Raw genomic sequence first — 206,219 nt, 5'->3', positions numbered from 1 at the left:
TTTTTTTTTGTCTGGTGTTGTTTCTGAAGCGGCGTTAGTGCAGTAAGGAGCTCAGCATCTAAAGAGGCTTTGGTATGGGAGAAAGATGGGCCATATTACAGCAAGGCCAGAAGCCTGCTTGATTAATGGGCCAGGATAATCACCTCATCAAATCACTCTCACTTATTAAATCTTGTTTAATATCGTAATGAGGGCCCTCTTGAGCTGCTTTGGTAAATTCCCCCCCTCTCCCCAGCTCTCCACGGCTCTCTTTCCCTCTTCTGCCTTTCCGCTTTAACAGGAAGACTGATGATGCCAAGTTTCTGTCTGTCCTCGATTGTTGCACTTCTTCTTGCTGCCTATGGTGTCCTCTTTCTCTTCCCTGTCTCTTGCATTTTCTCTGTTACTTTTAAGAAAATGTATTTTTTTTCTCCTTTACAATTATGGAATTGCCTTAGCTTTCACACTGTAGTGGCTGTATGCATAGTATGCATATTTTCTGGGGGTGGAATTGCTATATACACAGCCCTAGCCTATCCATTTATTTATGATGGATGATGTGCAAGATTGTATCATCATAAATCAGTGTATGTGTGGGTCAGGACCTGCTTGGAGAGTGATACCACTTCCCAAGGCTTTGGTACATTGGAGTTTATGGAAACACTTCAGATGTGGTAATATCTCTCCTGTCTCTTTCTGCATGATTTGTGATCTCTATCTGTAGTATCATGACATACCTGGTGTTACTTCTGCATGTGTATGTGTGTGTGAGGTTTCTGGGATGGGCTTGCATCTCCTTCACTTGACCTTCTGGCTACTACACAATGTGCCTCAGAAGAAAACAACATGTCATTGTCTTATTTATGGTTTTCTACCATCTTGGTAGCATAGCCATGACCATGCGCTTCTTCCACTGAAGGAAAAAAAAAATTCTCCTTTTGTCTTTTGCTCCATGCCTCTCTTCCCATTTTTATTGTGAATTATGGGAGCCTTTCAACAGCCACCCTCTTCCACTACCCTCATCCCGAAGTTGGATTCAATCCTTTGTCGTCTCTGAAGGGAGGCAGGCATGGAACAACTGGCTCAAGGTGACCAGTTCAGGCTTGAGAGTGAGGTTAGGGCTGCATCTTCCCCCTGAGTGCTTCCCATTTTTTGCCTTTATTGTTGGGGAGCAGCTGTTGTGTACCTGGACCCCATGAGTGGCGCCTATGCTGGGTATCTTGGCAGTCAGGCGCTCTAAGCTTTGGATACCAGAGTGAATCAATTCTTAAAGATGACTGTCTGCGTGCCGTGTCACATGGACAGGCCCAAAGTGAAGGGCTTAGGGGGCTCTGGAGCTGGAATTCTCTTTGATGGAGGGGCTGGAGAATGAGGAGGGAGGGGAGGAAAGGAAAATACAGGGGGAGGAGATGGTCCTATTGTGCCAAGGAATGCCCTTGACGGAGATAGAGGGGTATTGTTTTTATGGCCATGAACTCTGTTGGACTTACATGACTTAGAGATGATGGAGCTACAACGGTGATGAACATCTTAAAGACTCTTTCATAATTTCATTTTGCTGTTTTGCTGCTTCAACTGTGTGTTGAAGGTTGCTCTAAGATGCATCATATGTGAGCAGCTTATCATCCAGCAGCCATATGAACATGTGAAGGTTAGTCAATTATTGGATGGCTGATATAGCTCCCCTGTATAATACCCACAGAACGAAACTCCTTCTCAGCAGAGATTGACAACAGCTGAGCAGGAAGTTGATGACCTACCTGGCTCACTGGCCCAACTTGTCTAATGTCCACTAAGAAATCTGAGAAAGTGAAGTTGATAAAGGATGACAAAAACAGACTGGTCCTAGGCTGACCTCCCTCCTGCTACACTCTCATTCTTTGTCTTTTCTTTCTTCTTACACCACTTGGGAAAAAATACCCTTATGACTAAACCCTCACTGCCTTTCTACCTTGGAAAAAATGCAGGTATATTAATAGTTAGAAGCAGCAGCCACATAGGCTTTAAAGAACATAACCACATTAATGTCACAGATTACTGCTTTACAAAGCAGTTTGTATTTTGGCTGGTCCCCTCTGGCAACAATGCACATTATATTACAGTACACACTGTACAGTATAATGCCCAAGGTTTTGTTGAGGTTGAAACAATTAGTCAGTTAATCTATTAGTCAGTCATCACAAATTAACTGGTAACCTTTTTGATAATTGATTAATTAATAGAGACAATTATCAAGTCAACTTGTGAAACGTGGTGTTTTATTGATTATTATTAGTTCAGAGCTGGGTGCTTGGTGTAAGTGTATAAGAAGGTAAAGGATGAGGGAAGATACCAATCTGGGCTCAGCAACCACAGCAGCAGTAGCAGTGTCTTTTTTTGCGAAACAGCCTCATGGTCGTCCCGTGTTCGTATCTATTTCATGACAAATGAAATACCAACAGGCCCTGGCCAGAAACAATGGCTGGTTTGGCTGGCTGGAGGCGGTGTGGGAGGTGGTGGTGGTGGATGGGGCTGAGGGGACTAAGACTGGCTTCCAGCCTCTGCAGCTGTCCCGGTTGTCACTCCTTGTCTTAAGGCTTACTCCTGGCTCAATACTCCAGCCCATGGTTCAAGGGTGTGTGTGTGTGTGTGTGTGTGTGTGTGTGTGCGCGCGCGTGCGTGTGTGAGTGCGCGCGCGCGCGCGTGTGTGTGCGTGTGCGTGCGTGCGTGCGTGCGTGTGTATCTATCTGCATCCCAACCCCCGAGAGATACAGTGAGTTGATTCTTGGTACTCAGTAGAGTGGTTGCAGACACAAAAGGCAAGTTGAACAGTGTTAAGACCCCTTCGGTATGGAGCAGACCCCAGGCATGAGGTCATCAGCCTTGGTTTAGCAGCCTTTGTCCTACTGCCTGATTGACAGGTGGGGTGGCTAGCAAAAGCAATTGTGGGATCAGTTACAGCCATGTATGTCACTCAATATACAGCAGGTTTCAAATAAAAAAAATAGTTGTAATACACAGAATTTAACCTTTCAGAACCAAAATGTGGTATATATGGGATAAGACATGCCTGATGCAAATGTAAATTATACATCAGTACACAGTGACATCTCAACTTGTTAATTGTTTCACACTTGCACTCTTTGGGTCTCACCTTAATAAGAATAATAAAGTCTGTGAATCTTTTAATCTGTGTTGATAACAGGTGATAAAGTTTAATACGTTGCTAATATTCCACCAGTAAGCCTGTGTGTGTTGCAAAGGAGAAAGACAAATCTCCCGCCTCTCTCGTGCTCCCTAATGTCTCGGAGATTAGCCTTTGCTCAAGCACCTCCTGTTCATCTAAGTAATTAAAACATTAGAATTACCGGATTATAAACTGCTTTTGATTTAATCCAACACTCGATGCTCCGGCGATCTTGCCAAATGGGTCAATAGGAAATATAATGGGTCTCTGTGATTTCTGATTCAGGGGCAAAGGATGCCAATAATGGCTATTAAAAGAGATGTGCGTGTGTGCATTTGTGTGCGTGTGTGTGTGTGTGCGTGTGTGTGCGTGTGTGTGCGTGTGTGCCCAGACTGCCTTTGCCCTGAGTGCCATCTGTCTTGGACCAACCAGGCCCAGTTTAGACTGGAAGAAGCCAAATCAGTTCAGCAGCTCTACCCAGAATGCATGGCAGTGCATGCACATACTTGCACGCACAGTCCCCATGACCTCTTCCTCTCTTGGATGTGAATATGAAGTGTAGTTTGTGGGGCACCTGCAGTTTTTGATCTTTCTTTGAGAAATTTCCAAAGAACGGGCCGTTTCACTCCCCTGTGTGTGTTTGTATGTGTGTTTCATAAGGCACTATAACAGGTGTTTACCCCTGGGGGCCCCACTGTACCTTAAAGGCCTTTTATCAGTGGATATTCTTCTATTGTTTACCAACAGCACACGTTCTCACATGTGCAATTGCTCCCAAACCTTGTACTTATGTTCACTTATAAGGGCAGTTTCTCCCTCTTCACTTTGCTGCCCCTCACCTCTCTTGGCAGTCAGAAGGAAGTTGTGCTGTGGGGTATTCTCAGCTGCTGTCTTCTAACCTATGTTGTCTGTATTAATTTGGAGTATCAGTATGTGCTTGGCATGATTTGTATGTGCTTGTATATGTGAGTTTTCAAAGTGTACGCTCGTGCAGCCTTTTTGTGGTTATAAGCGTGTTCAGTGTCCTGTGCAGCATGCTTCAGCCTGTGTATGTTTTGAGTGTGTGTGTGTGTGTGTGTGTGTGTGTGTGTGTGTGTGTGTTCATTATGGTTTATGTTCCTCGCTTCAAGGGGTCCAAGTTGACACAGTGACAGTTCCTCGCAGAGCGACAGAGGGGCCCTGCCATCCAACAACAGAGGCTTTGTCGCTCTGCTCCTCTTGGCTTGTTATGGACTTCCTTCTCTCTCTCTCTTTCTCTCGCTTTCGCTCCCTTTTTTAGTGAGCCCATTTTCTTGTCTGAAGTCTTAATTTGGGGCGCTGGCCAGTGGGGAGAGGGAAGAGAGGCGAGGGGACCAAGGGGAGGGAAAAGGGGAGGGGGGGGGTGGCTGAGAGGCGAGGAGGTGCGGAGTGGTGATGGCTGCAGACGGACGGTCCTTTGTTCCTCCTTTCCCAGGCTCCTCTCTTGAGCCTCCGAGGCTCCAGTTGCGTTGAAGCCTTCCAGAGGGGAGGTGGGGTGGGGGGGGGGAGACTGGGAGGAAAAAGGGGGCACAGTGATCTGTCCAACTGGAATCTTCCAATTCCACAAAACAAATGCACACACACGCAAGAGATGTGGAGATGAAAAGAGAGGAGTGGGTCACAAAAGACAGAAGAGGCAAATAGTTAAATGAATAACAAGAGATTAAAGAACAAACAGGGTTGCAAAAGACAAATAGAACAAAGAAAAGGATAAGGACAGGATGAGGACATCAAAACCAACTCACACTGAGTACAAACTGCACATGCTAACCACTAGGTGTCTCCATCACTGATGCCAATTGTGGGCAACCCAGAGTTAATCCCACACTGTGCCAGTGGCTCTGGAGCATATGACTAGTGTGTCGCTCAATACACCACAGATGAAATCCAGTGTCTAATTACAAACACATGCAGAATATAGCCGTCAGTCTGTGCAATTTGGAAATCTGTTTTCATGGTTTTTGATTTATACCTGAATCAGGCTTAATTCTATGTGCCATAATAAAATAAACAGACTGTTGAGCAGAAGAAAGGATAAACATACACACACACACACACACACACACACACACACACACACACACACACACACAAAAAACTTAAGTAATATTTTGCAGTTTTAGTTTCAAGCCCACAGTCATTTTGCAAGAGTAGGTGTCAAAATTGTTCAAATGGTGGACAGCTCATTTTGGTCGTTGGTAGGAGGATTGTACAGAGGAGAAATCGAAATGAGGTCCTGAGTCCTTGTGCTTCTTCGTCATGAAGGTTCCCCAGCATGGGTAGTTACATCAGTGCTTATGTGTGGTGATATTTACCAAAAAAATTTTTGTTTGTTGTCAGGTTGGCGTTTTATAAATCCCCCACTGCCGCCAAGCTGTGAAATAAACTTTGAAAGTAGACGTGATGAAAGTGTCAAGAAAACCTTTCCAGCTGAAAAAAATTCCCTCTTCAATGGAAAATGTTCTTGAACCTGAGCATGTGATAACAAGCAACCACGAAGAGAGGAGGGACTTGGAGAGGGACCTTGGGGACCATGTCAAAGTTTTCTGTGCTGGAGCAGGGACAAACATTGGGCAAACATTGGGAAAGGCTGGCAGCCTTTGAGATAGTGGGCCGTTGATCTAAGACTGAGCAGCTAAAGTTCACTATCTCCTGTCTGATACAGCAGTCAAGGTCTTGCTGACACACAGAGACACAGAACAAACATGGATACCTGAAGACAATGACCTTTGAACCCCCCGCCCTCCTATTGGGAGAGGTGGAAAAAAAACAGGAAGTGGTGAAAGTGACTCCAGTGACTTCCTCCCTGCAGGCCAAGAATGAATCAGGTGGAATGATTGTAAGTACACGGGTCATTGTACATAAAAAACGCACACACATACATGCACACACATGCGCACGCACATTGTTCAGGAGTGGAAAGCACAGATGTTGTGTGTGTGTGTGTGTGCGTGTGTGTGTGTGTGTGTGAGTGTGCGTGCATGTATGATGGAGGAAGCGAGAGAGTGAGTCTTCAGATGTAGCGACAGATGGTATTTGATTACAGAGCAGACGGTCGGTGTTGTACAAAGATGCTGTCTCAGCCCAACCTAAGGAGCTGTAGCCTCCGGTTAAGGCAAGCGGAGGGAAGCAGGCGGAGGGCGAGAGGGAAAAGGAACATGGGAGAGAGAAAAAAAGAATAAAAGCAAGCAAGCAAGAAAGACACAAAAGAAGCAACTCCAAAAATGAGCATCAAAGCCAAAAGAGTGAAAAGCAGTCAGGCAAAAACAAAAGGAAGAAAAGGAACAGCAACGAGCAGGCATGGTGGAAAGTACAACAGAGGTCACAATAAGAGAATAGCAAAATGATGCATAGACAACACTAAGCCCTTTTTAAAAAAAAAAAAAAAAAGCTTTTATTTTTCTAAAACACACAAACACATTTCTTTAAACACTTTATACTCATCAACAAAATAACACATTTCTTTAGATTCTCCTGAATGTAATTTGTAATACATTTTACTAGTTTACCTCTCTCTCTCTCTCACACACACACACACACACACACACACACACACACACACACACACACACACACACACGCACAAACACACAAATGCCAAAACATTTGCTTCTTATAGCTTTTTAAATTTGAGGCTTTGATAACTTTTGACATTTCATAGGATATATCTGAAACTGTTTAAATCTATTAGAAACTTGAATCAGAACAAAACAATTTTGTTTTGATGTTTGTTTTCAACTGCACTTTCACTCAAGCATTATTTACTAAAACGTGTGTAGTGGACTTCTTGTTAATTGGTCAGTTCAAACCTGCAGTTCAAATGCAGGTATGAAGAATACATTTAACTGTGTGAGTGTGTGAGTGTGTGAGTGTGGTGATTATTGCATTTAGCCTGATAGGATGGCATCTGGAGTTGTCCACGGAGCCCATGGAGATGTAGGCTCCACAAACCCCCATCAGTGTGTTGAATCGCAGAGAACAGAGCAGCACCGATTCAGTTGAACTTGTCGGAGTATGTTTTTATAGTAAATATATTTTTAATTTGTGATACACTACTGCATCAGAAAAGTTGATATACAGGTAGTGGATCCCAATGTAATGGCTTATTTTGTGTCGAAGGTAGACATCAGTCCCCCCCATCACAAACAGACCAAATAATTTTTTTTTTATTGGGCTTGTACCTTGTGTAACGTGATAATAACCCACAAACATCAGACGGTTTGTACTCCTATTTTTCATTTTTATTTCCATTTTTTATTCATTTTGCACAAGCTTGCATATATACTGCACATACATTCAGTTCATAGAGGGTGAAGGCACGAAAGGCAATTCGACTACTGGTTGTTTTTGGGCTGGGCCAAAGCAATACAGGGGAAAAAAATCTTGAGAAAAAAAAAAAACAAAAACAAAACTAGTTTTAGCTTTCTAGCCCACCCTCGGGCCAGTCCAGGACCAAAAAGTAACCTTTATTTTTAAGCTGTCTAGTTCCATTTTTTTTTTCTGTCAATTGAAAGAGCACATTAGAGTAATCATTTTTTAATTAGATTTTAAACAGATAAAGATTCAAATCTTTTAGGTATTAATAAAATGCAGTACAGCCTTCCCTGTTTGAAAAGCAAAAGAAAACAACATCGAATAAATTAGGATAAATTAAACCAATAAATTACACAAAATCTGCAAGACAAATCGACACCAATAACAGAAAAAGCAGCCATGTCATGAGTTTTATTTTACAACCTGTGTGTAATTAATCAGACTGCATTTGAAACATGGCTGTTCCAGTTGAAATTACTGCACTAGAATCAAATAATAATGTCATACAAAAAGCATCAACAAAACGCTATTTACATAACATATTGCTAAGTTATACAAAGGCAGTACTTATCACTGTAAGTCCACATGATTGATATTTACAAAAAAGAGGAGCAATATAACAACAATAATAATAATAATAAAAGAATTACTACTGAAAGCATTAAAAAACAAAAAACCCTTTTAAACAGGTCAGAAAAACAGATCAGAGGAAATTGTTACAACACACACATACACACACACCACACACACTTTGCCAACACTTAATGAGAATCATTTACATGTCAGGATGTTACTCCCAGGGGTGGGGGAGGGGCCACAGTGTTGAGAATTGTGTCACTCACTGGTTCACAGGTTCTCATAATCGGTCTTTTCTCTCTTGCAGATACACACACACACACACAATTCAAAGTGTACAGAAATTTCACAAAATCCAAATTTTTCTTAAACCAGTAAAAAAAGGGTAGAAATCCTCTGTCTGCAATCCCTTTTTTTCTAAACTGTTACTGTACAAACGTGCCCTCCCCATGACACTTCATCTTTAGATGACAATGAGTTCCTGTCTCCATACCCCGGTCAAATCTAGAGCTACGTCGGCAGCAGTCTGCTCTTGTTTTTGGACGAGACCCGGTCTGCAGACTGCCAATGTGCTGCTCCGTGACACCATCACTTCCCGACTGCTAGTCTAATGCATCGTTCAGTCAGCAAAAATTAAAGAAACGGATGCTGGTGCGAATTCAAGGGCACTGCCGACGGGACACAGACTCCTGTTAAAGGCATGATGGGGGGGGGAACTCCTCTGCGGGTTTTTGGAAAAGTGGTTATGAGTCCATTTGGAGAGAGTGGGTCATCTCTCTGTTTTTCCACCCAGCTTTTTTTTTTAAACCACTCTCACTTTTCTGTAGCACTCTGAGTGATAATAGAAAAACTGTACAGCTATTTTTTTTTTTTTTTGTTTCATCCTGACCGTATTTACAGTAAGATTTCATACGGATTCCAAGTTTATTTTTCTGATCTCATGAAGACAGCCTTTCAACATAATACAAAAAGGTAAGGAACCAAAAGAAAACTGGTCACAAAACCTGCAAAAACCCTACAACTATTGCTCCTAATCTACCATCAACTCACTTATTCAGAATACAGATTTAAACAAAGCTGTCACTAAAAATACCCTCAAGATTCCTTTTATGAAACAGTTGCTAACAGTGCCTTTTAAAGAACCTCCACTACAGTATATATTTTTCTCATAGATTTATATTTTACAATTATTAAAAAAAGGCTATATATGTATTTCAATAATGTTATTCTAAAAATCAAACGACCCCACAAAAGTAAAACTTGACAAAAATATTTTCAACATTGTATTAAGTTTTTGCCTATCCTTTTTTTTTTTTTCTTTTTTGCACATAAGTCTTCATTATCCTGAATTAATCTTTTTAGGTGCAGAAACTCTTTAGGGTGGGGTTTCAGGAAGGGGGAGGGTGGGGAGCAATAATAATCTGTGCATCACATAAAAGTGTCCTTTCCTTTCTCCTTTGTTTGTGGTGCTATAGAGCCCTTGGCTGGTGCTTTGAGACTTTGAGACATGTGGGGCCTAGCCCATCCTTCAGTGAGAAAAGTGTCCGGCTTGCTCTCTCAGGGCTCCGGATCTTAAGAAGAACACTGTCCCGGGAGGAGGACAGGGGGAACATAATGAAGGGAGTAGCTCTCTGTCTTTCTCTGCCTCCTTTTGTCAGGCGTTTTGTCTTGCTTAGACAAGTCAGCAGGTTAAGCAACCTGCTCCTTTTGATCTTTTGTCACACACGCGCACGCACGCACGCACGCACACACACACACACACACTATAAGATAATGTCGCCAAGGTGAGATCAACAGCTAGCTCGCACGCAGTGTAGTGTATTCAAGTCCTGTCATTGCTTCAAACTTACCTCATCAAAGGGGCAGCTAACACTAACTGCTTCATAAAATCTTAAAGGCCTGAATAGAGCATATGAAAGTAATAAAACACTAGCTATACATGTACAACTTTAGTGGAAAATCTGGGATTAGACTCTCAGGCAAAAGAGAGAGGAATGGTGTTTAACAAACTGGGCACAGTGGCTTGAACAGAATCATACATTGAGTCTTAAAAGCTGCCAGTGTGGGACAGCAGGACAGAGCAGAGGGTTTCAGGTGTGTGCTGCTCCTCGCTCTGTGCCTTTGTCCCTGGTCTTTGTAGTGCTGAGAGCTTCTCCATCTACCCCTGGGGTGAGTGCTCACCTTTGACCTCATATTGTTGCATTTAGAGAGGAGCTAGGCAGGTGAACGTAGAGCGAAGGAGCTGTGTGCATGTGTGTATGTGGTGTTTGTGGGGGGGGGGTTCCACTTGAAGCAGAATTAATGAATGACTGTGTTTCAGCTTATTTTCTCCTCTCTCTTTGCCCTCCTTGAATTTGCTTCCTCTCTGTTCTGCATCTATTTGTATGTCTTCCATTATCTATTGCTTCAGCAACACTGTACTTCAGATTGCCACAGTATTTTGATATATTCAAGTATACATATTTCATAACGTAATTTACACCTTGTATATGCTAATCACAATAAACACCTGCCATATACACAGGCTGACTTCATCTAACACATGAGCTAATTAGTGAACAGTTCTATAAAAAGGCAAAAACTATGCGGTTATTGTGGATGTTCACCAATGCTGAACAGATAATTAGAGGAATAAGATTTATTTAATGGCCGAACAAATGGTTCATTTAACGGGAACAGTTTCATTATCAGAGCTGGACTAGATGTGGAAATTTAGGCTTCTAAAAGAGCAAGTCAAGAACCAAAAGGCCATGCTTCTGAGTACTTTTGCATCGTTTACTTCATGTGTTTCTGCTGCCTAACTACTGTTCCAGCATTGTTTCCACACTAGTCCCGTGCAGGACAGAGTAACCACTAGAAGTTTAGAAAGGTCCACTCTGATGGCTCTCGATTAAAACCCCAAATTGACACACTTTCCAGTCAAGTTGCCCCAGACCCTGATCACCAAAAAAAAAAAAAAAAGAAAAAGAAAACTAAAGTCCACTTCAGCAATGGACAAACAAAAATAGGGAGGGTGTAAAATAGGGGCAAATATTTCAGAATCTAAACTCTTGTGGAATAATATTAATAGCAATAATTTATTTTTTTTCTGCAGCGGCATCAAGGGACAAACAAATCTGCCAATCTTCAGCAAGCAGTGATGACAAATAATAATATTCATAAACAACAATAGTAATAATCAAAATAATAATATACACCCAATAAACCAGAATGCCCTACTTGCAGGGAAAACACACTTCAAAACATGGTAGAGCTCAGTAGCTATTTGAAACCAGTCCAAGCCCCTCAGACTAGTACCAACAAGTCCAGTCTTAATCCAGTCAGTACACTCACTAAGCCTTGTTTTTGTGTGCATGTGTGTGACTGTCCTGTTAGGGACATCTTCAGTAGCACAGTCTATTGGGCACCCACTTTGCAGGGACAGTTCTTCTGGACACCCCTCTGTGCCTTCAGGGATCCCAGCCTATGTCCTAATAGTGTAAATGGGAACTCAGAATCTCCTTCAACACGCTGAGGACTTAGTGTTGATCATATAACAGGCCAAAATAGATTCACACAGTCCAAAAAACACCCGATAAAATTAGAGTCTCTTCAGTTCAGCAGAATCATAGAAAAACAAAACAAATAACCATCATGGTAATTATCATATAAGAACAACAACACAATAGCTAGGAACTGCCATGGAGGCTTCAGATTGGGAATGCTACTTCATAAATTTCATACATTCAAGGAAATTAAAAAATAAAAAACAGGAAAGTTAAAATTAAAGTTGGGAAAAAGGAAGAAAAGAATATCATTCTGAAATTCTATGAAAGAAGAAGTGAAAAAAAAATAAAAGCACTAAGTGTCAAGCAAGAAGGAGGAGAACATTACTCATGTAGAAGCTCTTGGAGACAGTTAGGGGACTTAAAGATTTCAGGGACCTCGCTGTCCAGTTTGCAAATGACCTTGTAGATGGCCTTCTTCCAAGACGGGTCTACGTCTTTGCCGGCCACGATGGCGTTGAAGAACTCCCTCAGTGTGATTTCTGCCACTTCCAGGAAGCGATCAGGGACCTGCATGAATACAGGATAAAAAGGAATTGGTTAATCGTCTGGACAAATTTGAACAGTGATAATTTTTAAACATCATCCCCACTGTCCCTCAGTATTTTTTTCAAATACAGCTCATTTATTTTCCTTAATATTCCTATTAATATTCATAAAACCAGATAATTTAACAGTTTCAATAATATTCATATTCAAAAGGGGGGGGTCACAGTTTTTTTTTTTTTAAACCATAGTTGCTCTTCTTTTCTAGTGATTGTTCAACAGGGTCAGTTTCATGTCCATCTAAGCCTTGAATGTTTTTCAAATGTCCATCACCCAATGGTCGAAAACAGACAGGACTTTTACTTTGAGAAAACCTTAATAAGAACACCTACTCTACAGCTGGATGCAATGTGCTTTCTTTGCATTATCCTCAACTCCTCAATATGTTCACAGTAAAACCATAAATCTCCCATCTCTTGAGCATGTACTTTCTTTAAAGCCAGCTGAGACAGCGGCCTGAGAAAAGTCACTTCTTGTGAATTCTCAGGTTTCTCATGCCTCCCACTTCCCTCCCCGCATCACGGCAAGCGTGACATCTTTATGAGACCTACTGTAAATCTGTGACCAAATAAGAGAGCGGAGCTGAGTGAAGAGCGACAAGAGAGGTGCTGGCGAAAGAGGAAGTACTAAACGCTTTGGGAACAGGGAGACATGCCGCCTCTTTAGTGTCCCTGACAGCAGTGCTCACCGACACCATGGAGATGATTAGTCTGGCAAAGATCTGTGACACCTTCCCCCAAGCCAACACTCTGTCACACACAGACTCATGCAGGCGTGAGCGCGCGCGCACACACACACACACACACACACACACACACACACACACACACACACACACACACACACACACACACTGGTGCACACACCTCCTTGTGCCAAGGAGATGACACATCCTGTACTGTGACAGAGCTCTACATAATGCTCGCTATACACACGCATACACACAAGCTACCCTGGTGCATTTGGCTGAGTCTTTTTCCTCGACTCAAAGCTCTAGGGCGACGCAGCCTTCAGGGGTCACCTGCTTGGATAATGCTGACTGTCTCCCTGCCCACCTCTCTTGATGCTTGTGCACACACACACACACACACACACACACACACACACTAACACGCACATATACAGCAGCAGCTTGCCCAAACGCCTGACAGTGCGCACTCCGCTCCTCGCCTCTCCTCCAGTGTCCTGCAGATACTCATCAGGAGTGTCAGGACACAACAAGGTTAGTGGCCACTGAAACACACATACATACACATAGATGGACATCTGCACACACAGTCAAACACACAGGCAGACCTCTTTACACACACTTATACACACATGGGACAACCACTTGCCCCCCTTGGGGTGATGAATGGAGGCTAAGATGTCCGTGTGTCTGGTGTGTGTGTGTGTGTGCATATCTCTGTCCACTGTTCGAATGAAAAGGTGAGTTGTGAATAAGAAGCTTGTATTCTGTGTGCATGTGTTTGACAGACAAAGAGAGAGAGAAAGAGAAGCTAAAAAAATTCCCCACGTACTGAATTCCACTTTGGTGGGACAGAAGTGGATATAATTCATTGTTTGGGCTGTTGTAGTCTCTGAATACTGGCACAATGACCCCTGGCGTGAGTGTAACTTTGTGTGTATGCTTTGTACAGTAATTGTGTGTGAGCATGTGCACGTTTTTCCCAAAAGACCTCACTATCCGGCCGGTGCAGCGCAGCGCCCTAGCCGTTAGACGCAGGGAGTGCCGCATTACTAAGAATATTCCTGCATGGAATTTCTACTGACGTTTTGACTATAAAAGGACAGCAAAACGCTGACTGCAAGGAGAAAGCAATGTCAAGGAGAAAAGGGTATTGGTATTTCAGATCCTCTTGACTGAGAGAGCGAGAGAGTGAAAATGGCAGGGAGGGAGGGAGGGAGAGAGAGATGGAGAGGGAAGGAGGGGCTGAGAAGAGTCTAAGGAGAGAGCAGGGAGCGACAGAACAGAGGGAGTTATTCCTGTCCCACAAGCTTTTGTTTTGCGAGTGTGTGAGTTGTGTATGTGAGCGAGCTGCCTTCTGACCAGCAGTGAGCCTTAACTGTTTACAGCCCCTCCCTTGTCCCATTCGAACTCCCCCCTTCAACTTCCCCCTCTTCATCTCTCTCACTCACTCTCTCTCTCTCTCTTTCTCTCTCTCTGGGGTCAGCTGTTGGGCCTTTGTTCCAGAGGCATTGTGGGGGATTATCCAGTGTGGCCGCTCATTCGCTCGGCTGTCCGGTAAATGGGGCCAATCGCGTGGCTCACAATCCTTCATACATATTTCATAGGGCTTTTTAACAACTTCTCAGCAGAGCCCAAAATTAAAGGACAGATGTACAAAGAGGGGAGGAGGGAGGGAGGGAAAGGCAGGGAAAAAAGAGTATAGAAAGATGAAGAGTAGCCTGTGTGTGTCTGTGTGTGTGAGGAATGACAAGGAATGGACAAGGCAAACAAGGGGACTGAAAGTACATCCACAGAATAGAAGCTAGACTTGAAAACACCTTATTCTCTTTAGTGTTCAGTGCATATTACGTTGGTGTTTTTCTCATCTGAAAACACAACTTCTTGAAAACAGTCTCCAGAGCAGGTACATTTGAAAATTCTGGCATTGCATTAATAGGGATGAAGAAAATTGAGCCTTTAGAAAGCAATGACATGGTCACCAACTGCGTGAGAAGGCGGCAATCTTGAACATTTTACTTTCCTTGTGTTCACTAATAAGTAAAGGTGAGCACACACAACAAATGTCGTCATTAACCGAATTCATGCTTAGTTTCTGCCAAATGATTAGATCGTCATCAAAGGGCAACAGCGCAGGAAGTTCTGTTCACCTCGAGGGCGCAACAGGGAGCATTTCCAGGCCACTGTGAAATTACTGTTTCAGATTTGTTCGGTTAACTAGATAAATATAACAAAATCATGTCCTTGCACTGTTTGGTCGTTTGTCGACAATGTTGTTGGGTGGACTTATGTCATTTTCAGGCATAAACTGCATTTTCAAATGTACAGTAGTTAACTAAGTGTTGAAGCAGTCTAAGTGTGAAGCAAGACTTGCTTCTTGTGTCTCACACACATGCACACACAGTTTCAGTTGACAAAGTCATATGACCTTCTGGAAATGAATGGTGTGAGAAACACAGAGAGGACATACGTGTGTGTGTGTGTGTGTGTGTGTGTGTGTGTGTGTGTGTGTGTGTGTGTGTGTGTGTGTGTGTGTGTGTGTGTGTGTGTGTGTGTGTGTGTGTGTGTGTGTGTGTGTGTGTGTGTGTGTGTGTGTGTGTGTGTGTGTGTGTGTGTGTGTGTGTGTGTGTGTGGGGCAGGGGCTCCAAAAAAACAAAAGCCTTCATGAAAAGGGATATTATTGTTGCACTACCCCTGTGTAACACAATATGAAAGGAGGAAGGCGGGTAGGGAAAAAGGGAGAAAATAATCAGCAAAGGGGATAAATCTGGTCCCCACACGTTTTCCTAACCTTTGCATCATGCTGTGTGTTGGGTAAATACCAATCATGAAGCAAGAAAGAAAGAAGGACTTCTCTGACAGCAATGAGCCAGTTAATCACTCTCATTCACTCCCCTTCATCCCCTACAACTCTCTCCCTCTTCCTCTCCACCTCTCTCCATCTCCCTCTCTCGTGACAGGTTGCTTTGAGACAGAAGGATAAGCTCTTTTTCAGAGAGAGGGAATCGGATTTCCTGCTTTTTGATGAGATAATAAAATATGACGGTGGACAATAGGAGCATGTGGACAGCTTGCTGGGAGCTATTCCCCCCAGCGGCGGTCCCTGTCTTAAGACTGCTTAGACAAACGTTTAAAAAGGTAGCCAGGAGCCTGAGCCCTCAAATAAAGGCTACTTTGACACACACTGTGTGCAAGTGCATGTGTGTGCGTGTGTCTTTGCATGTGTTTCGCTAAAGCCTGAGAAATCTCTCCTCTCTCTGTGAGTCAGGGTTGGCTGTTTGTTTGGCCAACATGGTTCTCCCCTTTGCTTTTGGGAACTGCCCGGAGATGTATTGCACCTTCTATTTGCACAGTGTTGGCCAAACAAGACGAGACCCTGGAAGATAAGGCTGGTGTCTGTGAGTGAGTGTGTGTGTGTGTGCTAGTGAACTGTAGCCTTGAAGGATGAAATGCAGGGACACAGCGTTAGCCGGCAGGTTAATTCCTAACAGCCTGGGAATACCAACACTTCCCATGCTTTTCTGTCACTGAATATGGGTGCATCTATATTACAGATTTTGTAGCACACTGAGTGCCATAAATGGGATCATCTAGTACTGACTGTCTTATAAAAATATCGTCATTTCTCATTAGTTTGAGGAAACATTAGTTTGACAACAGTTTGTTGGTTTTCAACAACAGAAACTGGGCAGGCCTGTGACACTTCAGTGAGTCAAGCCAGAGCTTCCCGAACCGCGCGCACACACACACACACACACACACACACACACACACACACACACACGTCCCTGTTCCTCACATATCTGCTCCAATCAATAATCTACAAAGGCCTTGATAAGCCCTTGGCCCACACAGTCACTTTAGGCAAACACAACCCATGTCCCCTTTCTTCCTACCCCTCATTGCACTTGTCCCCAACCCCCTCTTCTACTGATAAGACTGTGCCATGACTAAAGAGTCCAAACAGCTGGCAACAGACTGGGCAGCGTCACTGCAAATCCTTGGTTCAAACTTATTTTCTCAAGTGGTTCATTTTCTTTGTTTTCACCTACTTCAGCTTTTCGTAGGCACTTCTCTATTCCTTAGTCTCTCATTTGCGAAGCATCAGAATCAGCACTGAGTAGTTTACTGGGACGGGAAACGGGCCTCAAAGCTGAGCAAACACCGGCCACCCTCGCTGCACTGATAGCCTTGAGAACACTGAGCCTTGAGGGGCTGTTGTGTATACATGTATGTGTGTGTCTTGTTGTCTGGTGTGTGGACATATGTGAGCACGAGCGCTGGAGTCACATGGGTTATTCTCAAGGTGCACCTCCACTCTGGGAGTCAAGGACAGGACAGGGTCATAGACAGATGAAGTCGCTCTCCCATTGCATCTTCCTCACTCCTCCTTCCACTTTTACTTCTCTCAACCCCTCCTCCCACCCTTTGGCACTCACAAGCTGAGGCTTCATATCATATCAGGGCCTCCTTTGACATCTCATTCCTCCCCTCTTGCTGTCCCCTTTCTTTATAGAAAATGGGGCTGGTTCAGAGGGTACTGGCTTTATATCAACCCACAGACAACAGACAGAAAAATAATCTATACTCTGAAGAATTATGAACAGCAGGGGAAGCCAGAAATCACAGTTCAGCCTGTGTTTAGAGACTTAAATATTCATTGTCTGAGCTTGTATGGTGGACACAGGCTCAGAGAGAGCAATCTAAGTGAGGGGAGTGCAGGGGGGAGCTATGACGGGGCCTCTGGGGGTCAGAAAGTCAACGCAGCTCAGAGAGACCGAGAGAGCATGAGGCAGAAGGAGAAGAAAGGAGAAAGGGAGTCTGGAAGATAGGAACAGGACATCTGGAGAGGAGGAGAGCAGAGGGAGGGAGGGAGAGGAAGAATAGAAGAGTAGGAGGAAGGAGGGTGTGGGTGGGTGGACGAACAATAAAGGATGGACAGCAAGGAGCTGCAGTGAAGGAGGGAGGATAGAAGATGGATGGGTAGAAGGAGATAGGATGGAAAGGCAAGTGAGGGAACAAGATGGCAGGAGAAGAAAGAAAAATAATAAACTGCAGATTGGATTGAAGGAGGGAGAATTTGGCATCAGCAGGGGGAATGGAAAGTGTGTGTGTGTGTGTGTGTGTGTGTGTGTGTGTGTGTGTGTGTGTGTGTGTGTGTGAGAGAGAGAGAGAGAGAGAGAGAGAAAGGGGGGCTGCTTTGACACATCTGCAGCTCTGATGCACGCCCTGGTCATTTTGGCATGAGTCCCTTTGCCACGCTTCATTAGTCTCACACTCACACACACCACACACACACGCACACAGAGAGAGACCAAAATGGTCCAGAAATAATGACATAATCAGCAGCTGTGCCACAAAGCAGGCTGCCCCTCACAAGGTGACCAGGGACAGACGGAGGAGGGGAACAAGGAGGGAGGAGAGGGGAGAAGAAGTGAAGAAGGGTGGGTGTACTGGTGGAAAAGCAGAGATGAGGGAGAATCAAGATGTATTGGGGCGAGCGCAGTGAGGGTTTGCGTTAGTGTGTGTTTGCGTGTGTTTGTGTGTGTGTGTGTGTGTGTGTGTGTGTGTGTGTGTGTGTGTGATAGCGAGAGCGAGAGCAGGTGAGGAAAGCAGAACGGGGATCATGTAGTTCTTTATGTTTAAGTGACTCCTTGCTTTACACGCTCTGGTCTGGTCATTTAATCAGCACACAGAATTAAGTGGCTTATTCTCACATACACGTGCACATGTATGTGCACACGCGCACACACACACTCACACACACAACACGGTGAAGAAAAGACCTGTCAGGCTACATCAGACAGGGGCCCTCACTAGCCCCCAGCTATTCACTGAGAAACAGATGATCGGCTTCCTACCCTTTCCTTTCCATAATGCTTCTCACTAAGAGAATTAAAAGGCCATAACACAAGTTGAAAGTGATGCTTGTGGCACAGTAAATGTCTATCGGAAGATTTGTTACAATCTACTTTCGATAACGTTCAAGAGATCAGCTAGATACAGTAAAAGGGATGGTAGCACCTACCCCCCTAAAGGAAAAAAAAAAAAACACCTTTTCTCACTTGTCCTCCTGACTTCCTGCAGACCCTCTTGGTTTCATGTCCTGATTTTGCACCAGGACATGCCATCAGCACTTTTCAGAGGGAATATTTCTTACTGACTGTCAACATTGTATGGCAAGATGAGGAAATCAGAGTTTGATCTTTTCAAACCTGTGTAAATACAATTGGAACTATATTTCTAAATGTTTTAGTTAGAATATGTTTTCTATTGTAATTTTGGCAAACTAATCTTTGATGCCTATGAGCCAGTAACCCAAACACCATAGCCAACATACATCTCAATGATCATTTGATAATACATGTGTATTATACTAAACTCTACATCCCAGTGTGTAATTATGATCATCAAATCTGTGATTCAGTTTGTACGGGTAAGCACAAAACATAAGACAGCCCCTCTCGGGTGATCATTACTGTCTATCACCTCTGCTTGCTCTGCTGGGAAATATGGGCATGCATACACACACACACACGGTTGCGTGTGTGTATACATGGACAGCAAATATGCTATTTATTATTCAGTGCTCTATATGACAGCATGCTGTATTGCTGAATGTGCATGTGATAAATGCACGTGTAGTGAAGTACGTTTGGTGCGATGAGAGCTTCTCTCAACGGGAGCAAAAGAGACCAGTGGAATGACAGGAGATACCGTAGATTCGCGGGTGAGGAAGAGAGTGAGGGAAGGTGTGTGTGTGTGTGTGTGTGTTGACATAAACCCACTGGCAAATTTTATTGGTTATATTTTTGGCAGCTCGGAACCTAAATCTATACCGCCAGCTTTTCATCTCTCTGCCTGTATCTTCTGTTTTCAGCTGCTCTTCAAAGAGAACCCTAGAGCTGAAAACACCACACCTGTGTGCGAGTGTGTGCTTTACACTACTTATGTATGTTTATACATGTTTGCATCTATGTCTTTGCCTGTGCATCCAGTGTGGTAGCCTTGACCTCCTCGCCACACACACACACAAACACACCATACTCCATGTGACACGAAAAAGAAAAGCAGGATTGAAGGCGTGTAAGACAGGGAGGGGAAAAGCAGGAGGAGGAGGAGAAAACAGACATTAGCCTCTCTGGGTGGAGAACAAATGGAGCCCCGAGAGGGACGTGAAGAGGAGGAACGAGGGAGAGAGGGGGGAAGGAGAGGTGAAGCACACAATGCTATGGGGCATGGCAGTTGGACAGACAGCATCTGCTCTCGGCTCTCTGTGGCTCTGGTAATGGATGGAGAGTTGGAGAGACATTGGGAGAGTGGGAATGAGGGAGACAGAGACAGTGGGAGGAAAAAAAGGGGAAGGAGAGTACAGTAGAGGGAAAAGGAATTGGGGGGGAAGAAGAACTTGGAGCGACAAAGTCAAACTTTGAAAAGTTTTCTATCGTTACTTGGTCACTTTGAAACAAATAAAACAGAGTGGATAAGTAGAAGGACATTATCAATTCAAATAGATGGATGACAGATGGATGGATAGACAAAAGAGGAAGAGGGACAAAAGGAGTGACACATCTTTCCAAAAGGAGAAAGAGCAGCTGATAAGGGAGGAAACATAATACCTGTGTGTGTGTGTGTGTGTGTGTGTGTGTGTGTGTGTGTGTGTGTGTGTGTGTGTGTGTGTGTGTGTGGATGGAGGCTTCTCACTGCTTTCTCTGGTACCTCCCTCTCACATGGAGATCATAGGGACTTTTAAATGCCGTGATGTGTATGTATATGTGAGTGTGTGTGTCCTCTGTGGGAGGAGTGGTCACTGACAGAGGAAACTTGGCCTTGTCTGCCTTATGGAAATCGGAGAGTTTCCCAGAGCCGTCATAAAACTGCCTCTTTATCAGACCCCACCTCTCTTCCTCGCAGTCTCTAAGCCTTTACCAGGTCACACACATTCCTGTCTTATGAAAGATAATGTGTGTTGTCATTGCGGGTTCAAAGACAGACAGGGGGCTGTAGAGTAAAAAGAAAAGGACACCGAACGAGAAATTTTCACTTGAGTCCTCACATGAAAGCGGCTCTCGCTCAAAGTCAAGGCTTTGGGAGGCCGTGTGTGTTTCGGAAGACTTTGATGGCGATGGACAGAGTGAATGAGAAGTGGAGAAGAAAGAGAAGAAGAGAGGGGATCGGGAGGGGGGCTGAGAAAAGAGGAAAGTAGAGCCGGGGTCTAGGTAATTAACAGCAAGCTCTTTAATTACCGCTGGTGTTCATTGTGCCAGAAGGAATGTGACAATTATGCCATTAAAACTTCCTAATAGGGGTGGGGGGGGAAGTGAGGGAAAGGAGGAGGGAGGGGATAACGGAAGACATGCAAAAGAGGAGGATGAAAGAATGAAAGGAGAGGGGCAACAGAAGGAAGAGAGAACGATGAGAGGGAGCGAGGGAGGAGGGATATGAAAGGAAAAGGGGAAACAATCGCGACAAAAGAGGAGCTGGGAGGGAGATGGGGAGCGTATTAGGCCAGCACAGTGACAGAGCAGATTAGCATCAAACAAGAAAGGCCATAGACGTGTGTATGTGTGTGTTTGTGTGTGTGTCTATGTGAGTGTGAGCACTGAAACAGAGGACATATTCATTCCAAAGACGCCACCAAGGTGGATGGAACTTTGATGATGCAGAATCTGGCAAAGGGAAAACTGTGTGTGTGTGTGTGTGTGTGTGTGTGTGTGTGTGTGTGTGTGCTTGCTGAATCTGCGTAGGCTCCTGTTTCAAGTGGTGGTGCAGGCAGGTAGGGGAGGAAGAGGAGGAGGAGGAGGAGGTGGTGGAGGAGAAAGGGGAGAGATCCACAGAAAAGGGCCTTAGGGGCATCCTGATACACATCCATCTCCACATTACCTCTATGACTCACACACACTCTATCTCTCTCTCTCTTTTGCACATATAAGATGGAAAAATCCTAACAAATGTGTCTGTGCACATATGTAATACACACAAACACCACATTCCCACACAAACATCAAACGGCAAAAAAAAAAAAAAAAAACACACATAACCCACGCACTCACAAACACACACTTTCATACACACAAATAACACCCACACACACACACACTAAAATGTCCACACACAAACACTTACATGCAGAGTCTTCATGCTCACCAAGGCGGTTGGTTTGTCAGGGGGGTTAGAATTTGCATGGCTGGGCAAATTTTCCTTGTGCTAAACTCTAATCAGCTCCTGTATCTCTCAGACACCTGCCCAGCAAAAAAACCTTAATATGCAAAACACCTTCCCTCCCTCCTCCACCCTAGTTCCCTACTGCAGCTCCTCGGCCAACAGAAGACTTATTCACCTGGCCTCTCTCACTCTTTTCCTCTCTGTCTGTCTTCTTGCAAATTTTCACATTTATGTATGCAAATAGTCTGTTCCCCTTAAGCCTGTTTCAACAGTAGTTTCCTGGTGCCAGGAGAAGAATGATAGTCTTGTCTAAGGTGTGACATGAAACATACGCTTCAGAAACAAAGGTGGTCAGGGGGTAAAGATGCCGTGTTACTGCAGTTTGGGCAGGTACAGCAGATTTGTTAAATGCTGCGTTTAAAGTTTTTAGGAATACCTGGTGCTTTTCGTGGCCATATTTTCTTGGACCAGTTATTTGAGTCACATTAAACCTACAAATCTTTTGGATCCATGTAAAATCATTCAAAGGCATATATTTTTAAATAATATCTGTATCCAGTTTACATTTGGCCCAATTGTTCTTCAAAACAAGTTTATTCGATTTGTCTTTTAATCTTAACTTAATGTTTAAGGCACAAAGTCAAAACTGTACACGTTCACTGAAAATGGCTTGTTTGGTGAAGTAGTAGATGGAGTTACACGTATGAAATGAAAAAATATGAGCATGGATTGTGGATTTTGGATTCAAGGAAGGAGTTTTTTTGTTTGTTTTTTTTTTTTTAGTGAAAGAAAAATCATAAATGAATATTCAGTAGAGGATAGTTTTGTGTAAATGTATGGTCTTTCACTTCTCTTTTGACCAACAATATAGGCCTATAAATAAGGTTTGTGAGGATATGCTTTTAATGGGGAATTGTTTCCCAGCTGGGACTAACATTTCTTGTTGTGGGTGTCAGGTGATTTACCATAATGGAGCATAATTTGGAGCATAATTTGATATGAAAACAGAAACAAGCTTCTGTAGGAAAATAAGCCTTAATTCCAGGATCAGGAAAAAAATGACACGTTAAGTGATCAGACTAAAAAAAAAATCCTGTTCTAATCATTTAACAGGGTTCTACTAACTGTGATTAGCTTTTACTGTTAGTCGTGCAACAATCTCAGGGTCTAAGGTTTAAATGAGAATATATGTAAAATCTAAAACTGTAGGTGAAAGGTCACTTTTCTTGATTTAAATTTATTTTGCAGTCACAAAAATGATTCCAGCTCTAGTGATTTTGATGGACTTTGGACTTATTGGGACCTCATATGTCGAAGTGCTTCTGCCTGCCAGAGTCTTTCAAAGCCTCCCTTAAGAGGGCTGAAGATGGATGTGGGGAAGTGTGTATGTTCGTCCAAGTGTGTGTATGTGTGTTTGGGTGCACACAGAGGAGTCCCAATGGACAAATAACAGACACACAGCGATAGACGGAAACAGAGAGAAAGTGAGTGAAGCACTTTAAATGTGAGCGCTTGCAAAACTCCCACTGCTCGCAAGGGCACTTCTCTCCTGAACATCACCCCCCCCCCTCTTTTTCTTCTACCCTTCTTTCTCCCCTTTCCATTCCCCTCGATTCCCTTACTCCCTCCCTCCCGCCATCGCTTTCTCCTTTGTCTCTGAGCTCTCACCCTCCATCCCCTATCTATCCATCTCCCTCTTCCCCTCTCCCCCGCTTTCTCTCCCCTTCCTCTCACTAAAACAGTAGGACGCTTAACCTTGATAACAGTGAGATTTTTTCCCCCTCAAAGTGACATACACACACATACACCCACACACATGCTAGAGAAGTGCTTTGCCAGCATGCCAGGCCGGTCCAAGGGACGGCTCTACCCTTCGAGGTGAACAGGACACTGGGAAATGCAGCAGCAACAAAACACACACACATACACACACACAAACGCACACCCTTATAACGAATACACACACCCAGATCACCCCAGGCCCTTCTTAACGCAAGCCTTTTAAAGGTCTATTGTCAGCTGACATTGAGAGAGCACTGGCAATCCTGAAACCATTCTCTCTTACACACACACACACACACACACACACACACACAAAAGGAGAAGTGTGTAATATGAAACATTATTAAAGGTGAAGTTGCCTGCTGAGAATTTATGAGTACAATTCAGTGGAAGACAGTCAAACACACATAAACATGTCACAGCAGACGATAGGTAAATGACAGGGAAGTAAAATGTTTTTTTGTCAAACACACATACTGGTACACACAGAGGGGAAATTAACAGTGAGGAAGAGGTAAAACAAATGAGATGTCAGTAAGCTTTCTTCCTCATTGAATAAGAGCTGTATTTATATAGCTGGAGCCTGTGGTATATGCCTTAGAAAATCTATTTTCTTCATATATTAATGATTTTGAATTTTTCAGATAAGCTGAATAATTGAGACAATTATTCTACTACTCTAAAGATCCAGCTGTATTTCTGAGAAAATGCATAGTCATAAAGCTGAAACCTGGGCTACTTCCCAGTTATTCTTTTTGCAGGAAAGCTACCATATACATTATATTACAATGTGCAGAGTGCAGCAGAATGTAACGCAGTGTCAGAGAGGACACAGTGAGACGGTGTCACACGACCTGTCCGCACCACCATGTATCAGGTGAAATTCAAGTTTGATTTTTTAAATTTTATATACAGCGTTTACAGTTCAGTCTGCATTCATTCACTGCAGGTGCTTACCTCGAAGTCGTTGGCCTTGTTGTAGTGCATGTTTAGGGCTCGAAAGAGCTCGCAGTCACGGCTGACGCTCAGCTCCTCGGCTCCGATGACTCCATCGTTGATGGCCTGGCGGGCGAACTTCTCCATCTGGATATAGTAGAACTCCCTGAAGTTGCTGAACCACTTGATCAGCTGGGAGGTTATGCAGCGGTTAAACTGCAGCAAGAAACAATGGAGAGTTAGCATAATATAGGATCTGTGTGTTTTTATTCACAAACATCCCTTGAAATTCTGAGACAATTGCATGCTTGCAGAGGGAGGACGTTTGTCTAAAACTTAGTAAGTCACTGAGTTAGAACATGAGGGAAAGTGAAGAAGTGTGAGGATGAGAGCAAGTCGTTTCACATCAGGCAGTTGAGACTCGAGGCGATGACTTAAAAGAGCAGAAAGGAACTGAAAGAGCGAGATGAAAGATGAGAGCAGGTCGGGAAGCGAGGGAAGATAATAGAGACATTAAGAAAGACAGCAAGCACGGTGTGTGTGTGTGTGTGTGTGTGTGTGTGTGTGTGTGTGTGTGTGTGTGTGTGTGTGTGTGTGTGTGTGTGTGTGAGAGAGAGAAAGTGTGTGTGTGTGTGTGGTTCATCTTCCCCACTGGGAGCTGACATCCCCACTATCATAACCCTGAGAGTGGAGGGAGAGGTGGAAAGGAGGGGTTGGGTGGCGAGACCGCAAACACATAATTGACCAGAAAAACGATTAAGTCATCATCTGAAGCGCCCTGGCCCACAGGGGGCTCAAACATGTACTTAACCCCGTTCACCAATTACACCCCGATTCTCTTCCCCTCTCTGCACCTCCCAGGCAGGAGGAAAGGAGAAGAAAAAGAGCAAAACAAAGAAAGAGAGAGAAAGAAGCACTGCAGAGGAGGCTGTGGCTATCTGATCTGTGCCGCTCGGCTGGATTCAATAGGGCGAAGTAAACCTATTAAGACCCTCGGCTGGTCCCGACTCTTTTTCTGCCTGGTCTCACCCGTGAAAACACACTATCTAAACATCCAAATCACTAGATAAGGACCTCAGGATGGAGGTCTAGCACTGTCACCCAAAAAACAGTCCCAGTAAAATTGCAGATCTGACCCCTAAAAACATACAAATAACACCTGGGTGACTCCTCAATATTATGTCAAATTCAAATTTCTGTTCTCTGAAAACTTGATACCCCTAACCATTACCCACACCCTTCATCCACACACACAAACTCACACACACACACAGGCATTCAATCCTCCCTCCCCTCTGTTCCTCTGTTCTTTTTGTGGCGGTGGAAGAATGGGGGGACAAAACGCTACTAAACGCTGAGCGGACTGCTCGCTGGGGAGGCAGAGCGGTTTTGACATGGAGATTAGGCACTGGCTATTGTTTGACAACACACAAGCACACCCAAACACGTACACACACTCTTTGCGATCTGGGATGGTAGTCAAACGCACGCATGCACGCACATGAAGATGGGAGGGCGAGGCAAACAGAACAGAAAGACAGGCAGAGGAGTTGGCGAATCAGAAGAGGCGAGTTAAATAATGGACCAAGGTGGCACAGGGCTAAAGGAGAGTGGCGTGCCTTTCTGGAATGGTCAGCGGATGACATAATGGCAGAGTGGAAAAGCATAAGTCCGCTTGACATTGTTTGGCAGGGGGAGAGGAGGTGTAGCATGATGACTGTCCTAAAGTGCAGGGTGAGCATAAATTGGGGGACGGGGTGGGGGACATTGGAGAAAAGGAGAACGGGTGCAGGTCAGCGGCGTCAGACAATGCCGTTGAGGGAGGGGGGAGGGGGGCACTGGGTCGGAACGTGAGCAGTCAGCAAGCTGGGGTCGTGACATCGTAGTGTCAAACAAACAAACTACTGACACTTACAAATACATCAGCTGCACAGGGCTATTCTTAAACACACACAATGCAGCAGACAGTTGGAGTGTGACACAGCACAAACAAACACTGAAGTCGTTAGTGGTGGTGTTTAAAGCTTTGCTCGCGTGTTAAGACCACAGTCACACTGACTCGAGATATTACTGAACTTGTGTGGATTTTTGCAAGCGTGTGTGTGGGTACATCTGAGCGCGTGCGAGATTGATCACTACATACTGAGATTGAAGTCAGTGAAAGAGTTACCATCGCTCATGCAGGAGACCTTTGGTGTCACTGCATCCGAGTGACGGATAGATTTGTCACTTTGGACAAGGATTACTTTATCATACAGACAGCTCAGGAGAAGATGCATTAGGGCCTGTGTAACCGAACTGAAGTGTGGCTCAATCACAGCACAGACCGCACAAAAGATAAAATATTTACAGTAAATGCAGGTTAGAACACAAAATTGCATTACATCCACATTAACTAAACCCAACATACTCAGGGATGCAATACTGGCAAGTCCCCAAGACAGCTTCCAGCAGTCTTGGTTCATTAAGTTGCTGGTGGGGGACAGAGACCCCCTGTTAGCAGCTATGGATGAGAGTGTTCAGTGTAAAAGGAGGGAATCGGTTCAAAGGAGCACATCACTGCAGCTTCTTAATCAGGGCTGGCAGGGGTCAGGCAGAACAGACATGAGACGCAGCAAGGAAAATGTGTGTCCGTGTATGTGTGTTTCAGTCAGTGCATTGCATTTGAGTGTGTGTGTGTGTGTGTGTGTGTGTCTGGCTGAGAGGCAGATGAGAGAAAGACAGCAAGAGCGTGTTTCTCACACTCACACTCAAGAGCCTGTTAAAGGTCAACGCTTAGTGCTAACAGCACAAGATAGTGACACACACACACACACACACACACACACACACACACACACACACACGATCTGCTCATGCACACACACTTAAGTCCAGAATAGGAAAACACTCAAGTATCCTTGGTCTTAACTGTATTAGTTGTCTGCCAAATAATTCATGCACGTTGGCTGACTATCCTAAATGTCTGCACAGATATCAGCTTATTTATTAATATATGGATCTTTCGTATTGTGGGTTGTTTTATGATAAACAAGCTGTAAAGCGTTTGGATGAAAAGTCTCTCACTTTCTGTGACATCATGGTCAATGGTAGAGCAGAAAACACACAAATGACCTCAGAGTGCTAAGCTACATCCAGAACAACTGCAGAGGAGAGCAGAAAAGCAGAGCAGAGAAGCCTGTTCAGGCCTCTGTCTCTCTCTCTCTTGCGTTCGTAAGCCCGTTCACAGTCATCAGGGCTTTCCAACGTTTCCTGTTTTTGCAGGGGTGAATTGTGGGAGATAATCTCCGGCTGCCTATTGGCTGACTGCACACAAAAAGCAGCCCTGGAAAGCGGTCTTTTGTTACTGTGGTGACTCAAAATCCAGCCGCTGGCTTTTCTTTCTCCCCGGCCCCGCCGAGGCACACATACCATGCCACACCATCAGCGAAAAAAAGAAAAGAGAAGGAATGACATATAGAAAAGGGAAAACCCTCCTGACCTCTGCTACTCCACAGCACATGACCGGCACAAATACTAAGGCTTGTCTCTAAAAAAGCCATAGAGAGATAAACAGAATGCATGGTGTGTGAGTTGGTGTCAAAAGTGCATTTAGGAAAAAAATGACATTACACCAAAGTCCAAACAGCCTATAATTAACAGACATTGTGAGACATTGTGAATCCACTCACTTGATCTTTTTATAAAGAGAAGAATTCCTGACTTATTAACTGGCTGCATACCTCTGGTGAGTCTGTTCAGCAATCTGTTACAGCTATTCACCCTTAGTCAAATATTTCCTGTAATACTACTGAGACATCTTACAGTTGGTGGGATGATACTATAGGCTGCCATTAGTAGTGCCTACAGTGGTATTATGACACGTCAACACTAAAGGTAAAAATAAAGGTCACAGTGGTATTAAAAGCAGCTGAATCTAGTGATCAACAGCTACAGTGTCCCCCAGTTGTGGAGAGAACCCACTTCCCATGTTTATTAGGTTCTTGACAGTCAAGACCTGAGTAGCTCTCAAGACTTTTGTCTGAGAACAGCCACTCACTAAGAGGCCGTGTTGGCTGAATCTAATTAGATATTCTCATTCCAATACATGTCTACTAAAGTACAGCTTGAGTCCGTTGTCTTCTTCCAAAAACAATAACAAACCAGTGTGAATCATAATCCCCTCAACTATATTGACCTTTTTTAAGCATCTGATGGGACCATTCATAAAAAAGGCCACCTCCTTGGACCTGGTTAATTAGGAGAATACAGTAGTTAAAACCTTTTATAGTAATTGTTGCTGCAATTTTTCAGCAATAACAAAAAATGTCGAATCAGCAGGTTGCTGTAATATTCAGGAGTAATAAATCACCATTTTCAGGTGCCAGCCAGCTTTGCCAACATGTGCCACATTTTCAACGTAACCGATTAAATCCTCAGAGAAAGTCATGTGAGCCGCGAGTCATGGTTGGTAGTGATGGCATCCAAGAGGGGGCAGCTGGGAAAAAAAGGAACCTTTATCTTCTCATTTGAATAAGATGGCCTGGATCTGTCACAGTGTTTACCCCTCCGTATGGTCCGAAAGGGGCACACACACAACAAAATGAACAAACTTGGCCGTTCACACTACAACGGCTATTGTATTGTTCTTGTTTTTTGTGCAGCATATATATTGTGCTTTGTTTTCCAAATTTCCTTCATTAAACTCCCAGTGGAGCTAACGCTCATCCTTGCCATGTTCCCTAAACTGTCTCTTTCTCCTCTCCCCTCCCTCTATCAATCCAGCCTCCCTACACCTGCTCAGATAACCACTCCTCCGTCTCTAGGCTCCATCCTCCTCTCTGCCCTCTCCACCCCTCCATTACTCATCCGGCTCTTTATCTTTAGAATACTCATAGGCTCTCCAGCTCCCTCATGTAAACCCATTCAACTTCCTCTTCTTTCATCTTTTGCATAAAACCATAACTTAAAATAAGGACCTCATTTTATGACAAACAAGCATACACTGTTCACAGCAGCTGAAGTTGGCACATCGCAATTAATAAATCAAACTTCCCCCTTTATAGCAGGCATGTTGACAGAAGTATAAGAAAGAAATGCAGGATACAAGTAAAAGAGTTGAAAGCGTGCTACCTATCCTTAGAGTTTTGGTACTGATGGCAAAAGCAAGAATCTCAGGATATTGGGCTAAAATTGTGGTGCAGTTTGTAAAGTAAAATAAGCACATAAGCAAATAAGCATGAAACGTGCATGTTTGGACTCACCTTGACATCAGAGAAGAACATCTTGAGCATGTTAGAGCTTGGGTAGCGGGTGTAGAAAAACATGAGCTTGGCCTTTTTCAGATGATTGGGGGAAAGACCCTCTTGGATCTGAAAATAGCTGCCATTAAGGACATTAACAACTTTTCTGGAGGGAAAACAACTGGTAGTTGAAGCAAATGGCAAATATGGCTATATAATACAATATATAAATACACTATGTAGGTTGCTGTAAATGTGTTAGAAAATGATCATTTCCATGATGGCTAACCAAATTTCCTTTCGGGCATGAATGCAGGGTTGCTGGAAAGGTGGGGGGATGGTGAGGGGGTGCTGAAGATAGTGCACCAAGCAGAGCCATTTGTTTGCAATTAGCATCAGCCGTATCAGGTGTGAGAGCGTCATGGTAAATAAAACGCTGGCCAGCAGTACAGCCGATTCTTTTACATAAGAAGGCTCATTTCACAGTCAAAGTAAGAGAACGCCTTTGCCTACACCCCGCACTAACCTCCACCCAAAAAAAGGAAGAAGAAAAAAGGAGGCATTTGCATATCACAGACAAAGACAGCAGTTAACGCCAGTGACAGGCAAGAAGGCCTAATGGCTTGGCGGCAACACATGCCAAGCCTGAATATGACTGTCTGATGTTGGCTTCATATCAGTTATAAAACAAGGTCTAGAAGATGGTCCCAAATGTTGTCACAAGCAACATGAAAAACCTTCTCACACTCACATAGACCGTATTCAAATACATGTCAGAGGCCTCGTCTTCCTAATGGATCGCCTGGATTGAACGGCAGAGAGGATGGAGATGGGCTGGTGGGGGCACCTTGAGGGATAGTATGGTTCCAACCTTCAATTACATCCCCCTCCTCCTCCCTCTACTCCACCCCTACCCCCCAGCCTCTCTGCTGCTGCCAAACCCTTGGAGGAGCAAAAGAAGGAGAAGGAGAAGAGGGGCTCTGAGGCTTTGGACTCAGCCAGTGATGGGGGGACTGAAACACATCTGCGCCACCGAACGGCCCAAGCCATTTCCATGGTGAATTAACGGCCGTATAATGCATCTGATAATATCAATCTGGAGGATAAGACATTGAAAAGAGAACAGACACGGGGGCAGGCTGCATGTTAAAACCTCAGGCTGTTTCAACAAGGATTTTCATCAAACTGAAGCAAGACAGGGATTTAAATTAAGCAGAAGATACAGCCCTAAGATTTCATGAAGACTATTCACATTTGAGTGGACAAAATACATTGCTTGACATGGTTTATGATCTACAGGGGTGGCTGTGATTGTTAAAATCGGTCAAGTGTCCAGATGTATCTGTAACTATAGGGTGGGAAGAAGGCATCAGCTGCTAGATTGGATTGCCCTTGGCCCCAGGGTTACACAGCAAAGCCAGCAAATGTTGAACCACGCTGGGTTGGCTCCTTAAAGACCCTGTCTACTTTGTCTGATTCAGTGAGAGAGAGGGAGAGAGAGAGAGTTGGTTGTATACGCAGCGAGGGTCTTGTGGGGGAAACCCTGGCAGACTGGTGTTACTCTGTCAGGCCTGGCCAAAAGAGCAGCACTTCACTCTCCACACCACACCATCTGCTGCAAGTGGAGGGGATACAATGGATCCTCAGACAGAGGGGAGAGACAGAGAAAAAGAGAGCTCTTTTTCAGCATGGCAAGGTGGGATTTGTTTGCTGTGAAAGCTGAGCACTTATGCTTAGATTAATTTGTTTTTGCTTTTTCAATTAGGATTAGCATCACTTTCGTCTTATCAATGAAATTAAAAATAATTTTAAGACAAAGATGTCGATGTTTTACCTCATGGCAATAAACGCAATATCACCTCCCTTTAGATGACAATTAAGGAGCTTCATATCTCCTGATGAGGCATTTTCATCTACGATTCACTCACAGCTTGCAAATGTAATTGTGATTGGACTTAGGGGTGGCGTGCAAGGCTATTATTTTGTCATGATGGTGCACTCATACCAGCTGGCCCACTGTTTGCCTGCCACATCTGACAAGACATCATCATTCTCACAACACTTCCCCAAAGCCCAAAGTCATGAGAGGAAAATAGCTGCTCCACTTCCTAATTCCAGGTGTAAGGACAAGAAAATTTGGAGTCGGACTGAGAACAAATGAGGAAAATGATAGCAGCCATCTGCTCCTTAATGCTGCAGAGAGCTGGTGAACTTGAATACACCTCGCAAATGTCTGACAAGCTGTCTCTGACTTCTGAGGTACAGAAAAAAACAAAGCAATAGAAATATCAAAAAGTCTACATCAATGGAACCAGCTACAAACACAGACTACAACTACAAATAAACTGTTTGATAAATGCCGTCATAATTATGAAAAAAAAAAACTATATATTTTAAATGCCAAACTTTGTTCGTAGACCTGTAGAATAAATTCTAGGGATCAAAAATATACGATGAAAAAGCAGAAACAACATGTGGACATGTTGTTCTGTCTATTCTTTCCATTTAGGAGAGTACATCTGTTAATGCCCTGAATTTATAAATGCTACAATAAAAGCCACAGCATCTGGCATATGTGGTTATTGTTTGATTGTTTTCTACTTTCTCTGTCTCTGGATGTCTCTCTCTCCCTTTTCTCTTTTCATCCCTCCATCGGGAGCCCGTAGAAGCAAAGGATTATGGATCTCTGGAAAGCGTTCACCCTTGGGTCAGAAGACAAGACAAGGCGAGGTAATGAAAGATAAACAGCTCGCTGCAAACACCTGTTAACGTCCGCTTCAAAGAAAAGACAGGGAGGAGGGGGGTTTGCAGGGAGGGAAAACAAAAAAAGAAGTATTTGGCTGCCAAGCAACAGCCGAAGGGCCCCCCGGGCTGTTGACAGATCTTTATGAAATGAAAAAAAGAGAAAAGAAACGACAATGATTGTGGGCTTTTTACAACAGCAATGGATGATAAGAGGAACACAAGAGAAAACACAAGCAATCATAAATATACATCTTTCCTGAGTCCTCAGGCGAACCTTTTGTGACATGAACACACAAAAGACACACACGAAAAAGACAAGGCACTCAGGTGCACGGAACAGGAAAAACATGGGATCTAAAGTGTTACATATACATATTTCCTTGACTCTTATGTCGCACAGCTGGAAAAAAGCTGTACCATCAAAATGTAACAAATCCTAAATACTTGAAGGCAAAGCTTTCTAAGGGCACAAATCAAACTTTCATAAGGGTTAAAGGGTGTTGAGTACTTGGGGACTAAGGCGATATAGAGTGAACAGAGAAGGGACTGAATGTATCTTAAGCTATTAGCTCTGAGTCCCTCGGGGATCCAATTTGAGCCTCCCACTGGGGATAGTCCCTTTATTCACAGGGCATGATTGGGGCACACTAGGGTTAAATTATAAGGAAGGCTATATAACACTATTGTGTGCCAAGTTTCAGGATGCTATCTCCCTCCTTGTTCTTTCAGGCCATTTTTTATAAAAGGAATTGGGGCAGTAAATGTCGTGGGGACCTAATCTTCGTAAGTGATATGTGACAAGAAAGCTTTTAAAGCACTTAGGATTGAAGATGGAATCAAATGCTGTACGGTGCTATGAGAAGGAATGGGTATGAGTATAAAAATAAATACAACAATGCAGTACAATGGAGAAGAGAACAGCAGTGGGAGGAAAAGTGATTCATCTACAATTTCTCTGTTTCTTAGGCTAGTTTCAAACAGGCTCAAAAAGATTTGATTTTTTAACTCTTTGTGCTTCAGATGCACCGTTTCACATCGGCCTCTACAGGGAATTACCAACCAAAATTTAGATTTTTTTCTGGCTTACACAGACATGAGCTGGTCTGAACTGGACCACAGGGTCAAAACATCAGCATTGCTGTCATATACACATACATTTGTCTTTCAGCCTCCTCACAACACAGTCTTACACATACAGCAGATGTTTTTAAAGGATACATTGCTGCCTGAGTAAGGGGAGATGTCAGCCATGTCCTGGAGATCACTGCACTCAGACTTGATGAGGGACAGGGAGAGCCCTTCAGCTGTGCTGCCAGGGTGCGCTGGTGAACAAGACCGATGGTGGTGCCCCAGATGATGACCCGATGCCATCTTGGTCCTCAGGCTGGTGGTCTCCCGAGACAGGTCCATGGAGTCTGGTGAAGAACGGTCCTTGCCTGTGTAGCCACCTGTGGGTGCACCAAGGGGACTTTGGAAAGGATAGCCCATGAGAGGCAATGGAAAGGGATGTCTAAAAGATGGAGGGCTGAAGCCCATAGAGGCAGAGAGTGAAGAGGGGTGAAGAGCAGGGTGGTGGTGACCACCATGGGCACCCACAGCTGAAGATTGGTGGTGGTGCTCACTGGGTGTCTTCCTCACAACTAAGGGCAGTGCCTCAGTTTGGTCATTGGTGGCACCTGGCATCCCAGGCATGCTGGCAAAGGAGTCTAGTGGATTGGGAATGATGACATCGCCAAAGCACTGCAGCCTCTGGTTGGCAGTGTGGAAGTTGGGATTGTCTCCATTGACAGCAGTGGGAAATCTTTCAGGAGGTATGGAAAGTGGGGGAAAGGCCTGCTGAGGTGTAGGGCGCGGAGGCTTGGCAAACACCTTAACCACTGTGTCCACTACCTGGGTCATGGCTGAATTAAGTTCCTGCTTCAGTGTTTCTGCCAGCTGTTTACCTTCAGCATGCATGGAGGAGCCTGGACCTCCCTGTCCTTTGCTCCGACCAAGCCCCTCTCTTCTTGGCTTCTCTCCGTCAGCCAGCAGGGCCTGCTCCTGAAGTAATGCACGTGCCCGGTTAAGGAAATGGCCTGGGTCTAGGTCAGACATCTCATTGTCAGAGCGCAAGTCATCTCCACCCCGGTCATCGCCGCCAGCGTCAGACCTAGCTGGGCTGTCCTCAGACATGTTTCCTATGTCATTGTGGAGGTCATTGTGGAGGTCATTATGTTCTGAATCATCGGTTGAGTCATATATCTGAAAGAACTTTTCCTGTAGCTGACGAAGCTGTTTCTGCATGTCCTCCAGCTGCAGCTTCAGCTGCCGTCGCTCCTCCTGCTTCTGTTCCTTCCTCTGGCACACCAGCTGGGTGAAGCTCTGCTGTTGCTGCTGAGGCAGACGCTGCTTACGCTTGTTCTCTCGGCTGCTACTGCTACCACCGCACACCTCACCTCCCCGTGGGCTGCTGGGGGCTTGCTGCTGAGACTGAGGAGGTGGGCAGTCTAGTTCCATCTCTCTTTCCCCATCCATGTCATGGTCACGCTCGTGACGGGAAGCAGCAGGCACCACTACACTGGGTGAGTGACTCATACCACGTATAATGTTCTCTACACGAGCTCGCTTGGCACGCAGGTGTTCATCATTGAGACGTTCGATGTCAAAAGTGGCCAGGCCAGGAGGACGCCCAAATGGTGACAAGCACTCTTGAGGGGTGCTGTCCTGGGAGGAGTTACTACAGGCATCCTCCTGGGGAGCATCTGAACTTGTATTGGAAAGCCCTGATCCAGGAAAGCCAGATTCTCCTCTATCACCCCTGTCCCCTCTTTCTCCCCTCTCTGGTCCACCTCCATTTTTAGCTATATTATTCTTGAGAAGCTGAGAAATAATCGTGGTGCCAGGAAAGGGCATCATGGTGTCCTCATATGAGTTGGCCCTCTTCAGTAGCTTTCGGAGTACATTGGATTTGGACTCACTGTCACTGGCTGATACAACGCCAGGCCCACCATGTGGCTGCACAACAGAGCACTCCATGGAGTCGGTGTCTGATCCGTGGTGAGAGTGGGAGCTCAGAGAGTTCATGGCACTGAAAATGGCTGTTTTGGCGCGGGCAATATTATCAGTTGTTGCTGTTGTGGCTGCTGCTGTGGAGGAGGCTGTGCTACCCACGGTCCTCTTAACACCAATGTCCACACGTCTTCGCTTGGTCTGTCTGTTCAGGAGGGAGTCGCTGTCATGGTCCGGCATCACGGGCTGCTGCTATTGGGCCATATCCCACAAACCCAGTCCTCTTGGATCAAAGCCTCTGAGTACCTGTGAACAAATATTCACAGATCACCAAAGTGAAAAATATTTTCAGTCAATTTTGTCAGTCACTCATTCACGGAATGTCCTCGACTACTTTAACTTCAAAAATAAATCTGCATTAAAGAGAAAAGCTTGAAAGTTTTTCATAAAGTAAAACAATCAAAATCTGTCAATCTAGAAAATTGCATTAGTCAATGCTATATAAATATAATCACCAGGGGTGAAATATATGAGCAGTCTCAAGCCAGTCCCTCTTTATATGTTTTAATATATTTACATAAGGATCGGGACAACAATTATTTTGTTGAAGCAGTGAGGACTAATGACAGAGGGTTAAAGCGAACAGGCTAGATGGGGTCAGAATTAGGCCTTGGCTCGACATTCCAGGGCAAAGTCCTACATTTTATCCTGTCCCCTGTTACATGCCGTGCGACACTGAACCAGTTCCCACGCAACACAAAGCTGCATAAAATTATGATAATTACTTAAGTACTTGTCCTCATTTCCATGTTTGTGTGATTAATGCCAACATTAGAGCTATTAACTCAGTAAGTAAAAAGAAATAGGTTTAAGATGATTTTTGTAAAAAAAAAAAAAGAAAAAATACAGTGTACAAGGTGAGGTAATATATGTACTTTATTAAATTACATTTAGAAATTGAGATGTCATTTGGTCAATTAAACAAAATATCCTACTTTCAAACTATGCTCATGCACTGCAGAATTTTAAAATGCACGTCCTATGTTCATGTTGATCAATATGGATAATCATATCTTAAGCATTTGGGAGAGAGACACATGAAAGAAACAAAATAGGCCTATTGATTTTGTTGCCAGCGTGAGCTTTCTTCTGTTTTTTGTTCGTCTTTTCATCTGGCAAGGGCAGTTAATTCTGCTCAAATGAATAGGTCATAAGGGTCAACTCTGGCAAGGAGCAACTTAAAGCGGTCTTACAAAAGCCCTAATGCCCCTCTGAAAGCAAAACGTTTTGTCAGTACTGGCCAGCATCAGTAACGCTCTGTAAGCAGCGGTGGCAGTGTCAGTCCAATCCTTGTCAGACAGATCCAATCTCAAATATAGTGATATTACTATATTATTATAGCCTCATTTGTATGTCTCACTTCAAATATAAAATATTTCTGAGGTTAATAAATGTATATATTTGACAGTTTTTATTAATATCATAAGTGGATAAAGTAGTGAAATAATTTTGTCTTTCTTTTACCTTTTAGGAAAAACATCAGCCTTTGTTAAATATCAAAATAAAAAGTAATTAAATATAACAGATTCAAATATAAGCAAAACTTAGCAAAAATGTTACACTGATTCAGGTTGGCTTTTAAACATAAAACCTTTTTTAAACACAAAAATGTCTCATTACTGATTCAGATTTATACTTTTGATATAATATTCTGACAAAAGTCAAAGACGTTTATTTTATTAGCTGTTTCAGTAATAAGTGGCAGCAAAGAAATTTAAACAAATTTGAGATTTGTCCTCTTCAACTGATTATTTGCCTGATTGAATTAAAACAAATTATGTCTCCTTCACATCATCACTGCATGTCTTGTTTCTTGTCACTAAGCCTCACAGACACATTCACTGAACAGACACACACAGGCACACACACAACTTTGCTCTTGGCATTGTTGGAAACTGTGCAGTGTAACACGCACTGCCAGATCAGTCTGGGCTAAAAAAAAAACATTTTGTAAACTGATATTTTGAAAATGACCAAAAACAAAAGTCCAAATTTACTCTTCATTGCGTTTCCCCTAAAAAACTGTCCTATTGAAGTAACAGCTGTATTCTATAATAAAATCCTCTGACAAATGGCTTTGGGAAGCCTTATCCAGCAGTTCAGACAAGAGGTGATACATCTCCAAGAAAAAAAAAACCTTGACTTGATCGCCTCAGGATCTTAACAGAGAGCTTGAAATAGTCACCAGCACCTGTCTTTTCCGACGGCGCACCTGTCTCCCATTGCCCATGCGCACTCTCCCTCTGTCTGCCTCTCTCCTAAAAAACCTTTCAACAGTTTCATGCAACTATGAACTATGAACACCAACACTGAGCTAGAGATTTTCAGCCCCAACGTTTACGCCTCATCTGTCTTCATGTGGAAGACTCATGTCCTTAATTTAAAACCCAAGCTGTATCACTGAAACTACTCGGCTGCAAAAAGTACAAAAAAAAATAAAAAATTGCGTGAAGTTCAGGTGTAAAACTTGGCCCTAAATGAGAAGTGCCAAAAGTATGGGGAGTTAAATCCAAAGTCCAACAACACTTGCTTTATATATCACTTGTAAGACTTGTATCTTTTTCTTTGCACATCTGGTTGCCAATGGACAGATATAGAAACCTCTAGAGACAAGAGTTTCGTATATTTACAACAGTAATAGGCCAAATACGCGCAACAGAATAACTGACAACTGCGCTGTGAAAATAAAAAGTTGAGTTTGAGGTTTAAAAATACGATTTGTTTCAAACAATGCGGTGTTAAAGTCACACTTTTCATTACGCAAACGAGAGAGCCTGGTACAAGTAAATCTAAGTTTGCGTATAAACCAAGTCGTGTGTGTTAAATTCTGTTTCACGTTGTAAAAACAACAAAAAGACACACGCTTCATAAACTTACTTCGCAGCAAAGTTGCAAATCAACTTGATCTCCGCTTTGATGAGGAAGGTTGGGCTACCGTCCGCAAATCATCCTCGCAAAAACACGGGCTGTTCGCGCAACTCGCACCACATATCAAGATGAAGGGAACGAAACAGAGCAAATAACGTCGTGGAGATATGATTAGCTGTTGATCACCAGAATAAATTTCCCCGTTAATGATGTTTGATTTGTTTATTTTTTTTCCGCCCACCGTGCGCAGGCGAGGCAGAACAAGAACAAGAGAGGGAGGTATCCGAGGACAAGGTTACTTACCCTTTAGATGAAGAGGGGGACAGCCTGAACTCCTACGGCAAAAAAAGAGAGAATACACGCAGAGCACGCTGGATTGCTGGGTGAGGGGATATAACACTTTCTCAGAGAAGGAAGAGCTGCAATAAAGTCAGCGACGCGGGCGAAAGGAACAAAACAGGAAAAATATAGAAGATGAAAGGAGCTCTTGCGCGTCGGTCTCTCCCTCTATCCTCTGCTGTGACTAGAAGAGTGAGAGACATAGAGAGAGTGCGAGAGAGAGAGAGCGCGACTGTCTGTGTGTGCGTCTCCGAGGCACACTGGATGCAGAGGACTGGATGCTGGAGCGCTCCTCCGCCACTAAGATTCACTTTAAGACGCGGCTGAAGGAAACAGGAAGACGTACGCGTCATGAGCGGCGTGATGTAACTGTCGCAACCTACCAATAAGAAGCGTCCGTCCTGTCCGGAGAACAACGCACTGAACTTGACCAGGGAATGGGACTTGAGCATGCAAAGAGAGAGAGAGGAAAAAAAAAAAAGGAAATACCACTCTTACTAATCTCTTTCTTCTCATATCACCGACTGCGCGAGTAAGATCGTTACGCACTTTGACATTACACTTAAGTCGAAATAAAACACGCAGCATGTATGTTCTTATTTTCTTTCTTAGTATTTTGAGGTTTTAAATGTGATAAATGGAACTTGAAGAAAGGAGATTTTTGAATAAAGTAAAAGCACCTCTGGAAAAGGTCAGAATTAGAATCATTTTTATGAGAAAACTGCTTTTCTTAAAACAGATACATTTGTTTTGCCGAATTTATTTTATTTAAGAAAAATTTGTCTGATTTTTAAGATAAATGCGACATTAAATGAATTTTTACGGTAGGCAGTTTAGTGGCGTTTGATGCAAATGTTTTTAGACATTAAAAATAAACACTCTTATGACTTTTTCAACGAGTGTGTTTTATAATGTATTAACATTCATTAACGCACAGACAGTTTGAACGATTACCAACTTTGTAATTTGATCCGTTTACAATGATGCAGAGCATATTTAGATTTTAAACACCAGTATGCCCCCCCCCCCAAAGACAACTCCACTTTTAGACTACAGTTTCTCACAGGGGCTAACAGTAGTGGGTCACTTGGGTATTGGAGGTTCGAAGTGGCATGTAGATATATTTTACTTTCAGAGTTTTCTCATTGGTTGCAGCGAAGTCTGATTTATGGACAAGCAGAGCAGCACAGCGGCTCTCAGATTTGCTCTGGGATTCAGATTATCCAGAGAAGCCAATATCTGAGAGGAGCTAAACGTCTCTTTTGTGAAATGCTCAGTTAAAAGCCGAATATCATCATGAAACGTCTGTCACCGGATCTAGAGCCTGCTGCCACCGAAATACCCCCGTGCATAACGACTGCGCTGACATACATGATTATTGAGTAAAAATGATATGAACGCAAGAAATACGCCTCCATGTTCGAGAATATAAAGATTTTAATCAATTATTTCATCTTCCTCCCTTGTAAAAAAATAAAATAAAACAAAATAAGCAAAGAAAAAAAAACTTCCCTACCTGTAACGCTGAACCCTGCGGACACTGACATCTGATCCCTCACACAGAAAAACCTCTTTGATGCTTCTGATTTATGAAATGATGACGGCTGCTCTATCTAATCCTCCAGCATTCTTACAAATTGGATATTTAGAATTACACTGCAGTTTTTGACACCGTGTGATATTTTTGGCCTTCGACCTTTACAACAGGTGTTTACGCAGATCGTTGGGTAATAATATTAGGAAATAATTAATTTTTTTGTTCCACTGAAATTATAGTTTTCTTGAACGAGTGTAACCATATTTCTGGATGATCTCATATTAATCTATATCAAGCACATGCAAGACAGGCCTATATACGTTAAATTAAATCCTCATAATTAACGTATAAAATGTATTAATATTATTATTAGTAGTATTATTAATATTATTGACTCATGTTACGTTTATTTTTATCGGACAGTTTGGTGAAGCCACTGAAGAATAACTTTCATACACTATGGATATCAGACGGGCTTTGCCTTTCTTTTTCAGTTTTTCGCTTTAGATCCATTTGTTGCCCGGAGAATCTTACTGTTTTTATCGGCTGCACAAACAGGATCCCAAAGCACTTAACGAGAAATCTTATTTTCCATATGCCCCTCTGTCAGGTGCCAAAAAGGAAAAGGCGAGTCTCTTTTCCATGTCGCAAGCAAGTGTTTTTTAAAAACGAACGAATTGCAACGAAGTCAGCAAAGTTTAGTGTCTGGAGTGTCTTTTCCAAAGCAGGTGTCCCGGTTCTGTGCTCCCCTCACTGGCCTGTGGCTGATTTGGCCTCGGCTCCCCTGGGTGCCGTCGGTGCGCACACAGGCTGGAAAAACAGGCCGGGACATTAAAGAAACGCGTGTTTGGAAAAGGAAGACTCGGATGAGGTGTAGAGGAAACGTGTTGGTTAACACCGGCTGCTCTTATCGCGGCCCATTCCAGGTGGATCAACGCGTGTATTTATTTCAAACTAACTTTCCCCCCTCTTTGGGTCGGCACACCTCGATGACCAAGACTGATAATGCGCTCTGGCATTGCGCACTGATGGCAGAATGTATTGACATATTTATTAGACTTGGGCCCAAATGCAGGAGGAGGAAGGCAGTGAATACAACATTTCTCCCAGAGGTGTTATAAAGGTACGACTTTATCACATTCTGACCACTATTAAGTGATAATAAGTGCGCGCACACGGTGATGGTATGTCGGAGTGGAGAAGAGCCAATGGCCTATTTTCCCCCAGTATTAATTTGGATCAACGACAGGCCAACTGTGTTTCTATTATTATTGTTGTTGTTATTGTTAATAATATTATTTTATTATCAGTGTGTTGTTGTTGTTATCTGCTGTTTTTCGTCTCATTTATGGGACAGAAAGCAGAAAATCATGAAACGTAACCAAAGTGAGTTTTGCCAGGAGTGAAGTTGCTGGAATTATTATTGAAAGAATGAATATTATTTGGGAGAAGCAGCAATCACTTCTTGAGCTGCAGCGGTTAGAAAATGGCCTTAATCAGATAATGACTTGATGAGCTCCTAGAACAGCTCCATTTCTTTTCACAGACACAGTTTTTAGAGAAATGAGGAAATGAGAGAGAGAGAGAGGGAGAGTGAGAGCTATTTGCGAAAACACAAGCAGAGAGAGAGAGAGAGAGAGAGAGAGAGAGATGGTAGCGCTAAAAGCTGTTTTGTTCCGGAGAGGTCTCTGGGTCCCCGAATAAAAAGGTTTAGGACACAGGACACAGAGGAGAGGAAACGAGAGAAGAGGAGAGAAGGATACACGATTCGGCCGAGTGTAGTGAGTGAGTAGGCGTCCACTCTCATCTTCCTCTTAAGTTCTTGTTGTCCCTCATGTCCAGCACTTAATGTATTCAGCCCTTTCACCATCCACGACGACATGAGGATGCTGCAGGAAAACGTGCGCTTGTTTCTGTTGTCAAGGCAAAAACCCACGTCTGCGTCTATTATGTCTAAGTGTTGTATTAAAATAACAGCAATTTACATAGATGTCATTATCAGTGATTTTGCTCCTTGGCTGCCAGGGCTCCTATAGCTGGCACAGCCTGTCCCCCTCCGTCCCCCATGACCCACATCCCTCTTTCTAGGCTACAAGTAGTGATGATTATGGAGGCGAGGGTGTGTGTGTGTGCGTGCGTGCGTGCGTGAGAGAGAGAGAGTCCTGTTTTAAACATATAGTTCAATGAGAAAACAGCATACAACACACACACACACACATTCTCATTATTTGCATGAAGCTGTATTGGCGAGGAATCAAATGTGGCCTAAGACACAATGTAAAACAGTGACAGAGCAAGAGAAGAAGACTAAACACTAATGACATGATCAATGACAATAACATCCTCGGTATAAGTAAAAATGTACATTAGCACTCTATTTAAACCATCTCTACTTTTTGTTAGGGATAAATAAACAATTCTTACAGTCTAAGTGATAAAAACCATTTCTGCAACACCTTCAATGGCATTAACAGACCCTGTTTACATTTAAATGTGCTTTTGCATTAAATAAAGCTTCCATAACTGATCTGAGTGGAAATAATAGGCAATTAAAAGAATGCTGCTCATTGATTCTGATGGGAATATGGCCGCTGTCAAGCTCATTAAAACAGCACTTATATTTTAAACGTCGTAATAGTCTTAGTCATGTGTAAAATCCTCGAAATGATCTATTTGACATTAGTTTCTGCGGAGTCTCAGCTAACTCACCGGGTCTTACCAACAACCTTGAAAGTAGTATAGGCCGCACATGTTTGAAATCGCTGCCTATGGCTGGAGCTGGGCGAAAGTTAACGGGAATGAAGGGCGCGCGCGCGCACACTCACGCGCACGCAGAGCGCCTTGGAGGACAGACATGCTGGGAAACCGCCTGGAACTGTATTAAGCCTGACGTCCTTAAAACAAACAATGGCACCATGAAATAAAGGGCTTATGCGCTCAAAGTCAAAGAGCCCCCTCAGCAACTCTCCCTGTTTATCTCTCCCTCTGTCTGACACACACAAACACACACGCTGTTTCTTGGGGGTTACACACTCCGGCTCGCAGCTCCATTGGGAGGGGACAAACTTTGCTCCTATGAACTCTCACCTGTCAACATGGAGCAGAGGACTTTACTTGGTAAACACGAAAGGACTTTAGCTGTTTACTTCTAGCGGCGACTTAGCTGCCTACTCTACTCCCTGTAAGGCCGCAGACAGCTGGTTCTCCAGGTGCTTTGCATTTCATGGCGAGGTAACAATCCACGCCAAACTCCGTTCAGTAACCTAACAATTTTATAGCGGAATTTATTATGCTGCATATTTTGTAAATCATTACTTGTTATTTTCTGAGAGTGCGTGATCTACCGATAGGCTTCATCCGGCATACATCCAAGTTGGCATGATTTAGTCCAAAAACCTTGTGGATGAACTGCCAGATTTAGTGCACGTTGCACTCTACTGCCCCACGGTGTCGGCTGTAATGATGGGCGAATGACGGAGTAAGGGTTAATAGTCACAGAAAGTTGCAATTAATCGATAGAGGTTTTAAATCACTCCTTCAGTGAACGCCGAATTAAAGAGTCATTTTCAGCGACTCATTCAGCGCCTTGCATCGTTTTCTGCCTTGTATGAATTTTGTGCACAAAGATGATACATTTCAAATGTAGACATTTTTCAATGAAGTATCGCACAAACATATCGAGCGTTAGTCTGCGCTTTTCCCTTTTATATTTCCATAGCCTTTATCCTCCGCTAGAACTATAGGCTAGACTACTGCTAAAAAAAACACATGCTGTGGCAGATAAGCGGCGGTCTGTTTTCGCTCCTCTGATCATGGTAATTATATTTGTTGGCGTGGAGGTAAGTGGTCCTCCCCGGGGGGCGTATTGTACTCGACTCAGTCCGTGTCATAAAATAAAATTACAAGGAAAGGAGAAGATATCATACAATAACAGAGGCGAGTCGTCAAATCAAAGAGTGGCTAAATTAAATCTGAAGGGAAAAGCCTCACGGAAAATACATTAGGGCTATGATGGACAGGGGCAGGGTGCTTCAAATAAAACGCAGGTTAATGAGGTTTTAATAGCTATATGGTTGGTTAACAGGCATACACACAACCCCACACAACCCACTTTCTCTCTCTCACACACACACACACACACACACACCTTTCTCTAGCAGACTGAGGCAATTAAGAGCAATTAATGATCAGTTACCTGTGCTTCAGCCTTCTGCACTTCCCAAAATACTATAAACAGAGGTCTATAGGGTATGCTGTGACATGTGCAGGGCTTAAGTAGCTGCAAAGTGCCTCTCTCAAGTCTGGTTATAGGTTTAGCTCTCCTGTTACAGCGGTGGATGTTTACACGTCTTATACCTGTTGGCACCCTCTTGTCTTCTTTATGTATCTGTGTAACCTTTGACCCCAAGTGTAGATGTTTAGACTGGCAGCCAGCAGGCCCTCCCCACCACAGCAGCCTTTCGCTGGTGACCTCTCTTGACCTCTCACTGGCCTTTCACGCCGGAGGAGACTTCTCGGCCCTAGGGGAGGTCAGGACGGGGGTAATCCTGTTACAACTGGCCTGTAAACATACACAGACAAACATAGACACTCACTGAGGAAGAGTGATGTTTTCTGGGTCTGGCAGTTTAAAAACATAAAAATCTAATTCTCAGCTCCGTCTATAGCTAAAGCCAACTCAGTGTAGTTTCATTTGTTCAGTATAGTTAATTTCCATACTTTAGATTAGACTATTAGACTAGATTAGACTATTTTAGAGTATACAAAATAATTGAAATTAACTGAATATGAACCTGTTACAACATTAAAATGATGCTTATACATGAATGCATCAGTAATAATGAAACACCAATATGGCCCGTTCAAAGTAATTAAAGTACTTACAGTCTATATTTGAATAGTTATACTTTTGTACTGTATCTTTGAGTATTTTATATTTTTATATTTTAGCGGTTTTGCTACATTTACTTAGGAAAGGCATCTCAATGATTTACACACTGGTGTGTATTTCATTTTTTAATGAGTTCCACTCCCCACACTGTTTTAATTTCTATAGTACAATATTGTTGTATATTGCCTATAGCAGCCAGGTGTGTTTATACAGTGTAATGCATGTGTGTGGCTTGTAATTAATGAGTAGACAACCATCTATCCTCTGATGGGCCATGCATGAACATGCTCCAACCACAGGTTAAAAACCAGGAGCCTGTAAAATGTTCTTGTACACAAGTGAATGCACACATCTGTAAAGACTACACACAAGTGAAGCCATGCAACTCAACTAGCTATTGTGCATATGCAAGGGCCAACATTTATACAAACACACACACACACAGCTTTTTCAAAGACTTCCCCGTGGACAGAGACGTCTGCCAGCGCTGCTATAAATCACGTTGAGGCTGGTGCTGAGGGCAAGGCGCACCTTGTCCACGTCGCTCCCACTCCTGGGCTGAATAAACCATAACATCCTGCCTCTCGTGCTGCCCGACGCCCTCTGAGCACGACCCTAGAGAAGACCCCCCCCCCCAACCCCCACCTCACCATCCTCCACCCTTCCTCCAGCTCACCTCTCACTCCATCCCTCCTCTCCTGTTAACGTCACTATCTTTAGAAATTTTAGCAGGTTTGGCAGGTTGGGTAGGGTTTTCCCTGTTTGGTACAACATACAACCCCCTCCCCATTTTCATTTAACTCTTTTTTTCCAATCCAATGACTTCCTGCTTGAAGAATGGGATGAGAGAGGGAAAGAAAAAAAGGGAGAAAGAGAAAGAGAGCAGAAAAATAGCAGGAAGTAAGCATTTAACAGAAGGATGCCGACACCCTCATCCTGTCGTGTGCCGACTTGGTTCAGGTGCACTGGACCAATCAGCGCCCACTGATCCATTTACCTCAGGGTCTGCTGAATTTGGCTAAGAAGGTGCACCTTTCCTCCATGACCCCCTCTGGAGGAAGTATAATGTTTCTGGAAAGAAACAGATGATTTTACTGCCCGACCAGAGGAGCCAAGTGTACATAACAGAGCATTAAACCCTCTACCACCCAACAGAAACATAAAAGAGAACAAAGAATAAAGAATGCGTGAAGTGTTGGGTTATCTGCTGATTATTTCCCTTGATTTTTACTGCTACAGAGGGAGAAGCTAAACAAACAATCACACAGTGGTTCTTGGCATTCCACTAGAAGGTCTTATTATAGACACAACCAGACAAAACCTACTGGAAAAAAAAAACTATGTGTTGCTTGGCATACAACCACACAAATGATTACTTCCTCTAAAATGTAATTTCTAAGTAAAAGCCTAAGAATTGCAGTAAATTCAATGATATGCAACAGTGGGAAAAGCTATTTTTGGAACAAAAAGGCTCCTTTAGTCACCTACATAAGCATGCACGTACATGCACGAGCACACACACACACAAGTATTTGCTTGTAGGCATGCACAAGTAGCTACACAGAAATGCTCACACACAAGTTCAAATCTTTCCCTAACCTCTTGTATGCCTGGGTACATCCACCAGAACGCCAGAGGAGCCTTGAGAGGACAAGAATAGCGAGGCATGTGTCTATTTGTGGCACCATTGTCATAGAGATAAAAGATCTTACTGTTATGTGCACATACACAGACACACACACGTTAATACATGAACACTCACACACTGCATTCACTACTGTAACATACAGTGAATGGGAAATATTTATTGATCCACACTGGTCAGGGCCATGACGTACAACCACAAAAAACTCAAATATTCACCCATGACCCATACATGCCTGTGCACAAACTCACTTTCTCTCTCTAAATCTCACACACACACTGTGCAAGCACTGGGCAACAGACTCACAGATGCACTGGGCAGTTCCTAGAAGAGACAGTAATCTCCTCTTTATATACCCATAATTCAGCTGCATGTGTGCACAGTATTTTTGTGTGTGTGTGTGTGTGAGTGTGTGTGTGTGTGTGTGAGTGTGTGAGTGTAAATGTCACACCAAAACCCATGCCTTTAACATAGGCTAACCTGACTATAAATGAGTGGCAAACAGTGGCACCTGTGTGGGTACAGATCCAGTGTTGGGACAGAAGAGCATCCCATAATAGGACGCTGTCTCTTTTGTTCTTACTGTATGAATAACCGCTCTAAGAATACTGTCCCCTCCTCTGTCCTGTAAATGTTTTAAGACGAAATCAAAAATCAAAGCATAATCTGGTGAATGTAAAGTCGCTATTTGATGAAATGTACCGACATATGTGCGCTGAGGTTGAGGTTTGAGGTTTTATTTTGTGAAATATCACTTTAATATCTGTATAATACTTTTTAATGAGGTTGCTGTGAAATGTGTTACAGATAATCAGGTGTCGGACTCTGATGGTTGTAGATGTGCACAACTCCCAAATCTCAGCTATGCATTGTGTGTGTCCTGCATACTGATTGGTTGATCCACCTTCCTAATGGGAGGCAGGACAAGGCAGAAAGTGCACTCAAACGACAAAATGGAGCAGCTAGTGGAAAGACTTGCTGACAAATTGACGAAATATTAACATTTATTGCTAAATCATTATTCTGCTTGTTTTGCTTCTGGTTTTCTCAAAGCAATTGTCTTCCCTGCCTCCTGGTCAGTCTTCTGCGTTTTCTGTACTTTCTTGTTTGAGCGCCCCCTAGCCAGAGCGTTAACATTTGCACAAGTATAGATGCAGCAGCCATGCAACTATCTCTGAACAACAGATGCATATGTTCACATATGTGAAGTGACACAGAAGTCCAAATTTGTGTAGAAAGTCTCGAGTCACCGGGTGAATATCACGTTTCTGCTTCTAACCTAATTGGTTTTGGTATTTTCGTGACTGTTAGACTTACTGTTATAACACAATCTAAAAATGTTTCAGTATCCACAGCACAGATCTGCAGTTTAGTTATTTTGTTTGGATGGTGTAGTGATGGTTGAATTACTCAACCCTAGCCCTGAATTCCATACGCACACACACACACACACACACACACACACACACACACAGTTTTTAGTGTCTTTAGCTAAGCCAGGGGACAAGAGATGCCCAGGGCCGTTCCTGATCCTCCTGGCCTTTTCCTTGCAGGAATCTCCTCTTCCTGTACGGAAGTTTATTGTGGTCAGCCTGCCTGTCACTGACGCCTCCCAAAGGAAAGTGACAGCGGCTTTATTCACCCGCTGACCCGTAAAGAGGACAGAGGAAGAATTAAAAAAAAGACAAGCATGTATGTGTGCAACCTGACTAAGGGCTTCTTTTCTCTCCAGTAAAGAGGCACGATAGATCTTGTGCATTCAGCACAATCTCTTCATATGTGTCGTATACATCCAGTGTCACGTCCTTTAACCGACCCGATACATAAATGCTTCTTCCCTCCCTCTTTTCAGCTTCTTTTGTGTCTGGATGAAAAAAAAAACAACAAAATAAATCCCTGTATGAGGCACGTGATGCCCTTTTATCTGAGCTCTAAGCAAACAGATCAGTTCTTATTTTATTAAAATTTCATTTTAGGCAAGTTTAGGCTGTGCTCTCCCTTAACAGAGAGAAAAAGATAGAAAGTTTGAAGGATGATGATGTCCATCTGCTCTCATGATCTCTCTCCAACTTTTCCTGGCATCAGGTCTTTCTCCAATCCACTCTGGACCCAACAGGCCCAGAGGATCCAGACACTGTGGCCTTGTCTTGACCCAGTTTAGAGCTTCCATTCTGGGCTTTCTGATCCGTTCGCTCTCCCCGTTTTTCAACCGTGAATCCTGAGATTATTGGATGGTCACTTAAGAGGGACTGAAAGAGAGTGCTGTCCACTTAGCTGAAGATTATCCTTTAAAAGGAAGAGGATGGCAGTGGAGATGGAGGAGAGAAGGAGAAAAAGGGATGTGCTTAAGAGGTGGATGGAGGGGGTGGATAGAGGGAGCGATTGCGAGGACAGTCAGAGTTAGAGAGAGGGCAAATGAATCATATGGAGATAAAGTGTGTGTGGGAGAGGGTTAATAAAAATAAAGCGAGGAGAGAAATGCGGCATCGAGGGAAATGTCTAAACGAAAAGCCGAGATGAAGATGAGGTGACAGAGCAAGAGAGTGGAGGAAGGTCAGAAGAGAGAGGCAGAGATGGAGAGATAAAAAGAGGAGGAAGCAGGAAGGATGAGGACAAGAGCTGGATTAAGCAGAAAAAACAGTGATTATGAAGTGCACACTACCAAAACTGAAGTCCTGTCCCACTGCTTTTTTTGGGTAACAGCATAAGATATACCAAATGTGCCAGAGGAAAAATAGACTAGGGTCTGATTATAGCTTTAGAAATAATATTAGTGAAATACATATTTTCCTTTATTGTTTTATGCTTCACAAGGTTGATGGTAAATAATATGTATGTTAAGGCTTTTGAGTAGATTGTCATATGATAATGTTTTTCTTAAGTTTAATTGTAACTTAAATTAGCAAAGAAAACACTAGTGTTTACTAAGTGTTGGCAGAATTTGCACTGGACACAATGCTAATCATGTCTACCTGTGTGTTGTGTGCTGAATGGACTCGATCAATACAGTATGTGCTTCTTTAGGGCCAGTACTTGTTTTTGCCTTGTGTTGTTTCTGGTTTTCCCTGAAACAGGTGCTGTGGCAGAGAGTAAGAGTGTGGGTTTCAGTGTGAATGCAAACATTCCACCCATTCATGAAATTCTGTGAGTGAATGAAATGGGAATGTGTGCTTTTCTTTTTTTAGTGGGGTATGACTGAGTGATAGGGAGAAAAACAGAGATCATTCCTCATTATTTGATTGGCTCAGCGGTCCTGCCAGTGTCCAATTAATGTATTCCCTGGGTAGAACACACACCCATAATTGAGCAGATACTGTGTAAACATTGCCCCTCAAATTATTAAGGGCTCAAAGCTCTTCAGTCTTCCAGACCTGCCATAAGCTCTCTATAGCACCCTGAGCATGATGGGAGAGAGGACAGTCTCAATGGAGAAAGTAACAGGGGTTTTCTGATGAGAGGCACAGAGGGAGGAGGATTTCTCCCACCCATGTTAATCTCCTCATTTTCATTTCTCTTACCATGTGGGATTAGAATGATTTTATTTAAAGTGTCAGCTTGAGCTACCGGATTGAGAAATCTGGATTTCGTAGGGATTATTATTACAGAGAAAATGCACACACACACACACTCACACACAGATTTTTTTCTTCTTCTCTGTCACTCACTAATGACCTGCTTGACCAACAAATGGTATTTATCCTCATATGCAGTGCAGGGGAAGACAAACAGACATTGTGACACACTGAAAACTATGTGATTTATAGTACATGTAGAGTTATATATATTAATATATTAAATCCACTGTTTTCTTTTCACATAATCATAGAAAGTAATGCACATGTTTATTTATTGGAAGCACTTGCAGGAATTCAGTCATATTGCACACACACAGTCTTTTTTTACAGTCTTCCTTTCTTTCGTTTCATATTCTTCTTCTTATCTTATCAGGACATCATACAATCTCCCTCTTGCCAAGGCCTTGGGAAATGAGTAGAACAGGCTCTAACCACATCACCCTTCGGTGTGTCAGATTTACCATCTAATCTACATTAGGATAAGGCTTTCACCACTCAGGGAAAAAAAGAAGAATGAAAAAAAATGCCATCACCTTTTCATCCTAGAGCCAAGCCCTTTATTCAGCCTCTTCTCATTACATTAAAGGATGAGGGAGGCCGTACGGTGGCTGAGCGGTATTTAAAGACACTATCCCCTTCATCTGTTTAATTTCTCTTTATTTATGGGACTCCCTCCTCCCTTCACCACTCCATCACTTCGTTTAATTTCTCTTTATTTAAAGACTCCCTCCCTTCATCCGATTGATTGATCTTTGTCCCACTGCAAATGACATGGAAGAGTTACTGCAAGGTCCCTAATCCAACCTTTGTGATGGGAACAGTGTCTGACTGGAGACAGGGCGACTTTGGTTTTATAGACCTAAGCTCTTCACAAAACACACTGCACTTATTGTACAGGGCACAACCTGTTTTAATGCATATACAAGAATTCCCCTGTAATGAGAATATTTGCAGCTCATAACTTTTAAAGGAATGGATGTTGTTAACACAGAAAAAAATACTCTGCAAATGCCAATGATAAACTCACATCTTTTTTTATGCTCAAGTTGTTTCTGAAGAAATGCAGATAGTGCTAAGTTTCCATGATAGTAATATAAGCTAACACTGAAACTCAGTAGTCAGTAGGTTTTTCTATTAATTGAATAATCATTTGGTCTATAAAATATGACAAAATAATTAAAAATATCCATTACAGTTTCCTAACATCTATTTAAAATCCCCCCTTTTTTGACCAACAGTCTAAAATATAAATAATATTGACTCTGTTGTAGCAGAAGACAAGAAGAAGGAACAAATCTGAACTGAGAAGCTAAATCAGGGACTGTTTGATAGTTCTGACTGAGAAATGACAAACTATTTAATAGTTATGGAAAAGTGTGAAACCCACGCTAAGAAATCCTGGCTTAACATGGTTTAGCCGAAAACTTTTTTCTTTTACTCTGTTTGCTCAAACAATAAAAGCTAAAGTGAAATTCAGCTTTCTTAGTATAAAATAGTATCTGTTAATAGCCTTTACAAACCTAAGATAAGTGAGTAAACTTTACTCATATCATTTCTATTACACTTACACATTGTTACTCCATACCAAGATGACTGTCAACAGTAAAAGATCTCATGGTGTGAATGGGCAGGAGTTGCTCTTGGAGGTGCAAACAGGTGTTCAGGCAAATGTTGAGAGTTTTTCCTGGTGATTAGATGTGCATGTGTCAAACACAGGCATACCCATTTTGAGAGCGGGGTTTTGGGAAGTGGGTTAAGCAGGCCGGGATCACCTCTCTCTGCTCTGTCCCAGCTTAGAAGCGCTCAGAGAGTCAGGCGGGAGGGATGAGTGACGGACAGCGAAGAGGGCGGACGGGGGGTGAGGGGATATGGCTGTAGAGAAAGATAGAGAAATCTTCCAGAGGACATCTGTCACAGTGAGCAACTTGTGAGCTGCTTTTTTCCAGCCTGCTGTGTGACCCATGGATTCTCTTGCATGACTGACTGAGAACTATGAGAGTTTCAGAGGGAGCATTAGCCCCTTCACACAGCCTGGGAGACCCCATGTGGACTGGGTTAAGTAAAATCTCTATCATATGGAGCAAACATGGAGGATAATACAGAATCTGGTCTGTCCTTGACCATTTATGTATTTGTAGCCTATCATAATATGAATAATTAAATCATGACAAAATTACAACTCTCAGCTTTCACAAATCGTTGTATGAAAACACCATATGACGTGTCTGAATTGTGCCCATGTGTCGACATCTGAGGATGCTGCTAGTGCTGAATAGAGAGCTGCACACTGGAAAAGTGCATCCATGAGAACATTTCTCTCCCTCCCGCAGGTGTTTAAGCTGTACAGTAAACAATAATGCTTTACACACACACATACACACACACATGCAACACAAAAGGCTCATTGTGTGTTTCTGTGTGTCTGCAAACCCAGTCTTTTTAATCTGGGATTATGGTATTCCCATCATGATGGCAACAGAGAAAACAATGCATTATTTCATGGGAGGAAATGTGCAATAATGATGTTAACACCTCAGTCTGCCTTTTTTTTTTTTTTTTTTAACTATTGCATAGCCTACACACACACACACACACACACACACACACACACACACGCAGAATGCAGACACACATTTGTAATATTTGTCCTGCCCTCTTTACTAAATAAACCTTGATACATATACATTTATATCTTGAATTTAAATCCAATCCAAAATTTATAATCTAAAATTCAGATTTTTAGCAAGAAAATAGTCCTCTGTGTGTGTGTGTGTGTGTGTGTGTGTGTGTGTGTGTGTGTGTGTGTGAGTGAGAGAGAGAGTCAAAAAGAGACTGCCTTTGAGCCTTATTGTGAGCATACACAGTACAGTATAGCTGCTCCCTTGGGGTGTAATCCGACACTAAAATTGTCCATTAACACACTATCAAATCTATTCTTCTCTGCTGTGTCACACTTCCATGAGTCATTTGTGGCTTTAGTGCTTTGGCTATCCATCTTTAATGTAGCTCACAGTGTGCAGTAATAGGATGCTATGGATGATAAGTATTTCAAATCCTTAATGTCTGTATATTATGTTTAAATCTGATTTAGATTCAGTGTTTGTTGACATAAAAAATCATCTAGTCCTGGTTTACTATCAGTAAAGAACAGTTCAGATGCTGTTTGAATTCAGAGATTAGGGCCAGCGGATCATATCAGGTCCTCCTGTGTTTGCGAGGTAACGGTGTGCTGGTCTGTGAATAAGACCTCTGATGATGGCTGTATTTTTATTGTGAGGCCCCAGGTGCTGCCAGTGTCACACATGGACACTCATGGCACCGGTGTCCTGGCACACAGTGGCCAACCAGAGAAGGGCCAAGATGGTGTGTGTGTGTGTGTGTGTGTGTGTGTGTGCGCGTGTGTGTGCGTGTGTGTGTGCGTGTGCGTGTGCGCAGGATACATGGCTAACACAAGTCCTGGTGGCATGTGTGTGAGACTCCTCTGCCTGAGAGACAGCCAGTGTTTGGAATACAGATGAGTATGATGATACCCCACATGCTAATGCTAATCCATTTCGTCATATTATATATCTAATCATTGTTCTGTGCTGTAGTGACTTGCAGGCTTTTACATAGGCCTCACTGAGGTCATGTATTGCATTTAATGCCTGTTAGAATATGCACATGCAGAAATGGCAGCATTACTATGTAAAGAAATCAGACACACCGTGGCTTTGTTTCTGACTGTTTTCATGCGTTTTAATTTCAGCAGCATTTAATTACCGTAATAGTGGGTGCACGTGCACGTGCATGTGTGTGTTTGTTGACACATATGAATGCACGAAGGCATGTCTGTGTATGTTTGTGTGTGTGTGTGTGTGTGTGTGTGTGTGTGTGTTTGTGTGCGCACCAGCTGTCTGATCAGTAATCAGTTAGCAGTGGGCTAATGCAGCCTCCTTAACCCAGGGGCCTCATAAGGACGTCTCTGGCCCAGCCCCTCTCTCTGCCAGAGACAAATCCATTACCCAAAACAAGGACATCAAATGTCAACAAGCACACACTCACATACACAGACAGATTATATAGCTACACCTATTCCAAAGCGTATTTGAGTCACTCAAGTCATGAAAGGAAAGTATCCTTGAGGAATGCTGTTACTGTAGCATGGATGGGAAGAAAACAGTGACAATAATTACTGATGCACATTTGTGCACAACACATACAAACTCTTAATTTTAATCTATGTAGAAAAATTGGGAGCACATCAAAATGATCTTCAAAGCAGTGTTTCAAACAAGGGAAGTGAACATTAAAGGAAAAGAAAGCATCTCCAAAGGGATCCTGGAAATTTTGTCAGGTTCCACAAAGGCTAATATAAATAGCACATAAACTGCACTGAAAACAGCCCTTCAGAAGTGACACAAAGGCTCCCCAAAGGCCTGATGGTAAGCAGCAGCGTTTACATATCAGTGGCCCTCCTAGCATGTACAGTGATCTGGCAGGTTGGAGAGCTTTGATGCGCCGTCACCCAGCAGGTCGGGTGTATCGATCCCCAGGGCGGTGCTGCTTTTTGGGCTGGCCTGCCTGGGTGACAGGGCCCCCTCCTGGAAACCTCCCTGGTGCCTGTACCCAGCAGATGGCCTCAAAGAGGGACCAGAGACACAGGGCCAAGATCCAGCTCTCAAACAGAGGAGCAGAGGAGCAAATGGCCTGTTAATATTTCATACAAACACTTTCACTCATCTCCAAGTGAGGAAACGGACAGGACTGAGAGCACAGTATGACTGTGCGTGTGTGTGTGTGTGTGTTTGAAGGGGCAAATGTGTGTGTGTCTGGGAGAAATCAAAGACATTTTGATGAAATATGAATAGTTTTCCCACTTTGAGGTGCTTCACAGACTCCTTGTGCATAATAATAAGTAATCACACACTTGTTTGTCAAAGATGAGAATTTGGGCACAGACACACAAAGAAATGTAAAAAATATGGACACAGTGATTAAAAACTGCTTTTCAATAAGTATAAAATCCTCCCTTTCTTACCAATACATGCATCCACACGGTCACACACTCACCTCCCCAATTACTCCCAGCACCAGAGCCTTCCTTAGGCCTCTGCTGTATCATGAGTGCGTAACCCGTGCGCTAATAGCCCATAACCCCTGTACAGATCAGTGGAGGTTATGCTATTTGCTGGTCCGTAATTGCCCTCTTCATCAGTACTCTGTCTGCACAGGCAGCAATGCGGCCAGCCCCGGGGTCCTCCTGATGTCATTAATGTGTGATTAGGGCCAGTGGGGAGCAGCAGTTAGGAGGTTAAAAAGCCCCTGACAGCCCTCATCATCAGCGAGGAAACCCTGAGACTGATGCAGGGGCCACGCAGATGGGCGAGAGCGAGCGGCTGCCAAAGCCCTAACTTGTTATTCCTCCTCACCTCCAAAAATCAAGCCTCACTAATAAATGGCACTGACATGGGCATGAACGTGTAAAGCCACACATATGCCCAGAAATGTACACACAGCATACACTTCACCATGAAAACGTCTTGAAGTGGTTTGGTAGAGGGAGGAATAATGATTAAATAAAAACTATTATTAAGAGAAAGACTGGGAAAACTGCCAAACTGTTCATCAGAGTTTAATGCTCATAAATGCACAAAGTTTTGCCATTCTTTTAAACTTGATGACACTGATTGGACTTGAAATGATGAACTGGTTTTGGGAATAGAGAGCTGACAAGTTAAACTTGACACATGCAATCTAAACTGCAACCAAAAGTGTCCGCCTAAGTGCTCAATCATGTCAGGGCTTTAGGATTCCTTTAAGTTGTCATCTTTAATACATGAGACGATTTCCAGCCCCGACCGCGCAACAAAGTCATTAGACTGGGAGGAAAGATGAAATATAAATCAAGCGTCCCTCTCTGCCCCCTCCCCAGTGAACAGGTGGCTGAGTTGAATGAGAGGGTGCGCTAACTTGGCTGTCACCGTGTTTTCCAACAGAACCGCTGCCTTCTAAAGCCAAACCACAGTGAATTATACATCTATGGCAGTAATTCTCTCAGAGGAGTGAGAGAGAGAAAGTGAGAAGGGGGGCTAAGAGAGTTAGAGAGATTAATGGCTGAAGCGGTTGTTTTTGACGCAGCGATCCTTGGCTCTGCTTCCTGCTCACCGCTTATTGGCTTTTCAGAGCACATTTATTTATTTCGTTAACAAGAGAGAGCGGCCACGTCGCTGTCACTTTTTTGGCTCGTTGGCCGCCGCGGCAGACTTGTCATCTCCTACACTGTGGCGTGCGCCTTTGAACCCTGCCATGGACTACAGAGTGAGAATATTAATAGTGCAACAAACAAGACTTTAAAAATAGCAGGGTCCTGTCAGAGGCCAAGTGTCACTGACACTTTTTGTCAAGCTGAATGACCTGTTGGAGAATTTTTTTTTTTTTACATATTGTCACATGTCTTATGACAAGTTTGTAAGGACTACAGAAGTTAGAAATCAGAATATAATAGAATCATTATCTCCAATAAACATCTAAACAAGTCACCAAATTACATCTATCAAACAATTCTGATCCAACTGCTGACATATACCTAGAGTTACCTAATTTAACCACAATATTTCTCATAGTTTCATTTTTGAAAATGATCATTAAAAGCATGACACAGCATGTCACTGGTAGAAGTTGTGTTGTTTTCTTTGCATTGCATGTTTTCAATTCAAAGAAAAAAAATCCCTTCAGGCACATTAAAATTGCTCTGAATGAAAAGGGAATTTCAGTGAATGGGATTTGGACTGATACTACCTGATTTATAGCTGTGGAATCCCACAAGCTAAAGGCAGCGTGTGGCATGATGTGGGATAAAACTTAAGATAGATACAGCCTGATATGAATAGTCAGTCCTTGGACAAATCTGTACTCAGCCTCCCGAGGGAGTGCGCACAAAAAGCTGTCACCTGCTCAGCCGGAAAACTTATTCAAGTCGGTTTCAACACAGTGTGGCATGTTCCAACATAATCTGTCCAGGAGGTCATGACCTCCACATCCCCTGCCTGTGGAATAAAGAGGACCTCAGGCCGGGATGACAAGAGAAGTCTTCCAAGGAGTTCATGTTACCACATGTCATAATAACAAGAAGCTACTGTTCCCCCGCCAGGCTCCTTACCCCTTTGTCTTGGAGGGGTTCTGGACAGGGGCAGTCAGGACGTGCTGGCAGAGCTGAAACTGAATATTATCATTGGGGGGAATCTTGTTTCATGTTACTGAGCAGCTAGGCGAGCTAGCTGGGTGTACTGTCGCTTCGCCTGACAGGAACTGTGCACTTTCAAATCCCTCCAAGGTTTAAGTACAACCACAGGTGGCTTTTAAAATAAATCTACACTTTCCAGTTTCCTTTCTTGGAATACAATTTTATTTATAGACTCTACACACCTTGGGAGATGCATGCTGTACATCCACACACAGAAGGACTGACTGCGTAACCCCCCCCCCCCCCCCCCCCCCCGCTCACCCTCCATGGCGATTGAGAGGTCAATATCTCACTTTACCGCCAGCTACACTTTCCTCTGTCACTCACAGCTCCCACTCCATTCAAGCAGCAGGTTAGCCCAACAAAGGGGACCGCAGGGGAGCTGCCTGAGCCTTCCGCTTACACACACACACACACACACACACACAAAACAAACGCACACATACACACAAACACACAAGGAACACGAATAGTGCAAGCTACGGTGCTGCTCGGAGCTTGACGGGTGCTTTGTGCTCATCCGTCAGCCGGCCCCTGGGTCCTGAAGATACCTTCAGTCAGCGAGACTGGCTCCCTGAAAGGAGGGATTCACACAGCTGAAATATTGATGTCAGGAGGGCACCTGGAGCACGCCGACCTTTTGACCTCCCCTCCACATTCTTAGAAGAGGAGAGGCGGTAACAGAGACGGGGAGAAGAGGAGGAGGAGGCCCGAAATGAGAGGTGTGGCCAGGTGGAACAGCCAGAAAACTTTCAGGAAACTGTGACATAAAAATGTACAGACGCACAATATTATTTCAGTGCACATTACAGGCAGTATGCAGGAATTTAGTCCATTAAAAAGTGTGTAGTTTTCTAAATGATTACTCCAGTTTAGTAGAAATATCCCAGAAACACTCAAATAGAAGAGAATTAGCCTTTGACTCTGGGACAGAGAAACAGGGTGGTGGGAGGGAAAGATAGAGGGGGTGGGAATGGGGAATAGGTTGGAAGTATGACATTCCTGTGGGCGATTTGTGTCTCGTCAGTGAACGCGTTTGGATTCTTTTAACGGGAGTCGATACCCCCTTCCGCTTCCCAAGCACTCACTGCGAGCTGAGCCAGGGTAATGCCATTGAACAGGGACAATGGGGCCTCTTAAAAGGCAGCTTTTAACTGGGCGTGTGCATGTGGATATCAATACAGCCGATAGTTTTCCATGTAAGAAGATCAAACGCAGAGACACTGGGTGACTTCTCAGTGAAGAAGCATACAGATAAATAAATGGAATGACTAGAGGGAGTTTAGAGAGAAAAGTGTTTCTGTTTGCTGTTGTACAACATACAGGCGTACACTCTTGGTCCCCCCCACCCCTCTGTTTTTTCCCTTTTTCTCTCTGTCCCCATCTTCCTTTTTGCTCAAACACACATGCTTCAGTGTAAGCTCTTCAAGTTTAAAGCATGCGTTTCAAAGGCGCTCGGGTGCCTGTATCACTGCTTTAGACAAAAGGGCCAGCTCTTAGGAGATAGAGGGAACATCTGAGGCAGAGCGAGGGGGAGACAGGAGCAGAGAGAATGAAAGGGAAAAAATGAGGAGGGAGAGCAGGGTTAGAGAGACAGAGGGTGAGAGGGGGAGATAGAGAAGGAGAGAGTGAGAGAGACAAGGGAAGATGAGAAGGAGGGGGCGCAATTGCACGCTTTCAACTGCCTTTTGTGGGCCTCTCTGCAGATGTCACCAGCTGTTCCCCTGCACGGAGGGTTCCAGAGCGTGGAACATCGCCTCCGGCCTCGTCCTCGGCCACCTTTCAAGTGTCAATCAGACAGGAGGGGTTGGGGGGGTTGGTGACTGAGGGGTGGAGGACCGGTTGAGGGAGAAAAAGGGGACTTCGGTGGAACGGAGGCAAAGGGGGCCAACAGACTGGGCTTTGGTCACTGTCCTGAGAACAGTGCCAGCGATTAGCCATTGATTCAGCCCCCCCCAACCAACCCGCTCAATAACAGAGAGAGGATGGAGCCAGCCGTGTGCGGCGTGCAGACAAAAGAGGCCCATGGGCAAGGTTAGGTGGAGATCACACGTCTGCTAGACTACTGCTTCCACAGCACTACCGTTAGCCATAGTGTTAGTGATTAGCGAGAGCCCATGCCCTCAACACAACCCCGCCTCCCCACCAGAGCTCCTTGGTTCATCACACGCAGAACCGTGAGGGTGACCTACGATTAGTGTGTGTGTGTTGCGGGGGGAGCAAGGAAAGTTGTCATTGCGAGAGAACAAGCAAACATAAAAGAGGCTGACATATGGTGTGATTGACACAAACAATGTCTAACGAGAAGGAGAAGGTGTGCTTAGCACCGCTTAACCTTGGAGCATCTAGTCGGTGGACATAACTCCATGACAATTTTATTGACGACATCAATATCTACTGTACGCAGCTGTGTGTATAACCTTCTGATCCAGCCGGGGGATGATGGTGCTGAAACCTGCAGCACAGAGCCATTCAATCAACCAGACAGGGTCAGTTGTAGAAACCCACAGACAGGAACCCAAACAATTCTGCCACAGTTTACATTGGCAGACAAGTCTTTGTGGTGCTGCTGTCACGTTGATGTGATATAATTCGAAGCCTGAAAAAACACACCGATTCCCTCATTTTATTGACAGCCTGGAGTGTGAATTGTGAACTCTCAATGCATCTTATCAGCCAGAGTAAGTAGCTCTATTATACACACTATTGCCACTGCCCTGCTGATAACCTCTGTGCCGAGGCTGTAAAACAAAGCCCTTTGAAGAGGAGAGGAGCCTGTGGATTTCATGTGATTTATGTCTTCTAAAAACAAGATGGCTGAGCAGAGGTCCCAGACCGTGGCTGACCTTAATACTTCCCGTCACCTCCTCATGTGTCTGAGTGTGTTGCTCTTCGGGAATACAAATGCAAAACAAGCACTTACTACAAGAACATAAAGGGTTAGATTTCACATGATCTGAAGAGTAAACTTAGTCTAGGTTAGTAAGGGTGTTAAAGAAGCATTGCAAGACACTGTAAATACTCCATCACCACCGCATAGAGAGATAAGTATCATAGCTGCCATAGTAAGACAAGAAATCCTAAGCTCAGTTGCATTGTTTATTTACATACTGCAGACTGACTGTCTAGGCCAAAAAGCTGCAGTATGAATGACAGGAAACTGTTTATAAGTAGAAAACTGTTTATATTTGTGTGTTATCCATTTAAAATAATTTCAATGACTTGTACTAATCTTAAGGAACCAATGCTCAGTAATAGATGTATCACTGTGGGAACCTTGTTTTAGACTGGTTAAGATATTATGTCATTTCTCTTTAACAGCAGTTTAACGTCTTCTCACAACAAAGCTACTGAGGATGTTAAGATAATAATGGTTGGCTGTTTTGTAATTTTGATCAGTGTAACCAGCTTACAGCTCTTGGTTAATAGTCATTATAACTCAATCAGAGAGATATTTCCTGCCTTGTGAACAAGAGACGACCTCTTTTCACATTTTTGTCACAAAACAAAAGGAGGCCAAATCGCTCCTGTCTGTCAGACATGTAGCAAAACATAACTTCAGTCAAGGGGCCAGCGCTTTTTCCAAGGGGTAATATCCTTGTGCATTAATCACCACAGTCATAAATCAAAACAGCATGGCCACCCCTCCACTTCATCGCCCCACTGCATCCCTACTTCACTTCCCATCTTTCCCCTCTACCCTTGTCCCCTGCCTGCCGTACATATCCTCTGCAGTCTCCACAGTTAGAAAAAGTTGAAAAATCATAAATCAAAAGAACGACCTCAGCTATCCTGCCACACGCCATCGCCCGTGCCCCCCTCTCCCTGTCCCCCTCGTGCCACACCACCACCCTCTCATCCTCCTCGACCTTCTACCCATCAAAGTTCATCAAACGCGTCAGAAATCAAGAGTGGCTTCCTCAATATTTCCTCATCATCTACCCATCTCCCCATCTCACCGGTTTGTAATTACCACTGACCGAACCCTACACCCACCTCCAGTCTGAGGTCAGCGGGTCACTGTGAGGTCTTGTGGCTGACTGGCTGAATGTGTCTTTGTCTCACTCCGCCTGAAGCTCTGCTAACTCTGGGAGCCTGCTCGCTGGCTTGTAGAGGTGGCCCCGTGGTCACCGAGTCCCGTGTTTTTCTGATCCCCTCTTGCAGAAGTGAAAAATAGCAGGAAACGTATATCTGTCATTGTCCATTCAGGAGATCACCTGTAAGGAAACGAAGCGGCCAGCAAGTGCTGACACAATCATCCCTGCGCCTAGCAACACATCCTGGTTCCGGCCCAGACGCGAGGGACCGTACAGTATGTCTGAGCTGCTCCGCTTCCTGCTCTGCAAGGCAGAGGGAGGGGGTGGGGATGGACACCAGGTTATCACAGGCCGAAGGGGGAATTCTGAGAGAAAAAAATAAAGACTTTTGCCCTCTGAGTTTAGATGCAGGATTGAAAAAAAGGTCAGACCAACTGAATCAGATAATATCAAAATGTTTTTCAGTCCTGTGGCTGCAAAAGAAACAAATGCCAAAACATGAAATGCTGAGAAAATGTCACAACAGCAGAGCATAGGAAATTATGAATATGAACCAGTTGTTTTAAATAGACAATGACTTCACAGGACACTAGCGACTCCTGCCTTGAGTGATTTGCCACCTTTTGAAAGCTCAATAACTCCGCCACCCACTGCTGCTGCTTTATCTCCATTAGTCACGCATGTTTTTGAATCAACTGGTGGTTTTTCTTAACCCTGACTCAGCGAACGACCACTGTTTGATCTTCTCTGCTGTTGTGACGTCGTGTTCCTCTCAGTACAAAGGCTACCAGGAAACGGTGGTCCCTGGAGAGACGAGACAGAGACCCTGTTTATCCTGAGCAGAACGCAGACACGTGATTATAACCCAGCCCTGCACCTGGCTCCAGTGACATGCCAAGCAGACACATACACACCAACACAACACCAAAAGGGTCAATACGTGAAACACACAATGTCTTCCACCATAACATCCACATTTGTTGGTAGATATTTACACTCTTATGTGTGTATAAGAGGGTTATGCAGATATTTTAGATAATAATTATGATATTTTAGGTGTCAGTAATTTCCTAATGATTTCCCAGATGTTTTCTGGATAGTTATAATGTGTTCGATACGTTTCCAATGAATAAATTCCGGTTTACTGCAACAGACTGTAACACAGAGATCAGTGCACAGCAAAGGCAAAAGTGTTTCTATTATAGCTGCATGCATGTAGCTCAGAATGGTCATGTTGGATAGTGGAACAGAAAACTTGCTGTCAAAGTGACAAAGCCAAGAAATGGGAAATGGCACAACAAGGCCCAGTTTGGGGAAGTATTCGTGGTGTTGCACTTTGAGCTTCAGAGAGAAGTTTATGTTATGGCCTTTTTTGGGCTTCATACACCTGGTCACTCCCTGTGTAAAGTCTTTTTTTGTGTTGTTGGTTGCAGAAAGTTCTAAAAATCTTCAGAACATTGGAAAGGTGAGGTGTGTATGTGTGTGTGGTAGTAATATGATTCATGAAAACTCTGAAGTAAATAACAATATGTGGTATCTTCTGTGTTTGGCTTTGAATGGAAATGATTTTAATTTCCAACACATCAGCATTGAATATGTTAAAATGCTTACTAACCCCTGTGGGAATCAAATATCTGGTACACACACAGTGTTGGTGATGCTTTCTAAGAATATTGAGGGGGGGGGGGTTTATTTTGATATGTGTACTTCCCAGAGATGAACTTTATTCAGTAACAGAGCACAGGCCAAAGGGAGGTATTTTTGATTTGTACATGCTCTCACCCAGGAAACATTACACTAAAAATACACTGCCCAAAACCAACAAACATGTTGAATTGGGGCCAAAGATTCCAATTTGGCAGCAGGGGTTTGTATTGTGTGGCTGCTGCAGAAAAAACAGAAGTGCTCTGACATCTCATCTTTGTGCTCGTGAGGAGTCACATTGCAAAATGGTGAAATCAAAGACTCGCTGAAAACTTTCAACAGGCTTTTTAGTCTTTTGAGCTGAAATAGCTGTGAGAAGGGTGTAGCTCCACGTCTTTCATGCTCCTTTTATAGTTACCTCTCCTTTCTTTTGTGGTATTCAAGTTCACTTACTCTACTATTCAGTCTGCATTTCTGCAGGATCTCAGGCTCCTTTCAAACCACTTCTTCTCACCTTTGAATTTAGGGAAAACTTGTGAGAAAGGATAGATTTGGAAAGTTTCTCTTTTGTCTCTCTCTCATGTAGCACACCATTACAAACGCCTCTTCTTTTTGTCTCTGCCTCTGGTGTATTGGCTGCCAGCTCTGGAGAAGCTCTATTGTCTCTTGGAGCAGCACCTGTCACCACAGTGTTAAAATGCAGAAGAGAGGGGCAGTATGGAGTAGGACGCCCTCAGCAGGCCACTGGATATGTGTGTGAATGCTTCAATTTGCACGCACACACTCAGAAACACACACAAGTTATTCCTTGTTAAATTGGGAAGCAGTGTGTTGGAGATCGTCATGGAGGTCACTGAAGCGCTGTGTGTGTGTGTGTGTGTGTGTGTGTGTGTGTGTGTGTGTGTGTGTGTGTGTGTGTGTGTGTGTGTGTGTGTGTGTGTGCGTGCGTGCGTGCGTGCGTGCGTGCGTGCGTGTGTGATTAATCCATTGAGCAAAGACGGTTTGAGCTGTTAAACAGTGTCAAAGGGCTTTTATCATGGCCAGTGGCGCCTGCACTGACACACACATACACAGGCACATTTTTCATACCACTTGCCCATTCATGTACAAAGTAAACTCATAAATTTAGCTTGTGCCTGCACACAAACACACACACTCACATACACACATACACATTTAAGGATGTTTGGCAGAGGTATAATTATCATTAAAAAAAAACTATTAAGAACGCGCACAAAGGCACACACATACACACACACACACACACACACACACACACACACACACTTGCAGGTCCACCTTCCTTCTTGAAGCTCTGTTATGACAGGCTCATCCACTTAATTACTTTCTTCTTAGCTTTTCCATCTTAGCCCAAACTTTTCTCTGGCTTTTAAAGTACATTAACTTATTTCTCTAAGATATTAACAATATTTATGCACAGTCACTATATACAATAACTTATTGAAATGTTTCTACATCATGGGAAATCACTGTTTCTGATGGTTGTTTGTTTTTTGCGGATCTTTTCATGATTTGTTGGAGCCTTTGTCTCTCACATTTACCACAGTTACATTTAATAATGCTGCCATTACAAAGACATGTTGTTGTCCTCAGTAAGTGCAATATTATCCTCTCACAGAGGATTTAAGTAGCAGTGCAATTATAACCTCACTGAAGGAAAAACTGCACCTAAAACCTTAAAACTTTATCAGATCTAAACCAGTGATGTCTAGAAGAGGATATAAGTAAAATGTAAAACTGTCTCTTTTCTTTTAAAAGTTTTTTTTAACAGTTTTTTTGTTTTAACTCCTGCAAAACCTGTGGCATCACTATATTTTACTACTTCTCTATTAGACTTTTCATTCTTTGAGATGAAGCCTGTGCTATTTTCTCTTTCAAGTTTTCATAATCACGTGATTTTTAACCACACAGTGAATTTGAAAGTATTTTATAAATACTGAATGCCGACTGCTTTGTATTCAGACTGACTATGTTGTGGCTGCATGTTCTTGCATAAATACACATGCATCCTTAATACATCATTATAAATTTCTCTTGTCTGAAATGCACACACACACCCACACACACACACACACACACACATGCATGTGCAGACAGACATACGTATATATTCATAAGCTTGCTCTTCTGCACACAGAAACACAGACACTTACACAGCACACACTCCTCCCCCAGTCTAACCTACATTTTTATCTAAATAAAGGCATGTTTCAGATTATCATGCTAATGCGGAGGCATTGTTTACCAAACCACTTTCCTCTGGCCTCCTAGACCCTCCTCCTCCCTCCTTGTCTCCCTCTTATGCCTCCCTTCCCACCCCCATCTCCGCGTGGACCTCCTGATTGTGCATTTACAGCCCCCAAGTCCTCCAGCCAGCCATTATCTCCTCTTATCTTTTTCTAAGTCCCCGTTGCCCCTGCCCAGAAAATGGCCTCACATTGTTGCTCAGGAGGAGTTAAGACGCTCTTTGCTGCACGGAAATGCTCCCAGCAGATGTTTCACCATTTGAGCACTTTTTATTGCCTGGGCTTTCTTCCTTTAAGGGGTGGAGAGAGGGACAAAGAATAAGATAGATGGAGGAGAGTAGGGATGGATGGATGGAAGGGAGGAGGGTTTAAACATTAGAAGGCCAACAGCTGGTTGGGTCTCCCTCCCTGGGTGCATTAACCTCTTTGGCCCTCTTGCAGCAGTGCCAGTACAAGGAGCCTCTCAGCATCTGGAGCTTAAGTAGGCCGAAAATATCAGTGTCATCACGGCGAGGGGACAGCAAATCCTGGGAACAGGCTGCAAGATGGAAGAGCAGGTCATGTCACAGACACAGCAGCAGTAGTGTCTTAGGCAGCCTTTGCTGAAAACAAAAAACAGCCCTCAAAATGATCAGTCAGGATTAAATAATTGTTTCTTCCTCAGTGCAACTCCACAGAGACATCAAATAACTTAGCTAAACCTTTAATCTCATGTGTCAAAATACCTTTTACATAAGAAAATACATGTTAATAATGCAGTTCCCAATAATCTATTGGCCCTGACTAACTGTGTTAAAGGTATCTATTGAGGTATCTAATCCACTTAGTCTTGTTTACTGACTGTATTTTATGTCACAGAGTACTGGGATAATATATTATGCAGATAGTCCCACGAACTAATGATAAACAGAAAGGTGAAGTTAAATCAAGCAGGAGCCTGACGCAGTAATTGCAGACTGTGTGAGACAGACCTGAAGGCACTCCTGCTGCATACACACACAAGTCACTTGCTATTCAGCAGCCGTCACTTTGAACATCCAGTGTACCTTTTCTTGAGCAAACAGACCGATTGTCTGTGCCTCTCTCAACCCCTCGGCAGCTGCTTCTCCTTAACCCACTGCCATCGTCGTCATCATTACCACCATCATCATCGTCATTATAGTCATCAGTCTGCTTAAATACAAGACAACAAAGGTAGAGACGCACAATGGACCTCAGTGGCTTTGAGGAACATATCAAGGCTTAGTGAGAGAAAAGACAGAGGGTTTGCCATCTTTATTTGAATAGGCGGCCTTTGCCTCACGCAGGGCTTGGCCTCTTTCTTCATCTTTACTCAGTATTGGGTGTTGTGTGCTCAAGGGAAAGGTGTGTGACTGTGGGTGGGTGAGAGCCTGACAATAGGGGCAGGTGCTCCTGAGTTTACCTTCATGTAGTTTGTTAGCTCAGAGAACAGACACACAAACACACAATGCTCAAGGAGAAGCGTTATTGCTCTGACACTTGCACACCCGTCTGTTGTCGGTGTCATGATGATCCCTTCCTTTAGAAATGAATGTGTATCACATCAGTCGTGGCTGAAAGTGACGGTGCTTTCATGGCTTCGCTACCGGCACAAGTAGATGACAAGCATCCATGCAGTTCCTGTGTTGAAAGCATACTACACACTATGCTGCCAGTTTAATTCATGCTATTTCATTTATTTAAAGGGACAATCCACTCATTTTATATATCAAAGTAAATGTACTAATTACTGGGGCATCCTATGCTGCCTGAAAACAAATGTATACTGTCTTCGCTAGCTCTGAAGGGAGCTTTGTAAAGGCTGTAGATTTTTAGACGCTTTTAGATTTCATTGTGGAAAGTGCAGGATTCTGGGCATTTAGAAGTTAAAGTCAGAAAGTCCTAAAGGGACAGTATAGTCCACCATGTTGGATGGTGAAATAGTGTCAGAACTGCTTCCATCCACGCTTTCCAACTGAAAAGTTCTAACCTTGAAAGTGAAAAAAATGAGCTGAATTTTTCCTCAAGTTCCTTATTTCTGTCACCTGTCATGAGTACAATACAGTGTTGGCAGCTTTGTTATCTCTGGTGTGGTCACTGTGCAGTACTAAACCACTGGTGTGCTCCTTTAAACCTGATCAGAGAACTGATACAAAGCTGCTAACAAACTTTCTGAAGAGCTGATGGGAACCATAGTTGGACAACTAAAATTTAGTAAACCAAAAATGGGTCATATCCTTCACACTGAGCATGTTTACGAATCATTAAACCTCATTATTGTGTATGGTTTCTTTTTGTGTTTTTTTCCACTGGCCTTGTTTATCTCTCCTTCATACACAAGGAGCATTGAGTCTTTTTTTTTCTTTTTCTTTTTTTTTTTTTTTTTTTTTTTGGCAGCCGCAGGAGATAAGGGCTGAAATTGCAGGAGCAGACACTTCCAGGGCCAGGTCTCATACGGCAGCACAGCAAGAAATTAATTAAAACAAGGGATGAGAGCGAGAGAGGGAAAGAGAGGAGGGGCGAGAGAAAGCGAGGGACAGACAGGAAGGGATCGCAAGGAAAATACAAGCACGTGGCGTAAAAGGATGTTGTGCGAAAGCATTGTTGTGTGTGTGGATGTGTGTGTGTGTGTGTGTGTGTGTGTGTGTGTGTGTGTGTGTGTGTGTGTCTGTTCTGGCTGGCATGTGAACACTAGTTGTCCTCTCTCGACTCAGCCACAGAGAGACGAGGGGAACAGTGCGATCCTGACACAAATCCTTGGTAAGGGTCCTTTTCCTGCCCTCCCTCCCTCACCCTTTTCTCTGTGCCATCACTAAATCCGGGTTTCACTACAACTTAAGCACTTAGCTGTAATCCCCATGAAGAGGCGATAGCCCTGCGCAAGTCACTTTTCAACCATTAAAGGCATACAATAGGGGCGTGTTAGGGACTCACTTAAATGGATTGAGAATAAAGCCTGTGCTTGATAAGTTTTTAGCCGAGAAGAATCCGCCGTTTACACCCCTCCTTTTGTGCATGCTCTTAGATGTACTTGTCTCAACAGTCTAAGCCGATTTCATCCCTTTTTTTTTTGCGTTTGTTTAATTCCTGCAACACAGAAAGGCTTTCGAATATGTCCTATTTCTTTCTTCTCCCTCTCCCTTTTTTTCAAACAAATGTCACAGTGAAAGATTTACAATGGAGGATATCTCTATCCTTCCTACAAACTAAACACAGGGGATGATGGCCTCTTCTTGATATTTCTAAAGCCCTCCCTTCAAATGAAGTCACTGTTTCTAATCTTTTAACATAGCACATCAGGCGGACTGAGAGGAAGTATTTTGATACGCATGTCTCCCATGGACGAAGGCTGTGGAGAAAGTGGACTCCAGGCGCTTCAGAAAAGACTAATTCCCATCATCCTCTGGGGGTAAGGAAGAATGTGTTCTGATACTGCTTATCAATGCAAGAACACTGAAACACCAGCAGCCAAGAAAAGAGGCCAGGGGACAGAATAGGCATTGTTGCTGCTCGTCATTTGCACATTGGCCATAGAGGAACTTTTCGAGAAGACAATCCACAGTTGTCGCACGTGAAATCAATTAAGGATAGAACCCGTGGAAAACCGGGATAGAGAAACGCTCTGAGGGTCTGACGGTGTGATAGCAATAAACAAGTTCCAAATTTTTGGAAAAGTGGGAATTTTGAACATTCAAGGACGTTAGAGTTGTTTATGGGATATGTAGAGGTCATGTGTTAATATGAGCGCACCAAATTCCTCACCAGGTATTTGCCTGTTAGTGCCATTGTTAATCTCTTGCTGAATGCTGTGCATTTGTACTTACTCATTTACAGTAGCTTATTTTCATTCACCCTAAGAATCTCTTAAAAGTCTCTAAAAAAGTGGTTTTGGTCCGACAGACAGATAGTGAAGAGGAGACAGCTGAGTGCTTGCTGCTGCCACCGTGTCTTAAAGCAGATCTTAGTAGGAGGTGGTGAGATGCTCCTCGGGGCTCAGGACTCTAATGGTTTGATTAAGCTCATCCAGTCCGGCCTGCGCTGCGGAGACTAAACCTCCATTTAAGGACCAGACAAAGACAGGACCGTGGGGACGGATAAGAGTATTAAGTCTGACTGCCAGGCTCGGAAACACACAAGCGTAGATTGTAAATAACATATACACCCAGAGTGATGGTACACAGCGTATCTATGACACACACAGTAGCAGCTGTTCTCTCTGTGTATGGTATGTCTATCTACAACATTGGTTACTAAGTCCTGATTTACTTCATACACACACACACACACACACACACAATAATACCAATAAAAACTAGAAACACTTGAGTGTTTACATAACTATATGGAATAAAGTAATACTGACATGACACATCAGGATACATAATAATTATGTCTCCTCCACACACACACACGTCAACATTGATTTGGAGAATTAAGGGTTAAGTCCAACAGCTCTCTCTCTTTCTCTTCCTGACTTTGCTGGCTGGCCTGTATGGCTACTAAGTAGCAGCTGTCCACCTGGCGAAGGAAGACCCTTCTACTGACACACACACACACACACACACACAAACAAACATAGGCATACACATATATATGCCCTCTTGAGAAGAAACTGTGCTCAAACTCTTGCTCACACGTGCCTATTTGCATGTGTATGTGTGCACAAACACACACACACAGACACAGACACACACACACGCACACACACACTTTTCATGGAGGAGAGGCCCAGATGGTCAGGGAGGGGAGCAGTGCCCAGTGTCAGTGAGAGAAAGAGAGGAATGGAAAGAGAGAGGAAGAGAAATGAGCGAAAGCGAGATAGGGAGAGAGTGAGATAGTTGGAAAGAGTGAGACGAGGGACAGGAGCCAGACCCAAGTGGAGGAGCTGAAACAGAAAGACAACATCGCACCAGTTCAGCCAGCCAGAGCTACAGACAGTCAGAAAAAGGGGCCATCACTGTTACCAAACACACACAATCTGTAATCACATGCCTCCACTGAACTGCAACATCCACCAGCACTTCAAGCTCGTATTGACAACATTACATGATTTACAGGAATCATTTAAACTGCCCTTATTTGTCTCCTACTATAGACTCACTAGTTTATCTTAGCATAAAGACACATAGCTTGACTCCACCAAACTAGTGTTTGTGTATTCAGCGTTACTATTTCTTGACAAACAACAGTTTATCTGCCTGCCTGGCATCCCCACTGTGACAGCCAGCTTCATTGTTACTCGCTGTTCATACACCTGCTAACACCTCTAGTGCTCAATAATTCACATGTTGTCTCTTGTTTGTTAAAAAAAAAAAACAAAAAGCTCCAGTTTGTGGGTTACTGCTGCAGCAGGACACACAAACGTTCTTCTGTTTCATGTTAAATAATTTGGGTTAGTTTTCATACATGAGCTAAGGTAAACACATCTAGCTCAACAATTCTTTGAAGAGCAACTGTTGATATCAAATTACATTAAATTTGTTTTATTCATGAAAACAACAGGCAGTAAAATAATTAAAAATAATGAGACAAATCAAAGCGAGTGTTAAATCGAGGCCAGTATAGCCTATATACCGTAGAGCTACTCTATCACAAAAAAGAAAGAAAGGAAAAAAACAAAGGCAGGGATGTGAAACCCTTCATCCAGATGGCAATATTTTTTTCCAGCTTTAATTCATTTATTTCATGTCACAGTTGTGCTTTGATCGCTCCTCTCTAATAATTAATGTGGTTTTGCTGTGCGCTGCTCTTGAAGTCATTGTTCCAGTCTCCGCTGTACCATCGTGATCTGGCTTTGACTTCTACACCTGATGGGAAAAGTACAGTGCTTCACCTCACCCTCCTTCCCTCTGTCTATTTATCTATCTCTGCCTTACTTTTTATCTCTTTCTCTGCTTTGAATCGTCTCGAAGGGGTCTCACTGCTGCTTTCACGCATTTGTACTTACACACACACACACACACACACACACACACACACACACACACACACACACACGTTGGACTCTCTGGTATCTCTCCAGAGTGGTCGGGATACAGTGGTTGGCATGTGTCATTCATCCATTATTGATCAGCTGCCATCATCCACTACAGATCACTTAGAGATACACCACTGTCTCTGTCTCAAACACACACACACACAGGCAGCTTGCTTCTTGGCTCTTTAGCTCATTTGCCTTCATCTTATTATGACTACACACTTTTTACTATACTTTTTTACACAAGTAAGAGAATAATTTACTTTAAAATACAAGACTCATTAAAGTACAGAGTTTAAAAGACTTTTATAGCTACATTATTGAAAAGAAGATTAGTGACTATCAACCACTTGTTCCTCAGGGTCCAACAATCGCACACAGACAAGTAAGTATAATAAGCAAAGGCTTCAGTTACCCTTGTGAGAAACATTTGACTCCCATATTACAGCTGCAACCACTTAGTCAGTAAACACTGTGTTGAAGATCATAGTAATGAACATACATTATATTTGTTGTGTACTACTGTGTTCACTTGTCCCTAAGAGAGAGACAGGAGGGAGGGAGGGGGAGTGCACTTGTTGGTTTGAAGGTTTAGGGGGTAAGAAGAGGGGGTCTGAGGGAGGAGGGAGATTTTGCCCTCTGCATATTCACTCAACCATGGCTGTTCTCAACTCCCCCTCTCGCTTTTCTCTGATTCCCTTTCTTTTTTTTTTTTTTTTTCCCAAATGCAAGTCACCGTGAAAAATGTGCTGGTCCAATATTTGCACAGAAGTGGTGCTGGGACAGGCAGATAACCTATCAGTATTTGAGTTTGGCTTCCCATGCTCCAAATAGCCATCCTCTGCCTGTTTAGCTTATTGATTGGCTTGGCAAGAAACTAGGTCCCCTCAGCAGTGACCAAGGTCATACAACACACATGGACTCTGTGCCACCCATCCACCCCCCAACACCCACCGCAATCTCTTCCTCCTCCTCACTTTGCTCCCACACACATGAAGTTGACACATGCATGTACGAGTCATGTGGATGCACTCGCCCTTGCATCAGACATCCTTGCACAAAGGAAAAAGAATTAACAATGTAATGAAGTCCTAAGTGTGGGAGCAATAGAAATGAGTTGGATTAGCGCCCAACATGAAAACACTCCACCACCAAGAGTGGTTCTGGGAATGGTTGGAAAAAAAGATAAATTTGTTTCTTGTGTAAAATATCTCCAGTCAGTTTGAGTTAAAATATTTCCTCTCAGTAACACTGCTGTGTGTGTTGTATGTGTGTGTGTGTGTGTGTGTGTGTGTGTAATGACTCAGGGTATGGACCACAGGCGGCATCCTCCACTCCTCTGTGGGAATCAATGAGATTGAATTCTGAAGGTTTTCTCAGGGGCATCAGTGCTGCTTGTCAATACTGCTCTGTGTCACAAGTGCATTTTGTACACACACGCAGACACACACTCACACACACTTCCAGTTCACTGTCCAAAGCCAGACATCGCCTCAGCATCGCTCCTGCTCTTCCACTATGCAATTAAACTTGCCCCATTTTCTACTTTTTCACATCCCTCCCTTTCACCCCACCCTTCCTTTATTTCCTTCTGTTAATTCAGCTTTCCTTTGTTTCTCACCCTCATTATTTCCTACTACATACCCTCCTTTATTAACATTATGAACAGCAGTAACAGTGCTGCTCATTTGGTCCATAAAATTTGTTTTATTCCATTAACATTAGTAAAATACACTAATTTGTGAAACAAAAAAAGTGACTCCATGTGCTGAGACAGACAACAAAAGGTGGTCAGAAACTCCAGAAAAAGCCACCAAGTTTATCCTGAATTAAGATTTTTTGGATTGATATGTTTGTTGATATTTTTTTTTCTTGCACTATCATCAGTACTGTGATATTTTCTTCTGCTCATGGAGACCAGCTGCACCACTATAGGAAGGAAGGAAAAAGACAATTTCCATTGCAGCCATGAAATATTGAGAAGAGAAACTTTATGTGGTACTTTAAAAACACATGGTGATCCTGTATTATTGACACAAAGGAAATTTTCCTAGTTTTGACTGTTCTCACTATGACTCATTATAACTGAACTCACCACCTCTGTTTTGGAAACAGTGTGAAGCAGTATGAGTCTCCTAAAGCTTCCAAAGTAAACTTCAGTTTTACGTAAATCATTTCAGTCAGTCCGAAAGTAAACACAGAAATTAACCCTCTGGATTAGCTACTAGAAAAACAAGTTCAGATTAACCAAACCAACGCTCTGAAATTTTCCGTTAAACATCTATTTTCTGTGTGGAGGTCAGAGGTCCATTACACAACAGCATCTCTCACTGATAGAGATTTAGCAACATGCTCAAGAACAACTGAACAGAGCACAGGTTTGTTACTTAACCCCGATTGTTTTGGTTGAGTCTATTCTATTACCTTCTATCGTATTCTACTCCTGATTTGTTCACTAAAACTCAGACAGTGTAACCTGTGGCTGGTGGATGATGAGCAGGACAAGCTGTGTGATTTATTACTGCTGCTGTGACGTTGCGTCGTGTTCCACTGTGACAGATACTCTGATATTCCCAGAGTCCTTGCCTGGAAACCCACCCGGGGAATCGGCTAATCCCCCTCCCTCGTTTCTAATTTGAAAGGGGTCCTTGGATACCTGCAGGCTGGGGGCTAAAAGTCACACACACAAACACAGAGATACTATTCATACACACATGCATAATCACTTGCTGTTGCGCTTAAATATGGCTCCAGGGAGTTTGCGTGTCATTCTCTGGGAGGAACGAAGGCCCCTGGGCCACAGCTGTGTGTGTCTGAGTCCGATCTGGTATCCTGCCACACGGAGGGAGGCCTTGGAGCCTGAGGCTTGCCTGGAGGCTACGGCCAGACCTTGAAGGACATGAGATACAGAAAGAGAGGCCTCTCTTTTTGCACCAAGCCAGTAGATTCTGACAGAAAATAAGAGACTACAGTCAGTGGAATAAGTACATTTTTATTTCACATCCTTGATGTTCACTCTTCTGTAAATACAAATGCAAGTAATCTTTCAGTTTTCTTGCTGACGCTGAGTGCAGCCTCCATCACATATGTGTCCCCTGTCCCCTACACCTCCACACACACACGCACACATACGCACACACACACACACACACACACACACACACTTACAGTTTTAGCCCCCGTCGCTAAACAGCTGTCTGAGATGGCGCAGCCATGCTTCATCATTGTCATCTCCCCATCACCTGCATTCCTTCTCCTCCTTCTCCTTCTCCTCTCCATCCCTCCATCCATCAGCATTTTCAGACACAGGGCTCTGACAAGGGCACATCCATCCCCTGGCCATACATCACCTTTATAGGGGGGATAGTGCAGGGATGTGAGGGGGGGAAACAATGCTGTCCCAAACTCCTTCACAGGTTGGGACACAGCCAATTTTCTGTTTGTCCCTTTCTCATCTTCTCATCCTTTGTTTCTGAGTGACTTTCTTTGTTTAGAGACACCCTGAAACCAAAACTTATAACTTATTAATATTGTAAACATTCTTCTGATGACCCTATTTAGTTCAGACAGGATTTAGGATTAAAGATTTCCAGGAACCTTGTTGTAGCATAAAGCCTGGTAACGAGCATTCAAAATTTTGCCTCACTATAACCTGAGAGCAGTTCTTGTTGACACTGCGTCTCTCTTCCTTCAGTGTTCTCCTCTATCCTGTCCTCTCTATCCCTGTCTCCCTCACCTGTTCCTTCACTTTTCACACCTGGACTCTATTCTTGGCTTTTTGTTTACTGCTTCTGTTTTCCAAAGACCCATCCTCCCCCTCTTCCTCTATTCCCCTCTCCCGCTGCACCATCTATCACTCACTCCCTCCTTCTCACCTCACCCTCTCTCCCTCTCTCTCTCTGCTACCTTCTCTCTGTCTGTCCTTGCTCTGTTTCTCCTCTGGCTCACCTCTCATTAAGCCCCTGTGCCTACTGCCACCATGCCCAGTGTCCACCCACACGTCTCACACCTCTCGTTCTCGCTTTCTGACTCTTATTTCTCTCCTTCTTTCCCTTTTCCATATTTTTGTCACAACCTTATGCATCTTTCCTCATAGCCACGCTTGATCTCCTGTAGACTGATTGAAGCGGATAATTAAAAGTTGGGCTAAATAAAAATTTTTTATCGTCACTGTCGTAGAGCTGCGTTTAAGTACGTCATTTAAAACTGATACTAAACATCTCTTGTCCCTTGTTCTCTATTTACAAACATCCCAATAACTGTCCTGTTTTATGATTTTACAGAGATCTGCGAGCCAATCAGAACAGACTAGTCTCAGCTTTTCTGCATACAATACATCTTACGTCAGTATCTCAGTCTCTTCACCCTTCCTCCCCCTCCCACGTACATATGTGTTTAGATCACCCAGCAGCCTTACCTTGACCGTACGGCTCCTCCATTGATTACTGCCTATACTTCTTCGCTCAAAAACACAACGCATCACAAAGACCAAACTGTCCGTGAAGGGCTAAAATAATTGTTTATAATAGACCCTCCACTTGCAATGACAAGAGTGCTATGATGTGTTTTACGGCGTAGACAAGAGCTCCCGCTTTGTGCTCAGGTAATTTTCTTTCCAGGCGTAAGTGGTCAAGGTCTGGCTTTTTTAAACACATGTGAGTGATGTGGTGTGGGGGAACCGTATTGTTTCAGGAGATGCGCCAATGTCCATTTGAAGAGCAGCCACACTCGTCCCCCCACTTGAGGAACAATGGAATACACTTCAGAGATGCTGCATATGAAGTATGTTTATGAGGGTGCTCCGACAATGGGTGACGATGTTACACAACACAAGAAATGGGTTTGGCTCTGAGAGAAATGAGGTGGGCCCGGCAGACATCCTTGACATTCACTGATAATTAAAACCCGTTGACATGGCGAGAAAAAGACTGATTCACTGGCAGTGTTTACAGTAGCATATGATTGCAGAAATAGCTGTGGCCACTTTGAGTGCAGGAGAAAGTGGGCTGGAGTCATTTGGAGATTGTCGAGGTACAGTGAGAGAGAACACATTGTGTTGCTGTTTTGTTAGACATAAAAGCCTGCTAACAGCTACTGTAAACTGTAAAGAGCTCTGCCAAGGCTCACAGGTGTCATCTGGGATCTGGCTACGTGCCATAGAGAGAGAGAAGACCCAAAGGCCCCGAGGTGTCACCCCGCTGCAAGATGTTCCAAAACAAGAAGGGGGCAGGTCAGGAAAATATGGAGAGGAGGTGGGAGACAATATCACAAAGTGAATTAGTGTGTAAGCAAAAAAAAAAATATATAAACAGATTTAAAGTCATTTGTGTTTCACAGATTTAGCTGTATCTAATGTTTAGAGAGGTGAAAAGGAATATGGAAAGGAATTTTTCACGCTAATTTGTTGGGTAATATAATGACATGTTAATGATCCTAGCATCTGGCTGTTCCATCAAAGGTGTATATTTATACTGTGAAGAAGAGGGTAAAAAAACTACAGCATGCAGAACAAATGCCTTTGGTTAGGTCAGAGTGTCTTCTAATGACCTCATTTACTAACAACAAACCCTGAAACCAAGCAGGCGAACACACAGCCCAGCAAGACCTCTCCTTTATCCCTGTGTGGCAGAGGACAGAGGGAAAGAAGGATGGAGGGAAAGAGGAGGCCAAGTGGGAGTAAGGAATCATGAAGACGAGAGAAAGGCAAAGAGAGAGGTGGAGACAGTGGTGGTTGAGTCAAAACAGGAAAACAAGCTAAAAAAAGGGACAAAGGAGAGATAGTAAAGGTAAGAGAGCCTAAAGGAGGAATGCGATCTCAACACTAACACACTCTCTGTGTAACTGCTCAACCTTGCCAAAGAAAATAGGTTACCTCTGTTTCTCCAGGTGCCCAGGGGAGGTACAAACTGGCAAGAGCTGTGCCCCTGTGTCATCCTGTAAACATTTAACCACAAAAACTGCCCCGCAACACTGCTGACAACACTCCCCAGCCACTTTTGTCGTAACACAAGAGGATCTGTGATGTGTGATGTCATTTTTTTATGTGCACACAATGGCAAACACTTCTAGTTAACTGCTTACTCTAAGGAAAAAAAACACCTGCCTGCTGTAAGCTAAATGACTTTGGTAAAAACAGATAAAAACTAACCCATTAAAACTGAAAACTAGTGCATTGCAATAATAATACAGACATTTTGGGAAACATGATCATGTGACAAATTGACAAATTACCTAAAGCTTTCCAAGTAATGTTTTATATTGAACTGAAGTTCAAAAACAAGTTTTGTTTTTTTTTTGTGGAGGGGGGGGGTTATATGGTGGTCTTCTACTTAAGATGTATCAACTTTACATTAGTGAAGTCTGAAGATGTTGATTCCAAACTTCATGCTAAAAAGTCAATAACTGTATTTCTCAAAACACGTCGACAGCTGCAGCCTGACAATGGTTATAAGATGGAGAAATTAAAAACACCTCAAAGTCTATCTTTACTTTTTGTTGAACAAAAGTAAATCAGCAAAATACCAATCTACTTTCTAAATGCGTTTTTGTCAGAGGAGTTCAACTGTATCATAATAAGTTGCCACAGTTGCAGGCTCAGTGAAATTACACTCAGCTCAATTGAAAACAAGAAGCATATTTAACTAGGCAAAGGTTCCCTTCATTTTTTGACAGTGAGCATAAGTGCATCCAGCCGTCCCTCCATCCCTCTCTCCTTCCACCATCTGAGCATCACTAAAGCCCATCTTAATCTCCCTCTTCCACGATCACGGAACAAAGAGCAGAGTGCTGGCAGAGCCTTGTTTTTCTAACTAATGTCGATTACATATTTGATAAACATGCATTTGCATTAGCATTAGCTGAGGTCAGGATTAGCAGCGTTCATCCTCAAACTGTTCTGTCTCTATGCTTCGCCTGTTTGTTGATCTTTTTTCTGGCGGTGCCTTTTTTTTTTTTTTTTTCCTCCTGTTGTTTGTGGCCATCTCAAATCCTAAAGGACACGACTCCACACAAGCGACAGCACAAATATTTGAAAGGGTGATTAAAAATCGTTTGGGAAAACAGATTATTGACTGTTTTCTTTTAAATCAATCTGTAAACACAAACATGCTGCTTTAAGGAGTCAAAAGGGGTCAGAAACAGTTAACATTTTAACTGTTCATTTAGATTTTACCTCCCTTTAAAAGTCTCATGGATAAAATTTGTCGTCACTTTGTGATTTTCTTGATCCCTGTTTTAAGGAGCCTTATCCCCCCTGATGTGTAACATTTTTGCCAACTATTTCAACAAGTGTAGAGGCTTTTAAATATTTCATAAATGCCCTTCTTCAGTCTTTTCCTGTGCAAAAAGCATTAAAAAGGAAGAATTAGCTCCAGACATCTGGGCCTCACAGAAAGTTTCAAGTGCCTCTGTTGACTGCACACAAAGACACTGATCTGCTTAGCAGGCTTAAAACTCTTTTTCTCCCTCCCTCTGTCCCTTTCTCTTTCTTATGTCAGTCTCTTCCTAAAATCCTTCTCATACCCTCCATACACACCACACACACACACGCACTCACACACACTGCAAAATGCCTTGAAAACCACAGGCCAGCTCACTAGTCTTGAATGAGGATCTTAAAGACCTCTCCCAGCCACCTATTAAACAGCTTAGAGGCATATAATTGTCAAACAGACGCTCCTCTCCAAAATGGGTTTTTAAAAGCCACATTGTTCCTCTCTGCCACCAAAGGTTGAGTAATCCTGAGGCTTAAGCAACCGAGAAATGGACCGTCTCATTCTGTTTTTCTCCAGCTAATAAGATCCTTCCCTTTATGAATACTCCTGATTTAATTGTTTGACATTCATGCTAATCAAGCTTTTGTTTTTCCTCATAACTTCTCCGAATATCTGGTTCACATTTCTTCTCTTCTCTGCTTGATACATTTTCTTCTGCAAATTCTACCAGTAACAATTAGCAGAATAATATTGATGCCATAGTGATGAAATGAGCTATTTTAGTGTCCGGAGTTAAACCGAATATGCATTTGTAGAGAATAATATCTGACAAGAATCGTTCAAAGAGTCCTGTAGCCACTGCTTATCAGATTTTATTAGCTCATTAGACAGTGGCTTTCTTTTACTGTCTGCTTGTTTTAATTGGAGAGACGACAGAACAAATGTTGTGGAAGTCTTGATATCTGGACGATAATTTAAGGGCAGGAGTACAAACAAAGTGAGGAAAGGAAAAAGCCACTCACTCCTTAATTAAAATGTTTTGGTCTCCTTCATCCCTGACCAGACAATTGCCAAATTAGAGACCTATGCAGGCAGAAATACCAAGACGATTCTGTCTCTAATAAAGCAGGATGGAGAGGCAAAACCCAAACGAAGACATTTGGTTGATTAAACTACACAGATACAACTGTGATCACTCTGTTTCAGAGTCTTGGTTAGTCCACTCAGCAAAATTCAACATGTCTGATAGTATATTGTACAGAAATTCATATATGAATATGCAATCACATTTTTTTTCTAGTTGTATTCATGTGATTTGGTGCCAGAGCTAAAGTGGCTTGTTTGTTTTATTCCTCGTGTCTTTCTAAGAATCAAAGCGGTCAGTTTGTTCTGATGACTTAATGATCTCTACAGAAAGAGGGTTTTTTTTTATAGTATTTCCATAAAGACAAGTGCACCTCCAACACTGTTATTTCTGTCACCGAGAACTTAAACCAAATAAAACGATTTGAGAGATTAGAATTGTTCAATTAGCTTTCATTGAAGCCAAGTGATTGGTGGAAATGAAATCCCGGCTCTCCTGCTGGATCTCTGGGTCTCTGGGTTGAGGATTTGTAGAGAACGTGATTGGTTGCTCGTCCCTCCGAGAGTCGTCCAATTGCTGGTACATATGGACCCCTCTGACCCCTCCAACCTCCTCATCCTCCCAACTCCATGGCTCCATTTAGCAAACAGAAGCTGCTAAAGGACTGCTAAGTTGTACTTCAGCGGTCCTCCAGTCCAATCACTCATTTACCTGAAGTGATTTTATCACTCTCCAGAGATAATCATGGAGAGTCTGACACAAAGTGCTGGGTTATTGAACTGACAACGAACAATTAACAAAGTTACAAACCTTCTCAGTGTTCAGGCTGTGTGTCTTAATAAGGTATTACTGGGTTGAGCTTGGGGCATAACTTGTGCTTTATTTAGATGCTATGATGTAAATAAACAGTGCTGAGTTAAAGCTAGACATTAGTCTCTAAGTAATGGACAGTGGATATCCTCTCCAGATGGATTTCTCTCTGTCAAGTAGCTCTAAAAGGTTTTGGGATTTGTGGAGTGGGCATAGCCACTGCTTTTTGCATTTTGGGTCCTGCACTCGCAGTGGTCGGTCTGAGGGGAGATTTTAAGAGGGGAATTATGTGGAATGGAGATGGTGGAATGGAGGCGATTTGTATGTATCTTTGTGTGTGAGTGTGTATGAGAGAGAGAGAGAGAGAGCGAGAGACACCATGCTTCAGTGGTCCCTTTGGTCAGTGTGCATAAAACACCACAGAGGGGCCCAAACGCTTGGGCCGTTTTTGAGAAGGCTGACTGCATCAGCTTTGCTCAGATCTCCCCTAATCCTTCCCACTTGAACCTTAGTCCACCACAATCTGCATGCCAACAGATTAACACAATACGCAAAGATAATTCAGCCGGCCCAGGACTGACAGTGATCTCACAAATCTCTGAACGGCCAAGGGAAGATACCTCCCCAAAACCCAGATTAAGTCCACAGATCTGAAGCCTTAGACCCTCTTAGGGCATATATTAGCATTACTGCTGGATGCTTTATTTATATATTTATCTGATTTTAAAAACAGATAATGCTTCCTGGTCAGCTTGAGTGTCATAAAATCTCCCTTGGGTAGGATGGAGGGATGAGACCATATCCCTGATTCAGGGAGCAAGAGCAAGAGTGGGTGGTGGAGAGAAAAAGAGGCAGAGCTCTGTAATCCATATTATATGCTGCACAGTGTGGGGGAATTATTTAAGAAGCTCTTTGTTGTACTCTTTTTGGAAGAGGGCTGAGGGTGGCTGCTTGTATTCTGAGGCAGATTATGTGATTTCAATTAAGAGGCTGAAGGCTAAAGATTGGAGAATTATGATTTTAATTTCCAAGGATGTTAGATTGAGAGATTTAGATAGGACGGAGAGAAAATGACAGAGAGAGAGAGGAAAAATCTGCGGTCCTTGTCCCATCCAAAGATCCATTATAAAGTTCAGCCAAGCTAATAGAAGGCTTCATCAGTCTGAGTCATTCCATCTCAGTTGGCAGGATGAAGATACTCAGCCATTTCAGCAACACTGTGGAAGCTTTTTGTGTGAAGCTATAGCTGTGGATTTTTGGGCTTTCTGTGCTATATGTGCACGTCAGTTATGGTACTGTTAGACAGGAAAAGGTCCTGGTTGCAGTCAAATCCCATTTGGAGGATTGTCACAGGACATGCAAAGTCAGTCTGAACCATTTGAATGAGGGCAGTCTAGTGACACAGCTAATGCCAACACAGAAGGCAAAGACAACAGAATTTATCACAAATCCAAGGCACTGTGGTGGCCAGCAAATATGTCTAAATACAAAATCCTGGTAGATTACTTTCTAATGCAAACTCGAAAGTTTCTCCTGTTTATCTCATGATCATCATGACGAAAGATTAAATCATAGATGTTTTTTTTTTCCTCTGTGCAGAGATTTGACCTCCTATAAGGGCTCAAACTAAATAAGTCGTGTCTATATCTAAAACAATAATGAGGCAGGACTGTTTACTGTGCACTTCCCTACAAAAAGGACACACTACTTCCTGCACAAGGCACTAAATGTAAATTGTGAAGTGTGGATTCATCCAGTGTCAATATATTAGCTGGAGCACTGTTTTAGGACAGATGTAAAAGCATTCCTACATCTCCTTTAAAGAAATGCACCGTTATCTATGGGGGTTTATTCACACATAAACACTCAGACTTGTACATCAGCCAAACTGACAACATCCAATTTGAACAGCCCCCAATTTGCATCCTCACTCCCTCAACTCATAACTTTTTTTTTTTCTCTTTTCTTGGTAGAGGGTGGGGGTATGAAGTTGCCAAACTCCTTCCCCATTGTGTTTCTCCCTGTGCGGTGCTGGGATAGTTTGGAGAGCTTGCTGTGTTCCCGCGGCGACAGACTGCGGCCCCTCTCTGCCGCGCTCAAGGGCCCTTGAGGCGGCCATTATCTGGACGCCTGCCTCGCCGAGGCATATGGGTAATTACTGAGCTAATAGAGTGATGGAGGGAGAGGCAGAGGCAGGAGCCTAGGCCAATTAGATGATGCATTAGTGCTCTGTCTTTTGTAAGCACCTAATGTGTGGGGAAAGGATGGGGTAGATAGAGAAAACGTGTCATTTCTGAAGGGTCAGGATCCTTGAGCAAATGCAAACAGTTTCTCTCCCTCCCTCTCTCTCACTCTCTCACACACACACACACACACACACACACACACTTAAGAGACTGCACATACATTCACACTAGTGTGCGCACACAAGTACACGTAGACACTGAGACCACATTTGCACAATTGCGTTCAGAATGTACCAAACTACACACACATACACACACTGATTACTGCGCTTTGTTTTGCTCTTTTCTCTAAGTGTCTGAAGAGTGTGAAGTCGTAATTATTGCACACTCTGGCTCTACCTCATGCCTGCATGCACGCATACACACATGTATATACATAAACACACACACACACACACACACACCCATACACACACATACACACACAGACCAAATGCAGATGAGTCCAAATAAACGAGGAGACCCTGCCCAGTCTATTGAGGTCTGCTATGAGAATCCACTCCATCAATTACATTAAAGAGGCTGCCTAATGACGGCCACAGCTGTAATCACGCTCAGCTGAAGCATTTTACACCCGGCTTCTTTGTTTTCACCTATTATCATCCATCCCACAAAGGAGAGAAATTCTATCTCAAGCATCAGCACAGTGTTTTGAGTTAAGAATGTGCTTTTTGTCATCATCCAGTCTTGTCAGACTGTGAATCACTGTTTTGGCAGTTGCAGCTGGAGTCATTGAGGTTGGCAGGCAGCAGGAGGACCAGAAAAAGTTGTCAGTTTTGTTGCAGACTTTTCGTTTCATTTTTTTTTTTTTTTTTTAATTTTTCACTCTCACAGGTTGCACCATGGCCATGCTTCAAACTTTGAAAAGTTAAAAAAAATATACATATTTTACTGTCTGAAATTTTCTTTCATAGTATGTGTTAAAACTTCAATTAATGTCATATTTGCGAGATTTACACTGTAATTATCTAAGCGAATTGTGATCTCCATCTCTCCAACTTTTGTAAACAGCGAGGACTGAGTCAGTCATTACAACTGCCAGTCTTTCCCAGCACCACAAACATGTTCTCTTAAATCACATGCAAAGAGCTCCGTGTCATTAACTTAATTATTATTCCACTGTACAATTAGCATCAAAACAGTCTCATCAAAGGGTGAGCATAGCCAGGATGTTATCACTGGACGGAAGTGTATGATTAACATCCTAAATTGACTTCATTGTTAGAACCATAACAATAACTCCAAGGACCTTTGCTTTCCTCTCCGTGTTGCCTGACCGAGGTGGCCGGCCACTTCAACATCAACCCCACAATTACAGACATACAGAATGTGTGTGTGTGTGCGTGTGTGTGTGTGTGTGTGTGTGATGCAGAATTTTGCACGAAGCATTGTTATTCATTCAATCCCAATAGATGAAATTGTAATAGCCATGTATTATTATTCCCTATCAGAAATAGCAGCTCTCATTATCAAACAAAAGACTCTATTACTGATATCATTATCAAAAGGGGGAAGAGAGGAGGGGGTCTTTAGCTTTCGCTGTTTAAATGACTTTGTTTCACATCCTGTTAGTGGGATTTTACTTTTGTCATGATTGGCATGTACTTTTTTTTTTAAAAAACGGGTCAGCTTCACATCTTTGACCTTGTTGCTGCTGAGTGTGTGAAGTTAGTGGGTGATTATTGGTAATGGTGAAGCCATGGCTCCCCTGTCATGTGCTTTTTGTTTTATGGTGGCTTTGGAAATGCCTTAATTGCACCAGATTCAAGCCCATCTTTGATGAGAAAAAGGGGAAGATAAACTCAATTGCTCTTGCATTTTTGCAGACACATTGATCTTCTGTGCAGGCAGGAGCAGCTTCAGGAAGCTTCAAAGACATTCCCAGACTCAATCACCTTGAGGAGCTTGCTTCAGGCGGTCTTAGCACTGCTGACTCGCAAATGAAAGCGGCTCACGAGCGGGAGCTGCCATTAAAATATGTTTTAAAGACCTTGAAAAGATACTGTGACTGCTCAACACAACCCCAGGCGAAGCAAAAATATTTAAATTTTTGAATCTTGTTTGTAGATAATATGCGAAGTATCAAATATTGAGGTTTGTTTGGAAGATATACGTTGTTACGTTTGACCAATGACTTGGATTTGAATAACTCGTGAGAAGATATTTTGGAAAACTATATTATTTTTAAGTGGGAAACAATCAGATTTTCAAGCACTGTCGTCATAGTAATCCAGGTGATTTTATCTAATTGATAATAGGGATATACCTATATCAAATTTTCACAATCATGGCAAAATAACACTTTGAATGCTAATATTATGATATGGAATCAGCTAAAGTTTACAATTGGCTTTCAATTAATTATATTTAGTACTGTAAAGAGTATAGTTCTTAGCTGCAAACAGAAATAAAGGCATCATATATTTATATATTATCTAGTATAGTATATTTCTAGGTAGAAACGTTTCAGCAAATCCTTTGTCTGCAGGCTATAAATGTGTTAGCAAGATTTACATACTTTACATAAGCCTATTGCACTGTGTAAATTCTACAAGCAAACAAGCAAACAAGACGTGGCTTTACTCTCCTCTCCATCCCCCTGGCTGTTAGTGATACAACGGAGTAACGGACTCTGGGACAGCCGAGGCGAAAACAAAACACATGCTAATGCACGACCTGGCTCTCGAGTCTCACCTCCTGCGATAGAGAACCATAGTTCTCAAGTACAGCAAACCTGGTCCTTAGTCTATCAATGGGAGGCCCTCCTCTCCCAACATTCAGACACATTACCATCCTTCCATCCTCCAGACAGAGTCCTCTCCTCTCCTCCTGCGCCACCTCCCTCCCCACTCGGTGGCCCCTGCCCTGGGTAAGACTAGTCCCCATCTCTTCAGGGCTGAAGGACCCTTCAGACGTCTACTGAGAAAGAGCAGAGGGGTGGGAACGAGAAGGAGATGAGACCAGCAAAGAACAGAAAACACTAGAGCGAGAGAGGAGAAAATGGGGAAAAAAAAAAAAAAAGAAAAATGACATAGAGATGTGAAAAGAGAAAGAGTGAGAGGTAGAAGAGATGCATATTGCATCGGGCCCCTGAGGGTTATGGCTATAGTTCATGTTGTGTATTAATGTGTGAAGCGCTAGTATTCTCTGTCATGCTAATCTCAGTGTGTTTCTTTGTTGTGTTGGCTGGTGTCTGCTAGTGTCACATACACTCATCTCTCCTCTCTTCCTTTGCTTTCTTCTCTTTATGTGCGACCCTTTTAGAGTGGCCGATCAGAGGGAGTAATAGGGGGTAAACAGTGCTGTTGTCTAAAAGGATCACATTTGAATAACTAATACATTGTTAGCATTAGCATATATTAATTATTCAGCCCCACAAAGGTGCTAGCCATTTTCCAAATAACCCTCAGTTGTTTTTTTTTTTTTTTGTTGCTGTTTACAGAAGGAATGCTTCCAGGAATCAGGGCACATGAAAGAAAAACAGAAAAAAGGAAACTGTTAAAAGCACCTCAGCTTGCTATCATCAGCTCAGTCGACCCTGGGGCTGCACTGTGCTACACCCATCCTTGTTTCACATTTTTGATGCAACAATCAAGGAGGAACATTTCAGAGAAACGGACAATGGCAAACAGTCGGCAAGCTGTTTTTCAGTTTTCTCCTGATTACTTTATCAGTTCGAAATCTTGGATGGGAAGAGAAACTGTGAGAGTGAGACGATTCGAGCCAGAATTTCCTGGAGGTAGCGTTTCTCTCAAGTCTCAGTTGGTGTGGATGGAGGAGAGGAGGGGGCTCTCCTCCTGTGTGTTTATCCACAGTAATCAGGAGTCTGTGGAGCAGGAGCGGAGGCTTGGCAGTGGGGGGGACCCTGCCACATTAGAGAGGAATGAATAGAAATGTGCCAAGCCTGGCACACTAACACTTCAGACACAGCATCCTTTCTGATTTGGTCAAAACTTTAGGAGGGAGAGAGGGAGAGAGAGACATTAAGACTGTTGATCTGGAGCAAACTAGACTAATGTGTCAGTTTTGTTGTGTTGTTTTCCTCTTTTTTTCCATCTTTGCACTCATGAACTTTTGCAGCAAAGCAATGGAGGGGAACAAAAGAAGCCGTTCTAGGTTGACAAAGAGGAGAATAGATGGTATGCGAACGACAAGCCACCATCTGCTTTGGAGGACGACCAAAATCTTGACACACTTCAGCAATCCCACAATCCCCTGCTCCAGGAGCGTTCCAGGCGCCCCATTCATACTCTCCCCTCCGCTCCCAGAGTCTGTGTGATTTCCCCATTTTCTCTCCTCCTCAATTAAGTCATTAATTCCTTTCTTCGCCCCCCTCTTAATGACCGCAGAGGCACAAACAAGCCCTGGTTGCTTCCTATTGAGGTCCTGTGATTGGGCATAATTGCTGCGAGGGCCTAAGTATGGGGAAGTGGGAACGAGGGAGGAGGGAAACATTGTTTTTTGATGTTGGCAAAGAAGAGATCGGAGCAGAAGATGCACATTTGGTGGAAACTTTCCTCTCGACTTGTGATCCTTTGCTCATCCTTAATGGAGGGATGATGAAAATGAACTGATCAAATCCACGCTTGGAAGAAAAAATAATAATAAAGGAAAATACAAGTTTTTAATGTCACAGAAAACACAGGGGACTGCATACATTTCCATGTTAAATAGCAGGTCTTTTGTCCTCCTCCTAATTATTATGACACGTCATGTCTTCATCATGCAACTTTTAAGACAGCCATGTGTCGAGGGCTTTGGGGGGAAAGGTGCCTTTTTTTGGTAGCGATGTAAACCAAGGATGAAAACCCACTGAATAACTTCAAAATCCATCAGAAGAGCAAAAAGGTGTTCAGACCAGCACAGAGAAATGTTTTTTACAGTTTTATTTGTTGCAGAGTGGGTGAGTTAATAATCTGATATATGCATGGCACGCAGCAAGTCTTTCTGTGATGTGACTACATCATTTCAAGCAGGCAAGCTCAACCTCGCTCCAGGTTTTGGACTGGAGTTTGGTCCAGTTAAAAGAAGATTCAGGATTGGTTGTGACTGGTGCTGGCTCGCTGCAGAGAGCTAACATCTAATAGCTTCTAGCGAGCAGTGTCCACCAAGGATGCCCTCCAAGGGAGAGGGGGTCCAACATTCCACCCTAAAATCAGCCGTCTTGTTTGACTGATTGTGCATTATGTGACCATCTGCAAAAAAAAAAAAAAAAAAAGAGTGTGTATGTGTGTGTCTGGTCAGGGCTTGGTTAACGGGATGGAGCTAGAGTAGAGTAGTAAAAGGATGTGCAGGGAATTAGACAGTCTTTAATAACACATTTTAGGGATATAAATGCATTTTTGAAATACTCACAGATTGCTCCATTTATAGATGTGGAGAAACTAAGAGAGAGAAAGAGAAACAGAGGGAGAGGGGACCAGATAGAGTAAATCTCCAGATTAGAGATTAGCCATAGTAGCAGATTTAAAGGGGTGCCTGGTCCTCAGCCAGCCTGCTCAGGCATCTATCTGGCTTCTGCTGGCCAGGCCTGCCATGGCCCTTCTAAGTAGATCACTCAACCCTTACTGAGGACGCCATGCTACCCCTGTTATCTCCTGTGGGCTCTCTCTTTCCTCCTCTGTCTCCCTGTTGTCGCTCAGCTCAGAACAGGAGACAAAAGGTTCTGCCTGAATCAGTCCTAGACAGAAGATGGGCTGGATGGAGAGCGAGTCGTCCACCCTTCCTGGCTAGAATTCCAGCCTTTTGGGAGCCTCCCTCCTGATTTTCCCCCCTCAAACTAAAACTCCAAAGCCCCCTCGCTAATGTCCTGATGAGAGGAGCAGTTAAGCACTGCAGCCGACAGCTCACTTTGCAGGTTTCGGGAGGGGCGCAGGGGTTGGAGAAAGGCGGGGTAAGGGTATTTACTCCTTTTAATGTGTAATGGTGAGAGTGGGTGTTTGCGTGATGCAATGAGTGATGTTCCCCTTGGCCTAATGATTATCTTTGATGTTTTTAGGCCCTTTAAGCAGTTCTTATTGGGAACTAATTCCTGTTTTTACACGGGTGTAAGTAATCTGCTGTAATCGGCAAATTCACCCAAGCACACTCACATACGTATGCGCAGAAAAGCAGTGGGTCAAATAACTATTACACACACTTGTGGTGTAAATCCCATTGAGGCTAAGCTGCAGGGGTTGGGCACATTGGGTGGTTCCAAAGGTAAGAGGTTAAATATGATCTGTGGGAACTTCTGCTGCCTCAGTCATTTAACCCCTTTGTATCTTTCTAATCGCTTTTCGAATATGTTTAAACAGACATTTTGGGCATCTGTTTACTCCCCAAATCTCTTGAACATATGAGCTCATTGTCAACAGCTGGACACAGCTGCAAATGCACAGGTCTGGTTTAAACTTTATATTTTATTTAAAAGAGTAAAAGCTTTTTGGGGTTGACCACACCAGGAACAATTGTTTTACATCACTTACTTAAAATACTGTGTCAGTATATTGCATAGTTTTAAACAAAGACTGAGCAGCTATTTCTTACCCTGCATTATTCTTTTTAAGCTGCTTACAACCCCGTTATGGTCTGATACAGAGATGAAATCTTGGAGAGGCGTGTCTCTGGACCCAGGAAGCGGTGGCCACTGATTGGAGAATAGAGCTCTTGGACGGAGGATGCGCTCTGTGGGTATCACACACACACCCCAAAAGACGGCGGGACACAATGAGAAATCACAGCTCTTTCACTTTCCGTCCATCTGCCCGCCATGGAGCATGCTTAGTGAGTGCCACTTGGCTTAATTCTGTCCCATCAGCCACCACAAAAGCCCCTCGATCCAATCACAGGGATCAGACCTGGGCCAAGACCATGAAACAGGGAGCCAAGGAACAGACCAGAATCAACAGCCCATTCTCCCAAGATCACACACACACACGCGCACACACACACACACACACACACACATACACATAGGAAATAAGAGGGTGAGAAGTGAAACAGAAACAAATATGGAAGAGAAAATGTCATGGAAAGTGTAGACAGAAAAATGAGGGCCATGTCCACCACCACTAATCTTTTTTTTTTTCCTGAAATCCTCTAGCTCCAGCTCTTCCTCCAGGGATGGATGAGGAGCTGACGAAAGTCAAACAAAGCGAGAGTAGAAAAGTTGCCATATGTTACAGCTAGTATGCCTTTTTTTTAAAAAATAGGCCAGGAGATCAGGCTAGAAAGATGAGGGCAGAAAAATACTTTTCTCAAATACCACACATTCTCCCTCACTCTCTCACTCACTCACTCGCTAGCTGTTAATTGTGTGAGAGCAGGTCATCAGTAGCAGTACATTAGAATAATGGAAATAGATGGCAGAGACCTACGGATGGCAACACAAGCCATCTTCCCTATTTGCATGGCTGTGTGCTCCTGGACAATTATGTCATTATCACAGAGAGGTGTGTGTGTGTGTGTGTGTGTGTGTGTGTGTATGTATGTGTGTGTGCGTTGGGTGACAGGTGGGCAAACGAAGTGACTAAGTGCCAAGGAAATCTGAACTCACACTCTTTCACGTTCTTTGTTGCTTTTTTTTAAGCCTGTTTTCTGTGTGCATTTGTTTAATGACTTGGATTTAGCTCAAAAACCTCAAAAGCTTTGCTTTGTCAGTGATTTGTCCTGATTTCCCTCCAAAAACAGGACTCCTCTTTAATGTATTTGACAAGAATTAGACTAGACAATTTATATCACTCTCAGGTCTGTACATTAGGAACCAGCAGGCAGCTTGAAGACACAGAAGACCTTTTGTCAAAGTCTGCAGTTTTCACAACGCACAACGAACTAAACCCAAACATAAGGGAATTCCCATTTTAGTCTCGTGTCTCGTCCGTCCATCACCTCATGACCCTGCCACGCTATACAGGGATCCAGACATGGCCTTTCTCCATTTCCAGTCTGCTGATGAAAAAACACCACAAGGACAAAAGAAGAGTATTTAAAACCTATAATTGACAACATCTTCCTTTCTTCTTCCTGTTCCTCCTCCACCCCTAAAATAAGTGAGGGCTTTCAAAAGCGGTGGGGCCTCATTAGTGACCCGAGACTTAAGAAAACACAGCAAAAAGCAGAGAGGGACAACCTTTGACCCAAACAAGTGTCTGCTGCCTCCGCCACACACGGCCGACACTTCCTGTACTCATCAAGACAGGGAAGAGGAGGCCACCTGCTAACCATGCACTGTCACCTCTCTGATGGCGGATGCGCTGTGTGTATGTTTTTGTGTGTATGTGCTCTTCACTTAGATTTGATCCCACTATAATAAGTAATACCCCATTGAAATCACCACCAGCCAGGCACTTTTCACTACACTTTCAAAACGGCCAGGAACATACAAAGTACATGTTTTGATGGTGGCAGCCAGATCACAGTGCAGCCTGAATTAAAAAAAATTAGTATTGACATGATAAATCTGAGCAGTTATGAACATGGACAACAAGAGGCCATTAAATCCATCAGTAGAGTCTTCAGGCTGTTTCGGGAGCGTCAGAGATGTTGGACAACATGCATTTATCTCACTAGCAGCCGGCATTGTGGAGAAAAGGTGCGAGGTCTTTTTTTTTTCTGTGAAACCTCTTAGCGTCCCATAATCAGGAGTGATAATGTGTCTCATTCTATGCTAATGTGTGTGTTTTACAGCAATCAGGCGACAGGTGATGATAGCGCGCACCGAGAGATGTTCTGCTGTGTGCATGTGCGGCCGGCGTGTGTGTGAGCGCGCAAGTGTGGACGCAAGGCACCATTAGTGACTTCCCAGGTCCTCTTCAGGAATACAATGGGCGGCGAAATTGCTTTAATGGAAAAAGGCTAATGTGAGACGCATACACACACATGTACTCGTACACACACATGAACACACCGCCTTAGCAAATCACTCAAGCCAGTGAGAGGTAGAAAAAGGGAGGATATTATCACTTACACTTGAAAAAAATAGAGATGGAGGAGAGAATAGACAGCGAGGAGAGAGTTGGCGCTGCTCTTCTTCCACACACTTCATGCTTCCACCCACTAGAGTCAGTAGTTTTCCAAAACAGAGGCACAAATTCTCAAGTTAAGCTACAGTGGATGTATTTTTTTCCTAACCTGTCTGCATTTCTTAAACATGCAGCTGTGGTTTGTGATGAGACCCAGGAATGCAAAGACAAAGCCCTATGGAGTCAATTTATTTAAAAGTCCTCTCCACTGCCACATGTTCATGTAATGGTCCCTTATTTTGTGTCTCTAAAGAACAAAGCTATTTATTCTTGACAAAGGAGTGCTCTAGAGATTTAGTATCTAACTTCTAGATTGAAAAGAGAAATTGCAACATTTTTCAAAAGTGTCAAAACTGAGGAGTAGAGGAAAAACTGTCCCGACTAAACACCCGTGTCTTTTTCCTGGCCCCAGATTTCCCCAGATCAAATCCAGATTACCCTGATTCCACAGCTCTTAATCACCACCCACTTCTAAAATGTCTTCAGAATAGATCCCTTGGCGATCAATCACAGCTTCGTAAGTAGAGTTAATGATTTCTTAGGTAGACCTGAAAACAGAGCAGTCTGCTAGAAATAAAATAAAATGTGTTTCTAGTTATATTTTAAAACAGTGTTTCAAAGAACAGACCATAATTGAAATGAACACTGAGTTTCTTTGCTTTGCTTTTGAGATCATAGATGATCACTTTTCCTTTTTTTTAATGGCTAAAGAAAATATACGGTTGTGTCGTCTGTGCAAACATTCAACATCAGGGTGAGTGAATGAAGTGCAGTGAATTATCAAGATCTCTTATCAGGCTGATCCCAGATAACCCTGGAGATATTGTTTTTGTTTATTTTTTTCAAACCTAACTACATTTTTCACAACAGAAAATAGAAATGTCTTCACAGTTTGGTCTGTCCTCCTCATGAAATAAAAGTAGTAAAGTCGGTGAAGATAGTGAAGGCGGTTGTCTTTTTGCCGTTTTCTTGCTTTTGTCTTATCCCGTCTAAAACAGGAAGTTCTGTATTAGATGAGTAATATTAATGTGAGGCCATTAGCCTAACTTTGTGCCATTTTTAACAGAATAAACACACAGTTTGGTAAATGTGTACCTTCCAGTTAGCAGCTGGCTGCCACGGCATCGTGGTCCAATTTAGCTGAATGTACAATCAACTGAACACAACCGATGTGTATTAGCATGACTTCAACAAGCAACTCACGCTCTCTTTTCTTTGAGAGACAGGTCCACACACACACACACACACACACACACACACACACGGTCCTGCACTGCTCTGTAAGACAAGGCACGTCCCTCCTTTGCTTCTAAATGGTCTCATCTGTGCCCTGCTCAAGGCTGGCAAGGCCTGCAGCATCTGTTTGACTGCAGGCCATGCCATAAGGTGCCAGGACTCCAAGGATCCTTCATGCTCCCTCAAGAACACTGCACTACGCCCCACTAACCCCACCCTTCACCCCCATGTTCGCCTCGCTTCACACTTCACCCTCAGATGATGCTTTCTTCCCCCTGCCGCCTTAGACACCATATTATCATGAAGTCCAGCTATACAGTATCTGTGGGATATGCTGATTGATGCTTAAACCTTCCTCTCCTCTGCTCCCATCTCCTCTCCTCTCCTCTCCTCTCCTCTCCTCTCCTCTCCTCCCATCTCCTCTCCTCTCATCACTCTCACTTGCCTCTGTTCTCCCCTCGTTTCCTTTTAATGCCCCCCTGTCAGGATGTGTAAGATGTCATCTACCTCCCTAATCTGCTGCCCCCCTCTTTCGCTCTCTCCCTCGAGGGTGAGTGAGATGTCATCTGACTGGGACTTAAACTTGTGTGTGTGTGTGTGTGTGTGTGTGTGTGTGTGTGGTAACAGAAAGCATCTTATTGCCAGGAAGAATTGCGCCTCAGAGGAACAGGCAGATTAGCAGGTAGATTGTCGCTCCCAGCTCCGCGTGCAAGCTGCATTCCCAGAAACATCTCTTCCTTCCTTAACAGGCAGCACATTACCCTGCAGGTTGCCCGCGGCAACCCCACAAACCCCCCTCAAAACACAAGGAGGGAGAAAGTGATCTGCACTTTCTCCATCTCTTCTGTAATTTTTTGTTATTTTTTTTTAGTAGAAGTAGAATTTTTAAACATACTTCCAACTAAGCTGCAACCATGAGATGTTTTTGTGGCACTAACAGCCCCTGCAGATGGCTCTTTAACCCTGGAGAGAAGGTGGATGGAGGGAGAAAATGACTGAGGGAGAATAAAGGCCTAGGAAGAGACATGGTCAGGGGGAAAGGGAGAGAGGAAAGTGGTCTTATGACAGAGGGGGTGTGTGGCTAACAAGCGGTGCGGAGCCGCAGAAGGTGTGTGTAGCCAAGCGTGAGGAAACAGTTGAGACAGCACAGGCCCACTGAGATGACCGTGGAGCTAATGCTATGTTAGTGAGCTGCTAACGGCATGCCTGGGCCCTGGCGCGCCGCCCTTCCACACTAATCACAGAGGCCCACAGCGCAACGAAAGGAGACACCTCAGGTCTGGGGGGGAGGTATTACTAGTGACACGTCTTTTGGGCACCGGTTGGGACTCCTTTACCATCTGAGCCTTTCATATCATGACTCACATGCAGACACCTGGGTTATATAAAGAGACCCCTAAATCCAATGTGGCGGGGAAGGTGAGGTAGAACAACCCTCGGAGCAGAAAAAATAACCAGCACTTTGTGTCCAGGGTGCTTAATGCAGCAAGACATCTTGGGTAATTTGACTTGAAGGGAGTTGAGACACCTCTCAGGGTTAGCAGGCATTTAGGCTGTACTTATTCTCTCAATTTCCCTAAGGACTGGTTCCTGTCTTGCTTCAACTCCACTGCTAAAATGCATAAATATGAGAGCGTACTGTTGGACTATTCTCATTCAACTCAACCACATATTACAGCAAATAATGCTTGAAAATGTGTGTTAACTAAATAAAGGGAAAGATTAAGAAAATAAAATGCAAATAAAAACATGTAGATCTCTGTATAAGTGGTCCTTCCTATAGTTTCTTCATTTTATCCACAAAGGTCCATGACTCTTAAGGCTTTTTGTATCATGGTGCCTATATTTTCTTTTTCAATCTCTGGATATTGATCTTTATATAAGAAAACTACAAAATGAATTGATAAATGTAAGATCAAGACATCAGGTTATATTTAAAATTGTAAAAATTAAAATATTTAAAATTCATCAGAGGGATGTGACAATACATTATACTTTATAAGGGTCAAAGGTCAAATATGTCACATTAAGCTCAATATTTTTAGGTTGGCTTCATGTGATCTCATGGACCTACAGTGCTTCTGGTGACCTCTCAGTGACACTGTTGTGTTCTGGCAGGAAAGCAGAGCATCACAATATGCAGCTGTAAGGCTAATGAAAGTGCAAATGGAGTGTGTGTGGTGCACCAGCCCACTGTACGTCATTGACCTCCTGGTAAAATCATCAATGTGTGTGTAAAGACACTGATATTTATCTAAACTCATTCTGTGACTGTGCATAAACTATGACATTTTTAATTACATCCACTGTTTTATTTTTTTTTTTCAGTCTAGTGGAGAAACTGAAGAACACGATCGACCTGCAGTTTTCAAAGGAAGCCTAAGACTGAATGTTACAATGGAGGTGAGTGCAAGCAAATCGTACTAATTTACCAAATGCCAAATGTTAGGGTTAGGGTTAAAAAAAAAACAGTGACCAGGTGTTGGTGGAAAACCTGAAACCAAAAGTTGAGGACTGTGTGTGCTAATATGTATTCTGCTAATATTTTTGCTTGTTGTTGCGTTGTCTGTCTTATGCCCTGGTTTTATGCTGTTGACTTAAATAGCTGTAATACATACAAGCCCAACACAAACAAACTGCCATGTTGCCAGATGTGTATCTGGTTTGAGGGCAGTGGTGCTGCTGTGATATTGTATTGTGAACCCTGTCTGTAGTTAGGGTGTGTGATTGGTGTCGGAGTGGTCTGATGTTGTTAGTGGGACTGTGGCAGTGGATCAGTCTGTGTGAATGGGACACAACAGCTGTGGACACAGAGCGCATGTGTGAAAATGTGTATTGAGGCAGCTGTCTATAAGTTTGTATGCCAGTGTGCTCCTTGTGTGTAATGCATGCCCTATAAAATAGAGAGATGTTTTACTTCAGTGCAGAGTATCCTCTGTGAATATTTGGAGCTGATGTTTCTGGTCAACACTGTATTTTCATTAATAAAAGAGTACTATAGAGTTGTATTGATCTTTTCTAATGATTCTCATTCAGAGCCACTGACTTGCTGTAGGTACAGTAGTTGGGACCATTCAGATTTTTTTCCATAAGATTCATTTATGCTGCAGCTGGTAACTAACTGCTGACTTTGTAAAACTGAACAACAGTGGCTTTTGTATATGGCTCTTTTTTCTTTTTTCAGTTTATTGATATTGTTTGGACATGATCAGGTCCTTAAGGAGGACACTGGACACCAGCTACTACTGCTCATTACACTGCAAAACACATTTAAGCAATGAGCAGAAATTGGTAACACAAAATGACACGTTAGAATTTGCTATAGATGTAAGGAAACTGTGTCACCTTCCACCTTTACCTGTTTAACAATGCACCTCACCTGTGCCTCACTGTGTGCTGCTTCCACTGCTGCTTACTGTGTAGCTTGTGAGTTTGTCTGCACGGTGGTAAGGGTGTGTGTGTGTGTGTGTGTGTGTGTGTGGTATGGGTGGAGGGGGTAATGAAGAGGCATTGTGTCTCTTCATAATGACATTATGGCTCTGACAGAAGCTGGAGAAGATGCCCGAGGTCTCAGAGCGGAACTCTTCAGCTTGGCACAAGTGTGTGTGTTTGTGTATGCGTGTCCATCCCTGGGCTATAGGAGTCCTCCTGGGCTTTGTGAACGAAAGTCAAACCATCAAAGACAAAAACAAAACCTGACCACCAGCAATATGAAGCAGAGGGCAGGCCATTTGGCTGCAGCCTGATCGCTGGTGCCTATGTGGGAAAAGACCGCAGAAAGGGAGAAAGAGAGGGAGGTCCAGGAAGTTACAGGAAGGGTTCAGGGGTCAATTCAGCCTGTAGGCCTGGGTGAAGCTTACAGGGCTCTGAAAGAGAGGTCTGTATTGCATCATGGGAGTCCTTGGCATGTCCTCCTAATCTTGCCTCTGACTAGATGGATACGTCCCTGTGGCTCTTTTGCCACACAAAGACTCCATGCAAGTTAAAGTCAGCCAGATTTCATAGTGTCAACCTACTGTTGTGAGTTATGTTACTACTGTAGCTGGTTAAAATCGAGCTAATTTTAACTAGCTTATGTACACGGAGGGCACCATGGTGGTGCAGTGGTTATCACTATATGGGATCGACCGGGGCCTTTCGGTGTGGAGTTTGGATATTCTCCCTGTGTCTGTGTGGGTTTTCTCTGGGCACTCCAGGTTCCTTTCACACTCCGAAGATTAGGTGCAGATTCAGTTGATTGGTGACTCTAAATCGCCCATAAGTGTGAATGTGAGGGTGAATGGTTGTCTCTGTGTCAGTCCTGTGATGGACTGGCAATTTGTCCAGGGTGTAACTCACCACTCACACTATATCTGTGCAAGATGTAGAATAAGTGATATAGCTGATGGGCGGATATAAATTTTAGGGTGTGAGATGATTAGTTCTCCTACACTGATCACTCATTTCTCAGCTGTTTCTATAGCCTTTGGTGTTTGCGAAAAATTTATGATTACGTTTATTAAATATTTTACCTAATTTTTAATGTAACTATACAGCGGGTAAAATAAGTACCTGCTGTATGTAAGTACCAAGTCCAAGTTAGTCTAAGTCTTGGTTTTAGTAACCAAGTGTCATTTCACATTATTACACGTAACTGAATTTATGGACATCTATGGTTTGATTTCTTTGCATGTGTGTGGATTGCATGGGTTGTTACCAACATCTGGTGAAAATTTCATGTCAGTAGCACCTTTTAGAAATATATTTACTGAGAAAAATGGTGGCGTGTTCAATACTTATTTTATCTGCTGTAAGTAGGTATGGAACTATAGTACAACTATAGCTGATAATAGTGAAGTAAAAATGAGAATTGTTATAAAATTTGAAGCGTTAGTGGAAGAAATCCACATAAAATGTGCTTGGAGGGATCCTGCAGCTGTTATGAGCACAGGGAAGGCACATCTCACATCTACACTGAGTAAGATTGACAGGTTTCTTCTCTGAGCTGAAGTGAACCTCTTGCCCTGAGTGAGTCTGTAATGAGAGACGGGTCTTGCGACGAGCACTAATCAGCCCAGACTCTTGAACCTGTGGCATTGAGGCCGACATGGGGGAACACACCCCGACACCACTAACAACTGCTCTGACCTGTGTGTATGCGTGTGTCTAGATGCACGTGGCGTTTCAGGTAATAGAGGTGTAGAAGGAATGAACACATGTTCAGTCTAGTGGACCTATAGTGTGAATTTCTCTCAATATCAATATGTCAGGTTTTTAAAGGCATTATAAGGAAGAAATAGGTCCCTGCAAAATTACTAGGGTCAGCTCAAATTCAGGGCAGCACAGAGGTGTAGTGGTTGGCACTGCTGCCTCACAGAAAGAAGGTTCCAGGCTCGAATCCTGTTTGACACTGGGGACTTTCTGTTTGGAGTTTACATGTTCTCGCTGTGTGCGTGTATTTTCTGGGTACTCCAGTTTCCTCACACAGTCCAAAGTGCAAGTGTTTGTATGTGTCAGCTCTGTCAGACTGGCGATCTGTCCAGGGTGTAGCCCCAGCTTCATATTTATTATGCAACCGTGAGAGGGGTATCAATCTTCTCATCTAATTCTCAACAATACAAATACGAATTCGTGTGGAACTGTTCCTTTAATTGAGCCACTTTTTTTCAGAAATACACCTCCCTTGAGAAATCAGTTGTTTCTGTGCATGGCCATGCCTCACCATGGAAAAAAAATCTCATCAAATACATGTCCTCAGTGCAGATGGAGTGTACCTGTATGCACCCTGCTGCTTAATGGAAAATACAGAAGAGATGTAACTCTCACATAGTGGGAATATTGTATATACATGCTGCTGAGTAGCTACATAAGCAGAGCAGGGTAGAAAAGCTTTAACTGTATGAATGAGTACTGGGTATTTACAATGATGTATATTTGTGTGTGTTTGCATGTCTGCGTGCTGTGGTTGCATTTACACTCAGCAGATGTTTTCTTGTGTTTTTTTTTTTAGGAGTATCATCAGTCCAGCTGACAACAGACAGGCTGTAGACTCAGAACAAAAAAACACACTGTACCAAGAAAACATCACTTCTGTTCCTGTTCTCTTCCAGGTATGTTTATTGTTTTCCAGAGTGCACTGACAGACCAGTACAGACGTACAGCACAGACAAGAATGAGCAAAAATTTAAAAAAAACAAAAAACCCAAATTCAAATCTCACTGTGATGATGTCTAATTAAAAAGTATTTGTTAGTCAACATGTTTTATACCGCAGTGCGGTGGAATAAAACAGTGCAGCACCTACAGTTGCGTGATTATCTGAGTATTATTAAAGAAACGTGTTAAAATACAGAGTAGTATTTCACCAAATTGTGAGCTGATTATAGAAGAGGTGTTACAATGGGTGTAATTACCCTATTTATCGTTGAGTCATTATGGATTATATAAAATAAGTATTAGTGTAACATCTCTGTGGCAAGATAGCAGATGTGTATAAAAGAATCAAAAAAAAAAAACCCCCAAAAAACATCTGATTGATGAGGCAGTAAGTGATTGACAAGTTGGCTTTGACACCAGGTGCACCCTTCACCGAGGACACCCTTTAAAAAGGTATTTTTACAAGACATTTATTGTTCAGTATATTTTTCATAGTATTAAATATTACATAAATGAAATGCTTCCATGCACAAAATGCAGTACAATAGAGAGTGTCATCTTATGTTCATAAAAACAATCTGTAAAAGGGCTGGTTTCAAATCTGTGGTTCAAATCTCATACTTCATAATTCTTTTTTTCCTTGAATGAGCAACTCTCACTGTCCAGACAGGAAGAATGCTTTCACTGGCACAATATCAGGCTATAATATATTAAATAATTCCGTTGTAATATAACTAAATTCATCACTCAAACACAAAACCCAGCTGCTAATATTTTGTTCGTTCACCTTGCATAGTGTCCATCTCGGTTACTCTACGTGGGCTGGGTGGAATCAAAGGGAGGAGCAAAAAAGGTTTGATGTGGCAGAAATTGAGACATCATTTTGGTATCTACATCAGAGCAACAACACAATCCCAGCATCAAATAGAAAGCTGAAAATGCCTCTAATCTCAATGGGCTCCATTAGGAATGACTTTAGTGTTACAGGTGTCAGCAAACAGTGTATTGCACGTGGGTCTTGAGGAAAGGTGACTTAGGTTTGCATCAGTTTGAATGATTATAACATACAGTACTAAATTAATGCAGGAAAAACAAAATGTCATCTCTTACTCAGTTATGTCATTTTGGGTTACAGCTACTGTATGAGGAGTGTCAAAGCAACAATACTGTAGAGGAGCTTCACTAAGTACGAGCACTTACTGTATAAATTATTGCACCAGACATGTTAAGTGTTCCCTGCACTAATGTTACACAGTAAACCCTCTACGCTATAAATGATCAATGTACTGTACAAGAAATTTAACACTGCTGCTTGGCAAACTGTAAATCTGACAAGTACATAGTGAGTGAGTGACCATATGCAAAATGGAAGATGTTTGCAGAAATGCAGAATCTGGATTTACTGTATTTGTGTCCTGCCTGAAAGGAGTTCATTCTTCAAGGCCAGTTTCCCAGCATGCAGTTGTGGTTTTCGTAGTTGCACAATGAACAGCATCTATTTGTGCCAGTCCACTTTTGCAAAGAAAGGGTGGGATTTGATATCATCCACACCTCCCACTCCTGCCCCCAGTCTCTCCATTGGGTTGTACTGGAGCAACTACACAGGAGAACAAGACAGAATATTTATTGGACAGTTGGACAGCAAATGTTACTATTTACAATGACAGAGCAGCAAAACTATGGGAGAGGGCTAGGGTCACTATAACACATTTATTTATAGTTTAAAATGAGAACTTATAAATTTTTTATAGTGGCTACTGGCATCCACTGCCAACAAAAAGTGACATTCAATTATATGGAATTACTTTATGGCAAAAGACTGAATTTCACACAGTAAAAGACTCTCAGACTTTCACCTGCTCCAGCAGAGATCTGGCCTCCTCTGAAACAGATTCAGGGATGTTGAGAGCTGTGTGCCGACCGATTCCTGCTGGATGGCACCGGAGCAGAGACTGTAGAGGGAAGGAGGGGTGGAAAGAAGAGAGGCAGATAACCATCAGTTTCAAACAAAGAAAATCTGACATACTGAGAGCTGAGGGGACAGATATACTGACACCCGCAGAGCCTAGGTCAATGTGAGAGCGTGTAGACTGGACAAATAGGAGGAAACCAAAGAGCTAGAGCACCTGAAACAACACTGATGGCACTAACTACAACAAGGGCATTGTGTCACTACTGTTGCTCTTTCTTGGAACTGCTGTACATCAGACAAGTCATAAAAAAGGAAACACATGGAAAAACATATTGTTTGTGGTTAGTTTGGTCTTCATTTACACAGAACAAGTGCAGTGGAACCACAAACAGTTAAATCAGCAGTAAATGCAAATGCATTTATTTTTCAAGGTAAAACCTGACCAGGTCAAACTGCCAATTCAGTTAACAAGAAATTGTTACACAGGGGAAAATAAAGTAAACCTAGTCCAAGAAGTGAGTAATTGGGAGCATGAGACCTGCAGGGGGAATATACTTGTATTGTTAAATTAATTGACAATAATTAACTATAATCACAGTATGTGGCTACAGTGCATCCTTTAGTGTGCCTGCACCTACAAATTGAAAATTCTAGAGCAAAACATGTGCAGCAAGAAAAAAAAAAAGTGAACTGTTTGTGTTGGGGGACCCTGTGTGTGTGTTCCATTAGTTAGGTCGGTTGCCTCTCTCTCTATTTCTCCCGATACGTGCTGCAGGAGTTCTGGCTGTGTTCCTAGCCGCAGTCAAGACTGCTCCAGGCAAGATCTTATCCTGCAAGGATCAAGAGACACTGTGTGCCTGTGTGTGTATCCTTGCCAGGGCCGTACCCAGACATAATCATCAAAGGAGACATCTGTGTGACTGAGTTTTTTTTTTCTTCTTTTTTTTTTTGCAGGTAAGTGGGTGTGTATTGTTCAACATAATAATACTAACATAACACCCCAAATAATGTTTGGGCCATTGAAGGGAACCACTGATGGCTGATAAGAAAATATGCCCAGTGGCAATCAGTTAGAATTTATTCAAATTTAATTGACAATGAAAGATTGAAGGGATGCTCTGCACCTGCACTGGGATGTCTGTGTGTGTGCTAATCTGGGTGTATATGTCTTTTAAGAGAGCAGCAAATTATAATTAGCATGTGCATGCAATTTTGTACTGTACATTTACAGCCGCTGACTGTGTATTTGTTGCCTTGCAAACAAAAGGTGAAGGTGTAGGTGAAGGATGCTCTCCATCTCCCAAGACTGTCTTAAAAGAAGGTCCCCCAGCCTGATCCTGGACCAACGAAGCTGCAGCAATTTGAGAGCTGCCCCAGTCTTCACCTTCCATGCCAATCCGAGGTCGGTGAGCTGCGAGCCCAGCACTGCTCCAGGAGCCAGAAAAAAAAGGCCCACGGAGAGGTGACCCCCCTGGCCCAGCAGATGGAGCTCAGGCTGGGGGAGAAAGTCACACCGACACCCCTGGCACTCCCTGAGAACCAGGGTAAGAGACAGGAGCCAAGACGCACCTCACACACCCGAACAACAAACAAACACCATCTCAAACACATACAGACAGCGCACACAGAATCACACACAACCTGGCATGACCATAAAGAGTGTGAGAGAGTTGAAAGCCAAGACACCTACAGACATCCCAGAACACCTAAGCAACAAAGATAACATTTTTTGTACTTTTTTACTCACCATGCCAGTCAGGAGCTCAAACAGGATGGCACCCAAACTCCACCAATCACATGCTGCCGTCTCCTCACTGATACCTCCCACCTCTGAATTAAGACGGGGGGGGGGAAAGAGGAAGATACAGGATTAATCACCAGACTAGGAGCAGAGGAATAACCTGTGCATGGCCAAGAATGATTAACTAGTGACAGATTTAAATTGAGATAATAATTACGTATGTATAACTAAAACAAGCTATTTTAGATATCTTGCTTTTACAGCAGATGACATCTTGGGTTACTTAGTATTTCACTGAACTGATACGATCAATTCGAAACGAGCACAAAAACGTGGACACAGTCACACACTCGCACACAAACAAGTGTGTGTCTCATAAAAGGGTGATTTGCATAATAAAAAAGCAGTTAAATTGAGGAAACCGTCTGTGCTGCAACTTCACACCATCTGCATGACCTGACCTCAAACACACACGGATACAACACACACACACACACACACACACACACACACACTGAGAAAGGTAAAAGCAGGAACGAATGAGAACAAATAGAGCAACATGTTTTCTTCACACTTTAGTTCATGGAAATGATAGAGCTACATTCACTGATTATTTTCATTATCGATTTATCTGCCAATTATTTGTGAGCTAATGTTTTGTCTGTAAAATGCCAAGAAATAGTGACAATTTACTGAAGTCCAAGTCATTTTATCAAATACTTGTGCTATTCAAGAGTCAGCAGGAGAGGTTCAGATTAAGACATTTAGGAAGCTGTAGCCATTAAATATAATTAATATAATTATTTTGCTGGAACATGACAAATAATGAATCAATTGTCAAAATTAAATTTTCTGTCGACTAGCTGCTAACAGCTTAGCTTATTCTATGAGATTTGTATGCATAACAAGTCCAACAAAAAGCTCACTGCTGCGACTCACAAACCAAGAGTGATACTCATTTGCTAAAGTCAAAAGTGTGTGTGTGTCAAGAAGTCTGTGCGTGTGTGTGCTAGCTCCACTGGGTACCAGATGGCCCCTTGTGCTGCTCAGCTTCCCTCTGCTCTGCTCTCTCCAAAGGGAGGGGTCCCAGTCACCCAGAGGGCCAGACCCGAGGTCACGACTGTGTGAGGCCAGAGATCGGGCTCCTCAGCTGGGGGAGCACAAGAGACAAAGACCCCTCATCTCCTGGAGGCTGCCGGTAACTCTAGGGGCCTGTGTGGCTCTCTTACAGCCAAGGTTAGAGAGGGCTGCGATACGACTTGCATGTTTCGTATACACAGATACACACACGCATACAGCCAACTGAGCAACCAGTCTCCAGGGCTCCCCAGGACTACTGTTTTGACAGCCAAGGAGAGAAGATCGTCATTGAACGGACTAGTGATACCTGCGTAGTTACGAGCTGGAGGGGAGATACTGGACTCACACATACACACATCTCAGAGCAAGGTCGATGTCATCACAATGGATTAATGTCTAAGGAGCTGCAGGGAGAGTACAGTGGAGCTGGCTACACTTACCACTCTGTCAGAGCGAGGCAGGGAGGAAGGGAGATAGAGAGAAAGAGGATGGGGACGGAGAATTAGCTGCATCCACAGGCCATGGGTCATTTTCAGCCCACTGTTGTGTCAAGGTGCATGATTTGTAAATCTTCAACTCTGACTCTACCTTCACAAACATATTTTATTTCTTTCAAAGTTATGAGAAGTCTAAGAAAACACAGGGATACTGAGGAGTTCGGACACACCAGTACAACAATACAGTGTGTTCACCTCGTGGCCTTCTCTTCCCTTTCCCCTTAACACTGCAGTTCCCTCCTGCTTTGTATCTTAATCACACTCCATCTCCTCCCTCCAGGGGCCCATAAGGAACTTTCTCTCTTCTCCTCTTAGACTGACTTCCCTAAAAACTTAACCGACAGCCATTGTTGAAAGAGGAAGTAAAGTGGACGCAGGTAGGAACTAAGGAGGGACCTTTGTATGATGTTTCAAGACTGTGAGTGTGTGTCTTGTGTGAGCTGGGGAGGCTCTGTTGAAATGGTGCCAACTATTCATACAACCAATTGAATTCTACACTCAGCAGACTATTACTTACACCAAGCTAAAATTAATGCAGTGTAATACAACAGTCCTGCTATAAATCCTCCTTCACGAAGGTGATAATGTGTAGTTTGTGCTGCTGTTGGACTGTACTGCCATTATACAGAAAGCTGTTTTTTAGCTAACATCCTACAGATACAAAACACAGTGAGCAAAACAAATCTGCATAACACAACACAATTCAACAACAAACTAAATCTTCCAAAATCATTAGTTTATTGGTACCCTAATAAAACGACACGTGTGTGTCTATACTACCCTAAGACAAAGCTCATCTTCACTGTAAAGACAGCAAGAATATTTAAATAGTAAAGCAGAAGTACGTTAAGGGCACAGTTTCTTCTTTGAAAAGCTTTTCAAAACAAAGAGATGACAGCTCAGCGTCAAAAGGGGAAGTAAATTTTATCTTCCATTAGATCATGGGATGGCCAAGCAGGTAAAAGAAAACGAAACAGAGAAAACAAACAGTCCTCAGTAACAGGCTTTTTTTTTTTTAACCTCAGAGGGGAAGAATGCTGAATTTCCCTTTTCTTAGACACTGAAGACAATCGGTTTTGGCCTTGCTTCCTTCTCAACTGAACAATAAACAATTCCCATTTCTGCTCACACTGTCACTCAACAGCTTGTTTTTTTTTTTAAGAGAACAAAACATTAGCCATCTGATGTTTATCAGTAATGACGAAATGGTGAGAAAGTAAATAAGCAGAACTGCAGAACAAACAGATTAATACCCTTTCATTGTATTTTCCGAGTCCACTCCCGTGTTTTTTGGGTGTGAATGTGTGCGTTTTAACAACATGTTTCCCTCCTTACACAGAGACACACACACACACAGTCACAGCAGGCACCCTGCTAGCTTTCTGGCAAACATTCATAAATCTGTCATCAGGAATGAAGCCATCGCTAGAGCTGACCCTGTCTGGATAAACAGCAACACATAACAAGGGCAGGAGAGACACGCTCACTAACCTCTGCTTTTGTATGTGTGTGTGCATTCACAAGCACATATATCCACAGATAAATGCATGTACCCCAATGTAGGGGTCTGGAGGTATGGATTAAATACAAGCAAAGTAAAGGATATCTGTTATTTACTGTAATGTGAGTATATCAAACAACAACTAAAAGGCAGACCAAATCAGAGACAAGGGAGAAAGAAAAAGTTGCCAGTGTTAAGACAATCTGTAGTTGTGGTGCTCTTCTTTTTGTTCAGCAACAGCATAACACACCCCCTTTTGGCTGCTAATATGTATTACATCCACTGATCCACCTGGGATCAGCAGTCTTTTAACTAACACAACCTTTCACTGAGGTCAGTTCAGTTCCAGCTCAGGTTACCTTTTTCATTCCCAACATTACACTTCTCTTTCTAGTTGCTCTCCTATCCTCTCCTTTTAAATTTTTCAAATATTTTAGCAAATTAATCAATGTACTGAAAGACTGTGATGAGTTAAATATCTTAGTCTGTTATCAAGTGAAAAAACAGTTCAAAAAAGTATATCAAAATCTTTAAAAAAGTAAATGCCTATGGGCAAACAAAATAAGAAATACAAAAAGGCAGCTTTTGAACTGGCCTTAAAAATAATCAATATATTATCTGATAACAAAAACAAACTGAAAACACCAACTAAAAGTCATGCCAAGTTGTGTATTATGCCAAAATCCAACTTCTTTAATTGTTTAAAATAGTATTCATATTCCAGGCTACCTGCCAACCCTACATTTTCACCTGAGTAAACACGGTGGAACATGATCACATTAAATACTGACTTAAGTGGCAAACATGTCTCAGCCTAGCACTTGGATTTTAAGCTACATTATGCATACAGCTCCATGAGCTGAGCTTTACTCCTGCTCCTCACTTGTGGAACAAACTTCCTGAACACCTGAGGTGTTTACTTTATTTGACTTAAATTTATTTTATGTTAAATGTCTTTGTTTTTAGATGCTCTTTTTCATGCTGTTAATGTAATTACATGCTTTGTAAAGCACTTTGAATTGCGTAGTGTATGAATGGTGCTATACAAATAAATTTGCCTTGCCTTGTGTCTTTAGGTCATCTACTGCTTTCTGCTGGAACAGATGCCTCTATGTGCTTTTATTTCCATTAGCAGGCTTTTGAACAAGCTGTTGCTAAGGGAATAAAAATGCACACTTTGGATATTAGATAGAGCATTTGTTGCTTTCAGATTTATTACAACAGTGTCATACTGTACTTTCTAGACACAAGGAGGATTTAAATCTGAAGTGACCTTCCTGGATTGAGAGAGAGGAGAGAACAGCTTAATGCAAACAGCGTGAATGAGTGAGTAAGTGAGAGGGTCATTGTGTATGTCTCCGAGTGCATCCAGTGTTTGCCCCAAACTGTCACCCATCCTGCATCTTTGAGAAAGATGTAATTAAAAACATTACACATCTGTCCACCAGTCAGCCCAAGCGTGAAGCCATATGCTTAAAACTCCAGCATACTAGGAAAGTTATCCACCCATAGGTATCAGATGCATCTGCATACATGCAGACACACACAGACACGCAGAAGTGCAAAGTAGGTACATGGTGCTGTAGCCATGCAGCTTCTAAACAGCATGCCAGAGCTGCCACAAGCCTGCTGGGGAAAACAGTCGCCACACCACTGGCTCACTGTTGCGCAACAGCACACTCTACAGGACAGCAAGAGAACTGCAAGACAATCCAGCCTCTAAAACTTTTACCACCTGAGCAACAGATCCTCCAGGTATTGACCAATCTGAGTGTTAATTCAAATGCAAGATAACACTGCTAAGATATATGTACTGGATGTTTTATTTAAATATAGTGCCACAAACCCCAAAAAGCAGAAAGCTAAAGCACATTTTAAAAGACTTAAATTAAAAAAAAAAGAATCAGTAACCTTCAATGTGCTTCTAGTCTGTGTACACTTGGGTTATTTATTCATTTCTGGCTATTAACGAGGGCTTTGTGACCATGAGAAAGTGGCCTACTTCTGCATGGTCCTTCATACCTGTATAGAATTAACCCCACACAGTGCCACACATCTAAAAATTAGGTTCCTAATTAATAATTATTGAATGAGTAAATAAGAAAAAAGAAAGATATCAAGTGTGAATGTATGTCTTACCTGGTGCGCAGTACATATTAGCAATGGCCTCTTTGTCACAGCTCTCCTCCACCTCACTCCAGCTGCAAAAGTAGGTAATCTGAACATGACCTAAAGGGGGAAGAAAAGATAGAAAGTATTAAGCTTAAAGTTGGGATTCAAAACATTCACCTAAGGCTCTGCTTCTTGTCAACCCCATACAGCGAAGTGTCACTCTGACTCTCTACTTTTCAAACTGTTTACTCACCTTTAGAGCACTTCCTTCCACTGTTCCTTTCTGCCTCTTTACATCTCTCTGCAAGCTTTTCAAGCACACAACCATGATTACTCCTGTTTAGCAGCTACCCGTTAACGCTATCATTAGAACTAATGGTGTCATTAGGTAGCCGTGGCCATTAGCCTGGGCTAGCCAGACTGATGCACCACACTACGCCGTTGATGGGCCCTTTAGAACAATAATTACCACCAGGGAGACGAAAACAGCCACTCAGCTAATTAGACGCTTGTTGATAACGAGGCGGAGAGAGATGATTGTAGGACGACAAAAGAAGTTGTTGAGGGGGAATCTGTGACCTCCTGGTAAAACACTTTCCCTTTCTGGAAAAGCCTTCATTTTGGTAAATAGATTAGATTATGGTTGACTGCCAGAAACAGTTCCTGAGTTTAAGGTGTAAATAGTATTAGTTCAAAGAAAAGAATAATCAAGAGTCCTGTCATACCATCTTAAACAGATGTTTGTTTATATATACACCTGCATTTGTTTTATTTTTATTAATACATATCAAGAGTATTTATTTCAACTTTCCTGGTTTTTTGATTTTGTGTTTTTATCTTCTGGATTATTTTTCAAGCAAAAATGAACAGCAGTGATTACTGAAAATAAAAAAATAAAGATGACATGTCTCCATCATAAAGAAACCAGGTGTCTGCTTTCTCACGCACAGCTGTATCATGTGCTAAACTAATCTCCACCTTTGTCTGTAACTAAACTGTTTAGCTGCTCTTCCATATGAGCTGGTAGAAATTTGTGTGGTCCACAAATGTTTTGTGGACACATTTCATAAATTATTCTGTCATCTATGCGTGTAATAGAAGAAGAAGAAACAAAAAAACACCCTATGAAAACAAAACATACAGTTTAATCCTACAAAAGCTTTGAGAGGAATGCTAAGATTGTGAAATCTGAGCTTAATGTAATATTTTTACATAAAAAATGATTTATTAATGAATGATTTTTTCTTTTGTGCTGAAATACTGTACTGTAATAGTGGATATCATACCTTGGTGGTCAAGCAGGATGTTGTTGGGGTTTAGGTCTCGACAGATGATGCCCTCTTGGTGCAGGGAATCCAGGGCTGTCACCATCTCTACAGCCCAGCATTGAACAAACTCCTCAGGGATACGTGCTTGGGATGCAGCCAACACCAAATCATCCAGTTCTGCAAACAGCCGTGTTACTTCTTTATCAAATTCACTGCCACTGATATTACTAACAACTCCTCCTGATTCACCATCAAGATGCAGTAACCTATCAACCACCTCACAGGGCTCAGCCCCATTTGTCGCTGGGATAGATGCTGAGCTGTTCCCACTGGACTCTGGAACCAGCTCTGTGTTTATTACTGTACTCTCCTGTAGTTTCTCACTATGGGGGTCAGTATCTGGAATACCAGGAACAGGGAGGTCATTATTTTGGCATTCAGGCTCAACAACCACTTTGTCGGAGGCCTCTTGTCTGAAGGCTAGGCTGTAATCACCCCACAGCGAGTTGAAGGGAGAGGAAGACGTGAAACTAGTATCACAGGTTGCAGAAGCTGTACAGGAAGATGAAAGCTCCTGCTCCAGTGGCTCCCCCTCCCCTCTCTCAGGTTGGCTGTGAAGCTGTAAAACATCAGGTTGGATGAAATTCTGAGGAGATGTTGGGACCTCCAGGCCTAGACACACTCTCAAAGTCTGTGATTCCTCCTGTAAGGAGTCTGCAGTCCCACTGGTTACAGGTAGGTTGACTAAAAGGTCTGGTGGGTGACCCTCATCCTCCACGACTGCGTCTTTAAACGAGATGACTGGCACTGATTCGTTGGAGCCTTTATCACTACAGTCTAATCCCCAAACCTCTGAGCTATGACCCTTGACCTCCTGAGCCAGCTCTGGATGATCCTCTGAGACATCTGAGCCCAGGTCAGATGTTGAAAAGACAGGAACCTGCTTATGAAGGGGGTGCTGCTCTCCTAAGTCAAGGCAGGCCACCTCGCTCGCACTGTCTTTGCTGTCAATACGGAAGAATTCCAATGGTGTATGCTTGGAGTGATCCAGAGATAGGGGCACGGCAGGGGAAGGTAAAGGACTAAAAACCTCGCTGTGGTCCTGTCCCTCGCCACAGTATTGCTCATTGTCGTGGTTGTGGCCACTTTTGTCAGATGATTCAGTGAAGAAGCCAAGTTCCTGAGAGCTGATAGGTGATGAGAGGCTGTCGTTGCTCAGCAGTGAGCGGCTACGTGAAGAAGCAGTGGTCATCGCCATTGGCACTTCCAATGACAACATTTCCTGTTCGCTCCTACCTTCTTCTTCCTCTAGTGCATCTGGTTCCACTTTGTCTTGTTCATATTCATTGCAAAGTGTCAAATAACTGTTAGTGCACTCTTCTTCAGAGGTGGCTCCAGAGTCTGACTGGGCCCCAAATTGTTTGACTAGCCTAGGAGGGAGAACATTTTTAAGAGGAGACGCGATGAGGTTTTCTCCCTCCTTCCGCAGACCTGAGACAGAATCAGAACCACCAACAGGCCCTGAACCAGAACTGACTGAACCTAAATCCAGATTTGGAACCGTATGTTGTGGAGAGTGTACAGCTGCTGTGTGGCTCTTCTGAATGAAAGGAATGTCAAAGCTCCCTTCTGGGCTTGAATTATGTAGATACTTTCCAATGTGTGACCACAGCTTCCCACCTGAAGAAAAAAAAAAAAAAAAAACAGGCCATTATAGTGAAAAGAGGGATGCATCTCATACAGAAGTCAGACGCCACAGTAGAGATTCTAAGAGCATGAATGATGAATTGGAAAAAACAGGCCATTATTCACCACTAAATCAAAAAATCCCATGAATGTTTTTAGAAAGTCAGTAACTTCATCTAGTTTCAAGTAGAGACACTTGCATCTGAATTTTGCTCCTGGCCTGTATGTACAAAAGTCATGACTGGTCAAACAAGCCTTATTTACACAGTAACCAAGTGTGCCAGTATTATTGATACAAGGAAACGAGATGATTTATTGATGTTTAAACACAGGTAAGTAATAGTTTTCTAAACCACTCTTTGCGTTGTTTGAATAATGTGGTTACATTCTACATCAGAAACAAGTCCAAGAATGAGCAGTGGATCCCTATTAAGACCCCTAAAATGTGGAGGATCATCTGTAGTTTTGCCCAGTTAGTCAAAAACAGTCAGAATCAAGGCAGACATCACACTGTATGAAAACATTACATGTAAAATATGCTGTAAAAGGAATGTGTAAAAAGCAATGCACAACTGAGACTTTAGTTCCTGACTTTGGTTGCTGAGGTTTCTGAGTTACTGGGACTATTTGGTGAAAAGGATCATTAGTTTCCACTTAGGAGTGGGTAACCAAGGTAAACAAAAACAACTGCAACTGAAACCAGTTTCTCTAAATAAGTCTGTGTGTTTCAGATTTTCAGTGTAATGTTAGTGTTTTGACTTCTTTCTGTCTTACACACACACAAACACACACACAGCTGTAGTGTGAGCAATTGGAAGCCAGCATCTGTTGTGTGTGATGAGAATGGATAGGGAGTTCATAGTGATGATAATGATAGCAGGGCAGCTCGATGGCTTAGAAAGTAAAACCATCCACATGTTGTTTTGTCCAATGTCACTCAGGTCGCTGCCTCCCTCCGTCTGCCTCATTCAACCCATCAGCTGCTAACAGCATACTATAGAGACATAAGGAGCAGCCCTGGAGTTTTTGAATCACAGAGCTGGGATATAACAGCAGTGAAACTATGCCTTTTCTGGCATTTCATTAGCTTTGTTAGATCATACTGAACAGCCCCATATGATATTCAATACTGTCCACTAATATTAGTGCAGGGTGGTTATGGAGTACACCAGATTGAATAGGTTACAGGGCATTAAAAAATATGGCTGCTTTTCATTGTACGCACTCACCCACACAGACACAATCTATACACACATCATAGAGTGAGTGGGATGTAAGGAGGCCCAGGTGTTGGCATAGCTAATGAAGCATGGCGCCACCTGGTATTCAGAATAATGACCTGTGACACATACTCATCTCTATCAAACATCTGTCTGGAACAAGGGCAGAGAGAGGGATGGGAGAAAGACGAAAAGGAAAAGATGGTTGCAAATAAGGAAGACAAAAGGGGTATGGTGAACCTGAAGAGCATGAAATGTTTGTGCCATACCTTCAGCGTACTGCAGCAGAAGGAAAACAGTGTCTTCAGATACAATGAACTTCCTCAGCTGCACCATGTGAGGCACAGAGCGGGGCATGATGGTCCTCTTTGACCGTGCACAGTCACTGCTTTTCCTCAGACCCTGCAATAAGAATGGAGAGCAGAGGGAAGGAGGTGAATAACAATAGCAAAAGTAAGCAAAAAAATGCATTAAAGGCAAGAGGAGAAAAGTTAAATTAACCCAAATAAGAATTCCATGGATGGGAAGAGGAGGATGAGTGAAGATGAAGGTGTTAAAAAAAAAAAAAAAAAAAATGAGGAGGGGATTGTGGCAAAGGAGAAACCTCCCATTAACGAAGTTCCAGCTATGCCCCATGGCAATCCAAAGTCACTGAATTCATCAAGCCACATACAGCGCATGACTTTAAAACAGCCACACAAATCTATCAGCACTACTGGTAAAGTTCACATTGGCTTAGAGTGTGTGTGTCGGCATGTGTGTGTGTGCACACGTGTGTGTAGTCATCTGTGCCTGTGCTGTGCGTTGGCATCTGGCACACGTCTCACACCTGAGAGCAGAGGAGCTGACAGGGACAGGCCCATTAGAATCAATTACACTGGTCACACACAGGGGCTTCTGGCACACTTCACACTTGCAGTCAGGTCGACAAGGATGCACACTCACATTCATGCACATGCGTGCACTCGTTCACTCACTCACTCACTCACTCACTCACTCACTCACACACACACACACACACACACACACACACACACACACACACACACACACACACACACACACAGTAACACACTCTCACTCTCACATACACACACACACTACACTTACTTTTAGGATGAACGTCTCTTGTGTTCTCTTGTCCATGACCAAAAGAACCTGTGATGGAAGAGTGCCATTAATTGCCATGTATGAAAGACACAGACAGACTAAGATGTAGTGGTTATGTCCACCAGAGCAGAGTTCTTCAGTGACTGGGTGAGAGCACACATGAGGGTCACTGTAAGATAAATGTAGGTCCCAAAATTATACTAGAAAAATGTGCATTAGCTTATGTGTCTCTGCAACATGCTGCACAGTAGGGCTGCACCAAATATTCGACTAAAAGGATTAATTCCATTACAAAAAAAATCACTGAGGCAAAGAATTTGCCTCAGTGATTTGTTTAATTATTTTAACTTGCATTATCGGACCTCCTACGCATAGGGATCATTGTTCCACACAGACAGTAATCATTGTCATAGAACGCATGACAGAATCAAAAGTTCGCACTAAGGCAGAGTGCGAAACCATCCATAAAAGGCAGAAAATGTCCAAAGTTTGGGATCATTTTAAACTTAAAAAAGATGACAACACGGTGAAATGTGTGTACTGTAAAGTAGAACTGGTGAACCACAACACTTCATCAATGCTTCAATATCTGAACAGAAAGCATCCGGTTTTGAACCAGACCAGGTCACCCAGCGGACCCGACACAAGGTAACGTCTTTTTAAGGTAACATGTCAGTTACACAATAGTATCAGTTTAAAAATGCAAAAGTCAATTTAATCTAATTACTCGAGTAATCGCTGAAATATTCGGTAGAATACTCGACTCCAAAAATGATCAATAGGTGCAGCCCTACTGCATACTAAGTGTGTGACGTAATAGTGATCCAACACATTTTTGTAAATATACCTGAATGAGTTAATTCATTGATCAATAAATTAGTAGGCTTTTTCTGTTTTGGTGCACAACTACTTCTTGAAAAATGTCATCACATAGTTCTGTAATGCTTCAAAACAGACATAATAATGGATAGTGGTGCCATCTGTACGTTGCTAAACTTCTCTTCCCTCTATGCTTAACCCCCCCCCCCAAAAAAAAGAAACAGGGGCTGATACGATCACACGTCTCTTTTCTATCCATCTCCTTTTCTGCTTGATATCTTTATTTCTTCCCACCATCATCCCTCCATTTCTCTGACATCTCTATAGCTCTTCTGCTCCTCTCACCATCTCAGGGGAGAGCCTGAGCATATGTGTGTGACCTGGTGTGTGCTTGTGCTTAGTGCAGTGCATGCCTATGTTTTGTGGGTGCGTTCTCTCCATGTGACCCTAGCTGGAACCAAACAGGTGCAGGCTAAATGGATATGAATGGAGCTGTGAGTAAACAGAGTGGCAGTGCTAGCCAGGGCACTAATATAATTAAGACACCAACATCAGGGAAGGGGGGAGCCAGAGAGGAGGGGGGGCAGTAGGGTGAGGAGCTCTCTCCATCTGTCCCCTCTGTCCCCATTAAAAGTGAAAGGAGGAAGGAGGAGAGGAAAGCCAGGCCACTTCTGGAAAGTTTAGTTTCTGCCTATGGTGTTTTTTTTGTTCACTGTGTGTCTGCTTTGTTTTGAACATATTGTGGATTTCACGTACACCTCTTTAAAGTAACACATGTTGGTATTGTGTCAACATTTTCCTTGGGGTTTTGTGTGTTTATGTGTGTGTGTGTGTGTGTGTAGGATGAGCATCATTGATTCAATGTTGTGTGCTGCTCTCTGAGCTGCTTGCCAAGTCATTTCATGGCTGAGTGGTGAAGTTGCTTCACCAGCAGCTGGTTGAAAGGACCAGCAACCTAAACTGACCTTGTGGTAGTCATAACTGACGCTAAACATACACACGCTCAGCCCTTACCATATCATCCAGTAAATCTATTACTTTTATTGCCTCAGATAAAAGAGACTGTCAAAGAAGAAAGGACACGGGGAGAAATTTAGAGATGGATAACATCCACAGTCTGGGTCAGACTATGATTCAATTATATAAGTGTCTATTGGACTTAAGGGTAATTATTCTATTAGAGGATTAAGGTTACATGGTTGCACATTAAGAATGTTCTTCTCTCGTAGTTATTTTCATAGCAAGGAGAATATTTTGACATTACATCAAATAAAGTAAAATGTTTATTATGATTTGCTCACTACGCTCACTCTCAAAAGAAAAAAACTATTCACATTAAGAAAAAAGAAAAAAAAAAAAAAATCACAAAATTTGTTTGCAACAAATTGGTAAACAAATCTGGTAGACTAACCTTATCTATGACACCCAACACCCTGTAAGCTCTCAGCTCCTCAGATGGACTCTGGTGGCCTCCTCTGCTGGTGGACGGGCAGCACTGTGCCCCCAAAGCCTCAAAAGAAAAAAAAATTTCACAGTGTTATTAAAATATGGCCACATTCATTGGGTATTGTGACCTATTTCAACATGTGACAAGAGACACACGTAATTAGTGATTATCACAAGCAGGCAATGTCTGATACAAACAAAGTTAATTATTTTTAAGGAGAGCACTAATGTGGGTGGTTCCATAAGATATAAATTATAACAGTTTGCACCATCGGTGTGCGTTTTTAAGAGATCTTACATTTTCAGCACAGACTTTGGTATACTTTAGTTTGAGGACCCTGGTGGATGCATACAAATAAACCATATTTGCATAATGACATTTCCCTCCTGCTCACCACTGTCTGTGGTGACCCTTGACCCATGCTGCTTCTCAGATGCTGACTGGATATCAGCTCTGCACGCATCAGATACTCTGCAGTCTTCTTCTTCACTGCCTCTCGCCGCGTGGGACTGGGCTCACCTGAAACAGGCATGACAGAGATTGACAATTTTTCTTTATGAAGCAGTTTTTATACTACAATGTTAGAAGTTTCAGTAATCACGTTTTTTCAAGCTAATAAACTGCAAGGAAATGTGAAGCTTTGGTTTTGGGCCTGTACATTGCTGTGTGAGGTCAGAGTCAGGTAAAGAACAGCAACCGATGTGCTGGTCAGTGTCTGGCACACCGACAGCCTTTAAGGCCACTCATCCAAGCATAAAGACACCTGTTATAAAGTCATAAGCTTATATGGTTACATCAATTTATGTTACTTTTCATTAGGAACGACAGGATGTTCGAGGACACTTTTCTGTTTCTAGTGATGACCTACCAGTGGGTGGTTAATGGGTTTACTAGACACAAGGAGTACCTCTCAGTAATTGGTTGTATAACGTCCTCTGTAGCTCTAGAGGGAGCATCATCATGTCTGGACCTGGACTTGTAGACTACTTGTAGACAAAGCCAGTACAGTATTATTGCATAAAGTTCAAAAGACGTAGGTGTTCACCAGGTACAGAGGCTATAACAAAAAGATGCCTTTAGTTTGCATGACAGGAACTGAAGTACCTACTATTACTGGAGGTTAATCCATACTGGGGCCTGAAAGACAGGAGAGTCGAGTTTCTGCTACAATGATTTTGAACGTCTTCTTCATTAACTGTCACTTGGATGGTCTGCCTGGAAATGCAACTCTAAAACTGTTGTACTACATTTTGAACTAAAACTTAAACTACTGTATTAGTATTTGTTTTGTAAGTAAAATAGTACACTGAAACAAATCCTGCTGCGCATTAGCTGGTACTTTTACAAACTCAAGCCCCAAACTCTAATCTACAGTGAAGAAAACCCATTGTAAGTTGTGCCAGTGCTGCAAGACCAGGAAAAGCATTTCATAATTCTGACTTGACTTTAATAAAATGTCTGTCCTTTCCTTCAACATGTATTCAATAGGAAAGAAAACTACAAACTATACTTGTAGGCGTGTTTTTGGTTCTCACTGGCATTTAAGTGGAAACCACTAACATCAGAAAAGTTACTCAGGTCTTCATCAAACTGACCTTGCACTCCTTGCAGCAACAAGTCCACACCACTGCGATAGTAGGAGAAAGCTGTCTGGTAGTCCTGCTCTTTCTCCTTCTGTACAGCTAAACAGATGAGGTCACTGGCTTTGTCTAGGTAGTCTGACTTTATGTCCTTTGGGTTGCTACCACTGGTTTTCTTCAGACCACTGGAGAAGAGTGGCACTCGGCCAGGCCAGCTGATCTCTGGGTTAGGGGCTGAGGAGGCAGGGACTGGGGAAGGCGATGGGGTACGGCGTTCATGCAGTGAGGGCAAGCGAGGGCTGCAGCTACTGCTAAAGTTGGTGGCTCCCCCCTGTGGCTGGTTTGGGGAGGTGCGGCCTGAGGCCATGCCATCATCCACATCAGCCAAAGAGTCTGTATCCACAGCAAGGGAGGTCAGGTCGCTCTCACTGGACGGGCCTGGGGAGGGAAGAATGTAAAAAACATACACATTTGAGTTGATCAAAAAAAAAAGTAATTTATTTGTGCACTAATGTAGGTCAGTGTCATTTCAATACATAAGGAGAGTTTACCTCCATATTCAGATGTGATAGTCAAATCTTCTGCACCACTGATGTCTCTCTGAACTGAAAAACATGTCCAAGCATCTCTGAGCACAGTTGAATTTACAGCCATGGGATTCATTCTGTGAAAGAGTTATGAGGTGTAACCCTACCATCAGAGCTGCAGTCTGATAAACTATCTGCCAGGAAGTCAGAAAAGGGCTCAGCTGGTCCAATGAGCTCAGAGCCGTCGTGGACCTCACCTCCCTAGAATAATATTAAAAACACTGCAGTCCAGAGTCTTTCTGTAGATTATGTGTTTCTCCATGTGTGTGTGCATGTATACTGGTACCTTGAAAAAATCTTGGATGTGCTGACTACTATACAAGGCAGGGATATTAGCGGAGAACTGCAGCAGATCCTCAGAGCACTGTCGTCTCTCTTCAATTACTGAGTCATCAAATCGGCCTACATATGCATATATAAAGACAAATGCTGAGTGATACTGCCTTAAAACAAGTGATCAGTCATATCAGTGTAACAGAGGTGTTTGCAAACTGGATAATAGCACTTAGCTGCCTCGAGGAGGCACAGCAATCACTACTAGTGTCAAAACAAATTATTGTCTTGTATTAGTCTGTCACAATTACAGTTTTTTGTAATTTGTGGGTCACTTTAGAGAATGTCTTAATACAACAACGCATTAAAAAACCAGACAAGTTTAGAGTATAGCTTTATCGGGGCAAATGTTTCACAAAGGTGAACAAAGGGGGCTATATTCCTACCGAAGACTTTGGCCTTGGCAAAGGGAGGAAACAGCTCGGACTGGCTACAAACATTTTTGTGCAGCTGCCAGAGATTCTGATGAAGCTTCCGGAAATCACTGTATCTCTTCCAAACAGTTATCTATGGCAAGAGACAATGGGGAGAAGAATAAAGACAGAAAGAGGTTGAGCTAAAGAGGTGTTTGGAAAGCAATACTTTTGAGCTTAAATATACATCACGTTTCAGAAGATGGATTATATCAAATTTATTTTTAGGTTTATTTAACACTGCATGAACAGCCAGAAACTACATTTAATTTTTTTTTTTTTAATCTTTTGCTCCTATGCGCACGTCCTTGGGGGAAGACATCCTTACTGGAATAAAGCAAAACACAATGGTCTAATGCTGGCATGCAGGTCAGGTTTCCTAAAATCTTGTCTGCCAGCTGGTGTGAGACAAAGTGGACTAAGAACCACTCCTAAACAGGAGCACCACTCAGTAAAGGAGATTTCTAAGTTTCCAAGCAAACCTCTCTCTCTCTCTCTCAGACACATGCAGTAATGAATACCATGCCTGTTGCATTAGCATTGGTTCCAGGGGAGAATGAATTCCTCAATGTGTGTCATATGTAGAGTGTGAATATTGTTAATGCATATTGATACAATGTGGAAAAACAAGGTACTTAAATTTTCTGTTTAACAAAATCAAAGACAAAGTAGTTAAAGAAAAGTTTCCTTGAAAATCATGATACGGATGCATAGTCCTTTTAAAGACTGAACAAGATTCATTAATATTTAAGGTGTAGACAATAAAAGCCTGAGCATCACTTTACTGACATACAATGTGTGCAAAACAGGAATCCAACAACCTATTGACTTTTAAATGAGTTATATTTCACAACTGAATCTCCTGTACAGAAAAACTAAGCTTTCTTTATAAAACCTTATGAGACTTTTACAAGATTATCTGTCACCTGCAGCTTGTATTCATTGAAATTTAATACATAAATATAGTAACACTGAGAATTTTAGTCAGAAGAAAAACGTCTCCTAAAATACTTCATAAAACTGCCATGTTTTAAGAAGATCAACTGTTTGCCAAAGTTTTGCACACTCACAGAGTGCCCATATAAGAATAATGACTTACTTCTTGCACATCCTCTGGATTCTTCCTGGAGATTATCTGTGCAGAAAAGGGACAGAAGAACGGAGGGATTCAGAAATGCCAAAAGTAAGACGTAGGAGTTGGTTTTGCTGTGAAGACTTGTGAGGCTGTCACAAGCATGAGCAGGAGCACAGCTGAGTGTGACAATGGCTGCATTATTGAAGCAAATGACTAAAGTCCTGAGTGTTAGAAGGAGACATCACCAACGATCATAACAAGTAGGGTGGCAGGCAGTCAGACACAAAGACACTTAGCCAGTCTTATTCCCAAGCTGTTAAACAGGACCTGTACCCAAGTAGCTGTAAAATCACAGTGATGACTGAAGGACTGGCAGTGCAGATGAATTTTCAGATATTCCTCTTTATTTATCAACAGAGGACATACGTCCCGGCATTATATCTCCGAGTTGCTGTACAGTCTATTATTACTAGGGACAAATTAATGACCGATTGTCTAAAAGTGTTGGTGAGGTTTATTTCCAGTGTAATTCATGAAGAGTGATACACAGACTCCAAGCCACTCAGCCATTAAAATAGCAACTGACTGTATGAGCCTGCTGTCCCGTTAATGTTGAGGTCGATTAGGTAGATTTTTTTTTGTTAATCTCTTTATTAAACGATGAACATATCTGGCTAGTTAGCTACTCAGACAGAGTTTAGCTAGCATCTATCTAAACCAATGTGGGTAAAAAAAACAAAACAATATATTTTAAAACATTACCAACTCTGAATGAGTCTGTCAGCTATAACTGATGCGTTAACAACGGCGGCTGCCACTGTAAGCTAGTAAGAAAAGGTTAAAGTAACATTGCTTGTGTTTGCATCATGTTAGCTTGGCTAGCAGAGCTAAGGCTAACCAGCTAGCTAACCTAGCACTAGCCTAGCTGTCAGTTTGACTGTCCTCGCTTCACTTACCCTGGCGGTGACTTTGTACACAGTGTAGCCTTTCTTGTGTTTTGTAGGGTCTGTGACAGTATAAAACCGAGCAAGTTCTGCTCTCTCCCGCTGCGATATCATTCTGAGAGTGACAACATTGCCAAAGCTACCAGCTAGCTAGCCGTACACATTCATTCCCTGACAGCATCATAGTGACAGGCAGGAGAATAAGTTAGAGCGCCCCCCAGCGGAAAGCCTGAGAAGCTGCCCGCATTAATGTCTGCTGCAGCCTCTTCGCTGCCTCCTCGGCTCCCAGGGGGATGTCAGGGCACTTGCCAGGTAGCAGGCCTGTGCTCTGTGGAGTAAATAACGCTGCATCCATGGTAATGCAAATCTCCTGACTCTGTTTTTCTATATGTTTCCCCCGTACAAGCATAAGAATCAATAGATGATAGATATTTCCTTATTTGTCATCACCATTAAAAAAAGCACAAAAATGGCATGCACAAAAATGGCATAACATATATATAAGTAGTCTTTTATTATAGTTTTTATTTTATTTAACATTTTAATAATCATTTTCAATGGGTAGAACTTTTCATACTTTAGGCTAGTAACATAATTTAAACTTTAAATGGGTCTAGAGACTAAACTTTTTTTTTTTTTTACTCTAGGTCAGTTTCTTAATACCTTTTATACTTTTGATTTGAGGCAGTTAAAGTTTTAATAATTTTGGGTAATTTTTCGACTTCTTCATTGTAGTTTGAACTCTAGCCTCTCCCCTTCAACTTTTGACACTTTTTTTTTGTCTGTCAGCTTTTCTTCTTTTGTCAGCTTTCAGAAATAATTATACATTAAAATGTTGTCTTCTTTCAGGAAATGTACTTATTTTAGTGACAGGATTTACTTTTGTGAGGTGGTTAAAATCACACTGCTCTCAGGGAGGAAGGATTAAAAAGATTCTTGTCCAAAATACAGATAAGGGCTGTTTCTAACACACCATTAATCCTTCATTTTATTGGATATCTTCACAAATTAGGTATCAGTCTCTTTGTTGAAGCCTCCTGGCACCCATAATGAAGGCATCTTTTAAATAGAACAGAGCTGATGTTTATCTCATTACAAACATCTGTGGTTTGTAAGTCAGAGGTCTAATGTTCAAAGTGTAATTTAACAGCACAAGAATGGATGTTTTTGTGTAATTTATTGAAATTCATATTCACACAGTAATCATCTAAAATGTGTTTGTCCTGTTCATTGATTTGTAACATGAATTTTTCACAATTTACAAATTTATACTGTTACACTACATTATGTATGATTATATGATTATATTGCCAAACTAAATGTATTAAAGGTTTTTCCTTTAAATTTAATATATGGTAAAACTATCCCACGGCTATATACTTTAAGAGTATAGTTATATGAAAGTTATATATAATATATGGCCAATGATCTGTGTTTTCATGAAGCTGAAATTAAAGAAAGACAGCTTGGTAAATCTGAATAATAATAATCAATACAACTGTTGCTAAATAATAGGACACCGTGATTACCAATTAATTACCAAAGAGAAAATATATGCTTTGAAAAGATACAAACTGAAGATGATTTTTCTTAATTGCGATTGATTGGCTCTATGGGCCATCCAACCACATTATATTATTGCAAGCCAGAGTAGCAAAAGTATAATTCCTGCTGCCTTTGGGATCCATGATGAAATGCAGAATCTGCTTGGTGCATTATTCCTACAAGAGGTGGTCGGAGTCTTCATCATCTCCCTGATGATGCCACGTGGATTATAGCTGGAATTGCTCTGTGCAAAAGAAAATATCAGTTTTTTAATGATCCCTGCAGAAAACAAGCATCAGACAAACACCAAAGTCATCAGCTGTGATGTCAAAATCAATGTCACATACACATACAGGAAGATTAATTAAGACTTTGACTTCTTTACTTTGATACATTTTGAAATCATTACCTAAATAAATTGGATAGAATCATATATTGCACACGTTCAAAGCAGCACAAAGATAATGGTGTCTCTGATAGATACAGCTCTTTAGCAGATGACTGACTACTAAAACTGTAACATAACTAAAAATGTAACATTAAAATTAGATGTAAACAGTCAAAACGTTTCCAGTAACACAAAGTGACAAAACTGAAGAAATGAGAATAAGAGAAACATTTTAAATGACACTAAAGACATAAAACAGTAACACAATATGCCACAAAAGGGCATCAAAGACTACTGACGTAAAAAATAATCCAATAAAAAAAAAATTTTGTCAGTTCACAGACTGATTTTTAATTAGTAATGGGTTGATATTATATTAGAAAGATGAGTGATAAAAAGAAAGTACACTATCAGACATTTCAAACTGTTACTTACTTTGTCATCAGTGACCACTTGATATTGCGGTACTAGCTTTAACATATTCTCATAGCCAGACAGTCTGTCAGAAATGAAAATAAAGTTACTTAAAGAAAATTTCACATTATGTAGTAGAACTGGTGCTAGATTCAGTCTCAGCAGGAATATCAAGGGAAGGATTGCATTGGGTCTCACTCGTAGCTTGTGTTCGGTAGTCCCATTGTCAATGGGTGGCTAAGGCATGTAGCGATACTGACTGCAGGGTAGTGGACTAGGAAGGCCAGGCACATCTCATCAGTAGTTGCTAACCCCATCTGTAAGAGGAAAATGTGAAACATAACGAGCTCTACAGAGTTAGATTTTCTTTATACCTATGGATGAATTTAAAGCAGAGCATATGACACCAAAGGAATAGCAGACGCTCTAATAGGCCATTATAATGTAGTTTCTACGCTGTGTATTCTGTTGACTCAGTTTATATTAAATATATTTATTGCATTGTTTTGTAAAGGAAGGAACATTATACTTCAATAATACTTCATGTTTATTCATAGGGTTTTGAGTTAAATCCCCAGTTCTGGAGATAGAAAAGGAGAAAGTGATTAATATATGGTTTGGCCTATATATATATTTATTTCCTCAATCTGTACATTCAGTATTTACCCACCTTAGTAACTCCACTGCGATCAGTAGTATTGAAGCTGCATTCCACTGCAATCTCATCACCCTTGGAAGACAAGTAATGTGCCATCATGAATTATAGAGCACTGTTAATATTATATACAGTATTTAAATAGCCTAAACAATGAGTATCTTACTTAAAAGTTGCCTTTTAACATAAAGGCATAATTCAGTACTGTACATGGACATGGAGGCAATGTAAGCCTACCGGTTTGATGGTCTTGAAGTTTCCAAAATTGAAGAAATGCTGAATCTCAAAGTTATAGTTTTCATCGAAGGCCACAAAGTCAATCTGCTTTCCATTTCTACAGCGACGTCGAAGGTATGAAATTAGATTAACAGTGTGTTTACAAAGAAACAATATGTCCAATGTATAACTGGCATCAAACCTCAAAAATGGGAGTTTTACAGTTCTTATATACTGATTTAACAAAAATAGTCAAATGATTGTACTTTTTTTTCAATTCTTCATGTTATATATAAAACAAATTCCCATTCTTTCTGTCTTACCTATAGTGCCCAACTCTTATTCTCCTCCCAGCCAAATGAGTGTGCAACATCACAGCAAAAACATGAAACTCAGGGACAGGATTCATAAGCTAGAAATAGAAAGCAAAGACTATCAGGAACACAGACAATTAAAATGTAATTGTCTCTAATAACCACTCCTGTTGTTTGGAACCTATAATGAACCACTGCATACCGGAGAAAAGAGACTAGTGTTGCACACCCCATAGGTGTGGAACGAAGGGGTTTTTGGAGGGATGGTATACTCTAAACTACTAAGCATAAGCACACCAGTAGTTAGGATGCCTGCATCATACTGCCGCAACCGGTTTGTGTAGTGCAGTCTTAGTCCTGAGCTGTCTGTCCTTCCTATACAAAGAGAGACAGAAGTTTAAAAAAAGTTAAATAGAAAAAAATGATAGTGAGCACAGACCATTGCTTTATTGCTTTATTGGTAATGGATGGATGGAAATGTTGCCGATCAACTAATTGGTCATTTCAAGTCCTTTAAATCCTTCACAGAATATTTACCTGTTTGCAGGCTTGGATTATTGTAATGGACTTCCAGCCTATAAAATACGGGAGTGGGCTCTCCTCCAACTGGAAGACCTGCATGTTCTGGAAGGTCAAATACCTTAAGGGTTCAGGAATAAATTGGAGAACAAATCAGTATAAAACAAAATAAATCTAAGAAGTCAAAGATGGAGTATTGTCACTTGATTCTCCCTCACCCCTCCTCCCACTCCCCATACAGCCACTACACCAAAGCAGACATCCCCTATGTCACCGCTGTAGCATGGCTTGCTATATCCTTGTGTCACAAAAGGAGGGCACTTGTAGAGGAGCAAGTGATGAACAATGTCATAGTTTTCAATCGCTGGTTCAATCTGAAAGAGATTTGACAAAGAAAGTTAAAAGTAATAAATGATGGGACTGGAAATAATAATATGAATATGAAAAGCAGCTTGATTTTAGTTCATTTTTACAATCAATTTTCACTATATGGACTTTTTTATATGTGATGTCTACTGTCCTGCAGTTAAGAATGAATGAATGACAATTACCTTTGTGACATTAGTAAGTAAGAAGTAATATGAAGGCTGGATGATTACCTGGTATATATGATGTTTTGTAGTTAAGGTAGGAAAGGACATGACCTTGCAGTGGTAGTAGGTCTTAACAGGAGGGATGGAGATCTGCAAAACACAAACTTAAAAGTAAAAAAAAAAAAAAAGCTTTATTTATCATTATCATACAACATCGGTTTTTAGTCATTCTTACATTGTCCACTTTGACACTAAGATATGTGGAATTGGACATGGACATCTTGGGCAAATAGTTCAGAAGGTTGACCTCCAAGGTGCCTCTGCGAGTAGAATGGTAAGTGATCTCATCTGTTAATCCATAGGCATAGATCAGCTTAATGGGTTGAGTCTATGAGAAAGATGGAAAGAAAGAGACAAACTAAAACTTTTCATTCTATTCTTAAATGTAAAAGTCTCATTTTATATATGTTAAAAAACGATTCATTTTGAAAATTCAAGGGGCAGACAGTGACAGTTTAATGAGGAGGCTTTGCTGTGTTCGTTTACTGTGTGCAACTACAATGTCAACACATACATTATAATTAGAAATGTATAGCATTTCAGGTGTTCAATGAAAAAAAAACTAGTTCTTCTGTGTGCTTTGTTTCCATTGTATTCATATCTGAAAACACACAATCGAATTCAATGTACAGGAACATTCCAGTGAACTGAAAAAAAAAGCTCCTATGACAAAGTTTACATGGTTACAAGCAGGAAACCTGAGCTTTAAATACAGAATTTGATCAACAGTACAAAGCAGTATAACATTACTAATTATGAGCAACAACAATGAAGACAAAGCACAACAAAGACAGTGAGCTAGTGATTCAGACTTAATCTCCATGGTCTATGACAACAAACAAACATTAAGTGAGGTATAATCAGTTAATGAGGCGTGTTGACCTGTAGCCATGTTATTCTTACCAACAGCAGCCTCCTAGGGTTGGATAATGTTCCTCCATGTCTTACACAACACGGTTCGTTAGTTTGATATTGTTCTGTTAAAGCTGATAGTTTTCTGGCATTACAGTAAAAATGTATACACCATTTCTCATTTCAATTACTCATTTAATACAATGTGACTGTATTGAAAGAAACCACAACCAAAATATTATTTAAACCAACTCAACTACTGGGCCATAATTGCAGGTGCCTCTTCATCAGGATTTTTATCTAAAATAATATTAACATTGTGCCTTTGAAGTACCTTAACCACAGTTGCAGCTGATCCCTAGAGTACACACAGAATAGGCCAGGAAGAAAATAACATTTCTTACAGTGATGGAAAGGTCTTGGGGGTCGCATGTTGACATAGTCCTCTCAAATGTCATGATGGTTTGACCGTTAGTTTCAGCCACAGACAGGAGAGTGTAGCTCTGCTGCGTATCCACCAAAGGCATAGTTTCGTCTGTGGCATAATAATCCTAAGGAATAAAAAAGACAGACCTTTCAGACAGAAGAATCTGGTAGGGGCCTAAAATTGTGTTACGTGTTTGTAGCTGAGCATGAAAAGCTAAACTTAAGCCAGCTTGCTTCTAATATTCAATATGGAAAAAACATAAAACAAACTGTTATGTTTGTAGTTAAATATGTGATAAATGCTTACTGAGAAGTAGCTTCCACGGGGTCCAAGTCCCCCCATGACAATATCGGCCCCGGTCATTCCTCCATTCGGACTCAAGCCAAAGCCTACCCAGCCTGTAGTGTTGACTACCAGTTTGAATGTGATGTTCCCTAGTACAGCATCAAAGCCCCAGTGCAGGCAGACCATTTTGCCCGGGTCCAGGTACACCATGAAGGGCATAACAGAGTCCACTGCCCCAGCTACTGTCGTCCAGGCTAGGAACAGGGAGAGGAGAGGCAGAAGAGCGCGCATGATGTCTCTGTGAAATTGGCAATCTTCAAACTGAGCTCACTGCATTTAGAGCTGCCCAAACCCTCCCACCCTCCTCGGACACACCTGCACACCTCAAGTGATACAGGCAAAAAAAAATTTGCTTAGTCATTTACCAATGCGCCCTTTTCCACTGAAAACTACCTATAGCACTTTGTTAGCTCACGGAGCCCGTTTGTGTTCAATTTGACTGAAACTCAAGGATTCTTCAAAACTTAGTCTCTCAGGGATTAATCTGTAAGTTTGCCGTCAATAAAAAATCTTGAGCCTTCTAGTGAGAGCTGGTCTTTTCATATCACTAGACACTTATACCCTCTTTCTGTCCTGTGGCTTTTGGTCAGATAAGATGTGGGATTCACCGCAGATGCACTGTACCCCTACTCAGTTCCACCCTCACTGATATCAACCGGTTACACCAGTTTTCTTCAATTGGCAGAGAAAGAAAGACCACTGCTGGCTCACGTGTTGTACGAGACCGTGACTGGGGGGAGCAGGAATGAAAGGTGTATCTTTTCCGGCCACAGTGAGGTGCCTCTTGTCCCGTCTCTCTCATCACCTTATCATTTCTAAAACACTTGATTCCTATTGTCTGATAGGAATATGAATGCTTATTGTTGGGTTTCTATGTAAAGTGCCTTGAGATGATTTTAGTGATTTGGTGCTAAATGAATTCATCATTATTAGACTTGTGGTCAAAGCCTCAGCATTAAAATTCAGTGTTGAATTTTTGTAGCTCATATTTCTATGATATATCAGATGACACTTCAATCATTTATATTGAAATAATATTCTGTCTCTATACAGTATATTTATTATTATATTATAACTTGTTTTTTGTCTCTTCTGTTTTTCTTATTTAGGCTCTTTTGATGCACATTGAAAGCTTGACCCTTTCATTTTCTTTAAGACACTGAGTGTTTTCTAGTTTTGTACAACAGAGACAGATAATTAGGGTGTGGACAGAAAAAAAACAGACTGTTATTACTGCTGTGTTTTTTTCTTCTTTTCTGAGCATTGATTTGTTGAGATGTTTACAGTTGAATTAACACCTCTCTAAAACAGTTCTCGAAAAAAAGGTCGGATCTATTGCAGGATCCATATTAGTACATGGATGTGTGTTAATTCACCTGTTTGGTCATTTTAAATGATGTAGTTAGAGACTGTGGGGAAATGAATTACATTATACTGGCAAGTGTCTCTACCCAAATGAATACGAAGTCTGACAGAATAATCAGTGGTAGCAACGAAACTAGTAAACTGGCAATTGACTGTATGTGAAAAAATGTATTATCACATTAAGCCCAGTAGAGGTCGACTTAGGTAAAAGAAATTAGTTCAGGGTCACTCCCTTTGAGCCGTTGCCCCAGCTGTGAGGTGTCAACAACATTGTCAGTAAACGCACCACCTCATAATGAGAAGCTGCCTGGTCATGAAAAAAAATCAGACTGGACCTTTATGACCATTGGTTAGAGTCAAACTAAAGACCAACTAGAACCCGATGTAGTCTAAAACTCAGAAAAGAGTTTATGTAATTCGTAAAATAGCTTAGTAACCAAAAGAAAACAAACTATATGTCGAATTTAAATATTTAGGATATTTTATAAAAAGAACATTTTTGATAGCGTTTATTGTTTTACAGGACATATCTGCCTTACTGTTGAAACACTACTAATAATACTTTTGGTTTTAGTTATGTAAACAGTTTCCATTGGTGTTATGCTACTTTATGTGTCTATCCTATAATCTTTTCCTCACATATGTCTGTTGGTGGGTCGATCTCTAACTTCGATGAGCTTTACTTTCTAACCAGTCTTATGCCCTATCGGACCGAGCCTACCTTTCCGGTTTCTCTCGGTGCTGCAGGTCACTCCCTCCCTGCTGTCACTGCTCTACACGGTTCAAACTTACAGTCGCACCGAAATAGTATCGAACCCGCCGACTTTTTGTCACATTTTGAGAGTTTTTTTTGTATTTTTTTATTAAAGTTAGTCAGTTTTTAGTAATGTGTTGAAGTAGTCTGTGCGGCGGCGACTCTCCATCGGGAAGAATTACTGAGTTTTCTACTACTTCGGTTGAAACGCCGCGGAGGAAATGTCCAGCTGAGGGTTGAAAATCCCGAAAACCGCAGGGCCTGTTTGTGTAATGACTGATCCATGCTTGGACAATGGCGCTAAAGGTAGGTCTGAGAGGGTTTCTGTGCTTGTTTCGACGCTAACCAGGGTGTTTCGTCTCCTCGGGTGTCTCCTTACAGTTGTTTTTCTTTTCTTTTACGACAAATGCGAGCCGCGGACTTGTAGAAGCGCAGACAGGGCTGTAGTTCCTCGCATTAGGTTTAAGGCGAACACGTCAGAGGAAAAGTTACATATTTCTAGTCCAAAACATTTAGGAGCGTAAACATTACATGTGTATGCAGAGAAGGTGAAACCAAGGTTTTCGCTGGTCTACATGGAAAATGTGTCTCATTAACAGAGTGTCTTGTGACATTTTTACTACCTTTCCAATGCGGGTCATTGCTGCTACCGTGGAATTCTGGGAAATGTAGTCTTTAGCGGCTGAGTGATTTTTTTTTTTCACTCACTTGATTACAGTTTTGTTTGTTGTTCTAGATTAACAAAGTTAATTTTCCTCCCTAAGTGTGTTTTAAAGCATATTAAAATGTAGCTCTATTCTGTTTTTCCCCCCCGAGAAGCATTTCAAATGTGCATTTCTTTCTACCTCATTGAAATAAAGGTCCATGAATCTGCAAGTGTTCGGTTATAGTCTGTGCTCTGTTGGCTTTAGGTTTACACTTCAGATTTGTGTATGCTGACCTATGACCTTCCAGGCTGTTTGTGATTTTACAAAGTCCTTTGTGTAAACTAAGGCTTAATTTGAGTTTATAACTCTATTACCAGATCGATGTGGAAACAGCCTTTCGGTGAAGCACTGTGAAGGCCAACTAACGATAAGCAAACCACATTTCTGAGTGCAAAGGGGCCTTTAATTTTAAACGATTGCGCACATCACAACATGCCATCAAGATACACAACCCCTCTTGCTGGAAAGACTAACTCATCTTTGGCCCACACCGACTCGGAAACAAAGTGCTTTCACTGCATCAAAATGACTCTTGAGCATGACTCTTTTTCTCAAGTGTTTCCTGTTTAAAAACATCATCCAGCTTGCTTGACTCCTGGGAGACGGCAGACACTAAAATGTCTGTTCAAGGAGGGGCAAATACCCTAGGAGTGGATGTTCACACCATGAATATGATAACACATGGCATATTGACTTTTTCATTTGGATAAGCAGTGGCAATACAAATGAGTTTGGATAGTCAAACCTGTGTAGGTTTAAATAAACAGCTGTGAAAAGCAGAGACATGTTTAGAGTTTTAACTCCTATCGCTTCTCACGGTTGAGTGTGTGACTCTCTGAGACCCTGGGGGAAGGACAGATTAGTGGATGGTGCAGCAGTATGAGAAGAACTGCAGGCTACTGTACTGAAATGAGCCAGGTGACATAATAGTTATAGCCTTGTTTTAACTTGATAAATAACCAGCATAATAGGCCCTGATGAACAAGTTGGGCTTGTTTTAGTGTACTTTCATTTCCTACTCATGATTTTCATAAGAGTACTGTGGATGCTATAATGAGTGTGTGTGCACATTTATATACCTATACAGTATATACCTGTATGTTTATGTGTTGGCTTAAAAAAAAAAAAAAAACAAGCATTAAACCTTGTATATGTGTGTGTTTTTCTTGTTCAGGCACAGGTTTTATATGACTTCACAGCTGAACCTGGAAATAATGAGTTAACAGTAAAAGAAGGAGAGACTGTCACTATCACCAACCAGGTAAATACACATTAGTGTTCCTCTACATTCCCATTACCTGCTGTCACTGGATCCTAGGAACTCGTGCTGCAATGCTTCTGTGTCTGTGTGAATTTTATACTAGCAGCACATTGTTTTCATTCTTATCTTTCTTGTTTTCACTTCCATTTATTTGTTAAATCTTTATTCAGTTTTGATGCTTTCGTTACTAGTATCAGTTTTGTGTATATGGTTTAACATTTATATTTCTGCTTCAGTTTTTAGAACTAGATAACCATAACAGCTTTGTGTTGAATTTCAATTCTCTTAAGGCTCTCTCTGTCACTTAGTCATTAAAAACCATCCTATACAATAAATGTCCAGCTCACATGATCTTAGGTTGTCCATGAGTGTGACAAATACACAGGAAGGACAAAAGGGGAAAAAAAGAGAGGATGATGTCAATACAACTAGTCGCCAGCAGTTCAAAGGTCACACACACAGTGAGCTGACCTACATAGTTTTCTAGTCTAAGTCTGTCGTATGCCAGTCAAGGCCGACTGTATCAGGAAAAACAGGATATTTGTTTATGCATTGAATAAAGTGACTGTGGAAGAATTTGGCCCGAGAGATTCCTTTGTATTTACAAATACTTTGGTAACCTGGTTATTGTCAGTTTTTTGCTCCAAGCTGAATCCTTAAACAGCCTGTAAATAGCTGGAAGCTGTTTTTCTTAATTGTGATAATGAATTAAGACAAACACAGTTACAGTAACAGTGACTTTCTGGAGAAGTCTAATTTATTAGATATTTCTGAACAAGTGCATGTTAATATCAGACACTTCATGTGATATTAGTGAGTATGGTTGTTGCACAAGAGCAGTGGAATCAAAGGGAACGGCAGTGCCTCTAGAAATTTTGTCCCTACCTCAGAATGAACTAAACCCACAACGGAACATGAACTGAAATAAATCTGTTTACATGTTTGGTTTTCACTTACTGCTTATTTATGCCCTGCAACAAAACAAGGTTTGCTCTCTTGCTCTGAGTCCAGTAGCCTTTATTTGGCAACACAATTCCAAAATACAGTACAAAGAAGAGCAGTAATCTGATTACTCACCAGCTGCACATAAATGTGGGTTCTAGAGTTACCACTTTTTCTTTTAATTAGACTTTCTTCCTGTAACCTGTTCTTTGTGTGTGGATGATACAGAACCATATGCTGTGCAGGCCTTAGCCAGCTTTGCTTACTCATGCTAACATCCTGTGGGGTCTCACTGTATTTCAGAATATTGGAGGTGGCTGGATCGAAGCACAGAACTCCAGAGGGGAGGTTGGACTGGTGCCAGAAGACTACATCGAGGTAAGAGAGTGTGGTGATGATTTCAGCATCTCATCTCTCTCGCATCCTGCACTGTGTTTTCAGTGAATTTAAAATTAGTCAACAAAGCCATCAGCTATCATGTTTTGAGGTTAAGAAGCACCATATGCACCAACCATGTCAGACATGTAACCTCTCAGTACCACTACCTGTCAGATAATTCTCATTGTAGAAAAGGATACAAGTGTGCTGTGACTGCACACTGTGCTCTCTTGCCTGAAAGTAAAGTCCCAACAGGATGTGACTTTATCAGGGTTTTGCTGATTTGGTTGTTGCGTGTCTATGTCCAGTTGGATCCAGTAACTTTGACTCTATCATGATTCATTTCAAAGACATTCACAGAGAGGCACAGAAAAGAGTTTGATTAAAAGTAAAGTCAATGAAGCCTGTGCAACAGTTAAGCCTCAAGCCTTTAAACATACGGCAACATCTCACAATGTGGTGTCTGTGTGTGTGTTTGTCTGAACTAAAGTTACCTCCTCCCCAGCTCCCTCTAGATTGTTTTGATTCTGTGTCCAAATCATAAGAACCCACTGATGACAACTGCGCTTGTAGCTTATGTAACAACTAATGAAAAACATCAGGACACAGCCTGTTTCTCAAGAAACTTGGCTTCTATTTCAGTGCACTCTGCTAAGAAAAATAAGATCTAAAAAAAGAAAAAAGGGCCGGCAGGACTGGGTGCTGTATTTGTTACCTGACATGCAGTAAAACACATTTTGGATAAATTGAGAAACTGAAACACTTTACAAAATCAGGAAATACCAAGAAATCACGATCACATAACCGAGGAAGAATGCACCTTTAAAAGTAATCAGATCGCACTGGAATATCTGGATTATTTCTAATAGGACTGTTTCTGATCTTTTACTCCCCTGATTGCAGTTCAGTAAGGCGCTTCCATCATTCCCAGGAGCAGGAACCTCAGGCCCTGCTCTAAGTGTAGGAAATGTTGCATCTCCTGACCTGTCCTTCTTTGATGCCTACGCTCCCACATCAGCACCTGCACAAAACCAGGTAATAAATAGGTGCATGTGTTTATTGAACTTGATATCAAATGTTTGTTTGTATCTGTTTATTGATCTATTAATTGTTAAAGTAAATTACATCACTGACCTCTCTGAAGACAAAAGGCCAGTGCTGGGTGGGGAAGAAAGCATAAATATAAAAGGTACAATAATGTGTGATGGAGTGCCGGTAAAGAAAAAGAAAAAGCAGAAGTCATTTTTGTGTGAACCTCAAAGATGCAGAAGTGATACAAGCTGTTGTGGAAGATTTGCACCGTGGTCACGTCATTTAGTAGTGGTGCAGGTGTTTAGTCTAGTAAAATAGAACACAGAGAAGATTGATTCAGATAAATCTGTAGTTGTTTGCAAGAACAACTACAGCAGGAAGTTCCACAAGAGCAAGCGTAGTGCTGGGTCAGTAGAAATTTGGGCACAGTAAGTGGTTGAGTCAAGGCAGGAAATGTGTCAGCCATCATCCCTCATGTTCTCCCTCTCTCTCTCTCTCTCTCTCTCTCTCTTTCACCCACATTGTTGCTGACATGCACGCAAACATATCTATAACCAGCATTGTTTTATCTTATCCCATAAACCTTCACTGTCAGTGCTCTGTGATGATGTCACCTTCTTTTCCCCTCAAGGTGGATACTGGGGGTTTGAGTCCCCAGCCAGACACCCCCGACACCCCAGTTTCCCCCTACCTTTCGTCCCCTGATGAGGTAACCACCACTTAGGGGTGGTGGGTGGGCGTTGTCAGAGGCATGAACCCAGGCCCTGCCATACTCACCCATTTTCTGCCCTAATGCCCCCTTTTTCTCTGATTGGTCTGCTTTGACAAATTCCCCCTCCCACTGCCTGCAAGAAAGCATGATCTCATCTTCTCCATTTACCTTGAACGACAGTACAGACACATAGACCCACATGTAACCAATCAACTCCCACACCCTTTTTCTGAACTGTATGAATCAGCACCACAATGAAAGCAGGAATCAGAGTTAGTGATTTTTATATGTCATATGCAACTGACTGAACCCACTGGTAAATCATTAGACTTGAACACATGTATTAGCTCCATGATGCTAGCTCCAATGATGATTAGAATTCATTCCTATAAATCAGAACTTTTGTATAAGATGTTGTCTTGGTATCTATAGTAAAGGTGCTGCTACATTTGGAGAATGCTGTTGGAGTGTTGTTCCTACTATGATGTGTCTGTCAGTGTTTGCAAACTACTGCATTCCTTATTTTTCTATATGTGAATGTGCATTACATGATGTATTTAATGACACTGCGCTAGTTCTGTGTTCAACCTACAAAAGACACATGCATACTGTTACATGTCTAAGCTTTTCAAGTGGTGTATACAGTATGCCTGTTTGTAAGCATGGCATGGAGTAACATTTTTGGCCTGAACTACTGTAAATAATGTGTATGGACTTGAGAAGGTTAGTGTGTGTGAGAGAGAGCGTGTGCGCTCATCATTGTAAGCATGTATCGGTTTTCAAATATGCAGCATTATGTATAATTTTTAATATTTCATATTGCAGCATGTGTTAAAATACATTTATTTATTACAGTCACCACCAAGCTGATTAACTCAACATGTCCCAGCTGTAGACTAGCTCTGCATCATGTGCCCAAACAAGCATGTTGTTTTAAAACTGCTTCTGTAAAGGACTTCACTATCTTCTCCTTGACTTCCCTCTTTCTCTGTACATGATCTGTTGTTTTCTTGCTTTTTTTCCCAGACCTCACAGTTTTTCTCTCTGTCCCTTCTAGGCTAGTAACGGCAATGATCCCTGGTCAGTTTGGAACACGGATCCCTCAGGGGGCTCCAACAACAACTGGGCATCCAACCCAGAGGGCACCCAGACTGGGAAGAATGCTCCTGACCCCTGGGGGTCACACGGTCACCCCCAGGCGTATCAGGGTCCAGGTAAGACCAGCTTTTCAGTTTGCATATAAGTTCACATTTATAAATATTATGTTATACTTATATTTGTTGTTGTACTCAGTACTGCTATTTCACAGCTAAGATAACTGAAATGACAGTAGAAAATAAAAGCTATTACGGAGACTGTATAGTGTCTTAATGTGGCAGCAGGTGTGGGAAGCTCACACACTGGTTTTTATCTCTTTCAGTCATCTTATCTTCTGTAACGGTTGAGCTCACTGCAGATGATTGCGATTGTGGAACAGTGTAGTAAATAAGGATGTGTGAGGTGGTTTTTTTTTGTTAATCGAATAATCAGTTTAAGCAAGGTTCTGCAACACAGTTCGATGTTGTATTGTGAATTTTATTGTACAGTATTTTTATAGCATCCTAGTCTCGTGTTAGAATCAGCTTTTTTTTGGGATGCTTCTTTTGCGATATCACACTAGAGCTTATTTGCTGTTGTAGTAAACACATTGTGTGATTACATTTTTTTGGCTATAATCAAATTCTTTAGACATTCAGATGCTCTGAATGTTTGTGAAGAATATGATAATCAGCAACTGTGATAAGTGTCTTGGTCATAAAACAAAAGACATAAAACTATGTAGGGATTTTAAAATGTCCTTAATGTTTAACGTTTTGCTATTTCACACTGTAGCTCTGGACAGAATACAGTATCCAGTCCTTCCTTCTAACCTGAAGTGCAAAAATGTTTATAATGCAAGTTTATAAAGGTAGTAGGTGCAGTAAGAACTATCTATTTGCATGTATATATGTTTATTTTTCTAGCAGAAGCATAATCTATATGATGCATTAGAAAATAATATGTACATTGTCATTCTGCTTAGTCATCTACCTCTGGTCAGTCCTTCTACAGAGATTCCAGTATGTGAACTGGACAGTTCAAGTAATGATTCTGTTTTCGCCAGACTGTGGAAAAGTTAGCCTCACCCATGACTCAGAGGGATAAATTACTTGACCTGGTTTTTAAATTTTGCTGTTATTTTTGTCAAAACAGAACAGAGGGAATAAAAGTCGAGGAGAAGCATTAACAATACTTTTCCTTTCTTTCTCTCATGCCAAAGATATCTACCCATATCCATACCTTATTGATTACACAGGTATCACATGCTTTGCCTGGTGGACGCTTTTATTTATTTATTTTTCTAATTTTTGTGAGTGCCCTGGGAATAAGTACTCATAAGGAGCATTTGTTTCCAGTTTAAGGAAATGATTTGCATTCTTGAAAGCATGTGTGTGAAGCAGGTTGTGTCTTGATATTAACATTATGTCTTCACATTAACATTACATTAACTATAGTGTATTGTGAAGTGGGATTGTGCCAGTTACGATTAACTGCTACACTTAAAGAAGCATGTGACTTGATTATTTGGTTCATTTGATAAACGCAATGTATTTGTAAGGCCTGAATATCAGTGTGAAAATGGTGAGATCTCACATAGTTCTGCATGACAGCACTATAAAAACACAGCAGGAAATAAGACAAAAGAGAGTTGAGAAAAGGTGGTTGGAGTTTTGAGACCAAGCTTTGTAACAGATTGATATGTGCAATGTGTTTTTGGGCAGAGTATGTTATACTGTCATTGGGGAAATCGAAATGTTGCAGGAAAACAACTTTAAAGAGTTAGTAGGCTCCTAGAAAGAACCTTTTGGAAATGGTTGGTTACTGCTTTCTTTTAGCTGTGGCTTCACTTTGCATATACAGCTGAATGAAAATGTTTGCAACCCCTTACTTTGAAATGGCAGAAGAATACATGATCTTTTTTTCATCAACATAATCTTTGCACATTGAGCTAGTACAAATATTCCAATATCATGTTGATGAAAAAAATTCTAGTACTCTTTTTTGCCTTGTCAAACAAGACAAACTTCAATATTTAACTCACATTATGTTGGAAAAAAATCTTTAACTATTTTTACAAAAACTATGGTGGAAAGTAAATGTCTGAAACACATTTAACCAAACATGAAAACAAAGGAATTATATGCAACTTATGAAATTAAAAATCAGAAACCCACTTTTGCAGTGATGTTATAACATTTTTTTAGAGAATAAATTCAGCATCAGAGGCAATGGAAACAATTAACTCTGCTAATGTTTAGTTAATAATATAGACTCTAAGCTGTTCTATAATCAGCTGTGAATTTTCACACTTCTTAGAGATTGTTTCTTGCACACTAACATGTTGTATAGTAGCTAGTTAAGCACAGGATATGTACTGTATGTGTCTGTGCATATATCTGACCTCAGGAGCAGAGGATGATGAGTGGGATGATGATTGGGACGACATGAAGTCCACTGGAGGATATGTGGAGTCAGAATCAGGAGACAGTGGAGCCATGCAGAGAGGAGGAGCTCATGCGACTTCAATGAAAATCTCCCTTAACAAGTAAATAAGTTAATCAAAGACAGTAATGGAATTCATTTTTTTTTGTTATTGTTTTGTAAAAAACACTATAAAATGTTCTTCTTAGTCTGTTTACATCTTCCATGAGTGTGTCACACAAAACAATGCTGAATTCTTCTTTTTATTTTCTTCTGTTCCTGCTTGAATCAGCATTAACTTTAATATCCTTTTCAATTCTGTCTGAGCAGATTCCCTGGATTTTCCAAGTCTGGTCCAGAGCTCTACCTCCTGTGCAAGCAGTTTGCTAAGGGTAAAGACAAGCTACCAATCTATGTAAGTAACATCACTGCCTGATTGAGTTACATACATTATGCTGTGTCATAACTCAAACCACAAAATTTTGAAGTTCAATGTATTTTTGCAATGACAGCTATAAAAAAGGTATTTGAGGCTTTTTATTGAAATGATATATGTTAAATTTCTGCAGTGTTCTCATGATGTTACAGCATCGTTTACCATGGTTTCCTGATTTTTTTCAGCTTTATCTCATGTTTATATGCTGTAAAATGCAGAGTAGCAGGTTTTTAAACATTCTGTTATGCTCAGACCGGAGAAGTTGGTCCAGTTTGGTCGTACCCTGAATCTCAGCTAGACTGCATTGTGGCTGATCCCAAGAAAGGCTCAAAGATGTACGGCCTCAAGAGCTACATTGAGTACCAAATCACACCCAGTGTAAGCATCTAGTAGCACTTTCACACTAACACTGGTCAATCTGAGAATGCATACAGTATCATAGTTATCTTGTTAAAGTGATACTTTCCTCACTGCACATGATTACCAATGCCTATTACTCCATCTTAATTGTTTGCAGAACACAAACCGACCAGTTAACCACAGATACAAGCACTTTGACTGGCTGTACGAGAGGCTCCTGGACAAATTTGGGTCAGCCATTCCCATACCCTCTTTACCAGACAAGCAGGTGACAGGTAAGTGGCCGACTCTGTAAAGCTGAAATATGATTTCATTTTTTATCAGTTTGCTTATATGTCCTCTCCTCCATGCCAGGGCGTTTTGAGGAAGAGTTTATTAAGATGCGTATGGAGCGGTTGCAGGGCTGGATGACCAGGATGTGCAGGCATCCAGTTGTGTCCAGCAGTGAAGTATTTCAGCTATTCCTCACCTACAAGGATGAGAAGGTATGCTGTGCCTCCTCTACTACTTCTTCCTTCAGGTCTTAAATTGTGTCTTGTTTTACCATTTATGCATTTAAAGTCCTTGCCTTTATCACTGAAGCCGCCTGTTTGATGAAAAATCTGAATACATCTGATTTTGACTTCAAACAGCCACGTGCATTTTAAACAAGATTATCTGTAATAACTAAAATTTGGGTTTGGAGATTTTTTTTTTTTTTTGTAATAATGCTTAATTAAAGTGAATAATTATTTGGATCAGGACTGGAAGATGGGGAAGAGAAAAGCAGAGAAGGATGAGACGGTGGGTGTTATGATCTTCTCCACGATAGAGCCTGAAGCTCCAGACCTGGATCTTATAGAAGTGTGAGGATTGACTTTAAGCTTTACTCTAGACCATTGCAAACAGTTTACCTGCTCTGGTTCATGCAACGTGTTTCCTCCTCATCCACAGGGAACAGAAGTGTGATCAGTTCAGCAGGTTTACCAAAGCCATGGATGACGGTGTGAAGGAAATCCTCACAGTGGGACATGAGCACTGGAAGAGATGTACAGGCCGTATGTACACAGAAGCTAAATAAATGTTTTACCCACACAGTGACCACACCTACACAATTACTGTTTATATTAAAGAAAGATTTATGTGGAGTATTTTGTCAACTTTAAAAACCTTTATTTTTACCGTGTGTGTGTTTATGGTTCATTGCTTCTTCTCTTCATAGCTTTGCCTAAAGAGTACCAGAGAATCGGCAAAGCCTTCCAAAACCTCTCCACTGTCTTTACTAGCAGCGGATACCAAGGTACTGAATGAAAATATCTCTAATTTCCCCAAGGGCAGGTGCTTTCTAGTTGTGTTTTTTCACTTTATTTTGTTTAAATCTATCATAAAGGTAACAGCTGTAGTAGATACAGCTTACAGTGTATTCATTCATTATGTGGGTATCTGTTTAATGGGAATGTTTTATGTAATTTTCTGCTGCAGGTGAGTCAACCCTGACTGATGCTTTAACAGCTGCAGGGAAGACATATGAGGACATAGCTCAGATGGTTGCAGAGCAGGTATGTTTTGACTGATGTGACATAATGCAATCTAACTAATACAGTATTCAACGAGTTGCATTATAAATTTTTGGCTCTGTTTTTTTTTTTTTTTTTTCTGTGGGTATTCTTTGGAAATCTTAGTGTTGTCTTCATGTGTTCTTATTCTCACACATCTTAAAGCTCAGCACAGATCCTGCCAGATATACTGGGCCCTTGTCCCTTCAGGAGCAAGGAAGTGTAGCAGCACTTTAAGACTGCTGTTATCTCAAAAGTCTTACAGTCGATTTTAGGTGTCAATTCAATTCAAATCTTACAATGTCTGTGGACATTTCCTGCTTGCTGTCATTGGTTACATCCTAGTTGCAGTTTTCCATGAAATCTGTATCTGTCACAGAACAAGGCAAACATGTTTCTAGTATGTCCGAAATCTACTACTGTTTGAATGTGACTTAACATTCTGTCAAGTCTAATATCAGTGTGGCATGGTCTAAAGTCAAACCTGGGCTGTTTGTTGTTGTTGTTTATGTCCAAGCAGCTTCCAGAGGGAGGAATCATCTGGTAAGCTAGTGCTGCTCCAGACATACTGTCAGTGCTCCAGTTGAATTGTTGGATTTAGCCTAGTGATGCCTGCGATACAGTTTAGTGCAGGAGAAGGCCATTCTCTGGACCTGGATTCATCTCAAGTGCCAAAAGGCTAGAAAACCAGTTTATCTGATACATTATCCACTGAGGCTGCACATAGCTTTCCCTTATATATTTAAGGAGAAGGGGAGAATGTGGGTGTTGGATTTCAATATACAGTTACTGAGCAAATAGGCACTAAGGGAAAAATCAGTAAATGGTGTTTTCTGCTATTTTTCCCTTTGCCAACTCCTTGTACTGCTAATTTAACTATATCCATGGTCTTCAGGCTGTTGTTTTCAAATTTAAATCCAGTGACATAATGTTTCGCTGTCTTCTCTCTTATCAGCTTCAGATCCTGTTCTGGATTTAACTTTGTAATTTTTGTCCCAAAATAAGATTCTTTCTGAAGGGTCTCACCTTTTTCTGTAGTCTTTTATCTTTCTCCTTTGTGTCTGTGTTTGTGCCTTTTCCAGCCCAAGAAAGATCTCCACTTCCTCATGGAGACCAACAATGAGTACAAGGGTCTTCTTGGATGCTTCCCAGACACCATTGGAGTCCATAAGGTACATCTAGAAACAGCATAGGAAGGTTTAATAAATAAAACAAATTCAATGTCTACCCTATACTATTGTTTTAAGCAGTTTCCTCAAAGGACAACTGGCTCTGCAGCAGGAGCCTGATGCACTAGCTGTTCACACCTACCCGAGGCGTCAGATTTAAGTGGAAACTGAAACATTGCTAAATAAAAATTCCGATTTAACACACGAAATAGAGATGCACTCAGTATCTGTGTGGTTTAACAGTTTAATAATGATGTAAACTGCTGCATTATTGCTAATTACATAACTGGTTTTGAGTGAAAAGTAAAAGAATTCTACTAATTTTGAAAGACACATATTTCTCATTTCTACATTCATAAATAAAAAAAGCCTATCAGCATTTAAAAAGCATTGACAGTTTAATATATTGTTTATATATAGTGTTGTACTCAGTAAACCCAAGCTGGACGATTGCACCATCAGCAATCAACTTCTTATTTTTAATACTCGCAGGCAGCCATAGACAAGGTGAAGGAGGCTGACAAACTGGTGGCCACCAGCAAAATTGCCCCTCAGGATAAAGTCACCATGGGTAAACGAGCCAGCACTATGTCTTACGCGTTACAAGGTACGGCACCACACTCTCTGAGCCAGAGACTATGTAAAGAAGTAGAAAAAAAATCTACTAAGAAACACTGCACACTATCATCGTGTTGCATGATCTCACTGGTTTCCCCTCTTACCTTTTTTTTTTTTTTAAGCTGAGATGAACCACTTCCATAGCAACCGTATCTATGACTACAACAGGGTCATGCAGTTGTACCTGGAGGAACAAGTCAAGTTTTACGAGACGGTAAAAGCATTTTTATCGACTACCTGTCACAGTAAATTGCCGTCTGCTGTAGTTTGTCCTTTTTGTTGCCTTATTACCTGGGGAGCAGCTGTATTGTGCTTAGATACTAAACAATCATGACCACCCACTGACTTTACACTTTATTTTTTTTCTTCTTCTTTTGAATCCCCAGATTGCTGCAAAGCTGAGACAAGCCCACAGTCAGTTCACTACAATGTGAAAGTCTTCAGACAAGCAGAATTAAATGACATCCAAAGTAGTTTTGCTTATTCTGCATTCTTTTCCCTCCCGTTAGATTTCACTTCTCTTTTTCTTTCGCTCTTACGTCATCTCTTCCTCTGCTGCTCGTGCCAGCATGGTGTTACTTTTGTCCACTCTCAGAACTGTTCGAACAGTTGACGAGCATGTGCAGCAGCTGAAAAGCCTTTCAGATCAGTGATTTTTTTTTTTAGAGTTAAATAGCGGAACAAGATACACTATGCACACGCAGCCTTGCCTCTTTCCAAGATCCACTTTGTGACACAAGAAGTAGACATCAGAGTCACAGTTTGTGCCCTTACATTGCTTCATTGCACGAGTCAAACCCTGGAGTTTATCTATGTAATACACATTTAATTCCTGTACAGATGAACCATGCCTGTGCATTGCATTATTTTAAAGCAATACTTTGCAGTTTTTCAAACTTTGTTCCATGTTAAAATGGCAATTGAAAAGCTCTATACACATGCAGAAATACACTGCACAGCGGTGTACGGATAATAATAACCAAAGCCATTCTTCCTTCTGTCAATAGGGACAGCTGCGGAGTTCATTTCTAAATGTAGCGATGACGGTGTATCAGAGCTTTACTGTCTTTTTCTCAGTCAGCATTGGGTATATTTGAATTGTTTTGCTTTTATAAACATTATTACTGTAATGTTCAATGATTGCCTGACAGCATTAGTAGAAGCAGTGGAGCATCCCTTTAAGAATGAGAGACTGTCTTGGAAGAGTTGGAAAAGCCAAATGTGTTTCCTCTGAATGTCTACTGCTGGCAGTGCCTAGCTCCCATTCATCCTGCACTTCCTCAAAAGCTCACCAGAAGCTCCACTTCTTTCCTGTCTTGCCCAAGTACCCTGCCCCTCTGAGGAAAATAGAAAAAGCTTCAGTTAGCTGCCCTCCAGCCGACATAAAAAGCCACTGCACTTTACATTTTAGGAGAGAGGATTAAAAAATGGGATAAATCATGCTCAAGTTGCGATTTGTTGTTTTAAGCGCTGTAAATTTAAACCAAAAGTTAGCAAATCAGACATTTTCAAACAGGAATCCACTCTAGTTCTCCTGAAGAATATTTGTCCTATTTGATCAGGTGTTTTTTTTTTTTTTTTCACTCTGCTTAAATTTCAGTCTAATCTTGTTCACTGTTTCTTATTATTATAATATATATTGAACCTGTCAGGAGCTTCTTGTCATTGAAATACTATTTTATGTATAGAAGTATTTGCATTACATTATACTGCAACTCAGAGAGGAGAAAAAAAAATTCAGTTTGATTTATTAAACAATGATTTGTACTCATTGGGAGTTGCTTTGTTTTTTCCATGTATGTGTGTTTGGAAGAAACCTCATCTTGTTCAGAGTGTACAACACTATGCACCCTCTGATTTCCTCACAGTAAAGCCCTTATTCGCACGAGCAGATTCCTGCATAGAGATGGATAGGAATGAAAATGAGTCGGCAGCCTGTGCGAAGGGTCAATGAATGTGTTTGTGCACTCTTGTAGTGGAGGAAGTGAAAGAGCTCTTTTACCCAACATCCAGCTCTCTCTGCCATCAGGTGCAGCTGGATGTGTCGGCCACATAGAGTAGTCACATGAGGAGATCTTATACACCAGACAGTACACCCATTGTCATGTCTGCCTGTTATTTTTAGTGTGTGTGTGTGTGTGTGTGTGGAGCGTCACTGGGGCTAGGTGCACTTGTTTTACAGTATCAAAATTATTTTACAATAAAAAGTATTAAATCTTAACTTTTTAATTTTCAGGTTGTATAAGGGTTTAAAGTGAACTGATTACAACCTGTAGACTTTTTATGCTGGTGGTCAGACTTTACTTCCACTCAGCACATTCCTACTATATTGACACAAACTTGCCAGTATGTTAAAGGTCTGCAGAAACCACAGTGTGAAGTTATTAGGGTGTAAGTCACTCACACTTCTGGATACCTCAGATAAACAGCATCATTCAGTGTGTGCACAGAATTATAAGATTTATCTCTGGTTTTCCAGCCACAGGTCAAAATATTTCTTTTTTTTTTTTTTAAACTTATCTTTTTGAACGTAAAATTCTGTGTTACATAATCCTTGGTGACACAGTATTTGTAGTGTTTATTGTGAATATATATGCATGCACATCTCTGCCTGAGCCTATATAATGAAACGATGAGATGAATCAAAGGGTTGGGGCTCTTAGCTCAAGCCATTATGTCATGAATAATTAATAGCACTAATACTTCAATTTCAAGTCACCTATCTGATTAAATTGATTATTGGTTGAAATTGAAAATGAATGGAACTATCATAAATAGCACATGCACATACCATTTGCAGAGCATCAGTTGTACGTCTCCTCTCAGTGGTAGACACTGCAGGCCTTTACTCTCTCAACAAATCATACAAAATCCGACTTTTTCCTTTGGCTGCCTTACTAACAGTATTGATGTATCAAACTAAACGTACAAAACGGAAGTAAAAAATAAGGAAGATCTCACTTCCCATGACTGCATGACAAATGTCCATTTCCCAGAAAGGACTCTAAAGTTTAAGCTTTGTGTTTCCAAAAATATACAGCCATAAATAGGTCAATATCATCAATAACAAATTTTCCAGCCATGTATAAATATGCAGTAGTTCAGAAATGGCAAAAGAGAAGCTATTTCCATAGGTACTGGCTATAGAAGCTGGTGACATATTTGACATTCACTGAATGGCATCATGACTGTGGTGTCCCAGTGAAAAGCCCATGTAATCTGCATTGCCGCATTAGTTCCTGTCTCTTAACTCTTGTCACCCTTTAGTGACGGTGGTTTAGGGTGACAAATGGCTTCGGAAGCTGCGTGGTCGGATCATCATGCTGACTTTGCGTAGCGAGTAATAGTCAGAGTCTTTCCAGGAATACCAAACGATTCCATCAGGACCCAGCGGCCCCCGGCCTTTAGGGGTGTAGTGGCCTCCCTGCAGGATCAAGATGTAGTAAACACTCATGATTCTCAAAACGAAGTTAAGCCAATTTGTACAAACTCACCCTGTAGTAGACGCCATTAAGGTTGGCATAGAAACATTGGTTGTACCACCAACCAGCATGGGAGATCTCGGCACAGATGTTACCACTGTCTGGTGTACTGAAGCTCTGCTTGTCGTGGTACCAGCTAAAAGAGTCCTGCATTGTGCCACTGAAGCCTGATACGTGGAGGCGATACTGATGCTCCTCATCTTCCACACTGTACACACATACAGATGAACAGAAAGAAATGATGCAAAAGATACAAGTGGTTGTGCATGTGTTTGTTAAATGTTTGTGCCTTTGGGTATGACAGACCTGAAGCTCTGGTAGAGGGCATGTTTGTGCTTGTGGCTCCAGTCCTCCAGGTCAATGCGGAGACTGTAGTCTCCCTGGGTGCTCAGGTCATGTATGTGGTCGTTACCGAGCCAGAACTCTGAGTGCAGGTCACCAAAACCGTCCCTGTAGTCCCTCCAGCTGCGGTCAAAGCTCACTGAGCCGTCAAGTCGCCGCTGGATCACAGTCCAACCACCGCCTGCAGCAGAAAGGATGCATCACAAGGGGAGAAAAACATATGCCACGTCTAATGGCTTCCTCTTGGGGTGTGAATACACTCACAGCTAAGCCAACATTTAACCCATGTCTAATGTGTCATGTATGTCCACGTAATTGTATTGTATATGACTCACCATCTGTGTCCATATCACAGTAGACCTCCACAGGCATGCCCGCAAGCAATGGCACTACAGTGTATAGACCAGACCTCCTCACTCCATTGTAGTAGATTGAAGCACAGTCTATGGGACAGGTCCTCATATGCTGAATCTCTGAAGGAACAATATGACACAGGACTGAGTAGCAGTAAACCAACTAAGGGAGTTTGGTACCCTCTGCTGGTTGATCACAGCATGTGTGTGTGTGTGTGTGTGTGTGTGTGTGGGAGAGAGGGAGTGTGTACCTGGGTGCAGGGCTTCTTGTGCACTCATGAGAGTATTGGGACGGACAATGTTGATCAAACAGCCAGGGCTTCTTTTTACTTTTTTCACCAAAAGTGTCAGATTAAAGAGTTGGTTCTAAACAGAGAGACAGACTGTGATGAACCACTCAAAGTGTTTGCTTTAAAAAATATTTCAAGACAATACCTGAAACACAGAAAGTGAAACAGTTGGGATACAAAGATGCAACGTACCTGGAGGTCCAAGATCAGGGTGCCCTGTAGGTGCAGCAGCGTGGTGGCTTCAGCATAGTGCACCTCTAACTCATGAAAACGCTGTGTCCAGGAGATATTCAAATGATTTCTCTCTTCACTCTGACATCACACACACACACACACACACACACACACACACAATCATAGACAATAACTGAAAAGGGGAAAAAAAAACAAAAAGATGTGCAAAATGACAGTGGTTACCTTGTAAACCATACCACTTTTTTATAGCATTTTTTTCTCTGCTATGATTTCAATTAAACATCTAATGTTGATCTTCTATTACTTACAGCTTCCATTATCACAAACTGAGGAACCCTTAACTCTGCCCTCTTCTTATATACAACACACACAATACGTGAGCCCTGTGTACCCCTGACCCATGGGAGTGTGTCTGCATAGGCTCACTTCCTGAGACGCATGAGTAGGAGAGCAGGAGTCTAATCCTGTTAGTGACTAAGGTCAAGGACGTGCTGGGGGGAAACCAGCTTGACGAACAGGAACCACCTTACAGTCTACAACTGTATACAACATATAAACATCATTTCATGTTTCCTCTAATATATAGCACAGGAAAGTATTTTTACTCATAGTGAGGGTTTCACCAAAGTGATGACCCTTGAGCTAATCAGAGTATATAGGCCAATACTCTGAAGTTGACTCCTTTTCAAATAAAAGCAATATATGATAAAATATTCATGCCTAAAGTGCCTCTCAACCAATGCATTCTGCTAAGTACATATGGAAAGCTCACCTGCAGCTGGAGAACTTTGATGAGGTGCCGGTGGTTCCTCAGCTCCTCCTGCAGTTCAGAGATGGTCTCCTTCAGCGCCTCAATTTGCCGTTTCCTCTCCTCGTTCTCGTGCAGCCAGTAGGAAACCTCGTCCGTGCAGCGAAACATATCTGGACATCTCTGCTCATCCAGCTGAGGCAGCGTGGCCACTAGCCGACACATCCCATCCTCCATCACCTGTTGGATGAAGGAGTGGGGTCTTTTCAACCATGGTTTTTAATGGGAAATGAAAACATAACCAAAGCCTTCCAATAACCCAGCTGTGCCTTTTCCTCTGACATGAGCTGTTTTTAAGGAACAAGTACAAGTAGTTTTTTTTAACTTAAACTATAATAATTCATATGCACTTTTACTTCTATATGATTTTGAATGCAGTCCTTTTTACATGTAATGGAGTAATTTGAAAATATTTTCTACTGCTGCTTTCTTGCATGTTTAATTGTGGATTCCTAGCAGTGCACTTTTTAAGTTCTCTAAATTCACTTAGAGCTGAAACATCATTTTGATTGCTGCTAAGCTGAGAGCTGACACATCTGTAGAATAACAGGAAGAAACTGAAGGCTGTAATAAGCTTCTATTGCAGTACTTGTTTACAAAATATCACTTAGCTATGTATTTAGGATGGTTATAGTAATTACCTGGTTAGTGTACTCCCCACACTGGGAGCCTCCACCATTGTGCTGAGTGGTGGCGTTCAGGTTGTTGGCTTTGGCCTCTGGGAGCAACACGATGAAGATACAGAAAGCAGAACACACTCTCCAGCCAGGAGGACTGTATAAGGACAGGAGAGACATCGCTGCCAGATGGTTAGTCTGTCCCTGCCTGCTGTGTGGGAGTTGGGGTGGGACTCTGATGTGTTTGCTTCACCATTTGAGGCTCTGCTGGCTCTTCCTACAATAAAAAAAAAAAAGAAGTTATATTTCTATTATATTCCCTATATCACACTAAAATCATGTCCTCTCTCCCTATCTGCAGTATTGCACACAGGCACATATCTGTGCCTTTATCTCAGTATGACTAATAGGACATGAACCTACTGTGTAAGTGAGATTAATTAAGAGGAAGGTGATCCCCTCAGTCTATCACATTACTGCAGTTTGTCCTCAGGTAACTGAATAAACACACATACACTAACACACACCAGCTGCTCTTGTAGCCAAACTGAGGCTTGGACTTCAGCTAAGCTTAATTAGGAGGAAGGTGATAGTCTATATGTTTTCTAAGTTTCCAAGTCTCACACAGTATACAGTAAATACAGTACTTGATACAGCACAGATAACAGAACAAATCTATTCTTTTAGCAAATAGATTTTTTCAATGTCTGTTAAGGAAGGGGGGGGACATTTTTTTGTGCACATATAGCTCTGGTGGAAAAGGAGACGTACTCACCCCAGTTGCAGATCGTCTCCTATCCCAGTCCTGGCCCATTCCTGGCTGAGTGGTTCTCTCCATTTTCTTCCTTACTTTCTTAGCATCGCCTTCTGAGTCAGTCAATCTCTCTCTCTCTCTCTCTCTCTCCCTCTCCCTCTCCCTCTCCTCTGTGTGTGTGTGTGTGTGTGTGTGTGTGTGTGTGTGTATAGACATCTTAGTCACATAATCCACCTCTAAGAGGATTCACAGTGTGGAGAGAAGACGACAATTAAGAAAGTGATAATAAAATTATGGATAAGGAAGATAATGTATTAGTGAAGAAAAAAGAGAAAAAATATTTACTAGCAATATCCATTTTCCATAATAAATGAATGCATAATGTGCTTTATTAGTCTTGATTGGTTAAAAAAAAAAAAAGCTCATATGTTGTGAAACGTGTGTTTTGTGGTTGTAATGCTTACTGGATACTGTGAGGAATGAAGTGATTACATAAAGGGTCAGATTTTAAAACATCATAGAGTAAACTAGAGGTTGAATCATGGCAACTGGACTTTCAGTTTCTAGGTCAGCCCAGCACAGGAGGAGCAGCTCCGCAGGACCAGTCAGCTGTGCACCTCCATTTAAAAGAGACAGGACACTCATTTGAAGACAGTGATGAACGCAAGGCCACAGGGTGGCACTATGCAACAACTCAACTTGCCTGTAGTGATAATGAGCTACCCCACTCAGGCCTCGAAAGATCCCCCCTCTGGTGCTCTTCTTGAGGTTTCTTCCATTTATTTCTCACATTAAAGTTTTTTTTTTTTTACTTATATGATTCAGGGTCTTAGGAGAGATGTGTTGAACAGATTGTGAAGCCCCTTGAGTCAAATTTGTAGTTCGTGATATGGGGCTATATAAATAAAATTTGACAAATAACACGATAGAACCACAAGGCAAGCAGTGAAGATGCTGTTTTCTATCAGAAGTCACTGAAGCCAAAAATAACTTTAAGGCTTAAAGCAAACAATAGAGCAGGACAATTTCAGCAAGGTCCGCAAAACCTGGTGAGGAGCAGAGTGTTATTTATCACCAAAGGTTAGATAGTGAGCACATATTACATATATTATAAACAGATGAGAAATGTTAGCTCTATATTTATAACTTATATGACTTACACGGCAGTGCTGTAAAACTTGCTTACATTAACTAACCTTAGCTAGACCAGTTATGCTTGTAGCGGAGAAACACTTTGATATTGAACAACAGTCTGTTTTATTGCTTTTGAATTTAACTTGACATTTGTAAGAGGAAGTGACACAGTCAAATGAGATGCAGCATCTATTTAAGTACACAGATGAAAAGGTGCAGTTTAGTTGATTTAACCCTTTTATGTGCTTTCAGTTACATTTGCATTAGATTAGATTTATAATTGTGACTCTATATTCACCACTTCTGGTATAGCCTCGGTGACAACATAATGATGCACTGTTTACTTCTGCATTTAAAGCTATTCATCACGTTGAACAATTCATCATCTAAAAAAAAAAAAAAAACACAAAAAAAAAAAAAACGCAGGTAAACATTTGTTATGGTGTTGCGTGAGTTTTTCCAGCACGTTGACACCGAGCTAAAAGCTGAGGCTGAGTGATGTGACAGCTTGACAGGGTGGAGGACAGGTGAGGATGCTTTAAAAAGGAGGTGGAAGCAGAGGAGATGGGGGCGGGAGGTACATATGTTGTTATTGCTGTTACGTGTAAGTACAATTAAGAGTTCATAAGTAAAAATATAGTCTGTCCAGTTGACTTCCCCAGACAAATAATACAAGACCTTTTGAGACAGGCGAACTGGCTCTATTATAGATACCATTCAGGAGTAACTAAAGGGCAAAGGTCACAAAGGCAAAAAAAAAAAAACTAAGGCAAATGACGCATTAGAATGAGGCTGTTGTAGAGAGACTGGATTTGATTTAAGGTTCCGAAAAATATGCCTGGTTACTGAAAACCCCCAAACTGAGGACACTGTGCAGGTGCATGATTCAAAATTCTACCATCTTACAATTTATATGGTATTTTATCTTATGCAAAATTAGATAGAGATAGGCTGTATTTAAAACACAAGCTCCAAAGTACAACCAGAGTGCACCTAAATACTGAACAAAAAGAAATCTTGGCAGGAGAGGAGTTTTCCAACATGACAATGATCCCAAACACACTGCAAAAAAAAAAAAAAAAAAGTATGTCTGTCAAAATTTCAGCTGGAGTATTTTACAGCTGCAAGAAGAGCAACATAACGACTCCAGCACAGTGTAGCTGAAAAGAATTCATCTGTGAAGAATGACAGAACATCTCTCCACAGATCTATGCAAGACCGGGATTATCTATACACAGGAGGATTGAATTTATCATCAAGACTAAAACTGGAAATAGAATAATATACAGAATATTTTAAATAAATCAAAGTCTATGAGTTACTTAAGTCAGCCGAGTTTACCAAACACTACTATGGGATGCTCTTCTCCCTCCATCATGGCTGTGTAAACAAAGCTGTCGGTGCAGTGCTCGTCATTTTTGCTGCACGCTTGCTCACCAACCACTACCCAGACAGCCATGTTATCCTAGATGTCAAACATTAACGCTGCACATATTCTACATTCACAGAGCACTTCATTCAGTGAGCTGGCTGACTGTATCGCATACAATTGCAATCAGAAATTTAATACCTGACACCTAAGACCTATGAAAGAGGGTTGTTAAGTAAGTTATAAGTTTCTTAATACAGCGATTTTTTTTTCTTTGATTTTATAAACCCTAAATGAATCATGCATCTTCAGGGCAGGTTCATTCCAGAAATAAACTGCTGGCTCATTGTGAGCTGACGTCAGTGAACAATAGAGCCTGGGTTCAGAGCTGTGGTTGAGAGGCTGACATTTTCTTAAGAGGAACAATGTGACAAGTCCATCATTAGCAATACAAAGAGAAGTGTGATTTATAAAAGATGCATTTTACAAGACAACTTTGCTTTTGGCCTTTGGTTCCCATAACACTTTGTATCTACAAAATAAAACCAGATGAATGTTTAAAAAAAAAAATGAAACGTTTATTACCAAATGCAGTGAGAGGATCTGACTATCCATATATGAATGCTTTATCTGGAGCACGTGCCATTAAACCTGAAAGTTGCTCATCAAAATGGAAATATATCCGACTTCATAAAGTACACGCTCAACAATCACACACGCTCAAGGACAAGGACACAGATTTCAAGATCTAGCTTAAAGGTTTTCTGCTGTAATTAATCTGAGGCGACACTAGATTCATCACTGTTCTCATTGCTATCATGTATCATGTGGACCCTATTACACGAATGCTCTACAGAGATGTGCTAAAACAGATTACTAAAGTAAAAGTAGAAGACATTGCTCCAACATATCTGGGAACCGAATGGACCCCCTACACAATCCCCCCCCTACACAAGCCTGATGTGCTGTTTGTCTAAATGATCTCAAATACTTAATCTTCTGAGGCAATTCAAACATAACAATAGATCCAAAATATAAGTATCACCACTATATTCCCCCCACTGCTTCTCTGAATGATTTATAAGAAACAGCCAAGGGTTTCTAGTTCCCTCGCAATAGGCACTGATTACAGTCCACTTCAGACACCTAACCTTCCCTCATTCATCCGTCTGTGCTGGCTGATTGATCAACCACACATTTGCCTCCTTCTGTTGCTGCCTTGCCTGAGGAGTGACTAAACCAACGTTTCCATAGTACAGCATGAAGTAGTACATTAACTTATGTCTTTTTTAATATAACAGAGATTATTCACTATACTATAGAGATTAGAGTGGGTCACTTGTCATTGCAAGAAATCCTTTTTCCTTATTGGATCTATTGTAAATATATAAATATTGATTAGAGCAGCTTTAAACACAAGCATGCGTATAATTATGCTGAGTTTTAGAATTAAACACTATCTTTTAAGTGCAAAAATCATAAAAAAGTGAGTCAGCTAAACATCTTGAGGTTAAATTTGATGTGTTGTATATCAAGCTGACAGATACATCATAATCTTATCACAGCCCCATCCTGCTTCAACTGTCCTCCCTCTTGCCTCCTCTAGTTGAGCCGTGTGTGTGTCTCCAGAGGACACACCTCCACTTCACAAGACAGAAACAGCATTTCACACATATAGTAGTGGCTCCTCCCCGAACTGACAGACTGCGGCGAATGTGAGTGTCTGTGTGTGTGTGTGTGTATCGCATGGAAATGCACTAAAGGAAGTAATACCCTGTAGGTGAGAATAGACGGGTAGAGCAAAATGTGAATTAACTGGACAGACATCAGTCACTTTAATTCCACATCTCCAGGTAGAGTCACTGTATCATCACTGTGCCTTTTTATAGAATACAGCTTCTTTTCAACCCACGCACTGATTGAGGGCATGGAGTTTAATTCAGTAGAGACATGATCATCCAATAAATGAATAGTGAATGGTAAGAAACTATTGAGATAGATGCCATTCACTATGAAACAGTAGAATCACCTACATTATCTGAAATAAGAATCAGGTCTTCAATGTTAATTCTAGATTATTGCCAGCAATAAAAAAACCATTTTCTCATGGCTATTTTGAAAAAAAAATGCCTCAAAAGAGAAGAAAACACCACAAACTAAAAATGACTAAAACAAATCAGTTGATTTACTGCAGATAACAGATTTCATGACTATTGACAATGGAATTTCACTTCATATAACTGTTCTTGTATTTAGTTAGAGATTTCAAGCTGTTTACTCAATATCGGACACTTATTCTTTTAAAATGTGATTGAAAATCTAGATTTGTTTATAAAGCTGAAAATCTATTACGATCAGAAACAGGGTGTTGTGGATTTCAAAAAGATAATATACTTTATTATTTATTTATTTATGAAACAATAGCAATCACAGTCACTTGGGGCATAAACAGTAGGCTGCCTCTAGCTGTTTTTACTCATCTCCCAGTTGCTCATTCTCCTTATGTTTCTGGGCAGACTTTGTTCTTACATGCACCAGAGCATTAAAAACTAAGAAAATGAAAGTTGAAGACAGATTTTGCTTTTTTAGCATATTAATATTTGCTAATTACAAATATGATTGAGTGTTATTGGTGAGTAATTCTCTTTGTAGGTAATTTGCCACAGTCCAGATTTTAGACCTAATGATGGCACTTTAAGGTCACACAGGGATCACAATTCATCCTGATAGGGTGGGAATATCCACGTCTCTAACCAGGTTAAAAGAAAATTCATTCAATAATTAACCCAAACCAAAAATGTCACAAGTGAAAGTTTGTAAAAAGTTCACTGCAGTGGATCCAGTTGTTGGACCATGCTGGACATTGTCCTCCCTATAACTACACTGCTGGTGTAGCTTAAAAACACCCATCACTTTGTGTTCTTCTATTCTTAGAAATGTTTCATTTTAACTGTTCTAAAATTAGATGAACACTACTGATTGAATAAGACCCCTGTTTTGTTCCCACATAGCCAGCTTTAGAACAGAGGCACTCAAAGATCTAACAAGACTGATGCCACACACACACACACACACACACACACACACTGAATCAGACAAACAGATACACAAACACACAAAATCACACAACACAGGGGCAGCAAACAGCAAGCCCAATAATATTTATTCAGAAAGTGTATTTTCTACTTACCTGACATATTTCTTTTAGAGAGCAGACGTATTTTAATGTACCAGATGTTTTATTCAGATAGCCGATGTATTTTTCAGAGACCCAGATGTATTTTTCAGAGACCAAACATGTTTTTCTGACCATGACGTACTTTTAGTGACCTGACGTATTTTTCTGAAGCTGATGTATTTTATTGGACCAGACGTATTATTCAGAGGCCAGTTGTATTTCTCTGGACCTGACGTATTTTTCAGAGACCAGACATATTTTATCAGGACCAGACAAATTTTTCTACGTCCAGTCGTATTTTTCTGAGACCAGTCGTATTTTATTGGACCACTCGGATTTTTCTGAGACCAGTCATTTGTTTTTGGACCAGACGTATTTTTGACCAGTTGTATTTTTGAGAGAAGTTGTATTTTTCAGGATCAGATGTATTTTAATTACACCAGACCTACTTTTCAGAGTTCAGTCCTATCTTTCAGGACCAATCATATTTTTCAGGACTAGACTTATTTTTCACAGACCAGACATACCAGACATTTGTCTGAAAAATACGGCTGGTCCAGTAGAATATGACTGGTCTCTGAAAAATATGTCTTGTCTCTGAAAAATATGTCTTGTCTCTGAAAAATATGTCTTGTGTATGAAAAAATATGCCTAGTTCTGAAAAATACGACTGATCTCTGAAAAGTAGGTTTGGTGTCTGAAAAATATGTTTGGTGCATGAAAAATGTGTCTGGTTTCTGAAAAATAAGTCTAGTCCTGAAAAATACAAATGGTCCAGAAAAAATTGACTGGTATCTGAAAAATACAACTGGACCAGAAAAATATGACTGATATCTGAAATACATAACTTGTCTTTGAAAATAACAACTAGTCCAGAAAAAACACGACTGGTCGAGAAAAATATGTCTGGTCTCTGAAAAAAGATACACACACATACAAGCATGCACACACACACAGACACACATGTCCAGATGTGCTCAGACACACACACAGATATACGTATACTAATACACTCAGACACACACAGTTGCACACACCCTTGGACTCACCCCTGCACACATACATTCATTGATACAGACTCATACAAATACACACAAACACACAAAAACACAAAACACAAACACAGGCAGAACTGGTGATTCACAACACACTGGAGGCCTGTTTTTCCTAAATGATTAACTCAGCTGAACTCACATTATTTTGTTTGGTATTTTGTTTTTTTAATTCCCTTTACTAGTCCCACAATGGGGAAATTCCATTACCACCCAAGTGCACACACACAGCAGTGAACACACAAACACACCGTGCACACACACCCGGAGCAGTAGGCAGCCAACGCTGCAGCGCCTGGAGAGCAGTTGGGGGTCTGGTGCCTTGCTCAAGGGTCTCACCTCAGTCATGGTATTGTGGGTGGACAGGGCGCTGGCTATTCACTCTGCCCACCGACAATTCCTGCCGGACCTGAGACTCGAGCCCATGACTTTCAGGTTACAAGTCCGACTCCCTATAAATGTTAAATGTTAAAGTCTCCAATTCTTACCCCAAAATGTACCAATCTGAATATAGGAAGATATACCGTATTCTTACGGTACATACGGTACTTTATATTTCCCAGCATGCCAGACAATTCTTTTCCTGATTGTAGAGAGAAGATAAAATACGCCTCCATCACAGCATTAAACATACAGAGTTAATGTTGATGATGATGATGATACCAGACAAAATCACTCAACTGCATCTAGAGTTTTGTCCAGTTTTTATGTTTTTCAGCTGCGCCAAGCCACGCCAGTGACTCACACTTTAAGAGTTTTATGTAATCAAGTGCCAAGTGATTGTATGTATTGTTAATGAAAGTTGTTAATCACACAATGAATACTTTTAATCACACTAAAGTGTTTGTCACACTGAATTAGACCTGCTCTGTTAGCAGCAATGGGTTCTCTGCCAGCTCTAGCCAAGCACTCAACACCCTGAATATGATCACATATACATATATACTATTATATTCCCAGTTATAGATTAGGTGACCTTACAGAGTTTCTTATTATAGACAAAATGCCATAGTTAAAAACTAAAGCTTTTGGCCAGGGACTAGGACTTGTTGGCTCTGAATACATCCAGATACAGTATGTACAATAAGATCAATCACTGAAACAATATCAAAGTGTGTACTGGTTATGTAAGCAGGAGTAAGCAAATGTTCTGTTCAGATGAAAATTAACCCACTGATTATTGTTACTGTTGTTCTCACTACACTTTGTTGACTGTCAAGAGTCTGTGGAAAAGATTCATTGCCCTTTTTTTTTGTGTTAGCAAAGAATAAAGGAAGACAAGTAATGTGCTGCCATGCTGCTGTATGGACAGTAAGTGGGATCAAATGTGACTCTAATTTGTACGTGCAGCCATGTAAAGTAACAGTGACCTTACACAGCTGTTTAATTTACTGTAAAGAAGCAGTTGTGAGAACAACGTGACCAAGTGCAACCGTCCACTTTGACAGTAATCGCACAATTCATTGGCCCTCGTCCACTTCCAGACCAGATTAACAGGCTGTGACAGACCTTTGCCACCAGAGAAGGACTTCGAGAATACCAGCATACTGTACAAAAACTACTTGGTTTGGTTTAGGGGATTATCTTAGGGGAAACTAAGTTACAACACTGACTGATCAGTTTGAAGCAGGAAAGAACAGCTGTCTCCTGCAGACATTCAGACAAACTATCAGCAAACAAGAAGAAACTGATTTACAACTGCATTCAGCCTGAAAATTTGCTTCAGTAAGCAATATGTGCTATGACTTTGTAAATGCAATACCCTGCCACAAATTAGATTTTGCCTCACATGGCCTGATAACCATGGCAACAACACCACATGGTCAATTGTGTAGAGGAAAGATTCTCCTTCCTGCTCAGAGGATGTTGAAAAAAAGAAAACATCTCAAATGATAAAAAACAAAAGAGACAGAAGCTGCATGCAGAAAACCAGGCCCTGCTGTGACCTTCTGCTTTCCTGACTGACAACAAGTGATGAATTTCTACAGTCCCTCGGACTGTACATTATATCAAAGTGTAACTCCATCCTCCCACGCTCTCTGTCCACAGCGTGTGCCAATCATAGTGTCACACTTTCTTTCCAATTTGCATTTGCATAATGATGTGTGCATGCATGCATTCTGCAGCCTGGCACTCTGTAATTAGAGGACTCTGCTATTAAACCCTTTTTACTGGGTCTCCCCCATTCATAGCAACAAGAGACTAATTACAATGCTTAAAACTGGGAATCCTGTATATGACTCATTTGTTATATCAGCTAAAGTAAAATGCAGTCTTTTAAGTTAAATATAAATAATGAGATCATCCTCAGTGTTTTTCCAATAAAAGCTAGAACCAATGCAACTGTGAGTGATATATAATTTTAAAAAAAAAGAAAAATTGGTGAATATTAAAGAAAGGGAGAGTTTAAAGCACTACGTTTTAGTTCTGTCCCACTTCTAAAGCACAAAGTCAATAATAGCTCTAACAAAAATCATTCAAGTCATATTAGTCTGTACAGAATAGTGCTTTTCAATACAAATACTACGCAGACTCAAAAGGTCTACTACCACACTAGCAGCACTGTGAGGTTTCTGCACTGCAGTGCATGGAAATAAATATTAAATATTCCAACACCAACACTATGCTCATGTTTAAAACTGATAATATTTACCACTGTCACACAGCAGCAAAGAACTGCAAACAGCAAACAATTGGACCAGTTGTGCATCCCAGTGGTTTTAATTACAGCAAACCATAAGACCTCACCCAGGATGACTGGCCTCCTGAGCACACAAGCTCTTAAATCTACTAAAATAAATGAACTACGAATAAAGTCGACAGAATGAATTAAAGATGCTAAAAAAGCAGATTTAAATGGCTACAACAATCACTGTCTAACCAATGCTAAAAGCACCACAACAAAAGCAGCAGCAATGTGAGGGTCAACACACTGACAGTTTAGTATCAGCCTCAATCTGCATATACAACAGCAGAATTTAGAAGTTGTCAAGTTTCGCTTACCACCATGATGTGAAAAGATGTTGCCATCCTCTGAAGTATAACTGAGGAAACCTACAGCCATGCCACATGGGAAAAGCAAGAGGAAGCCACACCGCTAACAGGTGTTATAAACATCGAAGACACCTGCCTCCCTAAACAGGGAGGAGCTAATGAAGCCGTGAAGGCTGTGTTCAAGAGCACACACCCCATAAAATGACACAACTCATTTGAATGCTCATCACATTTTTGAGTAAACCCTTGTGCCAAACAGTCACATTAAAGCAAGAAAGGTTTTAATACATTAAAATGAATACATTAGCTGTAGTATTGGATATTAGTTTAGCCTGCAGTCAAAATAGGAGACATCAAATGTCACCAAGGAGACAAGGATTCATGTCATTGCGCTTATTTCACTTTTCAAATTTTAGTATGAGTGTCCCTTCTCATCAGAAAGTCCAAGACCTGTACCACTGCTTACAGGCATGAGACAAAGCTAATGAAAATTGCACTGACTGAATTAAATCAAGGATTATATGTCAGCCAGATGATGGAGGTAATTTAATTTCTCCAAATTCAGGGGTCATCTGTGGTAACTAATACAGGAGCCTCCACTCAAGTCTCTCCCCTACACCAGCTGTAGTGAGAACACTCTGTGTATGAGCAGAGAATTATGTAACGCGTAAAGTAAAATGTTGCATCTTTCAGTACTGCATGTTGTTTCATATGAGACGTACGTGCATGTGTACTACAGCATGTGTTGTAATCCCACACTCTTACACCCTCTTTTCAAACGTTGAGTTTCATTTTATACATACAGCAGCATATAAACATTTTATATTTCCCATCCACCATCTTCCACAAATCATTTCCACTAATTATAGGTTGCTGCATGTCAGTATACTACTACCTTCATCGCTGTTCATTGTGGCTGACAAATTGCAATGCTGAGAAAGCAATGAATTTGTAATTTTTTTTTCTTTCACTGCTATAATTTTCCACTCTTTTCATGGTCCTGCAATAACCCAGAGGGAGCTGTTCTATATCTATGGGAAAGAATACTTATGGTGATGTTTACATTGATCAATTCAGGGTATTCAAGGTCCATAAATTCAAAATCTGTGTGCATCAGCAGGGGAAATATGAGACCCTGGATCTGGCTCATCAGACCACGTTTAAAATTCAGGCTCATAGATGGAGGAATGATGAAAGTTGAATTTTACATGAGATGATGTGTGTAGACAGAGGGTGAAGGCAAATGGTAACCTGAGTGTACAAGGACACAATCAATCTTCCCTCATTTAATTTATTTTAAAAGCCAACATCGTTTTTCTAATATAATGCTGCAAGGGATTTTGTTTTGCTTCCATCAAATTTCCAAATTTCATGGCCTACAGATTTTCTATGTGGGTGTGTATATTCCATATATATACAGTATAAAAAGCATTTTTGCAATGCTGGAGAATGAGGAAGAGAAGTGGATAATATTTTATTGTCCAGACTTACGCTATGAGGAATAGTTATCATTCAGTCCAACAGATCCCATTAAAGACACAAAGCCAACAATAATTAAATCCATGTCTTAGTAGTTTAAATGAAGCTCTTAGCACTGAGGAATAAGCTGCAGTATATCAGGCTTTTGCTAACCAATATTTGTTACTAGTATTTGGTTTTGATATATAAATATATATATATGAGAGAGAGAGAGAGAGAGACAGAGAGAGAGAGATATCAGCAGCCTTAGCTTAACCTTGGCAGTTTGTTTTTCCTTTGAGCAGCTCAGCTTGTAACTTAACATTTTTTACCTCTCAGCACTTAGTGTGTCTTCTCTGCAAGACAAGTCATAATAAATCCAAATACCTTTCAAATCCACCCACATTTAAAATGTGTATTAAAAATTAATTCAAAGTCATAAGAAGAATGGATTAAGGCTAATTTGCATTTAATGGCATTGGATGCTTGACAGTAGGTACTTACAGTATTCTACTATTAATGTCTGTTTTTTAACAAGCTTTTACTGAAGGTTGGTTCTCAGCACCTTGATGACGCCCTGCTCTAACCTTTATCACTGAGATTATTACACACATTTCTATTCACTGAATACTGAACTTCTACATTTTGTGCTCCACTGGATGTTGTGCCCACTATGAGACCAGCATTCAGTCATTCTCTCAGGCACATTGATATTGATGTGTTTTAAAGAAGAAGAAATAGCTTTTATCAAAAGTGCATAACAGATGCAATGTGAAGAGTTCATCTACAGTACGTATCCATTACCTGTGTGTGTGTGTGTGTGTGTGTGTGTGTTTATGGTGACAAGACCATTTATTTTGGTTATGACTTTTTTTTTGCCAACACGTCTGTGCCAAAAGTATCAAGAGGCAAATACAGGTCAGTCAGGGTTCAAACTATAAACATCATATATATATGAAAACACATAAGCAAGAAGTCAAGAAGTCAAGTTTGGTCTTTTCTCAGTGTTATATGACTGATTAAAATGAGGATTCGTTATGAGACGTCGGCTTCTTGCAGTTCTATTTGTCCAAATAGATCAGACACCTTTTCCACTTAGCAGAAGTGCGATCTTTTCTGCCAAATGGAGAATCATTAGTACTGCAAAGTGATGCAGCCAAATGCAGTGTCATGATATCCTACAGACAGAGCTAAACTGTGGCTATATAGTATTTTAAACTTAAATATTTTTCCAGAATATTTGGGCCTTGTATTGCTGCTTAAAAAAACAGCACTTTATTAATTGCTGTGTTACCTATAGTGTTTCCACACATTAACTATCTCATGCTGAATTACACTATATGGTCTCATCACATTGCTCAGCAGTAAACATAATGTTTTGTGGCATAGTGTTTTGTTTATTTTAGTACAATCAGAATTTTCTAAGTCATTCTTGTTCTATTACATATTTCAGTTTCACAGTAAAATAGTCAGTGATGCTCTCTTTGGACTGTCTGCCCCTACTATTTGAGGTTCAGTGGCACAAGAAAGAATACTGTGGGACAAGTGAGCAGAGAGACTAATGGATCCACTGGAGCAGAACAGATTGCAATGAGAAAGATACTGATACTACTACAATATTAGAGAAAGGGTTGGCACTGACAAGAGGTTTGACAATCCTACAAAGGCTTTGTCTTCACAGGTCCATGTGCTCTTAGGATTTTAGTTCAATAATGCTGTTTGAAGACACCAATGAAAAAAATACTGTCATTTATGGAGCCTTAAGTCACTATGCAGTAGTGATTCAAATCAAGAAAGTGGATTTTTTAGGTGGACATGACTGTATTTATATTATTTACACTGGGCACTGTCACTGGGAATACATGGTACATTTACTTGGGACTTTTATTTGGGATTTATCACAGCAGGACATCTCCAGCTTTAATTTTTATAATGAGCAGCTACTTTGGCCACTAAGACAAACAGTGTCACTGTGATAATTGTTGGTGTTCAATTCATACACAGACTGTTGCAAATAAGCAGAATGAATTAAAATCTGTTCACTACCAGTACCACTTCAGTTCAGATGGTGCCTGCAGTGTGATGTGGATTTGCAGATAGTGAAAAGTACACAACGCATAAAGATGAACTGCAAATACAGTAGAATTTCCCTGTTCCCGTTCCCTGTGTGTACAGTACCCGTGAGGGAAAGAATACTGTGACCTACATGGTAGGGAGCACTGTGATCTAACACCCACACTGTTCATCTAACTAATGTGCAGCACGATGAGTGTATGAAGGGTGTGTTTGAGAAGCAGCAATAAAAATGTCTGGTCATTGTTGCATTTGGGAATGTAAAGCAGTCTCAAAACTGCGACCCTAAAGATAAGTTTGATTTGGATTTTTGCACATATTAGCAGTTCAGTTTTACATCTAAAATGTGATGCAGGGCTCATTTTGATACATATTGTTTCTGAGCTGCAATAGGGTATTGTTGGAGAAAGAACCCAAGAGTTAATGAGCTGTTAGGCTGCAGTGGGTTGAAGACGCCAAAGGGAAATGGGTCACCACATAGTCAGTGTGATAAGAGGAGAGGGAGGACTTCTGAGGGTGCTCTCAACCACATAATAATATACTTGGGCAAGGAGCTTATTATGCAAGGTACAAAACCCCATTCGCGCTGTAGATGCTTCAGTAGAGTCGCACTCAAGGTTTCCCTGACATCTACAAAGACAAGTATTTTTCAGTACATGCTAATTAGTTGTTAAAATTTGAAAGATCTTATGTTGTTTAGTGTTGGTTTTCAGTGGTTGTGCCTCTAGTGAAGGATGAGGTGGGAGTTAAATATGAGAGTCCAATTCACTTACAGATTCCCCAGTTCATTGATTGGCCTGTCATTGCCTCTGACCGCTGTTTGTCACTCGCCTGTGAAGACGGGGAAAGGCTCAGGGGACTGCTGTAAAAACGAAGTGCAGATTCTTCAGTAAAAACACGTGTGTGCGCTTGTATTTCTAATAATGTGAGGACCATTTTGAGCAGCATTCTATCAGAGTAAGGACATCTTGGCAAAATGAGGATTTTTTTGGCCAGTCTTCAAATTTTCAGACTCCTGTTTGCAGGTTAACATTCGGTAGCAGGGTTGTAATTAGGTTTAGGTTAAGGTTATCTTAAATCTGAGTTTAGGGATTTATATATGACAGTTAAGGTTAAGGTAAGGGCCTAGGGAATGCACTACATCAATGAGTGTCCTTACAAAGATAGAAAGTATTTGTGTGTGTGTGTGTACCACAATTACAAATAAGAGACAGTGGCAGAGTAGCAACACAAAATCAAACAATTATCAACCCTTCACTTTTCTGCTCTGAAGACATTTTCTTTAGTAATAAATTCATCTATTGTCAGAAGTGAAATTTAGACATTTAGAAGAAACTGTCATTTTTACAGCTTTATGAATAGTCCCTGTAATTTCACCACACACTGTCCTGTTATTTAAAAATCGCACCTCATGTGGTTGTTGCTGCTGCTGTCGTGTGTGTGTGTGTGTGTGTGTGTGCATTCTTGTGTTTGTACTCAACCCCAGAGGAAATGTTCTTCATTTTCTTAGTGACAGGATGTGGTACTGATCCCATAATAATCTCGGATCCTGCAGGAGGAAGAAAAGGGTGGAAAGAACAGTCATTGGCAAAAATATGCCTGTGTTATCTGTTATCACCATGAACACAGCAGCATATAAAAAAAAACAGTACTGTTGATAATAATACTGTTATTGCAGTATTCTTGCATAACAATAATAGTAATAATAATAATAATAACAAAAAAGTAAACAAAAATTCACTGTTATACTGTGGAAGTACAAAAGGACCATAAACAATAATAAATGATCGCATGGTGTGATAAATATAAAGGGACCAAATATTTTGCTAATTTCCAAATGCTTTGCTAACTGGACGAGCTGAGTGAAAAAACTACACTTGTGTATTGAGACCTGTGTAGTTCAGGTGTGATTACCTCCATTGTAACATATCAGAGCACTGAAAAAATGTGAAGTAGTAGGGAAGACAATGAGCTACAGACAAGTTGCTCAGACACAATATTAAATTTAAATCTCTTGTAATAAGCATTTGTCCTTTTCAGTAGATGAAATGACAATTTCTAACCTGTTCCACTTAATATGCTCCAGAAAACTGAGTTTCAGCTTTATAAATGTTTTAATAGTAAGTTATATTTTGGCACTTACCATCAGTAGAGGTTATGTCCTCTTACCAGCTTGCATAGTAAAGTGTGATTATTAGATCATCAGCATTCTCTGCCCGAAATTTTGTTTTGCCTCTTCACTGTATCATGCAGATCACTTCTGAAGGACATGACTTATTTTACAGTATGTGCTTGTATAATATTTCTCATCACACATTTTCTTTCATCTCAACTTTGATGTTTTTAGATACTTTGCACCTTTTTTGTTTCTATACTGCTAAAGGCATCCTCAACTCTCTGAAGAATATCTGTTCAAGACTGTTCAGTAATTACTGTAGCAGCACAAACATTTATACTTCAAACATTACAACTACAAGACTGAGTTCATAGTCTATGTGCTCATTTTTACAGGTCGAGCATGTGCATCTGTATGTGTGCACTTGCAGGTGTTTCAGGTGTACATGCACATCGACCGTATTCGTTCGGCTCAGTTCCCGATGACTAATCTTTGCACGGATCAGTTAACTAGTCAGGAGATGAAAGACTATCTTCAATTATGTTTGAGCTCTGTCATCCGTCAAGAACCAGTGACTGGAACAAACAGACTTACCGCTGAGTGTGCAAAGTTGTGTTAAATGCAGCTTAATGAGGGAGAAGCCTGAGACCAATATGAAAAATATTTCCATGAGTGCTAACTATGTATGAAACTGTGTATCATATGCTCTGTGCTCCCCCCATGCAGTCAATAATCTTTATGAAAACAGAAATTGCCCGTCTCCAAATGAAATTCTTATTTAGATGAGATTTGAATGTATGCAATTATGTTCATCAAATCTATGTTTTTATATTTGAACACAAAGTCAGTATCTGTGTGGAATTACGCCTACTGATGGTAGTTTTAGTAGATCCTGATAGATTCAGGTAGATTCAGAAGGATTTGGGGTAACAAATGTGATTAATTTGCCAAATGTAAAATGTAAAAATGTAAAAGAGTCTTTACAATAAAAGCTTGCTGACAAAAACTGTTTCTTTCGCTACCTACTGAAAAATACTGAAAAAATAATATGTATAAAGACAATTAAAGATAATTAAAGATAATAAAGATAAAGATCATTTTCGTAGATAAAGTAAAAAGCACAAAGCTTAGAAATTCAATTGTAATTAATGTCGGATTTCAGTAAAAAATGACTGTGTAAGTGCCTTTTGTAAAACAGGTCACAAGTGAACTGCCTTACTGTGCCTCGAGCTGGTATTTTGTTGTGACATTAAGCAAGATTACAATGGTAATAGGGTACATTAATACAACAATGTCACCAATAATAAGATTACTGCTATGGAACAAAAGCCATATGTCCCTGCTACAGGTGCAGTCCTGTTCAAAGGAAATGGTAAACCAATTAGGACCAGAGATGCTGAAGCATGAGGTTATGCCTCACAGGGAGACGATTAATGAGATTAAAAACAGCCAAATGGATTCATCAAACTTTCTGTCTATAAATACATAAATGAACCTGGAAAATACTCAAACGCTTTTCCTGAGCAAGTAACAGAATATAAAACAAAAGTCACATTACTGGTCTGAATGGATAACCAGGGAGACAGTCCCAGTCAGCTTTCATTCCTCATTTCTTCACGGCAGTCACGTTAAATAAGTCTAATTTCATTTTGCACAGCTGCATTATATCCACAGGCAATTTTCTTTCAAAATAAATTACACACTGCTCCATACACAATACAGCTCAACAACGGGCAGCAAAGAACTGGCCAACAATTTAGGCTGCAAACTCCACCTGGAAAAACAAGGAGAAGAAATGGAAACTACTGTCACAGACCATGAAGACAAAAACAGACATATTTAGGAATTTTCAGCATCTTTATCTATTAGGTTCAGGTAGTTAAAACAGTCTGGCAAAACATGACAGCATTAAGGGTAGGGAGTCTTTGTGAAGCAGCAGAAGCCCTATTAGATACATATATCCATCTTGCTCGGGTGCTAATGAATCCTGCTCCTTTCTGGCTGACCTGACCTCTGACCCTGTGGAGAGCATTAAGTGGAAAGAAAGTTCAACCTGCGTAGCTTCATAGTGGCTCACAACACTTACTGACTGCAGGATAAAATAATTAGTACAAAGCCTGTCTCAAAGCCTGTTTAGCATAGTTATCCACTATTTGCAGACATTTCCATTTTTCTCCTGCTCTCCATCTGGCTGTTGGCACTGCAATGCCTTGTAAAAGAAATACACAGTTAGGTGGTTATTAGTACAAAAAAAATATGTACCCAGGGTGAATTAACACCGATCAACTGACCAGATCCATTGGTGTCAAATAATCTCTCAAACTATCACAAATATTTGTATGTCAACACCAAAAATGTTTTGCAGGAATACAACAAATAAAACATCATCCAATAGAAGCATTTTCAATTACAGCAGAATGGTAGCCATAGCAACATAAGCAGACCCAGTACTCAAACCATTAATGGAAATGGCTCGTGAGCTCTCTGGATGAAATTAAGAGAATTACTGTACAAATTAAGGCTTTCTGCTGGACTCCTTTAGTAAACAGTGATATTCAGAGAGGCCAGAGTGGGAGGCAAGACTTAAAAAGCAGAACTGAGAATTCAGCAGAGCGCCATCAAAACCCCTTCTGTTCACGATATGTCTGAAACAAGAATGAATAGAGTTTGACAAAAAGTAAACTGAAGACTTCAAAATGACCACAGACAAAATGAATCACTGTTATATATATAAAATAAGCACGGCATCACTGAAGATAATGGAAGATGAAAAGAGGACTTTATCAGACTCAGACTTCCTATCAAAGTTAATGTGCCATATTTTGAGATTGTGGGTGTAGTTTGGGTTCTTCACTCAAGTCATTTGGAAATAAACTGAAGAAGAAATGGTCAGAAAAAGAAGGTAATTACAAAAAAAAAACAAAAAACTCAGTAGGAGCAGATGATTTATGGTAGGACAGGCTATTGTATTATTTAAATCTAGCTGCAATCCATTAAAAGCATTTTAAAAGGTGGAGCACAGTGCAAGTATGAAATTGTATTATGATTTTATTAATGTCATGCTGGACACTGATATATTTAGATATTATATAGATATTTTCCAGTTTGCTTTTTCAGTCTTTTGCAGGCGATTGATTTCTTTTTACAAACTCAGCTATTGCGAGTCTGAAATGTCAGCACATACTGGACCTATGAGTTATTCCCAATATTAGAATTCATTTTACATATAGATAAAAAATATTATTTTTGGAGCTATGAAGATATGACACTTCAAATGTGTGTGACAGAGACCACCACTGCGCAAGTCTCTCAATCAAATTAGCAGTACTAACTAATGCAAATGCGATCAATACTGTGGGCACATGTCCACACACTCATGAGGACAGAAAAACGAGCTGAAAAGCAGCAGACAATCAACTTAGTGAAAATGCCCGTCAGCCTTGGTTTTCAGTACATGTGTAGTGTTCACACCTGCATAGTAAAGTGAGTAATAAATCACATCCTGTGCATAAACCGGACACACTAACTAATTCTGGTGAATCTAATTAGTCTAATCTAATCTAACCGACAAACTGCTCTTTTGGGCTTGTAGTCACTGCACCCAGAGGTCTGTGTCTGTCACTGATAAGATGGCCATCCCCTTGATGTGAGGTGTGGGCTTCTGTCACTAGTTTACATCAAACAGTAGGGGAACAAAAGAAAGGTTCTCCTGCAAATTAATGACACAGAGGTGGCAAATGTAACTATTTTGTTGTTTTATAGCCCAGTTAGTAGCAGTGTCCTCAGTGAGTCAGACAATTTACCCCTAGATGTCTGATCAATGGCCACCAGGGAGTGGGCAGGGCAGACAGTGGATTGGATGATGCTGGAAAGAGCAAGAGTACTTATAATAGCCTATATAACACACCAGAGACGTCTTGGTTCTGGGTTACAATCCTTTTTGTACAGTCTGTTTGAAATATGAGAAAAGGTTAGAACAACTTTTAATATGTGCGCCCATTGTCATGTGAAATCTGTAGCATGGGAAGCATCTGAAGTGCCGGACAGCGAGTAGCTCTCCTCTCTCTCTCTTTAGAGCGAAGAGCAGGAGCAGCAGGAGCAGCAGGAGCGCAGCGCGGCGCACACGCACCTCCTCTGACCCGTGCAATCCAAACCTCTGCGTCCTTCACGATGTGTCCAAACACCTGGATGGATTTCACAGAAGCGATTTGTTGCTTTTGTGTCTTTTACGCGCCGTCTTAGCGCGTCCTTCGGTGAGAACGAGATGTCCTGGGTGCATTTTCTCCGGAGACTGTAAAGTGCAAGGAAGCGCAGCTCTCTGAAGCCATGTGGAGAGCGGCCACACCGGAGGCAAAAAGGGACTGGAACAGGAAAGCTTTATTGTGAAGATCAAGATCCTTCGATGAGGAAACAAAGAGGGAAGCGATGGTAGAGCAGTAAGTGCGTGAATAACTAGCATAACTAAATTCAACGCTAGGATGATGAAAATATTACAGATATTCCTCAGTTTTATGAAACAGCTGTAAACTGGGCTCCTTCATGGAGAGATGATGCTATAAGGGAAAAATTAACATGCAGGCTCATTTCGTCTTTTAGCCACTTTCTTGGATTATGGCATCCCTTTCTGCCTTTTGCATGAATTTGCGCTTGTCTCTTTAACCTGTGATATTTTTATTCTAACTTTTGAAATCACCAATGTTCCTCATAAATGTTATTTTTCATAATGTGAGGCTGGATTTTCACAGAGAAAACGCATTTTTGAAACGCAAATAATAAAAAAATCATCACGACAGTTATGTAATTCTACAAATAGTGTGGTAAAACCTAAAAAGAATAATTTCTAATTTACGGGGTTGAGAATATTATTATTAAAGCTTACTGCTGAGTGAGTGAGCATCCCCATAAGTTGTTTACTGTAAAATATCAGGACCTCATGGGGTGGTTATGTAATTGCATCTACTGTAGCAAGCTGTTAGGGAGACGGGATTGTGACCAAAGAGTGTTTAATTTTTAATGAGCTTCTATTCAGTCATTTACTTATTTGTGTTGTGGGACCCAAAAACAACAAAAAGCCATAATAGTATTTTGGTCACAGTCCTGAAAGAAGACATATGTGTAGCCTGCTGCATTGTCGCACCACTGATGGCTTATGTTGGGGATTATACAGGGATTTATTTTTATTAAACTGAAAGTACAAACTTTAGTCACGATTCCCATCACTAGATCTAACTCAGGAGAGAGAGATGTGGTGAGAAATTAAGATTTTCTATAGAGATATAAATTACTCCTGGCACTTTATGGAGATTTTTCAGACACTGAATTGTATACTGTGTGAATGAAGAGTGCTTTACCTGCTGCATATCATTAAAGGCTGTGGAGTGTGGAGTGGTGCTGTTCTACTATGGGCAGAAATAAAAGTTTGATGAGAGACACTGGCTGACCTGCTTAGGCACAGTGCATTATGTTCCCATGTGTCAAATATTTCTAGAGCACACAACTGAAAACCTGCAATTCAATTCAATTCTTTGTTGTAAAGTAGAGGTTGCAGGAATAGATCTGTAATGATAAGTTTTTGCTTAATATCTGGTATTAGAGACAATACGGTAAAGGGCATCGATAATTGATGTTCTGTGCTCATCCAGCTTTATTTAGATGGTTTTTGTTTCACAATTTACTTCAGTTTTTTTTATTTATATATCTGAAATGGGTAATTGATAAAAGAATTAGTAAAAAAAATCATTAAGTGATGAAACATTAATTTTTTTAAAACAATAATATCAAACACTTCCTGGTTCCAGCTTCTCCAATAGGAGGGTTTCCTATTTCTCTTTGCTTAAAGTCATAAAAATACATGAACTGACTGTTGGACAAATGAAACACCGGATGATGAAAGATCACCCTGTATTCTTGGACGTTACAAAGGGCATTTTTCATTTCATTAACTACAGTAATTAATAGAGTCATTGAGAAAACAGAGAGAGAGATCAAACCACACTAACCTGTTCCATCCCTACAGTGGCCGCACCTGATCTTCTTGACCCAAAGTCTGCAGCCCACAACTCCAAGCCTCGCCTGTCCTTCTCGGCCAAACCGGTGGTGCTGAACACTCCAGAGGATGAGTGCGACACCCGGACCACTGTCATGAGGTGGAAAACGGTGTTAGCTATTTTCTTCCTGGTGGTGCTTTACCTCATTATTGGGGCGACAGTATTCAAAGCATTGGAGCAGCCTCATGAGAGTTCGCAGAAACTGGCGATTCTTGCAGAGAAACTGGAGTTCTTGGCCATGCACGCCTGTGTAAACTCCTCTGAGCTGGAGGATCTGGTTAAGGTAGGTGGAAGCATCAGCATCACATTAATAATTCACAGCTCTTTTCTTCTGTAGGACCTGGTGAGGATTGACAAAATGCATTCAAATATTACACACCTTGTGCACAGATTTTCAGTGAATTGTGTTTTAATGCAGTATTTTACACAGAAGAGAAAACAATACGCAGTGAAGTTAATGCTGTTGTTTGGACAGCTTTATGTTAGCTATCCCTGGGCCTTGTCACCACAGTGACTGTGAGTAACTGCCAGAGCTTTAACCTGAGGATATTTTTCAGCCATACAACCAAAGTACTAGTTTATTCATACACAGTTATTCTGTCTCCCCCCGAGGCAGTTTTACAGTATATCAACACATTTCCATATTTCACTTATATACTAGGATCCTACAAGACACCACAACACAGTCAACATTGTTTTTTGATTGTATTACCAAGTGGTTATTATTGTAACCATGAATGCAAATAAGGATCAAGCAAACAAATGAAATCATCACACGCCTAATTTGAACTGTACTCTATGAGCCTATGCTTTGTTGGACCTCTTTGGTAGGAAATACACTGGAAACACATCTGTGCTATAAATCATTCCTGACAATCGAGACTTCCTGGTTCCAGCTTCTCCTAAAACTAACACAGTAAGATTAAATTTTAATTTATTTGTATTGCACCAATTCACAATAAGAAACGATCTCAATTATCTAAGACTAAATGATACTGATTTGTTCAACGTTCATTAATTTTAAATAGCTAAATGTGGCTAAAAATAAAAATGCACTATAAATATAAGCATTGAGTGAGTGGTCTTCCAATAAAAGATGGCTTGGCTTCATGACTCTTGGTCTTATGACTAATGGAGCTCACCAACAACCAAACTTGTCATAGTTGATGAAAAGTATTTCCTCCTGGGAAATCTAGCTGGCATAAGCCTGATTATGTCTCTGATGTGCCAGAGCTGAAAAGTCCTCAGGTCCTGGGGGAAACCTATTCATCAACCCTGGCTAATTTTGGCCCCTAGATGATCCATCTCCTGGCACCAAAAGTGTTTCAAAATGCCAAAACTCTTGCATAGTTTGTAAGTCAATCATTGTAGTTAAACACAATATGTTAATAGGCATGTAATTTACACTCTTTGGTCAGAATTAACATGTATGATCTATGTATTTTGTAGTATTTTGATGCCTGTTTGCATTTAATGCAGAATTTAGCTATATTTTCTCTCCTCCCATGGCAGAGTTTATCTGTAAATCAACTGTAATTTTTTAGTACCTCATATTAAATGCTTGCAGCAGTACAGAACTGCTATAATTTATACTTTCATTAGTTTTTATCACCACAAAAATCTCAAAGTAAGTAGAAAACCTCAGGTTTAAAAGTACATGGACAAACCATGAGGAAAAAAGACTGAACTGTGGGACTAAGGATGCTGCCTCCTATATGACTGTTATAATTTTAAATCTCCCTCTCTGGGTCCTGTCTCAGTGAAGCCAAAAGTTAAGTCTTTAAAAATGTCTTTTCAGCCAATTGTTTGTTTTCAGGCTAAGTATGACTCCTGTCAAAGACCTTTCTGCTGAATCTGTTTGTGCTCAGTTCACAAGAACAGTCTACATTGAGGAATCTTAAGCCTAGACCTCAGAAGCCAATGGGATGTATCTAAAAGCAGTTTACTGTCTTCCCAATGCAAAGAAGCTATTTCCCAGATTCTATCTCCCTCTCTTTGTTATTATATGAGACAATAGCCTGATAAACATTTCTGCCCATTCTTAGCTCCATCAGTTCAACAGCCTTTCAAGTAACTCTTTCTCTTCTGATGATTTATTGATATGCAGCTTCAACACAGGTGTCCCACACTCACTTTGACTTAATTATGTATACAAACACACACACATCCACCTTTGTAGACTCCCACTGATCAAAAGCCAGTCAGCTGAGGATTGGGGAGAGATGTGCTCTCAAAGGGGGTAATTAAAAAAGTGAGTGATGTCAAAAACCTAGACGATTCATTGCCAGTCTCTCCTGGCTGTTTGGCTCAGCTTAGAAACAGCCAGTATGGTTTTCTCATCATCCTATCTTATCATCTCCCATGGGCATAGTTAGTTTGCATACAACTGAATGCCAAAGTAATGAATTAATATGGCTGCTTTGGCTGAGAAACAAAGGGCCTGTCTTATTGTGTGATTTGCTAAATGATGTTTTTAGAGGCACAGGAGATGTAGGGTTTCAGATTTTCATCTTTGAAGACACTCCTTTGTTGTATTGATTAGGGATAAAACAGATAAAACACTGAACTCACCTTTGTATACATTTGTATTCTTTGCACCAGTTTTCTGTTTGTTGTCTCATTCTGGCTAGACTTACATATTACTACTCACATATTTTTTATTTGTGTTTGTAGTTTTTTTGTTTTGTTTTTTGCTTACTACACTAAAACATGCCATAAAAACAATGCTAATCAGCCACAGAACAACATTGTTATTCATTTGAAGTCATGATGAATCTCTGATACCTTTTAGATTTGTTTTGGTCTGTTGAGGAAAATCTCTGTTGCTAAACGCTCTGGTATGTTTAGCAGCTTGGTGCTGGACAGATAGTGTATAGTGTATTTAGCAAAAGCTTTCTCAACAAATTGGATGACAATGGTGAGAATGAACCAAAACAATGAAGTTGTAGGTTGTAAAACGAAAACAATGACCTGAAAGACACTAAAATGCCAACATTTTTGAAATCCTCACTTTATACAATATGGTCACATTTAATGAATAGATGAAGGTTAGCTTCAGGTCCAGGAACCTACACACCTTTACTCTGAACCTCAGCACATAGGTATATAAAATATCTTTTTTGTAATATGACAGATCCAACTCTTTAGGCTGTTTGTGTACTTGTGTTTGTGTACAAGAAACAGTTCTTTGTAGGTCTCAGATTACATTCAAATGTTCAACATCATCACTTCATGTCTCTCCACCTTCTAACCTACCATGTCATGTTAACCCTGTTCCATTACATTAGTGCCGCTGCTCTCAGTTTACAACCATTATTAATCCATTTCATCTCTTACACACTCGAGCGTTAATGCTTTATCACAGGAACCAGTCATAGGTTAATGAAAACTCTCTCAGTTTCACTTAGACTGATGGATCATAGCAGACTTCACCCCAACTTTCCAGTGACCCTAAATTGTGTGTGTGCAGACTCGGAAAACGCTGACAGTGCTACTTCAGGAGAACAGTGGGCATTTTTATATGCTGAATTAATTATTCTAGCATTACTGCTCTTTTCCTCATGGTTTACAGATACCACATACAAATAATGGAGATCTTTAAAAAGAGCTATTCCTCCACAAGTACAAGTTTTGCTTAGAACTAGACAATTTTCTATCTTATAATTGGGGAAAAAAAACTGATTGAGGAATAAAAGCTAGTCCAGTAATGTATTCCTATCTAGTTGGTCACATCAGCTCTGTAGCACTGCATGCTGTTCACTGAGGTCTCCAAGCATTTTTCTTTTATTTCTCTCAGTAAGGATTATTGGACCAAGAAATCATTTGTCTTACTGCAGTGATGTGGACTGTGTCAGCCAGGGTACCAGTTTTCAATTGCAGCAGGGTGCACTGATGGTGGAAGATTTCCGAGAAAAAGTGGGTCCTTTATCTGAAACAGAGGTAGACAACAACAGGATTCTCATTTATATTCAATGATGGAAGTGAGTTGTATAAAGCAGAACACAGTCTCCAGCTGATATTTACACTCACTGAACATGAATCTTAAATATGCATTTGATAACTTTACGTAAGATGTCACGATAAAAGAAAATGCGTAGCTGCATGTCCCAGACAAAAAGAAAGTCCAAATACTCACAGTATGGTTTCACCGCAGAAAAACTTAGGATGAGGTCTAAGCAATGTTTTGAGCAAACATGACTCTGTCTCTGGAAACATTGCTGGGGTCACTGCAGTGTACACTTCTCTGCAAATCCAGTACAGCATGACAGAACCAAGCACTAAACTCTGATATGGTTACATTTAAGTTTTTCCTAAAACCATAGTTAAACCATACCCTACTCTCCTTTATTTCCCATTCTTGTTTTTGCATTGTTTGTCCTGGAACAGCAAAAAAGTGAACACAATCAAAACTCAAAATGTTGTGTATTTCGCTTTTTTTAATAATGCAACCCCCTTTGACATATGGTGAAATAAAAAGCCAGACAGACCTGCTCTGATGGGCTATAGTCGTTATGCTGTGACTAGACAAATGCTGTGTAGGGGCGGGAGTTTAAAGAACAGTCAGTGCAGTCAGAAAACCTGTAAATCAGAGTATGAGATTACAAAATATGTATTTGGTGCTTGGGTGCACACTCACTGTACAGTATCTGTAGTGTTGATGTGCTTGGGTGTGTGTGGCTCAAGGCTTTACAGCTCCATATGTCTGTGTTTAGCTGAATTGTGTGTGTATGCGCTGGTGTGTTTTACTATTCTCTCACCTCTTAGGGCACATCCCAATTCCCTTAACAGATTGTTCCTTGCTCATTGATCATGCTTTCCTCAAATTTTATCCTTGCATCTTATGTGGAGTAAGATGCAAGTGAGGGAAACACGGATCCACGGAGATGTACCACCTTTCCCGACAGAGTGGGAAAACAGCTCTATTTCCTTCTTAAGGGCTCGTCATGCTTAGCTCAAACAGGCTCAGCTCATGTCACACTTTGTACCCTCCAAAATACTCACTGACACTCACACTCACACACAGAGTCAGCCAGACACCTGGGCAAGACTAATTAATGCAATACAGCCTCAGCCTGTATCACATCAGACCCACTGTCACACTCTGCTGGGGGCAGCCAAAATAAGCATCTTTTTAAATAATGATTTAGAGGATAAAACACAGGCAGGATATTCATAGTTAATGTCTGTCAGTCTCCAACATGGATTAGCTTATTAGTCTAATTGTTGTTTTTAGTCTGAAGGAGGATTGTCGAAAATAGGCAACTACAAATATAGAAAATGCTTAGTTTTATCTCTTAAATTGTTTGATTTAAACTCTGCAGGCTGTAAATGTGAACAAAATTCATGTAAACACGGTGGGTTATATCATGAAATCCTGTTACAAAACTATTAAACAAGGAAGCTGCAGGAGAAGATTATGTAGTAAATGTGCTTTCCTTTCTACTGTGTTTAATTCCCACTGCAGCAAGTGGTTTCTGCTGTCCGAGCAGGTGTGAACCCTTCGGGAAACTTATCCAATCAGACGAGCCTCTGGGACCTCAGTTCCTCCTTTTTCTTTGCTGGAACAGTTATCACCACTATAGGTAAGAAGAGCAGTTTCTCTGTATCTGCTTCTGACTTTTGGTCACAGTTCTTACATGCCATGCTTTGACAATACATACAAAATCTAAAGACATTAACTTTTTTAATGTCAAAATATTTTGGGTTGAATATTTGTCCATTTACAGTCCATTTACAGTTGTTCTGCATGGACAAAGCTGCAGGGGCACAGTGTCATTCTGACCATTTCACCATAAAATAGCATTTCCATGCAAAATGATTCTTGCTAAATTACAGCTCTTTGCATGTCACAGATGAGCAGCACTCGTATGATTTCTCTGACTATGTTCTCATTAGCTCTTCTTTACTGTATAATAAAAGCCCTGTAATTGAGCTCAGGCTGTAGCACTGAGACTCCAACAAACTTCCTTCATGCTTTTTACACCATCATTCTCTCTCTCTGTCACCTGCAGCTGTAGAAGCTTACTTATCAGGAAAAGGAACATCTCTATCTCTCTCACTGTCACACACCACACTCTCACATATACAGCCAGTCTGACAGCTCTTCTGGCTTTTCCAAGTGGACCTTGGCAGATTAGTGCGTCTGTTCAGCGGGCTCAATTTCACATCTCCAGCATCCTGTCAGAGCTATCCCTCCAACTGGAAAGTGTAATACCTTGTAATAACATTCATTAAGTCTGGTTGGAAAATTTGTGTACTAGAGTCGTGTGTAGCCAGAGTGTCATTCTGATGAATGCTGGAGCATTAAGCTGCATCTCAAATCCTACTCCAGAACCTTTCCCTAGTTTTCTAGATTTTGCTGCACTGCACCAAGCTTGTACTTTTCCCTGTTCACCAAAAAAGGCAAAGATGAATTGGCCATAGCGTGCGCGCACACACACACACACACACACACACACACACACACACACACACACACACACAAACACCAGCCTTTAACCTTAAAACAAAGTCTTAACTCTGAAACAAGGGTCTGAGAAAGAAAGTGCTGCAACCAAATGTACTTACTTTCCTTTCCCAAAATGTCCTCACTTCCATAGTAGTATGATCTAACTGGTCCTCACAGAGATAGAGGATAGAGACACATACACACATAGTCTTATCTGGCTTGTCCAAACCATTTTAGCATCTGAACTCGCCTTCCTGTTGGGTTCATTTCATGCTCCCTGATCTTGTCAGAGCTCATTCCTCAGTCGCAAACTTTTTCAGCATTGCAATAACTTCATTTTGCCATCTGTTTGGAAAGTATTGTATGTGTGCTTTTTCATGTGTTGCACTGTAAGTTTTCCCTTTGCTTACCTGCAATTGAATATATTGACTCTCCATTTTTCACTCGGGTGCTGCAGTAGTAAAGTTGAGCCTGTTCTGATGTTTGAGTCTAAGATTTTGTGGTGTTGTCTCATTAAATGAGCCATAGCAGACTGTTTGCTGAAGCAGAACAAACGGCAAGCTCTAAGTTTTTAATTTTTAAAGTACATAGATTTGTTTGCTTTTGTGGAAAACTCTAGAAAAGGTAAAAGAAATGATTGTTCTTCATTTTTTGTGCCTTGCAGAATGTTTGAGCTGTGGTTCTGCAGCAGAAATCTCACTCCCAGATGGTGTTTTTGATGCTTGGTGTTTAGGTATAAACAATGCATAATTGCGTTGCTGTGGCAAGCATAATTTTTTCCTGATTGGTACAAAATGTTCTGAGGCTACTGCTTTTATTCAAAGAAATATTTTCAGCGAAACTCCCTGGATAAATTCTTTGACAGTGCCCAAACTAAGAAATACAGTATGTATGGGAATGAAATCAATTTCCCAAGAACTTCAGAAATAACAGATTGAGGTGCTTGAGAAAAAAACATTCTTATTTATTTTATCCAGGAAATAAAGTGAATTAAATATTATATTATTTGCCTGTCCTGCCCTCTCCTGGGAATAAAAGAAGTGCATTGACAATTATTCTCATTGCATTTCTCCTGGTGGGATTCTCCAGCTGTTATAGAGTAAAACAGATCAAATGAATTATCCCTTGTTGTAGGTTACATTCAAGAGTAAAACTAATTAATTTAATGGTGTTTAACCAAATATGGTGTTTAAACGTTTACATTTTTTAAAATGAAAATGAAGTCTAAGCAGAGCAGAATATTGGTCCAGTTTTTTGGACAAATATATATCTTCTTTCCAGATGTTTTTCATGTATTTATAAGTAAATTGATTTTTCCTGCTTTACCACTGACAACGGTTAAGTGGTAGAAAGTATCTATTTAAAATGTTTTGCATGTTCACATAACCATGTTGTTTCTCTTTTTATATCATATTTGATTTAATTGTCTCTGCATGCATTCATTTTAAACTAACACTTCCCATATTAAAATTAATCCCAATTAAGTGACACATCCCAAAACTACAGTTTTATTTTAAATATTTTATCAAAGCCTAAGTTGCTTTTCATATCTGATATTATAATAGAATTCAGAAAATAATGATAAACTGAGGACAGAAATAAGAATTTATCAGTTTTATTTATTGTGCAGATTCAAATTTTAGGGCTGCTATTATTTTGTTTGTTGTTCAGAGTTGTTAAAAACTAATTCAGCATCCTGTCTACCATTGAACTAATCAGGACTAAGACTTGATTGACAGTTTTCCTCACATGTAGTGTCACCCTACTCCAGTCTGAGACTAGCAAGTCATTAGAAGGCGCCCTGCAGCTCTCATCCTGAGACAGATGAATGTATTAATAAAGAAAAGTGGTGTCGTTTTTTATGCAGACCCGTAATGAAATCTTGTATAATGAGGCACATATGTTGAAAGTGTGGAGTCAGATTTATGTACAGTAAGTCACAGGTTGTACAGGGGTTTGTTTAGCTGGATAGAAACTTCATTAGGTCCCATCTGCAATTCTAGCTGCACATGATAATGGGTTTGTAGAGAAGATGAAAGGCAGCAAACCAGCAATGGACTAGCATATGTCTGTGTTTCATTCATAGGTCCATCTGAATCATGCTGTCTCTCTTCTTTTTTTTTTTTGGTGTTCCTTCCTTCATTTTTCATCCACACCAGAGCAGAGCTGCTGGAGGACAGAGGGAGTGAATAATGAACTCTTGTCTGAGTCATGCTTCCAACTCTCACCACTGAAATTTCTCAAAGCCATTCTGTCGCATGTGTCAGATGTGGAAAGTTTTCTTGTCTACAAAGATTAGTTTAAACTTCTGTTAGATTTAATAAAAATGCGGTGTACTTTAAAAAGGTACATTATGTGTAACAAATAAAAAATATACAGTATACTCTGACATAACTTCCTTGCACCTTTAGAGAAATGAAGTATTGATGATATTGCACACAAACATTACAGAAGGATAAATAATATTATAAATAAAAAGCCCAACCACATTCCTTCAGAAAAACAATATGAATTTAAAATGTCTATAATTTAGGACAATAACATACATATTGCTACACTGCTACCTTACTAAGGCATTATGAGTGCCTGTCTTTTTAAGTAGGCTAATTATTTCTCTCTTCTTCTTTCTGTCAGGATTTGGAAACATCTCTCCCCACACAGAGGGAGGACGGATTTTCTGCATAATCTACGCTCTGATGGGGATTCCTCTCTTTGGATTCTTACTGGCTGGTGTCGGTGACCAGCTGGGGACCATTTTTGGGAAGGGCATTGCCAAAGTGGAGAAGATGATTGTGGTGAGCTTGTTTTTGTCTGTGAATCATTTGCACATACGTTTGCTGTACCAGCAGGCAATGAGCTGTTTTAATTTGGCATCAGACATATAGTGCACAGGCACCTGTGAAGCTTTAATGCCAGCAAAACTCTTTTAAAACAACGCAATACATATGAGTCAAATTTACACTAAATATTACAGTAGAAGATTTACATTCAAAAATACAGGGAAAGAAAATGCAGTTGTTTTTTGTTTTTATTTTTTTTTGGGTTGCCATGTCAACAGACTCCTTGATAGCAAAATGAAACGTTGACATTTTGTTTCAGCTTTGAAAGACTTGGTTCAGTAAATTGGTTATTTTAGAGAAATATTTTCACATTTAGCAATGAAAATGCTTTTTTTCTGCCTGTTCTTCTGAATTTACTGAACTGTCCTTTGAGTGATCTTGCAATATACGAACAGCACACATAGATCAATGCATCACTGAAATAACAATGACAGGCTTATTTACTACACTGCAAGTCAGACATTGACTTCTCATAATATCCAAGTTCATACAGCAAACACCTACAAACAAAAACATATGTTACAGCTCAGCAAGAGCAGCTGGACAGCACATTTGTCATGCTGGACATGGAGAATATAAATGGTCTATGCTGCACAATCTGGTTGGCACTTAGTCATTGAGTTTCTGTTGGAAAACCAAAGCAGTCAGACAGCTGCTCAGTGCACAAGTCAGTAAGTACGATATCTGGTGGGATGAGCGCCCAGGAGTTGTTGCACCAAAAAGGCAGTTAACTGACCGAGGCCGACGGTATCTTAACATCATAAAACATTGTATCTGATTGTAATCAAGTGTCCATAAACATATCCAGATGCAAACTACATAATTGATCAGATGGACTGTGCAGGTAATTGATGACTTGGTCTAAATGGAAATAATTAGTAGGCAAAATCATATCTGTATGGATTACAGGTATGCCCTTTGTTTGCACAAACAGGAAAATGTCAAACTGAGAAGAGACACTATGATCCTAATGTGCGTAAATCCACTCAGAGCTGAGACATGTTTCACAGGGCCAGTATCTAAAAAGAGCACCTCTAAATTATTTCATTATTTAACCTAAATTTGTTGTTTTGTGTTCTTGTAGCATATTTGTAAGGGCTGATTACAATCTCTGATTTCACTATAAGAGCCTCAGTTTTGAGTATAAAACACTGACAATAGCAGTGATTCAGGAAACTAATTCCCAGAGAGACCAGATAACAGCAACAGGGTAAATTATGAGTTTGATTCATTACTGCCTCTGTGGCTTCTCTCCCCGGGGAGGAACAGAGATTTTGACAGCTCAAACAATAGAACTAGATAAATTAGATAGAGGAGCTGCTGATAGCAGTGCTCTGCAGTAAAGATGCTGACTGAGAAACCACCTCAGCTTCACCAATCCCCATGGAATACATTCATGTGTAGTCTTCAGCTAATTTGGTCCTGCACTATAAAGCTCACTGTACATCTCTGTAAACTCCATACGACTCAGCCACTTAGCACAGTGCACCAAGGACATCAGACATCACAGACAGTGATTTGAGGTCTGTCTGCTCTTTATGCTTCCCCTCAGAGGCACTCTGCTTCAGGGTTACATAACTGGAAGGGAAAAGGGCACGAAACACAGGGAACCAGCTGAAATCAGTCACCTCAAGTAAAACGGAAGCAGAGAAACAACAACCTACCGAATGCCATGTGTAACTGCTGTGCAAAATGAACTGTGGATTCCTGGGAAATGAAAATTCTCAGACTTGCAGCTGATAGGACAGGCTGTAGCTGTAAATAATCTATTAGGATACCTGCTACTACAGCATGACTGCATGTGAAACATCTGATCTGTGGATAGTACAGCACATGTGAGGCATGTCAGGTCACGTGCGGCCTTTCCCTGGGTCGGGTGTGCATGGCTTGGCAGCGTGATGTTTGAGATGTTAGAAAACAGCAAATGTATTCCTAGAAGGAGGTCTGGGAAAGTGACTCGTGCTATTGTGAACAAAAAGCCTGTGGGAAAACAGACGCAAGAAGGCAGCATGTCTTGAAGTGTTAATTTCCTGTAGAATAATCTGAGGAACTGGCTACAAAGGCTACAGCTTTGTGGAATATACAGAAGAAAATCTTCACATTGAATAAACACTATTTTTACAACACTTGCTTCAGGATTGTTTTTCTACACAACTAATCATTAGATTGAATGGTAACACAAAGAAATCAACCTTTCTTAAACCCAGGCTTACTGTTTGCACTCCTCAGTTCCCCTTCTCAGTGTTTTTTTCTCACGCTCCTTTATTTTTTTCAGACTTACTTCTCTCACTCCCATTAATTAAAAGGTATGTTTTCTGCAGTATTCATCTTTTTCATCCGTAATTCCTTTACGTCCCTACAGAAGTGGAAAGTCAGCCAGACGAAGATCCGCGTCATCTCCACACTGCTCTTTATCCTGTTTGGGTGCCTCATCTTCGTGGCCCTGCCAGCTGTCATTTTCAAGCACATTGAAGGCTGGAGCACTCTCGAGTCCATTTACTTCGTGGTCATCACCCTCACCACAATCGGCTTTGGAGACTTTGTCGCCGGTGAAAAAGGTCACTTGGGTTTCTTTCTTCTGCATTTATAGCATGTCTTTCATTTTTACACTGAGCACCCAGTTTAGACTGTATTTATAGTCAAGTTATTCCTCAGCCAGCCTGATTCAACAGATGTCTATCCTCAGCCTCCCATTGACCACATTCTGTGCTTCACCCTACATATATTTGGATTTGTGTTGTATGTTTAGTGCTCCCATCTGGTAAACCACAATTCTACTCTTTTCTACCAGATCCCTCAAGGAGGCTATGAATCTTTAGTTGTGAATCTTAAAAGCACATAAAGATTTTCCACATTTATGCATAGTCATTATATCACAATATCTAAAAAATATTTTTTTTCTACAGTAAACATAAGAATAAGAAAGCAAAAGAGACAGGCATAGAGGAACTGGGCCTGTGTGACCGAGCAGAAAGTGTTAGTTTTCAGTACGTGCTCAGTGGCCAAAAAGGGAGTGGCAGATGGGGAAAATCACAAACACTTAGCTGTTGGATTAAAATTCCCTGAGCAGGGCTAATGATTATAGATTAGATTACACCACCTGTGCCAACACCAGTAGTTCCAGTAAATTAAACAGCCTGAGTCTCTGCGAGTTAAACTGGTGCTGTAATGGGAGGTTATCTAACTTCACAGTGAGCAGCCGGCCTGTGCTGCTTCACGCCAGTTTAGAGTTGAAAAACTCATCCATGGGTCCAGACCATGGTGAGATCTGAGGGAGCATTTTAATGCACTGGAGGTGATGTTTGCACATGGAGAGGACTGATATTAATAGGTCATACAGCTGATGTAACAGGGATCCATGTTGACTCTGTTGGTTCTTCAGAACTACAATAAATGAAAAGCTCATGGCCACTTAATGCCAGTGCTACAGCAGAAAGGTATGGCTACAAATTAAGCTAAACTCAAAATCTCAAACTAATTCTGTTCATTTTTTTTCATCTCAGAATTACACAGTTTGGTAAGTAACGCATGTAACCCAGGATGATGTAACAGACTTGTATAATCCACTTGTTTTGTCTTTGTTTCTGTAGGTGGGTCAGAGAGTCCAGAGTACCTGGATTACTACAAGCCTGTGGTATGGTTCTGGATCCTGGTAGGCCTAGCGTACTTCGCTGCTGTGCTGAGCATGATTGGAGACTGGTTCCGGGTCATCTCCAAGAAAACTAAAGAGGAGGTAAATGATGCTGTGCTGTGAGTTATGTCACACTGGAGGTGACACAGGTAGACACCTGTCTTTTCACCTCTTGCAGCTTTATTTTCAGTTCCTGGAGCTCACTGATCAACATCCAGTTGTCCATTTGAGAGCTAAGCCTAAATTTTTCCCCAAGACCAAATACTGCAGTTTAAAATCGTTCCCAAATAGCCTGACAAGCAGAGAGTTGTTGTTCCTCATTTGGCACAGCAGTGTCCAGCCTACAACCTGGAGAGCGTTTGATTGCTACATGATTGAGCTATTTCTCAAGAAACAGGCCTTGTCAGAGCCATGAGTCACAAAATTAATCACTGTTAATGAATAAAAAGATAAAGAGAGAGACTCTTAAGGGACTCAAAGTCTCACACCACTGCAAGGCCAAGCGTGTGGTTGGCACAGACCCAACTGCAGTAATGCTAATGATCAAAGATTAGAAACCCTCTCCTCAGATAGTAGCCTATTAGCATAATGCATAATATACTGCAATATTGTTATGCACAAAGGTTAAAGTTTCAGTCTGATTGAAATGAGCTGCATGACTGTTTCTACAGTCTTTCTACAGATTAAATTTTAGTGGCACACAGAGCAACATTTGCTCCCTAACAACCTCACATATTGTTGTTACGAACATTCAAGTGAGCACAACATAAACAAAAGTACCTGTAATAAATGTCATTAAACTAGCCATTAGTTTTCTACAAAACATGGTGACCATACTAAGTAATAATTAGTTCAAACTAGTATACGATAATCAATTAGCTGAAAAGCCAAGACAGTGTTTTTCTGAGGACCCTATGCCTGGTCTCCATGAATTCTCTGTCTTTTGCTTGTCTTTGTGAATTTGATAGAATGAATTATTCAAACAGCACTTTCTAAATCTTTCCTCCAAATGGAAGTCATCCATCCATCCATCTTCTATACCCGCTTTTTCCTGAAAGCCAGGGTCTCGGGGATCTGCTGGAGCCTATCCCAGCTCTCTCTTGGGTGAAAGGCAGGGGTACACCCTGGACAGGTCACCAGTCCATCACAGGGCCACATAGAGACCAAATTGAAGTCATGAAGACTGAAAAAAGAGACCTTGAGACAGAAGGTCAACCACTGAACACTTTCACACCTTAACACACCTAGAATCGCCTGGGGTGATCCGACGATGATCTGATCCTTTTTTGATATTAAAAAAAAAAAAAAAAAAATCACTAATAGTTGCACCTGCACTCAACCACTTCCACTTAACCCTCGCAAACCTTTACCTCAAGGATAACTAGGAGCCGATTTAATACTTCAGGCGAAGAAACAGGTGTGGTCGCATCTGTTTCCCCTCACAGTCACAGTGTAATAGCTTGCAGTGTTTTCCAGTTTACGCTTCAAGCCATAAATCTGAAGTGATGAATTTCCATCCTGGAGTAAATGCCGTCTCATACAAGAGTTAGATTAAATGTTTGGTGTATTTCCAGTGGCTGCTGCTGAGTAATAAGATACCTTGCTGTTCTGGCAGGTTTATTATTTACATATAAAACGGGTGGAGAGAGAGCCACACAAAAGCACTCTCCAGCATAAGCCAACCACATGTGAAGTCTTATTTTCTTTACTTTGTATACTGCTAAAAGGGGACAGGGCTATTTGGTAGTTTGCAGAGAGAGTCCCTCCACGGGCATAATTAGGAGCTCTACAGAGAATTACATTACGGAGATGGAAGGTTTCAGTGGGAGGCTGGGGTCTGGGGGAGGGGCATGAGGACAAACACAGAGAAAGTGAGAAGAAAGAGGATACAGCATGTCCTGAAGTGTTTGTGTTCTAGTGTGTGTGCACACATACAGGCATGCCATAAATTTTAATGTAAGAGCCCAAAAGTCTGCTTTAAACAAGCAGACGTCAGAGCCTAATGAATAAATAAACAGACTGGTGTAAGAGGCATAATGCATTATGAAGGTGAGATCAGTGGTGTGTTAGCTCCTCTCCTCTCAGTTGCTTCTAAAGGTCCATAAAAACACACACTGTGCTGAACAGATAAAGCTCCAGAAACGTGGGCTTCTGGGTCACTGCTCACACACAAATGTAGTTTCTTGTTTATTGCTTGAGGCTTGTGCGTTCAGGTTTAGAGTAAACCTCCACAGTGAAGTCATGGAAAACATCAGTAGCTGGAATTGCACAGAAGGTGGAAATTAATTCACAAATATGAATCTGCTCTTGTGTCTATATTCCTGTACCCATATAACTCCAGAGTTAGCACAGAGAACAGAATCTCCATTTATTTTAAAGAAGCTATAGGAACCAAGCAAGTGTGCTTCTCAAAATCTGCAACTATTACTTTAAATATTACTATTCGTAATTAAGTCTAAAGACTCAAACCAATGCTGAAGACAGGTAATCAATAACTAACTCCCCAAAACATTGTGCACAATTATTATTTTCTATTTAGATTTAATATCGTCACATTTGCTGTTGACCTTTATAATGAATGAACATTTACTGCAAATAATAGTCATATATTTCTTTCATGGGAATCACTAACTGGAGAACAATCAAGACGTTGAAGAACGCTCAGGGTGAAAGCTGTTAAACATTTGTCTAAACTAATTAATGGGCATGACGTTTATGTTTGTCTGAACTCCATTAATTACTGGTCAGCTCTTTAGGGTTGAGTGGTCAGTTCAATTGATCTGTTCTGTGTGACACCACTGAAAACAGTATTTGAAGCTTCACATCACATTTACAATTTTCAACAACATGCCTCTGGGGTGGGAATCTTTAGGCATTGCACAATTCGATTCGATTTTGATTCGGCGGCCCAAGATTTGATTAAAAAACAATGAATCGGTGCTAACTTACCACCTGTTAAAACTCCACCGCCCTTATTCGTGTCAGAAACTGTATTTCAGAATGTATTTCCAAATATCCTCAGCCTAATTTAAAAAAGACAGACCAACCATATATCATTTGAAAGCAGAAAGCCTCACTATTCCAATGGTGTAAACTAATTTAGGACTGAATTATCACAGGGACAACAGTTCCTTGATGTTTAACAAGAGTACAAACACAGCAAGACAGTAATTCTTACCTTTGCTGATGTGTACAGATCCACATATGTTCTGAAATGGCAAGTGTTGTAATTAGCAGAAAGGCTAGTTATATATGCTGTAGTTTTTTCATAAGAATCCAGTGAACCAAATGGCTCCAAGTTTTCAGTCCAACAGATATATTATGCTTGAGACAAAGCCATAAAACCATGGTCCTTCATTTTTAGCTCTCATTAAAAAGTTTTAATTCCATTTGTTCTCCGGTTGTTTTCGTCATTTATTTACCACAAATAGGCAAACAGACGGTACACTTACATTTTGCTTGCCCCTGCGAACAAAATAACCACACACCCGAGCTGTATGTCAAGTTTTAGACCTTCAATCAGTACAAAAACCAATGGCAGTCACATTTCACAGGCAAAACCCACCCAAGGGTAGAACAATGTCTACTGACAGCAAAATCAGCTAGTCGCATTGCTTGTCAATGATGATTGACATATGTTGTAGCCAATGAAATAACGTTTCCAACGATATGACGCACTACGTTGCTAAAGGGCGGGGCTTTAAATATTCCTGCCTTCTGACAGGACCGTTGCCCTGAGGACGCTGGTGACGCATACGGAATGCAGAGGGCGCAGCGTACAGGAGAAACAGCGTGACGTCACAGTGGTATATGGGACGTCTTGACTGACGTTTGTGACGATGACTCAGCACAATAAGAAGACACTGTACAGCTAACATTTACTGTAAAATGCTAACGACGCTAGCGTCAGCTTGTGGCAGAATAAGGCTGTTCTGAAGGAGGACTGTTTGTAGTCCGGTAGTGATAAAACGTGTCTGACGCAGATTTTATTCAATCAAATATTAAAATTGATTAGTAACGTTTCCTCGTCGGTTGACAATCGTTTTAAAGTGAACAACAAAAAAGGTCATTTTTTCCACCTTTATTAAAAAATAAACTCGCAATACATTTCAGCGTTATAACGTTAGTTCTTTAACATGTGTGCTTCACAGACAACAATAAATTACAATTCCAATCCAATAAATGTGCCGAGGAACAGGTTTAATCTAATCACCTGCAGGCATCAATCTTCAGTCTCTCTCTGCAGGTCGGGGAGTTCCGAGCTCACGCAGCTGAGTGGACGGCGAATGTGTCGGCAGAGTTCAAAGAGACCCGGCGGCGACTCAGCGTTGACATCTATGACAAGTTCCAGCGAGCTGCGTCCATAAAGCGCAAGCTGTCATCCGAGCTGGGCATGAACACGTCCATCAACCAGGAAATGACCCCTGGAAAGAGGACACTGTCGGCCAACCTGTGTGAGGACAGAGAGACATACCCCAACTTGACTCTGTCTCTCAGTCCCGTCCCAGGGACCCTGGCCAGGAATGGTAGCCTGTACCTGAACGGCCTCAGCCCGGACTACGCTGACCGGAGGGAAATTGCCATCATTGAGAATCTGAAATGAGTAACAGCATTAAAATGAGATTTACAGGAATGAGTGAAACACAACTGGCATCAGACAAAACACATATAAACTTGTGCTTTTTGACCCATCAGTATTAAGGTACGCAAACACATTGATCAAGTGGATTTGTGCTCCAGACGCTGAGTGAAAACACTTGAGAGTCACTCAGTCGTAAAGCTCTGTACTTTCACATTCACACACAAAACCCTACAGTGTGATACTTCACAGATTTGGCTCGTTCTCTGGAGGAGCTCATTACGTCTGTGCCAACATGATCGACAGCTGTGCCTGTGACTGAGTTTCAGACTGGAAGAGTTTGGATCAGAAGCATGAGTTTAACAAAATCCTCTCATGAACAGGAAGGAATTGAAAGCCCACACTGAGGTTGCAACACGCTGGACTTTTTTTTTTTTTTTTTTTCATATATCACAAACACACCTGTAGACCCACAGAGATACTGAAAGTCCATCCGTTGAACTTAGAAAGCAATAGATGTATCTGTGTTCATCTCCTGCTGAATTTCCAGAGGCTATCCTGAAATCTGCATCAGATAAAGAGGATCCTCACTGCTGAAAACACTCAATAATGAACCCAGCAGTCCTGTGCTAATACCAACGAATGTGGCTTTTTCTTTTAGTTTACGCTTCTTACGGGATGAATTTCTATGCCTTGCATCAGTCCACCCTCACTAAAGAGACGAATGTTGACTTTTCTTTGCTCCTCCATTCCTCTGACATTCACTGTTTCGCCCTATGGAATAACACTCTTGTGCCTTATTGAAAACCACGCTGAACACGTGAGTATGGTGGTGCATGAAAGACTGCAAAGTTTTATCTGTCCACTCATAGCTGTTATATATAAGCACAGTAGTAATAATGACGTATTTGTAGGTTGCATTCTTGAAAACACAATATAAAGAAGAGACAATGCAATGAGGGGACGTGGACACCGAAACTGTTAACTCATTTTAAGGGTAAGTGAGTGGAGAACATGGGACACCTGGGAAAATGTCGCCACTGTCTGCCAGTGCATTTTAGGTATTTACTACCACTCTTAATGTGCCAGGCTCAGCCATCTAACTCCACTCTATCCTGTACCAAAGTAATAATCTTGCTTTTCTGACAGAGCAATCAAAGAGGCATCTTTAGTCTGATCAAAAGACCGAGAGTGCTTTCTGTTATTTCTAAACCCTGTCCTGTGGGTTTCTACAAATTACACCCACTGTTGTGCTTTTTTTCGTCAAAGTGCAACTTAGATCTTGGTGCATCAACATTTTTTTTTCAAATTGGAGACAAATCCCAACAACTATCGTAGAATAGCAATGAAAGATCTGGGGGCCTTCCTGCTGTTCATGATTTCTAGAGTTGGGGAATATTTCTTCTGCTGATAAAGATGAGATCTGTTATGTCCTGTCAATACTGAATGTACACAACCAGAAACTTTTATTCATACACAGTACACATTGGAAACACTCCAGTGAATAAATTGTCTCAGAAATAGGAGGATTAAATGCCAGTGTGCAGCTGGTTTGGTGTTGATGAAATATTACAAAAACAGCAAGAATGTCAGTAAGGTTGGTTGTACTGCACTCTGATTCTTGATACTAAATATACATTTTGATTTTTACATTTTAAATGGGTCTAATTTTTTTATTCAGAATATTTCTGAAAAGCTGGCTTTCTAGAATTGTCCAAGGTCATTTTAAGTTGTGACATCTCCCATTTGAGCAGATTGGATTGTGTGTTTTTAATGTTATTCAGTTTGTTTCTGTCTGGCAAATATTCTGTGATGGTCAATACATTTGATAGTGCCAATTTCAGCATGTAGCATAACAGCACATTCATAATACAGTGTGTCTCACAAGTCAGTATGTCATGTCGACCTGTTCTATCAAATGTGTATCGTTTAAGGGGTTTTGGGTGAAAAAAGAGTATTGGTATGTGTTGTCCTAAAAACTGACTTTTTTGACGTTTTTTGTTACAGTACATCTCAGAGAAATAACAATCTGTATAAGTTTTTCCCTTAACAAAGCATCAGCGGGTTGAATGATACTTTGAAGATAAAACAATTTTGTGATACTGAAAAGCAATCAATAACATCAGAACACTTACTGTATGTCATACTGACTTGCAATAGACGATAAAAGGCAGACTACTAGTACATTAATCTTGAGTGTCCTGGGGGTGAAGCATGTTGTAGTGCAGCTGCTAAGAGCAAAAGCCCCAAAAAGTTGTTCTATTGCATGTTCCCAGTCAGTTGTGTGACAGACAGCTGACCTGTCCCTGAATGCAGAAGGTCAAGAAGTGCTGCCAATGGTGTGTTATATAATATGTCTGGTCATGTAAGGTCACACGTGAGGATAAGTGTGCACGAGCGTGTGTTTATGTGAATGAATGTGTGCATGTCAGTGTGCTTTGAGGTTCGGGGGAAACTGGTTTTATTTTTACCCACACGTATTTTCACATGGCATCCTCTTCTTTTCCCAGGGTGTCAGTTATTTGATTAAATCTCTGGCTCATATCAAAATCACAGTCTGAGCATGTTGAATGTATTTATCCATTCACGACAGCAGAGAGGAGCCTCATCATGAATGTAAGCACACTTATGATTTAACCTAGTGATTTAGGTTTGCAGAAGGAGCTCATTTAGCTCAGTCTATGTTAAAACAATTTTTAGAGCCACTGGTCTTCATTTATTAAAAAAAAGAACTTGACATGACACCCAAGATTATGTACAGAGTCATAATAGTGTTATGTGATTTTGGAAAATCATTCATGTACAAAAAATCATATAAACCACAATTTTGGTTTGAATTTGGTCATTTGCCCCAAATGTATGCATGATAATCTTTTTAATGAGGCCAAGTGTGTTAAGGAACATTTCTCTGAAATGTTTCAATTTCCAGTAAACCCATCTGTAAACTTGTACATGTAAGGAGTCATGTACAAAAGTGCACATTTTAAAATATCAACATGGTTTCAGCAAGTATCGCATGTTGCTTTAAGTGTTTATTCCCGTTTTTAAAGATCACATGTCTTTATTTGTTGCTCTGGTTTTAATAACAGTATGGAGACCCTGTGTTTCCATGGTGTTAATATGTTAATGTGGGTATGTCACCTGGACACATGACAAACTTTTCAGAAGGTATAGAATAAAATATTTTACATGCAGAAAATGTTTTCCTCCAGCTTTTTCTTCTTATTTAATGATTATTGCAAATTGTGTAATTCATATTTTTTTCCAAATGTACTTCCATATATTTTCCAAAGACCAAAAAAGGCAGCTGGTTAGTTCTTTCTCAGTGCTTTATGAATTCATCAGCACATCTGTGGCACTAAGCCCTAAACCCAGAGTTTCAAAATAAAGATGTAGTTTGGCTCACAGGTGTATAGTTTCAGTTTTTAAAAGGCCCATTGGTTTCCCAAAACAGCTGGGAAATGTAGTAAATATGTAGTGCACATATTGGGGCCTGTCTTCAGTGGCCAATTAATACACATTAGGGGCTCTTGTGATTATTCCTGACAGCAGGACGATGCCCATGTTCATAGCACTGTAAAAACAATAGTTGAATGTAAACCATAATTTACTGTATATTCCATTTTAGCTACAATTAGAAAAAAACCCTGTATCATTTGCTATTAAAAGTCAGAAGTGTCAGTGTATCTAGAATGTACAGAAATGACTTTTCATAATAAGACCCTTACAAGAGTTACATAGCATTTATCTCAGCTAAACAACCTGCAGCAGACTGTTCTGAGCAGTACAATAATAAAGAAGACAACAGTGTGATAATCACACGACAGGCGCCGTTTGATAATGGACTGGGGCTGACAAACCGATCTGAGTCACGGGTTACAAAATGTTCTTCATGCTTCACAAGCACAGCATGGAGCGAGAAGGCCGTCACTCATGAGCAGTTGCATAAACACCTTCACTTAATCTGTATATCTTTAGCTCACACATTTTGTTGTGAAGATTTTGTTGGCACTGTTTGTACAGTTCCCTCACTCTGTCCTCTGCTTTCTTGTGTACGAAATCCAGAAATGCAAAATGCAAATGCAACGTAAAGTCAGTCTATGACGGCTTTCCTTAATGTGAACTGACAGGTTACTTAAGGACTCTAAAGATAGACAGTCACATTGCTCATCACCTCGCAGCTTCTGCTCTGTCAACATGCAGACCTTAATTTTAAGCGCATCCACAGATCTTGCATTACGACACATAAGACACGACCCAAGACCCTTCAAAATGGAGCCAGTATGATTCACAGCTGTGAGCTGAGTGTAGACCGAATTTTTGATAGTTTAAATATGTAGAATGTACAGATTGTAATGTAAAATAATGCAAATGTATAGGATTTGGTTTTAGGAGATTTAAGTGAAAAATGCTATTGTGAACATAAACAGTATATCTATTATATATATATATATATCTGCTCTCTATGCATCAACTGTAACAGCACTTTAACTGCTTCAGGTTTACTAAGATTCAAAGAGGGAGATTTTTCTGTATCCAGCAGGCGAACACAGAGCCTGCCTATTTGGAGACTAGTGGGTTCATTAGTGATTCTGTCTGCTGTGACATCAGAACAAAATAGTGACTCAGCCACCTACCAGCACTGAATTGGGCTGGAGAGGTACATGGAGAAAGCGGCAGTGAGGTAACTGGAACTGAGCGTGGGTGGAATGACTTCATGTGACAGGTCGTCTGCAGACTGTCTGCAGTTCTGCAGTATTCAGCTTATAATTGGCCACATAATGTATTTTCCATTTAAATGTTTTTTTTTTTCTGTTTTACTTTCCCTGCAGCTTTTAATGAGTACTGAGCCAAAACCTAGTTCCAAACTCAAAGGACTGGAACATTTTGGGAAATGTGGTTAAATACAGTAAATATACAACCAGAGCCAGTGGCATAAGAACAATATGTTTCAAGCACGATGCCTCTGAAAAATTCCAAAGATGGGAGCACCTTATTTTGGCTGAGCTTGTAAATGAGTTAATCCCAAAACCAAGTGTAAAAGTCAACCTGACAACAAAGAGCAGCTCTTTAATCCAAAGGGGAATGATTTAAACTTTGACCTTTTGCTGAATCTAACAGTATTTTCCAGTTGTGTCCAGGCTGTTGCAGATAGGATATCCTCTCACGCTGGGAGGATGAATGTCATCCTGACCTTTGCTGCTTCCATACTCCCTGTGGAGCACGAATAGATGTTTAAAAAAGTGTCTTTGATAAATAGTAATGACAGCAACCCAATGATATGGCCTTTAACATACCTCATTTTTAGTGTGTAGCTGAAGATACACAAAAGTTGCACTATTAATATTATTGATACTACTATGGTTTTAAAATGAACCATTTTTATTGATGATCTTAGACGGCCATAAACTCTAGTCAAGGCTTTGTGTTTTACAGAAGTCTGTATTTCCCTTCGCTATAGCCTTTAAAATCCTGCTGAAGTTTGGGGAGAAGCTGAAGCGTCTCTAATAAGAGGCTGTGCAGTGAGTTTTTGCCCAGGGCATCAAAGTTGACTTCACAGGCTCAGGTCTGGAAAGATTTCGCTTCCATCAGACATTTGTGGTTTGACAGCGCAGATGTCAGGGTGCATCTCTGCCCTTGAAGTTTTTTTGGAAACCTTTTCCTGATCTGTTTCTGCTCTGTCCCTACGGAGATGGGTTGAAAGAATATCGCAATGCCTCCTTTTATAAACGATTCACAAAAATGCTTTTGAGACTGATCTTATCAGGGCACTGTTTGTGTTCTACTTTTGTCCTAAAAATGATTTGAAAGACTTTTTCGGGATTGTTTGGGTTTATTTTTAAGTGTAGACATTGCTAATTTCAGTTTATAAGACTTCCAAAGAAAGAGATAAGCTGGAACCATAAAAAATAAAAGATCAGAACTATTGTGCAACCGTAAATAAGCTTTAGTTTCCAGTATGAAAATCCAAGAAACCACAATGGCACCACTTAAATACTATCACATTATAAAGTTGCACTTTTTCAATGCATCACAAATTAATGAACTGCCAATACATTGCTAAACTGTAACTAGATAGTAAACACAGGCTTTATTGTAGGAGTAGAATCCATAGTGAACTGTGGACTTATATTTGTTGGGAGGCCAGAAATACCAAATGAATGCTAACAGCTGTATTTCATGTGAAATGACATTTAAGTTATTACCTTTAGACGTAGATCCATGTCCTGTTCAGCCTGTCACTGGAGTCAGAGCAGTTATCACCATTCATATTTCTGATCTATTTCACCTCCTACATCAGCTAACCTCTGCAGGTTGAACAGATGTCCTTTGTCTGAAAGGTGTAGTATTAATGTCTAGGTGCACCTGCTGATTCTGTCTGAGAATAGCCCTTTAATATCTCCCTGCCTCTATTTCTGCCCCTGGCCTGGAAATTTCCTGTTACTTCCCGTCACTGGATTACAACTATATCATTCCTCAGCATAGACAGTGAGGAGAAAAAATAAAATGAAATTGATTACATTTGGAGGTAAAGGCTACATGATAGATTGCGCATCAGGAATAGACCAAACATAATTTGGTAAAACCAGGGACATAAATAAGTGAGCAACCAGTTGTTCTTCATTGGAGTGTAATTCTGTGGATTGTTAGCAACTGAACAGCATGTTTCCAACGTCTCCGGACAGGATAAAATTCATAAAAAAAGAAAATCCAACTCTGCTTCTGTGTGCATTTACTGCAGGTTGGTTTCAGTGAACATACTGGGATATTTCATGTGGGAAAGCCCCAGGCAGAGTGAACCCTAGAGCAGATATGGACAAGCAGGCAGCTCTCAATAATAACACAGCAGATAATCTCATATAAACGTAAAAGGTAAATGAGGGTGAAATATTCCTTTAAAACTTTTGACCAAATGAGTCAAAAAACAGTAGTAGCCAAAGTAGTTTGTACACTTTAAAAAGTGACGTTTCATGTGACGTTATAAAGGGGAGACTTCTGTTTAAAGCAGATGAAAACATCACAACCAAAATCAAACATCTGTCAAAACTACCCAACAGACCTTTGATTTGTCACAAGCCGTGGCATGAGCACATCCAATACCTAGACTTATTTCAATTACTATTTTTTTCCTTCAAAATTACATTATATGATATGATATGCAAACCATTTATACCTATCCAGTCCCTCGTTTGTATAAACATCTGCTGAAGACTGCGATGGACTGGTGATCTGTCCAGGGTGTACCCCTGCCTTTCACCCAAAGAGAGCTGGGATAGGCTCCAGCAGATCCTTGTGATCCTAAATAGGAATGAGAGGGTATAGATGATGGATGGATGTGCTGAAGAACAGAGACATTGTGGGAGCCTAAACACAGTTAGTGCAGCTGTTCCAGTGGGATTCAAGTGCAGTCATGCACAAGAGAAACCAACAAGTGAGGCTAAATGAGGGAAGCAGCTCTAGCAGCTTCATGCACAACTAAACTCCTGTAAACTTTGATTGGTGAGCAGAAAGCTCCGGCCTCTTGGGAAATTAGAGGAAACAGCAAAAGGTAAAACACTAGCAATATACACATTAAATAAAATGATTGCATACTACCCTGCTATTGCCAGTGTGCTGCATTTTCAGGCAAATTACCATCGCATGCAGTTAGAGAGGCAGGAGTTGAAGGGTAGAGGGACATGCAGCCTGAAGTCCTAATAAAATCAGTTACACAAGGAAAATCACATCGCAGTCTGCTAGAAAATTCAAGATATTACTCGTCTCTTTATGGTGAACGGGCGCAGCTTTCATCAGCGATAACAACCGACAACAACATAACAGAGATGAAGGTCAATCACGCCGGCAAACACGCCGATTCAGAAAACATACACAGGGGAACAACTCAATTACTTGGACTCGTGTCTGAAGAGCTTTAATGAGCCATCTATTCAAAAGACTCTCAAGCAAAATCACCGAATATCATTCAAGACTAATTAATTCAAGATTGAAACTTCCTTGATTAAAATGTTATATAATGGCAATTACACAATGGTTGCTGTCAGGAAATCAAAGCATGCTCAAGGTTAAGACTCTGGCGGAAACATATTTCTGCCTCTTCAGGTACGGTTACACTGTGTGCATACACAAAAGGTTACAGGCAGTGCCTTACATTGTAGGAAACAAAAATCATATGTTGCTTTGAAAGGAAACTTTAAATTTTTCTCTTTGAGATCAGTGAACAAGGTGCATTTAACAGCTGGCAGAACCACCAGTCTGAAGAACAATAAAGCGAAAAGTCTGGCAGGATGCAAAATCTGACATCACAGCAAAGTCACATTATTCCAAGCCCCCTTCAACAGGTGAGGGGCCAAAAATAAATAAATAATAGCTGCCAATTCTTTCATCTACATCAGCTCAAAGACCCAGGAGACAGGCCTGTGATAAGTAAGGGGAAAGACCAGAAAGAGACGGAAATCTCAAAGGAAATCTCACACATGAATTGATACAAGATGAGAGCCCTAATTCTGTAAACAGGAACTAGTGTCTTGTCATGGTAAAGCACAGGAGGGAAGTGAACAGCGAAGACACAGCAGCAAATTTTAGCTTGAAAGTTCTATTTTTTTATTTTACTATTTTCTGTACAGGCCGACCTGCTGTACTCAGACACATGCAGGGCTGTAAAAAGAAGGGGAGGTTTTGTGAGTCACGGTTCGGTGTTTTCCCAGGTCCAATGTGCTCTTTCACATTAAAGCTGCGAGAAAAGAATATTGTTTTAACTGAACACAAAATTTTCAACCAACCAGTTTCTCTCAACTCTAAGATGAATTTTAGCAGCTTGCAGCAAATTGTTTTGGTTCACCATAATTTCAACTTAAATATTGAAGCTGCACGTAGAGAGAAGTTAAAATGTTATTTGTATGCCAGATGCTGTCTGACATAATCACTATCTATCATAGCTGTACAGAGAATAAACACATCTAGCAAAGCTTGTGTTCTATAATACGTGAATGCAGCTTGATTGAAGTGGTTAGATCAGCACGTTAGAGAGGCCCAGCAGAAACATGTCCGACTGCCCCACAGATACCCACATGCGTTACACAGGCTTGCTATGTTTCCCAAACAATGCACCTGTACTGCATGTTTGCAATAATGTAAAATGTGCAGTCTCAGGTTATAAAGCATCAAATCACGTGGGGAAGAAACAAACTATGTGATGTAGAGCTGGGTATTTAAAATGATGACAGTGGAGAAATGTGCACTTTGAATTTCTGCAACACTGCAAAAAAGAGAGCTTTGAAAAGATTGTCAGAAACATGAATGGGAGCGAGGTGTTGTGAAGGCTGACCCTGGAAGACAAAACTCTGAGCAGCAAAACCACTACACATCAGCACACTAGCTAATCATTTATGAGGTCTGTCCATGCAGATCTCTTACACTTACAGGTAAGTGATGAAGCAAAGCACCGAGCAAACACAGCAGCTTCAGCAGACTGAACACAGGCACAACCCATAATTAATCAACAACAGTGTAAACACTTGAGTCTAATGGGCTCAACTCTGCTCAGTAGAGAAAGCTCAGTTTCACATGAAGAGAGTTAGCGAGACCTGACAACATTCACAGAAAGAACCAGGATCAGGCTCCAATAAACAGTTTTAATCCAGTCTTATCTACAGTTACATACTGTGCACTCTGGAAATAGGTTTACTCTGGTTGGTTCACTGACCAGAATCTAATGAGAGGCATATACACATATTCAGCATGTCAACAGATACAACATATAACCGAGTAGACTTAAGATGATACATATGAAATGACACACCATGGTACAATACCTGAAACATATGGAGCAACATTACAGTACTGTTTGATATCATGTCAGAATCTCCAAAAAGTACATTACATTATTCAGCTGTTATGTAAGTGAGCTGTTATGGGAAACCAGAGCTCAGTTCCGTGCAGAGATCATTTTGTTCTAAGCAGTGCATCCTCTGGGCCACTACTGTCAGTGCTGTCAGTGTGCTAAATTCTACACTTCAAGATGTTTTGTATTTTTCTGCAGGAGGGAAACATCTGGTAGTGTATCTTCCCCCCTGTGAAAGATAGAATGTGATCGAATGCGGAAAACTGGCCTCAGCAGGCTCATCACAGGTATGAACTGGAAAGAACAGGATGACTCTTTCTTCCTGCCCTAAAACATGCTGCCATGACAGACAGATGTAATGTAGCCCTCCACCCATGTAAAAGTACATCAGCTTAAACCTGTAGACTCCTCCCTTCACACAGGCCATTTAATATCTTTACACATCATTTCCTCTTATGTATTGGTCACTATTTCACATTTAAACTCCAAATACTTTTCATTGTTTACTGCAGGGCTAACTCATACGAGTTCTTTTATTTACTTAATAAACTCACAAATGTAGAAGCTTTTTTTGCGGGATGTTTTATGATCTTTTTAATTTATAATCAAAGTGGGTGAAAATAGAAAAAGGGAGCAAATTATCCTAAAACAAAGGGACAGAGGAAGAAAGTGCTAGTTTATATTAAAAAAATCTTTTACAATAATAAAGCATTTAACAGCTTTGTGTGTTTTATGTCTAGAGCTAACAAAGAAGTACAACAAAGCTCGATATTTTGTTTGATTTAAGAGCTGTGCTTTTGAACAGGTTGTGTCCTACAAGCCATTATTCACAGCTAAGCACTTGGGGGGGTGGGTGTTTCTATGACATGCATAATTGGGTTTAGCCAACTGCTGTGGGCTTTGAGACGTTAACGTCAGGAGTCAAAATCAGAAGTCATGGTCCCAACCAGAAAATTCCTCCTCTCCTTTGGTCTGGTCATGAGGGAAACGATCAAAGTTAATGTAGCATGGGCCCTAAACAAGGAAAAAGAAATTATTGTGGGTTGAGATTCGTGGATGAAGTTGAAACATTGTGTACACACATTCACAACTGCTTGTCCGTTTTTCTGCTATGTGAATAGATAGTATTCATGTCAAATGCCCTGAAAACCTATTTTCTTTTTTTAGTAATGGCGTCTAACATGAGAACATAATTGCTGACACTGGAAAAGTGTTGACAAATGTTGAATTGAAAACGCCCTCAGAATCCCAACGCAATAGACAAGCTCAGTTTTTGGGTAGTAATAAATATTCAGTGTTTGAGAGAAATACTGAATTTGGTTAGTAATCTTCTTTGAAAGTAAACACACAAAATAGCAGAAACACTCAGTTTGACCTTGCGTATGAGCCGAACTGTGGGGGCGTTGAGCTGACCCATCCGCAGCTTGTGCCAGTTCATACTGCTGAACCACCTGAAGGGAAAAAATGAGGGAGATTATAAGTCAAATTCAGTGAGGAAAAAATTATTCATTCCAAATTGAGAAGTCAGCAGTAGAAGAACTTCAACTATAAAGGAGAAAATAAAGCCCTAAATAAATGTTGATACTTCTATTAGGGCTTTTGCACTTTTATCCTGTATGGCACTGTTTGTATATTACATTACCACACTTATTTATATGACTTGTCGCCATGGTTACCTGTGATGCCGGACATCTTTGATCCCATTCTTGGTGTTTCCTAACCTCTGACCCGGCCGAGGTCTGCAAACAAAAATATGCTTATCACTCAGAGAACATTTACAAATCATAAATACACATAAATACACATCTGTATGTTATAATACAACTTAATGACTTGTGGACAGGTTCCATAATTCAAGCTGCACACAGGAAGAACTGCATGAAATGGCCAAACCTCTGTGTATTTTTCATATAAATTTGATACCACCCAGTTCTATTTTATGAGAAACTTCCTCAGCCAAAACACTGAATAACTTTTAAAGCATACTACAGTATACCAGTATATAAAATTGTAACCACGATGCCATCAGGAGGTTATATTCTCACCTGCACAGTTTGCTGATAATGGACTTGGCTGCCTCGCTCAGATAAGGTGGATATTTGAGCACCCCGTCCAAAATCTTTGCATAAATCTTCTGTGGCTCCGAGCTTGAAAAGGGGGGGCTGATGAGTAGGAAACAGAAAACAATTTTCTTGTTATATATTTTTTGATTTAAAGATGCTATTACATAAAAAAGCACACAGCAGTCATCCAAGCAGATACTTATGAGTAACCTCAACCTTGCAACAACTGCAGACACTAAATTATGAAAAAATGTGTTCGCTACAGATGTCAGCCATATCTCCCTGCTGCCATCTACTGGTTCACATTAAGGCTTGAGAGAAAAGAGCAGAAATGACATTTATCTCATCCAGATGAAATGATTAGTATTAGTATTAGTATTAGTATTAGTATTGTTATTACCTTCCAACCAGCAGCTCAAAGATTAAGACACCTAGAGACCAAAAGTCGACTGCATAGTCATGTCCTTGGTTCTTGATGATCTCTGGGGCGATGTATTCAGGGGTACCAACAAACGAGTAGGTTTTATCACCACGTATTAACTCTTTGGCAAAACCAAAGTCCACCTATACAGACAGACAGACAGACAGACAGACAGGCAGGCAGGCAGGCAGGCAGGCAGGCAGGCAGGCAGGCAGACAGACAGACAGACAGACAGACAGACAGACAGACAGACAGACACACACACACACACACACACACACACACACACACACAAACCAAATCATATGCAGTTCAAACACAGGCTTTAGATATGGAAACCCTGTTGACATTAATGGAGAAGCACAGAAAATACTTTCATTTTCACAATATAATGTGTTTCCACAATAATACAATTTGTACTTAGTACCAAACAAACACACACTGTTCTACAGAGACAAGGACTCACCAGTTTCACGTAGCCCTTTACATCTAGCATCAGGTTCTCAGGCTTCAGGTCTCTGTACATAATGTTCTTTTTATGGAGGTAGGCGTAGGCCTCCACCACACACGCAGTGCAGAACATAGCGATGGGCTCGTCAAACCGCCCTCTGACCATCGAAGAGACATAAGAGGTTGAGCTACAGCTCTCGAGAACTACTTGTTCTGCTCGCTTTAATTTGATGTCAGACAAATTTAATGCCTTCTACCACTTTCTATTGCTCTTCATTTCATCTGTCTGCAAAAACAGCTCCTGGGAATTGAAGTTCATTTTATTGTCACTATAGATTGTTTTGGGTATATTTCCCATTATCAGATACTGGAAGCTACTGTTAATGAAACATGGTGTATTTCAGCATTAGCTCAAGTTTCCTATCACATATTTTACAAAAATGACCACATAAAACTGCTTTTTTAATCTGTTTTCTCACACTTCTTTGAGTTTGGTCCAGATCTCCCCACCGCTACAGAACTCCATGACCATGTAGATGTATCTCGTGTCTTTAAATGTTGCATGAAGCCTAGAAAGATTCAGAGTAGAGAAGATTTGTGTGTGAATGCATCTGTTCTTTCTAAGGTGTTATTAAATAATTACATTGATGGTCATAGATACCTAACAATAAAGTCACACTGGATGGCTTTAAGGATTTTCTTCTCAAACATCATGTGCTCCTCCTGTCTCTTGGCAACAATGAGCTTCTTGCTGACTTTCTTCATGGCATAGTATTTTCCATGATTCACTGTGGTCATCTTGTGAATAGAAAGAAAACCCCCCAGTAACTTTTGTGCAGTTCTGTAGACTAGTGCCTGTGCTAGAGTTTCACTCTAATGTATTTTCCCAGAAAAGAGAATTAATGTATTTCACATTCCAACAAATACCGAAATAGAAATAAATAAAACACACATGAGCGCACTCACCAGCTCAACGCGTCCAAACCCTCCGACTCCAAGCGTGACAGGAACGCCTTGATAGCGACCTTCCTGGTAATACACGGGAACCAGATCCTTAAACCTCAGAGTGGAACTGGGACTGAGAAACACGAAGAGCATTTATAACAAATAACAAAATGTTTTACCGCAACAAACTGATCTGTGTGTGATTCATGTGATTACAGATCACAGATTACAGATTACATCACACTCGCTCACCTTGACTTTTCTGGAGCTTGTTGTTCTTGCATCACTTTGGAGCTGGGAAAACAAAAATGGATCAGAATCTGAGCAGGAAACTTTTGGGACAGTTTATTTCTATCCACAAATCACACTGTTACAAACTGCAAAGTGTTTTACATACTCATCAAATAGCTCCAGGTGTTCAATGGGAATTGTCTCTTCAAACACCCTGAAGAAAACACATTGTTAGTAAATCAGAACATTACACAAAGGAAGCCTGGTGCAAACAAGGTAACAAAAACACTGGAGGAATTTCCTCCAAGGATCTATGCGAACAACAGCTGTCATGGCTGAGCCTGAGTGAACAGGAGTATCACCTTCATTTCAACTCAGAATTTAATGCAGCAGCATCACACTCACTCCTTGTCAATGGAGAAGCAGGTAACAGGGCCGTCAGCAGTGCAGGTGGCAGTTCTCAGTACCTCACTGCAAGATGACAAACATGGCACATGTCAAATCTGGAAAACTGTCATTTCTGAACATAAAAATATCTTCAACACCTCAGTGAGGAAAGGTGAACTTTGTTACTGTACAGAAATGAAGAAAACTGTGGATTAACACTAAAATCTGTGGTATTCTACAATTTTTATTTTCTAACCAGCTACAAGTTCATTCCTGATGATTTCAGCAGTGAAATATTTGCATAAAATGGCTGGTTTGTAGCAGGTAGTAATTTAGGGAAACTTTCAGGCTTCTGAAGCATTTTTAATTTTTTTAAGCAAAAGCAACTGACTCCACATCTAGAAGATAATGGCCAGGTGTTACAACCAAAATATCAAAGATGACAGCAGGAGAAGGTGCACGAGGCTCTCACAAATGGCCTCGGGCACACTGCTGTGTCGCCATGGTTACCGTATAAGGGCCTGTTCCCCGAAATGCTCCCCTTTCACCATCCTGCGAATCTGCTTCTGATTCCCATTCACATTTTTAGTCACCAGGACCTGAGGGGGAAAGGGAGAAAGATGGAAAGATGGAGAACATACGCTGCACATACACACAGTGGCACAGCATCGCAGTACAACCCTGCATTACCTCTCCTTTGAGGATGATGTAGAACGTGTTTCCTTCTGTTCCTTCTTGAACTATAACATCTTCGTCCTGGTACTTAACCTATAAATTATAAAGAAAAATAATGCAAACTGACAGATTTGAAGGTTTGGCTGGAAAAAGGGGTAATTAAAAAAAAAAAAAAAGCAAAGCCATAGGATAGGACAGATAGATGACCCAAACTGGATTCTTATTGTGCTTTCACAATAAATCATAGTTACTGATAACATCTAAGTACACACCTCCTCCATGGAGTCAATGATCTTGGACAACTGGACATCATTCAGGTCCTTTAGCGTACGAGACCTGTGTGTCATTCACGCAAGAAAAAAAAAAAAAAAAAGCCAAATCAAGACATCTAAGAATAGCTCAACATTTTGGGACAATTGTAGTTTTTTAATGTTGAAATATTCCTTTAACTTCAGTAAACCATGCTGTAGCTCTGTCTCTAAACTCACGTCTTCAGGAAGCCCATGAGCTGCTCACGTTTCTTCTTAGACTTGTTTGTTATGATGGTTCTGTAGGTCTGTCGCTCCATGCACCACAGATGCACCTCCGTCTTTGCTACGTGAGTGGAAAACATGAAGAACTGAGTTTTTAGCTGTTGAGTTCGCTGTATAATCATTAGCAGAGAGAAATGATTCACACCAAACTAAAACCACACATACTGTAATACACCACAGATAACCTGACACACCCAGGGCCACAGCAACTGATTGAGTGGCTCTTATTAGTGAGGGGGTGAAATACTAGTTTTCACAAACAAAATACTTTCTTTGTAAGGTAAATTAAGAGTCCCAACTACCATTTCTACTTATGTCTGCCTACACAACCAGGGGTCACTACAGAGGCAAACCTTTGACTGTTGCTGTCCGCTTGCAGTTGTACAAGATGGCCAACTCTCCAAACACATCACCACTGGTAAGAGTTCGGAGCTCCCGCCCTGCCTGGGTGACAAGGAGCTCACCAGCTAAAAGGTGGAAAGAAAAGAAGGTCTCTTCATACAAAAACGTGTACAATGTTCTACATGTCTTTAGTGCATTGATGAATATACTTTAAAAGGGGTTTTATATTCAAATGAAAAGGTTTAAAACATCAGAACCCAGTTTTAAATGAACTCCTTATTATCCCAACCTGCAACTATGTACATGCTGTCCCCTTCAGTGCCCTCTTTAATGACTTCATCCCCTGGTTTTAGGTTAGATGCCACTAAGAGGTCCACCATCATTGCTGTTTGCTCATCATCAAGACGACTCAGGAAGTCGTTCTTCTGGATGGCTTTGACAATCAGACTCGTCTCGCTGGTGACGGAAGGTCAGAGGGGTCACTAAAGGTTAATTGCTGGGAAGCTCCCACGCAACATGCAAACAGTTCATTTGACACAAACAAGGGAGGTAGTTTTTCTTAAATGGAATAGTCTCTCATCCGTAGTACAGACTACCAACCTGACAGTTTTCTTGACCCTGGTGCGTGTAATCTCCAGAGTCTGAGGAATTGGTTCGGAGGCAATGACGGCTGCACGGCTTGTCCTGAACTCCAGTTCAATCTCATTACCACTCTGGGAGGGGAACTCTGGAACAGACAAACAGAAGAACACAAATGGAGCATTAACTACTGTAAATGGATGCACTGACTGTGTCACCTCTATAATTTGTAAGTGTGTGTGTGTGTGTGTGTGTGTGTGTGTCTGGTGCCCCTGCAGTCCTCTTACCTAGATCATGATATTGACTCTGCAACACCTGCAAAAGTTTTTCTTTCTCCTGCAGTCGTTGTTCTATGAAGAATAAAGCAGAGAAATTCAAGTCTAGAAAGCATCACAAGGACACAGAACATCCTGTTTCCTCTGGTATGTGTCTGTTTTGTGTATTTACGTGTGAAGCTCCCTCATCACTATCACAGGATCTATTGTGGAGCTGCTGTTTAAGGTGATACAATTATGGTTGCACTCACCCAGGTCTTTATTTTGCCTTTGCAGCTCCTTATTGATCAGACATTGTTTTTCTAGCTGCTGCTTCAGATCCTCTATTTGCTTCTCCATGACTACAGGGGAAATATACAAAAATGAAGATATGTAAGATGAATCAATAGACTAGTAAACAGATAAGTTACTGCATAATCAATGGTAGGCAGGTGAATTGGTTATTAATTATACATCTGAACATGAACATAAAATACAAGAGATAAAGCCATGAGTGCTAACAGTGAAAATGTACACACACAAAGCCACAGATATGATATTTGATCCTGTATTTGACTATGCTGATGCCTTTTCCACAAGGTACTGAGCTCTACTGCACTGCCTGCACACAGCAGGGGTCCTGCTGAATAATGCAGACTAATGATGGACAGTCACCAGGGTGCTTTCTGAATGCTGTCACACCCAAGCAGCTTTGCTAAGCAGCTATTATTGTTCCTATGACTGGTAATGACTGGTACTATCAAATAGTAAAAAAAGAACACATTTTGTTATTCATTCTGCTTTATTCACTGCTACAATAAATTGTGATAGTAACAACCTCAGATGTGTATTAATCGAAAAATTAATTATTCTATGTGCTAACAAATTTCCAAATTTATCAGACCAGACCACAGATCTAATATCTGCCCTCCAAAGATATTAGATCTGTTTGTGAGGAGCTTACAAAAACACTGATAAGGTTTTATTTGGCATTTTCATTTTACTGTAAATGTCAAGATATTTATGTCTCCACTGACAGACAACACAAGGCCACCGGTTATCTGATCAATTTATTGAACACTCACATCCGGTTTATGGTGGGCGAGCTGTTTGCCTACGGGCACATGAGCTCATCACATGACCTCATGTGCTGCCTCACCCTGAACATTGGACGACTATAAGATTAGACACTGTGTTAAAGTGAATCATAAAGTTACTGAACAATAGACCTATATTATCCACTATTAATTGACTGCACGGCTGATTGTTTGTTTGATATTGGGTCGTGCAGAAAGTGAAAAAATCTTAGGTGTAAAAAACACATTTACAGCTTTCTCAGTCATGTAAATTGGATGTGTTATTTTCCAGAACACCCACAATTCACCAGCAAATTAGATACTCATGTGATAATATAGTCCAGTACATAAAAATATGTCGCTGCAGTGTCAAGTGCTAAAAGGGCCTGTGTTGCAGAAACGGCAAGCCTTATTCAGTCATTAAATTTTTACAGGGAGCATACAGTAATAGCAACAAAAACTATGTCACAACATGCTGCACCATTCTGCCTCAGGTTGTTTCATTAACCTGTCACATATGTAGACACAATTGTGCAAGAACACAACTTGCAGGCTTTCTGGGAACTTTCAGATGTAAAGAAAGAGATGTGGATGTTTGGGATTATAAAATATAGTGCATAACAGGTTCATTTAATTCTACACTCTCATCCTGGGCTGTTTTAATCTTTTTTTATGTGATGCAATGGTTACACAAGTATATTATAGCCACATGGAATAAATGGTAAATCTAGCACATTTGTGTTAGAGGACAGGAAAATAGAAACTGGCAGAGAAACTAAAAAAAAAAAACATTACATCTATTTCTGCACAGTAGGAATATGATGCAAAACCTATTACC

General features: G+C 41.2%; 7 protein-coding genes and 1 long non-coding RNA gene across 21 annotated transcripts; 2 read left to right on the top strand and 6 right to left on the bottom strand.

The window, feature by feature from the left end:
- Nucleotides 1-7,383: 7,383 nt before the first annotated feature.
- Nucleotides 7,384-40,506, bottom strand: LOC113137637 (prospero homeobox protein 1). 3 transcript variants are annotated; one of them, XM_026319444.2, is made up of 5 exons: nucleotides 40,454-40,506; nucleotides 33,901-35,976; nucleotides 29,959-30,066; nucleotides 24,737-24,931; nucleotides 7,384-12,108 (listed from the first exon to the last, which is right to left on the bottom strand). In XM_026319444.2, exons 2-5 carry the CDS (start codon nucleotides 35,908-35,910, stop codon nucleotides 11,923-11,925), a joined length of 2,499 nt encoding a protein of 832 aa, XP_026175229.1. In that variant the 5' UTR covers nucleotides 35,911-35,976; nucleotides 40,454-40,506; the 3' UTR covers nucleotides 7,384-11,922. The 3 variants fall into 3 exon arrangements, with proteins under 3 accessions (XP_026175229.1, XP_026175227.1, XP_026175228.1); XM_026319442.2 differs by lacking the exon at nucleotides 40,454-40,506 and adding an exon at nucleotides 38,902-39,429; XM_026319443.2 differs by lacking the exon at nucleotides 40,454-40,506 and adding an exon at nucleotides 38,608-38,732.
- A 58,958-nt stretch (nucleotides 40,507-99,464) lies between these two features.
- On the bottom strand, nucleotides 99,465-120,966 carry rps6kc1 (ribosomal protein S6 kinase polypeptide 1). 3 transcript variants are annotated; one of them, XM_026318388.2, is made up of 16 exons: nucleotides 120,799-120,966; nucleotides 119,867-119,902; nucleotides 118,741-118,861; nucleotides 118,308-118,423; nucleotides 118,129-118,222; nucleotides 117,986-118,039; nucleotides 117,450-117,872; nucleotides 116,249-116,373; nucleotides 115,819-115,917; nucleotides 113,589-113,636; nucleotides 112,748-112,880; nucleotides 109,591-111,252; nucleotides 108,332-108,421; nucleotides 103,121-103,203; nucleotides 101,318-101,413; nucleotides 99,465-101,058 (listed from the first exon to the last, which is right to left on the bottom strand). In XM_026318388.2, the coding sequence occupies exons 1-16, from the start codon at nucleotides 120,898-120,900 to the stop codon at nucleotides 100,957-100,959; spliced, it is 3,384 nt and encodes a 1,127-aa protein (XP_026174173.1). In that variant the 5' UTR covers nucleotides 120,901-120,966; the 3' UTR covers nucleotides 99,465-100,956. The 3 variants fall into 3 exon arrangements, 2 of the variants coding, with proteins under 2 accessions (XP_026174173.1, XP_026174174.1); XR_003296328.1 differs by lacking the exons at nucleotides 99,465-101,058; nucleotides 101,318-101,413 and adding an exon at nucleotides 108,558-108,612 and having other exon boundaries at nucleotides 103,169-103,203; XM_026318389.1 differs by lacking the exons at nucleotides 99,465-101,058; nucleotides 101,318-101,413; nucleotides 103,121-103,203; nucleotides 108,332-108,421 and adding an exon at nucleotides 108,428-108,612.
- Nucleotides 120,967-122,099: 1,133 nt separating this feature from the next.
- Nucleotides 122,100-129,171, bottom strand: moxd1l (monooxygenase, DBH-like 1, like). Of its 2 annotated transcripts, XM_026319452.1 has the most exons (14): nucleotides 129,141-129,171; nucleotides 127,016-127,248; nucleotides 126,687-126,833; nucleotides 125,606-125,758; nucleotides 125,437-125,520; nucleotides 125,056-125,211; nucleotides 124,856-124,958; nucleotides 124,521-124,693; nucleotides 124,328-124,416; nucleotides 124,026-124,122; nucleotides 123,804-123,863; nucleotides 123,332-123,450; nucleotides 123,155-123,218; nucleotides 122,100-122,575 (listed from the first exon to the last, which is right to left on the bottom strand). In XM_026319452.1, exons 2-14 carry the CDS (start codon nucleotides 127,211-127,213, stop codon nucleotides 122,417-122,419), a joined length of 1,602 nt encoding a protein of 533 aa, XP_026175237.1. In that variant the 5' UTR covers nucleotides 127,214-127,248; nucleotides 129,141-129,171; the 3' UTR covers nucleotides 122,100-122,416. The 2 variants fall into 2 exon arrangements, with proteins under 2 accessions (XP_026175237.1, XP_026175236.1); XM_026319451.1 differs by lacking the exon at nucleotides 129,141-129,171 and having other exon boundaries at nucleotides 127,016-127,307.
- Nucleotide 129,172: 1 nt separating this feature from the next.
- snx9b (sorting nexin 9b) lies at nucleotides 129,173-143,595 on the top strand. Of its 4 annotated transcripts, XM_026319446.2 has the most exons (20): nucleotides 129,173-129,479; nucleotides 131,055-131,141; nucleotides 132,387-132,461; nucleotides 133,365-133,496; nucleotides 134,125-134,202; nucleotides 135,263-135,419; nucleotides 136,505-136,540; nucleotides 137,692-137,830; nucleotides 138,037-138,121; nucleotides 138,395-138,520; nucleotides 138,660-138,777; nucleotides 138,857-138,987; nucleotides 139,244-139,347; nucleotides 139,436-139,539; nucleotides 139,704-139,781; nucleotides 139,964-140,040; nucleotides 141,120-141,209; nucleotides 141,699-141,813; nucleotides 141,947-142,038; nucleotides 142,211-143,595. In XM_026319446.2, exons 1-20 carry the CDS (start codon nucleotides 129,468-129,470, stop codon nucleotides 142,256-142,258), a joined length of 1,884 nt encoding a protein of 627 aa, XP_026175231.1. In that variant the 5' UTR covers nucleotides 129,173-129,467; the 3' UTR covers nucleotides 142,259-143,595. The 4 variants fall into 4 exon arrangements, with proteins under 4 accessions (XP_026175231.1, XP_026175234.1, XP_026175232.1 ...); XM_026319449.2 differs by lacking the exon at nucleotides 134,125-134,202 and having other exon boundaries at nucleotides 129,174-129,479; XM_026319447.2 differs by lacking the exon at nucleotides 136,505-136,540 and having other exon boundaries at nucleotides 129,174-129,479.
- Nucleotides 131,881-137,823, bottom strand: LOC117152631 (uncharacterized). Its single transcript, XR_004463046.1, has 2 exons — nucleotides 137,687-137,823; nucleotides 131,881-133,619 (listed from the first exon to the last, which is right to left on the bottom strand). It is a non-coding gene; the product is annotated as an uncharacterized LOC117152631 (long non-coding RNA).
- Nucleotides 143,596-143,742: 147 nt separating the features above from the next.
- Nucleotides 143,743-163,431, bottom strand: LOC113137642 (angiopoietin-related protein 7). 4 transcript variants are annotated; one of them, XM_026319454.1, is made up of 11 exons: nucleotides 163,405-163,431; nucleotides 162,697-162,785; nucleotides 148,687-148,901; nucleotides 147,936-148,188; nucleotides 147,259-147,474; nucleotides 146,484-146,603; nucleotides 146,253-146,367; nucleotides 145,984-146,121; nucleotides 145,613-145,829; nucleotides 145,319-145,514; nucleotides 145,102-145,248 (listed from the first exon to the last, which is right to left on the bottom strand). In XM_026319454.1, the coding sequence occupies exons 4-11, from the start codon at nucleotides 148,089-148,091 to the stop codon at nucleotides 145,102-145,104; spliced, it is 1,305 nt and encodes a 434-aa protein (XP_026175239.1). In that variant the 5' UTR covers nucleotides 148,092-148,188; nucleotides 148,687-148,901; nucleotides 162,697-162,785; nucleotides 163,405-163,431. The 4 variants fall into 4 exon arrangements, 3 of the variants coding, with proteins under 3 accessions (XP_026175240.1, XP_026175239.1, XP_026175238.1); XM_026319453.1 differs by lacking the exon at nucleotides 163,405-163,431 and adding an exon at nucleotides 163,332-163,360; XR_003296373.1 differs by lacking the exons at nucleotides 148,687-148,901; nucleotides 162,697-162,785; nucleotides 163,405-163,431 and adding an exon at nucleotides 143,743-144,907 and having other exon boundaries at nucleotides 144,985-145,248; nucleotides 147,936-148,091.
- A 4,520-nt stretch (nucleotides 163,432-167,951) lies between these two features.
- On the top strand, nucleotides 167,952-190,783 carry kcnk2b (potassium channel, subfamily K, member 2b). Of its 3 annotated transcripts, XR_003296347.1 has the most exons (8): nucleotides 167,952-168,475; nucleotides 170,056-170,369; nucleotides 175,551-175,668; nucleotides 179,169-179,329; nucleotides 181,737-181,932; nucleotides 182,965-183,107; nucleotides 187,252-188,404; nucleotides 188,499-190,783. XR_003296347.1 is itself a non-coding variant. In XM_026318612.1 (7 exons), coding segments are annotated over exons 1-7 (1,290 nt in total). In that variant the 5' UTR covers nucleotides 167,952-168,474; the 3' UTR covers nucleotides 187,609-190,783. The 3 variants fall into 3 exon arrangements, 2 of the variants coding, with proteins under 2 accessions (XP_026174397.1, XP_026174398.1); XM_026318612.1 differs by having other exon boundaries at nucleotides 187,252-190,783; XM_026318613.1 differs by having other exon boundaries at nucleotides 167,952-168,479; nucleotides 187,252-190,783.
- A 6,413-nt stretch (nucleotides 190,784-197,196) lies between these two features.
- On the bottom strand, nucleotides 197,197-204,665 carry prkg3 (protein kinase cGMP-dependent 3). Its single transcript, XM_026318608.1, has 21 exons — nucleotides 204,578-204,665; nucleotides 204,339-204,401; nucleotides 204,073-204,199; nucleotides 203,762-203,928; nucleotides 203,484-203,597; nucleotides 203,086-203,191; nucleotides 202,870-202,933; nucleotides 202,613-202,690; nucleotides 202,433-202,521; nucleotides 201,941-202,006; nucleotides 201,702-201,749; nucleotides 201,557-201,598; nucleotides 201,326-201,437; nucleotides 201,021-201,157; nucleotides 200,839-200,928; nucleotides 200,376-200,517; nucleotides 199,889-200,052; nucleotides 199,471-199,587; nucleotides 199,102-199,164; nucleotides 198,801-198,876; nucleotides 197,197-198,439 (listed from the first exon to the last, which is right to left on the bottom strand). The coding sequence occupies exons 1-21, from the start codon at nucleotides 204,663-204,665 to the stop codon at nucleotides 198,353-198,355; spliced, it is 2,040 nt and encodes a 679-aa protein (XP_026174393.1). The 3' UTR covers nucleotides 197,197-198,352.
- Between the last annotated feature and the right edge of the window lie 1,554 nt (nucleotides 204,666-206,219).

Source organism: Mastacembelus armatus, chromosome 24 (genome assembly GCF_900324485.2).
Source record: "Mastacembelus armatus chromosome 24, fMasArm1.2, whole genome shotgun sequence".
Lineage (NCBI taxonomy): Eukaryota > Metazoa > Chordata > Actinopteri > Synbranchiformes > Mastacembelidae > Mastacembelus > Mastacembelus armatus.
This window is presented reverse-complemented; position numbering and strand designations above follow the sequence as displayed.

Bases quoted from the DNA above. Each gene is read 5' to 3' on its own strand.
- rps6kc1 (XM_026318388.2), bottom strand. From the start codon at position 120,900: ATGATATCGCAGCGGGAGAGAGCAGAACTTGCTCGGTTTTATACTGTC. The intron at 115,918-116,248 runs GTGAGCAGGAGG...TTTTCTTTTGAG, and splicing joins AAGGGTCACCACAGACAGTG to GCTTTGGGGGCACAGTGCTG. The intron at 103,204-108,331 runs GTAAGACATACA...GTCTTAATTCAG, and splicing joins TAATATGTACTGCGCACCAG to AGGTGGGAGGTATCAGTGAG.
- kcnk2b (XM_026318612.1), top strand. The intron at 179,330-181,736 runs GTGAGCTTGTTT...ACGTCCCTACAG, and splicing joins AAGTGGAGAAGATGATTGTG to AAGTGGAAAGTCAGCCAGAC. The intron at 181,933-182,964 runs GTCACTTGGGTT...TTGTTTCTGTAG, and splicing joins CTTTGTCGCCGGTGAAAAAG to GTGGGTCAGAGAGTCCAGAG.
- LOC113137637 (XM_026319444.2), bottom strand. From the start codon at position 35,910: ATGCCGGACCATGACAGCGACTCCCTCCTGAACAGACAGACCAAGCGA. The intron at 30,067-33,900 runs GTATCCTTTAAA...AGCTATTTTCAG, and splicing joins CCCCTTACTCAGGCAGCAAT to ATCCAAGAGGGTCTTTCCCC. The intron at 12,109-24,736 runs GTAAGCACCTGC...GTATTCATGCAG, and splicing joins ACAAGGCCAACGACTTCGAG to GTCCCTGATCGCTTCCTGGA.
- LOC113137642 (XM_026319454.1), bottom strand. From the start codon at position 148,091: ATGTCTCTCCTGTCCTTATACAGTCCTCCTGGCTGGAGAGTGTGTTCT. The intron at 146,604-147,258 runs GTGAGCTTTCCA...GTGTGATGTCAG, and splicing joins TCAAAGTTCTCCAGCTGCAG to AGTGAAGAGAGAAATCATTT. The intron at 146,122-146,252 runs GTACACACTCCC...TTGTTCCTTCAG, and splicing joins ACAAGAAGCCCTGCACCCAG to AGATTCAGCATATGAGGACC.
- moxd1l (XM_026319451.1), bottom strand. From the start codon at position 127,285: ATGCGCGCTCTTCTGCCTCTCCTCTCCCTGTTCCTAGCCTGGACGACA. The intron at 125,759-126,686 runs GTAAGAAATGTT...TCTTTCTCATAG, and splicing joins CCCAAGACCTTTCCATCACT to ACTCAACCCATTAAGCTGAT. The intron at 123,219-123,331 runs GTGAGACCCAAT...CATTTCTGACAG, and splicing joins CTACCGAACACAAGCTACGA to ACTGTCTGGCTATGAGAATA.
- snx9b (XM_026319446.2), top strand. The intron at 131,142-132,386 runs GTAAATACACAT...ACTGTATTTCAG, and splicing joins CTGTCACTATCACCAACCAG to AATATTGGAGGTGGCTGGAT. The intron at 141,814-141,946 runs GTACGGCACCAC...TTTTTTTTTAAG, and splicing joins TATGTCTTACGCGTTACAAG to CTGAGATGAACCACTTCCAT.
- prkg3 (XM_026318608.1), bottom strand. From the start codon at position 204,665: ATGGAGAAGCAAATAGAGGATCTGAAGCAGCAGCTAGAAAAACAATGT. The intron at 203,929-204,072 runs GTTGGTAGTCTG...TTCCGTCACCAG, and splicing joins AGGGTCAAGAAAACTGTCAG to CGAGACGAGTCTGATTGTCA. The intron at 202,691-202,869 runs GTGTGTACTTAG...TATAATTTATAG, and splicing joins TCATTGACTCCATGGAGGAG to GTTAAGTACCAGGACGAAGA.